This window comes from Staurois parvus, unplaced genomic scaffold (assembly GCF_062004578.1).
Source record: "Staurois parvus isolate SC_StPar_1 unplaced genomic scaffold, SC_StPar_1.0 ptg001188l, whole genome shotgun sequence".
In the NCBI taxonomy this organism is placed as follows: Eukaryota; Metazoa; Chordata; class Amphibia; order Anura; family Ranidae; genus Staurois; species Staurois parvus.
In genome coordinates this window covers 565,251-853,608 of record NW_028318984.1, presented here as the reverse complement: position 1 = coordinate 853,608, position 288,358 = coordinate 565,251, and the positions used below count along the sequence as shown (strand labels likewise).

The 288,358-nt window shown below is 43.6% G+C and overlaps 1 protein-coding gene and 1 pseudogene across 4 annotated transcripts; both read right to left on the bottom strand.

The window, feature by feature from the left end:
* Positions 1-79,503: 79,503 nt before the first annotated feature.
* CCDC9B (coiled-coil domain containing 9B) lies at positions 79,504-203,642 on the bottom strand. Of its 4 annotated transcripts, none has more exons than XM_089659778.1 (12): positions 203,528-203,642; positions 196,062-196,104; positions 187,976-188,086; positions 185,082-185,186; positions 176,137-176,253; positions 175,308-175,451; positions 173,686-173,829; positions 162,919-162,990; positions 155,152-155,276; positions 133,340-133,389; positions 86,925-87,012; positions 79,504-79,697 (listed from the first exon to the last, which is right to left on the bottom strand). In XM_089659778.1, exons 2-12 carry the CDS (start codon positions 196,080-196,082, stop codon positions 79,595-79,597), a joined length of 1,080 nt encoding a protein of 359 aa, XP_089515904.1. In that variant the 5' UTR covers positions 196,083-196,104; positions 203,528-203,642; the 3' UTR covers positions 79,504-79,594. The 4 variants fall into 4 exon arrangements, 3 of the variants coding, with proteins under 3 accessions (XP_089515904.1, XP_089515905.1, XP_089515903.1); XM_089659779.1 differs by lacking the exon at positions 203,528-203,642 and adding an exon at positions 203,257-203,274; XR_016307898.1 differs by lacking the exon at positions 196,062-196,104 and adding an exon at positions 112,353-112,425 and having other exon boundaries at positions 79,668-79,697; positions 203,528-203,614.
* A 70,838-nt stretch (positions 203,643-274,480) lies between these two features.
* On the bottom strand, positions 274,481-275,090 carry LOC149438504 (uncharacterized; annotated as a pseudogene).
* Positions 275,091-288,358: the final 13,268 nt, after the last annotated feature.

The following is a 288,358-nucleotide window of genomic DNA, read 5'->3' as shown; positions in this document are numbered from 1 at the left end:
GCTGGGCCACCACACACACACAGATCTCCATCTGGCAGATGTTACCTTTACAATCTGCATGCAATCTGCCAACACGCAGTGCAATTACATACAGATTGGCAATGAACTTGACCGAGCATATAAAGACACTGCAATATAATACAATACAATCTCTCTGGAGATATGAGCCCGAGCTTAAGTACCCAGAAGTCACTTATTAATTTTAAGATTTAATATCCCGAAAGTGGGCAGTGCATAAAATATGTACAAAGTATAAAAAGTTACAGAAAATACAAAAAATACAAGAAGACACGCAATTGGCTATTGACTATAAAATAAAAGGGAAATAAAAACAGAAATAAAACTTTTACCAAGAGTTATCCTGCGACTGGGGCAAGTAAGAGAAAGTATGCAATCAATCAGTCAACAGAACTGGCTTCGTACGAATCACAACGTCCATATCCCAGGTCCTTAATTTATGGGAATATGGATGTAGGCTGGACATTAGCCCTTGGCCAATCAACCCTGGGGGGGTGTTCCTGTACCAGCCCACAGGACGTTCTGGGTACTGAAATGCCCAAAGTCGATTGGACCAGGATCGGTTTGAATCACCAAGTCGGGGATTGAATTTCCGACACCAGCGCATCAGTCTGATCGCGACAGTACCAATCACTGTTCAGCTGTCGCAATCAGGCGCCATATAACAATTTTCTGCATTTCTTTGGGATCCTACATAGGCTACTAATACAGTTTTACATGCAAGTGTAGCCTACAGTGTGTCCAATCAGAAGGAAGTATTTTCATTTCTCTGCAACTAATATTCTAGCTTTTATGAGAGATGAAATATATTACTTTGATCTGCTGATATACTTCAAAGCTCCCAGACACATCGGAACCAGCTCTGGTCTCCCGCTGTGTCATGAAGCCTAACTGTCTCCATCCTTTTCCTTTCAGATTTCCCAGAAGGTGACAAATCTTTTTGGCATCTAGGTGTCATCTCCTTCCAGAGGATGCTCTGTCCCTTTCAGATGCTAATTGGTGACCATATGTCTCTGCCTTAATTCTGAACACATCTTATATTATTATAACATTAAATAAGCTAAATCTACAATGTCATATTTCTGCAGGTCACATCTCAGGTACTCAAATCTTACATGTATGTTACAGGGGGTGGGAGAAAAAGGGAGGGTGGGGGAGAGAGAGAGGGTGAGAGAGGGAGAGAGAGAGAGGGAGGGAGAGGGGGAGAGAGAGGAGGGGGAGAGATCGGGTGATAGGGCGGGTGAGAGAAAGAGATGGTGAGAGAGAGGGGGGAGACAGAGGGTGAGAGAGGGGGAGAGTGCGGGTGAGAGGGAGAGAGTGGGTGAGAGAGAGAGAGAGATAGAGGGAGTGAGCGAGTGAGAGAGAGAGAGGGGGGAAAGAGGACGAGAGAGAGAGGGAGAGATAGAGGGTTAGGAAGATGGAGAGAGAGAGAGAGCGTGAGGGTGAGGGAGGCACAGAGAAGGGGAGAAAGGGGAGAGAAAGAGAGAGGGTGAGAGAGAGGGAGAGAAACAGGGTGAGAGAGAGAGGGAGAAAGAGAGTGTGTGTGTGAGAGAGAGAGAAGGGGAGAGAGAAGGGTAAGAGAGAGGGGGAGAGAGGTAGAGAGAGGATGAGAGAGAGGGTGAGGAAGATGGAGAGAGAGAGAGCGTGAGGGTGAGAGAGAGGGAGGGAGAGGGAGGGTGAAAGAGGGGGAGAGAGAAAGAGAGAGGGTGCGATGGAGAGGGGGAGGGTGAGAGAGAGGGTGAGAGAGGGAGAGAGAAAGAGAGGGAGTGAGAGAAAGGGAGAGAGAGGGTGAGAGAGGGTGAAAAAGAGAGAAGGTGAGAAAGAGAGAGAGAGGGAGAAAGAGGGGGAGAGGGAGAGAGAAAGGGTGAAAGAGAGGGGGAGAGAGAAAGAAAGAGGGTGAGAGGGAGAGGGGGGTGAGAGAGAGGGAGAGTGGGAGAGCGAGGGGTGGGAGATAGAGAGGGGGAGAGAGAGGAGGGGGAGAGGGGGAGAGAGAGGGGGGGGTAGGGTGGGAGGGAGAAAGAGAGGGTGAGAGAGAGAGAGGGGGCAGAGAGGGAGAGAGAGGGAGGAGGAGAGAAAGCGAGACAGAGAGGGTGAGAGAGAGGATGCGAGAGTGAGAGAGCGAGAGGGTGAGAGAGGGAGTAAGATTGAGAGAGATGGAGAGAGAGGGAGAGAGAGAGGGTGGCAGAGAGGGAGAGGGTGAAAGGGGGAGACAGAGGGAGAGGGAGAGAGAGGGGGGTGAGAGAGTGGGAGAGTGAGAGGGAGAGAGAATGAGCGGGAGAGAGGGTGTGAGAGAGGGCGAGAGGGAGAGATTGGGGGTGAGAGAGAGAGGGGGGCAGAGAGGGTGAGAGGGAGAGAGAGAGGAGGGGACAGAGAGGGAGAAAGGGAGAGGGAAAGAGAAAAAGAGGGAGGGTGAGATGAACGGGAGGGTGAGAGAGAGAGAGGGAGGGAGGGAGAGACGGAGAAAGAGAGAGGGAGGGAGAGAGAAAGAAAGAGAGAGGGTAAAAGAGAGGAGGTGAGAGAGAGGGGGAAGAGGGTGAGAGGGAGAGGGTGAGAGAGGGAGAGAGAGGGGGGAGAGAGAGGGAGAGCCTGCTGCTGTCTCCTCCCTGACTTTCATCACCGTCACTAACAGTCCTGGCTCCTTATCTGCTCCCATCTTGGAATCCCCGATCTGAGCCACATTCCTGTCTAAATAATGTGTCCTGGTTTCAGGCGTACACATTATTCAGACAGACATAAAGATACAGCCATTGAGTGAAATGTGTGGAGCCTTCCATGGGGCCCCTGCTGACCCTGGGCCCTCGTGCAGTGCTCGAGTGCCCAAATGGTCAGTCCGCCTCTGCTGGTGAGGCATTCGACTTTGTGGATCTTCCAACTGTGCAAAAGGCCTCCACAAATGGTTCCTGTCTCATTTTTTTACTAGGGAGTCGAGACCCCGACCTCCACCAACTCAGAAACAGAGAACACCAGGGCTATGGAAGATCCAGTAGCTCCTTCCAGTACAACAGACTATTCTGATGTATCGGGAGACACAGTCTGGGGTCTGGGTGAGGAGAGTATGGAGATCACAAGTGACCCCCTACCACCTGCAGCCCCAGAGTCACAACCAGAAGACTTACCGTGATTGCTGCTACAATCATGGCAGAATCGCATTGAATTTGGTGTGCCGATAAGGGATAATGACACCCACACGTGCATTGCATGTTGTGCAGTGATCGCCAGACGATTTGGGATCTCAGGTAGAATCGCAGCAATGTGAACAGGCCTTACTAATAGTTAAAAAGATTATTTTAGCCTTTTGTTTATACCATTGTAATGTATACCTCGACTTACCTTCTGTATATTCATTTTACCTAAAACAAATCAGCAAATGTCTGTTAAAATGTTCAGTCTACAGATTGTACAGAGAAAGGAAATTTTCTGTATGAGAACACACTGCATTAATTGCCTTCTTTGTGATGTGAAAAGGTTAAATTAGCTGTGAGTGTTGCCTAGAATAACTGTAACCACCTACACACATCATTTACAGAAATATTCTTTTGTACTGGTGGCAACCAAGGAGTTTGATCCCTCTAACTAGTTATTTGGGCTGTGTTCATAACCTGGTTTAAACAATTTCACAGTGGTAACTAACATTTCTAAAGAAGAACGTAGGATTGAAGTGCATCAGAAGCCAGAAAACAATTTGCACACATTTATAAAGCTTCTGGAACAAGTTTTTCTTGTGCTGTTGCCAGCAACAATGGCACAGTATTTCCGGCCACCTTCAGGATGAGTCACCGAGCTCTCAGCTGACTTAACTTATCAAGGGATTCACAGCCCTGTTCCAAACAACAAGGCCACATGTATTTTTCCACAGAAGATTGCATAAGCGCAGCTGGGAACTGCTACCTCAATAACTTTGGTAGTTAAAGACCACAGCAGGATGAGATCTCACTTGGAGTTGTCATGTTTTACATTATGGAGAATGCTGCAAGAGGATAGAAACTTGGTAACTCTTTTACATTTGTTTGCCTATGTGTCACAACAGGGATAGGTAGAGTTAGGAACTCTGGCTGAGAGATCTGACTTTTGGGAGTGAAAGGAATACTGTATGTCAGTGGATGACTGAACTCTCCACCCATAATCAAAGAATAGCAATTTTAAATGGACTTGGCTCGAAAAGTGTAAGTCCAACCAAAACATTCTTTTCAGAGTGAGAAAGGGTGAGAACTGGTGTTGGGTTTTTAAGCTATTTGGGGCTCTGTAGGAGAAATGTAATCCACTTACTGCCATAGTGACTATGGTTTCACCAGGAAGTGAAGTCAAATCAATAAAAAGTTGATTGGTGCTCTAGTTTTCCTCTACTATACTAAAAAAGGCAACTTTTTTTCTGTCTTTATTGCTGTGGGAGGTTTTCCTTTACTTCAATGGTAAATATCTTGTAATAGAGACATTAAGAGAATGTAGCACCCCCTTACACCTGGGTGGTTGAGGGGGACCACCAGGCAGCTTGGTGGGCTAGCATTTTATTATTCAGGGTGGAATCCTTAAATTTTTGTGGAGTAAAAGGGTATTTTTAAAGGGGTTATTTAGCTCTATTAATTCAGAAGAGAAAACGGAAAACAATCCAGACTTCTTTTCTAGTACAATAGGTAGTTTATAGTAGAGCAGGCAAGCAAAACAAAGGCACTATGCAATCAATCACAGGCACTTTAATGGATGAACATTGAGAATGTTTTGCCATGTCCACTAGCAGCAGCTACTATCCAGCTCTCCGGGACACTCTTCAACACAAAAGTCTCCTCCTAAGATGCTCTGTGCAGGTGGTCATCTTCCTTCTCTGTTTCATCTTGATGTACCCTCCAGTAGGACAGTACAAATCCTTTAAGCCCTAAGGCAAGGGCCAAGTTGTGTCTACTTAGGCCAAGGTTAGGTCCTACTTTCAGGCAACAATCTCTCCAGGTAGCAGGCTTGGAAGGCAAATACCTTCTCTCCTGGCCAGAGCCCAGAAAGCAAACAGTGACTGGCCTCCTCTCCAGGCAGCAGATTTAAAGGGAAGACCCTTCCAGAATATCACCTCAAATAGGTATTCCCTTCCCCCGCATACATCACTGGCAATAAACCTAGTGATTGGCCAAAGTAAAAAAATATTCATAACTTATAACATTATTTTCTCATTGTTTCCAATAGGCAAAACTAAACAATATTCTGAACCTAGGGGTACCAAACAAAGAAACAATATCAAGCAGAGATCAGGTAGGCTACAGCCTAAATGCCCACAACATTTACACTAACAAGAGGCTGGTTAGGCTAAGTATATTTCTCTAGCAGGCCCCAGTTATCAGAGGAATCCCAAAAAAAGTCTTGTCATTTCTTGCACACACTTTCATTTGTCCAAGCTGAAGGCCAATGATAGATGTATTATGTTACTTCATGTCAAATATTTAAAACATTAAAGTATCTAAAGCCACATTTTTTGTAGTTTTAGTTAGAGAAGTTTTGTTTTTGTTTTGTTTTTTTTGCTTTATGTGTTTCCAATGGTGCCATTGTCACTGAAACAGAGAAGTCCTGCAATAGGGACATTTGTTGCTGGGACAACTGTGTAACAGAATATTTCCCTCTTATTACTTCATGATGTGCCTATGGGATGGGCAGTTAAGTGACATCCCCCCAATGGGCCACAAACAGTTTGACCATAAATTATGTATTTCACTTAGAAGGCAGGTTTTACACATTTGGAGCAATCATTTTATATAGGGGTGTTCTTTAGACTTCATTCATGGCTGGAGTAAACCCAGACAGGAGATATTTTGAGCCTGTAGCATCACATCACAGCAGTCACAATTCAGCCTTACAAGACAGCTAAAATGTGAAAAATTGTCTCCCTAGATGGGGATCTGCAAGAATGTTTAGCCTAGCAGCCGATCTATCCACTGGAGTGCATCTTTATGCTTCTGTGCGTAATGTAGTACATGGCTGCTTTGTTGATGTTCAGCTGCAGTACAGTGACACAAACTGATAATTGGTTTATTGGTAATGTACCAGTGAACCCAAATATACCTAACCACAGTAATGAAGCCCAAGTACAGTAATAAAGGGCCTGAATTAGTCTTCAAATCTTCTCTTTATAAAATTACTGGAACTCATTGATACTAGACTCTAGGTAAGTGGTCTCCAAACTGTGGACAGTAGGCTGAACACAATCCTTTGCTTGCCTTTATCTGTCCCTTGGGGCACTGTTCCTCCACTGTTCCTCCACTGATACAAGGACTATTCCTTCCACTGACAACATCAGTTGGGCACTATTCAGCCCATGGATAAAAACTATGGGGTATTTTTCCTTTCACTCTCACCAATGATGGGGCACTATTCTTTTCTCTGACACTAAGGTCAGGTTCACACCTGTGTGTTTTTTTATGCATTTTACATTTTGCAGGAACACAGTGCATGCCATTTATCAGGATTTCCTATGGATCACATTCACATTTATGCATTTTTTGCAGGCGGGTTTTTCAGAAAGAGTCAGGGGCTTCTTTTCCCACAGCAGTTTGTGTTTTTGGTCCAATAGATTTCAATGGAACCACATATAAATGCAAGTGATGTGTTTTGCGTGCATTTTTGACATGTTTTTGATGTATTTTGCGTTTTTATACATGCTTCACTAATAACACCTCCCTTTGATAATAGGCTTCAAATGCTGCCCTGCAAACCAGGAAGTCAGATCCAAGACAGAGGTGCTCATATAGCTGGTGAATCCCCAGACTTATCTATAGAGCCCTGCAGACCCAAAACATAAGAACAAAGCAACATCAAGGATGGGTGGAAATTTCAAAAGAAGTCTCTTCTAAATGGGATTCCTTCAGCAAGAAACAGAAAGAAAACAAAAGTGAATATCTGTGTTATCTGAATTCAGCTTTTTAGGTCAGGTATGCTGTACCTTTTTTTTTTAGATTACCAAAAAAAACCCCACACAACTCTAAAATTAAATTTTTTTTTATTATCTTAATTTCTCCCAAAAGAAAAAAATAATATATATATGTATTATTTTTTACCATAATAACCAAGTTTAAAATACATAAACAAAGTTTTGCAAACCTAACAATGCTAATGTTCCACCTTACATAGCAGTATTTTTGTCTTCAGAATTTTTAGTTGACCAAAAAATATTAAATAGCCTCAAGTTGCCATGGCACCTGACCATTTGGAGACATGAAGAATGCATCCCTGATAGTGGTACCGCTCCTGCTGCCCCGAGGTGCTGGTAAATCTGCACTTGTCACGTTATGGGTAATTGTGTCCTCGTACTGCAATCCATCCCGTTCCTGAATAAAATTATGCAGGGCACATGCAACTTTAACAGCTTTTATAGCATGCTGGATGTTTAGGTGGATGAAAGTGTGCAACAAATGCCATTTATTGGCAAGGATGCCAAAAGCACACTCCACAACTCTACGGGCCCTACCACAACTCTACGGGCCCTAGTGAGGCGATAGTTAAACACTTTCCTCTCAACATCCAAAAAAGCGACTGGAAAAGGGCCTTAGCAGATGTTCACTGAGGGAGAACGCCTCATCACCTACAAATACATATGGTAGAGCAGGACCCCTTGTTCTTGGTAGCGTGGAAGGCCCATGTCATTGTTTTGAAGCATCTGCCCAAATGAGGAGTGTGAGCAAATAGTTTAGACAGAATAAAGGAGAATAAAGCACCTGGACTGGATGGCATACACCCTTGGGTCCTTAAGGAATTAAGCTCTGCCATTTCAAAGCCATTGTTTTTAATTTTTAGGGACTCTTTAATGACTGGCATAGTACCACCGGATTGGCTTAAGGCAAATGTGGTGACTATATTTAGAAAGGGGTCAAAATCTATACCAAGTAATTATACACCTGTTAGTTTTACTTCTATAGTTGGGAAGATACTGGAGAGTTTAATAAAGACCACATAGATGAGTTATTGTTGGAAAAAAATATTTTAAGCAACAGACAGCATGGATTCATGAAAGACAGAAGTTGTCAAACAAATTTCTTTGAGGATGAGGAGGTGAGCAATACCTTGGAGAGAGGGGTGGCGGTGGACGTGGTATACTTGGACTTTGCGAAAGCGTTTGACACAGTTCCGCACACACGGCTAATGTGTAAGGTAAAGTCTACATGCTTGGAAAAATCTGCATGTAAATGGATAGAAAAGATCGTATTCAGAGAGTAGTGGTTCATGATACATACTCTGAATGGTCTAAGATTGTCAGTGGTGTACCCCAAGGTTCAGTTTTGGGATCCTTACTTTAATATATTTATAAACAATATAGGGTCTGGGATTAAAAATACCATTTCAGCCTTTGCAGATGACACCAAGCTGTGCAGTGGAATAACGTCCTTACAGGATGTCTCCAATTTACAAGCCGACCTCAATGCACTGTGTAATTGGGCAACTATGTGGCAAATGAGGTTTAATGTTGCTAAATGGAAGATTATGCACTTGGGGGCTAAGAATATACATACATCATACATACTAGGGGGGTACAACTGGGGGAGTCAATGGTGGAGACGGATCTGGGGGTTCTCGTAGATCACAAGCTTAAAAATAGCATGCAATGCCAAGATGCAGTTTCTAAAGCGAGCAAAATCCTCTCTTGTATTAAAAGAGGTATAGACTCCAGGGAAAGAGATATCATTTTGTCCCTGTACAAATCATTAGTAACACCTCATCTGGAATATGCAGTTCAGTTTTGGGCACCAATTCACAAAATGAACATTGAGTAACTGGAGAAAAAGCAGAGAAGGGCAACCAAACTGATAAGAGGCATGGAGGAGCTCAGCTATGAGGAAATATTAGAGGAACTGAATTTATTCTCTATTGAGAAGAGGAGATTAAGGGGGGATATGATCTCCATGTATAATACATAAGGGGGGATATGATCACCATGTATAATACATAAGGGGGATATGATCTCCATGTATAATACATAAGGGGGGATATGATCACCATGTATAATACATAAGGGGGGATATGATCTCCATGTATAATACATAAGGGGGATAAGATCAACATGTATAAATACATCAGTGGTTCATATAGTGAACACAGTGTAGAGTTATTCACTCTGAGGTCATCACAGAGACAATGGGGCACTTCTTACATCTGGAAGAAAAGAGATGTAATCTCCTTGGACAGCACAGTGGCTAAATGGTTAGCACTTCTGCCTGGCAGTACTAGGATCATTGGCTCAAATCCCAACCATGGCACCACCTACCTGGAGTTTACATAGACATGTTGGTAGGTAAATTGGATCCTGTCTAAAATGTCCCTAGTATGTGTATGTATGAATGTGAGTTAGGGACCTTAGATTGTATGCCCCTTGAGGGTTAGGGACTGATGTGAGTGTACAATATATATATTAAGCACTGTGTAAATTGATGGCACTATATATATATATATATATATATATATATATATATATATGTGTGTGTGTATCTTAAATAAAATACAGAAAGGTTTCTTCACAGTAAGAGCTGTGAAAATGTGGAAAAGACTCCCTCAAGAGTTGGTTCTGGACAGCTCAGTGGATTGAATTAAAAAAGGCCTGGATTCTTTCCTAGATAGAATATAACTGGATGCTAACGTTTATAGGTCAAATTGATCCAGGGAACATTTGATTGCCTCTCAGGGATCAGGAAGGATTTTTTTCCCCTGCAGGAGCAAATTGGATCATGCTTAGCTGGGTTTTTTACCTTCCTCTGGATCAACTGTGGGTATAGGATTATAACTTTTTTTTTATGATTGAACTGGATGGATTTTTGTCTTTTTTCAGCTAGATTAACTTTGTGACTATGTGACAGTTTGGGAAATTACCACGCTCTTGGGACACAGCAGCTACAGTGCTCAGCATGAATGAGTACACCCCAACAGATTTGTCAGAAAACCTTTACTTTTGCTTTTAGAATCAATATTTTCTATGGAACACTATACTAGAAATATGGATCTATTAATCCAAAACTACACACTCCTGGTGAAAATCGTGGCATTCTATGGGTTTCTGGCTTTAGATGTAGCTTTGATTTTTCTAGACTTTACTTGATTTTACTACATTTTGCTAGACTAAACTATGGCTCATGGGCTTCCCAGCTCGCTTACCAGCCAGCCTGTAACAAACCCAATTGGCCCTGTCTTAACAGTTCATGTTAAAAACAAGGAGTTTTGTTTGCACACATTTGCAAATATATGCGTAAGCTGCAGAGGCCATGTTATGGCAGCCCAGTGTACAGCAGTCTTAACTCTAATTTTGAGAGTCTCCCAAATGGGAACACATATGTAATTAGTAATGGACAGATTAAGGGCAGGTATGCCTGCAGGGAGCCCATCCCTCCTTAAAGGTACAGAGATGCATTGGACACCCAGCAAGAGCACAATGGCAGCTGAAGGTATCCAGTGCATCCCTGCACCAATTCACCAACTGTACTAACAAATGGCAACCACTCCAACCTATAACTAGCTTTTGGAGCAAAGAGCACATGGAAGGGCAACAGATGTCAAAAAACAAACCAAAATTTCCAGCTCACTTACCAGCCAACCTGCAACAAACTGAATTGGCCCTGTCTAACAGTTGATGTTAATAACAAAGGGTCTATTTTACACACATTTGCAAATAAGGCTTCAGCGGCCATGTCATGACACCCCAGTATTGTGACGTCCTAACTCTATAGTTTTGATAGTCTCCCAAGTTGGAGCACATATGTAGTTAGTAATGGATAGATTAAGGGCAGGTATGCCTGGACCTTCAGGTGTGCCTGGACCTCCTAAAAGGTACAGGGATGCACTGGAACCCCTGCAAGAGCACAATGGCAGCTGAAGGTATCCAGCACATCCCTGCACCAATTCACCAACTGTACATCTGGCCAGCAGCTAGTGTAAATGGTGTAACCTCAATGTAAACAGATGAAAGAATCAATATGGCAACTGTGGGTGGATTGCCAACCAGTTTCTCGTTTTACCACAAAATTTACTAATCTAAGATGTGTTGTGTTCTGCCTCTTCACTCCCTTATGTGGGGATCGTGTCTCCCGGCTCTCCTCCCTCAGGCGAACTCCTCTTCCTTGCTGGCCTGTCTCTTTTTTTTTTTGTCTCTGCTCTTTTCCTTTCTTTTATTTTCCTGTTTTCGCTCTCCTCTTTCGTATGGTTTGTTTATATTAGACAAATTGTCTATCAGTTATTATTGTCATCTTACAGGTGATTCTCAGACAATATTGCCTCATGAGAGTGTGGCTCTCTATGTGTTTTCTTTTTGTTGCCTTCTTGTATGTAGCTTTTATATTTCTGAAAGTGTGGGCCTTGTGGCCCTTTGCCTTCCATAGTGTTATCTGGACCCCAGCGTGGTTCTTGTCTGTGTATCTCCGTGTTTGTTGTGTGATGTTTCCCTTTCCTTTATTGTTTGTTGTCGCTTCGTATCATACGATTTGTTATGGTCTGTATGTTTCTTTTTAACATGCTTAATAAAATATTTGGTAAAAGAAAGGTAATCAATAATCTGTAAAATATACAATATGGCCTCATACTGCGAAGTCTGGAGAACCCTGCTCTGGAATAATACATTCTACTGGCAAGATATGACTAGTGAAAGTTGTTGTATTCATTTGAAATTTGCACTTTTCCTCACTGTGCGTTAAGGTTTGTTCTCTTATAATCCCTGTAGTGTCACACAGTCAGCCTTCATGTTAGTGTTTGATTTTTCTTCACATAATAATAATGTCTGAAGTACTGAGAGTGTTCTAACAACCACCAAAGTTTTTGAAAGAACGGAGATGATCAGCCACTGACAGGGGTGGCACTGATATCTGGTGTGGATGAGGAACTCACAAAGGCCCCTTTAACACAGACATACTTATCGGGTCCACTTGGCCATTTTTCAGGTGGACCCAATTGGACCAGCCATTCTTCTCTATGGAGAAGCGGATTTAAATGGACATGTGTCTGTTTACACCTGCCTGCATCCAATCTGCTAAAACCAGACAGATGGGGAATCCGTTCCTCACCCGTCTAGCTGATTGGATGACAGTCAGATGTAAACGGAGAGGTGGTCTGTTCACATCCGACTGCCGTAGAGGACAGCAGGCTCCATCCATGCTTGCTCTGCATAAGTGCAGTAGACACGGACCTGTCATCTGCCTTGTGACGGAGGGTAAGCGGGACAGAATACACAAGGCAGACAGCAAACACTTAAAGCTTTAATAAAACAGATAATAGTCACTCAATGGGGAGTAGTGCAGGGAGAGAGAGTCCAAAATACTTGTAATCCAGCCCCGGTGGGCAAAGTTAAAGTCTCTTCAGCAATTTGCAATCCAAGAGGCAGTTCATAAGCAGTCAGATAGCACAAGGGAAGCATACACTCACGCAAAGCTGATGTGGTAGCCTCAGGCAAAGCCGGTGTGGTAGCCTGAGGCAAAGCCGGTATGGTAGTCTCAGGCAAAGCTGGTGGCGTTGCAGGCAGGGCTGATGTAGCTTCTGGGGTCCCCCTGCTCCAATGGGGCATAGGCAGAGTCTGGCCACTATCGTCCCGCCTCAGCTGGGATCCCTTAGTGACTGTACGCAGAATGGCACCACAAGAGAGACCAGCATTGGCCTCTTAAACCCCCTGAGTAGGACGAGAGGCGGAGGGGGGTCATTAGCAGGTGAGAATGAAGAGAATGGACAGGAATGGAACTACAGTAATTTAATTTGCAGCTGTAAACAGAAAAGACTGGTTGGACAGGATAATTAGTGGGGGAAAATACATTAATACAAAAGTAAGGCACTAATTAGGGATGTATACACTAATTGAATTTGGGACCTTTTGTGGAGGGGCGAGTTAATTACAGCTAGGGGCCTTTGGCACACAGGAGTGAATACTAATTGGAGGAGGCTCTTCCTATGGCCAGGAGGGATTAATAAAGGAATTAATACCTGGGGATTAGCAGGTCAGTGGACAGATCCCCCGCTGAGCAGAACAGAACCGGATTCCACCTCATGTGAAAGAGGCCTTATTAAACTACAGCATAAAACATTATTTACTATAAGACTCTAGTCTTTTTCATTTTTCATCGGTTGTCATCAAGCCTGCCTTGCCTTTTTTTTTCTGTATTTATTGGTTCAAACCAGGGGCAGACTGACAACTCATGGGGCCCCTGGGCAATAGGGGATCATGGGGCCCCTGTGTCCTTGCCGAAACTCAAAAAAGCCTATGAAAAAGGTACCAGGGGCATCTCATGGGGCCCCCTACTGACCGCGGGCCCTCAAGCAGTGCCCGAGTTTCCAAATGGTCAGTCCGCCCCTGGTTCAAACTATATTATAACCATCTGTATTTCGTTGTCTTTTCTGGTTGTCACTCCTTACAACTTTATTGTATCCCAGATATTACAAATGCTCCGTAATGTGACAACTAAGAACACAGATCAGCCGGAGTTGCAATACTAGTGCAGAACAAAATGTTTCTACTCAGTTTATTTCTGCTTTCTTACATTTTGTGTTTTTTTTGTTTTGTTTTATTAATCCCCAGTTGGTATTTATTAATTCCCTTTTTAACTGTTGGCTTGCCTCCCACAATCAGCTCCTTCTTAACATAAAATATTGTTACAAATGTATTGAAGAACAGTAATGTTACAGCCTTAAGTTCAAAGTTCTTCTAAATAATGTCCTAAAATACCGAAGATTTTACAAATTTCATGTGTGTTTAATTAATGCTCTATGAGAACATTTTGTAATGCCAAAAGGTCTTTACTTCCTTATTTCCTTAGGGCTCTATTCATCCCAGCTTTTATCCAATTAACATATAGTTGTAAACATCTATTTTTTGAAGAACTCAAGTTTTGGCTTGTCTGTCATTACAGAAATATAATATACAGTCCATTATTGTAGCTGTAAATTTGTTAGCTGTAAATAATTTTTAAATGTACTGTATTGTACTGATTTTTCAAATACAGCTTGCTCACATTGGGATTGTGAGCTAAGTGGAGTTTTAGCCCTGGTTCACACTGGTGTGACTTCAGGTGCGATATGCGATTTACAAAGTTGTATTTCTAAGGCACTGTCTTAGTCAGTGCAATTTGAAGTAGCGTGATTTAAAAAATAGTTCCTGCACAACTTTTTTCTGATAAATGAAGTCGCAAGCCGTAGTGAAATTGGAGATACAAATTGCATAGATCTGCGGCTTTGAAATTGCGCTACTTCAAGTAAAGTAGCACGATTTCAAAGTTGCATTCAGTTGGAACCAGGGCTGAAACACAGGAGTTTAAAACAAAACGAGTCTTCAACCTGTTGCTAATACAGTAATCTTCCTGTAAGTCATATGAATATTGTGATCAGGATAATGAGTGCTAGAAAGGTTGAAGATTTTGCTCAGTACAAAGTTTCAAACGTATACAGAAATAGAGCAACATGAATACAGCTGTAGCAGATGTGAGTAGATTGCCCCCCAGAAAGCTCACATTAAATATATGAAGGAGAGAGTTGTAACACTGAGGATACTTAAAGTGGAGCTCCACCCAAAAGGGGAAGTTCCACTTTAATGCTTTTTTCCTCCGCTCCTCATTAAGGATTGGCACATTTGGGGAGCGGGGTACCCACTCCCACTTCCGCTGCGATTGCCTAGGCGATCGGAATCAGAAGTTGTCCTCCCCCCCTCCCTCCCCGTAGTCTTCTGGGACACATGACAAGTCCCAGAAGACTACAGGGCCATTCATAAAGCGCAGCACTACTCGCGCATGCGCAGTGGGCACCCAGCTCTGAAGCCGCAAGCTGTCACAGCCGGGTGCCCACACTAAAGATGCCAGCACCAGGGAGAGAAATTCTCAATGACAAATAAGCAGAGGTGTTGTGCTTTATCACCACACACCTAACCCACTAAATTTACTTTTCTTCAACAGTAAAATAATATTACTCAGTACCAAAAAACAGAAAAACTCCTACAGAGGGAATAGGTTTACCTAACGAAATTGCTTAGATACAACTCAAATATGTAGACTCTAGGGACAATATTTAGTTACCTCTAAATACTCAAAATAAGTCTAGACTCATATAAAGAATTTTGTTTGGGGGGGGGGGGGGGGTACTATACATGGTATTTAGTCCTGTTTATGGTTCAGCAAAGAAAGTCACATGTCTAATTCATACATCAAGACATGTAGTTTTTTTTGTCTTCACTGTTAACACAACGTTGCGCAGAGTTCACTCCAGATGAGGCCATTTTAGACTAAACATATTGCGTTTTGGGCTTTCTTTTATTCTTTCAGGTTTTTTTAGCACTTTTCTCTTATCAGAGAGAATAACGCAGCAATGAGATTGATTAATAAGTAGACAGAAAAGAGTTGATTTACTAAAGGCAAATAGACCGTGCACTTTGGAAAGTGCAGTTTCACTCTGCTAGTGCAATTGCTCCAGAGCTTAGTAAATGAGCAGAAGCTCTGCTGACTTTCATCATTTAATCATGTACAAGCAAAAATGCTTTTTTTCTTACATTTTCCTTGCATGTGATTGGGTATTCTTTGCAAAGTGAAGCTTTGCCTCATTTACTAAGCTCTAAAGCAAATGCACTTTGCATAGTGTAGTAGCTGATACTAAGCAAAATTGGTATAGAGCCAAATTAATAGTGACCAGTAAAGTATTAAAAATTAGCAAGGATGATGACAATGTTATGCAGAGTAAAAAAGAAGGATTTTATTATCCACTTGAAAGGAATTAAAATCATTGTTCATAGTCATATGTCCAATGTAAATGAAGGAAAAGGTGGGTGGTACAGGCCAACTGTGAGAAGGTACCATTCACAGAACAGGATGCTGCCTCAGATGTCCACGGAACTCACGCACTGGAAGTGATGTCGGCTCACGCCGGAAGTGACGTCACAGAAATGCAGAAACCGACAGATGGACACTGATGGTCAGAGAAGCCAGAGTGTCTGGGGCAGACCACAACAAGGCATGGTTGCTATGATGACGCATTTCACACAGATACGTGCTTTGTCAAAGTCATCCAATGAATGACTTTGACAAAGCACGTATCTGTGCGAAACGCTATAGCTACTGTTCTATTCCCATATGTCTCCTTTGGTTTATTGAGCAAATTGAGCAGCTGTGGTTATAGCCTTCACAAGCTACAAGACCTCATTTTTGGTTACCAAGAAGTTTGTCAATTACTTTCCATAGTGTACAGTCTATGTGCTTTTAGTAAATCAACCCCAAACTGCTAGTCTACTCTAGACTTACATAGAGTATTTAGAAGTAAGTATAGTCACTAGAAAAGTCTACATATATGAGTTGTGACTGAGCAATTTAGCCTGGAAAGGAAGACAACTCAGGGTTGATCTACCCTATGTTCCCTCTGTAGGAATTCACATTTTTGCTTCTTGAGTTTTTTTTGTATTGAGTCATATTATTTTAGTGGTAAATAAAAGTGCAAAGGGGCTCTGCCGTGATGATATGAAGGCTGGAGGAGTATTTAAACTAGAATTGAGGGAGAAGGAAGTATTAGAATATAATGGGGCAGATAAGGTTCAGATACAAATGGAGTTTGGAATTGGAGAAAATCCCTTGTTACAAACATTGCCATTTACAGTACTGTTTGTACTACAAAAAAGTTATTGGTAATGCAAGTGGAGAATTCAACAATGAATAAGGTGTTTGTTCACCAATGCCAGGAGTCTGTCATGTAAAACAGAAGATTTGGAAGCTTTGACTTATAAAGAGTGCTGTGATGTCATGGTATTGTTGAATCTGCACTTCATTATTTACATGATTGGTATGTTAGTATTTATGGCTATGCTCTCTTTGAGAAAGATGGGGTAAAACAAAAGTAAAGGTGCCTGTCTATGTAAGAAGTGATATAAAAAGTGATTTTGAAAGGGGACCTTATGCTTTGTGGGTCGATCTACAAATAGGTGTCTTTACTGCAAAGTTAATTATTGGAGTTTGTTACAGGCCCTCCAGTTTTAATGAAGAGACCTAGCTCCTTATATAAATAGGAAGGACTGCCAAAGGCTGAGAGAGTGGTAATAATTACAGATTTTAATTACCTTCAAATTAACTGGTGTAATGGCGTGGAACAGTAAAATTGTGGAAATGTATACACTTCTTACAAGAGAATTATATGGTACAGTTTATGTAGGTCCCAACAAGACCTGCTGGACTTGGTAATCTCAAACCATGCGGAGTTTATTACAAATGTCAATATAAGAAAACATCTTGGAGGCAGTAACCATAACATGATTTTATTTAATTTAATTTACATTTAAAACAACATGCACATACTGGAAAATAAAATACTTATTTTAGGAAGACATGTTTTAAGATACTCTCCGAGACTAAGACTGAGAGAAATATTGAGCTCAAAACAGAAATGGGAATGTTTCAATTTGACTGTATGCAAACGCAAATCACATACCTTCTTCATTACTGACTATATATATAAGAAAACAGTGGAGCACATACCCATAATGAGGATTGTATTGACCTCAAACCACAATGGCTCAAAACTCATATGGTTTGGAAACTAGCCTTTTATTTTTATTCCATTCTTTCTAATTTTTTGAGACTTTTTAGGTACCAATGGATTTGCACAAGGCCAATGAGGTATAGAAAAATGGCTAAAAGACTATATTCAAAGAATAATGATTAATGATTCTTTCTTGCTTACCCTAATGCAGGTGGTCAGGTACCATAGCTGTGTTCTCAGGGGCCCCTGAAGAAGATCACAATGCGGTTTCCATCTTTGTGTCAGAGACCTGAAGACAAGATCAACGGTCATGGGAAGATCCTCCAACCATTGTCCAGTCTGAAATGCAGCTTCTCACATGTAGAAACTGCCATATGGCTCTGGAACTCAGAGCAAGTGTATTTACTCTGCATCTTAGTCCCTAATAATTTTTAATCTGTCATGCAACTGGACCTCCAACCATCATATGTGGCTGTTGGATGCTCAACCTGGCTCTAGCCTATGTTGGTTATTGAGTCCTAGCCTGAAATTAGCTATAGAATCCCAGACCAGAAGGGACAGGGTTTACTAAAATAACAAGAGCAGCATAAAAACTCTACTGCACTAAACAGGTTCACCTACTAATATACTGGAAGGCGACCATTACATACATATAGTAGCACAGACCTAGCTAACTGGCAGTGTGCACATGAGATAAAAACAGCAGGACAGAGATAAGTTCTTCACAAGGATTTAGATACACATTCAAGAAGCTATGGGCAGCTCAGTTAAACTATTACAACATAAGAATATTTCCCTAATTGTCTCTGCATCTGACCTGGGTGAAATACAACAGCGACGGCAGCTTCTCTGTGTGTACGGTCATGGGGTTCAATTCTATGTCTACTTCCTGGAAATTCTTCTTTATATAACATTACAGTTCTCCAATGGGGGTTTCTCACCCAACTAACAGGGACAGGAAGTGCCTGTTTGAAACCATCTAACTCTATGGTAATTACAAGCAAAAGTTATTTACAAACACATATTGCAAACTTTGGTCTGTGTACAAAGGTGTCAGCTCCTATTCAACATAAAGAGGATGAAAACACAATAAAATGTTTTTAACAGGTCTTATATACAATAAAATATATTTGAATAAAATAGGATATACTATCAAATGTGGGCAGCACAGTGGTTAAATGGTTAGCAGGTCTGCCTGGCAGTACTAGGGTCATTGGTTTGAGTCCCAACCACAGCACCACCTTCCTGGAGTTTGCATGTTCTCCCTGTGCCTGCATGGGTTTCCTCTAGGTACTCCAGTCTCCTTCCACACTCCAAAGACATGCTGGTAGGTTAATTGGAGGAGCTCAGTTATGAGGAAAGATTAGAGGAACTGAATTTATTCTCTCTTGAGAAGAGGAGATTAAAGGAGGATATGATCAACATGTATAAATACATCAGTGGTTCATATAGTGAACTCGGTGTAGAGTTATTCACCCTGAGGTCATCACAGAGGACAAGGGGGCACTCTACATCTGGAGGAAAAGAAATGTAATCTCCTCGGACAGCACAGTGGCTAAATGGTTAGCATGTCTGCCTGGCAGTACTAGGGTCATTGGCTCAAATCCCAACCATGGCACCACCTACCTGGAGTTTGCATGTTCTCCATGTGCCTGTGTGGGTTTCCTTCCGGTACTCCAGTTTCTTCCCACACTCCAAAGACATGCTGGTAGGTAATTGAATCCTCTCTAAATTGGCCCTAGTATGTGTATGTATGAATGGGAGTTAGGGACCTTAGATTGTATGCCCCTTGAGGGTTAGGGACTGATGTAAATGTACAATATATTTGTAAAGCACTGCATAAATTGATAGTGCTATATAAGTACCTGAAATAAATAATAAATATAAGGTGGTACACTGTATTGAAAGTCTATAAAACAACATCAAGCTAGTTTTATCAGTTTTAAACATAAGCTGGTATTTTGTAATAAAATGACATTTGTAGATTTACTAATGTAATATGCCATACAGGTCTGGAAGATGGAGCCTTGCTCATGTGAAGTGTTTTAGAGCCAACACAGTCATAAATCAGCCTGTATATATTTTTAATGATTTAATGACACTTTCAGTGTTGTTTTAGCTCAGTTCACTATACAAAATTTGTGGATTTTGTGTTTTCTCCTATATTCAGTACAGGTTTAATACTCAGAAAAGGGTCAGTTTATGATTATAAGGAGTAATAACAAAGGTATAATACTTTTTGTTATTAGCTAGAAGACATCAAAATGACTACCAATTATGCCTAAGGTTTTCATGTTTTATAATAGATTTTATAGTTTTAGTCTTCCCTGAAGATGTATTTCAGATCTAAATAGCCTTTAATTATAGGACATCTGTGCATGAAATGGCTGCATGCTAACCTGTTGCTACCCATGCAACATTTGGGCAGTAGCAAGTAAGTGATCTTTAATGCCCACATACCACACTTATGCATTCACTAAGCACTCCCAGCACAAAGACTGACCTGACAAAGACAGATCTCAGTCCCTACTAACAATCATTAGCCGGAGGAACCAGCCACTCACAGAGTTCATGTGATCAACAATCCTTCCTGCCCCTGCATGTACAGATCTTATTAAAGGGATGCAAGGGCTGGGAAGGAAGAGGCTAAGGGCTTCTTTACACTTCCAGTTAGAGCAGCTAGACAGAGGGGTACACATTCTGCTCCAAATGTTTTCAGTAGGCAGTATCACTGACAAGTACGACTCAGTTAAGTGAATGGGGCTGTGCCACTACTGCTAGGGGTTGCAGTGTGGTGGTGTGGCTTTTGTAGAGTTAAAACTGGTGGTGACAACTAGAGATGAGCGAATTATTCAAAAATTCGATTCGGCTGATTCGCGTAATTAGCGGAATAAATTCGATTCGAGGCGAATATATTCGCTGCGAATTTAACTTATAAAAAGGGTGTTTCTAGGCTTCAGAGAGCCTTTATATTAGTGCAGAACACTGTACCTTTAATTTAAATGCCCTTGGAGTCTGCTGGGGAAGAGATCTAATACTGTCAGTCAGTATGACATGCAGATGAGTGCCGTCGATCTTAGAATCACCGCACACTTCACTCATTTGGGCAGTCACGGGGCCAAAACCAGAGTGTGGAGCCACAGTGTGGCGGTGGAGGCAGCAGCAATGGGAGGCCATACAGCACCCTATGACAAAATGGAACCCACCAGCAGTGTGAGGAGACCTGAAAGTGGCACATGGCAGAGTGTGGCGATGGAGACAGCAGCAATGGGAGGCCGTACAGGGACCCATGACACACTCTGGACCTGGCAGCAGCATGAGGAGGCGGTACAGGGGCCCATGACAGATTACGGGCCTGGCAGCAGCAGTGGGCGGGCGGTGGATGCAGCAGTATTCGGAAGCCAAACACAGGCCTCAGTTAAAAAGCGGAAGCCCTCAGCAGCGTGAGCAGACGACAGAGACACATGGCGCAGGGTGGCGGTGGAGGCAGCAGTATTCGGAAGCCAAACACAGGCCTCAGTTAAAAAGCGGAAGCCGTCAGCAGCGTGAGCAGACGACAGAGGCACATGGCGCAGGGTGGCGGTGGAGGCAGCAGTATTCGGAAGCCATACACAGGCCTAGGTTAAAAAGCGGAAGCCGTCAGCAGCGTGAGCAGACGACAGAGACACATGGCGCAGGGTGGCGGTGGATGCAGCAGTATTCGGAAGCCAAACACAGGCCTCGGTTAAAAAGCGGAAGCCGTCAGCAGCGTGAGCAGACGACAGAGGCACATGGCGCAGGGTGGCGGTGGAGGCAGCAGCAATGGAAGGCCATACAGCACCCTATCACAAAATGGAACCCACCAACAGTGTAAGGAGACCTGAAAGTGGCACATGGCGCAGGGTGGCGGTGGAGGCAGCAGTATTCGGAAGACATACACAGGACTAGTTTAAAAAGCGGAAGCCGTCAGCAGCGTTAGCAGACGACAGAGGCACATGGCGCAGGGTGGCGGTGGAGGCAGCAGTATTCGGAAGCCATACACAGGCCTAGGTTAAAAAGCGGAAGCCGTCAGCAGCGTGAGCAGACGACAGAGACACATGGCGCAGGGTGGCGGTGGAGGCAGCAGTATTCGGAAGCCATACACAGGCCTAGGTTAAAAAGCGGAAGCCGTCAGCAGCGTGAGCAGACGACAGAGACACATGGCGCAGGGTGGCGGTGGATGCAGCAGTATTCGGAAGCCAAACACAGGCCTCGGTTAAAAAACGGAAGCCGTCAGCAGCGTGAGCAGACGACAGAGGCACATGGCGCAGGGTGGCGGTGGAGGCAGCAGCAATGGAAGGCCATACAGCACCCTATCACAAAATGGAACCCACCAACAGTGTAAGGAGACCTGAAAGTGGCACATGGCGCAGGGTGGCGGTGGAGGCAGCAGTATTCGGAAGACATACACAGGCCTAGGTTAAAAAGCGGAAGCCGTCAGCAGCGTGAGCAGACGACAGAGGCACATGGCGCAGGGTGGCGGTGGAGGCAGCAGTATTCGGAAGCCATACACAGGCCTATCACAAAATGGAACCCACCAACAGTGTAAGGAGACCTGAAAGTGGCACATGGCGCAGGGTGGCGGTGGAGGCAGCAGCAATGGAAGGCCATACAGCACCCTATCACAAAATGGAACCCACCAACAGTGTAAGGAGACCTGAAAGTGGCACATGGCGCAGGGTGGCGTGGAGGCAGCAGTATTCGGAAGACATACACAGGACTAGTTTAAAAAGCGGAAGCCGTCAGCAGCGTGAGCAGACGACAGAGGCACATGGCGCAGGGTGGCGGTGGAGGCAGCAGTATTCGGAAGCCATACACAGGCCTAGGTTAAAAAGCGGAAGCCGTCAGCAGCTTGAGCAGACGACAGAGACACATGGCGCATGGTGGCGGTGGAGGCAGCAGTATTCGGAAGCCATACACAGGCCTAGGTTAAAAAGCGGAAGCCGTCAGCAGCGTGAGCAGACGACAGAGACACATGGCGCAGGGTGGCGGTGGAGGCAGCAGTATTCGGAAGCCAAACACAGGCCTCGGTTAAAAAACGGATGCCGTCAGCAGCGTGAGCAGACGACAGAGGCACATGGCGCAGGGTGGCGGTGGAGGCAGCAGCAATGGAAGGCCATACAGCACCCTATCACAAAATGGAACCCACCAACAGTGTAAGGAGACCTGAAAGTGGCACATGGCAGAGTCTGGCGATGAAGTCAGCAGCAATGGGAGGCCGTACAGGGACCCATGACACACTCTGGACCTGGCAGCAGCAAGAGGAGGCGGTACAGGGGCCCATGGCAGAGTGGCGAAGCGTAAGCAGCTTAAATTGAAGGCCATACAGAGGCCTATGTTAAAAATAATAACATGTTTGGGGCATGATTCATGGCGGATTTAGTCAGTTGTGTCAGGAACTGGTGGTTTGAAATCCAGACTAATCCACGCCTGATTCATTTTCACAAACGTGAGTCTCTCCACACTTTGGGTGGACAGTCGTGTCCTCCGCTGAGTTACAATACCTCCTGCCGCACTAAACACACGCTCCGATGCCACGCTACTGGCCGGGCATGACAGCCTTTCAAGGGCAAATTCAGCTAGTTGGGGCCAAAGGTCAAGTTTCGTTGCCCAGTAGTCAAGGGGATTGTCTACCTCGGTTGGCAGGGTGCTGTCCAAGTAGGCCCGAGCCTGTTGTTTGAGGTCCTGCTCCAGGTCCACCTGATGCTGCTGCTGCTGCGGCTGGTTAGTAGTTTCCTCACTGCGCTGGTGAAGAAAGCAGACTGAGGCAGCCGCTACTGGTGGAGCTGCCACTGCTCCTACCACCCCACCCCTCCCCTGCTGCCATGGCAGCGGAACGCGAGCGCACAGGGCCCACAGTGTCTGAGGATGGACGTTGGCGCAGAAAGGCAGAGACCAACTGACTACATAGGTGGTTTTTATAGTACTTTATTTTGGCCTCCCTGTCAGCAGGTGTGAAAAAGGCCACCATTTTTGAACAGTAACGAGGGTCCAACAAGGTGGACAGCCAAAAGTCATCCCTCTGTCTGATGGTTATTATTCGGCTGTCGCTACGCAAGCAACCGAGCATGCTATGGGCCATTTGTGCCAAGGAATGCGAGGGACTCCCTGCCTCCATCTCCACAGCATACTGCCACGGTGCGTCTGGGTCCTCTGTCTCCTCCTCCTCCTCTACCAGATGCTCCTGCTTCTCCACTCCTGTCCGCTGAGTGGAAAAACCACCCATTTCACTCAATAATTCCTGAGCACCAAAGTCCTCCTCTACCTCCTCCTCTTCTTCCTGTCCTGCCCCCACAGGGGTCATGTGGCGTTGAGATCTGTGCGCCACGTCTACCGCACCCTGACCAGCCATTGTTAACAGCATTTGCTCCAGGATGTGCAACAGAGGAATGACGTCTGTTCTGTTAGTCGATCCTGCTCAGATGCTCACACACTGTAGTTAGTAGCAGTCATTTTTATTAGGTGCTCATAGCTGCCATTAAACATGTGTCTGCCTAGAACTACAACCAAAGAGAGGCAATAACACAGTTGTACCAGTATCTAAGTAGTGAGACCCCTAGAGGCCATACACAGCATATAACATATTGCTACAGCCTTTCTCTTTTAAATAAAAGAACAATGAAATATAACAAACACAAATTGGTGAAGTAGAACATAGCTATAAGTTAGATATAATCCTTGAGGTGAGCCGGCTTTCTGATTGTTCTGCCAGCTTGCGTAACATATGAGGTTTCTTCACAGAAATCTTGGTGTTCTTCTGATTCTGGCAGTCTATTTTCTGGGACTGTCTCTCTCTGCCTAGAGACCTCCCTATGCTCCTCAGCAGTCCCTGTTTCTTTGTTGCTGGTATTCATAGTCTCATCGCTTTGAGTGTCCATATACTGTTCCCAGGGCCCTGTATCATCACCTTCTTGTGTTTTTCTCAGATGTCTCCGATTTCTCCTCCATCTTCTTCCTTCCTCTGTTATAATTTCATAGGACCGTGGTCCCAATTTCTGTACAACCTTCGCTTTTTTCCAGTGTTTGTCATATTTGCCTATTGGCTGAATCCGTACATTTTCATTGCTCTGGAGAACAGGTAGATCTTTTGCAGATTTATTATAATAGAAAGCTTGCCTATCTTGATTCTTTGTTAGTTTGGCTTTAACATTGCCCACAAGCTTTGGCTTTAGTAGTTGACCTGCAGTTGGTAGGAGAGTCCTTGTACGTCTACTCATAAGCCGCTGTGCTGGACTGGTGTCTAGGCCTTGTGTGGGTGTGTGTCTGTGGTCCAGTATAGACAGGTATATCTCTGTACCTGCCTGTTTTGCCTTTTGCATGAGTCTTTTGGCTGTTTTTACTGCTGACTCCGCTTTACCATTACTCTGTGGATATCCAGGAGATGATGTCTGGTGCTCAAATTCCCACCTCTCCCTGAATTTTTTGAATTCTTCTGATGTAAATTGAGCAGCGTTGTCAGAGAACACAATATCCGGAATGCCATATCTGGCAAAATGGGCCTTGAGTTTTTTAATTACTGTTTTGGCCCTTGTGTCCTGTAAGTAGTCTATCTCCCAGAAGTTGGAAAAATAGTCCACAGTTACCAGATATTCCTTGTCGTTCCACGTGAACAGATCTGTTCCTACTTTTGACCATGGTCTGTTTGGAATTGGATGTGGTTGCAATGTCTCTTTCGGTTGCTTATCCTTGCACGATGCACATATTTCACACTGTGCTATAAAGTTTTTTATGTGGTCATTCATTCCAGGCCAATAAACATATTCTCGTGCACGACGTAGACATCCTTCTACACCTAAGTGAGTCGAGTGCAATCTTTCTATAATGTCTCTTCTAAGGGATTTTGGTATGACAGCTCTTTCTCCTTTAAAGATGATTCCATGCTGCACAGAGAGTTCATCTCTTATATGAAAAAATGGAGAAACCTCCATTGGAGCATGCTGCTTGTGTTTTGGCCATCCCTTCAAGATGACAGTCTTTAGGATCTGTAGAGTTATATCTTCCGCTGTGCAGGTCTGTATTTGTTTCAGTCTGTCTTTTGAGACAGACAGATATTCACACATATTGATGCTTTCAATGTCTTTTTCTTTTTCATTTGTGATGGGTAAGTAAGCTCTGCTTAGGGCATCTGCAATCAGTAAATCCTTCCCTGGACAGTAACAAATGTTAAAATCATATTTCTGAAGCCTTAACAGCATACGCTGCAGTCTTTTTGGGGCATTCAGTAGTGGCTTCTTTGTAATACTTTCTAAAGGCTTGTGATCTGAATGCACCACCACTTGTCGACCGTAGGTGTACTGGTGAAATTTCTCTAACCCAAATACTACCGCTAGTAGTTCCTTCTCGATTTGAGCATATCCTTGCTCTGTTAGAGTTAACGCTCTGCTTGCATATGTGATTGGCTGTTTATCCTGCATTAGTGTGGCTCCAAGGCCGGTTTCTGAGGTATCACATTGTACTACCACTGCTTGATCTGGATCAAAATATTTTAGCGTTGCTGCGTCTGCAATAGCATTTTTCACTGACTGAAAAGCAGTTTCATGGCTTTCTGTCCATTCCCAGAGTACGTCTTTGTGAGTTAGCTGTCTCAGTGGCTCACACATGTCTGATAAATGCTTGCAAAATTTGGAAAGATAATTCACCATGCCCAGGAATCGTTGTACTCCACGTATATCTGTAGGTGTCGGCATGTCCTGTATTGCCCTCACCTTCTCTGGATCGACTTTAACACCATTTGAGGTAAGAAGATGTCCAATATATGGTACTTCTGTCATTTTTAGTTTGAATTTTTCCAGGTTCAGTTTGATTTTTTTTTTTTCTACATCTGTCTAAGAATTGTATCATCTTTTTATCGTGATCCTTTGTTGCGGATTCTAGATCATCACCTTCCCCAACTATTAGTATATCGTCTGCTATTATTTTTACTCCAGACAGTCCTTCCAAAGCTTGCATCAATTTTTGTTGGAACACTTCTGGAGCCGGGCTTAATCCCATTGGCATTCTCAGCCACTTATAGCGTCCAAATGGGGAAGAAAATGCTGTTAATAAACTTGATTCTTTATCCAGTTCCACGTGCCAGAACCCATTTTTCACATCACATACCGAAAATATTTTAGCCTTTGATAGATCTGGTAGAATATCTTCTATTATTGGCATTGGATAGTGATTTCTTTTCAGGGCCTTGTTCAGTGGCTTAGGATCAATGCATATTCTTAACTTGCCTGATGGTTTTTTTACTACCACCAAACTGCTTATCCAGTCTGTGCTTTCCTGTACTGGTGCTATCATACCTCTGCTGTGCAAATCCTGCAGTTCCTCTTTAAGCGGTTGCATTCAGGCTACAGGTACTCTTCTTGTAGGCAGTCTGGTAGGCTGTATTGTATGATCAATTTCTAGTTTGTATTTACCTTCCAGGCACCCATCACCTTCAAATAAATCAGCATACTCTGTTTTTATGTGGTGAAAATCCAAAATGTATTCTGCCTGTTGTTTAGGATTTTGAGTATTCTCAGAAACTTCCAGAGCCATGATGTTATGGGACTGCACCTTTATTAAGTCCATAGCCTGAACTGCTTTAACTCCCAGCAAAGGAATGTGATCGTCCTCCTGCAACACAGTAAACGCCACTCTGTAGCTCTTTCTGTTACGTGGATTTCTTAAATTTAGCTTGCATGTTCCCATGGGTTTCAGAACACTTTTGTTGTACATGACCAGTACCTTATCAGTGGGCTCAATGGGAACCTGTTTGTTAAGCAGAGTAAATGGAATGACATTGCAGCTTGCTCCACAATCCAGCTGAAATCTTATGGGCTGTTCATTCACCATAAATATGGCAAAGAGCTGCTTTGCATCATTGGCTACTGGCTGTTTGACTACATTGACGTTCTCTGTTGCACACTGCAGCTGCAGCCATGTGATGCCCTCTGTGCTGTCCTCGTCTGTGTCCTGGGTCACTGTGTGGACTTGTCTGTACTGTTTGCTGGTTTTGAATCTGCACACAGCTGAAAAGTGGTTCATCTTGCCACAAGTCCTGCAGGACTCCCCATACGCTGGACATTTCTCTTTGTCTCTTTCATGTCTTTTGCCACAGTATTTACACTGGACTGAGCTCACAGGGAGCCTGGACCTTGCTCTGCCTTTCACAGATACTGCATGTACTGAGGCATCACTGGTGCCCTCCATCATCTTCAGCCTGTCTTTAGTCAGCTCAGCAGCCCTGCAGATTTGTATACATTTCTCCAAAGCCAGCTCTTCCTCCCTCAGTAATCTTTCTCTGAGGTGAGAGTCTCTGATGCCACACACTATCCTGTCTCGGATAAGGGAGTCCCTGATGTCCCCAAATCCACAGGTTGCAGCCAGTCTCCTCAGCTCTGTCACATATCTGTCCACATTGTCCCCAATCTCTTGATTCCTTGAGAAGAACTTGTATCTCTCCACTGTCTTATTCTTTTTGGGGTCACAGTGCTTATCAAATGCTTGCAGTATGTCTGTCAGTGCCATGCTGTCTGTGAGCAGGGTCTCGGCTAGTTCTCTGCCTTTTTCCCCAATCAAGTAATAAAACAGCTTTACTTCCCTCTGCTCATCTCTGGGTGCCACTGTCAGGTCCACATACAGAGTAAACTCTTCCTTCCAGTGTCTCCATGTCTGTGAGAGATTGGAAGAAGTGACATCCAGTCTCTGAGGGGGTTTCAGGCCACTCTCCATAGTGCAGTCTGATAGGGACTCTGTACTTACAGTTGCTGATTCTCTGTACAGTTCTAGTGTCACACAATCTGTATTTGTAGACAGAAGACTTGCTATTCAGAGGTCCAGTGCCCAGCTGCCACCATGTTCTGTTAGTCGATCCTGCTCAGATGCTCACACACTGTAGTTAGTAGCAGTCATTTTTATTAGGTGCTCATAGCTGCCATTAAACATGTGTCTGCCTAGAACTACAACCAAAGAGAGGCAATAACACAGTTGTACCAGTATCTAAGTAGTGAGACCCCTAGAGGCCATACACAGCATATAACATATTGCTACAACGTCGTTCATCCCATAGTCCTGCCGACTCACGAATAGCGTGGCCTCCTCAAAGGGCCTGAGCAAGCGGCAGGTGTCACGCATGAGCTGCCAATGGCTGACATCGAAGTTACACAGGGGAGTACCTTTATCCGCTTGTAACATCAGGAAATCGGTGATGGCCTTTCGCTGTTCGTAAAGGTGGTCTAACATATGTAGGGTTGAATTCCACCTTGTTGCAACGTCGCAGATCAGGCGATGCTGTGGAATTCCGTTCTGCCGCTGCAGCTCAAGGAGGGTGTGCTTTGCGGTGTAGGAATGGCTGAAATGCATGCAAAGTTTACGTGAGATTTTAAGGATGTCTTGCAGTGGGATGGTGGATTTTAGGAACCGCTTGACAACCAGATTGAACACGTGAGCCATGCATGGCGCATGGCACAACCTTCCTTGACGCAGAGCAGACACCATGTTCTTTCCGTTGTCGGTCAACATGGTTCCGATTTTCAGTTTGCGCGGAGACAGCCATCTGTCGATTTCTCTGTTCATTACACTTAGAAGTTCCTCCCCTGTGTGACTACGTTTGCCAAGGCATACCAGGTGCAGCACAGCGTGACACCGTTGCGCCCTGCACATGTGATATGCCGGTCGGGTAATGGGACTTGGCACGGGGGTGGCGGCTGAGGACACGGCGGAAGAAGAGGTGGTAGAGGCGGACATCTTTGCTGGACCAAGGACGTGCAAACGTGGAGGCAAAAGCGGCGTGACCTGTCCAAGTTGCTGGTGCGGCTGTGCCAGCACCACGTTCACCCAGTGGGCCGTAAATGACATGTACTGTCCCTGACCGTAGTTACAGCTCCACACGTCGGCGCTGCCGTGCACTTTGGCAGAGACCGACATGCTCAAAGACTGGCCCACCATCTCTTCTACATGTGAATGCAGGGCTGGCACTGCCTTTTTGGCAAAGAAATGCCGGCTTGGCACTCTCCACCGCGGCGCGGCACAAGCCATCATTTCTCGGAAAGGTGCTGAGTCCACCACTTGGAAAGGGAGGGACTGCAGCACCAGCAACTTGGACAGGAGGACGTTCAGCTTCTGCACCGTCGGGTGCGTGCTCGCAAACTGTTGTCTCTTGGAAACGGATTCCAAGAAAGACTGCTGACGGAATCCGTGAAGAGGAGTAGCAGGAGAAGGAGCATCTGAACGAGCGGAAGATGCCAACGAGCGACAACTCCCCTCAGCAGAGGTGTTGGAGCCTTGACTGGCTGATAGAGGGCGATTGACGTCGGGTGACGGAGCAAGTAACGGAGCGGGTGATGGAGCGGGGGCTGGGGCAGGCAGAACCGCCGTATCTTTATCACGGTTTTCCCAGGCCACCGAATGGCGACGCTGCATATGCTGACGCAACGCTGTAGTCCCAACATGGGCCCCCTGGCCACGCTTGACTTTCTGGTCACATAGTCGACATACGGCTACGTTTACTTCCTCGGGCGGCTTGACGAAAAATTGCCACACCGCCGAGTAGGAAACTTTGCCCCCGCTACTCCTCACTGGCTGACTGCTACTTCCTCTGTGCACACCGGCACCACTACTGGCCGTTGTGGTAGGCTGCAGTGGAGCTGGTGCTCTACTCCGTGGCCGTTTGGCTCCACTGACACTGCTGCGACCCTGCTGCCTCCTGGGTAACCCACCGACTGTTTTGCTCGCTGGCAAGCTGGCACCCTCTTCTCCTGATGATGCGGAAGCAATAGCCTGATGACGACGAGGCTGCCAAGTGCGATCAGCCTCATCATCATCAATTAGGGTCTCCGCGTCACTACTAGCCCCCTCGGCTGCGTGTGGGTCAGGAGACAGACCTGTCTCTAGACCGGCTTCCGAGCCACTCTCCTCGCCAGTACTTCTTCGCCTGGCTGCTGAAGAGGCGGATGTCTCCCCCCGTTCCTGACCGCCCTCTGTTAGCTCTTCCTCACTGTACAGTGGGGCTGAGCCCACAGCATGCGATACTTCGCTTGGTGAGGGAACACCAAAGGACAGGGGCAGGTAGAGGACACGTGATTTCAGTGGGCTTGCTCCCGGGCCATGCCAACTAACGGTTGAGTCTGACGTACCCACCGACCGTTGGCTGTAGGTGTCAGAGGTGACCTGGGAAGAGGAAGACGACCGAGTCAACCAATCGATGACGGCAGGGTTGTCGGTGGAGACACGACCGCTGGATGACACCGGGAGCACTGGCCTCTGGCTGCGACTAGTGCTGCCTCGACCCCTTCCTCTGCTGCCACGTCTGCTTGCTCCTGAAACATTGCCTCCTCTGCCACTCCTCTGCGTGTTGTCTGACATACTCTTTAATTCAATAAGCACCCCAAACATAAAACAGGATTTAACTCTTTGAACGTACAATAGTGGTTGTGAAGCAGAAAGTAACGATTCTGTGTCCCTGAGTAACGATTCTGTGTCCCTGAGTAACAATTCTGTGTCCCTGAGTAACGATTCTGTGTCCCTGAGTAACGATTCTGTGTCCCTGAGTAACAATTCTGTGTCCCTGAGTAACAATTCTGTGTCCCTGAGTAACGATTCTGTGTCCCTGAGTAACGATTCTGTATCCCTGAGTAACAATTCTGTGTCTGTCCCTGAGTAACGATTCTGTGTCCCTGAGTAACAATTCTGTGTCCCTGAGTAACGATTCTGTGTCCCTGAGTAACGATTCTGTGTCCCTGAGTAACGATTCTGTGTCCCTGAGTAACAATTCTGTGTCTGTCCCTGAGTAACGATTCTGTGTCCCTGAGTAACAATTCTGTGTCTGTCCCTGAGTAACGATTCTGTGTCCCTGAGTAACGATTCTGTGTCCCTGAGTAACGATTCTGTGTCCCTCAGTAACGATTCTGTGTCCCTCAGTAACAATTCTGTGTCCCTGAGTAACGATTCTGTGTCCCTGAGTAACAATTCTGTGTCCCTGAGTAACAATTCTGTGTCCCTGAGTAACGATTCTGTGTCCCTGAGTAACAATTCTGTGTCCCTGAGTAACAATTCTGTGTCCCTGAGTAACGATTCTGTGTCCCTCAGTAACAATTCTGTGTCCCTGAGTAACGATTCTGTGTCCCTGAGTAACAATTCTGTGTTCCTGAGTAACAATTCTGTGTCCCTGAGTAACGATTCTGTGTCCCTGAGTAACAATTCTGTGTCCCTGAGTAACAATTCTGTGTCCCTGAGTAACAATTCTGTGTCTGTCCCTGAGTAACAATTCTGTGTCCCTGAGTAACAATTCTGTGTCCCTGAGTAACGATTCTGTGTCCCTGAGTAACGATTCTGTGGCCCTAAAGTCTCTGTGGCCCTAACTCTGTCCCTAATACAGACAGGTCTGTCTCTCTTGAATGACCGGAGGCTAATGGAGAATTCTAAGATGGCCGCGATTTATAGCTCCACCATTACACAGTGCTGGCTGGCTGGCTGCTGATTGGCTAATGCGATCACATGTCATGAATGAATGCATTATGGGTCAGCGCACCTTGTCTGCGCGCCTTCCCAGAGATCCCCGCTCCGTCGCCACACATGTCGCCGCCATTTTTGGGAAAATTCGATTCGTGCATCCGAAGTTTGCTAATTTTCGGATTCGGCGCGAATCGAATTTTTCCTAATCTTCGAAACGAATTCCACTTCGTCATGTTCGATTCGCTCATCTCTAGTGACAACATATTGCCTCCTAACTGCCTGTCACATGCCTCTAAAAAGCAATCACTTTTCAGGGGATGGCAAGCTTACAGCTTGTGTAAACCTAGCCTAAAAGTTGCTCCTGTTATGTAATCCTGTTATTTAATACATAGCGATTCAGAAAAAATGAGGAAGGGTTGTAACAGCGCAAACACTGCAAAGTCCTGGGAAATGGTAGTATGGGTGATGGTGGTATTAGTGGCTACTGTATGAAGAGCGTAGGATTCCGTGTGGCACTGAGGGCAAGGCTTCCAAATAAGCTGTAGCAACTTCTGTAGATGAGAAAAAGGAGAGAAGCGCCTCTAAGTGCAATAAGTCTTTTAATTCAAGTCTAAATGTAGAAACACTCACATGTGTGAAGTAATCATAAGCATAAAAACCGTGGTTAACAATAGTTAGCGGTGGGGTGGTAACCCGGGTGAAGAGCCGTCATCTCTCTGCGATGTGGGGAGGTCAGCTCTCGGCTGGAACAGCGTGGTGGCTGGAGGGGGAACAGTGGTGAGGCCAGCCTTCATGCACGTCCTCCCTCAAAGCCGGATGGAACGCACGCTGGAACGTAGCGGCGGCGTGGCCGTGATGACGTCAGATCCCAGGGTGCACTGCGACGCGTTTCGGAGCATGCACTGGCCGTGGAAGGCGGAAGTGCACTCCTTTTTCAAGCAGCTTGAAAAGGCTGGCCTCACCACTGTTCCCCCTCCAGCCACCACGCTGTTCCAGCCGAGAGCTGACCTCCCCACATCGCAGAGAGATGACGGCTCTTCACCCAGGTTACCACCCCACCGTTAACTATTGTTAACCACGGTTTTTATGCTTATGATTACTTCACACATGTGAGTGTTTCTACATTTAGACTTGAATTAAAAGACTTATTGCACTTAGAGGCGCTTCTCTCCTTTTTCTTTTCCTATTTAATACATAGCAACTGAGCAGTACAGTGGCTAAGTGGTTAGCACTTCAACCTGGCAGTACTAGGGTCGTTGGTTCATATCTCAACCACGGCACCACCTGCCTGGAGTTTGCATGTTCTCCCTGTACTTGTGTGGGTTTCCTCCGGGTACTCTGATTTCCTACAGTCCAAAGATATGTTGTTAGGTTAAGTGGCTCCTTTCTAAATTGTCTCTAGTATGTGTATGTATGAATGTGAGTTAGGGACCTTAGATTGTATGCCCCTTGAGAGTTAGGGACTGATGTGAATGTACAACATATATGAAAAAGCGCTGCGTAAATTGATGGCGCTATATAAGTACCTGAAATAAATAAACTCCTAGTTTTAATTTTAACAGCTGAGAAGCGATGATAATAGAAGTAGGAGGTGTGAAGCAGGGTGTATGAAAATAATCTCAAAATACTACCGAATACCAAAACTAGCCTTTGGTATCCTATGGGGTTCCAGCAGAATAATGCACCATGCCACAAAGCTCAAATCATCTCAAACTGGTTTCTTGAACATGACAATGAATTCACTGTACTCCAATGGCCTCCACAGTCACCAGATCTCAATCCAATAGAGCACCTCTGGGATGTGATGGAACAGGAGATTCACATTATGGATGTGCAGTCGACAAATCTGAAGCAACTGTGTGATGTCAATATGGACCAAAATCTGTGAGGAATGTTTTCAACACCTTACTGACACCTTGCTGAATCTTTACCACAAAGAATTAAGGCAGGTCTGAAGACAAAAGGGGGTCCAACCCCATACCAGTAAGATGTACCTAATAAAGTGGCCTTTGAGTGTATATATATATCTGTATGTGTATATATATATATATATATATATATATATATATATATATATATATATATACAGACATTTAAAGCTGGATAATAAATCCTAATAAATAAGCAACATTTTTCATTGAGATTTATTTTTTAGCCAGTTTGTTTTACTCGTGTTCTGCCTCCAGTGGGGAAATTTGTTATGCCTGTTTTGCCTGAAATATTGAGTTTGGCCACAAGATGAAGCCCAGAATAAATTCACTGTTATCTATTTAATTGATAAAAGCTTCCATCATCCAACAGATGCATCCTGGGAACTCAGACTCCACCTTAAGAACTAAGGGAAAGGAATCAGGCATACTTCTCTGCAGCACATGTCATGGCCTAAATTTACATCACTTACAGGCAACATTGCAGGTGAGCATGGATTTTTTGCCATCTACAGCCTAATCATTTCATTGTGTTTGTATGTTGATTATACATACTTCTTATCTGTTTTTTTCCTAATGGTTTTACCCACACTGTTTTGTTTATAAAGCTTTAAGATTACATTCAGTCTGGCTTATTGTAGAATAGGAGGGTTTAGCTGCATGTTGGGTTACACACAGGGAAACATGTAGTGAGGACAGAACATGTTGGAATGTTAATTTGGAATTTACATTGGTCATAAAGGAGAGTGCTTTGCAAATTAAGCCCTATATGTGAAAAAGAAAGGAATAAAGAAGAACAGATAGGGAAAAAGAAGAGGAAAATCAGTTTAAAATCTCTAAATGTAACCACATATTACAGGCTGTAGTCATTGAATACTTTATGAGTTATTTGTTGGCTCATCAGTTTGTTCCTCAAGAATCCTGACCACTCAGTTAATGGAATCAGAACCCACAAACAATTAGAATCCATGTCATGCCACAAGCCAATGCACTGTGAAAAGAATAACAATCTACACAAAACTGACAGCACAGCACTGTAGGGCCATATACTGCCAAGAATGGGTGTAATTGTGCAGCAAGTAACACAGATGGATGGAAAAAGCCACAACTAGCAAGCAGGTTGTTCACATGTAATTACGCATCTAGCACTTACATTCATTTTGGAACAGATGAGCAGCTCTGGACACAAACAGCCGGCATCCAGGGCCCTTTACCTGTCCCCAACTGCCCTATATGGGTGTGAAAGAGGCCCTAGGAGGAGGATAAAGGATTATGGGGAGAAACAAATAAAAAATGATAGTTTGCATAATTATGAGCTTTGTAAGCCAACTGACTAAAAGCCAGATAAAATTATTAACAAAAAGATTCTGTTGATCTGCAAATTTAGATTAAATCATATAAATGAAAAAATATATATATATATATAAAAAAAGTTAAATTGATCTCCAGGACAACAACAAATACACAGTTGAAAGGGCTTGTAATGATGTCCAGCCAATTTTGTGATTCATATGTCTCATCGATGTAGCACTGCTAGGAGAGCGACACCATTCTCTAGCAGGAACCCTTAGTCCCTGCTGAACTGGCTGAATTTTTATATGTGTGTACCCACCTTACCTGCTTCCTGTCCGCCCATTGCCTAGAGAAGGTGGACGGCAAGCAGCAGCAATGTGGGCTAAAGTACCTCTACTTCAACCCACATCAGAGGCTTCTGCGCGGCTCACAGAGTGAGCAAACGGGAGCCCAGTGATCTGTGTTTCACATTACCACTGTGTCCGGGTGGTCAAATGTGTTCACTCACAGCAATCTCATAGTAAACAATACCAATTAAAGATCAGTTCTCTCTGCTCTCACTCTGAAAGCAGAGAGAAGTGATGCTGCAGCCGGTGTGTACAGCAGGCTGTAGGCTGCAGCCACCCTTAGTGTCCCCGATCACTTCCCAAGTGTAACCATAATAAAAAAAGCAGCCAGCACCTGTCATCTGTCCCAGTGCTCATAAAAACACCACCATATACCATACCAATGTCATGATCAGATCCATTCCAGTGTCCTGGATCAACACCATACTAGCGCCATGATCACCATCATACGCCATACCAGCATCCTGATTACTGCCATACCAGTATCCTGATCAACTCCATACCAGCGCCGTGATCACTGCCATATGCCATATCAGCGCTATGATCACCGTCATACACCATACCAGAATCCTGATCAACGCCATACCAGTGCCGTGATCACTGCCATATGCCATATCAGCGTCATGAACACCATCACACACCATACCAGAATCCTGATCACTGCTATACCCCATAACAGCATCCTGGTCATCACCATACCAGCATCCTGATCACCGCCATACTAGTATCCTGATCAACGACATACCAGCACCGTGATCACTGCCATATGCCATACCAGCGCCATGATCACTGCCATACACCATACCTTGATCACTACTATACCCCAAACCAGCATCCTTATCATCACTATACCCCATACCAGCATCCTGATCACCGCCATAGCCCATACCAGTGTTCTGATCACCCTCATACCCCATACTAATGTTCTGTTCACCCCATATACCATACCAGTGTCCTGATCACTGCCATACCCCATACCAGCATCCTAATCAATGCTATACCCCATATCAGCATTCTGGTACACCCCATATGTAATACCAGTATCCGGATCACCGCCATACCCCATACCAGTATCCTGATCAATGCTATACCCCAAACTAGCATTCTGGTACACCCCATATACCATACCAGTATCCGGATCACCGCCATACCCCATACCAGCGTCCTAATCAATGCTATACCCCAAACTAGCATTCTGGTACACCCCATATACCATACCAGTATCCAGATCATTGCCATACCCCATACCAGTATCCTGATCAATGCTATAAGGAAAGAACCCAGGGCTCAGTATGTTCAAATAATAAATATCCTCTCCCAGCATTACTCAGGGCTGCACTCTCTGCGATTAGCTGGAGTTACATTAATATTCACACTATTTTGCAGGAGTTCCAACTATTCATCCTCCCTGGGTTACTTGGATATAGTAGAAGTCAGGGGCAGAACTAGCAGCACTTGAAAACACTGATCAAGCACTACTAACAATTGCAGCTCTCTGTCAAACAGAAAGCCTAATTAGACTTTCCTAATAGTTCTCCTGTTAAGCAGAGGAACCAACTATAATCTGCTAAAGCCATCAGCATTGTCCCTGTCCTTATATTGTCGACAGAAGAGCAACCCAGAAGAGTAGACTGTAAGAAAAATTTAGCTTTTACTCCTCTGTAATCAGAGGTGTGGAAGATTGATTGATTAGGACTGCTCAGTATTTCACAGGTTGCTGCTCTGTTACTTCCCCCTGACTTTTAGAGGATTCTTAGTGGGAGGAGAGTGGGCAACCTGAATATTCATGGAACTTTAGCCAATCCCTGGGGAGGTGTGCCCAGAAGGTGAAGAGAGAGCCCATAAATAGTCTGGGCCTGCGAAGCATGGTGCAGTGTTCCTGGATCCAGTCCTGCACAAGGAGACCCCTGTATAGGGGCTCTGTCCCTTGGACAGGATAACTAAGATAGCTTTGAGGAAGACTCCAAGGTCCCTGCTAGGCATAGCTGGGGGCCTATTCACAGAACTGTGTCCAGGGTTCAAGTTGGATCAAGAGAAAGCTAACTAAAGGGAGCCAGGAATAAGCTGGTGAGGAAGAGTCCATCTGTCGTATGGTGGTGTGAGTCTGTATCTCTCTCAATGGAAATAGCCTGGTACAAATCGGCAGGAGTCAATTGGTGATCCTGTGGCTGAGGGAGTAGATGAGCCTAAATGGTGAAAGAACGTTACAGTGCATAGCTTTTAACTCCTGAGTGAGTACAAGTCACCAGCAGCATTAGGAATCCTGAGACTTTTACTTTGCTGAAGTGCAGACAGCAGTTTATGAAGTGCTGCCAGAAGTTAGAGTCCCCACATTGTTCAGTTGCAGTTTATTGGGTATTCCATGCTCCCTTCCCCTATTCAAGTTCATTGTTCATTGAAATTTTTCACTGGCTCTCTAAGTGGTACACAACACAAGCAACAATTTCATCCCATATGCCTGGCTCTGGAGGACACAATTCTTTATAGCTGAGATTATCTGCTCCATCTTGTTGTAAAAAAAGACCCAATGAAATCAGATATTTACTACAATAAAACCCCTCTACATTTATGAATTGCACTAACAAATTAAATTGCAAGAATTAAACACTTTATTCACCAAAAAGATGCTAATGTTAATGCTTTCATTGTTTCAATGTCCTCTGAATTTACTCTTTTACTGTTAGCATAGAATACAGCAGCCAGAATGACAACCACCCTACCTTAATGCGCACCCCATGACCAGTTTTTAGCTTACGCCATTTGTTACAGATAGAATAAGGAATTTCAAGCGAAACTGAGCTACAGATCTAAATAATTTATATCTCAACTACTTAAAAAATGCACTGAAACACTGTCATTCCCTCTTACCATTTACTAAAGGCAGCCTCCCACTGTCTGAAACCAACCACCCTGCTCAGATAAGAAGACAACATCTTTGAAACTGCTAAAAACCAGACAAGAAACCCACTTGTTCAATTTCATTTAGAAGGCAAATAAATTCACTGATTCCTCTTTAAAGAACTTTAAGGCCAATGCTGACATTTAACTATCAGTACACAAACAACGCACTTTAGGATTCACAGGAAAAAGCCAAGTTACAGTGTTTGTTGGCATAACCAGCATAAGGTATCCATCTCTAAGGCAATTATATAGCTCTTAATGAGTGAACTTACATGAATATTCTTAGTGAACTCTTCAAAAATAAAGGTAACAGCAACTGATCAACAGTAGTGGTTTTAAGCAACTTTTAGATCATGTATTTGTATGCCAGAGTGCACAGTGCGAAAAAAGCAATTAGTAAACATGTATATACAAAAACTGCAGCGCATAAAGCAAATACAATGAATATGTCACAAGTGTAAATGACAATAAATATATATCAGTGCAAACAATGCAATGTCGCATAGAAAAGTCCTTTCAACGTGTATCGGTGAAAAAGTAATGTGATATTACTAACCACAACAAAGTATCTGGTTCCACCAGCAGCGTGACATCAGAACGTAGGCTCCACCCTACCTGGGATGGAGCCTACGTGCTGACATCATGCTGCCGGTTCCGTGCCTTGGAACGTTGGCCATCTTGCTTTTCCCCTAGGAAGTAAACGACTAGCGGACATTGGAGAATGATTGCCTAGATTCTCTGTTACAATTGCTACCTAACAAGTAGCCTTCTGGTGAGTGCATAGTGATGGTGGATCGCTTTTTGGACCCTGGAGCACTGTGTGGAACCAGACACTTTGTTGTGATTAGTAATATCACATTACTTTTTCACCGATACACATGGGAAGGACTTTTCTATGCGAGATTGCGTTGTTTGCACTGGTATATACAGTATTTATTGTCATTTACACTTCTGACATATTCATCGTATTTGTTTTATACACTACACTTTTTGAATATATTTGTTTATTGAGATTTATTGTCAGTGTCTCAGGTGCTAGCTGCTTTTATTTGTTTAGCGCTCACCATTTTACTATTTTTTGAGAATTAGAAAACATGACATGAGTACAGTTATTTAACATGAAAGAAGGGAGTATGATTAAATCTGTGTGTAAAAGAGAGAGTGACATTGCATTTCAGGTTGTAATTGTTCACTTTAAGAATTAAACACATAATATGTAATCGATTGCAAAGATCCTTTAGAACACAACGCACTAATAAGAAGCTTCTTCTTTATTAATAATAAAAAGCAAACTAATTACAAATAACACAGAGCTGATTGCAGATGTGGATTAAGGGATAAGTTAGGTAACACTGATCACAGCGTAATTACATTTGCCATAAATTATAAGAAAAGGATACATGAGTGTAGGACAAGAACACTACATTTTAAAAGAGACAACTTTAATAGACTGCACTCCATACTACATGACACTAAATGTGATCAAATTCTTGCAACAAAGAACAATAAAGAGAAGTGGGAGTGCTTTAAAGGCACATAAAACAATGGCATTCATCAGTGCATTCCACTGGGAAACAAATATAAAAGAACAAAAGTTAAACCCGGGTGGCTAAACATTAACTTAAAAAATGCATATTAACCTCCCTGGCGGTATGATTATTTCAGATTTTTGGTGCTGAAAGCGGTACCATTTTTTTGCATGGAAATATGTATTTTTTTATTGTAGGCTGTAATTTTTAGGAAAAACTCACTGAAATCTGTCCGAACAAGAGTCTAGTAAACATCCCGGGTATGATAAAATTTGAAACACAAAATCATAAATTATAATTTAATAAATAATCATAAAAATAATATAAAAATAATAAAAAATTTAATTCAATAATATAATCAAACCAAAAACACTGAAATGTGAAATAGAGCGCCAAGTTCGCACATCGCTGAGCTCAGTCGCAAAATCGTTTTCAGTTTCTGATGACGAATTTCCCCCACGAATCATTATCACTCAATTCTGCAAGTGGTTCTGATTTACTATCGCTGTTCTCTAGCTGGTCTAAACCGCTTTTGACCTAAAGGGACACTTTTTGGACGCCATGGACATTTCTCAGTTTCCAGGCAGAAAGAACAGACAAAATGCAGGCAGGGCGCAGGACAAAGCACTAGGGACAATATGTATGTGAAATAGGTTGAAACAGCAATGTTTTACTGTGTAAAATGTAAAAAAAAAAAAAAGACATTTTTTAAAATTTTTAAATTTCCCGCCAGCGGCGGCGCCCGTACGTCCCGACGTCACAGGGACAGGACACAGAAGCCGGATGCCGGCATCGGCCGGAGGAGATGGCCGGGGACGCTGCAGGGGACACATCGTGGGAGCGCAGGGTAAGGTAAGTGAAGAACACTTGCCGGAGCAGTGCCGCAGGGTAAGCCCGAGTGTAGCTCGGGGTTACCGCTTTTGGTACTGAAATGTTACCCCGAGCTACACTCGGGAATACCGTCAGGGAGGTTAATAGGCAAAAATGGTCTTTTAATAAATATAAAGCCGAAGGGTCATCATCAGCATTCCAGAATTACAAAGAGTTCAATAATAAATGCAAGAATGCAATCAGGGCAGCTACCATAGATTGCAAAAGACACATTGCTGAGGAGAGCAAAAAATACCCTATTTTTTCCAAATATAACAATAGTAAAAAGGTGAGGTCAAAACATATTGGCCCCATAAAAGATGATCAGGGGAAGTTGGTCACAAATAACAAGGAAAAGGCAACTGAAAAAAAAGTGTAACTAAACCCAGTGTCAGAGCCTGGGATCGAACCTGGTCCTTCTGCAGTGAGAGGCAATGTCTCTTCTCACTCAGCTATCTGGAATGCTGGACAGCTCCCTTGACAATTCTTGGATAACCCTGCCTTGTGCCTTGATTACTCTTGAACCTTGAACTCCTTGCTCCTCCCATGAACTTCCTTATAAAAGCCATGTCCATGCACTTCCTCCTTGCCAGATTATTGTGCCTTTCCAGCCAATATCCCGCTACTGTTCCTGCTGCTGTCTACACCTCCACTACTGACCTTCGGCTTGTTCCTGACCACGATTTTGTCTCATCCTCAACGTACTACGTCTCAACGTACTACGATTGATCTGCTACCATTTGTGACCGACCCTTGGCTTGTGACTGACTCTGCTTTCGTCTGATCCCTAACCTGTTGAGTTGCTATTGGTTCCCAGTCTGCTCATTCCCTGGTGGGGTGATCCTGAGATCTGCGACCTGGTATTAACACGCAGCCCAATCCATCTCCACCATTAGGAGCTCTGGTGAATACTGGTTAATACTTAGACCCTGCACCTCAGGTGAGCCTGCGTCATTCCCAGGGGGATCCGCTGGTGTACCTATACTGCTGGTTTCAGGTAAGCCTTTTACTGCTATAGCAACTGGTCTCTGAACCTGACCTTATATCGTGACACCCAGGTCCCTGCATTCACTATATCTGGTTTCCCATGCAACAAAGAACAAGGAAATGCAATTATTGTAGTAAATATAAACGGCTAAATACCTTTTCTCATCAGCAGTTAGAGCAGCCTTGTGACTTCTATCAGTATTCGTCCGAGCACTGGTTAAAGCTTGTAGGAGGAGTTTTCATTCTCCTATGACTGTCCTATGAGGCTGCATGACCCCTGACCCTCTGTCTGGACAGTGCTGATTGGCCCAATTTAGATCACATGCATCCTCCTCGCAAAAAAAAACCTCTCTAGCAATACGCACCAAACTGAGCGTGTGCAGAGTGCCTCCTAGGCCACTGTACTATCAGCAGATGGATTGGGGACTGTGGAAGAAGGGGAGGATCAGAGAAGACAGGATCCAACAGCATTTTTCCACAATGTGAAGATTAACCCCTTAGGTCCCACAGTGAGTATAACAAGCATGCTTTACTACATATAGAGACTGATTATACTATTGTGGGTTTAGTAACACTTTACATACTTTCTTCTCCTCAGTTTATGTGAATGAAAATGAGGGGTATAATAAGCAAGACAGTAATGTTAATAAGATCATATTGAATATACCCTTTGCTGATGGAGACCAGTGTTAAAAAAAAAAGATTAGAAAAACAATGTAAATGAATAACCAGAAACAGATTGCTTATGTCTGAGAATTCTCAAAGAACTTAGCCATGTTATAGCCAGACCATTATTTCTAATTTTTAAAGACAGCTTACTGACTGGAATGGTACCAGCTGGTTGGAAAAGCAAATGTGGGACCAATATTCAAAAAAGGCTGTGTCAGGGCAGGGCTGTGGAACGGACAGGTAGGCCTAGTGGCAGGGTAACGCACTGGCTGACGACAACCACCACCAACAGACCGGAGTCCCTCAGGGCGCGGAGTCTAAGTCCCAGGCTGCCCTTCACCAGGGCCCCTGATGGTGGGGATGGACTTGATGCAGCCAGGTACCAGGTCGCGGCCCCCGAGACACCCCGGCTGCGGTAATGGCCGCCGCCAATGGCGTGTAGCGTGTGAGAATGACAATAGCGTAGTCAGGCAAGCTGGGTCGACAACAACGAGACAAAACGGTACAGAACAGTAGACAGAGAATCACAGGTCACGGGCCGGGTTCAGCAACGGAAGGTCAGATCAAAGGAAAACACAGAGAATGGTCTTAATCACAAGCAGAGTGTCAGGAATGGACTCAGCACTGGTGGTGGGACTCGCCTGCCGTGTGGGCTGCAGTACCAGAGCTGACCAGCGGGTGCTCTCAGCACTGGTGGTGGAACTCACCTGCCGTGTGGGCTGCAGTACCAGAGCTGACCAGCGGGTGCTCTTAGCAGCCAGAAGCTCACAATCAGCCAAACCTGGGGCTGATTGTAGAAAGGTGTATATAAGGCATGACCAGGCCTGTGCTCTGGGGCTTGGTGTATGTTTTCCCATGAGCCTCTGTACCTGTATCCTGTGTTCCTGCTTTGTTGCTGACTCGGCTTGATCCTGATCTCTGTTGACCGTCTCCTGTTCTGACTACTGGCTCATCCCTGACTATTCTTCTGCCTACTCCTATGCTGTTTGACCTCCTGTTGCTGTACCTTGGCTTGTGACCCGTTTACTCTTTGCCTGCTGCTCTGTACTGATCTGCCTCCACCGTTACCGACCCGGCTTGTCTGACCACGCTAACTACTCTGCCATCCATCCATCCTGCACGGATCCAGCCGTACCTGCACATACCTCTGGCGGATCCCTCTACCACTAGCAGGTGTACTCAGGGGCCGCGACCTGGTCTCAGTCCTGCGCCAAGTGCATCCCCACCATCAGGGGCTCTGGTGAAAAGACAGACTGGGGCTTAGACTCCGCGCCCTGGGGAATCCTGCCCTGAGGACCGCTAGAGGTACCACCAAACGGTCATTACAGAACCCTACGGCCGGCCTGACCGTTCCACCTCTCCAGCCCTGACTACGCCTGTGTTCCTGCACCTCCTAAAGATTAGTGGAAGGTTGGTTTGTTCACTGTGCGTTTATATATATATATATATATCTGGGTGGCTAATAATAACCTGTATTGTATTGTACCTGAGACCTGCGTTTCCCTGTGTCAGTCCACACCTTTCTGGTCATTCCTAGATTCCTGACATCGAGTCAGAATACCAGAAGAGTCACGAGCGTATACACAGAGCTGTAGGAAGACAGACACAAGACACAAGTGCAAAGAGCATGTGCGGGCCACAGGCTTATATGTCATCAGCCACACCCCTCTGGGGGATGGACCTCAGAGACCTGAAGGCATAAAAGGATTCCCACCATGCACAGCAGAATCCAAGATGGATGCCAGCACATGGAGTAACAAAACCTCAGGGAAAAGGTAGGACCTTGACAGTACCTCCTCCTCAAGGGCCCCTCCCCCTCCGCGGCTCAACAAAAGGTTTCTGAGGAAAGCAGGTATGAAAAGCGCGGAGGAGGGCAGGAGCATGGACATCCGCGGAGGGAACCCAGGAACGCTCCTCGGGACCATAACCGCGCCAATGAACCAGGAACTGTAACCGGCCGCGCACCAATCGAGAGTCCAGGATCCGGCTCACCTCACACTCCTCATGACCGTCAACCCAAATGGGACGGGGCCGAGGCAGAGAGGTAGTGAAGCGATTGCAGATCAGAGGTTTCAACAGTGATACATGAAAGATATTGGAGATCCGCATCCCAGGTGGAAGGGCAAGGGCATAGGCCACCGGATTCACCTTGTGGAGAATGCGAAAAGGACCAACAAAACAAGGAGCTAGTTTGGGTGTGGGTACCCGAAGATTGAGGTTACGAGTAGACAACCACACCCGATCGCCGACCTGGTATGAAGGAGCGGGCAACCGTCTGCGATCAGCCTGGAACTTCTGACGCTGAGCCGAGTCCCTCAAAGCCCTCTGGATCTGCCCCCATGAAGAACGCAGGGCAGCAAGATGGTTCTCCACAGCCGGAATGTCCTGTGGTGAGAACCTCTCAGGTAATACCGCGGGTTGGTACCCATAGTTGGCCATGAAGGGAGACATCCCGGAGGAGGAGTTGACCGCTGAGTTCCTGGCAAACTCTGCCCAAGGCAGGAGATCAGCCCAATCGTCCTGATGGTTCGAGATATAACACCGAAGGAATTGTTCTAAGGCCTGATTGGAACGCTCCGCAGCCCCATTGGACTGCGTGTGGTAGGCTGAAGAAAAGGAGAGACTAATACCCAACTGGGAGCAGAAGGCGCGCCAGAATCTGGACACGAACTGACTCCCGCGGTCCGAGACAATCACCTTGGGCAACCCATGCAGGTGAAAAATCTCCCTGGAAAAGACCGTGGCCAGTTCTTGCGCTGTTGGTAATTTCCTGAGTGGAATACAATGGCACATTTTGGAAAAACGATCGACGACCATGAGGATGACCGTATGACCCCGAGACACAGGGAGGTCTACAATAAAGTCCATGCCTAGGTGTGACCAAGGACGCTCCCCATTGGGAATGGGTTGCAGAAGACCCATTGGAAGATGCCGTGGAGATTTATTCTGGGCACAGATCGAACATGCCGCTACATAAGAGGCGATGTCGGCACGGAGGGTTGGCCACCAGAACAACCGAGAGACGACCCAAGACAACTGGTTCCTCCCCGGATGCCCGGCAGTTTTGGAGTGGAGTTGGACGGGTGCGCAACCCCTCGAGTACAAAACATCTACCCTCCGGTCTCTCGGGAGGAGCGTCAGTTTGAGCCGCCAAAATCTGCTCCCCAAGGGGAGAAGTCAGACTGGTGCGAATGGCAGCCAGGATCTGATCCGGAGGTATGACCGAGGTTGGCTCAGAGTCCTCCCTCGACAACTCAGAGTATTGCCACGATAATGCATCAGCCCTGACATTCTTGGAACCTGGCAAATAGGAAACTACATAGTTGAACCGCGACAAGAACAAGGCCCATCTGGCCTGACGGGGTGTCAATCTTTTGGCCTCCGAAAGATAAGTCAGGTTCTTATGATCGGTAAGAATGAGGACCGGAACCGCGGAGCCCTTGAGCAGGTGCCTCCATTCCTTGAGAGCCAGAATGATTGCCAACAACTCCCTATCTCCAATCTGGTAGTTGCACTCTGCAGAGGAAAGCTTCCTGGAGTAGAACCCAAAGGGAAGTAGGGGTCCATTGGGCGACCGACGTTGAGACAGGAGAGCGCCTACTCCCGTCTCGGATGCATCAACCTCAAGGACGAAGGGCAATCCAGGATTGGGATGAGACAGTATCGGAGCCGAAGCGAAGGCGGATTTCAGAGCCTCGAAAGCTACGATGGCCTCGGATGGCCACTCGTGAGGATTACTGCCCTTTTTGGTTAGGTCTGAGAGAGGCTTTGCCAGCGTGGAGAAGTTCCTGATGAACTTCCGATAGTAGTTGGCAAAACCCAAAAAGCGCTGAATGGGCCGAAGACCATTGGGACGAGGCCACTGCAGAACCGCCGAAACCTTCTGAGGGTCCATGGAGAATCCCTCCGCAGAAATGATGTAGCCTAAAAAGGCAACTTGGGATCGATGGAATTCGCACTTCTCAAGTTTACAAAAAAGTTTGTTCGCACGTAATCGTTGCAGCACCTGCTTGACATCCTGGATATGGGACTCCATGGAGGCAGAGTAAACCAGGATGTCATCCAGATAAACCACAACACACTGCTGCAACAAGTCACGCAGGACATCATTTATGAATTCCTGAAAAACTGCGGGCGCGTTACACAACCCGAAGGGCATCACCAGGTATTCGTAGTGACCGGTTCTGGTGTTAAACGCGGTCTTCCACTCATCCCCCTGTTTGATCCGTACGAGGTTGTACGCCGCCCTAAGGTCAAGTTTGGTAAAGACTGTTGCCCCCTTAAGGCGGTCGAACAACTCAGTAATCAAGGGAATCGGGTAGGCATTCTTAGTGGTGATTCGATTAAGACCCCTATAATCGATGCAAGGCCTCAATTCACCACCCTTCTTCTTAACAAAGAAAAAGCCCGCTCCTGCTGGGGAAGTAGACTTACGAATGTGCCCCCGGGAAAGCGCATCCGCAACGTACTCCTCCATGGCCTTATTCTCCGCAACCGAGAGAGGATACACCCTGCCACGCGGAGGAGTGGCACCGGGTTGCAAGGATATGGCGCAGTAGTAAGGACGATGAGCAGGTAAGGCACCAGCGCGTACCTTATCAAACACGTCCTGGTACTCCCCATAGTCGGTGGGCAACGCAGAGTCTGAGGAGGCACACAACACCTTAACCGGCCCACGGCTGCACCCGGCCCCACACTGTGGAGACCACAAGAGAATCTCGGCTGTTTGCCAATTGAAGGTTGGATTGTGCATCTGGAGCCAGGGATACCCCAAAACCACCAAATAGTGAGGGGAAGAAATCACCTGGAAACAGGCCAACTCCCTGTGAACAGCCCCAATAGCTACTTCAACTGGCATAGTCTCGTGGGTAACCTGCGGTGGTTGCAGGGGCCTGCCATCTATCGCCTCTAGAACCAATGGGGTAACTCGAGCCTGCAGGGGAATGGAGTGCTGGGCAGCAAACGAGCTGTTCATAAACAACCCGCCGGCCCCAGAATCTACCAACGCCTGGGCCGTCACCGAGCCCTCCGCCCAAGAGAGGACAACGGTGATCAGTGGCTTATCTCTGCGGAACGCCGGGGATGAGGAGACTCCACCCAAGATCTGTCCCCGACAGGATCTCAGGTGCGAGCGTTTCCCGGACGGACCGGACAGGACTGCCGAAAGTGCCCACCAAGACCACAGTACAGGCAGCGACCCTCCCGACGCCGAGCGGCCCGCTCTCCCTCGGAAAGGCGAGCAAACCCCAGCTGCATGGGCTCACCACCAGACAATCTATCCCCAGGAGGCGTGGGAGGAGAGGGAGGAACGGGTGGGACAGAAAACGCAGGTGCCAGTCGATTGGAAGGCCTCCGCAAGCGTTCCTTGAGTGAAGGTCTCTCCCTGAGCCTGGTATCAATCAGGATCAGGAAGGAAATTAGTGCCTCCAGCTCCATAGGCAATTCCTTGGCTGCGATCTCATCCTTCAATGCATCAGAAAGACCCTGAGAAAACGCAGCCACCAGAGCCTCATTGTTCCAACCCACCTCTGCTGCCAGGGTACGAAACTCTATGGCGTACTCGGCAACGGTCCGTGAACCCTGATGCATAGACATGAGCGAGCCGGTACGTCGAATACCCTACGGAAGGCATCGACAAAACCGGAAAACTCGTGAATCACCGGGTCATTCCTCTCCCATAAGGGATTCGCCCAGGCCAAGGCCTTGTCTGAGAGTAGCGATATTAGGAAACCCACCTTTGACCTCTCAGTCGGAAAAGCGTGGGGTATTAATTCAAAGTAAATCCCCACCTGGTTGAGGAACCCACGACACTGACTCGGCTCACCCCCAAAGCGCTGTGGAAGAGGGGCTGAACCAGTCATACCACTGGGCGCCACGGGTGCCGCAGCAGCCGCGGCGGTAGGCGCAACCAGCGGAACAGCAGCGGGAGCGACCACCGGAGTGACAACCGGCCTAATAACACCAGGAGTAAGGTGCGCTGTGCGTGCAAGCAGGGTTTGCAACGCCTGAGCAAACTGATCCAAGAGGAGATCCTGTTGATCCAGTCTGGCGACCAACATTGGAAGCGAAGGCGTACCTGCACCGTCAGGATTCATGACACTTGTGTAATGTCAGGGCAGGGCTGTGGAACGGACAGGTAGGCCTAGTGGCAGGGTAACGCACTGGCTGACGACAACCACCACCAACAGACCGGAGTCCCTCAGGGCGTGGAGTCTAAGTCCCAGGCTGCCCTTCACCAGGGCCCCTGATGGTGGGGATGGACTTGACGCAGCCAGGTACCAGGTCGCGGCCCCCGAGACACCCCGGCTGCGGTAATGGCCGCCGCCAATGGCGTGTAGCGTGTGAGAATGACAATAGCATAGTCAGGCAAGCTGGGTCGACAACAACGGGACAAAACGGTACAGAACAGTAGACAGAGAATCACAGGTCACGGGCCGGGTTCAGCAACGGAAGGTCAGATCAAAGGAAAACACAGAGAATGGTCTTAGTCACAAGCCGAGTCAGAATACCAGAAGAGTCACGAGCGTATACACAGAGCTGTAGGAAGACAAAGACACAAGACACAAGTGCAAAGAGCATGTGCGGGCCACAGGCTTATATGTCATCAGCCACACCCCTCTGGGGGATGGACCTCAGAGACCTGAAGGCATAAAAGGATTCCCACCATGCACAGCAGAATCCAAGATGGATGCCAGCACATGGAGTAACAAAACCTCAGGGAAAAGGTAGGACCTTGACAGGCTGAAATATATACAGACCAGTCAGCCTAACATCAATGGTATTTCAACTATTGGAAAGAATGATAAAACAGTTGGGTAGATTTAGTAAAACTGGTGAAGCTGTGCATGGTAGCCAATCAGCTTTTAATGTCAGCTTGTTTAGTTAAGCTTTGGCAATAAAACTTGGAAGCTGATTGGTTTCTATGCATAGGTGCACCAGATTTTGCACTTTTCAGTATTAGTAAATAACCCCCCATATCTAAGAAATTCTATATATGTGAAAAACAGTGCTTTGCCACTATGATAATAAAAAAGCATATATCATACAAAAATGAAAATAAACATGAAAAAAATATCTCTGTGTGTCTTTAATAATCACTCAACTTTTTACTGTGCGTTTAACAGTTTCTTTGCGCATCTTAGATAGTCCACTCCACACTGCAGACAAAAAACACTGTAGGGGTTTAGGTTCCTTTCACTCTCCACCACCATTTGTGCTCACACACCTTCTCTTTGTGACCTATATGTGGCTATGGTTTCCCCTTGTACTATCATGCAGGAAAAAACTGCAGGCAAGAAGATACAAGTGAAGCGTTAAAAAAAAAGTGTTATTACACAGGGAATTCCACATAAAAAAACCCCCATACATGCAATCAATACACCACAAGGATTAAATGGGTTCTTTGTCAGCAGGAGATTATGCTTGGAAGAGATCAATGTGCGATTATGCAGATTTATATGTAACAAACTAATAAATTTACTGTGCGTATTTGATTTGTTTACGTTGGTAATGGAAATTGTTTGCTGAGTGTTGTATTGGGATGGATTAATCTCCTGCCAAGAAATAATTTATGTTAATCTGCATTGCTGAGCAATACAATAGTTCAGGAAACCCTGAAACACACTTGAGTCAGTGAATTCCTGTACTCATCCTTATACAGGCAATAAGCAATATCACATTTGCAGTGTTACCCTCGTGAGGGCTGCTGTGTAATAGGTATCCTTAAGCTTCCCTCCGCACAGCCAGGCAACAGGTTTTTCTCACACAGACTTGCATCCAAAGACAATGATTAGTCCATGGGCTTGGTTTTGTTATTTTATTAGGGGAATTCAACTTGGATAGGGAAATAGGGATTATGGGATGCCCAATTTGATCAATGGAAGGGGACACTTCCTTCCTATGTACAAAGGCAGATCCTGGACTTTTCTTTTCCTGAAAGCTTTCAGTTGGATCAGTAGCAGCTGCCCTTTATCAGCCCCTCAAAAATCAACTTAACTTCTCGTAGCTACATGCAGAGATGTCTTCTCTGTCCCCCTCTAGAGCTGCCCCCAGCTCTACAGCCTGCAAGCACTACCAGCCCTCCTGGCTTCTCAGACGATCTCCCGGGACAAGGAGAAAGGATTGTGTTGTCCTTAGAAAGCTTGCTATGTGTGGCAGTTTTTCCCCTTAGATACCAAAGAATGCTGCTGTACTCACTCTGTCCTCTTTGCTCCCTGCTTCTCCAGGTCTCAATTCCCTTCATTCCTCACTGCTGAATGTATCTTCCTGAGCCAGCCCGAGCCCAGCCTGGAGGCTGTCCCCACCCCCAGACATAGGAGCCCCTCCCAGGTACCGACAGTCTCCTCAGCATTCCATCTTCCACCCAACTACCCTGTCAGCCTGACTTTCCCATACTTATGGGCCAGTCCACCATTCTACCAGGGCCTCCAAGCCTGGAATTGGCCAGACTCCAATGAACATGCAGAGTAGGTCTCCACCCCTTCCTGCTTACCATCTTCTGGAAGGTTCTATGAGTCAGAGTCTGAGTCAGGAGGAGGTGATAGAGCCACAACCTGTTGAGTCATCTAGCTGACCTTCAATAATCCGACCTCAACCACAGACTCACACAACTACCATGTGTCATACACAATGATTTTACCTATGATACGCTACACTACTCTAGTAGCACACTAGAGGACGCTACACATTGAGGTTGGAAATTCCTGATCTGCACACTTGATCAAGCTTAGTGACTCAGAAAATATTGAAGCCAATGGTTCAGCATGGCAGCTGGGTGACTAGCATTTCTTTTTATATAAAAGGGAAGCAATTGCAGTCTAAATTTTGTTCTCAGTACAAATTTTCATTAAGGTAACATAAATACACATATGACAAGTTTGTATTAATATTAAACAAACACAACTGTTTGAATCTTCATGAGGGTCACTGTCCTCAACTCTATGGATGGGCGAGTCTGACCAGCTTTGATTTATGGGGTGGGGGTTCTCCAAATCCCATTTGAAATTTGTGAAATTCCAAGTTAGTATTGAATCTAAGGGGGGCAAATCTTGATACTAATTAGTGCCCAAGGCTAATAAGCAAATTTGTGGGGAAAAAAAGCATATGGGGACCTGGGCACTGCAATGGGGGGCATTTAACAAAGCAAAACTTATTTTAAAAATATTGTACAGCATGTTGAGATTCTCTATTAATGAAACTTTGAGGGCAACAAGAAAAAACACCAATCCTTTAACCAGTTTTCTTTTTTGTTTTTCCCTTACAGCTTTCAGAGTTTGTGCAAAAACCATACATTTTCTAAAAGTAGACCAGTAGAATAAAATAAAGGTGATTCTGATTTTTTTAGGCTTGGTGATATTTGAGCAAATGTTTATCAAAACACTATTTTTGCTTAAAATACTTATTAGAAGTACATAAATGGCAACATTTACTGCTGAATTCCTACTACATATAAAAGTTAAAACTGTATTGAGTTAATAAATAACACATATTTATACATTTTAGATTGTGCCTTTTTGTGAAATGGTGAAAACTGAAGGTGTGTAAAACTGTAAATAAAAACAATTTACTCTAAAAATCTAAGGTTATCGTTTTTCACTTATAGATTTCAGAGTTTGTAAAATATCCTCCAAACCATGTATTTTCTGAAAGCACCATGACCTATAGAATAAAAAACATATGCTACTGATTTTTTAGGCCCCACAATAGTTGTGCAAATGTTCATCAAATTGCTATTTTAACCAGAAATACACTAAAATTATTATTAATGGATGCATACATCACAAAATTCCTACTAAATATGAAAGCTAAAACTGTATTGAGTTAATAAATAACAAATATTTTTAAATTTTAAATTGTGCCTTTTTGGAAAAATGTGAAAACTGAAGGTGCACAAAACTGTACTAAGGCCTCACTCACACGGGGTGCACTAAAGTGTATGCCCCTGCAGGGCCATGTTTACCCACACAGGGATGCATAGGTGTTCTATGCATCCCTGTGCAGGCAGTCATATTTATGTCAATTGGCAATGGCTTCACAGGCACAGCCACTGCTCACAATCTGACATCAGTGTGGGTGCGGGTGTGGGTGCATGACCCCAAACACAGACAGTGTTAACTCAGAGACATTCACCCAGACCCACATGGATGCAAATTGGGAGCAAGTGCTGTGTTCGTGTAGAGCAGTGGTTCTCAACCTTTCTAATGCCGCGACCCCTTAATACAGTTCCTCATGTTGTGGTGACCCCCAACCATAAAATTATTTTCATTGCTACTTCATAACTGTAATTTTGCAGTGGGAGGAGTAGTGCCATGTCATTGGTGTCAGTGGAAGGAGTAGTGCCCCATCACTGATGTCAGTGGGATGAATAGTGCCCCATTGTTGGTATCAGTGGGAGGAATAGTGCCCCATTGTTGGTATCAGTGGGAGGAATAGTGCCCCGTCACTGATGTCAGTGGGATGAATAGTGCCCCATCGTTGGTGTCAGTGGGGGGAGTAGTGCCCCATCGTTGGTGTCAGTGGGATGAATAGTGCCCCATCGTTGGTGTCAGTGGGAGGAGTAGTGCCCCATCGTTGGTGTCAGTGGGAGGAGTAGTGCCCCATCGTTGGTGTCAGTGGGGGGAGTAGTGCCCCATCGTTGGTGTCAGTGGGGGGAGTAGTGCCCCATCGTTGGTGTCAGTGGGGGGAGTAGTGCCCCATCGTTGGTGTCAGTGGGGGGAGTAGTGCCCCATCGTTGGTGTCAGTGGGGGGAGTAGTGCCCCATCGTTGGTGTCAGTGGGGGGAGTAGTGCCCCATCGTTGGTGTCAGTGGGGGGAGTAGTGCCCCATCGTTGGTGTCAGTGGGGGGAGTAGTGCCCCATCGTTGGTGTCAGTGGGGGGAGTAGTGCCCCATCGTTGGTGTCAGTGGGGGGAGTAGTGCCCCATCGTTGGTGTCAGTGGGGGGAGTAGTGCCCCATCGTTGGTGTCAGTGGGGGGAGTAGTGCCCCATCACTGGTGTCAGTGGGGGGAGTAGTGCCCCATCACTGGTGTCAGTGGGGGGAATAGTGCCCCATCACTGGTGTCAGTGGGGGGAGTAGTGCCCCATCACTGGTGTCAGTGGGAGTAGTGCCCCATCACTGGTGTCAGTGGGAGGAATAGTGCCACATCATTGGTGTCAGTGGGAGGAATAGTGCCCCATCATTGGTGTCAGTGGGAGGAATAGTGCCCCATCATTGGTGTCAGTGTGGTGGAGGGGAGAATAGTGCCCCATCGTTGGGGTCAGGGGGGGGGGGGGGAATAGTGTCCCATCGTTGGTGTCAGTGGGGGGAGGAATAGTGCCCCATCATTGGTGTCAGTGGGAGGAATAGTGCCCCATCATTGATGTCAGTGTGGTGGAGGGAGAATAGTGCCCCATCATTGGGGTCAGGGGGGGGGGGAATAGTGCCCCATCGTTGGTGTCAGTGGGGGGAAGAATAGTGCCCCATCGTTGGTGTCAGTGGGGGGAGGAATACTGCCCCATCGTTGGTGTCAGTGGGGGGAGGAATACTGCCCCATCGTTGGTGTCAGTGGGGGGAGGAATACTGCCCCATCGTTGGTGTCAGTGGGGGGAGGAATACTGCCCCATCGTTGGTGTCAGTGGGGGGAGGAATACTGCCCCATCGTTGGTGTCAGTGGGGGGAGGAATACTGCCCCATCGTTGGTGTCAGTGGGGGGAGGAATAGTGCCCCATCGTTGGTGTCAGTGGGGGGAGGAATAGTGCCCCATCGTTGGTGTCAGTGGGGGGAGGAATAGTGCCCCATCGTTGGTGTCAGTGGGGGGAGGAATAGTGCCCCATCGTTGGTGTCAGTGGGGGGGAGGAATAGTGCCACATCGTTGGTGTCAGTGGGGGGAGGAATAGTGCCACATCGTTGGTGTCAGTGGGGGGAGGAATAGTGCCACATCGTTGGTGTCAGTGGGGGGAGGAATAGTGCCCCATCGTTGGTGTCAGTGGGGGGAGGAATAGTGCCCCATCGTTGGTGTCAGTGGGGGGAGGAATAGTGCCCCATCGTTGGTGTCAGTGGGGGGAGGAGTAGTGCCCCATCGTTGGTGTCAGTGGGGGGAGGAATAGTGCCCCATCGTTGGTATTAGTGACACAAATGATGGGGCACTATTCCTCCCACTGACACCAATGATACTTACCTTGCTGACCCCTGCTCCAGCCTGGGCTCGCTCTCTCACTTACCTGTCAGCTGTCTTCCTTCTCTGGCCGCTCTCCTCTTCACTCGCTCCCTCGGTCTTCTTTGATGTCCGCGCGCTGCCGCTTGGCTCCTCCTCTCCAAGCTCCACCTCCTCGCCGGTGATTGGCCGCCTGTGTGCCTCTCCTGAACTACAGTTCCGGTGGCCAATCAGCGGCGAGGAGGCGGAGCTGCTGAGCGATCTTGGAGGTGTGGCCGGGTGACAGCAGCGTATCATCCCGCCCACACATCGCCGGAGACTGCAGCGGTGTCTCGGTTCCTAAGACCATCGGAAATATGTGTTTTCCGATGGTCTTAGGCGACCCCTGGGAAATGGTCGTTCGACCCCCAAAGGGGTCGCGACCCCCAGGTTGAGAACCGCTGGTGTAGAGGAAGGCCTTACTATGTATTTTTTTTTAATTTAATTTTTATTTTTTAATCAGTTTATTTTTACAATTTAATTTTTTTAATATTTTGTGCTTTTTTTTTGCACTTTGGAGGGGGGGGGGTGGGTGGAGGAGATATCGGGGCTCTAAACAACCCCTACTGTCTCTTTTTTGAGACAGAGAAAAGGACTGAAGACAGTCCCTTTCTCAGCAGCCTGAGCTGCACTGTACATGACTGAATAGGAGTCTGTATAGAGACTCTAATTCATTCATAAAACTGTAGTATATTAAACACTGTTCACTATGCTCCAGTGATGAATTGATTAATTGAAACTGATCCAGTACTGCGCCATTGAATGCAGGAAAGGGATAGGCACAAATCAGAGGTGGGGGGGGGGGGGGCGAGAGACTGAAGAGGAGACACAGGGCACAAAGCTGCAGATGCAGCAGTATCGGCAGTATTAGATTAGGGGTGTCACTTTTTATGTGCTTGGCTCTTATTAGCCACTAATCAGAGCTATCTGTTTGATCAGCTTGTTGAACAATTTTGCTATAAGCTCATAGTCATGGTCAACTGACCATGAACTTATAGCGGAAGGAGAAATGTCAGGTCTGTACGGCCATATGAACCTGGCAATGAAAGGGTTAAATGATATGCTTGGAAACAGTGTCAGCAACACCAAATTCATGGTAAAATCATTTTATATGCAGTACAAAAGTTATATCTTTAACCGGTTGCCCTATAGCAGAACTACTGCTGACCAATTCCTGTCTATTATTGACCACAACTTGAGCTTGCTGCCTAGACTGATTTCTTGCCAGTTCATTGATGACATCTTTGGTGGGCAGCCTGAACTACCCTACCTGCAGACACTAGTTTTTGCCACCCTTTGTTTTCTACTGATTGTCCTGTGTGCAAAAAGTACTTTTTTTGTTTGTTCAGCCTCTTGGCAACTTGGCCAGAGTATATAGCATTATGTAATAAGTTCTCTGGCAACGAAATATTGCTAGACCAACCAGCTGCCGTAGGTGCAAAAAATAGCTATATTCTCTGACCCCTTGTATATGAGCGATCATTACATCATCACAGGCCCACACTGCAAGGATTTATCCAAACCATGCACAATTGTTCACTGAGGAGCTTTGCAAGTTTACACGCAAGGTACTTGTATGTAGACTTCAACAGTGGCAATAAATCTGCCCCAGCAGCAGGACTGCTGTTCGAAATCACGGGGCCCTGCACAGCCTACCTGACAGGTTCCCTCCCCGAAAATATTAAATTATATTTTTGCTAAAAATATGTAGGCAAGTTTCCTACAGTGTATTAGTAAGGAAGTTGGCTTGTCCAGGTGAGGGAAGGGGTTAACTGCTAACACCTCAGTTCCCAGGCTTTTTGGGCCCTGCCAGTGATGTATAGTCGGGGAAGGCCTGCTCCTGGAAATGCTGTCCATCATGGAACAATGAAAGAGATTTCTGCACCCAGAAGTCTGTCAGAAGACATTGGAAGACCAGAGAACTGCCAAGCCTTGGAGGATGCCAATAATGGACTATCACCTTGTTGAGGTACGCCTGGGCAACCTAGTTCATTCGGTTAGGGAATGTCGCACTAGAGTGTATTTTGGACTTTACCACAATTGTTCAGTAAAGCTGCATCAGCCATTCATACCTGGTCTGAAGTAATTTAAAGGGTTGCATGATGGTTTCTGGTGTATGAAAAAACAGTTGCAGTAAAACACATTGGGGTATGAAGCAAAGCCACTACTAGAGTTTTACTCAGCAAGACAAGCAGGTGGAGGAATGAAGTTGCTATGGGTAACCAGGAACTAGTTCAGTATACATTGAAGCCAGTCATTAACACCAATCATTGTGATTGGGTGTCATATGACATCCTGTCAAAACAAGACGATCATGTGGCTGCGGGGCAGCCCAGTGACGCAATCTGTCACCGGCTGTGTCCACGGAACACATCCGATGACATATCACTACAGCGGCCCATTGCCAGTGTCATGTGACCGCTGTGATCAATCACAGCAGATCACATGTCAATTGTATACAATGGATGGCTTCCTGTCATGCCATCCATTGTATACAATTATGTTGTTAGCTGTGACTGGTCAAGGCAGTCACATGATACAGACAGGGCCAATCACAGCCCATCTGTATCATGTGATCAGCTTTGCCCAATCACAGCTAATCACAACAAAAGACTGACTGAATCAATTTCATTCAGTAACAATGATTGCAAATATCAATGAAATACATTGGTATTAACAATCATATTGTGTTAAAAAAAAAAAACCTGATCACTTGTCCAGAGTAGTTCAATGTTACTATAGTAACAGTGTATTGCTTTGGTCACAGTGTGCTGAAAAATAAAATTGTAAAAAAAAAGAAAAAATGTAATAAAAAATAAAAAAAACATTTGAAAAAAAAATTCAATTATTATTATTTTCATCAAAGAAATGTAGCAGAATTCCTTTTTGACCTAAATTTATGAAGAAATGTTATTTATTTGCAAAATTTTATAACAGAAATGAAAAAAAGTGCATTTTATTTCAAACGGTTCAGGTGTTTTTTGTTTTATTTAGCAAAAAATAAAAAACTCAGTGGTGATTAAATACCACCAAAAGAAAGCTCTATTTGTGTGAAGAAAATGATAAAAATTTTATATGAGTACAATGTTGCATGACTGCGCAATTGTCATTCCAAAGTGTGACAGCGCTGAAAGCTGAAAATGGGCCTGGGCAGGAAGGGGGTAAAAGTGCCCGGTATTGAAGTGGTTAAGCATGGTACCTGGAATGGCGAGGTTTCCTCCTCTAAAGGTACCTGCTATGTATGATGTAATTTGCCTAGGCATGGAAATCAGGAAGTAACTTAAGAAATGTTAAAAAAAAAATAAGGTTTAAAACAAGTAAATATGATATACTTCTCTATCTCTTTACTAATGCTAGCAGCATAAGGATTAAAAATAGTAATTATTAATTAAGAGTGTGAAGTTCAGCTTTAAGTTGGGGAACCGTGCTAATGTGTGAGTCTCACATCAATACGGTCTCTGCCTGGTCCTGGGCATTGACAAGCAAAAGGTAATCACACATGTAGGGCGAAGTGGCCCCACCCACAAATACACTAAAATAATTATTAGTGGAAACACACACAGCAAGATTCCTGCTAAATCTAAAAGATAAAACTGGACAGAGTTAATAAATAAAGCTGTGTGTGTGAGTGAGGTCTTGCGGCTCATTCACGTGGGTGCTGTGGCCTGCAAATATTTTTTAATGCGGCTGGAGCCACCTGGAGCTGTGTGCAGGCAGCTCATGTTATGGTATAGGGACACAACAGCTGTATGAAAACAGCTGAAGGTCCTAATTTAACAGTGGGTAAAGGTATAACGGCTCCAAAAACAGACACTGGTCAAATTAGAAACTGGCTGTGTTCGTAACAACTGCTGTATTCCCTTTTTTCACATTTTTAATTGCCCTGTTGGGGGCTCTGGTGAAATATCAAGGGTCTAAACCCCTGATTTCTCACATTTGAGACAGAAACAGGGAATGAGGGCATATGTTCATGAGTCCCTTTCTCTGCAGCCTCAGCTGCACAGATGAATGAATGGAAAGTGCTCTGAGGCTTCCTGTTCGTTCCCAAACTGAAGCATAGTAAACACAGTTTATTAGCTTTGGTGATGAATGGACACATGAGTGATCAGTACCAATCGCTCACTGTGTTCATTCAGGAAAGGAAGGACCCAGTAAACATGACATGGCACACATGGGGGCCTGGACAACAGGGAAGTCGGGGTGATCAGAACGGTGAGGGAGCAGATATTAAAACCTATAGGAAAAGTTGGAGGAACTTCAATGCAGCGGGATCAGTATCAGCAATAAACCACTACAGCCAGCCCTCCTGATCAGTGTCCAGACCCCCCCTTCCTTTTGAACTGATGGGACCCAGGCCCAGTACAGGAGTGTGGGTGTGTGCAGTGGCCAGAAAACAAACGGAGTCCAAGTGCAGTAACTGGAGTTTATTAATAAATAAATAATTTGCGCTAGTAAATGTGTATAAAAAAAAAAAAAAAAAAATCATCAAATCATAAGTCCAGAAAAAAATATATATATGCCAATACCACAAAAAAAATAAAAAAAACTTTTAAGTGCAAAAAACTTTTGTGCAAAAAAGTGTCTAAATATGAAAAATTTTTCACCAAAAAACCTTGATAATATAATGGCAGATCATCCATAAATATATCTTCAGAAACGGAAACTCTGCAACACACCGATCCTCATCGATCGAAATAACAGGATGAAAAACTTTGTAGTTAATCGAAAATCCACTTCTCCAATAGATAAAGGACCACCTTCAAACGTATCCATGGGGGGAAATGCCAAGCACTCGAGAGAAACAGAAAGACTTCATGGTGCAATATTATAAAAACCAATTCCTTTATTAGGTACTCATTGCACTTACTCAAGAGGTGTCCCAGCCGACACCAGCATCAACAGCATAACAGCAATCACATAAACGAGCCTGGCTACTCAGCACATGCGCAGTAGCTGGCAGCCAAAAACGTAATGACGTCACATCAATCAAGCTCCGCCCTACGCGTTTCGTCATCGACGTCCTCACGGAGCGGATAGATGTGAGACGTCTCAACCTCCTTAAATATTCACTCACAGGAAACGAACAGCTGACATCAATGGGGAATCAAGCAAAGCAAGCCGCCCCACAGATGACAGGAGTCCACAAAGGATATACAATGTATCCAATATATTTGCCATCACAAGCAAAAAAACTTTAAAACAAGAGAACAAACATAGAATAAAAAGAAATTTGAATAAAACACTAATGATAAATAAATTAAATAAGTAAATACATTAACGGGCCAGCACCCTCTAAGACCGTGTTTCAAAAAGGGAACTTAAAGGGCCAGTAACACTTTCAACACAAATAAAGGGGAACTCTAGTAATAATACAAAAATAATGCAAAAATTGTACAAAAAACATACAATCTCCCATATATCATCTTTAAACAGTTGCCTATATAAAAATATACTTAAAATAACATAAAAATTAAAAATTAAAAATTTGTGAGAAAACAATTCAAATCTATATCGACATTTAACCCAAATGGTTGCAAGGAATTTAGTTCATAAATCCAAAACGTCTCTTTTTTGGAAATCTCATTAACCAAATCCGAGCCCCTCCAATGGGGTTTTACCATCTCGATCCCATAAAAGGTAAGTAAGCTCGGATCACAATTATGTACCAATTTGAAATGTTTGGATACATTATGTTTATCAAATCCTTTTACTATGTTTCTTATATGTTCGCCTATTCTTGTTTTTAAACACCTCCCAGTTCTCCCAATATATCTCAAATGACATGGACATTCTAAAACATAAATCACATGTGTAGAATTGCATGTAATCAGGGATTTAATATCATATTCTTTTTTGGAAAATGAAGAGCAGAATGACTTTCTTTTTTTATTATTACCAACTTTTACAGTCCTACAAACTTTACACTTCCTACAAGGAAAAAAACCATTTAAATTTGGAAACAGATCGAACTTTTTTGGGGGTTCGATGACATTGCGAGCCAGTTTCATCCTAAGAGACTTATTTTTCTTATAAATGAATTTAGGAGTTTTAGATAAGAATTTATTTAGTATATCATCTTTTAACAAAATGGGCCAATATTTTTTAAAAATTTGTTCAATATTTTTGTATTGCATATTATAGTTAGTAATAAAGGGTACATTATTTTCAAATCCCAAATGAGCCTTTCTATTTCCAAGAAACGTCTCCCTATCTTTAATACCAATCGAATTTCTCTCTTTAATCAAAAAGGTCTTATCATACCCTTTCTCTATAAATCTTTCAATTAACACCTCAGATTGGTCGAAAAAATCTTTGTTAGCGCTACAATTTCTTTTTAATCTGGTAAACTGACTTTTTGGAGTGCTATATAACCAATTTGGATGATGTCCACTAGAAATAGGTATATAGCTGTTTTTGTCCACTTCCTTGAAGTAAGTTTTGGTACAAATTTGGCCATTATCTTTGTATAGGACCAGATCCAAAAAATTAATTTGCTCAAAATCACTCATAACAGTGAATCTCAATCCATAGCGGTTCATATTAATGGAATATATTAATATGAACCGCTATGGATTGAGATTCACTGTTATGAGTGATTTTGAGCAAATTAATTTTTTGGATCTGGTCCTATACAAAGATAATGGCCAAATTTGTACCAAAACTTACTTCAAGGAAGTGGACAAAAACAGCTATATACCTATTTCTAGTGGACATCATCCAAATTGGTTATATAGCACTCCAAAAAGTCAGTTTACCAGATTAAAAAGAAATTGTAGCGCTAACAAAGATTTTTTCGACCAATCTGAGGTGTTAATTGAAAGATTTATAGAGAAAGGGTATGATAAGACCTTTTTGATTAAAGAGAGAAATTCGATTGGTATTAAAGATAGGGAGACGTTTCTTGGAAATAGAAAAGCTCATTTGGGATTTGAAAATAATGTACCCTTTATTACTAACTATAATATGCAATACAAAAATATTGAACGAATTTTTAAAAATATTGGCCCATTTTGTTAAAAGATGATATACTAAATAAATTCTTATCTAAAACTCCTAAATTCATTTATAAGAAAAATAAGTCTCTTAGGATGAAACTGGCTCGCAATGTCATCGAACCCCCAAAAAAGTTCGATCTGTTTCCAAATTTAAATGTTTTTTTTCCTTGTAGGAAGTGTAAAGTTTGTAGGACTGTAAAAGTTAGTAATAATAAAAAAAGAAAGTCATTCTGCTCTTCATTTTCCAAAAAAGAATATGATATTAAATCCCTGATTACATGCAATTCTACACATGTGATTTATGTTTTAGAATGTCCATGTCATTTGAGATATATTGGGAGAACTGGGAGGTGTTTAAAAACAAGAATAGGCGAACATATAAGAAACATAGTAAAAGGATTTGATAAACATAGTGTATCCAAACATTTCAAATTGGTACATAATTGTGATCCGAGCTTACTTACCTTTTATGGGATCGAGATGGTAAAACCCCATTGGAGGGGCTCGGATTTGGTTAATGAGATTTCCAAAAAAGAGACGTTTTGGATTTATGAACTAAATTCCTTGCAACCATTTGGGTTAAATGTCGATATAGATTTGAATTGTTTTCTCACAAATTTTTAATTTTTATGTTATTTTAAGTATATTTTTATATAGGCAACTGTTTAAAGATGATATATGGGAGATTGTATGTTTTTTGTACAATTTTTGCATTATTTTTGTATTATTACTAGAGTTCCCCTTTATTTGTGTTGAAAGTGTTACTGGCCCTTTAAGTTCCCATTTTGAAACACGGTCTTAGAGGGTGCTGGCCCGTTAATGTATTTACTTATTTAATTTATTTATCATTAGTGTTTTATTCAAATTTCTTTTTATTCTATTTTTGTTCTCTTGTTTTAAAGTTTTTTTGCTTGTGATGGCAAATATATTGGATACATTGTATATCCTTTGTGGACTCCTGTCATCTGTGGGGCGGCTTGCTTTGCTTGATTCCCCATTGATGTCAGCTGTTCGTTTCCTGTGAGTGAATATTTAAGGAGGTTGAGACGTCTCACATCTATCCGCTCCGTGAGGACGTCGATGACGAAATGCGTAGGGTGGAGCTTGATTGATGTGACGTCATTACGTTTTTGGCTACCAGCTACTGCGCATGTGCTGAGTAGCCAGGCTCGTTTATGTGATTGCTGTTATGCTGTTGATGCTGGTGTCGGCTGGGACACCTCTTGAGTAAGTGCAATGAGTACCTAATAAAGGAATTGGTTTTTATAATATTGCACCATGAAGTCTTTCTGTTTCTCTCGAGTGCTTGGCATTTCCCCCATGGATACGTTTGAAGGTGGTCCTTTATCTATTGGAGAAGTGGATTTTCGATTAACTACAAAGTTTTTCATCCTGTTATTTCGATCGATGAGGATCGGTGTGTTGCAGAGTTTCCGTTTCTGAAGATATATTTATGGATGATCTGCCATTATATTATCAAGGTTTTTTGGTGAAAAATTTTTCATATTTAGACACTTTTTTTGCACAAAAGTTTTTTGCACTTAAAAGTTTTTTTTATTTTTTTTGTGGTATTGGCATATATATATTTTTTTCTGGACTTATGATTTGATGATTTTTTTTTTTTTTTTTTTTATACACATTTACTAGCGCAAATTATTTATTTATTGGTACACTTTATATATGGTGATTTTTTGCAGCTGGTACACTATTAGTAAGTTATATAATTTTGACCATAGGCGCTATTATTAATTTTTCCTAACTGGAGTTTATTACAACAGAAGCCCAGCAATACACAACAGGCCTGGTGGGAGTAGTAGCAGTGGTGCAGCAGTAGATTGAAGACTCGGAAATGCCAACAGTGTCTATCTCAAGGGATGGAAAACAGCTGGCTGGTTCATACCCAGTTGGGGAAGCTTTCAGGCAGATTTGTGTGTCCCTGCACTTTCCTTACTCTTCCAGAACCTTTCCTTGAAGCTAAGCTGTTCCTAACAGATGGATATCCTGTCCATACTCTGCCACTAAAGTCACATGGGGTACTAGCATTCAATTGTAGAGCTGCCTCCTTGTGAAATAAGGAAACCATAGAGGAACTAGGTTCCTCTGACGTTCTCCTCCATCTGAATTGCCGCTGCATACGAGCGCCTCTTGTAGTGGAGAAAATAGACTGCATCTGCCTACAGGAGGGTTGGCTGTACTGACTTATCAGCGGCCCTGCCTGGCAATAATAAGCCCTTTTTACCTGTCCAAATCTCTTTCCAGTCTAGGTTTCATCATCTCTCAGCTTCCTGGACTCTGGTTCCACTGGTGATTTTTGCTGAACTCAATGCTCTCTGACCTTTTGTACATGAGCAAGCATTACATTATCATAAGCCAACACTACATGTTCATTTGATTTTATTGGAGTCTTAATTGGACTACTTTGAGATGGATTATCTCCAACACTTCCATTTGTGTTTTAAAATGCACGGTTGACGGAACTTGCTTACCAGGCTCTTTATCCAGGTGAGCCTTTCCATTAGAGTCTGTCTTCAGTGTTATAATTGCTGCACTTAGAAGTCATTCACCTCCATTTAAACAGCAATATGAAGTTTATTCTAGATCCTTTGGGAAACATTTTTCATTCATCTTCACCATGTGAAAGAAAATTATATACGCCCACTTGCCATAATACACAATACTGTTTTTTCCTGTAAGATCTAAAGTGATTATAAAGGATTTTTTTTAAAATAACAAACATATTACACTTACCTGCTCTATGCAATGGTTTTGGCCCCAATCCTACTCTTATAACACTCCTGGCTCCTTCTGCCTTCTGAGTACACCCCAAGGGGGGGGGTATTCATGTGGGCTCCATCCCAAGCTGCACTGTGTGTGTGTGTCCACTGACATACATAGTGTGGCTTAGTCCCACCCTCCGGCTCCCTTGTCACTGGATTTGATTGACAGCAGCAGGTGGTTTTCCAGTGTTCCCACCCCCTTGTAGGATTGATCTAGTGACTGCTCAGGAGTACTCAATTAATTGATTCCTAGCATTTGATTTGTTGTGTGGACTATAAGCATCTGTTGAGGCACCAGCCATTTTCAGCAGACATCTGATTGTCCCTATGTGCCACAGGTAACCATTTCAGATCAGCTCTGCTCAGCGTCTTCTGCTACTTGGATAGAGAATTTAACATTGTGTAAGTCCGGGAGGCAACCGCTAGGCCTGCTTGCTGAAGAAAACAGGTATTAAATGTGAAACTACACTAGGCAGCTATATTCTCTGACCTCTTGTATAGGAACAAGCACTACAATTGCTATTTGATATATCTTGTGTAGGAGCCGCTAGTGATATGCTGATGATACGCTGGTGATATAGCCAGATTCCTTTTCCCAGTAGATGTCCCACAGCCAGGCACACGTGCACATTTTCTCCTTCATTGCTCAAGAAACAGTCTAGGGATGTTGGTTTTTAATGTTTTTTTTTAACTCCAATAAATTACTATACCGAACTTGAGGACACTAAACTTGCTTCTTGAAACTCTAAACTCCTGTAACTCTGTCCTTGTGTAGCAGAGTGGACTGGTTGTGCAATGCAGTACTGAGCCCCTCTAGGTGATGATATCTCCCTCTAGAACAGTGGTTCTCAACCTTCCTAAGGCCGTGACCCTTTAATACAGTTCCTCATGTTGTGGTGACCCCCAGCCATAAAATTATTTATCCAGTAATTATAATTCATGAGTGTCGTTTTACCTCCAATACTGCTGCTTTCAACACAGTAGCTGCTTTTAACAGAGTAGCTGCTTTCAACACAGCAGCTGCTTTTTACACAGTAGCTGCTTTTTACACATCGGAAATATGTGTTTTCTGATGGTCTTAGGGGACCCCTGTGAAAGGGTCATTCGACCCCCAAAGGGGTCGCGACCCACAGGTTGAGAACCACTGCTCTAGAAAAAGACGAGGCTGCCCTCTTCTCCGAGGTATTTATGCATCCTCTTAGAATCCTCTGAGGGATTGGATGGGGTTACATAAATATTAAGCTGCTCTTTGATATGCTCCTGCCTCTATTACCCAGAGCTCCTCCAGGTAAACAATCATGCAGTCTCTGGGACACAGACCAGACCAAAATAATCAAACCCAGCTCTACTGGTTACAGTGAGCTAAACTAAATTTACCTACAATAACATTTAACTATAAACCCCAAACAGAATTTCAGCCTCACTGGGTACAGTGAGCCAAACTAAATCTACCTAACAGAACAGATTAACCCCATTGACTACAATGGTCCCAAACTAAATTTCCCTATCCTAGCACTTGACTAAGAGGGTGCTACACTTGTATAGGTGCTTTATATCATATTTAAGGAAAATAAATATGGAAAATTACTATAGAGGGAAGTTTCTAATTTATTGCTGAGATTCACCCAAGCACATGTGTGTGAGTTCAGACATCCCAGCATTCCTGAAATTCTTACACTGAGTTGCGCATGATCTTAAAGTACAGGGGCAGACAGGCAGCCAAGTGATTTAATGCAGAAGCGAAATTGCACATCTTTTCTGCATTAAAATTCTGCCTTTTTGCAATTTTTTTTAAAGGTAAAATTCCACTTTAAGGGACGGGTTCAAACTTTCCTTATGCTATGCGTATAATGCACTAGCAGCAAATTGTTGTAATGAGAATGCATAAAAGCAGTCTACCCTCATCCCCCTTAAAGAATATGGTAACCCCAACATTCCATATTCCCAGATATTTGCATGTTGTAGCATGTATTTATGTTCCCTTTGTATTGCTTCCTTCGTGTGAAAAACCTGGCGATCCTGCAGGTTTCCTTGCTTTCCTAACTCAAACAGACCACACTGTGTGGTTATTTTTTTTTACTGTGTTGGGAGCACAGCCTACATGTAGTCCAATGGTCAAACTTACCTGACACCTCCCATCCTGCACAGCCATTCACCTTGGAAGATCAGTGTGCTGCTATATCTCCACCCCCCACTTCTGCAAGCCCCTTATGCTGTTATTTAGATTTTTATATACTGTACATATATTTATATATATATACGTTGTGACAGACCACCTGGCACCGTTTGAGTGCTTCTGTCAGAGAACTGCTTTCTCACCGCTGGGACACAGGACCAAGGTATTACAGCTGGGCATTGCACCCAAGGACTAAATTACATTAGCTTAGGTACAATAGGAACTCTTTATTGAACAGAAATACAGGTTTTCACTTCAGAAATAGTTGCAGTCTCCACATGAGCAATAAAAAACAAACATTACACATTGTGATAAATATCCCCCACTGATTAGGTAATGAGGTCAAGTTGTCACCAGACTAATCTCATCATGTAGGAACCTCCAAGAGGACTAGCCAACAGACAGAAACAATAGGGGACCCAATTAACTCAACAATGGGACAAAGACACAACGGTAAATAAAGCAGATTACAGAAAAATACTTCAGCATCAAGTTGTTTTGAACGAATTATATTAATATCTGCTTAAAGCCTCTGGGGGGGTGAAGAAGTCAATCAATGCTGGTTTGGGCACAGAGACCCTAAATCTGTATCCTGGTCCTCCAGGTCTCAGAGTTTGTGTGTTTTGGGGAGACATGGACTTGAATCTGAAGTAAAACTACTCCAAAAGGTCCTCCAGGCACACACGTCCCAAAGAATAGATCCCCCTCGAACGCCAGGGCCCATAGTCAATAGGCAAGAGGCTAGCCTGCAGTCTTCTCCAAAAGACCCTGTCCCAGTTGGATCTGTCACATACATATACAGTTGCAAGAAAAAGTATGTGAACCCCTTGCGATTACGTGCAGTTTTGCATGAATTGGGCATAAAATGTGCTCTGAACGTCATCTAAGTCACAACAATAGAAGAACACAGTCTGCTGAACATAATACTACATAAACATTAGATGTTGCCATGGTTTAATTGCACATAACATGTTAACATTCACAGTGCAGGGAGGAAAAAGTATGTGAACCTTTGGACTTAATAACTGGTTGACCCTCCTTTGGCAGCAATAACCTCAGCCAAACGTTTCCTGTAGTTGCAGATCAGACCTGCACAACGATCTGGAGTAATTTTGGACCACTCTTCTTCACAAAACTGTTTCAGTGTAGCAATATTCTTGGGATGTTTGGTGTGAATCGCTCTCTTAAGGTCATGCCACAGCATTTCAATCGGGTTGAGGTCAGGACTCTGACTGGGCCACTCCAGAAGGCGTATTCTGTGCTGTTGCAGCCATTGTTTTGTTGAATTACTTGTATGCTTTGGGTCATTGTCCTGTTGCATCACCCATCCTCTGCGGAGCTTCAGTTGGCAGACAGATGGTCGTACGTTTTCCTGCAAAATATCTTGATAAACTCTGGAATTCATTTTCCCATCAATGACAACAATCCGTCCAGGCCCTGAGGCAGCGAAGCAGCCCGAAACCATGATGCTCCCTCCGCCATGTTTTACAGTGAGGATGAGGTTTTGATGTTGGTGTGCTGTGCCTTTTTTTCTCCACACATAGTGTTGTGTGTTCTTCCCAAAGAACTCAATCTTGGTTTCATCTGTCCACAGTATATTTTGCCAGTAGTGCTGTGGAACATCCAGGTGTTCTTTTGCAAACTTCAAACGTGCTGCAATATTCTTTTTGGACAGCAATGGCTTCCTCCGTGGTGTCCTCCCATGTACTCCATTCTTCTTTAATGTTTTCCTTATTGTAGATGTGTCAACAAAAATGTTAGCATGTGCCAGAGATTTCTGTAGGTCTTTAGCTGACACTCTGGGATTCTTCTTTACCTCATGCAGCATTCTGCGCTGTGCTCTTGCAGTCATTTTTACAGGACGACCATGCCTAGGGAGAGTAGCAACAGTGCTAAACTTTCTCCATTTGTAGACAGTCTGTCTTACCGTGGACACATGAACATCAAGGCTTTTGGAGATACTTTTGTAACCCTTTCCAGCTTCATGCAAGTCAACAATTCTTGATCGTAGGTCTTCTGAGAGCTCTTTTCTGCGAGACATGGTTCACATCAGACAGAGCTTCTTGAAACCAGTAAACCCAAAACAGGTGTGTGTTTTTTAAGGGCAGGAGAGCTGTCAGCAACACATCCAATATCATCACACTGATTGGAGTCAAGGTTGGCTCACTCCTGGCTCCAATTAGCTCTGGGAGAAGTCATTAAGCTAGGGGCTCACATACTTTTTCCTCCCTGCACTGTGAATGTTTACATGTTATGTGCAATTAAACCATGGCAACATCTAATGTTTGTGTAGTATTATGTTCAGCAGACTGTGTTCTTCTATTGTGGTGACTTAGATGACGTTCAGAGCACATTTTATGCCCAATTCATGCAAAACTCCACGTAATCCCAAGGGGTTCACATACTTTTTCTTGCAACTGTATACACAAATGTTTCTATTAAACTGAATGGGGTGTTTTACAAAGTAAGGGTTCAGATATACTTTAATGACACTTTAGTCGTAACTAACATACAATATATGACTGGCTCTCAGCTACGGTTCTTTGGAAAGTTACATTAATTATAAACTTTGTTACAAGATATTATGACTATGCATACGGATATTCTAACACAGGATTGTGATAATAAATTATACCTTTTATGAAGAGACTTCACGTGGTGTTTAAAGATCCATTTTATAAGCATTTTAGAGAATAGTTCCTGATATGGTAGGATACTCTTGGGATTATGAAGACATATCTGTTTATTTTAACCACATGTGGTTGGGATTAAACACTTTTATATTTAGCATTTTACAGCCATTAAGTATTAGATATGAACCAACTTTTTCCAAAGTAAATGCACCTCTGTGAGAGCAGGCATACTTTGCTTCTTCTAGGTTTTTATATCTGAGTGTGAATTAAACGTTTAGCCTGTAGCATTAACAACAGAGGATTTGTAATCCAAGACTTGTTCATTTTAATGTAAGTGAGCTGGTCCCCACTGTCAGAGAACAGACAGATTAGCTTCTCCTTTACAAAATCAGACAGAACATTGACTGCAGGGCAAGCACAATGTTCCATCTCATATTTTGCAAGCTTCAGCCAGTGGTGCAGTCTTGACATCCAAAAGGCCAAGGGTTCCTCACTTTTGAGAGTGTCTTCATCAGTCCTTGACCCAGTGTAGTCACGTGAGGGTTGCCTGCAGCAAGGGCTGCCTGCAGTAATTTTAAAAGCTCTGAAAAGTGGTGCTGAGACAGCTGCCACCATTGCTGCTCCACCTCTCAAGGATCAGAGGCATGTTGGTCATCCAGCGGATCCTTCCACCATTGGGAAATGCAGCAAAGAGGTTCCTATGCAGTACTCTCCTCTTAGCACCCTCTGTAATGGTGGCAGTCATCCATTTTACCTTTGTATTGGACATATAATTGGGTGGCCAACCAATAGTAGTGCCTTTCTTTGATGACCCAGATCCTGGAATCCTTGTGCATGCATTCAAGTATAAAAGACCCAGTTCACCATAAATTGCCTGTAGCACAGAATCTAGAGCCCTTACTGTCAATGGGGACAACAATGTCCTCAACAATATTACCTTACCAATGTACAGCTCATTGGGGTTTGGGAGAGACCAAACATCCCCCCTCCTTGTACTTCCCTGAGGCTGTAGGCAATGGAGCCTGCTAGCCTTAAGACAGCAGCAAGTTCTCCAATTCCTCTTGTTGCTGTGTCTCAGTTTCCAGTCTATCAGGCCAGAAAATGTGTGCTCCAGAAAGAACACAAGGATTGTATTATTAATTCCCACCTCACCACAGATCACCATTTTCTTAGCCTTTTCAAAATGTGCTAAAATGCTGCGTGAATCCTGAATGATGTTTACAGGGTGAAAAGAACCCCCATTCCCTATAGCCTGTTCTTGTACCATAATTTTGGAGCCCTTGCAGCATGGTCAATCTTGAGTTCCACCCTGTGGAGATGAGGAAGTTGTTAGGCAACTTATATTGGCACTGCATTTTTGCCAGGTGCACTATGGCAGGATATGACCACCTAATGTGGCCACTAACCCCTTGACAAAGGACCTCTTAGAAGCTAGCATACTTCATGAAGAACTGCTGCCACACCAGGTTTAGGACATATCTCGGCAAAGCATGTGTGAGCTATCTCAGTTGAAGTGCAGACAGCAGGTTTGTGATGTCACATATGAGCTTGCTTGGCTGGAGATGGCATGGAGTCAGTTCACTCTCAGTCTGGGAAAATATCAGCAGATCTGTCTCAGTGTGCCATCTGAACCGCAGTCATACAAGCTGCAACACAACATGCAGCATCTAGCCTTGAATGTTACATATGCTCTGGGCTCTTGAAAGGTGGGGGGGACAGCTGGTTCCAAGAAGTCAGAGGAAGGGGCCAGTGAGGAGAAGGGAATAGGTGACTGTGGTGTCACCATTGTAGAAGATATGTGGGGGTACCAACGGCACCAGCAGTACACCTGTACAACATCTTTCCCAACCACCAGAAGATTGATTCAGTGTCCTCTGAAGGATATATAGCATCCTTGCCCATGCTTACTGAACCATGCGTCTAAGTCTCAGGTCATGTGTACCCTGCTGCTGACAGCGTGGTCCAGCAACACAGACTTTACATTGCACATCCTGGTTTAAAGGCAGGGATAGCCTTTTGTGCAAAATAAAGGTGGCTGTATACTTGCCACTGCACAAGCCATAAACTTACAGAGGGGGCCGATTCCATGAGCTGGAATGGAAACAGCTGCAAAGCCAGCAGTTTTGTCAAGCTGGCTTTAAACTATAACTACAGGCAAAACCTTTATTGTACAGTTTTGGACAGAATGGAGATGGATTAGGTTTTTAGTACTGTCTGTGCCCCCGTTAGGGTGATTAACCCTCTGTATTTACCATTTTCATTGAAAGTGAACGTAAAAGAAAATCCCAAATTTTGGGTGGTCCCCAGAAAAGTAATAGATGGGAAATCTTCCAATAGGGACACTAGTTCTGGTGACCAGGGGGGGGCACACAAAGTTTGTAGGGCTTTAGCTTTTGACTGCAGACAGTTGGCGACTTCTACACACTGTGCGCTTCAGCATGCTTTGACCCCGCTCTGTCATGTTACGTGGCCTATCACTTTGTGGTGGAGTTGTTGTTGTTCCCATTTGCATTTGGAAACATGCAGCTGTGAATGGAGCCTCATTGTTCTTTTGTAAACACACCAATTTCACTTTCAGGCTCCATTCACATCTAGCATAGTGGGATTGCACTTTTTTATGGCTCGTTTTCCCTGCGGCATGTAAGAGGCAGCCCACTGATTTCAATGGCCTGCCCTACATGTGGTAAAGTAGCTCATGGGACATTTTGGCATGTTTCAGTTTGCAGTTTTGTTTACTGATTGTTTGGCTGTGTCTGTCACTCATTTTTTTTCACAAGGCACAAAGTGTGTTTGCTTCTGTGTTTAGGGTGCCATTAACAATTAATGGCACCAAAAGCATGACCAGTTCATTTTAGATGTATAAAGATGGCCAGACACTATACAATCTGATTGTACAATCGCTGTACGAACTCCTTTAGATTTACCAATACCATATAAAAGAAGGACACACCTATCTATCCAATTACTCTGTATCCAATCAGGCAGGCCATTGCAATACATACAGCCATGCTAATTCTGAATGCAACAGTGGGAGTGAGGGAGAGGAAGCCCTGCCCACTGTCATGGATTTGGGGGGGGGAGTGCTGGAGCACATTACGCCCTAAATATGGGTGTAACATGCTCCAAAATATGAAGTTACAGTGGCAAGCAAAAGTATGTTAACCCCTTGAAATTAACTGTTTTACCTTAATTTGTAATAAGTTTGCCATAAAATGCAATCTGATCCTCATCTACAATGAGGAACAGAAGTATTTGAACATCCTGCGATTTTGCAAGTTCTCCCACTTAGAAATCATGGAGGGGTCTGAAATTCACATTGTAGGTGCATTCCCACTCTGAGACAGAATTATCCATGATTTCTATGTTGGAGAACTTGCAAAATCGCAGGGTGTTCAAATACTTGTGTTCCTCAATGTATGTCACAACAATAGACATAACACACAAACAATTCTAATGTCTTGTGCCTTTACTGAACACATCCATTAAAGATTCACAGTAAGTGAACCCTTGGCGTTAATAGCTGGCCGAACCTCCTTTGGCAGCAATCACTACAAGTAAGCACTTTTGGTAGCACTGGATTAGACATGCACAATGTTCAGAGGAATTTTTGACCATTCCTCTTTACAAAACATTTGTAGGATGTCTGGTGTGAACGGCTCTCTTGAGGTCATTCCACAGCATATGTATGAGTTTAAGGTCTGAGCTGAGCCATTCCAAGAGGTGAATTTTCTTTTATAGAAGCCTGTGGTGGATTTACCTTGATACTTAGGGTCATTGTCCTGCTGCAGCACCCAACTTCTACTAAGCTTCAGCTGGTGGACAGCCACCATGACATTATCCTTTAGGATATTATAAATTTGGGAATAAATTTTCCCCTCACTGATGGCAAGTGGTCCAGGCCCTGAGGCAGCAAAGCAAGCCCAAATCATGATGTTCCTTTCACCATAATTCACCGTTAGGATGATGTTTTCATGTTGGCAAGCTGTGCCCTTTTTGCAGCATACATAGTGGTGATTATTCTTCCGGAACAATTCAACGTTTGTTTCATCAGTCCACAAAACATTTTCCCAGTAGCATTGTTATTTTTTTTTGGAGAGCAATGGCTTCCTCCATGGTGTTCTACAATGGGCACCCTGCTTGTTAAAAGACTTGCGTATGGTAGTCATAAACAGGGATGTTTGCCAGTTCCAGTGAAGTCTTTAAGCCTCTCTCTCTTTCTCGTGGGTTGTTCTTTACCTTATTGAGGATTCTGCTCTATGCCTTGAAAGTCATGTTGGTTGGGGAGACACCTCCAGGATGGATGTCTGAACACTTTGAGCTTGCTTTGTATCACTTTCCAGCCTTATGCAGATCAACTACTCTTGATCCTATATCTTAAGAGAGCTCATTTTTGCGAGGCATGTTTCACATCAGCTGATGCTTCTTATAAACAGCAATCTTAAAATGTTTGAGTGTCTTTTACTAATCAAAGTAGCTCTAAACCACACCTTCAAACTCATTTCATTAACTGGACTCCAGGTGTGAAAATTACTCAGATTAGCTTTTGTTTAAGTCAGGGGTGGACAACTGTGGCCCTCCAGCTGCTGGTGAACTACAAGTCCCATCATGCCTCTGCCTTTGGGAGTCATGCTGCCAGTTTTGCAATGCCTCATCGGGCTTGTAGTTCTCCAACAGCTGGAGGGCCACAGTTGCCCACCCCTGGTTTAACCCTTTGAGGACCAAGGGACGTATTTGTCCCATGTTTTTAATTGCCTGTATTATCTGATTTAGAACTTAAAATACTTTTTTTTTTGGTTTGAGTCAAAATATTAGTTCTTATCAACAAATGGATCTAGCTTTTTGCCAATTATTTCATGAAATGGCTTAGTTACAGCAACTGAAGTGTACGAACTTTAAAAACAAAAAATTGATTCTTTTGGCGTTCTGTAATCTTACGGTCCTCAAAGGGTTAAGTAATTTAATCTCTGGGTTTACTCATGTTTTCCTCCAGCACTGTGAATGTTTAATTAATGTGTTCAATAAGGACACGAGAAATTAGAACAGTTTGTGTGTTATACACTTAAGAACATTGTGTTTGTCTATTGTTGTGACTTAGATGAGGATCTGATCACATTTTATGGCAAATTACTGCAGAAAACCGATTCCGAGGGGTGCCATGACCCATTATGGGACCCGCTGTGCTGACACTGTACTTTAAAGCCATCCTTTAGTTTACACTCCAAAATAGAAATTGTGTAAAAGATGAATCACCAGATCTTTGAACTTTTTTTTCTCTTGCTCTGATGTCGATCTCCTTGCACCAGGTCACTGGGTTACTAGGCTTTGAACAAAGGTGGTTTCCAAATTTTATCTAATTGTGGGTTTTGTTGTAACTAGGTCACAGAGGATACTCTATGTCTCACGTTAACATTTAGAAGCTTATTTTTTTGTGTGGAATTTAGCAACTATCTTGTATGTAAAGTAATTTTCTGTTCTTCCAAAGTGTGATTTGGCTTAGACCTCTGTTCCTCTTTGACACAGCAAGTAGATGTTTAACTACATCAGGAGGCCCTGATCCACATCATAAAGTACTCCTCCAAATGAAGAGCTCCATGATTGTCCAACACTAATAACACTATAGGGTACGTACTAAAGTGTTAACTTTTAGCAGAAAGCTACATGGGGCTCTAAGGGCAATCTGCAGCAGTAACATGAACAAGCACAGGCACCTCTATCTTTATGCTATTAACTAGAGATGAGCGAATCGAACCAGGCGAAGTGGAATTCGTTTCGAATTTCAGGAAAAATGCCGAATCCGAATATTAGCCAACTTCGGGTGCGCGAATCGGATTTTTCCCGATCAGCCGGCAAAAAGTGTCCCTGCAGAGAGCTCAGCTATTTCTGACAGTTCTCTGACAGTTCCTTCACATTTACAGCGGTTGAAACATTGTATCTATTTGTTTCCATTTAGGATACAGATGTTTTTATTCGGAAACAGATACAATGTTTCAACCGCTGTAAATGTGAAGGAACTGTCAGAGAACTGTCAGAAATAGCGGAGCTCTCTGCAGATACACTTTTTGCTGTACTGGAATACTTCTTTTCATTCTTCTTCTTTTCATTCTTCTTCTTTTCATTCTTCTTCTCATTCTTCTTCTTTTCATTCTTCTTTTCATTCTTCTTCTTCTTTTCATTCTTCTTCTTCTTTTCATTCTTCTTCTTCTTTTCATTCTTCTTCTTCTGGCAACTCCACCACGCAGCTCATTTTTGTTCCAGTATTACTGTATTTTGCTCCTTCAAAATCCTGAAACTTTCTTTTGGCAGGTGTACAGACTCAGGTACTCAGTGCAGGAATGGTGGGAATCCCTCACAATGGACACAGCAGGTGTACATACAGACCCAGGAATTCAACACAGGGACAGTGGGAACCCCTAATAATGGGTAAAGCAGGTGGGCAGACCCGGAATCTCAGCACATGGATGGTAGGAACCCCTCATAATGGGCACAGCAGGTGTGCATACCCAGAACCTCAGCACAGGGATGGTGGGAACCCCTAGTAATGGGCGCAGCAGGTGTGCAGACCTGGGACCTCAGCACAGGGATGGTAGAAACCCCTCATAATGGGAACAGCAGGTGTACAGACCCAGGAATTTAGCACAGGGATGGTGGGAACTCCTCCTAATGGGCAGAGCAGGTGTACAGACCCAGGAACTCAGCACAGGGATGGTGGGAACTTCTCATAATGGGCGCAGCAGGTGTGCAGACCTGGAACCTCAGCACAGGGATGGTGGGAACCCCTCATAATGGGCACAGCAGGTGTGCATACCCAGAACCTCAGCACAGGGATGGTGGGAACCCCTAGTAATGGGCGCAGCAGGTGTGCAGACCTGGGACCTCAGCACAGGGATGGTAGAAACCCCTCATAATGGGAACAGCAGGTGTACAGACCCAGGAATTTAGCACAGGGATGGTGGGAACTCCTCCTAATGGGCAGAGCAGGTGTACAGACCCAGGAACTCAGCACAGGGATGGTGGGAACTTCTCATAATGGGCGCAGCAGGTGTGCAGACCTGGAACCTCAGCACAGGGATGGTGGGAACCCCTCATAATGGGCACAGCAGGTGTGCATACCCAGAACCTCAGCACAGGGATGGTGGGAACCCCTAGTAATGGGCGCAGCAGGTGTGCAGACCTGGGACCTCAGCACAGGGATGGTAGAAACCCCTCATAATGGGAACAGCAGGTGTACAGACCCAGGAATTTAGCACAGGGATGGTGGGAACTCCTCCTAATGGGCAGAGCAGGTGTACAGACCCAGGAACTCAGCACAGGGATGGTGGGAACTTCTCATAATGGGCGCAGCAGGTGTGCAGACCTGGAACCTCAGCACAGGGATGGTGGGAACCCCTCATAATGGGCACAGCAGGTGTGCATACCCAGAACCTCAGCACAGGGATGGTGGGAACCCCTCATAATGGGCACAGCAGGTGTTAGGGGGTTTAACTCTCCAGCATCCATTAGAGACTGATATAGTAATATAGTTCATTCTTCTTTTCGAATAATTTGCTCATCTCTACTATTAACCACTTGCCTACCGGGCACTTATACCCCCTTATTTACCAGGCCAATTTTCAGCTTTCAGCGCTGCCGCACTTTGATTGACATTTGCGCGGTCATGCAACATTGTACCCATATGAAATTTTGATCATTTTTTTCTCACAAATAGAGCTTTCTTTTGGTGGTATTTAATCGCCACTGGGCGCCTTACTTTTTGCGCTATAAATAAAAAAATTGCAAAAAATTTGAAAAAAAAAAAAAAGTTTCTTTGTTTCTATTATAAAATTTTTCAAACAGGTATTTTTTCTCCTTCACTGATGTGCGTTGATGAGGCAGCACTGATGGGCACTGATAGGCGGCACTGATAGGCAGCACGGATAGGCGGCACTGATAGACAGCACTAATGAGGTGTCACGGATAGGCGGCACTAATATGCAGCACTGATAGGCGGCACTGATGATGGGTACCGATAGACGGCACTGACTGGCATCACTGCTGGGCACTGACTGGCGGCACTGGTGGGTGGGCACAGGTGGGTGGCACTGCTGGGCACAGGTAGGTGGGACTTCTGGGCACAGGTGTGTGACACTACAGAGTGGCACAGGTGGGTGATTTGCTGGGCACAGGTGGGCGGAGCTAGTGGGCACACTGCTGGGCACAGGTGGGCGGAAGTTGTGGGTGGCACTGCTGGGCACCGATCATCAGGGCATTGATCATCAGTGCCCTGATGATCAGTGCCGATCCCCGCTCTGACAACTGCCGGTTCTCGGCAGTACTTTCCTCACGATCTGACAGCGTGAGGAAAGTGCAGCCGAGAACCGGCACTTGCATTTCCCTCTGATCAGCGTGTCATTGGACACCGCTGATCACGTGGTAAAAGGCCGCTGTGATTGGCGTGATCAGCACGTGATCAGCTATGTCCGTAGGACACAGCGATCACGGAGATCGCCGGGTGCGCGCCCCCTGGGGCGCGCAGGAGAGCGCGTTCTGGGAGGACGTCATATGACGTCCACTCAGAACTGGCCGGCCGCAGTGCAGCCGTCATTCGGCTATCTGCGGTCGGCAGGTAGTTAATTATGTAGGTTTATTATAATAAAAATTAATGAAAAAGTGTTTGAAAAAAATAAAACCACTGACCTACCTGCATCAGCCATTGACATTATGAGTTATACTGTAAGTTCTCACTAATAAACAATTCTTAAGAAATGTTAAAGTATTTTAATATGTCCTATGCTGCAGAGTGAAGTCTAATGTTTTGTGCTATCAGATATTTACAAATCAGGATAGGCTATCAGCCCTGTCTTACAGTGGAATTGTGAATACCGATGAAGCCAGCCAGCTTATGCATTGCCAAGTTTCCTTTTAAGCACTCATTTATGCAGTAAAGCATTTATTACCAGTCTTACTTCTTGGATACGATTGCCAAGCTTATTAAAATGCAATAGTTATTTCTTGTCTAGAAAACACCATTTTGTGAGATACAAATATTAGTATTTTTACAGTTAACACAATATACAGGCGCCAAATGATCTGGACTTGAAATCAGGTCACATAAATAGTTTCTATCTTCCTGAATGTCAGTTATGCAAAAGATAACATTGTCATATATGTGGCTGATAACTTAGGGCCGGTTCACTCCATAGAAACGCAGTCCAGATGCGTTTCTGCATGTGTGTTTTTGCCTCATTTCTGGTGCGTTCCACTGTATTTTTAATGCATTCGGTGCATTTTTCCTCTCTCTCGCTTCAATTTAAATAGGGACAGGTGTGTTCCAGTGCTTTTTTGATTCATTTCACCACGTTCCAGTACAGTTCTGTGCATGAAAAAGACAGCCTGTTCTACTTTTTTTTTCTACAACTAGAACACACTGGAACTGCAAGCACTTATGTGAACTATGACATTGACAACCATATAACCTACTTTGTGTGTTTTGAATGCAGAAAAAAAGCACACTGAAATGCACCTAGTGTGAACTGACCCTCGAAGTAAACCTATGACTAATATCTGCAAATCAAACCAAGCATATGATGTATCACATCACACCTTGAGCAGAAACTAAATGTCAAAGCAATCAGTAAATCCAGAGAAGTACTGTACATATCATGAATAAGGCCAGTTTGGGCGAAACACATTGACATTTGTGGCTGTCATCTGTTACTTGCCAATAAACACAAAATTGCAGAGTATACACTAGAGTGCCAGATTTTCTCTGCTTATAGAGATATACTGTATGCAGCTGAAGTTACACACAAATCTCAATTTCCTGTAAAACAATAAGCCTGCCCCACCTACATCGCAAGCCTTCCAAAAGATGATCAGCCAGACTGATCAATACGGGGTAAAATGTGTGACATTTACAGGAGGGATTTGCATAACAATTCAGCTGCCTATACCTCTGGATCTACTGATCTTTTAAATACATGGTCACTTAAAGTAGCAGGCATCTGCATTTTATTATATTCAGAGTTTGAATCACCTGGGTTTGTGTCAAGTTTACTTGTTTTTCCTGGACAAAGTGGTGCTCCAGAATTCATCCTCTACCTTACTTGTGACCAAGTGAGCTCTACTGAAGGAGAGGAATAGGATCACAGAAATGACACAGAAGGGTCCTTAAAGCAGTGTTTTATCCATAAAAGGCATTTATTTCAGCCCTTCTACCACCTATCTATGCATTGCAGCAAAACTGATAGCACAGGAGTATGCACACAAAAAAAAGAGCTTATTGTGAGTACTTTAACACTTGAAAATGATTCTGTTCAAAATAAAGACCACTTCTATAAAAAAAGTTTTGGTTATGACACTTCGAATTGGAAAGAATATTTTATTTTTTGTTAAACATGTCCTATTCAACAGATTTTTTTTTCCTTTTTAACTTGCTGAGGAAGGTCTTAGTTTCTCAGTTCCTAGATGGTTTCTTTAGGTATTTTATGTGATGTTCACCTCTTTTGCCACAGAATCCACTTTCAACTGTGTCGTCATAAACAGGATCATCTTTAAACCTGCAGCATTATAAAGAATAGCAGAGACCATTCACTAAGCACTGGTAAGATTGAAGAAAGTTCTAGAGCACAGATAAGAATCAGTTTAATAGACTTTCTCTTGGATTAAAGTAACATAGAAAGTAACAAGTGTACTGTATAAAAACACACAAAAATGTGTACCTGCAAGTCATTACAAACTAAAGATACAGAGAGCGTTTTGCTAATTGAAATTTCCCATATTGAACATATTCAATAGACAAGCCATAAAACAAAATTAGTGCTTTAAGAACCACTGTGCAAAACCTGTATATGCAAATATAAAAGAATTACTCATAAACACAGAAAGAAAAATTGAGTGTTTTTGTAAGTATTTTTTTTTTTTTATAGTTGCACATGCAGTTGCAAGAAAAAGTATGTGAACCCCTTGGGATTCCATGGAGTTTTGCATGAATTGGGCATAAAATCTGCTCTGAACGTCATCTAAGTCACAACAATAGAAGAACACAGTCTGCTGAACATAATACTACACAAACATTAGATGTTGCCATGGTTTAATTGCACATAACATGTAAACATTCACAGTGCAGGGAGGAAAAAGTATGTGAGGCCCTAGCTTAATGACTTCTCTCAGAGCTAATTGGAGCCAGGAGTGAGCCAACCTTGACTCCAATCAGTGTGATGATATTGGATGTGTTGCTGACAGCTGTCCTGCCCTTAAAAAACACACACCTGTTTTGCGTTTACTGGTTTCAAGAAGCACTGTCCAATGTGAACCATGCCTCGCAGAAAAGAGCTCTCAGAAGATCTATGATCAAGATTATTGACTTGCATGAAGCTGGAAAGGGTTACAAAAGTATCTTCAAAAGCCTTGATGTTCATGTGTCCACGGTAAGACAGACTGTCTACAAATGGAGAAAGTTTAGCACTGTTGCTACTCTCCCTAGGCGTGGTCGACCTGTAAAAGTGACTGCAAGAGCACAGCGCAGAATGCTGCATGAGGTAAAGAAGAATCCCAGAGTGTCAGCTAAAGACCTACAGAAATCTCTGGCACATGCTAACATTTTTGTTGACACATCTACAATAAGGAAAACATTAAAGAAGAATGGAGTACATGGGAGGACACCACGGAGGAAGCCATTGCTGTCCCAAAAGAATATTGCAGCAGGTTTGAAGTTTGCAAAAGAGCACCTGGATGTTCCACAGCACTACTGGCAAAATATACCGTGGACAGATGAAACCAAGATTGAGTTGTTTGGGAAGAACACACAACACTATGTGTGGAGAAAAAAAGGCACAGCACACCAACATCAAAACCTCATCCCCACTGTAAAACATGGCGGAGGGAGCATCATGGTTTGGGGTTGCTTTGCTGCCTCAGGGCCTGGACGGATTGTTGTCATTGATGGGAAAATGAATTCCAGAGTTTATCAAGACATTTTGCAGGAAAACGTACGACCATCTGTCCGCCAACCGAAGCTCCGCAGAGGATGGGTGATGCAACAGGACAATGACCCAAAGCATACAAGTAATTCAACAAAACAATGGCTGCAACAGCACAGAATACGCCTTCTGGAGTGGCCCAGTCAGAGTCCTGACCTCAACCCGATTGAAATGCTGTGGCATGACCTTAAGAGAGCAATTCACACCAGACATCCAAAGAATATTGCTACACTGAAACAGTTTTGTGAAGAGGAGTGGTCCAAAATTACTCCAGATCGTTGTGCAGGTCTGATCTGCAACTACAGGAAACGTTTGGTTGAGGTTATTGCTGCCAAAGGAGGGTCAACCAGTTATTAAGTCCTAAGGTTCACATACTTTTTCCTCCCTTCACTGTGAATGTTTACATGTTATGTGCAATTAAACCATGGCAACATCTAATGTTTGTGTAGTATTATGTTCAGCAGACTGTGTTCTTCTATTGTTGTGATTTAGATGACGTTCAAAGCACATTTTATGCCCAATTCATGCAAAACTCCACGTAATCCCAAGGGGTTCACATACTTTTTCTTGCAACTGTATATATATATTTCCCCTCTACAAGGTCCAAAGTGCAATTTTAGAATCCTCAAATTTCGAATTCATCTGATCCTAAGAAATGGCTCTTGTTATGTTCGGTGCACCTGCACCCTGAGCAATGCACACAAGTCCCTCTGAGACTGGAAGGTGGTATGTTGTTAGCTTGACAACACTGTGAACTGTATTGCTGTGAACAGCGAGAGCTGTGAAAATGTGGAATAGACTCCCTCAAGAGTTGGTTCTGGCCAGCTCAGTGGATTGCTTTAAGAAGGCCTGGATTATTTCCTAGATACACAGAATATAACTGGATACTAACATTTATAGGTAAAGTTGATCCAGGGAATATCCGATTGCCTCTCGGGGGATCAGGAAGGAATTTTTTTCCCTGCAGGAGCAAATTGGATCATGCTATGCTGGGTTTTTTGCCTTCCTCTGGATCAACTGTGGGTGTAGGATTATAACTTTTTTTTTTTCTTTTTAATGGTTGAACTGGATGGACTTTGTCTTTTTTCAGCCAGACTAACTATGTAAAAAACTGCTAATTACTAGTGCAGTAAAAAGGATTTGCCATTGTACACTGAACATGTAATTACATTTTGCCTTGTTACAAAATGTGTGATTGCTTCCAAAAGATGCTTTTTAATCTTGTGTAGGTTGAGATTCTTGATAATGACAAAGCTTTCCCTTATCAAAATGGTTACACAGTAATCAAGCAGTATACCTCCTCACCACCTGTCAAAAGCTGCCTGAAGCACAATATAAATACTGTGTGAACAATTCCTTTTTTTTTTTTTTTTTTTTTAACTGCCCTGCTGGGGAAGGGGGCTTTGGTGAAATATCTGGGGTCTAACCAAACCCTGATTTCTCACTTTTGAGTCTGAGAAAGGGACTGAAGACACAGATTCATCAGTCCCTTTCTCTGCAGTGTCAGCTGCACAGGACAATGAATCAATGGGAAGCACTGGAATCGTCCAGTTCATTCACAAACTGAAGCTTAGTGAACTTGATTTATTCTGCGTCAGTGATGAATGGACACAGGAGCCATCGGTTCTCCATCCTGAAACATCCCCCCTGTGCGCCCACAGCAGCTGCTGGTGGGAGAGGAGGGAGGCCAGCAGCACTGCAGCAGAGGGGGGGCACACAGACAAGAGTTCCTGGATGGGGAAGGGGGTCTGGATGATACTGGAATTGATCCCTCTGCAGTAGCCAAAGAGAGAAAGAGGAAAAGAAGCTGCAGGGAGAGGAACAAGAACATGGATGCCAGTAATATGGCAGTCTAGCTGGCCCTCCTGTTTGGCAGGTGCAAGGGCCCCCCTTTAGAACTGATGAAGCCCAGGCCCAGTACAGGACGGAAAATGTACTGCTTTATTAGCAGTTCTGCATACAGTGTATTAACACTGCGTCACAGGTCACGTAACTTCTTCAAGGTCAAAGAAGTGAAGAAGTCAAGTGACCTGTGACACGTCAGGCGGTGCTTAGTGATGTCACTTCCGGTCATGCTCAAACTGGCACGAGTGATGTGAGGAACCATTTTGATTGATGGCTATGATATGCTTTTGATTCATTACTTTTGTGAGTGCATTTTTTACTTAAAGTGTTCATATTTTATGGGGTTGCACTATGATCTATTGCCTTTATCTTTGATCGTATACACCTTAATTACATTGGATATCCGTGAGCATGTTCCCTTAAAGGGCCAGAACTAATGAAGTAGCTACTAAGGATCGGCAGAATCTGGTTTCATCCCTAAGCATGTATGACCTATCTGTTAGGTCAGGAAAGAATGTGAGTGCATGGTGCACCTACCCGGTGATGGGAAACACCACAATATAGTCGGCACGGTGGAGTAATGCATATTTGTTCACCATAATTTGGAGTCACATATAATTTGTTTAATGTAAGTGGATATTGTACCACGCTTAATTTTTGGTTATATAAAACGGTGTTGCACTATGGTATGTTTTTATTTTATTTTGCACAGATCTAGAGTTTAAAGAAGCATAGGAACACGTCACGGATCAGAAATAAATTTTGGAGACACATTTTCCTTATAGTGTTTTTGGCCTATTATAATCTATAGGTCAGTGGTCAGGGTGAGCAGGGAGTGGGGCCACAAGTCAAGCACGGTGTTGATTATGGCTGGATGCTAATGCAACATATACTGGATTGGACGTTTATTATCTGTTAAACTTTTTTGGACTGTCACTTTATGCATTCAAAGCTTATGCCTCTATTTATGATGAGATAGTGCACCACATTTGTTTCATTTATTTATTTTGCGTGTAAGTACACCAATATCATCTCTGATATTATTACTATAGCTGGAACATAGTAGTGCATACAGTAGCCTTGGGCTAAGCATTGATGAAATCAAGCATTTGCCCATCCACATCCTACCAACTTATGATGGCTGCTAAGGACCTGTCAAACAGCCAGCACAGCTTTCTGTTTTGCTGGCAATAGTACAGGTAGGAGCAGGGAGGAGGAGAGAGCTGGGAGGAGGTGCAGGCTGTGCTCTCTCTTCCTCTCTGTACAGAGGAGTTAACAAAGGACTGCTCACACATCAGAATGTACAGGGTTTGATTACCACCACCTATCTCTAAACCGGTCTATATAAGGTCCCACAGTTAACAGTGCATGTCAGGGCACAAACCAAGCCATGTAGTCCAAGGACTTGTCTGTAGACCTCAGAGACAGGATTGTATCAAGGCAATCTGGGGAAGGGTACAGAAAAATGTCTGCAGCAGTAAAGGTCTCAATGAGCACAGTGGCCTCCATCATTCATAAATGGAAGAAGTTTGGAATTACCAGGAATTTTCCTAGAGTGGGCAATCCAGCCAAAATGAGCGATTGAGGGAGAAGGGCCTTAGCCAAGGAGGAAACCAAGCACCCGATGGTTACTCTGAAAGAGCTCCAGCATTTCTCTGTGGAGAGAGGAGAACCTTCCAGAAGAACAACCATCTCTGCAGCACTCCACCAATCAGGCCTGTATGCTAGAGTTGCCAGATGGAAGCCACTCCTCAGTAAAAGGCAAATGGCAGTCTGCCTGGTGTTTGCCAAAAGGCACTGGAGGGACTCTCAGACCATGAGAAACAAAACTCTTTGGTCTGATGAAACAAAGATTGAACTATTTGATCTGAATGCCAAGCATCATGTCTTGAGGAAACTAGGCACCACTCACCACTTGGCCAATACCATCCCTACAGTAAAGCATGGTGTGGCAGCATCATGCTGTGGGGATGTTTTTCAGCGGTAGGAACTGGGAGACTAGTCAGGATCGAAGGAAAGATGAATGTAGCAATGTACAGACACATCCTTGATGAAAACCTGTTCCAGAGCGCTCTGGACCCTAGACTGGGGAGACAGTTCATCTTTAAACAGGACAACGACCCTAAAAACACAGCCCACATAGCACAGGCTAATGGGCCAACTCTGTGAATCTCTTGGAGTGGCCCAGCCAGGGCCCAGACTTGAACCCAATTAAACATCTCTGGAGAGATCTGAAAATGGCTGTGCACCGACGCTCCCCATCCAACCTGATGGAGCTTGAGAGTTACTGCAAAGAAGAATGGGAGAAATTGCCCAAAAATAGGTGTGCCAAGCTTGTAGCATCATACTCAAAACGACTTGAGGCTGTAATTGGTGCTAAAGGTGCTTCAACAAAGTATTGAGCAAAGGCTGTGAATACTTATGAACATGTGTTTTTTTTTCGTTTTTTATTTTTAATAAATTGCAAAGATTTCAAAACAAACTTCTTTCATGTTGACATTATGGGGTATTGTTTGTAGAATGTTGAGGGAAAAATTTAAATTAATCCATTTTAGAATAAGGCTGTAACATAACACAATGTGGCAAAAGTTAAGTGCTGTGAATACTTTCTGGATGCAATGTAGAAGGGGATTGACTGCCTCAGCTATGCATATTTTCATTTGAGTGGGTGTGTGTCATTTCCCTCCTCTCAGGTTTAAGATTTCACTCAGCTATCTGTTCTATGTGCAGTGTAGTGTGTGGTGTCAGATCCCCAACCCCTGACTGCTGGAAATGGGGAAAAGCTTTTGAGCTTCGTATTTTAAAGGGCTGTAGAGAAGAGAGGGCTGCAGATAAATACAAGTTACGTAGGAGGACTTGTTTTGACTCTGTGTATCACTTCAGGCTTCAGTGGGAATGCCTAAAGGTTTACTACCACTTTAAAAGTGGTTAAACTAGCAAAAAAGTCAATTATACCTCTTAGATTATATTTCTTCTATATTTTTGTCATACTGAAAGTAATATAGCATATTTAATAACAAAAAACATACAGTCAGGTCCATAAATATTGGGACATCGACACGATTCTAACATTTTTGGCTCTATACACCACCGCAATGGATTTGAAATGAAACGAACAAGATGTGCTTTAACTGCAGACTGTCAGCTTTAATTTGAGGGTATTTACATCCAAATCAGGTGAACAGTGTAGGAATTACAACAGTTTGCATATGTGCCTCCCACTTGTTAAGGGACCACAAGTAATGGGGCAATTGGCTTCTCAGCTGTTCCATGGCCAGGTGTGTGTTATTCCCTAATTATCCAAATTACAATGAGCAGATAAAAGGTCCAGAGTTCATTTCAAGTGTGCTTTGGATCTCATCTTGAGAGTTGACAGCAACAGATTCCAAATGCAAATAGCACACTTGAAATGAACTCTGGACCTTTTATCTGCTCATTGTAATTTGGATAATTAGGGAATAACACACACCTGGCCATGGAACAGCTGAGAAGCCAATTGCCCCATTACTTGTGGTCCCTTAACAAGTGGGAGGCACATATGCAAACTGTTGTAATTCCTACACCGTTCACCTGATTTGGATGTAAATACCCTCACATTAAAGCTGACAGTCTGCAGTTAAAGCACATCTTGTTCGTTGCATTTCAAATCCATTGTGGTGGTGTGTAGAGCCAAAAATGTTAGAATTGTGTCAATGTCCCAATATTTATGGACCTGACTGTATATATTTAATTAAAACCATGACAGAATAGATTTTGTAGTAAAACTGCAATAAAAGGAAGTGTAAAGCAGGAGAGAATACCGCTTCAGCTTTTTATAAATGACCCAGAAAGCGATGAGAATTACAAAACATACTACAAGCTAGTAATTTTGAATTCTGACTTGTACGAATAGGCTCTCTTAACTTATTCTTGCATTTTTGTGGAAACAGGACTATAAAAAGGTACGGAACACAAAGTTACCTTTGGGCTCTGCCAGTAAGGCGATCCTTTCCTTTGGCTTGACTACTTTTTGTCTGTATCTTTTCAATATGAACTGGTTTTCCAAACCCTAGGAAATGTGAAAGAAAATTATTTCTGAGACAGGAAAGCCTAGAAGTAGAATAAAGCTAATTTGGAGTTGTACTACTATGGAATGATGCCAAATTTGTCATCAAAACAAACACTAGTCATCAGCCTGCAATGGCCATTACATACACAGCAGCAGCAGATATTGGTTGCTATTTGCATACATTTACTGTGATTGGTTCTGTTTGGGGACGATGGATTCTAGTTTTGGCAGAAGAAGGAAGATAAAGAAAATCAATCAAATGTTGGGTTTATCTAAGAACGTGAATATTCAGTCTTAGGAGTACAGCTATTATAAAAACAACAAAAAAATTTGCTAATTTTTGTAGTTAATATATGTGATGATGGCAGTTTACTAATCATTTTTGTATTTCATATAGTCAATATTGTATCCACAATAGGAGTTTTCAGAAAACTATATTTTTGCAATATTTCTTCTTTAGAGGAAATCTGTAATGGGGCAAGTGATAATTTATGTCCTTGGCTTCAATACTTTCAGACTCACAGATCTGAAACAAGTATTCAGCAAGTTAATTTAGATAATTTCTGAATGGCATACAGTATTCTAATTCACTGACTCATTGTATTAAGGCCAGTGGATCAACAGTCATGCAACTGATAGATATGAGATGGTACACTGCTATTAGCGTAAAGTGCACATTTAGGCTACGTTCACACTAGCCTTGTTTTCAAGCGGCAGAAAGGCGTTTGGGAAGCATTTTTACCGCTTCCCAAACACCTCGGACAATTCTGCCCATTGCAGCACATGGTGCTGTTCTAACAGGAGCGGTAGTGTCGTGGTTCGGCAAAATGGATGCCTCTGGTCGAGTCAGGAGGCATTGAAGCCTCCTGTTCTAGCCTATGGTGCTGCTCCGCAAACGCCCGGCCGACATTTGCGGTGCGGTTGCGGAGCAGTAACCCCATTCAAACTTCATTATAGGCATTTGTGGGGCGTTTTTAACGCTCGGCAAACGCTTCGCAACGGCCGCTGAATCACGCATGCGGCGTTTGCGGAGTGTTAAAAAAAACTCCACAAACGCCAGACCAACACTTGCCAAACGCTATAAGGGCGTTTGGCAAGAGTTGGCAAAACAGTCAAGTGTGAACGAGCCCTTACAGGCGTAATGTCCAGAACACAGGTTATGTGCATTTGGTATATTATGTTTGTGTACATGGACAACACTGTATTGCCAAAAGAATTGGGCCAGCCCTCCAAATCATTGGATTCAGGTGTTCCAATCACCTCCATGGCCACAGGTGTATAAAATCAAGCACCTAGGCATGCAGACCGCTTTTACAAACATTTGCAAAAGAACGGGTCGCTCTCAGGAGCTCAGTGAATTCAAGCGTTGTACCGTGATAGGTTGCCACCTGTGCAACAAGTCCATCTGTGATATTTCCTTGCTACTAAATATTCCACGGTCAACTGTTAGTGGTATTGTAACAAAGTGGAAGCAATTGGGAACAACAGAAACTCAGCCACGAATTGGTAGGCCACACAAAATGACAGAGCATGGTCAGCACATACTGAAGCGCACAGTGCGCATAATTTGCCAACTGTCTGCAGAGTCAATAGCTAAAGACCTCCAAACTTTGTGTGGTCTTCAGATTAGCACAACGGTACATAGAGAGCATCATGGAATGGGTTTCCGAGCAGCCGCATCCAAGCCTTACATCACCAAGTGCAATGCAAAGTGTCGGATGCCGTGGTGTAAAGCACACCGCCACTGGACTCTAGAGCAGTGGAGACGTTTTCTCTGGAATGACGAATCACACTTCCCTGTCTATCAATCGGATGGACGTGTCTGGGTTTGGTGGTTGCCAGGAGAACGGTACTTGCCTAACTGCATTGTGTCAAGTGCAAAGTTTGGTGGAGGGGGGATTAGGGTGTGGGGTTGTTTTTTTTAGGGGTTGGGCTTGGCCCCTTCTTTCCAGTGAAGGGAACCTTTCAGGAATCAGTGTACCAAGACATTTTGGACAATTTCATGCTTTGTGGAAACAGTTTGGGGATGGTCCCTTCTTGTTCCAAAATGACTGCACACTAGTGCACAAAGCAAGGTCCATAAAGACATGGATGAGCGAGTTTCGGTGAGTCCTGACCTCAACCCGACAGAACACCTTTGGAATGAATTACAGCAGAGTCTGCGAGCCAGGCCTTCTCGTCCGACATCAGTGCCTGACCTCACAAATGTGCTTCTGGAAGAATGGTCAAACATTCACATAGACATACTCCTAAATGTTGTGGACAGCCTTCCTAGAAGAGTTGAAGCTGTTATAGCTGCAAAGGGCGGGCCAACTCAATATTGAACCCTATGGGACTAAGAATGGGATGCCATTAAAGTTTGTGTGCATGTAAAGACAGGTGTCCCAATACTTTTGGCAATATAGTGTATATGCTATTAGCAGCATCCCACACAAAAAAAAAAACACAGCGTGTTTATGCTGCACGGGCAAACATGTTGATGTGCATTAAGCCTTAGTTGGGTTGAAAAAAGACAAGCCTATCTAGTCCAACAGAAAAAAAAAAATACAACCCCAGTTCCACAAAATTTGGGACACGGTGTAAAATACACATAAAAACAGAATGCAAAGATTTGCACATCTCATAAACCCATGTTTTATTCACAATAGAAAATATATCAATTGTATAAACTATGAAAATGTAATGAAATTGATGGCAGCAACACATCTCAAGAACTTTGTGACAGGGCTAGGTTTAACATGGTGTAGCATCCCCTCCTCTTTTAACAACACACTGTAAAGGGAACTAGGAACAGAGGCAACCAGTTGCTGGAGTTTTAGGAGAGGAAGGTTGTCCCATTCTAACTGGATTCAACAGTCCTGGGCCTTCCTGGTGATATTTTTAATTTCAAGATGCACCAAATATCTTCAATAGGTGAAAGGTTGTCATAGCTGCAGGATGCGGTTTAGCATTGCCCTGCTGAAGTATGCAAGGCCTTTCCTGAAAATGATGTCATCTGGATGGGAGCATGTGCTACTCTAAAACCTGGATATATCTTTCAGAACTGATGGTACCTTTCCAGATGTGTAAGTGGTCCATTCCATAAGCAGTAATGCACCCCCATAGCATCAGAGATGCAGGGATGGGAACGGAGCGCAGGTACGAAGCCAGAAGATCCCTCTCCTTTTTAGTCCAGAAGACGCAGCGCCCATGAATGCCAAAAAAGAATGTCAAATTTCAATTTGTCTGACCACCAAGAGTTATTGCCAACTTGCTATGCTAATTATCCCCTCACTTCTCAGCTGGAGGCAGGCATCAAGGGTAAGTTAAGTGCATTCTCAACGTTAGTTATTACATAAGATATGGATAGAGATTAAACAGATTATGCATTACTCCGCTTATAACTCACTTACTCCAATTTGGCACAATTGGTTTTTTTTTTACTAAAACTGGAGAGTGCAAAATCAGGCTCACGTCTGCATAGAAACCAATCAGCTTCCAGGTTTTATTAACAAAACTTAATTGAATAAGCTGATGTTAGAAGCGGATTGGTTTCTGTGCAGACGTGAGCCTGATTTTGCACTCTCCAGTTTTAGTAAGTAATCCTCAATGTGTCATTGCACAAACTAGGTAAACTTGAAGGTTTTGATGCCTGGTTTCAACTGGGGCTAAAATCTCTTTCAACAACAGACACACTTAAACTTTTCATACATTACAAATGGAATTTCAAATACCTAGGCAGAAATTCTACTATTACCTTCAATTGTAACATGCCCTGAACATGTATTTTAAAACCAAATCTTTAATGTGGACACACACCACTAATTTATATCACTGCAACATCTACTAACAGGAGAGGAGTTCTTTCTCAAGTGTACTTGCTTTTACAAACTGACAGAACACACTCCTCTACCATGTACAAAGGGGTGGGAGACTGTAGGTAATATCCCAGAGATGTATGCTGCAGGGCTTTGAAATTTATACCTCTGGTGTCATTGTCAGTGGCACAAAGACAGATGTAGTTAATTTACTCTTCATAGGGTTTACCATACCCTGCAAAAAAGGTTCTGCTGACAGCATAGAGAATCACCTAACTACCCAAGGTGTCAATATTCTGCACGGTATGGAGATATCCCAAACTTTTCCACTATTGGAGAATTTTTATAAACAAAACGTATTTAAGTCAGCTTCTGTTAAACTACAGTATCAAAAGAAAAGGGGGGTCCACTAAAGGAGGTGAGATTCCATTCAAAATTGATTCACTGGCTGCGCGATTTAGCATGAGAGCACACGAGAAGTACAACAGATTTTGTATTGACTTTATACGGACACATCTGTTCAATTGTGTGTTTTGGCACAATTGCTGAATTTGCACTAGTACTTTGGTTTTTCACGTATACTATATTGGAGAACTAGAAAAAGGGTTCTTAAAGGGACAGAGCACTGAATTTTACAGTTTAGCACATTGGACTTTTGGAACCGATTGCACTTTTTTGCACATTAACTGTATGTAAAGGTATATGAGAACTTAACGGTGGTTAAATATTTTAGGAGGGCTACACTATTTTTTTTACTTGTGTTTGTGGTGATTTAACAGAAGTGGTTGAACTACACCATATATATATCCAGATTTGTCAGAAAACATTTACTTTCTTTTCAGAATCAACATTTTCTATGGGATACTATACTACAAAATACTCCCACAAATGTGGATCATTGATTGAAAACAAGATTTGTTAATTTGCACACACAAAAAAGTATTTTTCCTAACAAAATCATTCAAGACCATGTTGCAAAAATAAATACACCCTAATGAAAGTCTTATGCAGGCCATAGACTGTTCGTTTATCGGCCGACTTTTCGTCCAAAAAAAGAAACATCGGTCGTTCTGTTGCCACCAATGATTGCGAAAATCATTCGTTTTTCGCAAATTTTCCAGCATGACCGATAAAAGAAATGAGGAGGAACTGCGAAAATCGGCCGATGACATTGCCCCACTAACAGTGCGAAAATCGGCCGATTATTCTTTCAGACGAAAAATTGGCCGATAAACCGTCTACGGCCCTATGACATTAGGAGCAAACGTAAATTTTAGACAACAAAATCTCAATGAACAAGACTTCCACTACAGGTGAGTCTAACTATTCATTAAACAGGTGTCCAGCAGACAGTCGATTATAAAAGTGTGTTACATAACCACTTGCCAACTGGGCACTAATACCCCCTTCATGCCAAGGCCAATTTTCAGTTTTCAGCGCTGTCGCACTTTGAATGACAATTGTGCGGTCATGCAACATTGTACTTACATTTTTTTCACACAAAAAAAGCCAGAAAGCCAAACTGGGGCGATTGTTTCCTGTGACACAATATGGGGTACATTGCAAAGGAATGGCATGCATGGGTGTCATCCACGAAGAAAGCCTCTTCTAAAGTCCATGCAAATAAGAGCCAGCCTAGAATTTGCCAGGACCCATGCTGAAAAAGAAGACTACTGGGACTCTGTACTCTGGAGTGATGAGACCAAGATAAATGTTTTTGGAACTAATGGCTTCAAAACTGTATGGTGTCGCAAAGGTGAGTAGTACAAAGAAAAATGCATGGTGCCTACAGTGAAACATGGTGGTGGTAGTGTCCTTCTGTGGGGCTGCATGAGTAGTGCTGGTGTCGGGGAGCTGCATTTCATTGACTGTATCATGAATTCACAAATGTACTGCTCTATATTGAAAGTGAAGATGCTACCATCACTCCATGCTTATGGTCATCGTGCACTTTTCCAACATGACAATGATCCAAAGCACACATCTACGGCCACTGTTGTATTTCTGAAGAAGAACAGGGTGAAAGTGATTCAGTGGCAACGTTTGTCTCCTGATCTGAACCCAATTGAACACCTATGGGGAATCCTGAAGAGACAAGTTGAGCATCACTCTCCATCATGCATCCACCAGGCTCTAAAAGAGGTCGTTCTTGATGAATGGAAAAAGATTGATGTTTCAATATGCTGTCAACTTGTTCATTCCATGCCTAGAGGACTTGGTGGTGTCCGTACAAATCATGGAGGTCATACAAAATACTAGATGTAGTAGTTTTTGTTGTGGGGTGTATTCATTTTTGCATCGACTAATTTGAGTAAAACTGAAAGTTTTGTAATCCAAGTTATATTAATAACCTAACTTTCAAGTAATGAGCTAAACAAATGTTCTATAAAACTCAGTTGTCAAAACTTTGGAAATTGTTCTTGTATTCACTGAGATATTGATTCAAATTTTACTTTTCAAAAGTGGTCAAAGTTGGGGCCCCGCATGAAAATCTTTCAAAAAAGGTAGGAAAGGACTTCCTTGAATGCAGTCATATTCCCATGCCACCATACCAGGGATAACCTGGTCCTTGGTGTCAGCCAAATTGGCCTGTCCAGAGAGAGGACTGATGTGTCTCATAACAACTGAAAATTGCCTTACTGATGCCTGGAGTGAAATTGGGCAAAAGGAACTACCTCAAAGCAACAGCTCCAAAACTCTCATGCAAATGTGGAGTGTCGGATAGTTTCTGGATTAAGGAGCCTGAACCTGCGAACTGAAGCTTCTCCTTGGGAAGGAACATTCTGGCATGAAATGTGTCCAGGACCAGACCTAGTGAGCTGGTTCTAGCAATGATTTCCTTAACAGGAGGTCTTCTAAGTATCCCTTAATGGTGATGCTAAAACAATGTAACAGAGCCAACACTGAAGCACCCTTGCTAAATATCCAAAGTGCAAACGATAGGCTGAATGGCAGGGCCGTTACCTGGCAGTGCAGGGGCCCTACAACAAACATAAGAAAATGCCGTTGCAATTGCAGGATTAGCATATGCAAGTGCCCATCTTTTATGGCCACTTAAGCCATAAAGTGTATCTTATAAAGGGAGGCAATTACAGATTTGTTTGATTCTATCCATAATTTGAGGATGTGAGTAAAGACATTTAAGGCTTTGAAGTCTAAGAGAGCCCCCTTTGAGTTTTTGGGACAGTGAACAGGTTGGGGTAAAAAACCCCTAGACCCATTCTGCAGCCAGAACCAGAGCTATTAGGGGAAAGTGCCAAAATAGCACTGGTCTCGAAAGATTATCTTATTGGTATTGCTATCTTGTTGCTGTAAATAATCTGGTACATGGGCAGGCATCTTCTTCACCCCAAGGAGTCTCCATGGCTTATAGTGTAAATTAACAAAAATGGAAATTGAAAAACCAATAAATGTCAAGGGAACAATCAAAAAAATATCACACTTGTTTTAGGGGTCCAAAAACATCAGGGCAAGAAAAAAAACAGAAGGACATCTCCATATCAATACAATATCCCATTCTCACGGTCCTCAAAGCCTGACCCTGAAGAGGGGACATTGTATTGACAAAGATGTCCTTATGTTTTTTTCTAGCCCTGATGAAGGCAGGAATTTGAGGACACCAGAAACACATTGAATACTTTTTGGATGTCCCCCCTGACCTTTTTTGGAATAAAATTTTATGTGGACCTTTTAGAAGTGGCGTGGCACTTAAATTTTCATTTTTTTTTTTTTTACATGACCACAGCATTGACACATTGGTCTGAAAGGCCTGAGAGAGTCTAATGGAGACTTGCCAGACTGTGAGGAGACAAAGGAAGTTTGGAAGGGAGAAAGCAAGGAGTGGGCTGGGAACAAAAAATGTTTGTAGCCCTGGGACACAACCTCCAGCACCCAAACATCTAGAATAAAGATGAAGGGGGGCCAGGCCCACAAAGGAAATAGGCCACCTCTCAACCAAATTCGCAACTAACAGATTTGAAGCTAGTAAGCTCTTAGGGGGAGCAAACAACCTATCAGTGAGTGCCCGGTCTTTATATAGAAAATGTTGGAAGAGCTGGTGCAAACGGAAAGTCTTTGCTGATTTAGTGGCCCTATACAACCCATGACTGGAAACGGCACTGGTGGAATCCTTTAGTTTCAGAGTGGTGCACACTGTATATAAAATAGTCTCCCTTAACTTGGGAGAAATAGCAGTGGATTGTGACTCCTTGGGGTAAGCCCATTTGACTTGAGCGACTCAGAATCAGACTAAGGCAAGTATGTAAATTAGACACATCGGAAGCTGCTAAGGATGCAGGTAAATCTGCAGGAGAAGGTATGGAAGTAAGGTTGTGGTCTGTGAAATAAGAGTTGACAAATTACTGGGTAATCTGAGTTGCAAAGGTAGTTAAAGCCTCAGCTGAGAGGGCAGAGGACCCAGCTATAACCGACGGAGCCAAGGAGGAACCCAAACATGGAAAAGCAAAGGATGGCAAGATTCCAGACTACAGTGGCACAATCAGCAGAAAGTGAGTAGGGGGCACCCAGTACAGCAGAACCACCCCCAATGTCTAGAATCAGACATGCTGCGACTACAATGCGTTTAGGCAACATACAGGCCTTGGGAAAGAGGCAAGGCTTTAAGTACTCATAAAATCCATATAGCTGGTAGCAGGTGAGGGCCAATGACTAAAAGTTTGGATGGCTGTAAGGTGACTAGAGATGAGCGAAGAAATGAAAAATTCGATTCGACTGATTCGGCAAATTCGTGGACAATATTCGATTCGAGTCGAATAAATTCGCTGTGAATTTAACTTAAAAAAGGGTGTTTCTAGGCTTCAGAGAGACTTAATATTAGTGCAGAACACTGTACCTTTAATTTAAATGCCCTTGGAGTCTGCTGGGGAAGAGAAATAATACTGTCTGTCAGTATGACATGCAGATGAGTGCCGTCGATCTTAGAATCACTGCACACTTCACTCCTTTGGCCAGTCACGGGGCCAAAACCAGTGTTTGGAGCCACAGTGTGGCGGTGGAGGCAGCAGCAATGGGAGGCCATACAGCAACCTATGACAAAATGGAAACCAGCAGGAGCGTGAGGAGACCTGAAAGTGGCACATGGCAGAGTGGGAGCAATGGGAGGCGGTACAGGGACCCAGGTCACACTGTGGGCCCAGCAGCAGCGTGACCAGGCGGTACGGGGGCCCATGGCCGATATGGGGCTTGGTGGCACCTATGGAAGGCCTGTAATCTGCCAGCAACCTATGACAAAATGGACAACCGCAGGAGTGTGAGGAGATTTCAAAGTGGCACATGGCAGAGTGGAAGCAATGGGAGGCCGTACAGGGACCCAGGTCACACTGTGGGACCAGCATCAGCGTGAACAGGCGGTACGGGGGCCCATGGCCGATTTGACCTCATTCATCCCATAGTCCTGCCGACTCACGAATAGCGTGGCCTCCTCAAAGGGCCTGAGCAAGCGCAGGTGTCACACATGAGCTGACAATGGCTGACATCTAAGTTACACAGGGAGTACCTTTATCCGCTTTTAACATCAGGAAATCTGTGATGGCCTTTAGCTGTTCGTAAAGGCGGTCTAACATATGTAGGGTTGAATTACACCTTGTTGCAACGTCACAGCATGAGGAGTCGGTACGGGGGCCCATGGCAGATTACATGTCTGGCAGCAGCAATGGGAGGCCCGTAATCTGCCAGCACCCTATGTCAAAAAATTTAACACACCAGCAGTGTGAAGAGACCTGAAAGTGGCACATGGCAGCAGAGTGTGGCGATGGAGACAGCAGCAATGGGAGGCCGTACAGGGACCCATGAGAGACTCTGGACTTGGCAGCAGCATGAGGAGGCGGTATATAGGGGCCCATGGCAGATTAGGGGCCTGGCAGCAGCTATGTGAGGCCCGTAATCTGCCTGCACCCTATGTCAAAAAATTAAACACACCAGCAGTGTGAAGAGACCTGAAAGTGGCACATGGCAGAGTGTGGCGATGGAGACAGCAGCAATGGGAGGCCGTACAGGGACCCATGACAGACTCTAGACTTGGCAGCAGCATGAGGAGGCGGTATATAGGGGCCCATGGCAGATTAGGGGCCTGGCAGCAGCTATGTGAGGCCCGTAATCTGCCTGCACCCTATGTCAAAAAATTTAACACACCAGCAGTGTGAAGAGACCTGAGAGTGGCACATGGCAGCAGAGTGTGGCGATGGAGACAGCAGCAATGGGAGGCCGTACAGGGACCCATGAGAGACTCTGGACTTGGCAGCAGCATGAGGAGGCGGTATATAGGGGCCCATGGCAGATTAGGGGCCTGGCAGCAGCTATGTGAGGCCCGTAATCTGCCTGCACCCTATGTCAAAAAATTTAACACACCAGCAGTGTGAAGAGACCTGAAAGTGGCACATGGCAGCAGAGTGTGGCGATGGAGACAGCAGCAATGGGAGGCCGTACAGGGACCCATGAGAGACTCTGGACTTGGCAGCAGCATGAGGAGGCGGTATATAGGGGCCCATGGCAGATTAGGGGCCTGGCAGCAGCTATGTGAGGCCCGTAATCTGCCTGCACCCTATGTCAAAAAATTAAACACACCAGCAGTGTGAAGAGACCTGAAAGTGGCACATGGCAGAGTGTGGCGATGGAGACAGCAGCAATGGGAGGCCGTACAGGGACCCATGACAGACTCTAGACTTGGCAGCAGCATGAGGAGGCGGTATATAGGGGCCCATGGCAGATTAGGGGCCTGGCAGCAGCTATGTGAGGCCCGTAATCTGCCTGCACCCTATGTCAAAAAATTTAACACACCAGCAGTGTGAAGAGACCTGAAAGTGGCACATGGCAGCAGAGTGTGGCGATGGAGACAGCAGCAATGGGAGGCCGTACAGGGACCCATGAGAGACTCTGGACTTGGCAGCAGCATGAGGAGGCGGTATATAGGGGCCCATGGCAGATTAGGGGCCTGGCAGCAGCTATGTGAGGCCCGTAATCTGCCTGCACCCTATGTCAAAAAATTAAACACACCAGCAGTGTGAAGAGACCTGAAAGTGGCACATGGCAGAGTGTGGCGATGGAGACAGCAGCAATGGGAGGCCGTACAGGGACCCATGAGAGACTCTGGACTTGGCAGCAGCATGAGGAGGCGGTATATAGGGGCCCATGGCAGATTAGGGGCCTGGCAGCAGCTATGTGAGGCCCGTAATCTGCCAGCACCCTATGTCAAAAAATTAAACACACCAGCAGTGTGAAGAGACCTGAAAGTGGCACATGGCAGAGTGTGGCGATGGAGACAGCAGCAATGGGAGGCCGTACAGGGACCCATGACAGACTCTAGACTTGGCAGCAGCATGAGGAGGCGGTATATAGGGGCCCATGGCAGATTAGGGGCCTGGCAGCAGCTATGTGAGGCCCGTAATCTGCCTGCACCCTATGTCAAAAAATTAAACACACCAGCAGTGTGAAGAGACCTGAAAGTGGCACATGGCAGAGTGTGGCGATGGAGACAGCAGCAATGGGAGGCCGTACAGGGACCCATGACAGACTCTAGACTTGGCAGCAGCATGAGGAGGCGGTATATAGGGGCCCATGGCAGATTAGGGGCCTGGCAGCAGCTATGTGAGGCCCGTAATCTGCCTGCACCCTATGTCAAAAAATTTAACACACCAGCAGTGTGAAGAGACCTGAAAGTGGCACATGGCAGCAGAGTGTGGCGATGGAGACAGCAGCAATGGGAGGCCGTACAGGGACCCATGAGAGACTCTAGACTTGGCAGCAGCATGAGGAGGCGGTTTATAGGGGCCCATGGCAGATTAGGGGCCTGGCAGCAGCTATGTGAGGCCCGTAATCTGCCTGCACCCTATGTCAAAAAATTTAACACACCAGCAGTGTGAAGAGACCTGAAAGTGGCACATGGCAGCAGAGTGTGGCGATGGAGACAGCAGCAATGGGAGGCCGTACAGGGACCCATGAGAGACTCTGGACTTGGCAGCAGCATGAGGAGGCGGTATATAGGGGCCCATGGCAGATTAGGGGCCTGGCAGCAGCTATGTGAGGCCCGTAATCTGCCTGCACCCTATGTCAAAAAATTAAACACACCAGCAGTGTGAAGAGACCTGAAAGTGGCACATGGCAGAGTGTGGCGATGGAGACAGCAGCAATGGGAGGCCGTACAGGGACCCATGACAGACTCTAGACTTGGCAGCAGCATGAGGAGGCGGTATATAGGGGCCCATGGCAGATTAGGGGCCTGGCAGCAGCTATGTGAGGCCCGTAATCTGCCTGCACCCTATGTCAAAAAATTTAACACACCAGCAGTGTGAAGAGACCTGAAAGTGGCACATGGCAGCAGAGTGTGGCGATGGAGACAGCAGCAATGGGAGGCCGTACAGGGACCCATGAGAGACTCTAGACTTGGCAGCAGCATGAGGAGGCGGTTTATAGGGGCCCATGGCAGATTAGGGGCCTGGCAGCAGCTATGTGAGGCCCGTAATCTGCCTGCACCCTATGTCAAAAAATTTAACACACCAGCAGTGTGAAGAGACCTGAAAGTGGCACATGGCAGCAGAGTGTGGCGATGGAGACAGCAGCAATGGGAGGCCGTACAGGGACCCATGAGAGACTCTGGACTTGGCAGCAGCATGAGGAGGCGGTATATAGGGGCCCATGGCAGATTAGGGGCCTGGCAGCAGCTATGTGAGGCCCGTAATCTGCCTGCACCCTATGTCAAAAAATTAAACACACCAGCAGTGTGAAGAGACCTGAAAGTGGCACATGGCAGAGTGTGGCGATGGAGACAGCAGCAATGGGAGGCCGTACAGGGACCCATGACAGACTCTAGACTTGGCAGCAGCATGAGGAGGCGGTATATAGGGGCCCATGGCAGATTAGGGGCCTGGCAGCAGCTATGTGAGGCCCGTAATCTGCCTGCACCCTATGTCAAAAAATTTAACACACCAGCAGTGTGAAGAGACCTGAAAGTGGCACATGGCAGCAGAGTGTGGCGATGGAGACAGCAGCAATGGGAGGCCGTACAGGGACCCATGAGAGACTCTGGACTTGGCAGCAGCATGAGGAGGCGGTATATAGGGGCCCATGGCAGATTAGGGGCCTGGCAGCAGCTATGTGAGGCCCGTAATCTGCCTGCACCCTATGTCAAAAAATTAAACACACCAGCAGTGTGAAGAGACCTGAAAGTGGCACATGGCAGAGTGTGGCGATGGAGACAGCAGCAATGGGAGGCCGTACAGGGACCCATGACAGACTCTAGACTTGGCAGCAGCATGAGGAGGCGGTATATAGGGGCCCATGGCAGATTAGGGGCCTGGCAGCAGCTATGTGAGGCCCGTAATCTGCCTGCACCCTATGTCAAAAAATTAAACACACCAGCAGTGTGAAGAGACCTGAAAGTGGCACATGGCAGAGTGTGGCGATGGAGACAGCAGCAATGGGAGGCCGTACAGGGACCCATGACAGACTCTAGACTTGGCAGCAGCATGAGGAGGCGGTATATAGGGGCCCATGGCAGATTAGGGGCCTGGCAGCAGCTATGTGAGGCCCGTAATCTGCCTGCACCCTATGTCAAAAAATTTAACACACCAGCAGTGTGAAGAGACCTGAAAGTGGCACATGGCAGCAGAGTGTGGCGATGGAGACAGCAGCAATGGGAGGCCGTACAGGGACCCATGAGAGACTCTAGACTTGGCAGCAGCATGAGGAGGCGGTTTATAGGGGCCCATGGCAGATTAGGGGCCTGGCAGCAGCTATGTGAGGCCCGTAATCTGCCTGCACCCTATGTCAAAAAATTAAACACACCAGCAGTGTGAAGAGACCTGAAAGTGGCACATGGCAGAGTGTGGCGATGGAGACAGCAGCAATGGGAGGCCGTACAGGGACCCATGACAGACTCTGGACCTAGCAGCAGCATGAGGAGGCGGTATATAGGGGCCTATGGCAGATTAGGGGCCTGGCAGCAGCTATAGGAGGCCCGTAATCTGCCAGCACCCTATGTCAAAAAATTAAACACACCAGCAGTGTGAGGAGACCTGAAAGTGGCACATGTTTGAGGCATGATTCATGGCGGATTTAGTCAGTTGTGTCAGGAACTGGTGGTTTGAAATCCAGACTAATCCACGCCTGATTCATTTTCACAAACGTGAGTCTCTCCACACTTTGGGTGGACAGTCGTGTCCTCCGCGGAGTTACAATACCTCCTGCCGCACTAAACACGCGCTCCGATGCCACGCTACTGGCCGGGCATGACAGCCTTTCAAGGGCAAATTCAGCTAGTTGGGGCCAAAGGTCAAGTTTCGTTGCCCAGTAGTCAAGGGGATTGTCTACCTCGGTTGGCAGGGTGCTGTCCAAGTAGGCCCAAGCCTGTTGTTTGAGCTCCTGCTCCAGGTCCACCTGATGCTGCTGCTGCTGCTGCGGCTGGTTAGTAGTTTCCTCACTGCGCTGGTGAAGAAAGCTACTCATCATCGACTGCAGACTGAGGCAGCCACTGCTGGTGGAGCTGCCACTGCTCCTACCACCCCACCCCTCCCCTGCTGCCATGCCAGCGGAACGCGAGCGCACAGGGCCCACAGTGTCTGAGGATGGACGTTGGCGCACAAAGGCAGAGACCAACTGACTACATAGGTGGTTTTTATAGTACGTAATTTTGGCCTCCCTCTCAGCAGGTGTGAAAAAGGCCACCATTTTGGACCGGTAGCGAGGGTCCAACAAGGTGGACAGCCAAAAGTCATCCCTCTGTCTGATGGTTATTATTCGGCTGTCGCTACGCAAGCAACCGAGCATGCTATGGGCCATTTGTGCCAAGGAATGCGAGGGACTCCCTGCCTCCATCTCCACAGCATACTGCCACGGTGCGTCTGGGTCCTCTGTCTCCTCCTCCTCCTCCTCTACCAGATGCTCCTGCTCCTCCACTCCTGTCCGCTGAGTGGAAAAACCACCCATTTCACTCAATAATTCCTGAGCACAAATGTCCTCCTCTACCTCCTCCTCTTCTTCCTGTCCTGCCCCCACAGGGGTCATGTGGCGTTGAGATCTGTGCGCCACGTCTACCGCACCCTGACCAGCCATTGTTAACAGCATTTGTTCCAGGACGTGCAACAGAGGAATGACGTCGTTCATCCCATAGTCCTGCCGACTCACGAATAGCGTGGCCTCCTCAAAGGGCCTGAGCAAGCGGCAGGTGTCACGCATGAGCTGCCAATGGCTGACATCTAAGTTACACAGGGGAGTACCTTTATCCGCTTGTAACATCAGGAAATCGGTGATGGCCTTTCGCTGCTCGTAAAGGCGGTCTAACATGTGTAGGGTTGAATTCCACCTTGTTGCAACGTCGCAGATCAGGCGATGCTGTGGAATTCCGTTCTGCCGCTGCAGCTCAATGAGGGTGTTCTTTGCGGTGTAGGAATGGCTGAAATGCATGCACAGTTTACGTGACATTTTAAGGATGTCTTGCAGTGGGATGGTGGATTTTAGGAACCGCTTGACAACCAGATTGAACACGTGAGCCATGCATGGCGCATGGCACAACCTTCCTTGACGCAGAGCAGACACCATGTTCTTTCCGTTGTCAGTCAACATGGTTCCGATTTTTAGTTTGCGCGGAGACAGCCATCTGTCGATTTCTCTGTTCATTACACTCAGCAGTTCCTCCCCTGTGTGACTACGTTCGCCAAGGCATACCAGGTGCAGCACAGTGTGACACCGTTGCGCCCTGCACATGTGATATGCCGGTCGGGTAATGGGACTTGGCACGGGGGTGGCGGCTGAGGACACGGCGGAAAAAGAGGTGGTAGAGGCGGACATGCTTGCTGGACCAAGGACGTGCAAACGTGGAGGCAAAAGCGTCGTGACCTGTCCAAGTTGCTGGTGCGGCTGTGCCGGCACCACGTTCACCCAGTGGGCCGTAAATGACATGTACTGTCCCTGACCGTAGTTACAGCTCCACACGTCGGCGCTGCCGTGCACTTTGGCAGAGACCGACATGCTCAAAGACTGGCCCACCATCTCTTCTACATGTGAATGCAGGGCTGGCACTGCCTTTTGGGCAAAGAAATGACGGCTTGGCACTCTCCACCGCGGCGCGGCACAAGCCATCATTTCTCGGAAAGGTGCTGAGTCCACCAGTTGGAAAGGGAGGGACTGCAGCACCAGCAACTTGGACAGGAGGACGTTCAGCTTTTGCACCGTCGGGTGCGTGCTCGCAAACTGTTGTCTCTTGGATACGGATTCCAAGAAAGACTGTTGACGGAATCCGAGAAGAGGAGTAGCAGGAGAAGGAGCATCTGAACGAGCGGAAGATGCCAATGAGCGACAACTCCCCTCAGCAGAGGTGTTGGAGCCTTGACTGGCTGATAGAGGGCGATTGACGACGTCGGGTGACGGAGCAAGTAACGGAGCGGGTGATGGAGCGGGGGCTGGGGCAGGCAGAACCGCCGTATGTTTATCACGGTTTTCCCAGGCCACCGAATGGTGACGCTGCATATGCTGACGCAACGCTGTAGTCCCAACATGGGCCCCCTGGCCACGCTTGCATTTCTGGCCACATAGTCGACATACGGCTACGTTTACTTCCTCGGGCGGCTTGAGGAAAAATTGCCACACCACCGAGTAGGAAACTTTGCCCCCGCTACTCTTCACTGGCTGACTGCTACTTCCTCCGTGCGCACCGGCACCACTACTGGCCGTGGTGGTAGGCTGCAGTGGAGCTGGTGCTCTACTCCGTGGACGTTTGGCTCCACTGACACTGATGCGACCCTGCTGCTGTCTCCTGGGCAACCCACCGACTGTTTTGCTCGCTGCCAAGCTGCCACCCTCTTCTCCTGATGATGCGGAAGAAATTGCCTGATGACGACGAGGCTGCCAAGTGCGATCAACCTCCTCATCATCAAGTAGGGTCTCCGCCTCACTACTAGCCCCCTCGGCTGCGTCTGGGTCAGGAGACAGACCTGTCTCTAGACCGGCTACCGAGCCACTCTCCTCGCCAGTACTTGTTCGCTTGGCTGCTGAAAAGGCCGATGTCTCCCCCCGTTCCTGACCGCCCTCTGTTAGCTCTTCCTCACTGTACAGTGGGGCTGAGCCCACAGCATGCGATACTTCGCTTGGTGAGGGAACAGCAAAGGACAGGGGCAGGTAGAGGACACGTGATTTCAGTGGGCTTGGTCCCGGGCCATGCCAACTAACGGTTGTGTCTGACGTACCCACCGACCGTTGGCTGTAGGTGTCAGAGGTGACCTGGGAAGAGGAAGACGACCGAGCCAACCAATCAATGACGGCAGGGTTGTCGGTGGAGACGCGACCGCTGGATGACACCGGGAGCACTGGCCTCTGGCTGCGAATACTGCTGCCTCGACCCCTTCCTCTGCTGCCACGTCTGCTCGCTCCTAAAACATTGCCTCCTCTGCCACTCCTCTGCATGTTGTCTGACATACTATTTAATTCAACGATTAGGTGTCCCTGAGTAACAATTCTCTGGCACTCAGTAACAATTCTGTCTGTCCCTGAGTATGAATTCTGTGGCCCTGAGTAACAATTCTGTGTCTGTGCGAGTAACAATTCTGTGTCTGTGCAAGTAACAATTTTGTGTCTGTGCGAGTAACAATTCTCTGGCACTCAGTAACAATTCTGTCTGTCCCTGAGTAACAATTCTCTGGCACTCAGTAACAATTCTGTCTGTCCCTGAGTATGAATTCTGTGGCCCTGAGTAACAATTCTGTGTCTGTGCGAGTAACAATTCTGTGTCTGTGCAAGTAACAATTTTGTGTCTGTGCGAGTAACAATTCTCTGGCACTCAGTAACAATTCTGTCTGTCCCTGAGTAACAATTCTCTGGCACTCAGTAACAATTCTGTCTGTCCCTGAGTATGAATTCTGTGGCCCTGAGTAACAATTCTGTGTCTGTGCGAGTAACAATTCTGTGTCTGTGCAAGTAACAATTTTGTGTCTGTGCGAGTAACAATTCTCTGGCACTCAGTAACAATTCTGTCTGTCCCTGAGTAACAATTCTCTGGCACTCAGTAACAATTCTGTCTGTCCCTGAGTAACAATTCTCTGGCACTCAGTAACAATTCTGTCTGTCCCTGAGTAACAATTCTCTGGCACTCAGTAACAATTCTGTGTCTGTGCGAGTAACAATTCTGTGTCTGTGCAAGTAACAATTTTGTGTCTGTGCGAGTAACAATTCTCTGGCACTCAGTAACAATTCTGTCTGTCCCTGAGTAACAATTCTCTGGCACTCAGTAACAATTCTGTCTGTCCCTGAGTAACAATTCTCTGGCACTCAGTAACAATTCTGTCTGTCCCTGAGTATGAATTCTGTGGCCCTGAGTAACAATTCTGTGTCTGTGCGAGTAACAATTCTGTGTCTGTGCAAGTAACAATTTTGTGTCTGTGCGAGTAACAATTCTCTGGCACTCAGTAACAATTCTGTCTGTCCCTGAGTAACAATTCTCTGGCACTCAGTAACAATTCTGTCTGTCCCTGAGTAACAATTCTCTGGCACTCAGTAACAATTCTGTCTGTCCCTGAGTATGAATTCTGTGGCCCTGAGTAACAATTCTGTGTCTGTGCGAGTAACAATTCTGTGTCTGTGCAAGTAACAATTTTGTGTCTGTGCGAGTAACAATTCTCTGGCACTCAGTAACAATTCTGTCTGTCCCTGAGTAACAATTCTGTGGCCCTGAGTAACAATTCTGTGTCTGTGCGAGTAACAATTCTGTGTCTGTGCAAGTAACAATTTTGTGTCTGTGCGAGTAACAATTCTCTGGCACTCAGTAACAATTCTGTCTGTCCCTGAGTAACAATTCTCTGGCACTCAGTAACAATTCTGTCTGTCCCTAAGTAACAATTCTCTGGCACTCAGTAACAATTCTGTCTGTCCCTGAGTATGAATTCTGTGGCCCTGAGTAACAATTCTGTGTCTGTGCGAGTAACAATTCTGTGTCTGTGCAAGTAACAATTTTGTGTCTGTGCAAGTAACAATTCTCTGGCACTCAGTAACAATTCTGTCTGTCCCTGAGTAACAATTCTCTGGCACTCAGTAACAATTCTGTCTGTCCCTGAGTAACAATTCTCTGTCACTCAGTAACAATTCTGTCTGTCCCTGAGTATGAATTCTGTGGCCCTGAGTAACAATTCTGTGTCTGTGCGAGTAACAATTCTGTGTCTGTGCAAGTAACAATTTTGTGTCTGTGCGAGTAACAATTCTCTGGCACTCAGTAACAATTCTGTCTGTCCCTGAGTAACAATTCTCTGGCACTCAGTAACAATTCTGTCTGTCCCTGAGTAACAATTCTCTGGCACTCAGTAACAATTCTGTCTGTCCCTGAGTAACAATTCTCTGGCACTCAGTAACAATTCTGTGTCTGTGCGAGTAACAATTCTGTGTCTGTGCAAGTAACAATTTTGTGTCTGTGCGAGTAACAATTCTCTGGCACTCAGTAACAATTCTGTCTGTCCCTGAGTAACAATTCTCTGGCACTCAGTAACAATTCTGTCTGTCCCTGAGTAACAATTCTCTGGCACTCAGTAACAATTCTGTCTGTCCCTGAGTATGAATTCTGTGGCCCTGAGTAACAATTCTGTGTCTGTGCGAGTAACAATTCTGTGTCTGTGCAAGTAACAATTTTGTGTCTGTGCGAGTAACAATTCTCTGGCACTCAGTAACAATTCTGTCTGTCCCTGAGTAACAATTCTCTGGCACTCAGTAACAATTCTGTCTGTCCCTGAGTAACAATTCTCTGGCACTCAGTAACAATTCTGTCTGTCCCTGAGTATGAATTCTGTGGCCCTGAGTAACAATTCTGTGTCTGTGCGAGTAACAATTCTGTGTCTGTGCAAGTAACAATTTTGTGTCTGTGCGAGTAAGAATTCTCTGGCACTCAGTAACAATTCTGTCTGTCCCTGAGTAACAATTCTCTGGCACTCAGTAACAATTCTGTCTGTCCCTGAGTAACAATTCTCTGGCACTCAGTAACAATTCTGTCTGTCCCTGAGTAACAATTCTCTGGCACTCAGTAACAATTCTGTCTGTCCCTGAGTAACAATTCTCTGGCACTCAGTAACAATTCTGTCTGTCCCTGAGTAACAATTCTGTCTGTCCCTGAGAATGAATTCTGTGGCCCTGAGTAAGAATTCTCTGGCACTCAGTAACAATTCTGTCTGTCCCTGAGTAACAATTCTCTGGCACTCAGTAACAATTCTGTCTGTCCCTGAGTAAAAATTCTGTGGCCCTAATAACGTTTCTGTGGCCCTAAGTAACAATTCTCTGGCACTGAGTGAAAATTCTGTCTGTCCCTGAGTATGAATTCTGTGGCCCTAACTAGCGTTTCTTTGTCCCTAAATAACGATTCTGTGGCCCTCATTAACAAGTCTGTGTCCCTGAGTAATGGTTCTCTGTCCCTAAGTAACTTCTCTCTGTCCCCAATTCTCGTTTCTGTGGCCCTAACTCTGTCCCTGTCCCTAGTACAGAGCGGTCTGCCTCTGTTCAATGACTGCAGGCAAATGAAGATTTCCAAAATGGCCGCTATATATACCTCGACCATTACACAGTGCTGGCTGGCTGGCTGCTGATTGGCTGATGCGATCACATGTCGTTGAGGCATGCATTATGGGGCAGCGCGCCTTGTCTGCGCGCCTTCCCCGACATCCCCGCTCCGTCGCCGCACATGTCAGCCGCCATTTTCGGAAAAATTTCGATTCGCGCGTCCGAATTAGGCTGTTTTTCGGATTCGGCACGAATCGAAATTTTTCCGATATTCGACTCGAATTCCACTTCGGATACTTCGATTCGCTCATCTCTAAAGGTGACCAAAGTCACAGTAGGAGGGCAGCAGGAAGAGATCGAAGTTCCACATGGCTCTTTGCAACAGAAGCAGCAAGGAAATGCCTCCTTGACACTAGATGGTGGAAAAGAGTGGAGGCTATCCAGCATCTATCCTATCCAGCATATGCCAGTGCTCTGTTCCACAGTGTTAACCCTTTCCAAGGGAAACAGGACATAATTACATCCACCATTCAATAAAAAATGAGGAAGCTTAGCCTGTCTGGTCTCCTCAAGTGAGTCTTCAGGACAAAAGCAATGCCAATGGCCCTGAACCTAATGTAACCAAAACTAAACCTGGACAGTGACCCATGTGGAACACTGTGCCTGAAGTTAACTTTCAAACTTGTCCTGCAACATCCAGCCCAACGGGGTCCAGATGTAGTATGGGCCAAAATCCATTCTGAAGGAGACTGTGCAATACACATGAAACTAAGCATGTGTAGAGTGACGCCACACAATATGTCTTATCAGGAGATAAGAGGGGGGCACTGGAAGAAGGCGAGGATCAGAGAAGTCAGGATCAAACAGCATTTTTACACAATGCAGAGGATTAACCCCTTTGGTTCCACAGTGAGTATAACAAGCATGATTTACTGCATATACAGTGCCTTGAAAAAGTATTCTTACCCCTTGAAATTTTCCACATTTTGTCATGTTACAACCAAAAACGTAAATGTATTTTGTTGGGATTTTATGTGATAGACCAACACAAAGTGGTACATAATTGTGAAATGGAAGGAAAATGATAGTTTTCAAAATTATTTACAATATCTGAAAAGTGTGGCGTGCATTTGTATTCAGCCCCCTTTACTCTGATACCCCTAACTAAAATCTAGTGGAACCAATTGCCTTCAGAAGTCACCTAATTAGTAAATAGAGTCCACCTGTATGTAATTTAACCTCATATAAATACGGCTGTTCTGTGAAGCCTTCAGATGTTTCTTAGAGAACATTAGTGAACAAACAGCATCATGAAGGCCACGAAACACACCGGACAGGTAGGGGATAAAGTTGTGGAGAAGTTTAAAGCAGGGTTAGGTTATAAAAAATATCCCAAGCTTTGAACACCTCACGGAGCACTGTTCAATCCATCATTTGAAAATGGAAAGAGTATGGCACAACTACAAACCTACCAAGACATGGCCGTCCACCTAAACTGACAGGCTGGGCGAGGAGAGCATTAATCAGTGAAGCAGCCAAAAGGCCCATGGTAACTCTGGAGGAGCTGCAGAGATCCACAGCTCAGGTGGGAGAATCTTTCTACAGGAGAACTATTGTTCGTGGACTCCACAAATCTGGCCTTTATGGAAGAATGGCAAGAAGAAAGCCATTGTTAAAAAAATAAAAAAAATAAAATAAGATCCATTTGCTGTGTCCCTCACATGGCTTCTCACAAACTGCAAACGTGATAGAAGGTGCTCTGGTCAGGTGAGACCAAAATTGAACTTTCTGGCCTAAAAGCAATATGCTATGTGTGACGGAAAACGAACACTGCACATCACCCTGCACACACCATCCCCGTGAAACATGGTGGTGGCAGCATCATGTTGTGGGGATGCTTTCCTTCAGCAGGGACAGGGAAGCTAGTCTGAGTTGATGGGAAGATGGACGGAGCCAAATACAGGGCCATCCTAGACGAAAACCTGTTAAGAGTCTGCAAAAAACTTGACACTGGGGCGGAGATTCACCTTCCAGCAGGACAAAAACCCTAAACATACAGGTAGAGTTACAATGGAATGGTTTAGATCAAAGCATATTCATGTATTAGAATGGCCCAGTCAGAATCCAGACCTAAATCCAATTGAGAATCTGTGGCAAGACTTGAAAATTGAATAAAATTAAAGTGTAGCGCAACAAACTAATCTTTTTTATTGATTTTGATATGAGATCTTAAAGTCCCATGAAAAAGTCTCTTATTAACAGCACTGTGCAATGTGTATATGATAAATGTTCTCTCTTCTTCAGTGCCAACCCTGCCACCACCATTAGATGAAAAACCTGCTCACCTCACTTTATGACCTCATCAATAGGAAATACATATTATATGACAGCATCAGCTGGAGGAGTGTATACTGTGGTGGTGCCAGGAGAGGAGCTGGAGGAGGACCACAGAGGGTGTAAACAAGTCTGTCCATATGTTGAGCGCTTATAATGACCTATTGATGAGGTTATAAAGTGAGGTGAGCAGGTTGGCACTGAAGAAAAGAGATTTATCTTATACACATTGCATAGTGGTGTTATAAGAGACTTTTTTCTGGGACTTTATTGTTTTTTATTGATTTTTTTTATATGAGATATTAGTTTGTTGCGCTGCACTTTGTTATTCATTTTGGTACATGGGTTATGAAGTCACTAACAGTGTTTTAGCAGCAACTATTTAGAGCACTATCATATTATTTCAAGGTGTGTTGTGCTGATTGAAGAGAGGTTAAGACTTGAAAACTGCTGTTCACAGATGCTCTCCATCCAATCTGACAGAGCTTGACCTATTCTGCAAAGAAGAATGGACAAAAATTTCACTCTGAAGATGTGCACAGCTGGTAGAGAATACATGCAGCTGTAATTGCAGCACAATGTTCTACAAAGTAATGACTCAGGGGGCTGAATACAAATGCGCGTTACACTTTTCAGATATTTGTAAAAAAATTTGGAAAACCATTTATAAATTTTCCTTTCACTTTGCAATTCTGTGCCACTTTGTGTTGCTCTAAAACATAAAATCTCAATAAAATACATTTATGTTTTTGGATGTAACATGAGAAAATGTGGAAAATTTCAAGGGGTATGAATACTTTTTCAAGGCACTGCACAGACTGATTTTACTGTTGTGGGTTTAGTAACACTTTAAATCCCTTTTATTGATCCAACTCATCTTGACTCCAGCTAATCAATTATCATTAGTGGTCTTTTTTTCTGAGCTTTTTTTTTATACCCATAGAAGCCAAACCTAACTAGCCATTCTTTTCTAGCAAACCTAATATCCACTTCAGACTTTTATTTTATTTGCGTTCTGTGTTTCTTCTATATTTCTGAGTCCATCTGTTGTTGATGCAACTCACCTGTTGCAACTGCAGCTCAATCTACAGTTTAAACAAAATTATAAAGAAGCAAACAAAAATAGATGGAAGAAAAACAGGGACATGAGAGCATAGGATTATAGTTATAAAAGGTTGCAGACCATAGTTCTAAAATATTTACCTTTTCCTTGGTTCAGGAGCGGACGTCAACATTTCATTCATTTGAAAAAAAAATACTAATTTCTGCACCCGTTCAAAAACTAAAACCTAAACTGACTTCCAAAATAGAGCAATTGTTCTTGCTTACAACATTAATGTGAATTTTAACTTCTATTTAAAAATCTTAAACCACTCCCCATACAGCCAAATAAAATGCTTATTATATTTACTAGTTGTATTTCTCCAAAATGTAGAATTGCTGTTCATTGTACATGTCCAACAAATGTGAATGTGTTGTCTCAAGATCCTTAAAGCCAACCATTGACTTAGAGGTACATACACTGGATTGGAAGATGGTGCAATCTTTACTCCTCTGAGTACAAGATTCTGAAATTCTGCCGTTTGCCAATTAAATTACACACTCTTTGAGGTTGACATTAATATATGAATCCCACATTAGACCACCACTGTACCTCAATTTTCTGTGCAAATTTTTAAAATAAGATTGGATAATTTGGGTGGAAACAGTCCTTTGGTGGTGGTCCCTAGGGTAGAAATAGCACTTTGAATTCTAGCAAGGCTGCCATTAGTTCTAGTGTGTAGATTAATTAATCTGAGAGATGCCAAATAATCGAGGGTAGTAGGGCCATAAATGTACTTGCAACATCACAATTACCACAACGCAGGGGCAGACTGACCATTTGAGAACTCAGGCACTGCCCGAGGGACCGGGGTCAGTAAGGGGCTCCATGAGATTCCCCTGGTACCTTTCATAGGCTTTTTTGGATGAGGTTTGAGTGTGGGCAAGGACACAGGGGCCCCATGATCCCCTATTGCACGGGGGCCCCATGAGTTGTCAGTCCGCCCCTGCCACATCGTTAAATGTGGATCAGTCTGCCATTATGGAATACGTGATATGAGAGGCTCAACATCCCCTGCAAGCAATCTCAATTTTTAATCAAAGTTGGTAAAGATGATCAAAATACTATCTTTTTTTACCAGCTGGACCTGTGGATTATCCTCTTTGAGTATCCCTTTTTAAGCTTCATCAAAATATTTATCCTGCTTAAGTACAAACCTTTAAGCTGGCCACACACAAGCAGGTTTTTGAATAAATGTTCCTCCAAAAATTCTCAACGCATGAATTGACAAATATCGTTTAAAAGTACTTCAAAATTTCATCAGCTTTTAACATTTGATTTTGGAATGAATGTCATTTCCCCAATGAAAACCACAGACTCTGTTAGAAATTTGTCAATGAAGAAAAATTGTCCAGCCTGCTCTTTCAAATCGTTTCATCACTATTTTCAAAAACAAACACATTTTACCCCGCTAACAGTAAGAAAATCAAACGAATATTCTTATAATGAAAAACTGAGAACAAAATTTTACTAGTGTATGACCAGCTTTACAGTGTAGACAGTAGATCAGATCTTAGTTATGACTTGTGTCATTTCAGATTATTTTGCACATGAATGCTCTGATTGTATAGATTGGACTCAGGAATGGTTCTATTGATTCTATGTTTTATAACAAATACATGAATGCTTACCTAGCCAAAAATGGTTAACCATTATTCTTCTTAGTCTGGTAAGATATTCAGCAGGAAAGACAATCAGCAAATTCTGTATTAGGAATAAAAATCTCAGTAAAATAATAATTCTATAAATGCTAACCGACCGAACACCAAGATTGCTCATTTTTAATGCTGCACTGACCTCAAACATTGTTACCAACATTGGATTGACTCCATATATTCCTCATGCCTATCAATTTTTCACTTTCCTGACACAAAACTTACTGACACCAACCCTTGGCACCCTCACCACCAGGCTTGCTGGATGTGCCAGGTTTCATATCGAAGCTCAATGAAGGCCAAAAGGTACATGAGAGGTTGTCTTTTCTACCAGGTACATGGCAATACAGACTTACTAATGTTGGGTGGTTGATATATGGATGTGCTTCTATATATACTGGGTGTATGTGTGTATATATATATATATATATATATATATATATATATATATATATATATATATATATATAGTATGAGCGCTAGTGTGAAAGAACATTTCACAAAGCATTCTAGCTTTCCAATTAAGTGCCTACTATGTCATATCAATAAATGGCCATTCATTTTACATAGCATTATCATTATTGTACAAATAGTTTAATCCTTTACGGTCATAAATGGAATGTGTACCTTATTAGGATAACAACATTTTACAAATGGAGAAATCACATTCAGGTGTTCAAAATCAAAAAGTAGGGTGATCCATTTCAGGTTTAGGTGAGAACTACCATTTTAATTACAACCTCTTCACAACAGAACCATTTAAGTGCAATATAGCCAAATCAAAAATATTTCACACTTGGGCCCATCTCTTCACAGTTTGGCAGATTATCCACAGAATGGCTAGAATCACTTTTTCTTTGCACTTTATATCTTGTCCGTCCAGAATAAGGAAAACATTGCAGTACAGTGGTGCTGATGGATGGGAACCATGAAGGAAACCGCAGTTCTCCACAAAAAAATGCTGCCTTATCAACTTTAATAAATACTACCTGAATGACAATATTAAAACTATACTCTGCAAACTGCTAAGATTAAAGTCAATCTTTTTAATAAATAAACCATGGCTGACTACAGAAAAAAAAAAAAAACATTTCAGGCACAGTAGAGGAAAGGTCAGGAAATTTCCAATAGATTATATGGGAGAGGGTTGCAGAAAAAACAGCTTGGACAGTGGGGCTCAGACCACCGCACTTGTGGGGTGGTTTAAATGTAGCTTCTTTTTGCAACTCTTTTTTTTTTCAAGAAAAACCTGACACCTCTACACGTCTTATATTGAGGCCTATCTAAGTTGCTTATATACCGTCCAAGCACTTACAAAAAATGTGGCTATTGTCTCTCAGACAGTACACCTGTTCTATCTTTTCCTGCTTGCTGCCTATTCAAGTGCTCGCCTACTGTACTGACGCTAGCCAATTAGTACAGAACACATACCTAATGTTTCAATTTGGAAAATCAGCCTTATTTTGAGAATTGGGGATATGGGTGTGGGAGATGGTTTGGGGAATGTAGTGTTGTAGCTTTTGTTTTAAGATAACATGGTACTGTGATAAAAGAAGTTGTGTCACTGGCTGATATCTACAAAGTTGTGGGCTTTATCTCTTCTTTTTAAAGGATAAGTTCACCTTTGGGAACATGTTACATGTGCCAACCATTTTTAGGGCGGAACATTATTATTACTACAGGTACTTATATAGCACCGTCAATTAACGCAGCACTTTACATATATATATATATATATATATATATATGTATATATTTTACATTCACATCAGTCCCTAATCCTCAAGGGGTGTACAATCTAAGGTCCCTAACTTACATTCATACATATACATACTAGGGACAATTTAGACAGGATCCAATTAACCTACCAGCATGTCTTTGGGTTGTAGGAGGAAACCAGAGTACCTGGTACCTGGAGGAAACCCACGCAGGCACATGCAAACTCCAGGAAGGTGGTGCCGTGGTTGGGATTTGAACCAACGACGCTAGTACTGCCAGGTGGAAGTGCTAACCTTTTAGTCACTGTGCTGCCCCAACATGTTCCCACAGCTGCACCTGAGCCCGCCACACCCCTCTCACATGGCCACGTCATTCATTCACAGACTTCCATGAATGAATGAACTGCAAGTCCCAGCAGCCTTAGCGGCTGTGGGCTTGTAGCTTTCAATGAACTACCACGGCGCTGTGGAGTTTCACTGAAGCTTCCTGTCAGAATATCTGCTTGTAATACATCCCTCTATGGCAAGCAGATATTCTGACAGGTCTGCAGGAGACCTGCATGGCATCAGCAATCAACTGATCACTGGTGCAATGCTTCCCAGGCTCCTTTGGACAAAAATAATAAATGCACATTTTTGTACCTGCAAAAAAATGTGCATTTATTATATTTGTCCTAAAGGTGAACTTATTCTTTAAAAGTAAACTTGCTTACAGCTTTTAAGTCTGTTGTATTAGCTACTTCCACTGTTCAATTCAGGCCTACTAACGGTAGATACAAATATAGATGTTGCAGCTAAAACTACCTGAAAAAAATTTTTTTCCAGTTGTAATGAATCAGCTTGGGGTGCTGCTTCTTTGTTTAAGCTGATACAAATGCTTCTGAAGCTTTTATAGAGCAGCTACAAAATACATGTTCAGTTACCAATAAAGAAACTGGGGATATCATACCTCGCAGATGACAATAAGATTTTAAAATTTTCAGCCAGTTCCACATTGTTCTCCACGGTACATGCAGAAATTAACCAGATATGTTCTTGCAATGTGCTTTGCTCTCTTTAACAGAGCTTTCATGCCCTGTAGCTTATATTTATTTTATCATAATCGAGTGTGCTTCCTTGTACTCTAAATGGAAAGTATACACCTCACACTCACAAGTGAACATAGAAACTGGCCAAAAAAGGAAGTACTTCGGTTACATGGGAAAATATTTGGCAAACTGTATTCCGATTTGCGGTCTTTAGCTTTATTAGTATTTGATTACTTGCAAAATCATTTTCAATTTTGTGATCAACACAGTATGAAGCTTATTGGCTAACTTAATGGATGGGCATAAATGTGTACATATTATACATGAACATCCCTGATCTTTTTAGTACTACACTTGCTGTATTGCTATGTATAATAAAAATGTGTTCAGGTTCAACATGAAGATTCCTATTATATATGGTATATTGCTTAAAATTCAGTATGATTACGGTATTCCTAAAACAGTATTAAACCCAAAACAAAAAAAAGTAATATATTGCAGCTTAGCAATCATCAGATGTGGTGGCTGCATTAGTATTTTTTTAGGTTCCCCCCCCCTCGTTTTCCCCTGGCCAGTAACACACCTCCTGTATTACAGTGCCCCCATTCTGGTTGAATGTGCACAGGAGCCATATTTGGACTGCAATATTGTCAGTCTGGGGAGGGGGGGGGGATTTAAATGCACTAACAGGTCAGAAGCAAAACTCCAGTTCACACTTTATAAACAGTTACAGCAAACTGTTTTTTCCTTTTGGAATAAAGGTTTTACATAAATGCGTAAATTGATGGCACTATATAAGTACCTGAAATAAATAAATAAAAGCTGATCATTATACACACGTCAGTTTTAAATGGTTTGTCTCATCCCTGTAACTGCAAAAGAGCATGTTCTTTTTAAAATCATCAGACTTATTAGGCAGACCACCAGATGCGAATAGAAGAATGCCTTAAAGAGAAAACAAATGCAATCAATACATCTAAGAATGGTGCAATATAATAAATGTTTGCTTTTGTGTTTAATACTACTTTAAATTTGGTCAGTGTGCAGCAAAGCAATAGTAATCCTTCATGTTTGTTGAAACAGGGTATACAAAACAGAAGACATTTACTATAGGTAAGGAAAACTGTTTTAGGCCTGGTTCACACTAGTGCAATTTCAGATCATGACAATAGAAATCCCATTATTTTATTGGCGCTTGTGTCACATCAATGCAGTGCGTTTTGGGAAAAGGCACAAGTGCTATTTTGGTGCGGTTGCAGCAACATTTTGACTCCATAGACTTCCATGGAAATGCACAAAATACGCATGTAAAATGCTAGAGGATTTTTGTCAGAGAGTGTTAAAACAAAAAACACACTACAAAAATCACACTGAAAATCATAATACAACATTGGAAGTCACAGCTGCACTAGTGGGAACCCAGCCAAACAAGACCTTTGAGAATTTCCAGCTCATAGAAAATTAGGGTAAGTTTTCATACCGAGAAAAAATTGTAAGATATTGCACATACATTAACACATTTGTTATACAGTTCAGCAAACCATGTTTTATGCTCCATTTATATCTCATGACAGGCAACATTGCCTTTTAATGGGATTATAGAGAAGTAAACGAGCTGGATGTAATATTGGCCCCTCACAATCAGGGATTTAATTTGGACATAAATATAATCAGTTCGAGCTATAACACATTACAAAATGATCACAACAGAATGAAGATCAATATTGCTGTTTGCTGCTTTGATAATAATGTAAAGCTTTTTCCAGCCTATCACAAAGCTCTGCAATTCAATAGATCTGGACCAACCGTCTGTTTTTATAGACAGCCAGTAAAAACCGGGCACTTTTTTCCTGCCCATAAATGCCTGTAACAGGAGAAAAGTGGCAGTGAAAAATGGCTGCGACGGCTCAGTTCCGGAATTCAGAGCTTCCCACGACCACCCGAGTGTTTGGCCGGCGCTGGCAGGGAAGGTGGGTCTGGTGGAGGCTGTGCACGACTAGCGAGGTGAGCATGACGACGTCATGGGCATTTCCCACCACACCACCAGTTGCAATTAAACCCAGGAGCCGGGCGGCAAGAGTGGTGCCGAAGCCTCGTTTGCGAGTGTGAGTGACACTGGCTCTATTTGTTGGACTTAAATTGTTAAATGATGTTTACATAATTAGTTGGGATCAATGCAACACTTTTTGTTTACCCGTTATTGTATACTTTGGTGTGGGAGCACATTTATTGGTGTCCTGCAGCAGATCTTATATATTTGATTATTTGTGTTTGATGATCTTAAGGTATATATTATTCATATTTTTTTTAACTAAGCAGTTAGCACATTTGGTGTGGCAGCTGTCTAAAGTATTTTGTTTATGATGGAAAGGAGTGGTGGAGTGATGGAAGGAGGGAGATGGACAGCGAGATGGGAAGAGTAGGAGTAAGTAAGGGATGCTGGGTTACAGAGAGACAGATAGAAGAAGGGATGGAGCAAGGCATAGAGAGATGGTGAGATGGGCAGAGAAATGGAGTGATGGAACAAAGGATAGAGGGATGTTGTGATGGAGGGATAGAGAAAGGGAATAGAGGGATGGAGTGATTGAGTTATGGAAAGACAGAGGGAGAGACAGAATAATAGATGGATGAAAGTGATGGAGAACAGAAAAGGTGGCGGGATATAGGGCACAGGGATTGTTGGATGGACAGTATGATGGAAGGAAGGAGAAAGGCATAAAGAAATGAAGTGAGGGATGGATGGAGCAAGAGATAGAAGGATGGTGTTATGGAAAGATGAAAGGAGGGATAGAGTAACAGAGGGATGAAAGTGATGAAGGGTGAAGAGGTTGGAGGGACATACTACAGAGGGATGGTTAGATGGACAGTATAATGGAGAGATGGAGGAAAAAAGTAGTGAAGGGATGGGGTGATAAAGAGAGGAGGTGATGGAGGGATGGAGTTTTGGATGGGACGGATGAAGCAATCATCAGAGATAATGATGGAGCAACGAAGGACAGAAGGATGGTTGGGTGGATTGAGACATGGAGAAATAGACCAGGAAAGTGACGGAGGGATGGAGACAGGAGGCGAAGGAGGGATGGAGACAGGAGGCGAAGGAGGGATGGAGTGACGGAAATAGGAGATCTTTAGAATTGGGAGCATAAATGCTGGTGATCCTGGGGACTACCAGGGATTTCTCCTCACTTTCTGTGATGGCTATGAAACAGAAATGAAAGAGAAATGTCTCCAGTTGGACATGAATGACAAAAACTGATGGGTTATAATAACCTGCCCCTACTATATCAAAAGAAATGTTTTTTACCTTAATATTTACCTTAAATGCTAGTTGCATATTGTACTAGTTTGTAGCTTAAATACTGAAATTTGAACGTAATACGTAATTCTGTAACTTTTGAAAAATGCCAGTAAAAACTTGGCTTTGCCAGTAAATTTTGGGTGCTGTGTCAGTGAATTTAAATCTGGTAGGTTGCAACACTGATCTCGACCTTAAACCAGGTTACAAAAAGGAATTTTCACTTATTTGTAAATTCCATATCTTGGAGTACAGTAAAGTACACAGGCAACTTATTCATATGTCATGGGAAATACACTTTTACCTACAAAAAAACGTGCATTTATTATTTCTTTGGAAAAAGGTGAACTAATCCTTTAAACCTACCTCATGAAACCCCAGTTTTGTAGAATACAATGCATAATAACCAGGAGAATTCAGGGAGGGCGGCCTGTGTCCTGTACTGCAAGATATAGAATTTACAGGTAAGTTAAACGCCTCTTATAGTCACCACAAAGGACAGGACACAGGAAGTTTATTCATGAATCATGGGATGTCTCAAAACAATGAGTATAAGGATGGGCGACAACTAAGCAACAGAACTGTACCAAGAGACCCAAAAACAACAGGGGTAAAAAAGCACAAGTTTGAACTGCCACTGCAAGAACGCTGCATCAGCAGATGATTGAACACGCACCTGATAAAATTTTGAAAAAATTTGACCAGGAGAGTGCCTTACAGATTTGGGCAACAGAGGCTTGCTGCCAAAAGGCCCAGGATGCTCTAACAGATCTGGTGTAATTCACGCATAATTGTGCAGAAGGAGGTGATGGTTTTAGTTAATTTAGTTTAATAATTCCTTATCCACCTAGAAAATGGGGGATAGGGTGACTTTTGTGAGGACCTGAGGAATAGACAAACGGGAAGTCTGTTTAATGGAAACAGTAGCTTTTCAGTACACACTAATGGCTCTGACAAGATTCAGAAAACTTCCTTTCAGGATCAGAGCACAAGGACGGCAGAACAATGTCCTCAATTGAGATAGAATGCTGAGGAGCTTCAGAAGAGGGTGGTTTTGTAGCCTCTCTCTGAGGAAGCAAAACGTTTTCACCCGTGACCTCTTTACTGAATTGGTCAAGCACTTTACCAGATAGATGTCTTCCTTGGAAAAGCATGTGTGCTAAATTTATACATTTGTACAGGATTTTCTGGTTAAAAGCTTTAACAGCAGAAGCTGCCTTGTAAAAGGCATTTCATACACATTGCACCAAATGCACGGTGAGTGCCTAATGCGAGATCTAGTTCTTGAACTAACATTACAAGCCATCCCCACTGTGTGAGGTTCAAGTACAGCTCCCAAGGTTTTAGAGGTTGCATCAATCTGGATATACTGCTTTCTCCAGGATTGAAAAGACATTAATGGTTAACTGAAGAATTCTAGGAAAATAATATAAAAATTTAGTGAAACTGGTTTCTCCAGCAAGGAAAAGAGGTCCATCACCTACAGACACTAGGGAAAAAAAATGAGGACTTATGAAATGGGGTAGGTTTATAGGAGAGGCGCCCTAGGGGGGTGTGTATTCTAAAAAGCTTGCCAGTGTCCAATCACCTGAAGGTAAAAACCTATAACCCATGGTATATAAATAAGTTGCCTTTGTCCTGTACTATATGATTAATATTTAGTTAATTCCAAACATGACCAGGTGTAGAAAATAGGACTTTTGACCTACCTATAAAATCCTTTCCTTGGAGTACATTACAGACCACATGGGTTAGGCCATAGGCTATGCAACTTATGTGATTGGGCAGTGGCAAACAAAGCTGTAAAAAACGGCCCTAATATGATCCTTTTGACTCCCAGCAAGCTTTGGTTCTTTGGCAAGCAATAAAGATTGAACTATAAGGAACAGAGGGGAGGGACCGGTGTCCTATAATGTATACCAAGCAAAGGATTTACAGGTAAGTAAAAATTTGTTTTCTTAATCATATATTGCAAGAAACAGGATCAGAGTCTTGGAACATGGGATGTCCCAAAATAGCCCAATGAAAAGCCGGGCAACATAGCAAACAAATACTAACAGGCCCACACAATAACAGTTCTAGAGAGGGCTTATTAACTCAGAGAGCAGGCTGAAGCACCTTATGCCCAAAACTGGCATCAGATAAGGCCTGAACATCCACCTGGTAAAACAGACATGTGACCTGAAGACCATGTGGCAGCTTTGCAAATCTAAGAAACATGTCCCTGATGCTGAAAAACCCATGAAAGACCGAGAGATCAGGTTGAGTGTGCCTTAAAAGAATATTATGGAACTGTGTCCTTCACACTAGAGACTCTAATGACAACTTGTCTAATCCACCTAGCAACACTGGAACAAGTAGTAAAAGATCTCCTATATTGCCCCTCAGTAATGACAAATAGTGAATCTGAGTGTCTAAAAAAACTATAGTGGATAGGTGGATTGCATAGTGCATGTCGCATCTAGATAGTGGAAAGCCATCTCCCTGGAATGTGCTGGAACAGGACACAAGGAGGAAAAGGGACAATGTTCAGGTTAAGGTGGAAGGAAGAAAAAAGGCCTTAGACAACAATATAATGTTTATTCCTGTTTAAAACTATACATAGATTAAAAGATGAAGAATGGAAGGGGTGCATATGTGGGATTCCCCATATCAGATGTGTTCTGGAAACTGGATGACAACTGCCATTAAGGACACTGGGAAATGTAGTTTTGGAGAAAGATTTGTGCTGGGACAGTGGAGAGGCTGCAAACTATAACACCCAAATTCCCTGCAAACAGAAAGGGAGGGAAAGCAGTTTCCCAGGCTTGGAGAGAAGAAAGGTGTCATGTGTGGGGAACTGGAGCAGGACAGACCTCTTGCTGGTACTGAGTCTGTAAGGGCTGGATTGTGAAAACCGAGTTACCGAGAACAGGGTTCCTGAGGAGTGCAAATTGATGAGTCCAGAACAAGGTTTTCTTTGTGCCATGACTGGTGAGCGGATTCAGCTGTGCTTACTTCACTACTGTTAGCAATTAAGTACAATAGGAGACTGCCCTTTCTGCCTAGCAGCCCAAAGCATATCACTGTATGCAGTCTTAAAAAGACAGTAATAGATGCATCACCATACATATTGGGTCCCACCCTCTTAGCTGACTGAAGTGTACAAATCAGGAGCCAGATATTGTATAACTGCGTCCCGGGATACCCCTTTTCTGGAAAATATACACGTACCTATACTAGCTTACATATATACATTGAGTGCACGCTAGGACAGTGTCTGATTATTTGTTGCAGGGAGATACTATGAAACTATTCCTTGATGTTTATGCTTTTCATTTGTTTATACAGGTCACCATTTACACTGCCCTTTACCACTGCTGCTTATATTAGATTTTGCTTAGTACCACTGTGATCTCAATTAACTGTCATTATATAGCCTGTTTATCACTTTCAAGCATTACCATTTTGCATTGCAATTATATATATATATATACTCTAATTACAACCAAGTAGCCTGGTGTCTATTTCTATATGCGAATACAGTGGTTGTACTATACTAATACTTAAGCTCCTACAGGTGTCTGCAGCATTCCGGTCATGGCAGAACAGAAAGCCTGTCATACCAAGTGGCTTCTCCAGAGGTAAGCGCTAACAACACAAAACAGAAGCTGAAAAGCATCCAAACAGCTCTGGCTAGGATTCCAGCCAAGATAGCATCAGCTGCCCCTGCTCTGCCTTACCCTTCCTTTCCTAAAACAGAAACTCCAAAGCTGAATATGACACCTTACTCAAAACTTCCAATTGGTCACTCTAGGGAGACCTCCAATATCAACTCCTGTAGAAAATACATGCTATTCTCCAGAAACTCCCGACAAATTACTGTCTGTCTGAATAGATTTGAGAGACAGGCAAGTACACAACAGACCTCAAAGACAAAATAGAATCTCTTAGCCCTGTTGTAAAGAATCACAAAGCAGAAATTGCAGACCTCCACTGAATAAATTATCGACTTTCCTCTCACCTGGAAAATGAAGAAAATTGCATTTGATGATTCTAGTTACACATCCAAGGCTTATCCGAAAGGGATTCTTGATCTGCAGTCTTCGGTCCTGGCACGGTTTCAAGAACTGGTCCCCTCAATTTCTATTAGGCAGCTGGAAATAAACAGGATCTACAGAGCCCTCACTTGGAAAGCATCTGATGGCCCTCTACAAGACATTATTTTCACTTCTATAGTCCAGAACATAAATTGGATAAGAGACCACATAGAAGAGTTTTTGCTAGAAAACAATATTTTAAGAAATAGACAGCATGGATTCACAAAAAGACAAACGTTGTCAAACAAATCTGCTTTCTTTTTGTGAAGAAGCAAAAACTTAGACAAAGGAGTGGCTAAGTATATAGTATATTTCGACTTTGCAAAAGTGCTTGATCCAGTTCCCCACACATGACTATTGGGTAAATTAATGTCTATAGGCTTAGAAAATGTATTTTGTAAATGATCAGAAAAACAGCATACCAGCAAAACTGTATTCAGAGAATAGTGATTAACAATTCATACTCTGAATGGTCTAAGGTTATTAGTGGTGTACCCCAAGGTTCAGTGTTGGGACCCCTGATTTGTAACCTATTTATAAATGATATAGAGTCTTGGATTAAAAGTACCAATTCTGTGTTTGCAGATGACATCAAGCTATGTAGTAGAATAACGCCCTTACACAATGTCTCCAACTTCAAAGCAGATCTGAATACAATGTTTGATTGGGCAACCATGTGGTGAAGGAGGCTAATGTCAATAAGTGTAAAGTTATGCACTTGGGGGCTAAAACTTGCAAGCATCATACATTCTAGGAAGAGTACAATTAGGTGCGTAAATGATTGAGAATGATCTGGGAACTCCTGAGTTCAGGGACTTAATAATAGCAAGCAGTGGCAGGCTGCCATTTCTAAACCAAGCATTAAATGTGGTATAGAAACCAGTGAGAGAGACATTTTGCCCCTGAACAAAACGTTAACATCTCATTTGGAATATGCGGTTCAGTTTTGGGCACCAGTTCAAAAAAAAGATATTGGGGGAACTAGAGAATGTGCACGGAAGAGCAACCAAACTGATGAGGCAATGGAGGAGCTCAGCTATGAGGAAAGATTATCTGAACTGTACTTATTCTCTCTTTAGCAGAGGAGATTACAGTGGGTATGATCACCATGTGTAAATATATAAGTTGTCCATCAAATGAACTTGGTGTAGAATTATTCACTTTAAGGTAATCAAAAAAGGACAAGGGGCTCTGCACCTGGAGGAAAGGATAAGCATTCATAGCCCTTGTACATATAGTTTTGTTGCTCATATATTACCATTGTACACAACCCCCATGCAGGGCTCACCAGCCACACTCAAAGTCCAGTTTGTAACCAAGATCTCACGGAAAGAGAGAAAAGTGGAATTTAAGCAGTAGACAAACTATTTTACCTGAAAGCACCATCCTATACAATAAAATACTTGGACTTGCAATAGAAGCTTGCATATTGTACAAGTATGGTAACCATGGACTCTACGTTTTCAGGCCTTATAAAAATCTGGAGGTACAGAGTACCAAAAATTATGCATAATTTTTCTCCATCCTTACACTCGGTGTGTTGGTGATATAGAGAAGATTAAGGGACTTTCCTTCATATTGCTCCAGATGATGGGGTTAGACGGATTTGTCAGAAAGGATCCAGGTTCCCGAGCCAGGCAGCTAAAGTCTGGCAGACCAACACAGTCACAACAGTAATTTGCATGACAGGACCATTCAGAGAGAACAGGGTCTCAAAGTGGGCTTCTAACTATTTATGGGTCTTAGAAAAGAGAGACATCCTCAACAGGGACCATTAAGGTTTTGTTAAGGCAGGAAATGGCTGGGTCCAGGACTAGGACTGCCCATTTCTTCAGGAACCCTTTCGCAACAGGATATTGCTTAGCAAACCACTTGGGAAGGATGAAAATTGTTTAGTTTCCAATAGTTTTTATTGAAAAGTGTTTTACAAGAGAAAAATACAAACATCATAAAAGTGATGGTATATCCCCATAAACATCTGAGATCAAAAAACAACATGACATGTGGTATGAAAGATCAAGTTACTAAAAAGACAAGTGCGCTGAGTCTAACCATGCACACAAAGATAGCAAGATCATAGCGCCCAGTTCAATGCAATACTGGTGTTCTCGTGATCAGAAGTCCTGTTCCACCCTTTGTAAATGATTCAGGCACATTGCATCTTGTGCAACAGAATTACAGTAGGAAATAGTTAAACCATACAGGAGATACACAGTGCACTAGCAAAGTGCTTGATTCCCAGCCTCTACTCAACGGATGGTACGACCTCGCCTCTCTGAGCGTGGGCCTCCCATAACTCTGGCATGGGAATGTCACGTTCAGATTTTTAAGAACTGGGGAAAAATAAGGGAAAGAAGATGAAGAAGAAGGTAAAGAAAAAAAAAAAAAAAAAAAAAGGAGGGAGAGATAGATGCCAACTCTCTAGGTCCAGATTTCCATCTAAGCTGAAAGGGTCCGAGTGTCCCCTGACAGGTATTGGATCCAGGGACTCCAGTTGTTTTCAAATATCTTATGTTTGTCATTCAATATAGCAAATACAGTGGATATAAAAAGTCTACACACCCCTGTTTAAATGTCAGGTTTCTGTGATGTAAACAAATGAGACAAAGATAAATCATTTCAGAACTTTTTCCACCTTTAATGTGACCTATAAACTGTACAACTCAGTTGAACAATAAACTAAAATCTTTTTTTTGGAGGGGGGACGTAAACATAAAAAACTAAAATAATGTGGTTGCATAAGTGTGCACACCCTTTTTATAACTGGGGTTGTAGCTGTGTTCAGAATTAAGCAATCACATTCAAAATCATGTTAAATAGGAGTCAGTACATATCTGCCATCTTTTAAAGTGCCTCTGATTAACCCCAAATAAAGTTCAGCTGTTCTAGTAGGTCTTCCCTGACATTTTCTTAGTCGCATCCTACAGCAAAAGCCATGGTCCGCAAAGAGCTTCCAAAGCATCAGAGGGATCTCACTGTTAAAAGGTATCAGTCAGGAGAAGGGTACAAAAGAATTTCCAAGGCATTAAATATACCATGGAACACAGTAAAGACAGTCATCAAGTGGAGAGAATATGGCGCAACAGTGACATTACCAAGTTCTGGATGACCCTCCAAAATTGATGAAAAGACGAGAAGAAAACTGGTCTGGGAGGCTGTCAAGGCCTACAACAATATTAAAGGAGCTGTAGGAATATCTGACAAGTACTGGCTGTGTGGTACATGTGACAACAATCTGCTGTATCTGCTTCTTATGTCTGGGCTATGGGGTAGAGTGGCAAGACGGATCCCTTTTCTTAGGAAGAAAAACATCCAAGCCCGGCTAACTTTTGCAAAAACCCATCTGGCGTCTCCCAAAAGCATGTGGGAAAATGTGTTCTGGTCTGATGAAACCAAGGTTGAACTTTTTGGCCATAATTCCAAAACATATGTTTGGAGCAAAAACAACACTGCACATCACCAAAAGAACACCATACCCACAGTGAAGTCTTGGCTTGGGGCTGTTTTTCTTCAGCTGGAACTGGGGCCTTAGTCAAGGTAGAGGGAATTATAAACAGTTCCAAATACCAGTCAATATTGGCACAAAACGTTAAGGCTTCTGCTAGAAAGCTGAACATGAAGAACTGCATCTTTCAGCATGACAACCCAAAGCATACATTTAAATTCACAAAGCAACAAAGGAATGGCTTCACCAGAAGATTAAAGTTTTGGAATTGCTCAGCCAGAGCAAAGACCTGAATCCAATCAAAAATCTGAAGAGGAAAATGCACAGGAGATGCCCCCGCAATCTGACAGATTTGGAGTGTTTTTGCAAGAAAGAGTGGGCAAATATTGCCAAGTCAAGATGTGCCATGCTGATAGATTCATACCCAAAAGACTGAGTGCTGTAATAAAATCAAAAGGTGCTTCAACAAAGTATTAGTTTAAGGGTGTGCACACTTATGCAACCATATTATTTTAGTTTTTTATTTTTACTTCCCTCCACCTAAAAGATTTCAGTTGTTCAGTTCAACTGAGTTGTACAGTTTATAGGTTCCATTAAAAGGTGGAAAAATGCTGATCTCAACTTACAATGTGAGATGGAACGCAGAACGGCCCTCAGAAACTCTTCCTACCATAAATTTATACTACACTGGTCTCGATGGTTGCAACGCCCCAATTGCTCAGTTACCTGATTACTAATCATAACTCTTATAGGATCCTATATTTGTAGTTCATCGGTGCCCTCCTTTCCCCCTCTCTTTTTCCCCTTTTCCCTCTCTCTATTACTACCTAGTCCCTTAAGTTTCACGGTTTTTCTCTTAGTACGGTTCACAAACCAATGAGCATACCTCTCATGTAAACATGATTACTGAAAATCGGGCTTCCAGCCAGTAGCAGGAGGTCGGTTACATCTTTTTGCATTGCAAATACTCTTAATCTCCTAATGTGAACCTTGTACTCGACTTTTTCTATACAATGTTTTGTTTGTCATGTTATTTGAAAAATTTCAATAAAAATTATTTGAATATAAAAAAAAAAATAAATAAATAAAAAGGTGGAAAAAGTTCTGAAATTATTTATCTGTCTCATGTTTTTACATCACAGAAACCTGACATTTTAATAGGGGTGTGTAGACTTTTTATATACACTATAAGCGCTCAATCATGAGCCAGGTCAGTTTAGTCTTAACCAAGTCTAGAGGTGTCACTGTCGATCTACATAATCTAGCTATTGCAGTTTTTGCAGCCACAATAATAAATTAAATTAGCCTGAGTGAATGTCTCGGGGCGTTCTCCATGGGGCCACACAGTAGTATTTGTGTTGGTGATTGTTTTAGATTAATTTGAGTAAGAGAATCATTAAAATTATAGAGTCTAATGCAGAAACATTTCACTTTAGGGCATTGCCACCAAATGCGATAGGAGGTCCTTTCCTGTCTGCAGCCCCTGAAACAGAGTGGGGAAGCTCCCGGGACATACGAGGCAAGCCTAGTTGGGATCAAATACCATCGTAAAAGGACTTTAAAATTAGCTTCACTTATGTAAGTATTTATGAGGCACTTAGATGCAGAGTGATCCATCTTATACCAATCATCCAAATCCAATATTTCACCTTTTCCCCATTGATGCATATAAAACCATTTCTTATTCACAGAGGTCAGGATAGAATATATTTCAGATATGAAGCCCTTTTAACTTATTATATTTATTACACAGGTATTCCATAGATGTCATAGTCCCAAGATCCAATGTACTCTTTCAAGTATTAAAATAATGAGATATTTGGATACAACGAAAACATTCTGCCTCTGGCATCTGGTACTATTCCTTCAATACTTGCCTTGACAGCAGTCTCCTAGAATCACAAATATCTGCAATATGCATTAATCCTTTATTAGTCCACCATTCAAAGGCTCGGGGGTAAGGCTGGATTCCCCAAAAGGGGTACCAAGGGATTATATGGGGACTTAAAATTGTGTGCACTTGTTAGTCTATCCCACATTCATAGGGAGAATGACAAGGACCGGCATAAGATAGTGGACCTATCTTTAAGCAATAGCCACATCGGGTGAGATATGGGCCTCTCTGGACAGGAACAGGCCTCTGCCTGCATACATAAGGCTTAAGACCGATTATTCTTGAACCTAATCAATTGTGCTATTTGGGCAGCATAAAAATATTTATGCTAGATCCAAAGCCCTCAATCCACTCCTCTTTCTAGGGGTATATAGGGTACGCTTGTTCACCCTAGGCCTTTTGCCCCCCCCCAAATAAAAGGATAACATTTTCTTTTGGAATGTAAATAGATCGCACATGCTAACCACCACAGGAATGATATGGAACAAATATAATAGCCTCAGGAGAATGTTCATCTTCAATGAATATAGTCTGCCAAACCAAGGGCATTATTGTGCCATTTAGTCAGCTCTCCTGAGAGTTTTTTTTTATATAATGTTGGGAAATTCTTCAGGTACAAAGTATGGAAATTTATTTAGGAAGAAGCCAGTCACTGAACAGCATAGGTTCCAGGACTGTGTACAGAAAATGTTTGGTAGGTTGAGGCATTTTTTAAGAAACCTAAGCTGGTGACCCTGAGCTGGGCTAATGCAGGTTGCTTTAAGGCAGTGTTTCTCAACTCCAGTCCTCATGGACCCCCAACAGGTCATGTTTTCAGGATTTCCCTCAGATGAAACAGCTGTGGTAATTACTAAGGCAGTGAAACTGATCAAATCACCTGTGCAAAATAATGGAAATCCTGAAAACATGACCTGTTGGGGGTCCATGAGGACTGGAGTTGAGAAACACTGCTTTAAGGTAAGGGATGTGCATACTGTGTCAAGGAGACTAGAAATGGTATCCTTAAGCTTGGTATATCCACGGATTGGGCCTTCTCCTAAACTGAATCCTCAGAATTGGATGAGATACCATCTTCTACCTCATGAAGCACAAAAGCAGTAAGCGGAAAGTCTGGGATGGACTCAGGAGGAAGGGGGAACCGTTTGTGGCTCATTCATTCAAGTTCTACCCATAAATTCAGATATAGTGACTGAGAACTCCTGTCTGGATCAACTGGAGGACAGCGACCTAAGGAGGAGAGTGACTCAGACTTGGGAGAATGATCAAGACTAACCTGATCAGAACCTTCAGGGGAGCTGCTACACCTGCTTTCTGCATAACCTGTGACCTCACAGATATAGCTGCACTGCTCACAAGTACATGTCTGAACAAGAATCTGTACATCCACTACAGTCAGGTAGTCAACAGCCTTTTCTTTCATAAGATGAAGCCAAGTTGCAAGAGGGAGAGATATCTGCTAGGCCCAAACATACAGTTAAAGTGTTACTAAACCCACAACAGTAAAATCAGTCTGCATCTGCAGTAAAGCATGCTTGTTATACTCACTGTGGAACCTAAGGGGTTAATCCTCTGCATTATGTAAAAAGGAAGTTTGACCTGACTTCTGATACTCCCCTTCTTCCAGTGCCCCCCTTATCGTGTAGAGACGATCTGCATATGCTCAGTTTGGTGTGTATTGCTAGGAAGGTTGTTTTTTTTCATGGGAGTGTGCATGTGATCAGCACAGGGCCAAGCAGCACTGTCCAGACAGAGGTAAGGGGTTCTGCATTATCCTAGAGCAGAAAGAAAACTCCTCCTACAAGCTTTAACTAGTGCTCAGCTGGACACTGATAGAAGTCACAAGACTGCTCTAACTGCTGATGGGAAAAGGTATTTAGCAATTTATATTTACTAAAATAATTGCATTTCCATGTTGTGTGTACTGTGGGAGACCAGATTGAATGAATGTCAGGTCCTGGGTTTAGTAACACTTTAAGCCTTCCTATAAGCTTAAAGAGACTTGGGAAACAGACGAGCAGAAATGTCTGATGGTCTATATGATCTGTAGAATAGGGCTAAGCAATGTTTAACTGCTGCTGATGAAACACGTAATGATGCAAAACAAATATATGAATGCACTCACAGAGCTTAAAAGAACTTATGAAAGATAGAGTTTAAAACACTGAAAAACATAATTTTCCTCTATCAACTATCAATACAAAAGCTTCACTGCCTGTTACAAAGTGGCACTTTGCATTTTTGGGGGGCCAAGTCACTGAAAGATGACAAGATATCAAAATTGCATGAAACTGTTTTGTGATTCTCTCCAAGGTCTTTTAAGACATCTTACAGGTCTAATTAAGGTCTCACTCCCAGTGATCACCACAAATATTCTGCTCTTTGCGATTTTCACTGAGCAGTCAACTTATAATGGCCTGAGCTAAAGCCGAAGCGAACTGCATTGGGGGGGAAGCAGCCATCAAAGCACAAGCTTCGGCGCAGGTGGAAATAGCAGATGCCCAAGCACAAATGCAGGCAGAAGAAACTCAGGTGGACGCAGAGTCAGATGTCCTTCAGAAAGAAAGAAAACAGCAGCCTTAGCCAAGCTCAGAGTTTTGGAACAAGATGCAGAGGAAGTAGTAGTCTTCCATTGCCATCATTTGACAACCTCCAATGACCCTGCAAAACAGACCTTGCAGTTCAGATCAATCAGCATACACGTGCACTGGACACTTTAAACCCAGTACAAAAATCCATAGAACATTGAGCAGCAATCAGCCATACAGGTCACCTTGGCACAACAGATGCTTCTTTACCTCAAGAGTTACTATGATCCTATGCAGCAAATCATGTGCCACTACAGAATATTCTGAATCCAGCTCACCAAATTATCTCAAAGCCACCTGTGACTAGTCATACTGCTTTTAGGGCCCACACCACGAAGCCTCCAAAAGTCAAACCTTCGCCACCACTGAACCCATCTGCTACTCCATTCTCTCCTCCAGTATGTAAACACCAGGTATTGGATACCACCATCTGTAGCAGCAGTAAAGGATCATCTTGCAAGACAATCCTCAAGGAACGGATATGTTGGACAATGCTAAGCACATGACCTGCAGAGAATTAACACAGTCCTTATGAAGTATGGTGATCACCTAGAGCTCTATAGAAGCTGGAGTTCCACCTTTAAGGTAGTAGTCCAGGGACATTACCATTCTGACTATGAAAGAACTTGATTTGTTAATCAGATTGTTGGACTGTCTTAAGAGGCTTAAAAATGGTCATATCCAGGAATCAAAGGCCTTAATCTCACATGGAAAAATTAAAGCAAACTTATGAGAGCACTGAATTTATCGAGCTTGCCTTGTTCAAGAGGCTGCAGGACTTTCCAAAACTATCCAACAAAGAAGCCCTTTAAAGAATGAAAGGAGTTTCTAAGGAACCATGACATTTGCTGATAAAGTTCAGTATCCACAGAAACTGCAAGGATACAGTTAAGCGCTCAGAAAGTGAAAGCAACAGGCATGTATCAGCCCCACACAAGACCCTTTTAACCAGAACTGCACTTCCACCAATGATCTTACACCTGTGGTCTTACATGTCAGATCATGGCAGAGAAAGCAATGAGCAGTCACCACCAACAATCATAGCTAAATAATATGAGCTACGTCACAAAAGACTTGCAGAGAAAACCAGTGCTAATTTTTGTCTGGTGAAAGTGTTTCCTCTGAGACAACCAGATAAATCTATCCATATGTAAGCTGTTTTAGGTGACCAAAGCAGTTGTTTGCCACTTCTTGAGTCCTTTGACATGTTCAAAGTAAGGAGAAGAGTACTGTCCTACACCATGCACACATGTGGTGGCACAGTAGAAACTACAGGAAGAATTAACCCACTAAAGAATTAATTATCTCAAGCATAAAAGGGACTGAAGGAATTCATCTTACTACACTCGAGTGCATCAAATATCTAATGGCAAATAGGAAATCCCTGCCCCGGAAGTCACACATTACATATGACTTTAGGATTTTCAGATAAGTCTACATCCACCATTTGAAGATAATACCAAAATAATGCTTCTGCTAGGAGAAGCATCCCAATAGTCCAGAACGTACAAGAGCAGAGTAATCTTGGTAACGATCCTTATGCCCAAGGGATTGAACTAGGTTGAGGCATTATTGGTGCTCCTTGCTCCAGTACGAAACAGTTCACAGTGTGTGTGCTTGTAAAGCGATTGCTGAGAGAATCCAAGATGTCCTCTTCAGCTCTCAAAACTTGTGCTATGAGAGCTCAGAAAAGACAACCACCCAGCCAACGAGACTTCCTCAGTGATCAAGTCTACATTAGAGAGTTAGTGAAAAGATATCTCATAATACTACTGACAGAAACATGACTGAAACTTCAATGGATGACGAGGAATCTACTAAGATCCAAGCTGACATGGCTGACAGCTCGAGCAGTACACCAGGAATCTTGCTAAGAGCGAGTGGCCTGAAAATTCATCCACATTTTCTATGCCAGTGTTCAAATGGGAGCCTCCTCCATTTCGCAGGTTGAGAGCAGAGCCTCCTGGGGACAGAGTAATACAAAATTCCTTCAGACCAACAAATGAGACTTTTCCACTTCAACCTCACAGTCATTATGCATGTTTTGCCACAGATGAAGAAGTGACTGGATCCCTTCATGGACTGCTGCAGACCTGAAAACAGCAACACGAAGGTCATCCCAGTTTCACCTTATGCTTTTGGGGCTTCAATATAATATACATTTGCATGTTCTCGCTCTTTTTTTTTTTTCTTTTTAAGGGTCAAGTGACAAGTCATCCTTTATGGATTTATTTTGGGTTAATGAAATCTTACGATTTCAGACAGGAAGTGTTCCACCCCTCTATCATGTAATTTATCGGTGTTGTTTTGAACTGCATTTATTTGTTATTTTTCTGTAGTATGCTTACATCTAGTGGAAGTTGTGGACCACTACAACTTGTTTAATAAGAGGGTTTTGGTATCTTCCTCTGTCCTCCTCTTGTCCTGTTTAGTGACAGTTAGTTTAGTTCCAGCTAGACACTCCCCACTTTTTCCAGATTCCACCAGTCAGTTTTAGGTATTCGCAGAGACAGAACTTAGGAAATTCATTGTCTTCTTACACTTCAAAGGACTGGAACAACATCCTCTGTACTGCAACTAGCTGAAGCAAAATTGTATTGGACTCAACCTCTGCCTGATTGAAGAATTAAGCTGCATGTGAATGGTACCAAGTCAGCAGGTGACCATAATGTCCAGACCGGACAGACTAGGTCTAAAGTATGTCAGCATTTAAAACCCAAATAATTATATTGCACTATTCAAAATAAAAGCCACTGGCAGCAAAAAATAAAGACATGGTTGTGACACTTATTTATGAACAATAACTTTATTAATATTTAATATTGACTAGTCTCCATAAATAAAAAAAATGCTCAAAGAGGAAAGTCTTAGTTGCTCAGTTTCTAGATGGTTTCGTTATGTATTTTGTGTGATGCTCACCTCTCTTGCCACAGAATCCACTTGGGACTGTGTCAGAATCATCTTTAAACCTGCATTATTATGGAAGAGAACAGCAAAGACCATGCAATCAGCAATTGTAAAATGTCACAAGATTTTTTTTCTTGTATTCAACAGTGAAATAATTTCCTTGGATAGCTCAATGAAGAAAACAGCAGACATCTGGGGTATAAACAGATAAACACCAAGCAAAACCCAAAAAGGCATCCCCCTTCCATTGCAAGCTCCCTTTGCACAGATGATAGAACTGGCAGTATTAAAAAAAAAGTATCAACCTAGGTATCCCTGTAACCTAGGCTTGAAAAAGCGGTGCACCCAGCAATGCAGAGCCCAGGGAATGATAAGAGCATCAGTGGAAAGATGCCTGGAGTGAGCTATGAACCGGAGATCTTTGAGGGTCTTGCACCTCAATTGAAGTGCACCACTGTTTTCCAATCCAAAAAGAATCTTCCAGATGAACAATCCATTCCCCCAGCTTGCAGAGAAAATCAACCATACTACTTTCCACACCTTGAATATGGACTGCTGACAAATATGAATAGTAAACTGTTAACAGCAAAAGAAGTTGGATATTTCCTCTAACAGCCAAATTTCTGGTGCCTCCTTCCTTGCTCATGTATGTCAGAGCAATGGCATTTTTACACTAAGCTTGTGCTGGAAGGTCAGTTGTGAAGGGAAAACTGGTAGAACAGTTACAGAATAGCCCAGACCTGAACAGAAGGAAGGACAACTCCATTTCCTGACCACGAACCAACAGATTTGGATTGCGCTTAGTAGGGAGATGGATAATATGTCTTATTCGGAGAGAATGGTGTGGTGTGTAAATTGCAACTCTAGGTAAAGGTTGTGGTTTTTTTTTTATTAGACAGGGGAATGGTTACAGCATCTGTCAAGTTTTCACCTTTTCATTTGTACTTGTCACCGTTACAGGGAAAATTAAAACATTTTAGAATAGTCCTTAGAACAAGAGTGAAGTGAAAAACTTTCAATGGGGACACGTGTTTCGGGAACTATGAAATAGGTGAAATCCTCTCACTTTAGGGTAGTGACGTGAATTGAAGTTACAGGAAGTGAAGAAAATTTCTTCAATGGTAAACAGACAACAAAGTAACTTGGCAGAGGACACCATCAGTCCAAGGACTCACATAGAGCGAAAACAGGTGGCGCGCCCACCCCTAGTGCATTATCCAAGGTTTATTGTAGGAGTGAAAGAACAATAAAAACATACTCACAGACGAAGCATGTATCTAAAAAGCATAGAAAAATGACAATGGCCACAACAGCAGGCAAGGTGTTCTCACTGTCAGTGCGGTCAAATGGCTGACGCATTTCGGGGATGAATCCCTTTCCTCAGAGCTGATGACCAACCTCTGATGCTGATGTATGATGAATGGAAAGTAAGAGCCTTGCTGTAGAGGCATCAACAGCAAGGCTCTTACTTTCCATTCATCATACATCAGCATCAGAGGTTGGTTCCTGAAACGCGTCAGTGATTTGACCGCACTGACAGTGAGAACACCTTGCTTGCCGTTGTGGCCATTGTCATTTTTCTATGCTTTTTAGATACATGCTTCGTCTGTTAGTATGCTTTTATTATTCTTTCACTCCTACAATAAACCTTGGATAATGCACTAGGTGTGTGTACCACCTGTTTTCTCTCTATCCAGTGGCTGATTTCCCCGTCTGAGGAGGGCTGCACCCCTGAAGCATTTCCTTTGGTTGTCGCTGTCCTGGTACCCTTGGCTTCCCTTTTGGCTGTGCATATCCTGAGGCGCTGGAGAGTACATACGATATCAAAGACTCACATGCATGCCAAATGGAGAGATGGTAAAAAGTGCAGGAGAGTGTCATCTGCTTAAAAAAAAAAAAAAAAAAAGATGTTATTCTGGCATCTTGAAAAGACCCTGACAACTAAAAGCAGGTAAAAGCACAGGAAAAATCAAGTATTCTAAATGCTTACTTGCAGTGTTTTTTATGGGTAGAGTACAGGACACAGGATCTGAAATCAAAGATCATGTGTTATACCTGTATACTGCTGGCTCGGGTCACTGGACACTGACAAAAGGTTTGTTGGTAACACCTCTTAGTGCACCTCAAATACTCTCACTGTGGGACTCCAATTTTGTAGCAGGCAATAAGGAGAAACAGAAAACAGAAAAGTACTAGTGTTCTGTACTATATTCCAAGGTATGCAATTTAACTATACAGTACAGGAGGCAGGATCTGCAGCCATAAACCATGGGGTATTTCCAAGCAATAAACTGAGGAGTGGACACCAATATAGCAAACTAGGGCAAACAGGTCCACAAGAAAACAAGGGTCAATGTACTCAAAAGACTCAGCTTGAAGCACTTTGCTGCCAAAGCTTGGTAAAACTTCGAGACGGTATAAACAAGACCAAGAGGTGGCTTTCCCAACATGCAAAACCAATGCTTGATGCTGAAAAGCCCAAGAAACACCACAGGTCTGGTTGAGTGGGCCCTGATAAGGTAGGGGGGAACCCTTTCTTATAGGGCATAAATCCTGGAAATGAGCTTCTTGAGCCACCTAGGCATGGTGGAAGAGGAAGTGGCATGGTCTTTGTTGGAACCCTAAGTGTTGATTCACACATGTGCAGTGCAGATTGAAGCTCAGGTTTCAAAGCTAATTGACAGAGTAGCTGTTCACCGTTTCAGGTCAGGATTACATCAGGTTCAGGACAGCATCAACTCAGGATTTTATCCAGTTCACACATCAGGTTTAGAAACGGTTCTCTTAAAAGTCAATAGTATGTATTTCGCACCTGAACTGGACTGCACTGCTCAGAAATTGTACATGACTTTTTTTTAGGCCGCACTGAATCTGCACCAGACATATGTGAACAGGCACCATAGGAAGCAATGTTATTTCACATGTCATGTACATTGGATGCGATTCACACCGCATCCAATTTGCATATATGTGAACAGGCACTCAGGGAGATCAAAAATGGAATCAGTTGCTCCAGAAGGAAGATGTTACAGCTAGGTAAACCCTATCTTTTCTGACCACATCCAAATAAAAAAGTGAAATCACCTTGGTGTGTGTCGGAGACAGATGGATGGATATTATCCTCATCATTAGGAGAGAAACAAAATAAAAGTGAAGTGCTTCTAACAGTATCAAAGTGTAAATAGGAAAATTGAGTCATCATTAAGTGAAAGGAAGAAACAACCTAGGGAAAGACATAAAGAGTGTCTGCGTCTCAAGACCATTTTAGTTGAAAGCACGTTCAGAAAAAGGTACTATAGAAGAAAGAGTTACTAACTCAGCTGTGCCTGAAGAAGGTAATGGTCATCAAAAAAGTTACTTTACTGGTGAGATCCTCAAATGGGATATCACAGATTGGTTCAAAGGGAGATCTTTGAAGAACCAAAAGTACCAGATTTAGATCTCAGGGAAACACAGGAGGTTAGTGGGGGATTAACATGAGCCACATGGAAAAGGACAAAACACACCCGAAACACAACTGCAGCTGTGTTTTTGATGCATTTTAAATTCATTCATTTTGCAGGACTTTGCAAAACGCAATGGACTCCCAGTTGACAATTGTGAAGTGTGCCACAGGATTTAATGGTCATGCATTTTTCTTCTGCTTTTTTTTTATGAAAAAAAAGGAAGAAAAACTGATCAGTGTGAAAGCAGCCTAAAAACTAGATGCTGGTTTAGACCATACTGGAGAAGATCAGGATGCAGGAAATAAAAAAAAAATTGAGTGTTGAAGTGCCTGCTTTTTGCACCAACCAAAACAGACCTTCCAATGCAATAATAGATCTTCCAAGAAGCAGATTCTCTCACTTTGAGCAAGGTGTGAATGCCAGAATCAGTAATACTACTGGGTTACAACAGACCTAATGTTAAAGCAAGCGAGACGCAGGATGAAATTGAGGGCCTTGTGACAGGAGGTCTTGCCTGTTTGGAAAAGGCCAAAGCTTGTCCACCAGGAGTATATGTACCAAATCCTCCTTGGCCAATTTGGGAGATAAGGATCACAAGAATCCATTTCCCTCTATCTTGAAGGGCAATCATGGGGTAGCTTTATTGAAGAGAATGCATACACCAGACTGAACGGGATCCAAGGAATCATAACAGCATTCACAGTGAAGGTCAGTGGATTCCTGGATATAATCACAAACCTATCCAATTTGTAGCTGAATCTAAATGCCATGATGTTCTCATGTTTTATACTTCTAACAGAGCATCAAGCAAATATTGGGGTGAAAAGACCAATCACCTGGGTCTTGATGTTGGCAACTCAAAGTCCACCAGGCTGTTTTCCACTCCAGGTGTGCAGATGGACAAGAGTGTTGGAACATGGCTCTCCAACCAAAAAAGGACCCGACTTGCCTACTTCAGAGCCGCTTGACTTCTGGTTCCACTTTGGTGGTTCATGTAGGCCACAGCATTGTCCAAATGTACCCCTGCTGGGTAACTGTGTAGGAGAGTCAGTTTTATGGTTCACAAAATTGATGACAAGTGCTAACTCCTGTGGGTACCAGATTCCCTGGACAGTTAGGGTATTGTACATCCCACCCCGGTCTGACAGGCTGGTGTCTGTTGTTACCATCTCCCAGGGAGAAGGGAGGAATGATTTCCCAGATTCTAGGTCTGAAAACGATCAACAGAAGAAATCTTTGTCCCAAAAAGGTCTGAAGTAGAAATGAGCAAAGGGGACCATCTCAAAGGAAGCCACCATGAAGCCTAGAACTCTCATGTAAAAGTGAGTTCAGGAATGTCTGGATGGCCTGACACTGCTTCAATCAATGAGCTCTTGGTAGAAAACAAATAGCTGGAAGCCTTAATTTGCATCTCGAAAAATGTTGAAGGTAAAAATTCCTCTGCAAGATCTTCTTCTGCGTCTACCTCATTCTCCTCAATATCTTCCTTGAAGATGTTAGGAGGATTAGGGTTATACTCCTGGGGTGCAGAGGCAGAAGAGTGATTTTGGGTTCTGGAGATGAAAAGCTCTAAAAGGGCAGGGTGTTTCTTATAAAAATCAGACATAGTTTGGTGCACCAAACGCATGATCAAGTGCCTGAAGCAAACCTTACAGGCCGGCCTCACTGATGCGGGGTCTGAGTAAGGTTCCCAAGAAGGCAACTTATCTGAAAACTGTTAGTGAGCCATAAGGTAATAAGCAGTTAAATCTTGATAGAAATGTTATTCAAAGAAGAAGAAAAGTGAAAAGGATTGGTGTAAAAAATTCTATAGAGGGGAAGAGGTCCATGACATAAGAACACTAGCTAAATACTGGAGCCACACAGTATGTGGATTTATGAAGGTGCACTGGGTGTGTGTTCCAACGACAGCCTGTGTCCAAATCACCTGAAGGTAGCAGAAATAACCCATGGCCAATTACATCAGATCCTGTATTGTAAGATGTGATTTTTTTTTAATTAACTTGCAATGTTCCTTTGAACTTGCTAGAAATCTTAAGTTCTCCAGGAAGAGTCAGTTCCCTAACACAATCCCAACCTCCTGACATATCCTAGCCCTTCCCCTTTTTTTGAGCGCCTGATTAAGCTCTAACCTGACCTAGTTTCTTCACCCCTCTCTTCATAAGCTTTTACATAGCTGCAGAGGAACAAATGGAAATCCTATAATGTGTTGAGTAAGAGCTTTGTATCCGCTGGAGTTGCAGACATTGAATCAAAAATTGCAGTGTCCAGCAGCAGTCTCAGGTCTTTTGGATGTCTACACAAGGGAGTCTTTTATAAGTAAATATAATGCATAAAAATATTAATGCACATTTTATGCAGTCTGACAACAGGGTCTCCTTAAATCATCCTTGGGAACTCAAAAGAATTGGCTGTGGTGCAGAGATGATCTGTAGAAGCTCCACAGGATCTACAGGCTGAGTAAAGTCTCCTGATGAGTTGGTTCCATGATGAGCAAATTTTCTATGAACAGAATCAAGAAGATTCTCCTGGGGTAAAAGACCCAGGCACTCAGGGTCTAAAATGTTTTATCTTATAGAACATTAAACCAGCACTGAACATTTCTCTTTCTGTGCAGAGGGGCAAACAAAGGGAAGACCACACCCTTCTGTTTTTTTTTTTTTTTTTTTTTTTTAAGGTTTTAAGGTATAAGACCTGGTAAAGACAGAGCTAATATACCCCAGAGGCCTACTGTATCTCCCAATAAACATTCAGAGAAAGGAACATAACAGACATCAGGACATTAGGTGCATTAGAATCAGAGCTAAACATTCTTCTACAAATTAAAGTAATGCATGCATCAATTAGTTTTACTAATCTAAATTGACTGGGTCCAATATGGAACTTATCTTTGTATACTGCTCCTTGCATTGTTGAATATAGGTTACTGCACATTACAAGCCATTGTTGAACTTTGCACTGCCTTAGCAAAAAAGTCCAAATGTGTATTATATATGTTGACAGAAGCACTGGACCTGTGTACCTAAGAAGTTGGAGTAATCAGGGGCACTTGGACCTCTGCTGTTATCATTCTTTAGTCAAGGCACCCTTTAAAATTATGGACAGTCCCGAGGCACCCTTTAAAATTATGGACAGTCTTAAGGCACCCCATGCTAATTCAGGAAATCACATTGTATGATTTTTAAAGAATTTACTTGTCTTACACTGCTGAACATAAGTATTCGAACACCTGAGAAAATCAGTGTTAATATTTTGCACAGAAGCCTTTGTTTGCAATTACAGAGGTCAAACGTTTCCTGTAGTTCTTGACCAGGTTTGCACACACTGAAACAGGGATTTTGGCCCACTCCTCCACACAGATCTCCTCTAGATCTGTCAGGTTTCGGGGCTGTCGCTGAGCAACACGGAGTTTCAGCTCCCTCCAAAGATGTTCTATTGGATTTAGGTCTGGAGACTGGCTAGGCCACTCCAGAACCTTGATATGCTTCTTACGGAGCCACTCCTTGGATATCCTGGCTGTGTGCTTTGGGTCGTTGTCATGTTGGAAGACCCAGCAATGACCCATCTTCAATGCTCTGATTGAGGGAAGGAGGTTGTTGCTCAAAATCTCACAATAAATGGCCCCATTCATCCTCTCCTTAATACAGTGCAGTCGTCCTGTCCCCTTCGCAGAAAAGCACCCCCCAAAGCATGATGTTACCACCCCCATGCTTCACAGTAGGGATGGTGTTCTTGGGATGCAACTCAGCCTTTTTCCTCCAAACACGAGTGAAGTTTAGACCAAAAAGTTCTACTTTGGTCTCATCTGACCACATGACTTTCTCCCATGCCTCCTCTGGATCATCCAGATGGTCATTGGCAAACTTCAGATGGGCCTGGACATGTGATGACTTGAGCAGGGGAACCTTCCGTGCAATGCATGATTTGAAACCATGACGGCGTAGTGTTCTACTGACAGTGACCTTTGAAACTGTGGTCCCAGCTCTCTTCATGTCATTGACCAGCTCCTCCCTTGTAGTTTTGGGCTGATTCCTCACCTTTCTTATCATCAGTGATACCCCACGAGGTGAGATCTTGCATGGAGCCCCAGTCCGAGGGAGACAGTCAGTCATCTTTAGCCTCTTCCATTTTCTAACAATTGCTCCAACAGTTGATCTATTTTCACCATGCTGCTTGGCAACTGCCCCGTAGCCCTTCCAGCCTTGTGGAGGTCTACAATTTGGTCTCTGGTGTCTTTTGACAGCTCTTTGGTCTTGCCTCTGAGTAGTTGGTGTCTTACTGACTGTGGGGTGGACAGGTGTCTTTAAAGAGCTCAGACAGGTGCAACTAAGTTAGATTAATGAGTGGAGTAGAGGTGGACTTTTTAAAGGCACAGTAACAGGTCTTTGAGAGCCAGAATTCTTGCTGTTTCTTAGGTGTTCAAATACTTCTGTTCAGCAGTGCAAGACAAATAAATTCTTTAAAAATCATACAATGTGATTTCCTGAATTTTTTTTTTAATTCTGCCTCTCAGAGTGGGAATGCACCTACAATGTGAATTTCAGACCCCTCCATGATTTGGGAGAACTTGCAAAATCGCAGGGTGTTCAAATACTTCTGTTCCTCACTGTATATTTAAAAAAAAAAAAAATTCCAGTATATATACCACCATTAGTAGATGCTACAACTTTCACGTAAACCAATTAATTTACATGTAATGGGATTTTTTTTTTAGCAAAGACAGAATACATTTTTGTCTAAACTTTTGTTAATATCACAAAAAATAAAAAAAACGCAGAGGTGACCAAATACCACTGAATGAACGCTCTATTTGTGGGAAAAAAAGGACATAAATTTAATTTATGTACATCGCTGCATGACCCCGCAATTGTCAGTTAAAGTAACGCAGCGCTGTATCACAAAAAATGGCCTGGTCAGGAAGGGGGGTAAAATCCTCTGGAGGGCAAGTGGTTAACAATGGTTGACATATATGTCTCGCTGGGAAATTGAATTTACTCCTATGTTAATGTTTTTTACGTCTTATTATTTATTTGTATCTGCTAGATGGGAATGAATTCATCTATTTTTCATTTTTATAATTTTTTTTTCTTTTATTCATTTTTTATCAAATAATTTTTTATTTTTGTCATTTTTTCTCTGTCTCTGTCAATAGAGGGCGATGGTGTTGCGCTTTGTGCCAGTAAAAGGCAGGTGCTCCTCTTCTTTATTTTAAAGGCAAATTTATCTTTATTAAGTTTTTTACAACCGATTATACAGAAAGAAAAAAAAAAAAAAAAAAAAAAGGACCAGCGATTACATACACATATGGACAATCATCAGGCTCAAACAAGAGATGAGCCAAAGTGATAACTGAAGTCAGCGAATATCACTAGCCAAATTAGGAAAACCTTGATAAATAACATGTATACAACAGAGACATATATCTGAAAGAACTGTCCCATTAAAAGGCATGAAGAGCATCAATATACGTCCGAGTAGAGTTCACCATATAAAACAAAGCAAAGAAAAAATATAAGGGGAGAGAGATAGTAAGAAGTGAGCACAGAAAGAGAGGGAAGATAGAAGAGAGAGTTGGGAGCCGGGACAGACAAGGGGCGGAACCAGAGTGGCCCCACTCCAAAAAGGACCCAGAGTGGGCATCCCAAGCATACAAAAGCAAGTACAATGATGCGATACAGGGAACCATGGGTCCACCTGACCGAATGGACGGAGTCTAAGAAGGCACAGTAGGAGCACACAACTCCCGAATGGTCGAGGAGGAGGAAAAATGGAGCCAGACCAACCATAACAACTTATGTTTTTCATAGGTATCATTGGTAAAAGCCAACATCTCTTCCATTCGCATGATATCATTAATCGCAGAAACTAACAATGGTAGGGGGGGCGTTTTCCAGAAAAGCGGTATCAATTGGTGAGCCGCAGACAGGAAGAAACGTAATAAACATCTCTTCTGTGCCGCCAATGAGCCTGGTAAGATGGAGAGAAGGGCAATCTCCGATGAAGTCAAGGACGCACCATAGATTTTATTATAGACTTCAAAAACTTGGCACCAAAAGGGTCCAATTTTATTGCAATCCCAACAAATATGGAACTGAGTACCCACAGTTGTATTACAACTAGAGATGAGCGAAGTATTCAAAAATTCGATTCGGCTGATTCGGCAAATTCGAGGAATAAATTCGATTCGATGCGAATATATTCGCTGCGAATTTAACTTATAAAAGGGTGTTTCTAGGCTTCAGAGAGCCTTCATATTAGTGCAGAACACTGTACCTTTAATTTAAATGCCCTTGGAGTCTGCTGGGGAAGAGAAATAATACTGTCAGTCAGTATGACATGCAGATGAGTGCCGTCGATCTTAGAATCACCGCACACTTCACTCATTTGGGCAGTCACGGGGCCAAAACCAGAGTGTGGAGCCACAGTGTGGCGGTGGAGGCAGCAGCAATGGGAGGCCATACAGCACCCTATGACAAAAATGGAACCCACCAGCAGTGTGAGGAGACCTGAAAGTGGCACATGGCAGAGTGTGGCGATGGAGACAGCAGCAATGGGAGGCCATACAGGGACCCATGAGAGACTCTGGACCTGGCAGCAGCATGAGGAGGCGGTACGGGGGCCCATGGCAGATTACGGGCCTGGCAGCAGCAATGGGAGGCCCGTAATCTGCCAGCACCCTATGACAAAAAATGGAACACACCAGCAGTGTGAGCAGACCTGAAAGTGGCACATGTTTGGGGCATGATTCATGGCGGATTTAGTTAGTTGTGTCAGGAACTGGTGGTTTGAAATCCAGACTAATCCACGCCTGATTCATTTTCACAAACGTGAGTCTCTCCACACTTTGGGTGGACAGTCGTGTCCTCCGCGGAGTTACAATACCTCCTGCCGCACTAAACACGCGCTCCGATGCCACGCTACTGGCCGGGCATGACAGCCTTTCAAGGGCAAATTCAGCTAGTTGGGGCCAAAGGTCAAGTTTCGTTGCCCAGTACTCAAGGGGATTGTCTACCTCGGTTGGCAGGGTGCTGTCCAAGTAGGCCCAAGCCTGTTGTTTGAGGTCCTGCTCCAGGTCCACCTGATGCTGCTGCTGCTGAGGCTGGTTAGTAGTTTCCTCACTGCGCTGGTGAAGAAAGCTACTCATCATCGACTGCAGACTGAGGCAGCCGCTGCTGGTGGAGCTGCCTCTGCTCCTACCACCCCACCCCTCCCCTGCTGCCATGGCAGCGGAACGCGAGCGCACAGGGCCCACAGTGTCTGAGGATGGACGTTGGCGCAGAAAGGCAGAGACCAACTGACTACATAGGTGGTTTTTATAGTACGTTATTTTGGCCTCCCTCTCAGCAGGTGTGAAAAAGGCCACCATTTTTGAACGGTAGCGAGGGTCCAACAAGGTGGACAGCCAAAAGTCATCCCTCTGTCTGATAGTTATTATTCGGCTGTCGCTACGCAAGCAACCGAGCATGCTATGGGCCATTTGTGCCAAGGAATGCGAGGGACTCCCTGCCTCCATCTCCACAGCATACTGCCACGGTGCGTCTGGGTCCTCTGTCTCCTCCTCCTCCTCTACCAGATGCTCCTGCTCCTCCACTCCTGTCCGCTGAGTGGAAAAACCACCCATTTCACTCAATAATTCCTGAGCACCAATGTCCTCCTCTACCTCCTCCTCTTCTTCCTGTCCTGCCCCCACAGGGGTCATGTGGCGTTGAGATCTGTGCGCCACGTCAACCGCACCCTGACCAGCCATTGTTAACAGCATTTGTTGCAGGACGTGCAACAGAGGAATGACGTCGTTCATCCCATAGTCCTGCCGACTCACGAATAGCGTGGCCTCCTCAAAGGGCCTGAGCAAGCGGCAGGTGTCACGCATGAGCTGCCAATGGCTGACATCTAAGTTACACAGGGGAGTACCTTTATCCGCTTGTAACATCAGGAATCTGTGATGGCCTTTCGCTGTTCGTAAAGGCGGTCTAACATATGTAGGGTTGAATTCCACCTTGTTGCAACGTCACAGCATGAGGAGTCGGTACGGGGGCCCATGGCAGATTACGGGCCTGGCAGCAGCAATGAGAGGCCCGTAATCTGCCAGCACCCTATGACAAAAAATGGAACACACCAGCAGTGTGAGGAGACCTGAAAGTGGCACATGGCAGAGTGTGGCGATGGAGACAGCAGCAATGGGAGGCCATACAGGGACCCATGAGAGACTCTGGACCTGGCAGCAGCATGAAGAGGCGGTAAAGGGGCCCATGGCAGATTATGGGCCTGGCAGCAGCAATGGGAGGCCCGTAATCTGCCAGCACCCTATGACAAAAAATGGAACACACCAGCAGTGTGAGGAGACCAGAAAGTGGCACATGGCAGAGATTGGCGATGGAGACAGCAGCAATGGGAGGCCGTACAAGGACCCATGAGACACTCTGGACCTGGCAGCAGCATAAAGAGGCGGTACAGGGGCCCATGGCAGATTACAGGCCTGGCAGCAGCAATGGGAGGCCCGTAATCTGCCAGCACCCTATGACAAAATGGAACACACCAGCAGTGTGAGGAGACCTGAAAGTGGCACATGGCAGAGTGTGGCGATGGAGACAGCAGCAATGGGAGGCCGTACAGGGACCCATGAGACACTCTGGACCTGGCAGCAGCATGAAGAGGCGGTACAGGGGCCCATGGCAGATTACAGGCCTGGCAGCAGCAATGGGAGGCCCGTAATCTGCCAGCACCCTATGACAAAAAATGGAACACACCAGCAGTGTGAGGAGACCTGAAAGTGGCACATGGCAGAGTGTGGCGATGGAGACAGCAGCAATGGGAGGCCGTACAGGGACCCATGAGAGACTCTGGACCTGGCAGCAGCATGAAGAGGCGGTACAGGGGCCCATGGCAGATTACGGGCCTGGCAGCAGCAATGGGAGGCCCATAATCTGCCAGCACCCTATGACAAAAAATGGAACACACCAGCAGTGTGAGGAGACCTGAAAGTGGCACATGGCAGAGTGTGGCGATGGAGACAGCAGCAATGGGAGGCCGTACAGGGACCCATGAGACACTGTGGACCTGGCAGCAGCATGAGGAGGCGGTACTGGGGCCCATGGCAGATTACGGGCCTGGCAGCAGCAATGGGAAGCCCGTAATCTGCCAGCACCCTATGACAAAAAATGGAACACACCAGCAGTGTGAGGAGACCTGAAAGTGGCACATGGCAGAGTGTGGCGATGGAGACAGCAGCAATGGGAGGCCGTACAGGGACCCATGAGACACTCTGGACCTGGCAGCAGCATGAAGAGGCGGTACAGGGGCCCATGGCAGATTACGGGCCTGGCAGCAGCAATGGGAGGCCCGTAATCTGCCAGCACCCTATGACAAAAAATGGAACACACCAGCAGTGTGAGGAGACCTGAAAGTGGCACATGGCAGAGTGTGGCGATGGAGACAGCAGTAATGGGAGGCCGTACAGGGACCCATGAGAGACTCTGGACCTGGCAGCAGCATGAGTAGGCGGTACTGGGGCCCATGGCAGATTACGGGCCTGGCAGCAGCAGTGGGAGGCCCGTAATCTGCCAGCACCCTATGACAAAAAATGGAACACACCAGCAGTGTGAGGAGACCTGAAAGTGGCACATGGCAGAGTGTGGCGATGGAGACAGCAGCAATGGGAGGCCGTACAGGGACCCATGAGACACTCTGGACCTGGCAGCAGCATGAGGAGGCGGTACAGGGGACCATGGCAGATTACGGGCCTGGCAGCAGCAATGGGAGGCCTGTAATCTGCCAGCACCCTATGACAAAAAATGGAACACACCAGCAGTGTGAGGAGACCTGAAAGTGGCACATGGCAGAGTGTGGCGATGGAGACAGCAGCAATGGGAGGCCGTACAGGGACCCATGAGACACTCTGGACCTGGCAGCAGCATGAGGAGGCGGTACAGGGGCCCATGGCAGATTACGGGCCTGGCAGCAGCAATGGGAGGCCCGTAATCTGCCAGCACCCTATGACAAAAAATGGAACACACCAGCAGTGTGAGGAGACCTGAAAGTGGCACATGTTTGGGGCATGATTCATGGCGGATTTAGTCAGTTGTGTCAGGAACTGGTGGTTTGAAATCCAGACTAATCCACGCCTGATTCATTTTCACAAACGTGAGTCTCTCCACACTTTGGGTGGACAGTCGTGTCCTCCGCGGAGTTACAATACCTCCTGCCGCACTAAACACGCACTCCGATGCCACGCTACTGGCCGGGCATGACAGCCTTTTAAGGGCAAATTCAGCTAGTTGGGGCCAAAGGTCAAGTTTCGTTGCCCAGTAGTCAAGGGGATTGTCTACCTCGGTTGGCAGGGTGCTGTCCAAGTAGGCCCAAGCCTGTTGTTTGAGGTCCTGCTCCAGGTCCACCTGATGCTGCTGCGGCTGGTTAGTAGTTTCCTCACTGCGCTGGTGAAGAAAGCTACTCATCATCGACTGCAGACTGAGGCAGCCGCTGCTGGTGGAGCTGCCACTGCTCCTACCACCCCACCCCTCCCCTGCTGCCATGGCAGCGGAACGCGAGCGCACAGGGCCCACAGTGTCTGAGGATGGACGTTGGCGCAGAAAGGCAGAGACCAACTGACTACATAGGTGGTTTTTATAGTACGTTATTTTGGCCTCCCTCTCAGCAGGTGTGAAAAAGGCCACCATTTTTGAACGGTAGCGAGGGTCCAACAAGGTGGACAGCCAAAAGTCATCCCTCTGTCTGATGGTTATTATTCGACTGTCGCTACGCAAGCAACCGAGCATGCTATGGGCCATTTGTGCCAAGGAATGCGAGGGACTCCCTGCCTCCATCTCCACAGCATACTGCCACGGTGCGTCTGGGTCCTCTGTCTCCTCCTCCTCCTCCTCCTCTACCAGATGCTCCTGCTCCTCCACTCCTGTCCGCTGAGTGGAAAAACCACCCATTTCACTCAATAATTCCTGAGCACAAATGTCCTCCTCTACCTCATCCTCTTCTTCCTGTCCTGCCCCCACAGGGGTCATGTGGCGTTGAGATCTGTGCGCCACGTCTACCGCACCCTGACCAGCCATTGTTAACAGCATTTGTTCCAGGACGTGCAACAGAGGAATGACGTCGTTCATCCCATAGTCCTGCCGACTCACGAATAGCGTGGCCTCTTCAAAGGGCCTGAGCAAGCGGCAGGTGTCACGCATGAGCTGCCAATGGCTGACATCTAAGTTACACAGGGGAGTACCTTTATCCGCTTGTAACATCAGGAAATCGGTGATGGCCTTTCGCTGTTCGTAAAGGCGCTCTAACATGTGTAGGGTTGAATTCCACCTTGTTGCAACGTCGCAGATCAGGCGATGCTGTGGAATTCCGTTCTGCCGCTGCAGCTCAAGGAGGGTGTGCTTTGCGGTGTAGGAATGGCTGAAATGCATGCAAAGTTTACGTGACATTTTAAGGATGTCTTGCAGTGGGATGGTGGATTTTAGGAACCGCTTGACAACCAGATTGAACACGTGAGCCATGCATGGCGCATGGCACAACCTTCCTTGACGCAGAGCAGACACCATGTTCTTTCCGTTGTCGGTCAACATGGTTCCGATTTTCAGTTTGCGCGGAGACAGCCATCTGTCGATTTCTCTGTTCATTACACTCAGAAGTTCCTCCCCTGTGTGACTACGTTCGCCAAGGCATACCAGGTGCAGCACAGCGTGACACCGTTGCGCCCTGCACATGTGATATGCCGGTCGGGTAATGGGACTTGGCACGGGGGTGGCGGCTGAGGACACGGCGGAAGAAGAGGTGGTAGAGGCGGACATCTTTGCTGGACCAAGGACGTGCAAACGTGGAGGCAAAAGCGGCGTGACCTGTCCAAGTTGCTGGTGCGGCTGTGCCGGCACCACGTTCACCCAGTGGGCCGTAAATGACATGTACTGTCCCTGACCGTAGTTACAGCTCCACACGTCGGCGCTGCCGTGCACTTTGGCAGAGACCGACATGCTCAAAGACTGACCCACCATCTCTTCTACATGTGAATGCAGGGCTGGCACTGCCTTTTTGGCGAAGAAATGACGGCTTGGCACTCTCCACCGCGGCGCGGCACAAGCCATCATTTCTCGGAAAGGTGCTGAGTCCACCACTTGGAAAGGGAGGGACTGCAGCACCAGCAACTTGGACAGGAGGACGTTCAGCTTCTGCACCGTCGGGTGCGTGCTCGCAAACTGTTGTCTCTTGGAAACGGATTCCAAGAAAGACTGCTGACGGAATCCGTGAAGAGGAGTAGCAGGAGAAGGAGCATCTGAACGAGCGGAAGATGCCAACGAGCGACAACTCCCCTCAGCAGAGGTGTTGGAGCCTTGACTGGCTGATAGAGGGCGATTGACGTCGGGTGACGGAACAAGTAACGGAGCGGGTGATGGAGCGGGGGCTGGGGCAGGCAGAACCGCCGTATCTTTATCACGGTTTTCCCAGGCCACCAAATGGCGACGCTGCATATGCTGACGCAACGCTGTAGTCCCAACATGGGCCCCCTGGCCATGCTTGACTCTCTGGCCACATAGTCGACATACGGCTACGTTTACTTCCTCGGGCAGCTTGACGAAAAATTGCCACACCGCCGAGTAGGAAACTTTGCCCCCGATACTCCTCACTGGCTGACTGCTACTTCCTCCGTGCACACGGCACCACTACTGGCCGTGGTGGTAGGCTGCAGTGGAGCTGATGCTCTACTCCGTGGCCGTTTGCCTCCACTGACACTGCTGCGACCCTGCTGCCTCCTGGGCAACCCACCGACTGTTTTGCTCGCTGCCAAGCTGCCACCCTCTTCTCCTGATGATGCGGAAGCAATAGCCTGATGACGACGAGGCTGCCAAGTGCGATCAGCCTCATCATCATCAATTAGGGTCTCCGCCTCACTACTAGCCCCCTCGGCTGCGTGTGGGTCAGGAGACAGACCTGTCTCTAGACCGGCTACCGAGCCACTCTCCTCACCACTACTTCTTCGCCTGGCTGCTGAAGAGGCGGATGTCTCCCCCCGTTCCTAACCGCCCTCTGTTAGCTCTTCCTCACTGTACAGTGGGGCTGAGCCCACAGCATGCGATACTTCGCTTGGTGAGGGAACACCAAAGGACAGGGGCAGGTAGAGGACACGTGATTTCAGTGGGCTTGCTCCCGAGCCATGCCAACTAACGGTTGTGTCTGACGTACCCACCGACCGTTGGCTGTAGGTGTCAGAGGTGACCTGGGAAGAGGAAGACGACCGAGCCAACCAATCGATGACGGCAGGGTTGTCGGTGGAGACACGACCGCTGGATGACACCGGGAGCACTGGCCTCTGGCTGCGACTAGTGCTGCCTCGACCCCTTCCTCTGCTGCCACGTCTGCTCGCTCCTAAAACATTGCCTCCTCTGCCACTCCTCTGCATGTTGTCTGACATACTCTTTAATTCAACGATTCTGTGTCCCTGAGTAACAATTCTGTGTCCCTGAGTAACAATTCTGTGTCTGTCCCTCAGTAACAATTCTGTGTCTGTCCCTCAGTAACAATTCTGTGTCTGTCCCTCAGTAACAATTCTGTGTCTGTCCCTCAGTAACAATTCTGTGTCTGTCCCTCAGTAACAATTCTGTGTCTGTCCCTCAGTAACAATTCTGTGTCTGTCCCTCAGTAACAATTCTGTGTCTGTCCCTCAGTAACAATTCTGTGTCTGTCCCTCAGTAACAATTCTGTGTCTGTCCCTCAGTAACAATTCTGTGTCTGTCCCTCAGTAACAATTCTGTGTCTGTCCCTCAGTAACAATTCTGTGTCTGTCCCTCAGTAACAATTCTGTGTCTGTCCCTCAGTAACAATTCTGTGTCTGTCCCTCAGTAACAATTCTGTGTCTGTCCCTCAGTAACAATTCTGTGTCTGTCCCTCAGTAACAATTCTGTGTCTGTCCCTCAGTAACAATTCTGTGTCTGTCCCTCAGTAACAATTCTGTGTCTGTCCCTCAGTAACAATTCTGTGTCTGTCCCTCAGTAACAATTCTGTGTCTGTCCCTCAGTAACAATTCTGTGTCTGTCCCTCAGTAACAATTCTGTGTCTGTCCCTCAGTAACAATTCTGTGTCTGTCCCTCAGTAACAATTCTGTGTCTGTCCCTCAGTAACAATTCTGTGTCTGTCCCTCAGTAACAATTCTGTGTCTGTCCCTCAGTAACAATTCTGTGTCTGTCCCTCAGTAACAATTCTGTGTCTGTCCCTCAGTAACAATTCTGTGTCTGTCCCTCAGTAACAATTCTGTGTCTGTCCCTCAGTAACAATTCTGTGTCTGTCCCTCAGTAACAATTCTGTGTCTGTCCCTCAGTAACAATTCTGTGTCTGTCCCTGAGTAACAATTCTGTGTCTGTCCCTGAGTAACAATTCTGTGTCTGTCCCTGAGTAACAATTCTGTGTCTGTCCCTGAGTAACAATTCTGTGTCTGTCCCTGAGTAACAATTCTGTGTCCCTAAGTAACGTTTCTGTGTCCCTAAGTAACGTTTCTGTGTCCCTAAGTAACGTTTCTGTGTCCCTAAGTAACGGTTCTGTGTCCCTAAGTAACGGTTCTGTGGCCCTAAGTAACGGTTCTGTGGCCCTAAGTAACGGTTCTGTGGCCCTAAGTAACGTTGCTGTGGCCCTAAGTAACGTTGCTGTGGCCCTAAGTAACGTTGCTGTGGCCCTAAGTAACGTTGCTGTGGCCCTAAGTAACGTTGCTGTGGCCCTAAGTAACGTTGCTGTGGCCCTAAGTAACGTTGCTGTGGCCCTAAGTAACGTTGCTGTGGCCCTAAGTAACGTTGCTGTGGCCCTAAGTAACGTTGCTGTGGCCCTAAGTAACGTTGCTGTGGCCCTAAGTAACGTTGCTGTGGCCCTAAGTAACGTTTCTGTGGCCCTAAGTAACGTTTCTGTGGCCCTAAGTAACGATTCTGTGGCCCTAAGTAACGTTTCTGTGGCCCTAAGTAACGTTTCTGTGGCCCTAAGTAACGTTTCTGTGGCCCTAAGTAACGTTTCTGTGGCCCTAAGTAACGTTTCTGTGGCCCTAAGTAACGTTTCTGTGTCCCTAAGTAACGATTCTGTGGCCCTAAGTAACGTTTCTGTGGCCCTAAGTAACGTTTCTGTGGCCCTAAGTAACGTTTCTGTGTCCCTAAGTAACGATTCTGTGGCCCTAAGTAACGTTTCTGTGTCCCTAAGTAACGTTTCTGTGTCCCTAAGTAAAGTTTCTGTGTCCCTAAGTAACGTTTCTGTGTCCCTAAGTAACGATTCTCTGGCCCTAAGTAACGTTTGTGTCCCTAACTCTCTCCCTCAATACAGCCAGGTCTGCCTCTCTTGAATGACTGGAGGCAAATGGAGAATTCTAAAATGGCCGCAATTTATAGCTCGACCATTACACAGTGCTGGCTGGCTGGCTGCTGATTGGCTAATGCGATCACATGTCATGAATGAATGCATTATGGGTCAGCGCGCCTTGTCTGTGCGCCTTCCCAGAGATCCCCGCTCCGTCGCCGCACATGTTGCCGCCATTTTTGGAAAAATTTTGATTCGCGCATCCGAAGTCTGCTAATCTTCGGATTCGTCGCGAATCTAAATTTTCCTAATATTCGAAACTAATTCCACTTCGCCAAGTTCGATTCGCTCATCTCTAATTACAACGCCAACAAAGCTTGGATATGGATGGGAACATCTTGTGAAGGGAAAAAGGATCCCTATACCATCTGGAGAGGAGCATCAAATTATTTTCTTGAGAGTAGCAAGATAGAGGATTTATGAGTGAAGTGAAACGACGTAAACCATTATTCATCCAATATATCTTTGCCAATATCCAGTGACCATGCCACGGTGAAGGGCAGAAGTTCAGTATGGGTTGTGGCATGTAATACCCTATAAAAAGGGAAGCCAAGACAGAGGTTCAGAAAGGGAACATTACTGGTCAAACTCAGTAAGCGGGCAATGAATTTGAGAAGTGGAATGTAAATGTTTACAAAATGAGGATAAATGTAAAGCAGTCAGCCAATCCCTGGGGCCACCCAAGAGGAGTGGGAGACCTGTCTTAGGGTGGATAAAGTCCCGAGCTCCCGGCCAAGAGGTACGGGCAAAGGAACCCAGCACAGAGGGTCCATTGGGGGAAAGAGGTATTATCAAATAGGGAGGATAAAGGGGAATGGTCGGAGGATAGAAGGATAAGGAGACTGCGTTTATACCACAAGCGCAAAGCCGCCACTGTCAAGGGAGACAGGCCAGGTAGACACTGAAGGATACGGCCGAAACCCCATAGGAGAGCCCGTAGGTCAATCTGAGTTAGGTTCTGTTCGATCATACAGAGGGCTTTAAGCACGGGTCTGGGGAACCAGTCAAGTATACGTGCCAACAAGGCAACTCAAAATAGGTTAAACCCACTCCACCCCTAAGCTTTGTATAAGTGAGCAGCTTTTATTTTAATCTCGATAAACCTTGATGCCAGATAAACCTAACTGATAGAAAACGTACAGAGAGAAAGAAATTCTTGGGTACAGAAACCGGGACTGTATGGAAATCGTATAGCAATTTCCGAAGAGTATCAATCTTAAGGGTATTAATGTGTCCAAACCAGGGTAGAAAGGAGGCTCCCCATGATGCCAAGTCTTTGTGGAGATGCGTAAGTAGGGGCAAATGAATAAGCGAGTAAAGTGCAGCAGGATCAGAAGAAATCAGAACCCCGAGATACGAGATAGTCTTTGGACGCTATTGAAAAGAAACGTTGGAGCGAAGGTGTGACAACACGCAAGCAGGTAGAGAAATATTTAATGCCTCCGTTTTCAAGATGTTAAGTTTGAAGTTACAGAACAAACCGAATCTGTGGAACTCACAAAGCAGGCTACGGAGAGAAATGAGTGACTGTTGCATATAAATTGGGAGATTGTCTGCATAAAGATAAAGTTTATGATGTGAGGAGGGGGTATGAATGCCTAGAATAGAATCGTTAGCCTGTATAGCCCACTAATGATGTTCCATGACCAAAACAAAAAGTAGAGGAGACAGAGGGCATCCCTGTCTGGTACCATTCGAGATAGAAAAGGACGAAAAGGCCATACCATTCACATTATGTGGAGCATATGATTCTCTTGTTTTGGGTACTTACCTGCATGCACTGATTCTTTCTGGTGAATTGTATCAAGGAGTCATCTGGAGGAAAGAGTGGCCTTTCAGGAATTCACGTTCCAGGGCAATAGTGGAGATGACCAATGTGGAAACTCTTTCCTTAATGTGGGTTAGACTCTTGAGAGTCAATAATATCTGGTAAGCAAATTTGGTTCTCTTGGTGGTGGTGGATTAAGGTCGGAGGAAGCCTTTCTCTGGAAGTCGATTGGATTCTTTTTCCCCAAAAGACTTTGTACACACTGATTTTGAATAATATTTCACAAGAGACTTTATATATTGATACGATTCACTACATTACTTTACAAGAGACTTTATAATTTGAAATTATTTAGGATATAGAGCTCTATAATATTGGGTTATTGATTATATATATTGTATGCTGTGATAGAAATCTTATAGCACGCCAGCTGCTCTAATCACTTTTTTTTTAGTTTTATATTTGTTTCCCCGAAGCACAGAAATGTTCCTGTTTTTTAAATGGTTTTTATGTTAGCTGTGGAAAAACTAATTCTTGAAGTTAAATAAAAGATGGCTGAGGTCTGTTTGAAATTGTAAGTTGCTATGTGGATATTACCTTTGCACAAAACCCATATATGAGACTTTCTACACTGAAAGAATGCAAAAGCAGAGCTACTGACATCACACTGTATATGCACACGCACATACTCTTCCTGTATACTTGCTATAATTCATTGAAGCACTGACCATGCAAAATGTACACTGACAGCTTGTAGTCTAAGGACAAAAACTATGAGCAAAAAAAAGTTAAGCAACTGTACATAAGTTTTCAAAATTCTTAACCAGTCTAGTGCACTCTTTTTTTATTTTAACTTAAAATGTATTTTTTAACCCAGGTCTATACTTCAACTACAAGCAAGCAGCCTACTCATGAACTATACTGAATTTAGGAAATAAGCTAAAATGTGTTCAATATAGGGGCACTTGCTTCTATGTTTCAATGTGGCAGGAGGGCTGTTTTAGGTGTGTTTGGATGTACAAGACCTTTGCCTTAAACTGAAAAGACTGGGAATCTAGCGCCAATTTCTTTCCTACTATTGTTTCTGACATATCAGCTCACATCTGCACTCAGCAACACAATCAACTTATTCTCTGGTTTTAACCTCCAACCAAAGTGTCCTTACTCTTAGCTGCTCTAAAGATTTAAAAGGACGAACAAAGCCAGTGGCTGTATTAAAACAATAATTCAGTAAAAATATCCTGGCATATGAACATACTGGGGAATGAAAATCTTGTTCTTACATCTCATCTGTCTTTTCCATATCCCAGGGACGGCGCCATTCTCCATTTGAATTCCTATGCCGTGCCACGCGGTCAAGATCAATTTGTTCACGCTCTTTCTTCCATTTCAGGTATTCAAAGTGATCCTGTACAAGTAAAAAAAAAAGGAAAGGGGGAAAGGGCTGCTCATCTGATTTTTCAACTTTGCGAGGCAAAAAAAAAAAAAAAATTATATATATATATATAATATTTATTACAGACACTTACACATTGAAGCAAACTACCCATTCAATAAACACTTTTGGGAAGTATATATTGCTAAGGATCAATTATACAGGTGTGCCACATGGGAATACAGTGGGGGAATTTATTACAATATGGGAAGCCAAAATCTGGAGCAGCTAAAACCAACAATTGATCATCCTCTACATTTCATTTTCAAAGTTTACTAAACAAGCTGAAGACAGAAGGTGATTGGTTGCCATGCACAGCTGCTCCAAGTTCAATCTGTTCGAGTTTTGATAAATCACCCCCCACCCCCCTTTCCAAATAATGCTACACATCACTCTCCCTTTACTGAAACCTATCCTAGCCAAAATGTAAATAAAAAATATTAAACTTTTTCTGACGGGTCGATGTATATATTTTGTACCACACAGGATTCATGCAACCTTAACCCAGGATCCATATATTTACCCAATGGAATCCAATAGGAAAAATGTGACTCTTGGCTGAAAGTGTGTACATTTTTTTTGTGCAAACATTTATAAATAGCCCTCTTAAACTGTATGTCAAGCCAAAATCTAGTACTTGCATACAGGGACATATGCACTGCCCCAAATTCAGGTTCCTGTATACAAGAAAGCAGAGAGACCACTGCAGTTGAAGCCGTACAAGGATTTGGATTCAGATCAGGAGTGCCGAATCAGCTCACAACTGACAAGATGAAAGAGAAATCTGGACAGTTCACATTCTGCAAGTAACCCTCAAACGTGCATATATCTGCATACAGCCGCTGCATATTTCATCGTCAATGATTTTGACAGGCTGTGGCAGTGGGCTGTGCGCAACACCTGTGACTCCAAATGTATGCCCTATAGCTCACTTGCTGATGTGCGCATGAAGTCCAAATAGCTTTTTCTTCCGATAACTTCCTGAAATATTTTTTTCAATGTACAATATGTTAAAGCTTTTGGCTACACAGTACAACCTAGCCTACAGGTCTAGACTGTTGGTGTCAACATCATCTTGACAGCTAATCTGTCTAGAACATTAATTTCTGTTTCAGATACATGGAAAACTCTTCTACCTGTTCATTAAAAATAACCCCAGTGGCCTAAAAACTGCATTAAATGCAGTGCTAAAGTGTAGACATTTTACGATGCTTGTAAGTACCTTCACTAAAGTAATGATTTAATAAAGAAAAAGATTACAAAAAGTAGTTTTAAGCAGGTTTATGCAGATTAGAAGGTCATTTGTAAGTCACATACAGATATATACCGTAAGTGAATTATCTCAAAACACCACAAACTGATCTCAAATACAAGTGGAATGCACCAAAGAGAAAGCTGCAGCTGTCCAACACAGGCCTTAGATAAATTAACTAGTTCGGCATTAGTGCATTTTTTTTTTTTCATACATGGAAAAATCTTTAAAGACAAAAAAAAAAAAACTGGAAATGAAATGTACCCCAGGTAGCACTTCACTTCCTAAAATAGAACTTATCAAACAAATTTATCACCCAGTGATTGAGGTGAATAAACTGTCTACTACTGTGAAACCTCATCACGTGCACTAATGGACCACTCTTCATATGTTCCAATCTTGAGCATCAAATCTACCACTGTGCATGACATGATATCCACTCCCCACAAGACACCACAGTCGCCAATTTGATTTACCTCTCATTTTCAGAGCAGTTTCTCCTTCTGAGCATCACCAACAAACTCCACAATACCTTCCATAAGTATACTTTTGTTGCTGCGCAGAAGTACCTGTTTGTGGCAATATTTCCAGACTGGCGTTTTACACCAAATTTACAGGTGGGTTTGCATAGTGCTGGCCCAGGTGCGTTTAATTGTGGTTTTTACATGGTTTTATTAAAAATAGTACTTTCCTCTTGGTTTCTATAGTGGCATGGTGGAGGGGAGGAGTTGCCATAAGTGACATATCGGCATGGATGTCACTCCACTTCCTCAAACTCAATCTTTCCAAAACTGAGCTCTTAGTATTCCCCCCAGCCCGTTCCCCCTCCCCTGACTTCTCCATCAAGATCAATAACACAACAATCAGTGCCTCCCCTCATGCCAGGATACTAGGTGTCATCCTAGACTCGCATTTGTCCTTTCAGCCCCAAATCCAATCGCTGTCCAAATCTTGTAGACTTCACCTCCGTAACATCTCCAAGATACGCCCGTTCCTAACCTCGGAAACCACTAAGCAAATTATTCACTCCCTTGTTATATCTCGCCTTGACTACTGTAACTCCCTCCTCATTGGCCTACCTCATTGCAGGCTATCCCCTCTTCAGTCTATCATGAATGCTGCTGCCAGAATCATCCACCTTACTAACCGTTCTGTATCTGCCATCCCTCTCTGCCAATCCCTCCACTGGCTTCCCATTGTCCAACGGATAAAATTCAAAACACTAACAATAACATATAAAGCCATTTATAACTCAGCCCCAAATTACATCACTGATCTTGTCTCTAAATATCACCCAAACCGTACTCTCCGCTCCTCGCAAGACCTCCTACTCTCTAGCTCCCTTGTCTCCTCCTCCCATGCTCGTCTCCAGAGCTTCCCCCATCCTCTGGAACTCTCTACCCCAATTTATCAGACTATCGACTAGTCTGCTAACTTTTAGGCGATCTCTGAAAACCTATCTGTTCAGGGAAGCCTATCCTGTCCTCAGCTAATACTGGAATCTTCTACTCTTCCAACCAGACCATCCCCCCCAGTTACTACCTTTTGTACCACTAGCCCCTCCCTCTTAGATTGTAAGCTCCAAGGAGCAGGGCCCTCAAATCCCTCTTGTATTGAACTGTATTGTTTCTGTATTGTCTCCAGTTATATTGTAAAGCGCCGAGCAAACTGTTGGCGCTATATAAATCCTAAATAATAATAATAATAAGGACACAGTCATCTCATCTATCCTTGTCTGGGCTGCTACATTCAAGTGCATATTGACCTCCTTTTGCTTAAGATGTCAATTGGGTCTGCTGAGTGATTCATCCACAAGAGCACACTGGGTGTATGATACTTGTGTTTGGTGAAGGATTACTAATAGAAGAGCACTGGAGATTCATTCACATTGCAACTATTTTGAGTGATTTATGGACACTATGAACTGTTGAAAGAAATGTATGATTCATATGATTCAACTGTATTATGTTATTGTGGTGTGATTTTGCTGTTACGCATATTCACAAGTTTACTAACACTGTTTATTAGGCATTTTAAACCATTGAGCTTCATGCCCCCTTTTTCATTTATTTTTTCCCTCCTATCTGGACCTAGCCTCACATGGATGAAGTAACTGTGTTACACCTCCCAGATGATGTGTTCTACCTGCCTCCTCCACCGAGAACACACGCAAATATCTTTCACACTGCTGCTGCCATGTTCTACAGAGACACAGCGACAGAAACACAGTCAGTGCATGGGTTATAGGGGCACCTTCTCTGGACATGAAAAACCCACATTCCAAATTCCTGACTTTGAGTACTGGGGATCCCCACACTAACAATGGCAGATCACAGATGCAAGGACAAAGGGTTTATTAGCATGCATTTTGCAAATGGCCCATAGGAAACACAGAACATAGCTCAGTGTGTTAGTTGTTTCCTTGTCCTGGAGCAATGTCCTATACTGACATCACTGTCCTCATCTGACTTTTTCCCCCTCTGTCAGGCACGCACCATGCAATCTGTTAGACAAAAAGCAGGTTTCTCTGCCACCATCTCTGAATTCTTTGCTTTCCAGAGGCCATAATCAAAAAATGGAAACTTTTTTTTTTTTATTGAAGACAGTCAAAGACAGGTAAAGAAGACAAATGGCACAACAGTATGTCATGCAAAAAAACAAAAAAAAAGAAAAAAAACCAAAAAAAAAACAGTTGCAGCTGCAGCTCCTAGGTCTCGTCAAAGACAGTAATAATACCAGTAAAAAAGGTGATCGCTCACGGGGCACTAAACAAGGGATTCACTATAGAAAAGTAACCAGTGGTCAAGTATATATCAACCCAAAAGGGCCTCGCAGCAAACATCTGAACTAGCTTAGCGGCCCATGTCCAGGGGTATCCAGCCATGGGGCCCAAAGCTTGTTAAATTTACTCGGGCATCCTTTATTTTGGTAAATTAATTTTTTCAATCTTAAAGTGTCTTCTATGGCCTGTACCCACGCCATTATGGAAGGGGGTGTGGCCAACTTCCAGTGAGTTAGAATAACTTACGAGCCACAAAAAGAGCTCTAGAAATAGCTTCCTGGTTGAAATCACATGAAATAACATCACCCAAAATATTAAGCAAGCAGCATTTGGGATACAAAGGCACAGAAGACTGAAAAACTGATTTAATAGTGCCAGTCATCCCCTTCCAATACAGGTGAAGCTTCGGAAATCTCCAAAGTAAATGGAAATAACTATGATCATGCAGGCATTTAACGCAAGGGTCTGGCTGAATACCCATTTTATACAATCGCTGCGGTGTGCAATGTACCCGATGCAGAATGTATAATTGAGAAAATCTTTGGGCCACACTGAGCGAACAGGTGGTAACTGCTTCAAATGCTTCCTCCCATTGGTCGCCTGAGATCGGACCTAAATCCCTCTCAATGTGACAGGAACCTCATAGGATACTGCCTAAGAAATAGGCATAGATCATAGAGTATCAAATGGAACCAAACTTGCCTGAAGATGTTATGAAAGAAACTATTGAGTACATTGATTCTGTAGAGTGAAGAATTTCCCTCCACTGAAGCTTTTGAGGTACAAACTATGGTTTGAACCGCATCCAATCCGCATGACATGTGAAATAACCTTACTTCCTATGGTGCCTGTTCACATATGTCTGGTGCACTGACTGTGCGGATTCAGTGTGGATTGAACAAAAAAAATGTCTGATTTCTGAGCAGTGCGGTCCGGATCAGGTGTCGACCACAGGCTATTGACTTCTATGGGAACTGTTTCTAAACCACACATCATTAGTTGTAAGCAGGATAAAATCCGCAGAACAACTACTGTATCAATCAGCTGTGAAACCTGAGCTTTATTCCGCATCCCACTTGTGAGTCAGTACTTAGAGATTTCCTTGAGTTTTTCCTATTGTTTTGTGTTGATGCTCTTGAGAATGTCATTCAAAAATTTCTCATCATTGCTCTCATCTCCGTTCACATGCACAGAATGTTGTGTCTAAAAGATTGGTCTGCTGAACATGATGGTAAGAAAGGAATGGTAATCCTAACCCACATGAAAAATATCAAGTCTTCTACGCCTATGAAGTAGAACACCTGGTCTACTAAGTCCACTAAACCCTTCCAAAAGCCTTCCTCACAACATAGGAGTGCCACGACTCCGTGGACGGGGGGGGTTGGTGGGGGCATCTGTTGGCTTGCCCTGGGTCTGAATTCGAGATGCCCTAACCTTTGGGTCCAACCTGTTATTTTAAAGGGGTACAAGACAGAGTTTCCATGTATGCCTTCCTCTCGCTTTTTACCTTACAATCTGCCATCTACAGACCAAAGAAAGGCAGAATTGATAACTGTCTTGCACCAACTTCAGGCACAAGGATTGGCTGCATCAGTTCTTTTTGAAGAGCGGTTTGAAGGTTTCTATTCACATACGTGATTTGTTTTTTTCAGCACTGATCACTGTATTGATGTCACTGGGGATGTCAGTGATACCAAATCAGTTTCCCCCCAGTGTCAGAATGTCTGCCGCAGTCCAGCTATAAGCTGCTGATCACTGCCATTACTTGCAAAAATTTTAAACAATTTCCAATATCTATACCACCATTTGTAAACGCTAAAACGTTCACCTAAACCAATTAGTTTACACGTATTGGGATTTCTTTTAGCAAAGACATGTAGCAGAATACATTTTGGTCTAAATTTATGACAAAATTTTATTTTTTTAATTTTTTTACTGAACATGTGTAATAGCAAAAAGTTAAGATTTGTTTTATAGAAAAAAAAAGTCTGCACTAGTGCAAGTTGCAACTAATAAAAGGAAGCTTGCAATCTAAATCGATGTATGGAAATCCACCAAAGAGCTATAAAGAGAAAATTGCAGCGCCTATTACTAAAATAATCTTACAAATAAAGAACAGCAATCGACAAATTATAATACAAGCCCCATAAATGACACCCCCCCATGGTAATGCCCCGTGGCTCATGTCCTGTTTAGGCAATAATTTGCTTATTAGCCCAAAAAATGTCTAGAATTAAGCATTAGGAATCCCCAGAATTCAATAATACTCACTACAAAATTCAAGTCTGCTAACACCTGGGAAGATTTGTCCATTGCTACAATGTACAAGTGTAACTATTTATATATAAGCATAATAAATATGCATGCGTTTTGTCTGGCGTTGGATGTTAAGGCACGGTTCACACTGCCGCGACTTGGGATTCAACTTGTGAGACCCCAGGTCACATGACATGTGAAATCTCATGTTAGTCAATGAGAGCTGTCTACTGAACCACTACTGAAGCTGCTCGGACTTTAGAAAAAGTTCCCCTACTACTTCAAGGCAACTTCTATCCAACTTGTGCCCATAGACTTTAATGGAAGTTGCCTCCAAGTTGGATCATCTATGTTGATGTGAGGAAGATTACCCAGGTATTCCCTAAAAGTTGCTTCAAAGTAGTACTCAAGTTGCCTTGCAAAGTAGTACTCAAGTTGCCTGGCAAAGTAGTACTCAAATTGCCTGGCAAAGTAGTACTCAAGTTGCCTGGCAAAGTAGTACTCAAGTTGCCTGGCAAAGTAGTACTCAAGTTGCCTGGCAAAGTAGTACTCAAGTTGCCTGGCAAAGTAGTACTCAAGTTGCCTGGCAAAGTTGCACTGTAAGCCGCGCAACTTTCAGGTCACAGAAGTGTGAACCGAGATTTCAGGTTCACACTATCTTATGATATCCAATTCTATGATTTGAAAATTTTACTAAAAGAAAAAGTTTTAGGGCCGATTCACAATGGTTGCGTTAAGCTTTGGAGAATACAGTATGCGTGAGAAAATTATAGCACATCGCAAATTATACTTTTATTTTTTCAACTTTATTGGAATGTTACAATATTACATTCCATTAATAATTATTAATTGCAGCGCATTGCAATGCGGTGTAGTGCACTGAAACATGCTGCAGTGAAAATAAGTACTGCATGTTCTAATTTTTTTTTACTGAATGCCACCACAATGCAGTAGTGTGAAATGAACAAACAGGACATAAGTCAGTTTGCTTTATTAATGGGTTTGGACTGCACTGGGTAAAGTTGACCACCGCAGCCCAAAACACCTAGTGTGAATGGACCCTTAGTAAAAAAAAAAAAATAAGTCCCCATGAAGCTGTAATGCTTTCTATTAAAAAAAAAAAGCTTAAAAGAAAGGATAGGATGGAGGAAGATTTCCACTGAAAGAAGAAGAATCAGCACAAGAGACACATCATACCAACTGTAAGTTATGTCCTTTGTGCTTCAAATTATTTTTAAATGAAGTAATCAGATACATTTGTTTTATCTATCAGCTAAAACATAACAATAAAACCAGCATCATCATTAATCTACATTTGAGCTCACCTTATTGCTTTGTTCTTTCATGTCAATTTTCTCTATTTCTTCATGCTTTTTCCCAGCTTTCTTCTTGGCTTCCTAAAATGGGAAAGAAACACATGACCCATGTCACACTAAATGACTACAATCTGGTCCTGAATTAATTGCTTTCAAATGACACAAATTAAAGGGTGAACCATTATTTTAATAAAATGTACACTGGTGTTGGGTCCCTTATCCTGAGTGGGCTTTGTCTATTTACAAAAGCAGCCTGTGATTAAGCTGCCACTATGTGTTTTGAGAATGATCAGATGTACACAGGGGGTGGACATGACACCTGTGCAGGAATACTGGGAAGGTGAAAGCCACTCATTAGAACACTAAGGAGAATAAAGCAGATGTCTAGATCAAAGGCACTGTATGCAACATCCCCAGAGGAAACTGAGCAGTTGGTGACAGCTCTGGCTAAAGTGGTTCCAGTTGAGGGACAAAGCTGGCCACTTCTCTGACACCAATACTGGGTACTCATTCTAAATGAAAAAAAAAAAAAGAAAAGCAGGATAAGGGCACACTATATGGAAACCAGTGATGCCAGGACACTATGGGGTTGATTTAAATGTAATATATAATAAATATTAATATTATACTAAAGGCAAATACAGTGCCTTGACAAAGTATTCATACCCCTTGAAATTTACCACATTTTATCATGTTACAACCAAAAACGTAAATGTATTTTGTGATTTTTTTGTGATAGATGAACACAAAGTGGCACATAATTGTGAAGTGGAAGGAAAATGATAAATGGTTTTCAAAATTTTTTACAAACAAATATCTGAAAAGTGTGGCATGCATTTATATTCAGCATCCTTTACTCTGATACCTCTAACTAAAATCTAGTGGAACCAATTGCCTTCAGAAGTCACCTAATTAGAAAATAGAGGCCAGCTGTGCGTAATTTATTCACAGTATTACAGCTGTTCTGTGAAGCCCTCAGAGGTTTTTTTTTAGAGAACATTAGTGAACAAACAGCACCAAAGAAGGCCAAGGAACACATCAGACAGGTCAGGGATAAAGTTATGAAGAATTTTAAAGCAGGGTTAGGTCTTTAAAAAAAATATCCCAAGCTTTGAACATCTCACGGAGCACTGTTCAATCCATCTTCTTAAAATGGAAAGTGTATGGCACAACTGCAAGCCTACCAAGACATGGCCGTCCACCTAAACTGACAAGCCGGGCAAGGAGAGCATTAATCAGAGAAGCAGCCAAGAGGCCCATGGTAACTCTGGAGGAGCTGTAGAGATCCACAGCTCAGGTGGGAGAATCTGTCCACAGGATGATTAATCGTCCACTTCACAAATCTGGCCCTTGTGGAAGAGTGGAAAAAAGAAAGCCATTGTTGAAAGAAAGCCATAAGAAGTCCCGTTTGCAATTTGCGAGAAGCCATGTGGAGGACACAGCAAACATGGAAAAAGATGAGACCAAAATTGAACTTTTTGGCCTAAAAGCAAAATGCAATGTATGGCGGAAAACTAACACTGTACATCACCCTGAAACATGGTGGTGGCAGCATCATGTTCTGGGGATGCTTTTCTTCAGCAGGGACAGGGAAGCTGGTCAGAGTTCATGGGAAGATGGACGGAGCCAAATACAGGGCAATCTTAGAAGAAAACCTGTTAGAGTCTGCAAAAGACTGGGGTGGAGGTTCACCTTCTAACAGGACAAAGACCCTAACATACAGCCAGAGCTACAATGGAATGGTTTAGGTCAAAGCATATTCATATGTTAGAATGGCCCAGTCAAAGTCCAGACCTAAATCCAATTGAGAATATGTGTCAAGACTTAAAAATTGCTGTTCACATCCAATCTGAAAGAGCTTGAGCTATTTTCCAAAGAATAATAGGAACAAATGTCACTATCTAGATGTGCAAAGCTGGTAGAGACATCCCCAAAAAGACTTGAAGCTGTAATTGCAGAGAAAGGTGGTTCTACAAAGTACTGACCCAGGGGGGATGAATATAAATGCACGCCAATTTATTTGTAAAAAATTTTGAAAACCATTTATCATTTTCTTTCCAATTCACAATTATGTGCCACTTTGTGTTGGTCTATCACATAAAATCTAAACCCCTATTCAATCAGCGCAACACACCCTAAAATTGTATGATAGTGCTCTAAATAGTTGCTGCTAAAACACTGTTAGTGACTTCACAATGCCTGTAATAAAATGAATAAAGTGTAGCACAACAGACTAATATCTCAAATAAAAATAAATAATAAACCATAATTAAAGTCCCATGAAAAAGTCTCTTAACAGCACTGCGCAATGTGTATAAGATAAATCTTCTCTCTTCTTCATTGCCAACGGTGCCACCACCATTATGTGAAAAACCTGCTCACCTCAATTTATGACCTCATCAATAGGTCATTATGCGCTCAATATGTGGACCCAGATGTTCATCAGTTGGCCTACTGAGCAAGCCCGAATCTGGGGCGTAGCGCATATAGGTGGAAGGAGCTGAGCCTAAGATGTTTTGTACTGATGACCATCTGGGAGAGCGAGGTAGTGGGCCATGTGATGAAAATAAAATTTCAAGGAAGTATGAATACTTTTTCAAGGCACTGTATACGGTGTAATACAAGTGCAGTTGCTCCGGAGCTTAGTAAATAAGGTAAAGATTCAGTTTGCAAAGAACACCCAATCACATGCAAGGAAAATAAAAAAAACAATATTTTGGCATGCACATGAATGGATGATAGAAATTAGCAGAGCATCCCCTCAGATCTAGGGCAACTGCACTTTGAGTGCACAGACTACTTGTCTTTAGTAAATCCCTCCCCACCCCCTGCAATCTGTGAAGTGGAGATGATGTTGTGAAGAAGAGCTTATTGTCAACATGAGTAGTATAAACCTCAGTAAATCTGTGTGCCTTTCAGCAATAGTCATGGGTACATACAACAAAAACACCTTGTCCATATATGTATTACCTTTAGCGGGTATGTGCATATACTAACACATCAAGGACACCATACCAATGCACAGAACCCGTTTGCTTATGGGATACTATGATAAAATGCGCTCTCATTTTGGGGTTCTAGACTGTGGTGTGATTACTAAGAGTAGAGGGTGCTCACTTTGCAAAGTGAATGCTTACCTAGAAAAGTGAATATTGGCGAATACGGTGAAGTTGTATTCATTTTGAATGCCCAAAGGTGTGCATGAAAATTTAAAAAAAACGTTTTTTTCTTCACGCACATGACTGGGTATTTAAAGTGAAACAGCTTATTCACTAACATTTACCCTCCTAAGTGAACAGCCTCTACTCCTGCAGTAAATCAACTGCATTGTGGGTGTTAAAGTTGTTGTAAAGGCTGAAGGTTTTTTTTTCATCTTCATGCCTTCTTTCAGTTCACCATCAGGCTAGGCCTGATATATATTAGTCCCGACTGGGGTGCACACACAAGGGAGGCTCCAAAGCATGTTGCATGTAAATGGAGCCACCCTGGAACAAGAAAATACAGCCAAAATGGCACCAGCTTAAACTGGAACAAAGGCAATGATTAAGTCTTTTGCGGACTCCAACGTAAAAACTATGGCGATGGCAGCGTGCGGGGGTGGGGGGGTGGATAATGATCTTACACACACTCCCAGCAGCTGCAGCCTCCGGGAGCATGTGTATAATGGAAAAGTCAACTGCCGGCTGTCACGTGGAAGCTATCGGACGGCTTTGCAGCCACCTGATCGCTTCCACATCTCCCTAGTGCTCGCACCTGTCATGCTTTCCGACTCCGTGCGCCCATTAGTATGCTTCGGACTGGCATGATGGGAGCAGCTGAGGGAAGGGAGTCGAGTGGACATCCGTCTACTTTCACCTTTCATCCTCCCTTTCTTTTCCCTGACCTTGAAGTGTTGTTTCAAGGTCACTTCTGTCATAAAACCCTGTCAGTCAGCAAGTTTTTAAAAAGTGGGTTTATTAACACTTCAAAGTGGTATTAAACCCAAAACCAAACATATATATTGCAGCTTACCATGCTTTAGGATTTGGTGATTGCGTTATTTTTATAGTCTTTTTCCATCTGTTTTTACCTGGTGATCTGGCCAGTAACACACCTCCTGTATTAGCAAGCCCCCACTCTGGATGAATAAGCACACGAGGAATATTTGGACAGCAGTATATCGATCTGGGAACAGGGCAGTATTAGATAGACTAGCAGATTAAAGACAGCCACAATAGCGCTGGGAGGGTGAGGGAATCGGGCGATTTTTTTATTCCTCCACGCAGGGTGAAAGAAAAGAAAATGTAATCATCTATGGGCTGCTTTGGTTACACTAACAAACCGAAGCCAAAAACTCAAGCTCACACTTTATAAGCAGTTACAGCAAGCATTTGTCTTTGCCTTGGGGTTTAATACAGCTTTAACTGACACCAGAAGTGACAATATGCTTGTCACTTTCAGCTTCAATACTTGCAAAGGAGATTGGGTAAATAAAGTTTTTCAATATCTTGCCTTCACTGTTGGGCCAGTTTACAGAGGTCCAGGGCTCCCCAGAGGAATGCAAGAGCTCAGGAACCAGTGTGAGCGGTGCTAGCTCTCACTATTATAGAAGTGATTTCAAGGCTGCAAAGCCACCTGGATCACATTTGCTAAAAAGTCGATCATCAACTGAAAAAAAAATGATGGCTGCAGTCATAAGCCTTTTTTAAAACAGCCCAGGACATTTTAAAACAGTCTAAGGACAGCAAGTAGTTAAAGCATATGTCAGGGCAAATTTTTTTTTTAGAATGTTCAGTACATCTCTGCAATACATGCACATTTTCCTGTGTTTTATTCCTTTAAAGTGGTAGTAAACAGTGGAAAAAAAAAATCAAAAATGGTCTGCAAAATAACAGCATGCATCTTCAGAAACCTTTTTATTGACCACAAGGTAGTGGAAGTTGGTGTCTGAAGAGTCATATGACTGTGTGGATCAAGATTCCATTTATCACTTGGAACTGCTACTGTTACTCTTTTACTTTGGTACTGTTATTAACTGCACAGAATTTAAGTTACAATTTGAGACTGTTATTGTCATTCTTACACTTTGTGACTGTTATGGTTATTTGTGCACTTTGGGTGTGTCATTCTTGTTTGTACACTTTTTTGGATTCACATATTACGATTTTCATTACTTTGATTGATCATTCAAATTAGCGCCTCACTTTTGAGTTATATTTGTTACACAATCTGTATTAAATGGTGTGCCAGCTGCTTTGAAGGCTCTTTGAACATGATTTTTTACGTTCGATTATAGCTCGTGCTCTTTTGTTGCTGTCTATACCTCACATATGTGGTGCGATCACTGTTTACATATGCATGTAGAACATTTATGTGATTGTGTATGGGGTGGGACGGGGGGCTTATTTATTTTAACTTTTTTTTTTTGTTTAAACACTGTACCATTTTTCTTTTTTTTGGATCAAATTTACTGCTATCAAATAGGATGAACAATCCTTGTGATATCACCCGTGACAGGTTCTCTTTTTGGAGAGTCTATTAGACCCCATCTCTCTCCTCTGGCCTCCAATGCATCTGACCAAACCAAGATCAGTTTGATCAGATACTTGCGCAAGCTGGTAATGGCTTGTAAACAACAACATGAAACCAAAAGTGACAAAATTATATCACAAAAGAGGGTTGGGAACTTCCATTCCCTCCTTTGTTACTAGGAAATACATCCGAAGCGACATTACCAGGCTCCACAATTGGACAGCAGAGCTCGGTAAAGGCAGTGGTGAGAGCCTTCCTCCTGTAGAAATGATGGAGCAGCTTTATAGAGAATAAGCTGCTGAAAATGCTGATACTGGGATGATGTAGCTGCAGCAGCTGCAGGCCCATAGTAAGGCTATGGGGGATGTCACTTCCAGGGTGTTGTCTGTTCTCTCCTACACACAGCATCCGCCGATGGAGACCGGACCAGATTGACTTCAGAAAAGGAATGCATAACTATTTATTTTTACAAGCCTAGATAGATTAGGTTTAGAATGTGGTGGCCAGTAGGAATAGAGTTAGTCAGGATTTGGCTGAACTTCCACTTTAGATCAACTAATTTAATTTGAAATGAGACCTACAATTTGAATGGAATCTCAGACTTCTCAAATAGGCTTCATTAGATGTATGATTTTTCCCAAATACAAACCACATTCACATTTAGAAATTTGCTTGTTTGGGATAAGAAAAAAAATGAATCCCGCTCTTAGAATTTTCTTATCACTACAGCTGAAAACGATTGTTGATTCGACCCATCTAACCAGTAGAAAATTGAATGAACGTCCAGAAAACGGAAGATTCCAAAGGAAATCCTACTGGTGTATGGCCAGCATTAGTCCAACGATCTCGTCACAGGAGTTCACAACACTGTAACTTCCAGCATTCACAGGATAAAGAGGTGTTTATTGAGCTTTAGCACAGGCTGTGCTTAGGATTAGCAGACAAGTCAGCAAGCATTATTTGTGCCAGCTTGCAATTCAGTGTGCTAACTACTGCAAAGCCTCTTGTTCATCGCTATTGTGTGAGACTCTTGCCAACTGACATAGCATTCTTTTTGTCTAATGCTTCTGACCATAAAAGGAGACAGTTCAGCTCTAACTTTTACTCTGTAATTTGACATTCATCATGAGAAAATAGAACAGGCAAAAATAAAGAGAACAGAGAGCACACCACACTTGTGCTTCTTAAATTTCAGTGGCCCATTCAAAATTAGAATGTGTTTTAGGCAGCCTTCTACCTCAGTAGTGAGATATCTATTTTGAATTCCCAGGTCTGCACACCTACCCTAGTAATTATCAGGAATTCCTTCTACATGGAGAATACACCAGGAGTGGGATCACCTATTTAGTTGCAAGTGGTGTAAGACTCCAACGCGTGGATAGGTCACAGAAGGCAGCTGAAGTCTTCAAAAGATGTATAAGGCAAGTCAATTATAGAGCTGCTTGAATAACTGAAATTCACTTTTGGGTGGATTAACCCTTTAAGTGATTCACATGACCACAAAGCAGTGTATAAAATACAACAGCGGTTTCAGCATCTATAAGGATATCCTGCATGAGCAATCTCTGAGGATGAACATCTGTTGCTGTTAGGCCAAGAATGATTGATGCATCAAGTTATACATTTTGAAACTCAAGATTTTTCCTTCTGGCCCAAGGAATCATCTACATATCCATATCCAGCCAAATAGTCTGATAATACAACTCCAAGATTCATCCTTAGTAATTAACATGAACCACCAAAGCCTATCCGTCCCTTTAGGTTTTCTATCATCTTCAAGATGAATGGAAATGTGTTTGCCTAAATATTACTGTAAAGATATTTTTTCTAAGCAATATAATACACCGTAACGCTGACTACATAAAACAGTTTTGATGCCACTCTTAAAAGGACTGGACGCCATTTGCACTTCACATGTGACAGGTTCAATATGACACTGTAAACTGGAATATTACCCTGTGAATAAGTAGAAGATTTTCAATTCGCTAAGCACTGTGTATCAAGCAACTAGCATTGTTTCATAAAATCCTGCTATTATTTTATCATCTGTTAATTTCAGTGCTGCTGCTCTCCACCAGCTTCTTCAGCCACTTCCTGTCTATATACACATCATTGCCTAGGACCAGATTCCTTTTAATGACAATGGTAAGCCATACCTCTACAATGTGCAGTCATTTATGGCTGCTTGTACTCTCCAATGGGATGCATTTTACAGGTTAGAAAAAACCAGTACAATTAAAAGACAGTAGTCGCCCCATAACAGGGGCCTGAACATAGACTTACCTTCATGCGGGATTAAATGTGTTTTTTATGTTTGTTTGTTTTTTTTTTTAATTGAAAGTGGTATAATTGAAAATACATTTTTTTAAATCATATTAACTAAAGCTTATATTAGATTTTAGTGATTGGCTTCTTTAACCATTTCCCCCCGGAAGGTTTTACCCCTTCATGACCAGACAATTTTTTTTGCTATGCGCTACTTTAACTGGCAATTTATTTTGTTGGTATTTGATCAACACTGGGTTTTTTTATATTATAAATGAACTCAGAGAAATTGATTTTACAGTGAGTGACAAAAACACGTTCATTGATGGATACAGCTCTTCTGAATCTTGACCATAGGGATGTTCCAAAGCAGTGCCTCAAGGGGTGGGCAAACCAAAAAAACAACTGGAAAAACCAGGCAAACATGCCAACTGCCCAAACAACCCCTAAAAAGGGGTAGAGACAAGGAGCCATATGCGGCAGGCTGAAAAACCTTACAGACAAGCCAAGTATCCAAAAAGACCAACATTGGAAATGGGTGTAAAAGTGAGCGCAGACCACTAGGTAGAAGTCTCACAAACCAGGTAGCAGTTTCACAAACCTGAGATACAGGTGCCAGATGGCAAAAAAACCAAACACAAAACACAGGAGGCAGGAGCATACTGCAACGGGGAAGGGCGTAGCCCGCCCCTTAACATTTCCCGCCGAAACAGTCATCTGCCAGACCCAACAGGATTTTGTGGGAAAAGAGGCCACCAAGCCTTCTGTTGGGCCATCCGCAAGCATCAAAAGGGAAAGTGACCTCCGGCAGGAGGACACGGTGGATAGGCACACACAAACCACCTGGACCACATCCAAGAAGTGCAATTCAACCCCCTCAGGATGTGATGGCAGTGGACACAAGGAAAGCAGGACAATGCTCTCAGATAGGAAGTCCAACACCACCGTCGGTAGAAAGAAGCACCAATGAAGAACCACCCTATCCATCTGTACAACCAAATAGGGAGGAATTACAAGAGACGAAACCAGCGCAGACATCCACCTCACAAATGAACCAATTTCAAGTCTCATGGTGGTAACATGGAACATACGGGCGGTGCCAGATGGCTAATTCCTTGAAGAAAAGTGTGGAAGTGCGCAGCCAAGGATGCTGAAACAAGACAGCGAGAGCAGAAACCCTGGTTGCATAAAAGGTACTCGAGGCAGAAATTCATTTAGTGCCTCATATTAAAGAAAGGCTGCTACCAAGCAGGGTCATGAAAGGACACCCAGGGCCGTTCACCAGGCAATGTAAGCGCTCTAGGCAAAATGAGGCATCCTTCAAGAGACATACCTGCAAGTCATCAACATTGTGGGGAACAGCCCTGTGGTCCACAAAAACTGACTTGGAAAAGCCATGACCCCAAAGCCAGAGACGGTAATGCAGGAAGGGAAACCGAACCCTGGGACAGGCCACAACAATACCAGTGCATTTGTTGCATCCACCATGGGTTTTGCACATACACCACAATCGTGGCACCTCCCAGGTGAGGAAGAACGCTAGAAGATTCACGTCTGGGGTTCCCAGCAAAAGCGGAGCCAACCTGGTGGATGACATGGGCCACTGCAGCAGCATCATCACATTGAATCCTAACCAGGAGCCCCCGGAGAAGATTTATCCAATGCTCCAGAGAGAACCCAGATGCTCACAGCTCCAGGGCCTTAATCTCAAACTCAGGACTCCTCCCACATGCACACACACACCAAACCAAAAGGGGACGGCCACTGTATCTTGGGCCCCTGAGGTATCCTCCCCTGTTAATGTACCCAGCAATCAATTCAACACCAAGAGAAGCGGGGGTTAATACCCGCTCCACATGGCCCTCACAGCTTTCGGTCCAATAAACAGCCTGGGAAGGGGGGGAAGGTGGTCGCTACATAGCAGTGTCCCAATGCACCCCCTCTGAACTAGTTTGGGGGGCTGCCATCTATCCAGAAAACGGATATGGCTCCCAGACGGGAAGGGGGAGGGGGGGGGTGGCAGGGAAAACAGAACACAGACACACAGATCATCAACCCTCCCCCCTGGACATGGGAGCTTAAAAGACAGGTGTAAGGTAAACAGGGAAAAAACCCACACCAATTCACCCCAGGATGTATAGGGGGAAAGAGGGGAGAAACAGACCCTGGGAGGGGAGAAGGAGAACCCTAAAGGGACCGGCAAATCAGGGGAGTACCCACATCCCATAAGCACCTGGAAAGAGGCATCTACTTACCGATTCACAGAGGTTGCGGGTAACACTCTCAAGACAGATCCACCTCGCCACCAAAGTGGAGGGTTGTTGGCCTATGTAACACTGTCGCATGGACTCTGGCACCCTCCCACTCAAATGTGTCCCCACAAGGTACTTAACTCACTGGCCGTCCCGGTCAAGGATAGGGCATGTCGCGGCAGACTCAGCGTTTAGCTAAAGGTCTGTGTGCGCTTGCTGGTCAGACTGGGGTGACCACTGGATCTATATCATCCAGCCCATCGCCCAGTTCAGCTGTTGATTGATGATCTCCACAGGTAAAAAAAACAGGAAAAAAAGGAGAAAAAAAAAAAAAAGACTATGGAACCAGAGGTACCAGCAGGGAGCTAGGTCACTACTTCTGAACACTAGGCAGAAAAAACTGGATTGCCTATAGCAGAGAGGGGTTTTTATGCCAGCTAAGACTGCCCATAAAAGTGCTGAGTTCTTTCCTGCCTGGTGTCCTACTCCTGTAGGTGGCAATATAACCCTATGGTCAAGATTCAGAACAGCTGTGTCCATCAAAGAACGAAAGAGAAATCAAAATTCTTCATAAATTGAGGCCAAAATGTAAGAAAGGCCAACTGACTGGTTGCAGGGCACAAACTGAAATTCATAACTGGATAAGATCCAAAAACCAATAGTTATTTGCAAAGCATACATTTGTATCCTCTCTGCAGTCATCTTTGCCAGCAAACAGTATATTCGGTAAAAAATATAAAATACCTACCTGTTCCATGGCAATAGCAATCTGCCTACGATGCCCCCTGCCATAAGAAAACAGATGATCCACTTCTTCCATTGTTAACTTAGGCACATTACTGATCCCCAAATAACAGTCTTGGTCATTCTTCTTACTGGCTACTTTCTTGCCCTAGAGAAAAGACATCCATTGAAGTATTCATGTAACTGTGTGAAAAGTTATTGCCCAGATCCAGCCAAAACATTGTTTGGAAAACACTGTTCAATGATAGTTTTGAAAATTGTCATTGAACAGTATTTTTCTGTAAATGAACTACACTCGAAATCAATCTCTCAAGCTGATCACTTTTGGGTTCATCTTTATAATCCTGTTTTGTAAGTAACAGTGGGCCATGTGTACTATAGTGAAATCCTCACTAAAGTGGAGCCAAATTTGAGCTTTCAGAGAACAGGGGTATAAAAACCAACCAAGTGAGAAGCTCTAAATCCATTTTTTTTTCAACTCATGGATTTGTACCATTATTGCGAGCAGACACAGGCCAGTGATGGGCTTATAAGTCATGACACTGATGCCTGTGGGAACTATGTGCTGGCCACAGAGCAGTTGGCAAGGACACTACTAGGGAATCTATAAAGCTAGGCTGTACAGGTTAATATAGCTTTAGATGAAGAGCACCCCCTAAACTCAGTGTTAGGTCTTCATTTTTACAATCTAAGGGAGTGATAGTTTGATTCCTTTTCTCCAAGTCCATGGAGCTTGGTGTTTAAATATTCTTTTGTTGGATAACCACATTAAAAAAAATTAGCAAATCCATCACGTGTTCAGTTTTGACATACTGACAGATCTGTGTAAGGAGGAAAACAAGAGGGCGCCACTAAGTGCAGTATTTAAAACAATTTTAATAAATCATCAGTATTGCATTCACATGGTTCCAAAAGCTAAAACGCTTGTAAGCATAATAAAATTCAGCATTAGGATCAGGACCACTCCCAAGATGGCACATCAGCAGTGGTGTAGAGGGCTGAAACCAGGCAGGACCGGAGGACAAGCTGCACTTCACTAGGAGACACCAATTACCGGGATAGTCATAGGACATGGAGCTGGAAGTAATGTCAGAAAAAACTGTGGACCACTCGACTGGAAGTGGCAACAGAGAAGGGTATTTGACTAAGGAGCCGATTGGTGCTCTGAAACACGTTACCAAGGTTAAGAATCCACCCTCCTCTGACACCAATTCAGGTAATCAGAATCTCCCAGTGAAGTGTGGCTTGTCCACAGGTCCTGCCTGGTTCCAGCCCTCTACACCGCTGCTGATGTGCTATCTTGGAGTGGTCCTGATCCTAATCTAGCAGTTTCCCTATAGTTCTGCTTTACAATACAAGCATTATTAACTCGTAACCAGGCAAAAAACTGCTATGTGTCCTGGTGATAAATGTAAACTGCAAGTTTGTTATTGAAAGGTATTGGTGTATAAATACAGCAACCATAGGTTGCCCAGGCATGGGTCCGGCTCAGTTCTAAAGGCTGTTCAGGACTTCCAAATGTTTTAAGAATACCAAAAATCACTTTTTCTATTTTTTTAAATATTTGACCACAAAAAAAACAAAAAACAAAAAGATGTTTTGTGCACAACCATAAGAAATACATACTTGTTCCATGGCAATTGCAATCTGCATACGACGTCCTCTACCAAAGGTAAATAGATGGTCCACTTCTTCCACAGTCAAATTAGGTGCTTTGTTTGTTACTAGTATACAGTCTTGGTCAATCTTTTTAGTGACTACTTTCTTGCCCTGCAAAAGAGAAAACCATCGCAGATACTAATAGTGTACAAACATCACAGTAGTGCCAAAAACAAGCTATCAATTACTAGGAAGGGGCTTAAGAAGAAAGTAATGGGGACATTAACTTAGTTTAAATCACAAAGACAGACAGAATTTCTGTTAGGTATGTAGAGATCGCATATACTGTACTAAGAAAAGAGAAAAGTTGATTTCCTTTAAATTGTCCACTTCAATATCCAATGTTGTCCTGGCTTGTCACATACACCACCTGGAGCCTACCAATACTGGAATCTGCATTCCACTTCCTTCTCCTGTTCTGCAATGCTGCCAAGTATCACTCCAATCACATACAAGACAACAGGTCAATACACAGTCACATATCAGTTCATTCCAATTAAGGATTCCAAAGAACATCTGTAATTGCTATGCAAAAGTAAACATGTGATGCTATATTATAGTGGCATTAGCAAGGCTAGGACCCAAAAACAACAAAATCCAACCCTGTAGAAAGGGATAACATGTCTAGCTTTTTCTGTTTTCTACCCTGGGCTCTTAGAGGGTTGAAGGAGAAAAACTAAACATGCTTTCAAAAACACAATAGAGGCACAAATAACCTTACCACATCATATATATCATGCAACATTTAGAAAGAAAAGCAATATGCATCTATTAGCAATACAATAAAAAAGCTAACCTCAACGTTACTGTCCACTGTAACGGCAAGCTGCATTTCTTTTCCTACATGCAGAGTTAAGCTTTGCTCATCTTTGCTGTCAGAGATATTCCAGTTCTCACTTACAACTCTTTTGTCCTACAAAAGCAAGAAAACAAAAAAGTTAGGTCAATAAATCTGTCTTCCATTTTGAAAACATGGTAAATATTCATGATGGATCGGAGTGACATGGAGCATTTATTTTTGGTGTGATTTAAGCTAAGAATTAGTGAGGAATCAATACTGCTTAGAAAAATTCCCAATCTAGCTGGTGAACAAAGGCTTTTACTGAATGCACTATTTTCTTGACCACAAGGGTGTTCCCCCTTCTTCTTACTTTGTGATCTCTTGAGATGCCCCCCTTTGAAAGTTTCCACTTGCAACAAATTCTTCACGTTCTCCGCTCTTTACAGAAAACAAGCCCTCACCTCACAGTGTGTTCAATGTTTGAAAACAGATGTTTTTGGGAGACTCAACAGCGGGTTTGCATATCAATGTTGTACAAACTACTCTGGCATCTAAGCTTTCCTATCAAATGACGGAGAATATACAAATCCCAAGCAATACAGAAAGCAGATCATAAAAGATTTTTTCAGCATCAGAACTATTTTGAGAAAGGGGAAAGTACTGGCCGCCTACTGGCAGTCATATCTAGGTCCCAATTAGACCCTATTCAGGGGCAGACTAACCATTTGGAAACTCGGGCACTGCCCGAGGGCCTGGGGTCAGTAGGGGGCCTCATGAAATGCCCCGGTACCTTTTTCATAGGCTTTTTTGAGTTTGGGCAAGGACACAGGGGCCTCATGATCCCCTATTGCCCGGGGGCCCCATGAGTTGTCACTCTGTCCCTGACCCTATGGTCGTTATTTCAGTGGTTAATGCTCAGGAGGAGACCATTACAGATACAGCGGGTATTTGAATTGCTTCAAAGACATTTACTAGGATCTCTAGAATATTAAACTTGAAGCCCATTCTGTGCCAGTGGCTACATGCTTACATGGCCTCTCTATCCCTAAACTGACCGTAGAGGAGAGGCGTAAATTGCCTCTTAGAGGCAAAATTAAAGGTGCCATCCTTTTTGAAGTGAGTTTCATGTATAAATATAACCTCTGCCCCCGAGGATCAATTGGCATCATAGGTAGACCTCAACTATGAGAGACAAAATGAGAAAAAAAAATCCAGACAATCACAATGGCTGATTTGGAAAGAATTTATTTGCAAATTATGGTGGAAAATAAGTATTTGGTCAATATCAAAAGTTCATCTCAATACTTTGTTATATATCCTTTGTTGGCAATGACAGAGGTCAAACGTTTCCTGTAAGTCTTCACAAGGTTGGCACACACTGTTGCTGGTATGTTGGCCCATTCCTCCATGCAGATCTCCTCTAAAGCAGTGATGTTTTGGGGCTGTCGCTGGGCAACACGGACTTTCAACTCCCTCCAATGGTTTTCTATGGGGTTGAGATCTGGAGACTGGCTAGGCCACTCCAGGACCTTGAAATGCTTCTTACGAAGCCACTCCTTCGTTGCTCGGGCGGTATGTTTGGGATCATTTCCATGTTGGAAGACCCAGCCATGTTTCATCTTCAATGCCCTTGCTGATGGAAGGAGGTTTGCACTCAAAATCTCACGATACATGGCCCCATTCATTCTGTCCTGTACATGGATCAGTCGCCCTGGTCCCTTTGCGGAGAAACATCCCCAAAGCATGATGTTGCCATCCCCATGCTTCACAGTAAGTATGGTGTTCTTTGGATGCAACTCAGCATTCTCTCTCCTCCAAACACGACGAGCTGTGTTTCTACCAAACAGTTCTATTTTGGTTTCATCTGACCATATGACATTCTCCCAATCCTCTTCTGGATCATCCAAATGCTCTCTAGCAAACTTCAGACGGGCCCGGACATGTACTGGCTTAAGCAGGGGGACACGTCTGGCACTGCAGGATCTGAGTCCCTGGCGGCGTAGTGTGTTACTGATGGTAGCCTTTGTTACGTTGGTCCCAGCTCTCTGCAGGTCATTCACTAGGTCCCCCCGTGTGGTCCTGGGATTTTTGCTCACCGTTCTTGTGATCATTTTGACCCCACGGGCTGAGATCTTGCGTGGAGCCCCAGATCGAGGGAGATTATCAGTGGTCTTGTATGTCTTCCATTTTCTAATTATTGCTCCCACAGTTGATTTGTTCACACCAAGCTGCTTGCCTATTGCAGATTCAGTCTTCCCAGCCTGGTGCAGGTCTACAATTTTGTTTCTGGTGTCCTTCGACAGCTCTTTGATCTTCACCATAGTGGAGTTTGGAGTGTGACTGTTTGAGGTTGTGGACAGGTGTCTTTTATACTGATAACAAGTTCAAACAGGTGCCATTGATACAGGTAATGAGTTCAGGACAGAGGAGGCTCTTAAAGAAGAAGGTACAGGTCTGTGAGAGCCAGAAATCTTGCTTGTTTGTAGGTGACCAAATACTTATTTTCCACCATAATTTGTAAATAAATTCTTTCCAAATCAGCCAATGTGATTGTCTGGATTTTTTTTCTCATTTTGTCTCTCATAGTTGAGGTCTACCTATGATGCCAATTACAGGCCTCTCTCATCTTTTTAAGTGGGAAACTTGCACAATTGGTGGCTGACTAATTACTTTTTTGCCCCACTGTATGCATGTAATCCACTGTTACTTTTGAACTTATATGCTCCCAACCTTGGTCAACTAGTGAAAAACAAAATTGTAACTAATGCTTTGTCCTGTGCCCTGCCTGCATTTTTACTGTTCTTTCTGCCTGGAAACTGAGAAACGTCCATGGCGTACAAAAAGCGTCCCTTTAGGTCAAAAGCGGTTTTAGACCAGCTAGAGAACAGCGATAGTAAATTAGAACCACTTGCAGAATTGAGTGATGGGAAATTTGTCATCCGACACTGAAAACGATTTTGCGACTTTGCTCAATGATGTGCAAACTTTGCGCTCAATTTTAAATTTCAGTGTTTTTGGTTTGATTATTGAATTAAATGTATTAATATATTATTTTTTATGATTTTTTATTAAATTATAATTTATGATTTCATGTTTCAAATTGTAACATACTGGGGATGTTTACTAGACTCTTGTTTGGACAGATTTCAGTGAGTTATTCCTAAAAATGACAGCCCTACAATAAAAAAAATACATATTTCCATGCAAAAATATGCACCGCTTTGAGCACAGAAATATGGACATAATCAGACCGCTAGGGAGGTTAATTGCAATGCCTTATAGCAAGCTCCTATAGCAAGCTGCAAAGTATAGTATATCAAGGTAACTATAGCAAGGTAAAAAAAACTTCTGCCTTTAGGCTCCATTCACACTTGTGCAACTTCATAATCGTGTGACTTTACAGAGCGAATTGATGCAACTTTAAAGTGACTATGGATGAGTGTGACTTTGAGCAAAGAGAATTGTTTCTGCTGTACAAAGTCGCACACAAGTCGCATGTGCAACATTCATGTGCGACTTTGGAGGGTTTACATTGAAGTCTATGGCCCTCAAGTTGCATGAAATTCAGACCAAAGTAGTGCAGGAACTATTTTGAAGTCGCACAGATATAAATGGTTCCCATTGGGAAACATGGGGAGGGCGAGTTGTCATGCGACTTGGGACCAGAAAATCACATGACAAGTCACATAATGTGAATGGAGTCTTAGAATCACTTAATGCCTTCTGTCAAGAGCTACATGCCCCATGAGGCATTGCTCCTCACACATTCACAGGCACTTACTGACATGTATGAACAGTGTACTGAGCTGTATGTGTGCTGCACTGTTTACTGACATGTATGAACAGTGTACTGAGCTATATGTGTGCTGCACTGTGTATACTGACATTTATGAACAGTGTACTGAGCTGTATGTGTGCTGCACTGTGTATACTGACATTTATGAACAGTGTACTGAGCTGTATGTGTGCTGCACTGTGTATACTGACATTTATGAACAGTGTACTGAGCTGTATGTGTGCTGCACTGTGTATACTGACATTTATGAACAGTGTACTGAGCTGTATGTGTGCTGCACGGTCTATACTGACATGTATGAACAGTGTACTGAGCTGTATGTGTGCTGCACGGTGTATACTTACATGTATGAACAGTGTACTGAGCTGTATGTGTGCTGCACTGTGTATACTGACATTTATGAACAGTGTACTGAGCTGTATGTGTGCTGCACTGTGTATACTGACATTTATGAACGGTGTACTGAGCTGTATGTGTGCTGCGCTGTGTATACTGACATGTATGAACGGTGTACTGAGCTGTATGTGTGCTGCACGGTCTATACTGACATTTATGAACGGTGTACTGAGCTGTATGTGTGCTGCACGGTGTATACTCACATTTATGAACGGTGTACTGAGCTGTATGTGTGCTGCACGGTGTATACTTACATGTATGAACAGTGTACTGAGCTGTATGTGTGCTGCACTGTGTATACTGACATTTATGAACAGTGTACTGAGCTGTATGTGTGCTGCACTGTGTATACTGACATTTATGAACGGTGTACTGAGCTGTATGTGTGCTGCACTGTGTATACTGACATTTATGAACGGTGTACTGAGCTGTATGTGTGCTGCGCTGTGTATACTGACATTTATGAACGGTGTACTGAGCTGTATGTGTGCTGCACGGTGTATACTCACATTTATGAACGGTGTACTGAGCTGTATGTGTGCTGCACTGTGTATACTTACATGTAAGAACAGTGTACTGAGCTGTATGTGTGCTGCACGGTCTATACTGACATGTATGAACAGTGTACTGAGCTGTATGTGTGCTGCACTGTCTATACTGACATGTATGAACAGTGTACTGAGCTGTATGTGTGCTGCACTGTGTATACTGACATGTATGAACAGTGTACTGAGCTGTATGTGTGCTGCACTGTCTATACTGACATGTATGAACAGTGCACTGAGCTGTATGTGTGCTGCACAGTATTTCCTGATATGTAAACAAATGCATTCTGTATGCAGGCCAACTAATCAATTATGCAAATAGTTGACAACTGTTTTCATAATCAATGATGTCGATTAGTTGTTTCAGCTCTACTTACGACCCTCTAGACATTATTGATTATCTACATAGGCTTATCGCGGCTGATCTCCGCTTTCTAGTGGAGATTAGAGTTACATTTATGGTTTAATCCGCTCTGTGACTTACGCTTAGCCCTATGGCTTATGTTTTGGGATCTTATTATACAGTATTTATAAAGCGCCAATAGTTCGCTCAGCGCTGTACATTACAAATCAACATTCTCAGCGATTGCAGTTGCCGTCTGTATCCTACTGTAATGCATGTTCCTATACTATTATGTATCACTTGATTCTCAATGGTAAACCTAATAAAACCGATTGAAACAGAAAAAGTCCCAATCTTCTTGCACTTACTTTGGCCAGCTGTAATACCTGGAAATTGCAAAAAAAACACACCTTCCCATTGAGGGCTGGTTCACACCAATGTGTTTTTTTTAGGGCTTTTTGAAGATACATACAGCAGTCCAATTAACATGGTTTCCTATGGGACACGTTCACATCTATGATTTTTTGAGCTCCTGATTTTTGGAAAGGGTCAGGGACTTAAATGCAAAATGTTGCATTTTTGGTTAATAGACTTCAATGGAAAATGCTGCAGAAACTTCACTTTTATGCGTTTGGCACGTATTTGATCCCTGGTGTGAACCAGGCCTGAGATGCATTGAAAACGCACAAAAACTACACACGTGTTGCGTTTTTGATGCGTTTTTAATCTGCCCAGCAACAAGTTGCCCCCCCAAGAAAAGCAAACGCAAACCGCATAAAAAAATGAGTCCAATACATGCGTGCAAAAATGCTAAACAGTGCGAAAAGCAGTGCAAAAAAATGGACAAAATGCAAACTGCATTGGTGTGAACCAGACCTGATATGCATTGAAAACCCATCAAAAACGCACACATGTTGTGTTTTGATGTGGTTTTTTTTAGTCACATGACCATGAAAATGCACCCTAAACATGGTAAAATCATAGCAAAAACCCAGGTAAAGATCACAGCAAAATTGCAGGTAAAATCACAGCAAAATAGTGGGCAAAATCATGAGTAAAACTGCAGAAAAATCGAGTGTTCTTGTTGGCCATCATTACCATTTTTTCCCTATTGGTAAAATGCCGATAACACTATTTTCAGCCGATACATTTCGGCCGCTGGTATATCGGCGCAAAAAGTACCTGGAGAAACTGCATTATTCACTTCATGGCCTTTGAATTTGTAACATTTTCTACATACAGCCAGGTTATAGGTACACAAGTGGGTTCAGCCCCCAGTAAACGTGCAGGAGCAGGTACGGATATTCAGTGTCACCACTGATCGCCAGAGCTTCCTCAGAGATGCAGATTCTAGGCAGTGTTTGGCCTTCAGCAGAAATGCCTGCCTGAAAAAATACCAGTGAATCTATGATTAAAACAAAATAAAGGGGACAAAGGCCTACTGTCTTGGTTTACTGGATAAATACAAATACAATACAATACTCACAAAAGCCAAGATGTAAAAGCGTTGTGCAAAACCCAGGAGCCAGAAGTGGTAACACTCAGGATTCTCATGGTGACAAACTAATGCCGATGCGTTTCGAGGGACATGCCCCCCTCTTCAGAGCACAGTGCATTTGTATGTATCCAATAAATGAACATGGTACTACACTAGGCCTTTGTGCCCTTTGTTTTGTCTGTGTCTTTCAATATTCCCCCATCTCGTGGCAGCAGTGGCGGAAAGTTCTTGGCCTGATGATATCTTCTCATATTACATATTCAGCTTCTCAAGTACCCCTGAGCGCTACGTATCAAAGTGTGAATTTACTTGTGACTCTGTGGTGTGCCCAAGTCATAGCTCCCAAAGTGTCTCCCACAACAATAATACATACGGATTGGAAAAATGGGAAATATCAAGACAAAATGCAAAAAGGACAGAACAAAAGAATGTGTAATGGTCAGAGTACCTACCTAACAGCAGCACGTTTTTCTAGGGCAGGTTAAGAACATTGGAGACAGAAGACTTTTCTGTAATAACTCTCGGTTCTCTCTCTTTCCTATTTATATAGCTCCCAGACCTAACAATTCATACCAGTCTGCTTCAGTTAAAAGCGCACTGTATTATCCACTATAAACATTATTATGCTCAGACCTCCAAAGACATTCAAAACAACTGTATGAGTGCATACAGTATATTCACCAACGTCTGACATCTTATAGCTTTTATGAGCTCCAGCTCCAAGATCTGATTGCCAGAGTCCCTCTAAAGTAAATATGGAGTCTGACTCCAGAATCTCATTCCTGCTTCAAGGGCTGTAACATAAAACTGAGGAGCATTTATAAGTCATTAGTGGTAAAAAGACTATGGTACAGAGGTCTAATCATGCAGTACTTGAGAGGTATAGTATATGAAGTTGGTGGATATTTCAACAGAAAGACATCTAGCCCAAAATGTAAAGTAACACTTTATTATAAAAGTAACTTTTTTTGAAAACAAAACCATAAAGGGTCCATACGCACAGGGTTTAAAATAAAATGGCAGTTTGTTTGGCAAAAAAAAAGCATAATTGGCAAAAGTGTTTTTGTACAAGCGTTTAGTGATTTGTTTTCTGCCAGAACACTGCTTGCAAAAATGCAAGACAGAAGGGTTTTCTGCTTTCAAACACTGAGCTTAAAGCGGAGTTCCAGTCGTTTTTGTGTTAAATAAAAGTCAGCAGCTACACAAACTGTAGCTGCTGACTTTTAATAAACACACTTACCTGTCCCAGGCTCCAGTGATGTGCTCACCCGCACCGTCCCTTCTCTCCAAGGCATCGGCATCTCAACTGTGGGCACCAGGCTGTGACAGCTTGCAGCTTCAAAGCTGGGTGCCCACTGCGCATGCACGAGTTGTGCTGCGCATCCTGATTGGTCCGGCAGTCTTCTGGGACCTGTGAAAGTTCCCAGGAGACTGTGGGAGGATGGAGGAGGCTGAACTTCCGGCTCACTTCGCTGCGGCTCACTTCGCTAGAAGTGGGAGCAGGTACCTGTCAAAACCAGGTACCCGCTCTCCCCTTCCCCCAAAAAGGTGCCAAATATGGCAGTGGAGGGGGGAGGAGGCAAACAAGCGGAGCTTACACTTTAGTGTAGAACTCTGCTTTAAAGTGATTCTAAAGACTTCTTTTTTTTTTTCTTTAAACAAACATATTTATACTTATCTGCAGTGGTTTTGCACAAAGCAGCCTAGACCCTCCTCTCCTTGGGTCCCCTGCTGGCACTCCTGGCCCCTTCATCCTGTCGGGTGTCCCCACAGCAAATAGATTGCTATGGGGGCACCCGCTGCTCCGTGTGTCCATTCACACATTGAGCTGCAGCTCGGCCCCGCCCCCTCTCTCTTCTCATTGGCTCACTGGCTGCAATTGGAAGCAGTGGAAACCAATGGCTCCTGCTGCTTTCTCAGCCAATGAGGAGAGGGAGTCCCGGGATAGTCGAGACTCCAGTGCACATCACTGGATCAAGAGGGGGCTTAGGTGAGTATTAGGGGGTGCTGTGGGGATGCTGCACAGAGAAGGCTTTTTACCTTCATGCATAGAATGCATGAAGGTAAAAAAACCTTCAGCCTTTAGAACCACTTAAAATATGCCTCTAAACATCCCAATGTGTATGGAGAGATAGGTTAATATTAGATGCTTCTACAGACAGAAAGCCAAACTCCTCCAGAAGCAGCGATATTTTAAGCCAGTGTGCATGGACCCTAAAAATCTGCGGTAAACATATACTGTCTAATATAATACTTTCTTTATTACATTTTTGGAAGATTATGACTTTTAAATTCTATAGAATACAGTCTTTCATTCACTACAATTTGCTGCGTTATACTGCTCTCCAGGTAATCTGATAGCAAGAAGTGAATTAGTCTTACATTAGGTGCCTTTGTGATCGTGATTGTGAGGTTGTCTTGCTTAGCCCGGCGACAAGTAATTGCCTTGCCTTGTTTCTCAGCGTTCCGTTTGTCTTCTTCAATTTCCTGTCAAGAAAATCTTGTTATCTAGACATGCACTATACTACTGGAAAATGCAGTTACACATCATCCAGATGGATGCCAGCAAATACATTTACTCCAAAATCATAAATCAGGTGAATATTCCCTGTTTAGTATTTGTTTTTAAAATAAAAACTAAGAAGCCAAACTGTTGATGTATTATATGTTTCAAAGTGCACATCAAGTCTTTAGCCAGGAGCGCCACGCATGCACACAAGTCCCACACAGTGGATGTGCTGCTCTCATCTATTCTCAAGGCATGCAGGGAGTGTACTGGAGGGAGGAGAGTCAGTAATGTCACGACCCCGCCTCCTGAGCTCTGGCCCTTGGACACGGCCATGGACAGGAGACATTCACAGGGCTGTGACAGGGACGGGGACAAAGTGAGGTACAGATAATGTGATTTTAATTTTTACAAATTTTTTAAAAAAAAGTGCATTTATTTTATTATTAATGAGGATGGGATTTACAACCGCTTTAAAGATGATACAACAGAAGCAAATTTGTTAGCCAACAGAGCAGATAAAACGTCTGACTCCTATATTTATCCCTTACCCACAGTTGGTTAGTGGAACTAGTTAACTCATCTACAAACATGTCAAAATGTTTGGTGGTATAAGTGGGCACTATTGTAAAAATTATGGAGCAGTTATTTGTACACAAAATGCATCTAGTTAACCACTTAAGCTCTGGAAGCTTTTGCTCCCTTTATGAGAAGGCCAATTTTTTTGCTATTGCGCCACTTTAACTGGCAATTGCATGGTTATGCAACGCCGTACCTATATGAAATGTATCTCTTTTTTTTCACACAAATAGAGCTTTCTTTTGGTGGTATTTGATCACCACTGGGTTTTTTATTTTTTATTATATAAACGAAAAAAGACAAAAAAAGTGAAAAATATACATTTTTTTACTTTCTGCTATAAGGCATATCCAACAAAAAAATAAAAATCAAATTTCATCATAAATTCAGGCCAAAATGTATTCTGTTACATGTCTTTGGTTAAAAAACAAAATCCCAGTTTGTACAGTCAGGTCCATAAATATTGGGACATCGACACAATTCTAACATTTTTGGCTCTATACACCACCACAATGGATTTGAAATTAAATGAACAAGATGTGTTTTAACTGCAGACTGTCAGCTTTAATTTGAGGGTATTTACACCCAAATCAGGTGAACGGTGTAGGAATTACAACAGTTTGCATATGTGCCTCCCACTTGTTAAGGGACCAAACGTAATGGGACAATTGGCTTTTCAGCTGTTTCATGGCCAGGTGTGTGTTATTCCCTCATTCCCTCAAATTAAAGCTGACAGTCTGCAGTTAAAGCACATTGTTTGTTTCATTTCAAATCCATTGTGGTGGTGTATAGAGCCAAAAATGTGAGAATTGTGTCCATGTCCCAATATTTATGGACCTGACTGTATATATTGATTGGTTTGTGTGAAAGCTATAGCATTAATTTTTTTTGTATACTAGTAATAGCAGTGATTAGCAACTGTAATGTGTGGCGGGAAATCTCACACTAACCAAACGCTGGGTAGGAACTGACATCTCCAATGACACTAGTACAGTGATCAGTGATAATACTATACACTGTCACTGTACTAATGACACTGGCTGGGAAGAGGCAATCAAAGGGTTAACTGTGTGCCTGACAAAGTGTGATGTGTACTGCTTTTACTAAGTGATGTGCTTGTTTTTCCTCCCTGCTTTGCAGAGCCCTTAAACACAGGCCAACATGTGCTGTAACAGATGACAGCACAGATGGGGTGGCCCCCCTACCAGGAAATGCCGAATCACATACATATACGTGCTCTGGCGCAGAGAGACCGTCTTGTTGCAGTAAATGTGTATGCAGCGGCTGGCAACTGGTTAAAGCTGACTACCATGCAAATCACAAACACCTTTCAGCTTCCCCTTAGCAAAAGATGTCATCGTAGGTCTGAAATCTTTTTCTCCTTTTCGGCAGCCAATAGAGGGAGCATGTCTGGGCATCCTATATGTCTTCCAGAGCATACAGGCAACCAGCCAATTTACAGAATGAGAAAGGACACCTGCTGCAGACTGAAAGGTGAAGCAGAGTTTGGTCAAGATGGTTGGTGCTGTGGATGGAGATAGAGTAAATCAGACAACCACTCACCCTTGGGGCCCACCTCCTACAGTACATGCAGTGCTGACTTGTGAAATTGGTAGTGAGGTGACCAGTCACCCTGCTCCTCAGAAGCAGGCAGTGGCAACTGGTCTTTTTGAAAGTAAGAGTGTCCTTTCTGGCATCAGGGTGACTTAGGATGAAGATTGCACAGCACTGGTACGGAAAAGAACAGCAGCAAGCATGAAATGCTGCAAGGTGTGCACTATTCTGCTTGAGTGTTAGGTTTTCTTTGTGCCTGGAGTTCAGCTTTAAGAAAAACATTTTCTAGAGTCTGATTTTATCAAATAGAATAAGAAATTCTAATGTAGAGTCAGCTGTATCCAGAATAAAAGGCCTGCTTGTCAAATACTGGACACTGGAAGCAACATTCTGATTGCGTCTATTGTAATGGAGTTGGCCTGGCTGGTTGCTTTATAGAGCAAAGCACCACACAGTATTAGGATAACTGCCCACAATTGCTGTAATTATTGTGGCAGCAAGATGCTGTCATTTACCAAATACAGTATGTTGACAGGAAACACATGACATACCTGTTTTTATGCCATATAACTAATGATTATTGGATTCCTAAAAATATAAGACTCCAGAAATACTTTTCACAGATTTGATAACTTACTTCATATCGGCGGACAAGGGCTTCGTTCTTCTTTTTTAAAGCTTTTATCTTTTTATCCAATTCAGCATCCTTCAGCTCTTTTTTTCTGAATTCACCATCTGATACTGCAACCTGATAAAAAAAAAGAAATATGGTAATACATAAACAGCAGCTAAACAGACAAGTACTAAGGCTGGCTTCACACATAAGATCATGGCAAGTCATCAAAACAACTATGTTGGCATAGAAAAGAAAAAATAAGATCCACAGCATGTACTGGTGAGCATGCGACACATCCGTAAGTATGTAGAATCCTGAAGATTATTCTTCAAGAGAACAAAGATCTAAGTCTGAAGGCAGGTGCCAAAATGGTTAACTATATTTTGTTACTACTTCCTTGTGGTGTGCCTCCTCTGGGAGGAGTCACTTCCTGTTTTGAGGGGAGTGATAAATACAGGAGATCCAGCTTTGTGGTCTGGAAGTCGAGTGTGACCATACACCGTGAGATGTGATCTTTTTTAAAAATATATATTTTTTAAATATATTCTTCAGATCTTCTTTAACATATAAAAAAGTATTTAACATATTTTTACATATATTTGTAAATGCATTCCAAAAATCCAAAAATGTAGAATTGTATTTTTAAAAATATTTTTCATATATATTGTAATAAAAACACATTTCAACATGCAGTGTATATATATATATATATATATATATATATATATATATATATATATATATATATATATATATATATATGTTCAATATGGCCAAAATTGTAGCATTTCAAATATATTTTTCTTCCATATGGGAAAGCAGGAAGTAAGACTATATACAGTATGTGATGAGCAAATGTGGACTTCTAACACATATATACAAAATTATAAACTACACATTCAACACACTGACAAAGTTTGTAAAATCTTTTCACAACCTTTCCAAAACCTCAGTGGGCTTGGCCTGGATGTTTACGAGTGACATATAATTCTGACTATACCTTTTACATATGTTAAGCACAGAAGTGTAAAAGAGAAGTCGGGAGCTAAAAAAAGAGGTATGCTGATCTGTATGTGTGCACTGATGTTAGAACTAGCATGAACTAACTTACATGACATAATACCTTAGAAAAAGTATTGTGGCTTTGTTTTCTCTTCTTCATTGCTAGGTGCAGTGTACATGGACATTCACAGTATTCAGTCAAATCGAGCTCTATGCCTAGTACACGCGATGAGAAAATCAGACGAAATATACTGCTTTCGGAGTGATCGTTTGATAATCTGATCGTTATTACACAGCTTTTGAGAGCTGATCATGACAGTTCAATCAAAATTATCAGAAGGAACAAGCACAATTTTTTTGTATGATATCAGAATGACTATTTGTTTAATCAGTACAGTAATCGTTCATAACATTAAAAAAATAAAAATAAAAATTGGGTGAGCAAGACAGTGCATGTGTGCAAACGAAAGAATACATTACAATACAAAACATGGCATCACCTCCAAAGTTGTATTCTGTCTTACAACAATTTTCGCAATACTAGTAACCTATTAATTTTCGATATGAGACTAGCATGCAAAAAAAAAAAAAAAATAATAATGGACGATCATTCATCCGATATTCTCATCATGTGTACGAGGCTTTACACAAATTCCTGGCTCCAAATAAGGCAAAAACTCAAACTACAGCACACTTTGTAAAAATTTTATAAGGAAAGAAAAAACTGATTGCACCGTGTACCATTGCAACAACAGAAACAGTGAAACTGCAAATGTTTAGTCTAATATCTGTCTAAACTTCCCAAAATGTTTTTCATCAGCTGTCTCCAAGATTTAAGATGGTGTGGAAGATGTATCCTAAAAGATTCTGCAGCAGCTATAGTATGTAAAAATGAAAGACTCCAATTGTACTTGTGTTTTCTAAATATTAAAAGGATAAGTTCACCAATTTTTAGGGTGGAACATGTAACATGTTCCCACTCCTGCAGTTGCTTGGAGATCGGCTGCCTCTGTGTGACAGCAGTATGGGGAGAAGCTTCCCGCATCAGCTGTCACTTTTTGAAAAGAGTGTGGCTGTGCGGGCTCCGCCCACACGGCCACATCATTCATTCACAGAATTCAGTGAATGAATGAACTGCAAGTGTTGGCATCCTGCAGCTGGTGGCTTGTAGTTCTCAATGAACTATCATGGCGCTGTTGAGCGCTCTAGTAATTCATTGATACTTCCCGTCAGTGTGAAACTGCCTATCCGTATAGGCGGACAACTTACACTGACAGCTTGCAGGAGGCCTTCATGGCACCAGTGATCAGTAGACCATTGTGCAATGCTTTCCAGGCAAAAAAAAGTAAATGCACCTTTTTTTAATTAAAAGGTGAACTTATCCTTTAACCACTTGCCTACCGAGTACTTTTACCCCCTTCCTGTCCAAGGCAATTTTCAGCTTTCAGTGCTATTGCACTTTGAATGACAGTTGCGCGGTCAAGCAATACTGTACCCAAACAAAATTTTTATCTTTTTTTGAGACATATAGAGCTTTCTTTTGGTGGTATTTAATCACCACTGGGTTTTTTTATTTTGCTAAACAAACTAAAAAAGACTGAAAATTTTGAAAAAAAAAGTTTTAGTTTGTTATAAAATTTTGTAAATAATTAAGTAATTTTTCTCCTTCACTGATGTGCACTAATGAGGCGGCAGTGATGGCCACTGATAGGAAGCATTGATAGGTGGCATTGATGGGCATGGACAGGCATCACTGATCGGCACAGAAAGGCAGCACACATATATGGCACCGATAGGTGGCACTGACTGGCACTAATTGGTGGCACTGACTGGAACCGATAGGTGCTACTGAAAGGCAGCTCTGATATGTGGCATTGATGTGCCCTGGTAGGCACTGATATGTGGCATTGATGTTTACTGATGGGCACTGGTATGTGGCATTCATGGGCACTGACAGGTGACACTGATGAGGCTACACTGATCATCAGGGCACCAATCATCAGTGTAGATGTCTGCTCTGAGTAATGCCGATTACCGGCTCTCCTCACGTGCTGTCAGCGGAAGGAGAGAACTGCCGATAACCGGCATTTCCTATTTACATGTGATCAGCTGTGATTGGACACAGCTGATCATGACAGAGTCAACGTCATCAGCTCTTTGCAGTGATCCGCTGTGTCCCAGGGACTCAGCGGACCGCTGATCACCGCCGAGGGCACGAACGTGCAGTTAGAGTGGGAGGATGTCATATGGCGTCCTCCCAGAACGAGAGAACCGCCGCCCTCCCGTCATTACCTTATATGGCGGGCGGGAGGCGGTTAAAGAGGAGCTAATCTATCAATCTATATGTACCCCAGCAGGGGCCGCTTCATAATGCTTGTCCCCAATGGTTGCCCTGACCTTGCAAGCGTTCTGACACCTCTAGGTTCAGACATATTTCAACAGTTATAAGATAAAGCAAGAGAGACAATTTTTTGGTAACAACTTTATATTACTCTTGTTCAAAAGACTAGACCACAAGATTAATGGGTTTAGGATATACAACCCCAGTTAAAGCATAAAAATAGAACAAGGAATAATCAACTAACAATGTTTAATAAATTACAGTCATGAGTAGTAAGCTTCAACTATTAAACTGTAACACCAGCAGTAAGAGGTAGAAGAAAAGGCTTGTTGACTTATCCAGCTCCTCTTAGATCACTGGCGCAGCAATAGTGGATGCAAAGAATTATGTAAATCTATACTATGGCATAAATAGATACAAGTATCCCAATTTGAATAATAATGGCCTTAGAAGAGAGTAGGTTTCTTTCACTAGAGATTGCAACTTGAGTCCTGTGATGCTTAAAGTTCCTGATATGGTGGTGTCCGTTGACTTCTGCTAGTAATGGTTGGGCCTATAAACAGTAGTGAATACTGGTAATTCAATGAAGTTAAACAGATAGGCTGTGGTACTACTCAAAGCAAAAATCTCCTGGTACTTTAGTGTAAAGGTATCTGCAAGCAGTGTCTCTAGGGTGATGACAGAAAGAGGTTGGGCATCTGCTCGCTCACCAATCCCATGTATAGCAAGGCCTCCTAGGAACAAGAATTCTTGCACAGACTCTTGGTAGTTTGCAGGTATTTGCAGAGTTGCCACCTGACAGCCTGTCAGTGCAGGTAGCAGAGATGTCTGTGTGATGACTTGATAGTGACATTTCCAATACAGAAAAGCTGATGTGATCCTAGTGTGGCAATTGCCATCACTGCTGTGTTGAACTGGTGTCCCACAGCAGTACGCCAACAATTTATCTCTGGAAAAGTCTCGCTGTGTTCAGCTCTGAATCCCCCACCAAAGAGAGCGAACCAGTCCCTTGCTGTAGACTATATCTGCCCTCCAAGTATCCCTCTCGTTTTCAAGCTCTCTGGTAGTTGTAGTTCAATCTGCACTCAGGAATACAGTATTTATTGGCTATAGGACTACAGGTCCCAAGATCCTCTGCTTTCAGAAGAGCTGGATCAGCTCTCCTAACAGGAAGTAATGTAGCAATTCCAGTACTGGGCACTAGGAGCAAAAGGATTAATCAGAGTTTCATCTGTAAGCCCCGGTTCACACTGGATCTGACTTTGAAATCGTACAATTTTACTTGTCTCACGATTTCAAATCGGAAGCCAGTGCGATGTCAGGTGCGACTTGCTAGACATCTGTGTAACTTCATGCACAGATGTCTATGCAATTCACACCCAAAATAGTCACAAGTAGTGGAAGAACTTAAAACGGTTCCATTGCCAATCACTGGAAGCGATTTGTCATGCGATCTGAATGGCCAAATCACATGACAATTCGCATCAGTGTGAACCAGGGATAAATGTCCCTGAAAGGTATAATGATAAAGTTAGCACCTTGCTACATAGACTATGTAAACCCAACATGTCGTGTTCCTGATATGTGCCTGCTGTACCAAGTACTTGTTTGAAAAGGTATCCTGTTCTCTTTGTAGTGCTTCCTTCATGTGAAATCCCTGGTGTTCCGGCCAGTCCCTCTGCTTTCCTATTAAAAACTGACCACACTAAGTGTGAGAATACACCATGGTCAGTTCTCTAGCAGTGCTGGGAACTCCGTGTGCTCTCCTCCAACGATCACACTTGTTCTGACAGGCTCCCCCACACAACCTTTCACTGGTAAGTTTAATATGCTGCTGTTTCTCCTCCCCAGCTCTTATGCAGCTGAGAACAGAGGGAATGTGATCATTTATAAAAAGGCATCTATAATGTTTTGCCTTTCATTTTGGTTTTAAACTGAATAGGTTGTTTTACAAGGTGAAGGTTTACAATCACTTTTTTTCCAAAACAGTTCCATTCAAAGTATGACATGAATTCTGTCACATTTGCTTGTGCTCTCAACCACACTGTCAAGCCACTAAATGACTGATGTCACAACTGATCACATGTGCTGCACCATGGCAAATACAGATCAGAGGTTAAGATGGCAACTTCCTTGGCGGTCAGGGTTAGCAGAGTTTAGTTCCACTTTAAATCAAAAAGGCCTTAATAATTTAGTCAGGCATCTTTCCCAACCCTTACAACCCCTAAGCAGTGGATCAATAGATTTGAAGTTTACCCTAGCCAACCTCCATGCATATTATTGATTAATGGGAATAAAGCAGCTATGAACTATGCTGACTGCAGATTTACTGACCATTAAGTTTCCCTGGGGAGCAGGAGAGACATTATAAATCCAAAAACATCAGCACTTACACTGTGTCCTACTTGTTGATTGGTCAAAAATGGTAACTTGCTAAATAAGAGGGCAGGGACGTAGGGCCAACTAGCAAAACACAGGACTGTGGAAAGGCAAATTACCACTTTAAAGTTCAGGTCCAGAAAAACAAAATTGGCAAGCGGCTCTCAGCTTTTCCATGCACTTGAACTGTCCAGGGCATCCTCCCTCGAGGTCCAATATCAATCAACCAACTTCTTGTGAGCCCAAAGAGTCAAGGACACAACCCCCTAAGGGAGGTCATCAAGCCACTTGGGCTCAATGAAGAATGCTGCAGAGCTCTCTGTAGCAGTGAGCAAAATCCACTGGTAAAGATAGAAAAGGAGGTAGATGCTTTTCCCCTCTCTCAATCCCCCCTCCCCCCTCAATTACTCTGCATCAATAGGGCAGTGTCTTTTTTGTTTTATTATGTACCATTTTTTCTTTACAAAAGCACAGCTCCACCCCTCCATGCACATCATTCACCTAGGAGAAGGATGTGCACAGCACTTTCTGGTCCTCCTGCGATATGCATGTCACATATCCCAGGAGGGCTTTAGTCTTTCATTCAGCAAATAGGAGGGAGCAGGCCTAGAAGTGGGTCAATGCGAGGCCCCCGTCGGCTGAACCCAGAAGTGCCAGCGGGCCTTTCGATGACATCATGAGTAAGATGGCAGTGTGGGACGAAGCAGTGTCTGTTGACAGAAGGATGTCAGTGGGACAATGCTGGATCTGATGGCAGGGTGAGTATCCATACTGTGCCTACACCACCACTAGGTAAAGGGGGTATAGAAAAAGAAAAAAAAAAAAAAAAAAAAAAAGAAGGAGGGGGGTAATCTGAAGGTCCTCTTTAACTTGTATTGATAGAAAAATGAGAACTGTCACTGGTTGCTTGTTTTAAAAGTGCAAATTCCAAGGTTATCATGCTGACCTTGGCTTTTCTACCTAGTGGGTCTCTGACTTGAAACATGCATGCAGCCAGAAAAGGCTGAGTGGTAGAATGACAGTCCCACAAAATTGTTTATAATCAGTGACTTACTAGATAGTAAAGAAAGCATTAGGACAAAAGCCCCGTAACCTACATCTTAAAAACAAAGCCAGTAATGACATTTCCTTGTGATAAAACCCCAATGTGGTGAACAATGGCTGTGTATCTACTATGGATCATCCAATAAAGTAACTCAGAAGAGCACAGGCTGGAGTGTGGTTCTTATCTGCAACAAGAGAGGACAGACTTTTTTTTAACCAGCACCCAGAGTCTGGAGAGCAACAGAACAGCAAGTCTTGGAGGTGCGCTGGGAAAGGGTCTTGCTAACTAAAATAAAATTTCTATAATTTTGTCCTTACAGGTTTCATTTTAAAGAGCAATTAATCCTACTGGCTTGGTGTTACGTTATGCAGCATATTGTGGGAAGGGGGCAGCTATGAAAATAGTGGAACACTAGCATCAATCTATATACCATGCACAACACTATATTTCTCCCTCTCCTAGGATTCTCTGCTTTATACACTGCACATCTTTAGCAGGGGTCTCTAAACTTTCTAAAGAAAGGGTCAGTTTACTGTCCTTCAGACGTTAAGAGGGGGCAGACTGTGCCATTGAGTAAGCAAGGCTCAATTTTTTTTCATTAGGGGAGAAATAGTTGTCAGTGAGAGGAATAGTGCTCCAATTTTGTTGTCAGTGGAAATAATTATTCCTCATCATTGGTGTCAGTGGTAGGAATAGGGCACCAATGTTGGTATCAGTGGAAAGAATTATACCCCATATTTTATGTCAGTGGCAGGAATAATGCCTCAAGGGCCAGATAAAGGCAACCAAAGAGTCACATCCGGCCTCAGGGTTGCATGTTGGAGACCATTGATCTATAGAATAAACATTAAATAACGCCAAATAAAATACACAGAGCTCAAGCAAATATTTATCAATGTAATAATAATAGTAATAATGAAATCCCTATGGTCACATACTGGGATGGTAGAAGGCAGCTCAGTGACTTCCTGAAGACTGTCTACCTGTACTTCATATTCTCAAAGCTAAATGACCCAACATCTTCTAATACCTGCCTTTGCTAGACACGACTACACCCATAATGCCTCAAATTCTTGTATTCAATGGCTAGTTTGGGCTGTGTATTAATATTGGTCTATGAGGATGCCTTGGTATACACTCAGAAAATGGTTATAAGATGAAGTCTCTATGCCTTGACTCTTTGCTGAGGCATTTGGATTAAAACCTGTCTCCCAAACTGCTATAGATTTCTGAGGAATGTGTGCCATTCAGTGTGCTATATTCCCTGCAGCTTCCATATTAAGAGGCAAGAGAAAACCACAAAAGCAAATTTTAACAAAATACTTCAAAACATCACTTACCATCTGCTGTCCATCCTCCATTGAAAAGTTCTCAGATCCAAAACTGCAACAAAAATATTTAAATAACATTTTTCTTATTCCTTAACATTTCTTATTTTTTTTTAAGCAGCTTCTAACTTTACTCAGAAATGTACGCATAGATTACATTCTAACCAGAACTGTGATGGGTCTTATAAATGTCTTACTATACAGCAATCAAGCTGTTTGCACAATATTAAAGTGACACAAATTGATCTGACTTCCTATCAGAGGGTGGCTACATTTGTTCTCCATGGTCCCACTGTACGTAGGAATGTAGTCCTCCTCTCTTGTTCCTTCCCGAAATAGAATATGGACTATGGGATTTTTAGTTTGCACAGAGCAGTGCACGTGACTGCAACTAAGGTTCACTGCTCATTCCAAACAAATGGGCAAAAATATACAGTAAGTAGCAATTTAATGAAAAATAGATTGCAGGGCCATTACGTAGTGTATGTATTGCTTTTGGATATTGTTTAGTGTCAGTTTAATGTGCTGGCTAATAGAAGTCTCTGATTGTTTTATTAAAAAAAAAAAAACCACAAATTCTCTCTCGTCTTTTGGTACAAATATATTTCAACATTTTAGCCAAACTACTGTGAATACACAGTTGACAGCGATATATCTGCACTATTATACTTTCCAAAAAATATGCAATTCAATTTAGCCATTTTCTTGGCTCATATATACATACATAGAATCTATCACATTGCATCATCAGTACAGTAATACCTTTTTGTTTTATTTTTTTTTTTTAATTACCCCTGTGCCTCACTTATTTTCTTCTACCTATAGAAAGACTCACTTTAAAAGTATAACTAAAAGCTCATGTATGTCCAGTTACTATATGAAGCCAAAAAAAAAAAAAAAAAGTAAAATCCTACTTCATTTTTGTCTCATATGCTTCCCTCCCAGACACTGCAGCTCACAGTAGGAGGGCTACAACAAAAGGCAGTGTTGTCAATTCAGAAAGCAAGAGAAGAACAAGAATTGGCCAGGTGCTGACTGCCAAGCTACAAGATCAGAGGCACAGGTACAACATTCAGTCCTGCTGCCTGCGACCTGTCAGTCTATGGCAGACTTTAAATATGCTGCTGGATGGGGTTGAATGCTGTACGGAGTGGTACTCACATTTAGGGCCCCCGATGTGCTCAGAGATGTTGGTATTGTGTGTTCCAGACATTTGTTCTTGAAAGCATAGCGCCCTAAACAGCCAGAGGAGTTTACAAACACCTGCCATTGCTTTCAGTGTCTTCCCTCCACCCAACTAATAGGCCATTCTAACCAAGAAAAGCTAAAAGCTTTAGCACTACCTGGCATTAAAGCGTGCCCACCGCCTCCCACAAATTCCTACTGACCACAATCCAAAGGACCAGATACTACCTGGTATTGGCACACATTTTCTTTTTTGTTAAAGAATTATCACTAAGTGCCCTAAAACACTAGCTGCAAAGCTGGACAAAGGCTGCCCTCAAGTTGATGCACTGCTGCCTGCTACTGGAGCTAGCAAAGCAATGGCTTCTTTGATTGCAAACGTCTGTGTCCAGCTCCCAGCACATGCACAAGTCAAATACCAGCACAAAGAATGCAGAGAGAGGTGAACTGAAAAAAAAATTCTTCTTTAAAGTGGTAATTTCATGGAGAAAAAAAAAAAAAAAAAAATCACATTGATGAGTCCAGTGCTCATCCCTCCTGTAAACAAGTTCACAGTGTTAGAGTGAGAGCAAAGCAATACAGCCAATAATATATTATAGTGTAGCGCTAAACCCCAAAAATTTGTTTAAAGGATAAGTTCCTTTGGGAACATGTTACATGTTCCACCCATTTTTAGGGTGAAATATGTAATGTGTTCCCAATCCTGTAGCCGCCACCCAGAGTTCTGTGAATGAATGGAATACAAGTCACGATAGCCTAACCCCCCGGTCACATCAAGCCAGACTTTGAAATCGTGCGCCTTACAGCGAAGTCCCATAATTTCAAAGTCGGGTGAGATGACAATTTCAGGTGCAATTTGCAAGGCATCTGACACAGTTGTCTATGCAAATCGCACCAAAAGTAGTGCATGTACTACTTTAGAAATCGGTATGGCTCCAACCAAGTCGGAACTGCAGCGGTATGACCGCTCTAATCACGGACAATAGGGTGTGACTTGGCATACAATTTGCAAGTTGCATGGCATGCAAATTGCATGCCAAGTCGCAACCGATGTGACCGGGGTGTTAGAGGCTGTTGGCTTGTAGTTCTCAAACTGCCACGGTGCTGCGAGTGCCGTGGTAGCCCTTCGAGTCTTCCTGTCAGAAGTATCAGCTTGCCCATAAGGGATGTACGAGGAAGCAGATACAATGACAGTCTGCAAGAGACCTGCATGGCATCTGCAATCTCCTGATCGCTGGTGCAATGCTTTACAGGCTCCTACTACAAAAAATAATAAATGCATATTTATTACCTGCTTTTTTTTTGTAGAAAGGTGAAAGATAATTCAATAACAAAATATATATTACATGTGAAAATTAAATCATCTCATTAACCCATAAACTATGTCAAGCAGTGCTGCTACAATATGTGTAATCCCAAAAGACACAGGATTATCAAAGTGAGTCCAATAAAATATAATTCCTCCAAAAGAGGTGCAGTGCTGAAAAAACTTCATAAAATCATCCAGTGTCAGTGAGAAGGTAGAATAGATCAGCAGCTTACCGGATAACAGATCATTACTCTTAGAGCAGACGATCTAACAGCGCTTTTAGGGTATATCCCTCTTTTTCGCTTTGTTTTTGCTCATCTGTAGGACCACTGACTCAAGATTAAAAACGATATAATGGTAGAGCTCCCGCTGAAAACATACTTACTTATTATCGCCCTATGAAAACAGGGAATTTTTCACACTCCTGGTACTGAGGTCACCTGACATTTAATTTGTTCTACTGTGTCCAATATGAAATCCACCAGTAACAATTTCTTAGTGGATGTAACTCCAGTAATTTGCAGTCTGGTTACTATGGGTTTTGGCTGTTAAAAAGTGGAACTTCAGTAAAAAAAATTAAGTCCTGGAAGATCACTTCAGGCTGCCCCCTTTCAGAGGCATAGCAAAGTAAAACATTTAAAATAAATGCCTATAGTGTTTAAAATCTAACAACACACCGTATCAGATTGCTCTGAACATGCTCAGTTGTTCTCAATTCACAACAGTGTGCCTAAAATCAAAGCCACTAGAGGCCAATCAAATGCAAGCTTTAAAATTTACTGTTTCTGAAGGGGAAGAAAGAAACAGAAGTGACAGACTGTGCTCAGGGAACACAGATTAGGGAAGAAAAAAAAAATGCAAAAGAGGTAACAGGACAAACTGTAAAGCTTCTGTCAGCCTTCCTCTCTAGGAAAGCTAATACATACAATCAAGGCTGGAAATGCACAATTTTAATTTTGAGACCAAAGGGAGAGTTTCCAATAAAAAAGGGACTGCATTAAAGTGGCAACCTCAAACAAGAGGAAACAGGAGCAATGCTGGAGACAATTTACAGCACATGCTAACTTTGGTAGCATAATTAATAATGTAAAATAAATGTTCTTTTGTTAAAGATCATTCATTGTTATCAAACTGGTATGAGTATAGTTTCACTTTATGGTGGAACTGTAGTCAGAAAATTAAGTCCTGATAGATCATTTTAGGCTGGCCCCTTCTGCATGTATAGCTATGTAAAACATTACAAATATGTGCCTAGAACGTTTAAAATCCAGTACTGCTTGATCTCACCCTGCTCTGCTCATACTGAACTGCTCTCTATTCTCAGCACTGTGCCTAAAATCAGAGCCATTAGAGTCAGATGAGCTGACAGTTTTAAGATTTACTTTCTTCCCTCTTCAGCAACAGTAAACAGGAATAACTCAGACTGTACTAAAGGAACACAGATTACAGAGGGAGAAAAGAAATACAGTAGAGGTGACAGGACAAACTCTGCTGCTATGGAGACACAAGAGTCAAACTTACAAGGTTAGTGCTTTATCTTATCTCCCTGATCCTCTCTGATCAGCAGCCTGTGAACTTCAGCACTGTAAAGCTTCTGTAACCCTTCCTCTTTAGCTGATCAAAGGCATACAATCAAGGCTGAAAATGTACATATCTTAATTACAGAAAGTGGCATATGAAGTGACTGATCTGGGCCTCAACAAAATGTTGGCAGGAAGAACCAGGAGCAAAGCTTGAGGCAATTTACAGCACACACTAATTTTGGTAGAATAATTATTATTGTGGAATGTATGCTCTTGATAAAGACCATTAATTGTTATCAAACCGTTATGGGTAAAGTTCCGCTTTAATTGCATTGCTCCTTCTGCCACTTCACTAATTTTTTTTCCACTGGATCTGCAATAATCTGCCTTGATGAGATCTTCCTTTTTAAAATACTGAAGGCATTGTTACTAAACTGGCTTCTGCTTGCCAAACAGAAACTAGCAGGGGGCTTCAAACTCCACCTCTATACTTACAGGAACATTTGAAACGACTTACAAAAACACTTACCTAAGTTACCTGTAGAAAATAAAAGCATGAACACTTTTGTAAAATTGTAAAACATGAAAATAGCTTAATGCAGCCACAGGCACCAGATAATTGTAGTCAATGGTGACCAATCGGGATCTTAATATTTATGGGTACCAGGAGACTCTGCTGCACACCTGTGGCTCTCCAGTCTCGGGGGGGAAGTAGCAATCAGCCACTTAGGATATTCTTGGCTAATCAGTATAGTTTTCCCCAGAAGTGAGTTGATGTAGCAGGCTTCTTTCCACACATATTTGCCAATTCATATGTACACATTTTTGTGACATTTTCAGCGGTTGTGCCATTACCTTCAACCACTCTGCACTACCTATAGTACCTCTACACACATTCTCATTACAAGTACCACCAAAAGTGAGGAAATAACACTCCATAATGTGTAAACAAATGTGTCAGGTTCTGTATAAAAAAATAAAATACAACTTTTACCTCCAATACTGCTGCTTTCTACACAGTAGCTGCTTTCTACACAGTAGCTTCTTTCTACACAGTAGCTGCTCATTACACATCGGAAATATGTGTTTTCCCGATGGTCTTAGGCGACCCCTGTGAAAGGGTCATTCGACTCCCAAAGGGGTCGCGACCCACAGGTTGAGAACCACTGCTCTAGAGGATGCAAATGTTAGCATTGCCACCGGAACTAGATTTTTTTTTTTTCATTGATACTACAATAATTGTAAAAGTATTTTCAGTTCAAAAATAGAAGTGAGAGCAAGAGACACAGAGTAAAATGAAAACCAGCAAAGCAGTTGAGTACACTTAGGAGGGGATTTACTAAAACTAGAGCACCTAGACTCTGGTGCAGATGTGCATGGTAGCCAATCAGCTTCTAACTTCAGCTTGTTCACTTAACAGCTTCCCCTCCACCCTATAGCAGAAATACTGCTACAGGGTGGCACGGCTGTGCAAAATCACGTATATATAAACACAATTTGCATTTCTGGGTAGGTGGTGTGCGTGCCATCCCACCCACGCCATCATTGGCGGCTACAGATGTCAATCACCAGGTCCCGGCCGGAGGTTCCCTGCCGACACCCAGCGAGCGATGAGTAACACTGACAGTAAACAACACAGGTCTCTCTTCTGCCAGCAATAACATGCTGCTGTGTATTTCTCTGCACAGAGAAATACACAGCAGTATGTTTCCCTAGTAAAACACACACAGCACATGATGTAAAACAGCACACAGTTAACCCTCTGATCGCCGCACATGTTAACTTCCTGTCCAGCGTTAGTGCTTTTTATTAGCACTGATCACTGTATTAGTGTCATTGGGATGTCAGTGGCAGTTAGCCAGTTCCCTCCCAGTGTCAGAATGCCCGCCGCAGTCCCATTATAGGTCGCTGATCGCCACCATTACTAGTATAAAAAAATAATAAAAAAGTAGCAGTATACATACCGCCACTTAATGAACCAATTAATTTACATGTATTGGGGTATTTTTTTCTAGCAAATACACGTTGAATACATTTTGGCCTAAATTTATGACGGAATTAGATTTTTTTTTTTACTGGATATGTTTTATAGCAAAAAGTAAAAAAATATTGTTTTGGTTCTTTCAAAATTGTCGGTCTTTTTTTTATAGCGCAGAAAATAAAAAACGCACAGGTGATCATATACCACTGAAAGAAAGCTCTGTTTGTGGGGAAAAAAAAATTACATGAATTTCATTTATGTACAGCGTTGCATGACTGCGCAATTGTCAGTTAAAATAACGCAGCGTTGTATCGTAAAAAATGGCCTGGTCAGTTAAATCCTCTGGAGGGCAAAAGGTTAAAGAGGTAGTAAACGCAAACAAAAAAGCAAACATCTTCACCCTGCAAGTTAAGAACACAATGTGCTAGAATGCACGCATACTAGCACATTACAAAAGACTTACCTTAAAAAGAATCCCTCCATGCCGTCACAGGGCTTCCATCACCACCCAGTCTTCTTTCCGGGTTTGTGAGCTTCGGGTGCTTGAGTGGCCGTGCCGCAATGACATCACTCTCGCGCATGCACGTGGGAGTTGCGATTGCGTCACAGCTCTCTCAATGGACGACATGCCGTTCATTGAGAGCACAGTGCGCATATGCCGGTGACATCACCAGCTGCTATACAAGTAAATATCTCCTAAACAGTTCTCATTTAGCAGATTTTTACTGTACCTGCAGGTAATAATTATTCTAGGTTTACCTGTAGGTATAAACAAACAGGGCTTTACATTTTAAGCTTTGACAATAAAAACTTGAAGCTGACTGGTCTCTGTGCAGAGCTGTTTTGCACTCTCCAGCTTTAATAAATAACCCCCCTTGCCTTTTATTACAATCTACATTTTATTTAAATGAATTGTTAAAAAAATAAAAGTGCTAAAAATACAAATCAGGAACCTACAGTGAGCTCCAATTAAAAGATATCCCATTCTCTTTTTCACTTGCTGATAGCTGTCACTGTGCTGCAAAGCTTCCTTCAGGAATAGAAACTCCATACGCAGAACTACACTACATACTTTCTTCGTAAGCAGTTTCAAAGCTTAGATTTTAAAAGGGCAATGGGGGAGGGGTGCAAAACGGTCTTAAGATAAAACAAACTAAAAGGCAGGGCTACAACATAAGCAACGGGTATTGTGCTGTAAAGATTACTTACTACTCCTGGTTTTCTATATTCAACAGCAGCTGCAATACAAGATCTCGACTTAAGCTTTTGGCCGCAATATGGCTTGCGTGACCATTTACTCAAATGACCATTTACACAAAGTGCCCTGGTGATCTGCATTTAGAAAGCTGACTGGGAAACTTCAATATTCAAAATGCAATTATTTTAAAGTCAACATTGAAAACAATTTACACACTTTTTGGTGTAAAAAAAAAAGAAAAAAAAAAAAAGAAATCAGCGTACACAAAGGCAGCACACTTACAGTTTTGTGCATATTGGACATCAACGGCAAAGCTGGGTAGATTCCAAAGCAAAGCTGAGGCAGGAGAGACATCAGACAGTGACTCTGCACTGGTTGCATAGCATACAAGATCATGTTTTGATTACAAAAGCCTTTCCTGGGCTGAAAGCCAAGTGCACAGGCAGCCTCGTATGCCACCCATAGATAGCATACAACAATCCAAATTCTGCCAACAGTTCACGCTTACAGCTGCCATACATATTTGACACCAAAGTTCCTACTCAGGTTATGCACAAAACTAGAAATATGATTTTTAATATTTTACTACTATAATATTCAACCATGAAAAAAACATTTAAAAATATAAATACCTTGATCTCATCAATAATTTTAAAAAGTTTGATATAAAACCCCAAATGTAATATAAATGACTTTTTCCATGTTTACTTTAACTACTTGCCATTCATATACCATTTTAAAATGTCCTGGAGTTTAAGTGGTTAAAGTGGAATAACATTCTTATAAGTGTTCCCTCCCCTCCTACCTACCCTGTGTGTAAAAAAAAAAATCTGTATACTTACATTTTTTAAGTCTGCTGCAGTCCAGTTACATGATCCTGTAGCTCCAGTTGCCATGTCAGTGAGCAGTAGCTGCAGGGGAGGGGGGGGGCACCAACAATGGCTGAGCCATGGGAGCCAATGGGTGACATCACAGAGCGCTTCATTTCACAGGAGAGCTGTAGCTACAGAATCACATGATCGGACCAGACTAAAAAAAAGTTAAGTGACTGTAATCCCTTACATACACCCAGGGAATTGACTAGCCTCAGGTAATACACAAAGATGAAACAAATCATCCTACATATATTGTACCTGTTTATCTGCAGTGTTCTCTCCTCTACATCCACTCAAAGTGCAGAATTTTAAAGCTTGTCAGAGTTCAGAAAAAATGGGGAGGAGAGGTGACGTTACACACTGCTGAGCTCAGTGAGGAGAGCTCTGAGAGCTGACTGGTGGGAAGAGAGACCACCTCCCTCCACACAGCAACCCAGGAATACAGCTGAGGCTGTCAATCTGCTGGAGGTCCCTCCGCATCACCATTTTTCTCTTGGTGTCAGGAAAACTTGTCAGAAATTACTCATGCTGATAGCAAAGGAACAGAGCAGCAGACAGAAATGACACTAAGTGCTCTGGATTGAGACAAGTACACACTATAGAGGGATATGTTCCGTTCATATTTCATGTCTGAGGTTTACAACCTCAGAGTATTCATCTTTTTCACACAGTCTAGGCAGGATAGGTAGGAGAAGGGACCATCTGTATGTGTTAAGCCTTGAATTCCACTTGGTATAATTTTTTTCAGCTGCAGTGGAGGAATAGAAATTGGGGGTTTAAAAGACCCCTGATGTCTCCATAAAGAGAACCTGTCACCTGCCCAAGCTATCACATAGGAGGCTTGTTTGCCCCCTTGTGATAGCAATAGTTAAATGAAAAAAGACAAACTAAAAATAAGAGTAAACAAAATTAAAATTGTAATAACAAATGTAAAAAAAAAAAAAGAAAAGAAATAAAAAAAAAAAAATGTAAAAGCCCCCGCTCCCTGACTAAGGCATTTTTCAACTCCTACTGGCCACAGTCCAGCCCCAAACAGGCCTGTCAGACCAGAATTGGCTCTTTGCCTAAAATTGTTTGGGAACCCCAGTAACAGGGTGAAGATTTGTTCACTTCAATCATATGCAAGGCAAACGCCTACAAAGGAACCTGTTTCTCACACTTTTGGAGCGCGTTTTCAAATTGCAGGCAGAATCGCAGTAAATGAGCCCGTGATTTGAAAAAAAACCTGACGATGGCCGCGCTCCTCCTTCCGGTTTTGCATCTGACGTCACCACCTGACGCGTTTCGTCACTTCCGACTTTTTCTCAAGGGATCCCTTGAGAAAAAGTCGGAAGTGACGAAACGCGTCAGAGTCGTGACGTCAGACGCAAAACCGGAAGGAGGAGCGCGGCCATCTTTGAGGCTGGTTTGATGACTGTGCTGGAACAGAATGGTCTTTCGTTTCTCTTATGTAAGCAGTAATAACATTTCTTTGTATTACTTATACATCCCGCTGAATCTTACTCTTTCTTGCCCTGTGAGGATCGGGGAACAATGCTCTGAGTGATTTGGAAGGAGAAAGCTGCTGGAGTATTTAAATGCTCATAAGAGATGAAAGAGGGTAATAGTTTTTAATCCTACCAGAGTGGTGGCACTTATTTTGGATTGCGGATTATATATACTCACAAGTTTAGCACTTGCTGTATATTTTATTGAAGTGTTGGCACTTTTTTACACAAGTTTGGTTATTGTGTAGTGGATACAACTCACGAGTGGGTTGTGTAGGTGTATTCACCCTAATTTTATTTTTATTTTTATTTTATTTATAGAACACATGAGATGCACTAAAAATAGTAATTTAAAATAACCTTTTTTTTTTTCTTTCACGACTAATTTTTGCATGGTATCACAGATCACAGTATTTGATTGCTGATAAAGTTAATGCACTATATTTAGTTTATTTTTTTGAGGCTTCCTGGATTTGAAGTGAGGAATGGGATAATTCTTAACGCCTGAAGATTTTATATAAGTGTGGACTCGTGGTGGACTTTTGTTATTTGCATCGTGGACTTTGCATTGTGGATATTTTGAATATACTGGGGAATTGTGGGGTAGAATTTGAGGATTGTAGAAAAGGTTTATGTTATGTTAAGTCTCCAGTTGGCTGTTGCTGCAGCACCCACTATCTCTAGGTTTTCTCTTTTCACTTTTAGACCTCATGCACAGACAGGGAGAGGCTGGAAATATACCCAGCTAAAAATGACAGCCATTTTCCCACACCTGGGGAGCTGCAGGTGCCTCTTACAACTTGTAAAGTGATAGGGAGAGCCAGCAAGTCCAAAATCCATATGAAGACTTTATTCGTTACATAGGAGTGACATAAAAGGCAAGCTGATGCATTTCGGCAAGTAGCCTTGTTCACAGCTGTGCAAAGCACAGCATGCATGAGTGCCCCCATAGCAAGTGCCTTGCTAAGGGGGCACTTAGTTGGGCGGGAGGGCAGGCGTTAGAACTGGCGCGGGACCCCAGAGGAGCAGGGCTGCTCTGTGCAAAACCATTTTATGGAGCTTGTAAGTAGAACATATTTATTATTTGAATAAAAAAAAAGCTTTATAATCACTTTAATTCATGAAGGCAAATCAATTTAAGAAACCAACATTACAAATTCTTTCACCTTTGATATACCTATTTTTCAACTGTTCATTAGCTACAAATTGACAAATGATCCATCTGAGCAATTTAACATATCTTGTGTACCAGAATGGTTGCCTTTATATAGAAACAAAAACTACAGCCAGACATTTTCCCTGGTCACTACACCCTCCCAGAGGACAAAAGCTGCAATAACAGCCATCATCTCAAGATAACAAAAAAAAATAAAAAATCTGCTAATTCTTTTCCAAGAATCATGTAGGAGAGCCACAAACATCCCAATCCACAGACCTAGACCTGAGGATGCTGGCCTGGGCTCTAAGGCAACTGAAGACATCTAACTAATAGCATTTAGGATTATTGAACTGGTAAAGTCAAAATGGTTGAAAATCAAGCACCCTTAAGCTAACCAAAGCCGGGCATACATGAATCAATATTCATCTGGTTCAGTGTTGTTTGACCAGTATCCCAAAATAACTATATATATATATATATATATATATATAATTTTTTTTTTTTTTTAAACAGCACAATTAAAATACAGTTCTAACTACAGTACAGTGCAGGAATCATGTTCTTCGCTCTCCTCAATTTACAAAATGCCATGTATTTTCACAAAACCTAAGACATTCTGTACATGGACAAGGAGAGAGGGAGTGGGTACACATTTTAAAATTTTTTCACATGTGGAAAAAAACACAAGGCTTTTTTGTGAACAACCATGCAATGCGATTGAGGTGCGGCTTAAAAAAAAAAAAAAAAAAAAAAAAAAAAAGGTGCCTGCACTTCTTTGGTGTGATGCATGGGTTCAAATCGCACCACACAGAGTCGCATGGGAATTGCACAGGAATGCAGTGCGGTTTCTGTGCAATTCACATACAAGCTGCAGTATGAACTCAGGCTTGCAAGTGATTACAATTATGCTATTAAATGTCTTTCATATGCTAGAGAACGGTCACCTTTTTGTTGTCTGCCTGGTCTTTCCTGACCCCTAGTCAATTGTTCCTGGCTCTGGTCTGTCTCCTCCCTCTCGCGCCTGTTTCTAGACAGCTCCTGACAAAACCAGTGCTTGTAATCACAGTGGAAGAATAGCTTTACTTCTAGTCTATTCACATTGTTTTCAAACCCTGATGATGAGCTGTCTTTGCTCCCACAAAATGTGTTGGCTACTTTTTGGATTATCCCCCGACTAATTGGGAACAAATTGTATCTGTCAAAACCAATATCTCTGTATAACCCCAAAGAAAAGTAAACCTTTCAGTACAAGTGTCAAACCTTTTCTACAATCCTTCCCCAAATCTAAAATTCTTTTTTTACTGCAGATTCCCCAAATAAAGTTCAAAGTTTGGGATATACTATATCTATTTCATTTATATATATATTTATATTTTAATTTTTTTTTTTTTTTTGGCTTTTTTTGTCACGAGTGTTTGCATGACATCACAGAGTATTGTACTATTTGAAAGATAATGCACTATATTCAGTTTATATTTTTTTGAGGTATCTTGGATTTGAAGTGACGAATTGGATATTTATCACGTTTGGAAGATTGAATAGTGTGGACATTTTGTGGACCTTTTGAACTTTATTTGGGGAATCTGCAGTAAAAGAAGAATTTTAGATTTGGGGAAAAATTGTATCTGGACCTCTTAAGCACTGATATAGCGCTTCAATTTCCATTTCTGTTGCTTTTGATAGCAATTAGGGAGCCTGATTTGTGAGTGCTGAATCGGTCTTGCAATGTCTAGGAGAACTCTATAGAGATGCTCCTTCTAGGCAGCCATCCTACTCCCCAGCTGCCTCTGAATAACACCTTTCAGTAGGATCCTTGGGCCACCAGCTCATGCCTCAGGCAAAGTCCAAGTATAGAGACACTCTAAGCACAAATCCTCTGCAGGCAAAAGTCCAGGACGTACAGAAAACTGAAAAGGTTCCCCAAACATGTTTTATCTTCTCAAGCAGTACTCTGGGATTGGTTGCGCAACTAAATATTCACAACAGCGTGTGATCCAAAAAGCAGCATGTAATGCAATTCCAATAGAAGGCAGCCTTTTCTCAGCCCAGGCACTTCCTCACCCCGATGGTCTCTTGCCAGGAATCAGAAGGGCTGCTGTGGACTACATGGAAATTGCCAGGGCAAAACCAGGGCCCGGTATGTCATGAGGACATCAAAGAAGGTATCATGAAGTCCTGACAATTGACCTATATCTCACATTTACATCAGTCCCTGCCATCAAGATGCTTAGAGCCCAAGGTTCCTTCTAGGAGCAATTTAGACAGGAGTGTGGGAGGAAACCCAAGCAAGCACAGGGAGAACATGCAAACGCCATGCTGGAGGTGCCATGCTTGGGATTTGAACCCATGGGCGGCACAGTGGCTTAGTGGCTAGCACTTCTGCCTTGCAGTAATTGTGTCATGGGTTCAAATCCCAACCATGGCATCTTCTGCATGAAGTTTGCACGTTCTCCCTGTGCTTGTTTGGGTTTCCTCCGGGTACTCCGGTTTCCTCTCACACTCCAAACACATGCTGGTAGGTTAATTGTCTCCTGTCTAAATTGCTCCTAAAAGGAACATTAGGCTCTAAGCATCTTGAGGGCAGGGACTGCTGTAAATGTGAAATATGGGTCAATTGCCAGGACTTAATGATAACTAAGCAGTACAACCAGGGGCGGACTGACTATTTGGAAACTCGGGCACTGCCCGAGGGCCCGGGGTCAGTAGGGGGCCCCATGAGATGCCCCTGGTACCTTCTTCATAGGCTTTTTTGACTTTGGGCAAGGACACAGGGGCCCTATGATCACCTATTGCCTGGGGGGCCCATGAGTTGTCAGTCCGCCCAAGTACAACTGTAAGTGTAAACATTCATCAAAGAAGGTATGGCAACATGTTCCGGGGGAATTCCTGTCCCTTTCTCAAGGAGCAGGAATGCTCCAAAACATATTGACAGTTTCTGACAGTTTTGTGGAGCTCCGGAATGATAGCTCTCTCTATAGGTTGGGAGATCTGACCTTCTGGTCTCAGATTCTTCAGTTGCAGTCACATGCAGCTGCTTTGCCCGCCCCTCCCCCGTGCTGTCCATTCACAAAAGCCCTTGTACTGTGTGAACCCATTCACAGAATACAAAGGATTCTGTGAAGAGACAGCAGAGGAGAGGAGTGGGCAGAGAAGCTGTGTGGGAGAAGACAGTTTTTCCTCTCAGAACGCTGGATTGTATTGTAGTGACTGCAGTCCCTTGGGAGCTCCATAAAACTGTTAAACGTAAATTACAGAGATATGTACATGGGTGGCATGCACCTCACTGAACTTGACTCATAGTATGCCTGAACGTTTTACAAAATGACTGACTTCCTGGAGTTACGCTATAAAGTAGACTCTTTGCCTGGCACGGTCACAAGAAAAATTTTCTTTAAAGTGTTACTAAACCCACAACACTAAAATCAGCCTGTATATGCTGTAAAGCATGCTTGTCATACTCACTGTGGAACCTAAGGGGATAATCCTCTGCATTGTGTAAATAGGCTGTTTGGTCCTGTTTTCTTTGCCCCTCCTCTTGTTCAAATGTCCACCTGATAAGACAAACTGAACCCATAGTCACATGCACATGCTCAGTTTAGTGTGTATTGCTAGAGAGGTTTTTTCTTTTTTTGGGAGAGTGCATGTGATCAGCACAGGGCCAATCAGCACTGTCCAGACAGAGGGTCAGGGGTTTTGCATCCCCATAGAGCAGAAAGAAAACTCCTCCTACAAGCTTTAACCAGTACTTAGCTAAAGTCACACGATTGCTATATACTACTGATGAGAAAAGGTATTTAGCAGTTTATATTTACTAAAACAATTGCATTTCCATGTTGTGTGTACTGTGGGAGACCAGATATAGTGAATGCAGGGTCCTGGGTTTAGTAACACTTCAAGTTTACAACATTTACATACATTCCGTAACGTGATTCCATAAAGTGACACTATAACTCGCACATTTTATAAAATAAAGATAATGAAATGTTTAAATATAAGTAGAATGCACCCTTTATCTATTCTTCCTTTGTTTCATCCCTCCCATGCAAGTTTTCTGCTATTCTCAGACTTCCTGTTCTAGCATGGTTATCTTTGTTCTCCATGTCCCCCTTGTGTAACCTAGGCACCATCTCCTGCTTGCTCTGCGATGGTCTACACATCTACCTGCAGACATATTCAGCTCTATGGGAATTGCAGTGTGCATAGACCGGAGTGTGTGAACAGAAATAACAGCACTGCTTGCTCTATATTAGCAGCATCAGTGGAGGATAGGGAGTGTACACAGGACAGAAAAGAGGCCTGAAAACAATGGTAAGAGTATTTTCAAACAAACAATTAAGTTGAGTGTTACTTTAAAGCCAAAATCAAAGTAGTCTTTCAATAGTGTTTTTGAAAAGGACTACAGATTCTTGCTGTACATCTTTCTGAATTACATCTCTCCATGAGTAGTTTCCTGCAGGGTATAGCTGGAGTATGATGTAAGCATGAATCCTTTCATTCTGAATGATTGCATATACATAGTTAGACCGCAGGGCGACTGACGGACAGATTTGGTAATGCTTGGCCTGTGGAGGATTATCTGTGTTCTACAAACCTTATTGGTCTCAGGAATTCAATCGATGTCAGTATGAAAAACAAAAGCCCTGGATAAGTGTTCCCTGTACCCCAAAGCTAAAATTTCCAAGCAACTGTATCCCTTACCGATATTTCCTTGTTGCCATTCTCAATTGCAGCTTTGTAATCAACAACCTAGAATTAAATACAACATAAATCAGGACTAGTTAGTTAGACTCAAACAAGAATTTAAAAATTGTTAGCTTTTAGATTACAACACACACACACACCTATATATATATATTTAGCTATGACAACCACCAGTACATAAACTATTTTAAAAGATTTGGCAGGACTTCAGAATACAGTAATTCAGTATTTAAGTGAAAACTTAGATATTCTTTAAAACAAGGGGCCTTTACTGTCATAAGTGTTCACTCACACCACAGTGTAGATGTTAGTGCATACTCAACGCACATGAAGTGGCATGCAATTTCACAATGCGTCAAGCTACAATATGTTTTTAAAATGTGTTATATATATATATATATATATATATATATATATATATATATATATACACACACACACATACATACATACACACACACTCCTCCCATGCCGGCCTCCAGGACTTCTTCAGGGTGTCACCCATCCTCTGGAACTCCCTGCCCCAACCCATCAGATTATCACCTACTCTCCTCTCCTTTTAGGCGCACCCTGAAAACCCATCTCTTCAGGGAAGCCTACCCCACCCCCTGCTAACTTGCCAACCTCCTCCACTCTTCCTACCACCCCATCCCCCACAGCTATCTCCTCCTGTGCCACTATCCCCTCCCTCCTAGATTGTAAGCTCGAAAGAGCAGGGCCCTCAATCCCCTCATGTTTTGCATTGTATTGTTATTGTTCTGTCACATGTTCTGTCCCCCTTTGTAATGTACAGCGCTGAGTGAACTATTAGCGCTTTATAAATACTGTATAATAAAAAAAAATATATATGTACGTTTTGTTTTTTTTATTTTTATTCAATCCCTGCAATTGTTGCTCTGCAATAAAGCAGAAACTGTAGTCTTTTATTCAGCACACATCAAAGTATAAACTTGCAAAATAGCATATTAAAACCATAGCATTTTACCTCATCTTGCATAGTGACTGTTGAGCAACAGTGTGAATGAGCCCTTAATTAATTGCTACCTTCACGTCAATCACACAGAGAAACAGATGCCGCTCAAACCAGCACAGTGACCCCTGGTTCACATATAGGGGGCCATGCGGGCCGAGTTTTGTGCAGGCATGGGAGCCCATTCATTTGAATGGACTCCCGTGCCCAGTGACACACATTGAAGAAGTCCCTGCACTTCTTCTGAACACGCAGCCCGCACAGGAACCTCGGTTCCCAGTACAGTTGCGTTTTCCAGTGTGGGAGGCGTGCCATTACAACTAATGGCACCCACCCGCGGGTCCGCATTTCTCTGTGCGGCTGGTGTGGCTGCACAGATTTTCGTGCGGATCCGCAGCGGCACCACCCACACAGATGTGAACCGGGGGTAAAGTGCAATCATCATGATCTAATCTCTGCACCACATAAAAAGTCAGAAAGTGCTCTAATAATCAGAATGATCCAGATCACACTTTTATTTTTCTGTTTGGACACATTAACTCCACTTACCTTCTGGCCAGACACGTTATTGACAGAACAGACAACCCAGATGATGGCGTTTAAAAGCAGCACTGTAAAAGAAATATAAATCCTTCACAAAAGTCATTTTGTGATCATTAGTTAAAACATTATGTCTAAAGGAAATGTTTCTCAAACACAAAATACTGGTCTTTGATTATGTGTACAGACAGCTGCTAAGTACACTAACTACTACCAACCAAATTTTAGAGATTGCCGATGAGAAGTGAACCTTTATTACACAGCACACCATGAGAAGTGAACCTTTATTACACAGCACACCATGAGAAGTGAACCTTTATCACACAGCACACCATGAGAATTGAACCTTTATCACACAGCACACCATGAGAAGTGAACCTTTATCACACAGCACACCATGAGAAGTGAACCTTTATCACACAGCACACCATGAGAAGTGAACCTTTATCACACAGCACACCATGAGAAGTGAACCTTTATTACACAGCACACCATGAGAAGTGAACCTTTATTACACAGCACACCATGAGAAGTGAACCTTTATCACACAGCACACCATGAGAATTGAACCTTTATCACACAGCACACCATGAGAAGTGAACCTTTATCACACAGCACACCATGAGAAGTGAACCTTTATCACACAGCACACCATGAGAAGTGAACCTTTATCACACCATGAGAAGTGAACCTTTATCACACAGCACACCATGAGAAGTGAACCTTTATCACACAGCACACCATGAGAAGTGAACCTTTATCACACAGCACATCATGAGAAGTGAACCTTTATCACACAGCACACCATGAGAAGTGAGCCTTTATCACACAGCACACCATGAGAAGTGAACCTTTATCACACAGCACACGATGAGAAGTGAACCTTTATCACACAGCACACGATGAGAAGTGAACCTTTATCACACAGCACACGATGAGAAGTGAACCTTTATTACACAGCACACCATGAGAAGTGAACCTTTATCACACAGCACACATGAGAAGTGAACCTTTATCACACAGCACACGATGAGAAGTGAACCTTTATCACACAGCACACGATGAGAAGTGAACCTTTATCACACAGCACACGATGAGAAGTGAACCTTTATCACACAGCACACCATGAGAAGTGAACCTTTATCACACAGCACACCATGAGAAGTGAACCTTTATCACATAGCACACAATGAGAAGTGAACCTTTATCACACAGCACACCATGAGAAGTGAACCTTTATCACATAGCACACAATGAGAAGTGAACCTTTATCACACAGCACACCATGAGAAGTGAACCTTTATCACATAGCACACAATGAGAAGTGAACCTTTATCACACAGCACACGATGAGAAGTGAACCTTTATCACACAGCACACCATGAGTCAGTTTCACTATTCATACAATTATTGAGGTTTTTGGAAGCGCCCCATTTTTTACTTAATAAATGCATGCACATGTTTTTGCAGCAAAAAAAATGAGACGTGTAACTCATTCTCAGATAGATGTGGAGGCCTCACATATCCACAGCAATTAAAAAAGTGACAGATGCTGTGAGGGAGGACGCATTGTCATGGGGGGGGGGGGGCATGCTTAGTAATATGCTACAAAGTTGGAGTTAGCCTTCAAAGGAGGGGAAGAGATTATGCAAAGTACATGAACAGGATGAAGGCATGCTTTAAAGTGGTATAAAACCCAAAAGCAAACATTACATTGCAGCTTCCCAATTCTTAAATAAAGGATGCATTAGTTTTCTTTTTTAGGCTCTTTATTTTCTCCTGGTGATCTGGCCAGTAAATCTTCTGTTTTTCAAAAGAACAAGCTCTCTTGCAGATGTATCAGTTATAGGGATGAGACAAACCATTTACGGACAGGGATGCTTACAATGATCAGTTTTATTTATGTAAAACCTTTATCGTAATAGGAAAAAATCTGCTTGCTGTAACTGATTTTAAAGTATTAGCTAAATTTAGCTTCAATTTGTTATTGTATTTAAATCTTCTAGTACATTAACGCGTCCCTCTCCTCATACTAACAATGCAGATGCCAAAGGTGACTCTGTTGCCCCTTCCAGGATGGTGGCACTCTAAAAAAAAAAAAAAGGAGGTGTGTTATTGGCCAGATCACCAGGTGAAATGCCTTAAAAAAGAAAACTAATGCAGCCACCACATCTAATCATTGGTAAGCTGAAATATAATACATATTTGGTTTTGGGTTTAATACCACTTTAAGATGACCATACAGTTTAAAGAATTAAAAGAGGAAACTCTGCTTGTCTGCCCCCCCCCTCCCCCTCATTACACTGCAACATTTGGCAGCTTTTGGGGGAGGGGGAGCAGGTAACTGATTTTGACAGAACTCAGAACTGCTGACTTTGAAACTTGTGTGGAACTCCTCTTTAACCGGTTCCCCGATGCCCTATAGCAGAACTACTGTTACAGGGCGGCAGGGCTGCGCAAAATCATGCTATTAGCGATTACAGCTGTCGATCACTGGGTCCCAGCCAGAGATTCCCCACCAGCACCCGGCGATCGGTGAGGAACAGTGAAAGGGGAGAGGTCTGTGTGTAAACATCACAGATCTCTCCCCTGTCTGCACTGGAATTCTGCTTTGCATTGCTCTGTATAGCAGAGCAATACAAAGCAGCATGTTTCCCTAGTAAAACACACACAGCACAGTTAGGAAAACAGCACACAGTTAACCCTTTAATCACCCCTCATGTTAACCCCTTCCTGCCCAGTGGCATTAGTACAGTGTCAGTGCTTTTTATTAGCATATTAGTGTCACTGGGGATGTCAGTGGCCATTAGTCAGTTCCCCTCCAGTGTCAGAATGCCCGCCGAAGTCCGGCTATAAGTCGCTGATTGCCGCCGTTACTAGTATAAAAAAAAAAACGTTTAAAGTTCCAGTATATATACCGCCATTTGTAAACACTATAACTTTCACATAAACCAATTAATTTACAGGTATTGGGATATTTTTTTTTTTTAGCAAAGACATGTAGCAGAATATATTTTGGCCTAAATTTATGACGAAACTAGATTTTTAAATTTTTTTTACTGAATATGGTTTATAGCAAAAAGTAAAAAATATTGTTTGTTTGTTTTTTTAATTTTTCGTCTTTTTTGTTTATGGTGCAAAAAAAAAACCCAAAAAAACAAAAACAGAGAAGATCAAATGCCACCGAAAGAAAGCTCTATTTTTTTGGGGGAAAAAAAAGGACTACAAATTTAATTTGGGCATGACCGCGCAATTGTCAGTTAAGATAATGCAGAGCCTTGTCAGGAAGGGGGGTTAAATCCTGTGGAGGGCAAGTGGTTAAAGGCAAAATGCACAAACTCTTTTAGGGCCCATTCACACCAGATGCAGTGAGATTTTTTGCAATTTAAATGCTTCTAAATTTTTTTTTTTTACTTCAAAATAATGGTTTTGCACAGAGCAGCCCCGATCTAACTCTTCTCAGGTTCCCCACTGTGGCCCCTTGCAGTGTGCCCCCAGCACAAGCTGCCTGCGCTGGGGGCACTCATGTGTGCTCACTCCCGAGCCAGCTGTGTGTGTCTATGGGACAAACAAAGCATGGCTCAGTCGCGACCCCCGGCTCCCTCCTCACTGGCTGTGACTTAGCAGTTGGAGCCAAAGGCCATTGAGGAGAGTTAGAGACCCAGAGGAGACGCTGCTCTTGTGCACATCGCTGGATCTCAATCAGACTCAGATAAGTATTGGGTGGGGGGGCTAAGGAAGGATCTAAACACTGAAGATTTTTTACCTTTATGCATAGAATACATGAAGATAAAAACCTTCACTCTTTACAATCGCTTTAATGTTAGCTAACAAGTTTAGTTCAAACCATTCTATTGTGTTGCAGTGAAAACAAATACAGCAAGCTGCAATTAGGAACAATAAAGAACAAAAAAAAGTCTGGCTGCTTGAAGAACTGTCCTTCCCCATGCCAAAAAAAGCAACATAATTGCTTGAAAATGCATGTAAAGGCAAATGTAGAAGCGTATGAAATATGCGTAGTTTCTAGTGTGAATGGGCCCATAGATGCCCCAACCATACTGTGCAAGGCCTTTGTTAGGAAAACTTTTTATACACACACCCGCGCCTCTTGATCTACCCAGCTGCTGCACCCAACACTTCTTTGTATTTGAGAATTGCTTGTAACCAGGGTGGATAAAAATCGATTAAAAAAAAAAAAAAAAAAAAAAAAAAAAATCGGATTTTTTTATTTAAATCGGATTTTTTTAAATAAAATGCTTTTTGAGGAAAATATATTACCATCCAAAGGTTATTCCATCATGAAATAAAGATTCGTTTTTTAATTATGTAGAATAAGGCTGTATATGTTTAATTTTTTTGGTAAATAAATTCCATTAATCCATCCACAATGTCATGCTCTTCCAGAGGTTTTTGTAAGATTGGGCAGTTTCTCTGCCTACAAGATATTATCACAGATGCTTGGTTTACTTTTGCAGTTCTCAAAACTGAATTTGACTCAGCGGAGATCACATGCCTCTTCTTCACAGCAAAAATGTTATAACATGAAGAGAGTTAAGAAAAAGACCTTCATCCTAACTTCTACAAACCTATGAATACAGAATCAACCCCTTCAGTGCCAAGTTTCAAGAAGTTCAGTGAATAGAATAGAAACAATATTTTTCTGATTGTTTGGAGTGGAATAGATCTGCACAAGAAGAAAGGGAAACTAAGTGTGAGGAGGAAGGGGCTGACAGTCTATGTTTTTTAAAATATATATATTTTGTTTAGCCAAATTAGTTAACAAACATGGATGTTTGTTTAATCAAATACCATATGCTGGAATGTTATTGTTTCAGTTGAATAAATCTATTTAAATTGTTATTTTTAAGGTAATGATTATTTTTCTCCTTCCTAAGTACAACAGAAAAGTTGTCCAAATATGAATGATTAACCTATTAAACTGGGGGTAAAAAAACTAATATGAAAAGTTGTTATTCTAAAAATCTTCATCTACTTGCATATTAAAGTTATACCAGCAAGAATTAGTCTTTATGTAGAAAACTAGGATTTAAATCAAGCCTTACTGACTAGTGATTTAAATTGTGATTTAAATCAGGTTTGATTTAAATCAAATCCACCCTGCTTGTAACCTTTATATCACAAATTCATACTTCGTAGTACAACTCTGCATAAATGCTTAAAACCTCAAACCAATCTCAAAGGGTGTAAGAAACAATGTCTAGACATCCAACAACAATCTAAAGTGCTTAGTGCTATAAAAGTGCATAATAAATCATCTAAAAATCAAAGTGTTCAGTGTCCTTTTCTTGAAAGCCATTAAAGTGTCCACTTGTGAAAAAAAGTTCTCTGTGCCTTTAAATAAAGCATTTTCCTTCAAACGTCCCCAAAGTTCACTTATTTTCCTTTCCTTTAAAAACAATGTGCTCTGTGCCTTTAAATCAGCCGTTTTCCTCCTGGTGTCCCCACAGCACAAATTCTGTTCCTTGTGCCCCCTTTGTTAGACCTCATTCACAACGCGTTCCGCCCCTCCTCCAGGGCGTTTTCACATGTCTGTGAAAACGCCCTGGAGGAGGGGCGGAATGCGTTGACGTATTTCCGGCTTCGCCGTCTAATGTACCACCTCACTTCTGGTGAGTGGAACGCACGCAGCATTCCCGGGGGCCATCTTGCTTGTGGGTGATTGTGCTGTCATCTGTTGCTGATCCGTGAGATCTCAGAAATACCCTGGCGATGTGGCGTTTTTGGCTCCATTTGAAATACAATGAATGCGGATTATACTTTTTAAGAATGTGAGCGGTTTGGTACTTGGAAATTGATTCTGCCTGAGTATTGCAGTATTACACTATATACTGTATTTGTTTTTTTCCCTGCATTATTCAAAACTTTTTCTTGGAGAGTGGTGTCTGGTGATCCTAGAGGTTGGAGGCTGGCTATATTCCTGTCTGGAGTAGGGGAGGTCCAAAAATATCTGCTGACTGGAAGGTCATTGACTGGGTCTAGGATCCCAAAAAAACCCTATAAAGGTGTTTTTTTCACCAATATCTGGTGAGTGCGGTGTGGAATTTCAGCACTATTTCGGTGGAAACACAGGTCAAAAGACTTTAATGAATATATTAAATTTTTATTTAAATTTTTCACTTTGATTTGAAGTGGGACTTATTAAAATTTTCATTTTCATTTTTTATTCATTATTTATTTCATTTTTCACTGCATTGTATATTTATTAATTTTTATTATATATTTGCACGGTTTTGAGGTTTTATATATTTTTGGGGTTTACACTGAGCAGCAGCATTTATTTATCATATAATTTCACAGTTTTGGCGCTAGTGATTTTTGTATAAATAACCAATTTGACAACTGTCCAGGTCCCCGGACACATGGGGGAGATTTACTAATGGCAAATTGACGCTTCTCCTCCGTGAGATCACAGAGCAGCCAAAGCTTTTCACCGCTATGCTAGGGGCAGTGTGATACACAATTCATCACATTACATTGCTCCCCTTTTTTTCTTTTGTTTTGCACTAGCTATATTTGAAGTGTAAAAAATGTAAACTTCATTCCTTGCAATGTCGGGCGGCACGATGTGCTGCACTGAATGACAGTGCGATTGAACTGGTGCACTGCGATAAAATGCAGCATGTCTTTACAATGCAGTAAAACGTCTGTCACCACAGATGGTGTGAATTGGCCCTAAAACTGTATTACACAAAATCTGATGCAGCTGTGCATAGTGACCAACCAGATTTCAGCTTTTATTGTCAAAGCTTAAAGTAGAACGATAGGCAAAACATTTTTTTTCCATTTTTGATAGAGTAAGGGAGGGTTATAACCGGTCAGATTTTTATTCGCTCTCTGTGTCCCATTGCAGAATTTCCCTTCACTTCCTGTCCCATAGCCAAAACAGGAAGTGAGAGGAAATCCTTGCAAATTAACCACTTGCCCTCCAGAGGATTTGCCCCCCTTCCTGACAGACCATTTGTTGCGTTACGGCGCTGCGTTACTTTTACTGACAATTGCGCGGTCTTGCAACGCCACACCCAGATGAAATTTACATCCTTTTTTCCCCACGAATTGAGATTTCTTTTGGTTATATTTGATCACCTGTGCGGTTTTTATTTTTTGCGCTATAAGCAAGAAAACCCAACAATTTTGAGAAAAAAAAAACAATATTTTGGACTTTTTGCTATTAAACATGTCCAGTAAAAAAATGTAAAAATAAAAAAATTTAATTTTGTCATAAATTTAGGCCAAAATGTATCCTGCTACATCTTTGCTAAAAAAAAATCCCAATACGTGTAAATTAATTGGTTTACATGAGTTATAGCGTTTATAAATAGCGGTATAGATACTTGGATTTTTTTTTTTCTACAAGTAATGGTGGCGATCAGCGACTGTGGCGAGCATTGACACTGGGGGAGAACTAACTTGGTGTCATCCCCAGTGACACCAATACAGTGGTCAGTGCTAAAAAAAAAAAAAAAAAAAAAAAAAGAGAGAACGGACACTGGGCAGGAAGGGGTTAATTTGAGCAGCGATCAAAGGGTTAACTGTGTGTAGGGAGTGTTTTACTAGGGGGGGTGCTTCACTGTGCACAGCCTTCCCGAGCAGTGTGCCCGAGCTGACATCAAGGAAGACTGTTTGTAAACAAAACAGTCTTCCCCCCGTCGGTGATTGTCGGTAATCACCAGGTGCCAGCAGGTAATTACCGGCTGGGACTCGGTGACTGACATCCTTGGCCGCAAATGGTGGCGCAGGTAGGGCGTGCCTCCTACCCGAAAATGCAAAATTATGTATATATACGTGATTTTGTGCACCTGTGTCGTCATGTAGCAGTATATCTGCTATACAGCGGCAAGTAAGCAGTTAAGGGAATCCCTTGGGGCCCCCCAGGTCACCATAACTAGTGTCCCCATTGGAAGATTTTGCCCTCTATTACTTTTCTGGGGACAACTGAAAATTTGGGATTTTCTTTTACTTTCATTTTTGATGATAACAGTAAACAGGACAAAGAGAAGGTGAATCTTTTTAACAGGGGACACAGACAGCAATAAAAACTGGCAGGGGTTCTAATCCCTCTCCACTCTATCCAAAGCTAAAAATAAAAGGTTTGTCTTTAGTTATACTTTAAAGCAGAACTCCAGGTAGAATTTTTTTTTCATCTACCATGTAGTGGGACTGAGTCCATATTGCATGGATCGGCTGCTCGTTTCTTCTAGGGGTGAAGACTAAGCTCACCTGAAACTCCAATCCTACAGAAAACCGTGCTCCCCCATGGTCCACGGCCTGTTCCTGCCTGTGGAGTGTGCACTGAGCGTGCGGACGTCAGTAACTGTCCATTTAGAAGACCGCTAGATTGAGGGGGGGGGGGTATGGGCAGGAGCCAAAATGACCGGTCCTGTGCGTATATCTTCGGTGTCCTCTCCCCTAGAAAAACGAGCATTTGACCCGTGCCAGCACAGCCCAAAAACATTTTCCTGGATTTCTGCTTTAAATGAACAAGCTGAAGTTAGAAGCTGATTGGCGACAGGTTCTGTGTGCGCCAGGTTTAGCCCTGGATCACACCAGTGTGGGTTTGAAGTCGCACTACTTCAGCATGATTTAAAATTCGCAGATAAGATCAATGTCATTGCCACTGCATTTAACAGTAGTCAATGCAAGTTGCAATGAAATCCCAGAAAAGCAGTGCAGGAACCTTTTTCAAAGTCACTGTGACTTGAGTCGCAGCAATCTGAACGGATCCATTGCCGGAAATGGGGTGCGACTTGTCATGCGATTTTTGAACTGTCAAATCACATTGGGGTGAACCATGGTTCAGTAAATCTCCCCCTATATTGCCTGTGTTCGGGGACCGGCAGCTGCTGCATCCCAATAGAACAGAATAGGACTGCCTGCATGTGGATAGATGGCACCTCTGTGGGATAGGCAAGGCTGTGTGAATGAGGCCTAACAGGCTGGTTCAGGTAGGCCTGCACACTATATGCTGGCAGCAAATGTAGAGCACATGACACAATCACACTGGTAAGTGAGGAGCCATTTCCAGGCTCTTTGGGCTCCTTTCACGCTGCTCAGTTACAAAACACACGTGCGTTTTCTGCAGCATTTTTGACCTGGGAAAAACTGACTCACGACTCAAAAAAATGCACCAAAAACACAGCCATAGGTGCATTTTGGATGCATTTTCCATTCATTTCAATGGAAAGGTGTGTTTTTAGTGCAGCTTTTTACTACATCATAAATGCGGCAAGCGGGACTTGGAAAAACGCAGCACACCTGGAAGGGACCAGCGGGAAGAGCGCCATAGGATTTAATCAGTAACGCCATCCACAATGCTGAATCCTCAGCCCCAGACCTGATAGAAATCCCTATGCTGAGTGTCTGACAATGGGGAATTGGCTCTGCATTGAAGTCGCTGTATGGCAGGCCATTCATCTGCACTGCAGTCCCTATACGGCAGGCCCATTCATCCGCACTGCAGTCGCTATACGGCAGGCCCATTCATCCGCACTGCAGTCGCTATACTGCAGGCCCATTCATCCGCACTGCAGTCGCTATACTGCAGGCCCATTCATCCGCACTGCAGTCGCTATACTGCAGGCCCATTCATCCGCACTGCAGTCGCTATACGGCAGGCCCATTCATCCGCACTGCAGTCGCTATACGGCAGGCCCATTCATCCGCACTGCAGTCGCTATACGGCAGGCCCATTCATCCGCACTGCAGTCGCTATACTGCAGGCCCATTCATCCGCACTGCAGTCCCTATACGGCAGGCCCATTCATCCGCACTGCAGTCCCTATACGGCAGGCCCATTCATCCGCACTGCAGTCCCTATACTGCAGGCCCATTCATCCGCACTGCAGTCCCTATACTGCAGGCCCATTCATCCGCACTGCAGTCCCTATACGGCAGGCCCATTCATCCGCACTGCACTCCCTATACTGCAGGCCCATTCATCCGCACTGCACTCCCTATACGGCAGGCCCATTCATCCGCACTGCACACCCTATACGGCAGGCCCATTCATCCGCACTGCAGTCCCTATACGGCAGGCCCATTCATCCGCACTGCAGTCCCTATACGGCAGGCCCATTCATCCGCACTGCATTCCCTATACGGCAGGCCCATTCATCCGCACTGCAGTCCCTATACGGCAGGCCCATTCATCCGCACTGCAGTCCCTATACGGCAGGCCCATTCATCCGCACTGCAGTCCCTATACGGCAGGCCCATTCATCCGCACTGCAGTCCCTATATTGCAGGCCCATTCATCCGCACTGCAGTCCCTATACGGCAGGCCCATTCATCTGAATTGCAGTCACTATACGGCAGGCCCATTCATCCGCACTGCAGTCCCTATATGGAAGGCCCATTCATCTGCACTACAGTCCCTATATGACAGGCCCATTCATCTGCATTGCCTCCCCCAGGGGCCCAGCTGACTATACAATGAATAGCAGACAACATGGCTTCCTTGTCACTAACACTTACTGCTTCCAGCACCTGTGTGCACACAACAGGGACAGCTACACACAGCTGAATGTTCAGCACACACACCCCTCCTCCCTGCTCACCTGCCTCCCTCCAGGACTACCATAGACACCTTGAAAAAAATGTCTTCTTCATATGAAGTCCGTGGTACAGCGCCATCTGCTGGCTGGAGGTACACAATGCACGCATCTTACATCTGTATAGCCCACAGTGGATCTTCACCCTCCCCATCTCTACCCATCTCATCCACAGCCCTCTACTCTCTCAAAACAGCAAAGTGCTTTTTGCATTATTCTTTTCAGGAATGCTCCCCACCCAGGAGGGAATGACATGTCATTTGCCCCCAGCCTCCTGGGATGCCCACATCACCCAACCTAGGGGGCTGGTTGTCTCTTTCTGGCACATTCCTCATGGAAGAAAAATATATTTTAAATATATTTTAAGAATAGTCTTCCCATATTTATTTACATATATTTGAAATGCTACAATTTTGGCCATATTCAATACATTTCAAAATATATTTATATATATATATATATATAAAAAATGTAGATTTGTATTTTTAACTACCTCCTGCCCACCATATAGTAATATGACTGGCGCAAGGTGGTTCTGTCGTTCTGAGAGGACATCATATGACGTCCTCCCATTCTCACCGCGCATGCGCGGCTCAGGGAGCGCGCAGTGCGGCGATCTGCGGTCCGCTGTGTCCGATCACCGATCACGGAAAGAACCGAAGATGTCGGCTCGGTCATGTGATCAGCTGTGTCCAAAAATGTTGAAAAACGCATTTCAAAAACGCGTTGAAAAAACGCATTTCAACATGCAGTGTATATATATATATATATATATATATATATATATACATATATCAGTGGCGGACTGACAACTCATGGGGCCCCCGGGCAACAGGGGATCATGGGGCCCCTGTGCCCTTGCCCACACTCAAAAAAAGCCTATAAAAGGTTCCAGGGGCATTTCACAGGGCCCCCTACTGACCCCGGGCCCTCGGGCAGTTCCCGAGTGCTCGAATGGTCAGTCTGCCCCTGATATATATATATATATATATATATATGTATATATTGTATGTTGAAATGCATTTTTATTACAAAATATATGAGAAATATTTTTAAAAATACATTTCAAATATACTGTATGTCTTTAAAAATACAAATCTACATTTTTGGAATGCATTTACAAATATATGTAAAAATATATATTAAAATTACTTTTTTATATGTTAAATAAAATCTGAAGAATATATTTAAAAAAAATCTATTATTAAAAATATATTTTAAAAAATATATTCTTCAGATATTTATTGAAATATATTTTGAAATATATTGAATATGGCCAAAACTGTAGCATTTCAAATATATGTCAATATATTTGGGAAGAATATTCTTAAAATATATTTCAAATATATTTTTCTTACATATGGGATGACCTCCTGATGACGCATTGTGGCGAACAGAAATGTGCGTTTTATTTCATTACGATTCGTTTTTCAGCCGAAGATTGCTATATGTTTGATATACTATCAAATCAGACAGATTAGAACTGGAAAGTTTCGATATTTTCGGACACTAGTCTAACCCTCGAAGAGAAATGGTAGGGGCTGATTGGACAATGTCAACTGGTGTCATGTGTATTCAAATTAATGAATAGAACAAAAATGCGGATCCATTCATTATCCAAATCTGAATTATCAAACAAATTTAAAAAATTGAGTTAATTTCCCCATGGGCCTCGAACTGCAATCGCATAATATGGCGTCTTCCGAATTAAAAGAATTAATTTTTTCATTTCAATATAGCGTTTTTTTTGGATTCGTTGACATTCATTACTATGTCCATTTGAGCATTCGTATACATCCAAATCTCCGAATGGACATAGTAACAAATGGATTGGAAAAAAACAAACTTAACCGCTTCCCGACCGTCTTATAGAAGAACTACTGCTACAGGGTGGCAGGGCTGCGCAAAATCACACACACAAATATATATATATATATATACAGTATGTATATGTATACATGATATAGGTTTCAAGATGGCGGCGGGAGCAGACACGCTTTAGGAGCTCCTGCGCTCCTAGCCCCAATCCGCTGCCATCCGGGCCGCAGCGGAACCCAGCGGGGCCCCTAAGACACTCCCGGCCCAGCCTGACCACCAGGGACCACTTCTGGACCTTTTCCCGGAGCCCCGGAAATCGCGGCCTACCCGCGCACCCGAAGCCGCGGCCTCGATTTTGGCCGCGGCCGAGCCGCGATCGGACCGGATCGCCGGACATCTACCCGGACCGTCACCGCTCTGCCCACCGGGTCCCGCCGACCTGCCTGCCTGCCCAGGGCCCTCCCCATCAGCCCTGGGTCCTTGCTGATCACCCTGGACCACCAGGAACCGGCACGGCCTCACGGTCTCCCTGGAGCCCTCCCTAGCTCTGGGACCACCCCAGACCACCTGGCACCCAGCCGCCACCTCGGGGCACCCAGCTGCTCGCACCCGGCGACCCTGCATGGGAACTGCTTCAGGCCTCCCAGCACCCTGCGGGCCACCCTGCACCAGCCAGCCCCAGACCAGGAACCTTTCCAGGACAACGCCGCACCTCCGCTACCTGCATCGAGGGGATTCCGAAAAACCATGGGTCTTTAATGCCGTTCCAGATATTGCAATGCATTGTTGATGAGGATTCTCCCGTCCTTCCCATCTCTTGGCCTTTGCTTGGCAACTCGAAGTCTAAGCTCCCAGCTAACACCCCTGGACACCCAGCACCCAGCTACCGGGTACCCAGCTACCACCCCTGGACACCCAGCACCCAGCTACCGGGCACCCAGCTACCACCTCTGGTCACCCAACACCCGGACCACCCAGCGAATCGAGACGTCGCCCAGCGAATCGAGACGTCGCCCAGCGAATCGAGACGTCGCCCAGCGAATCTCCCGGACCCGGACCACCCAGCGAATCTCCAGTCACCGAGCCGCCAGCATCACCAGACGCCTTGCCTGCCAACGCCCCCCAACATCGCACCCTACGTCCCCTCCACTCGCCGATCCACCAGACCCACTGATGCCCCCTCGGACGCCAGCATACTGCACCCACAGATTGCAGCCAGCCAGCTGCTGGACTCTACTCCCACTCTCCCCCTACAGAAGGACTCTAGTGGACTCCTCCACGGTGATATAGACTCTCCACATCACCTCGCCCTGACCCGTATCCCTTCACCTCCCCTGACCCGAACAGCACTGCACTCACCCCAGCATGCCACCTGCACTTCTCCTCCTCGTTTTCCTCTCCTCCATCCCAAAAATCGCCTCCCTCTACCCGCCCACCCCCCCAAAACGGCTCTACATTGCCCCTTCACTTCTGCCCTCTCCCCACTACGGCACTCACCACCTCCTCCTGGTACTCCACTCCTCGGTCGACCCACGTGCCACCACTACCAGACCCACACGCTCCTACACCTCCCATTCCCATGCCACCCTCCTCACCCTTCTCCTTCTCCTATCCGCTGGGGACATCTCCCCGAACCCTGGCCCCTCACCACCTCTCCCCCCCTCCAGGGACCCCCCTGCTCCCGCCAGCCGCCGCAACCCCCTCAACCTCATACCTGTGCACCTCCTCCCCACATCCATCCCCCCTCTCTCGGTTGCACTTCTGAACGCCCGCTCGGTTTGCAACAAACTAACTGCCATCCATGACCTCTTCATCTCCCGCTCCCTCAACCTCCTAGCCATCACCGAAACCTGGGTACAGGCCACCGACTCTACCTCCCCTGCGGCACTCTCTCATGGAGGTCTCATCTGGTCCCATTCACCAAGACTGAGCGGTCACAAAGGTGGTGGTGTTGGCCTGCTCCTATCACCGCTGAGCACCTTCCAGGTCCTCCCTAACCCCCCCTCCCTAACCTTCTCCTCCTTCGAGGCTCACTGCATCCGGCTCTTCTCACCCACCCCCTTAAGGATCGCAGTGATCTACAGGCCCCCCGGATCCATAGCCCGCTTCCTGGATGACTTCGCCGCCTGGCTTCCCTTCTTCCTCTCCTCTGAGCTACCGACCATCATCCTCGGGGACTTCAACATCCCCATCAACGACAACACCCCAGCTACCTCTCGACTCCTCCACTTAACCACCTCCTTCGCGCTCACACAACACACTCAATCCTCCACCCACATCAATGGGAACACCCTGGACCTCGTCTTCTCCCACCTCTGTACCCTTAACCACTTCACTAACACCCCCTTCCCTCTCTCCGACCACCACCTCCTCACGTTCTCCATCTCCCCTTCCCCTAACTCCCCCCCCCCAGTGCGCCAAACCATCACCAGCCGCAACCTCCGCAACCTGCACCCGGCCCCCCTCCACTCGGCTGCCGACCGCTTGCACGACAGCATCCTTCCACTGTCATGTCCTGACCTAGCCACCACCGCGTACAACGAGTCACTATCAGCCACCCTAGACTCTCTGGCACCCCTAACCACACGCAACATCAAACCCAGACCGCTCCAACCATGGCAGAACGACCACACTAAATGCCTCAAACGTCGCAGTCGTGCGCTGGAGAGACTATGGCGCAAAACCAGGTCCCCTCATGCATTCTCCCTCTACAAATCTGCCTTCCTCACCTACACCTCCTCCCTCCACGCCGCCAAGCAGGCCTACTTCGTTGACCTGATCAACACCCTCTCTAACTGCCCTCGCCGACTCTTCTCCACCTTCAACTCCCTGCTCTCTCCCCCCCCTCCTCCACTCAGTACCTCACTTACCGCCCACGAGATTGCCACTCATCTCCATAGCAAGATTGACGCAATCCGCAAGGACATAGTCAACTTGCAGTCTACCTCCCCATCTAGCCTCTCCCCTTCCATCACCCTCTCATCTCTCCCCTCCTCTGACCTTGCCACGGCACTGCCCCCCACCACACCCAAGGCCCTGCCTACCGTAACCCCCCCATCACTGCACTCCTTCAGCCCTACTACCACTGAGGAAGTCACCAGAGTCTTCTCAGAAGCCCGCCTCACTACCTGCCCCCTGGACCCTATCCCCTCTCAACTCCTCCGGTCACCCCCCTCTTCCCTCATCCGCTCCCTTACCCACATCTTCAATCTCTCCCTCGCTACTGGCGTCTTCCCCTCCCCCCTAAAACATGCGCACATCACCCCCATACTCAAAAAGCCCTCCCTGGACTCCACTGACCTCAACAACCTCAGACCAATTTCCCTACTGCCACTCACGTCCAAGCTCCTTGAGCGCTTGGTCTACGATCGCCTAAGCGCCCACCTAACTGACAACAACCTCCTTGACCCACTACAGTCCGGCTTCCGTCCCCTACACTCCACCGAAACTGCCCTCCTCAAAATCACCAACGATCTACTAACCGCCAAAGCCAAAGGCGACTACTCTGTCCTCCTTCTCCTAGACCTCTCTGCGGCCTTTGACACAGTCGACCACCCCCTCCTCCTTAATAAACTACTCTCCCTTGGCATCAGAGACACCGCTCTCTCCTGGTTCTCCTCCTACCTATCCCAACGCTCCTTCAGCGTTTGCTACAACGGCGCCACCTCCTCTTCCCTCCCCCTCTCTGTTGGGGTCCCCCAGGGCTCTGTCCTTGGACCCCTTCTCTTCTCCATCTACACCTCCTCCCTTGGCAAACTCATACACTCCCACGGCTTCAACTACCACCTCTATGCTGATGATACTCAAATCTACCTATCCACCCCTCACCTCACCCCCACATTCTCCGCCCGCATCACTCACCTCCTAAACGACATCTCTGACTGGATGTCGCTCCATTTCCTCAAACTCAACCTCTCCAAAACCGAGCTTCTCGTCTTTCCCCCTTCCCGTGCCCCCCCCCCCATCCTTTCCATCACTACCAACAACACCACCATCAATCCCGCCCCGCAAGCCAAGGTCCTTGGCGTCATTCTGGACTCAAACCTTTCCTTTCAACCTCATATCAAATCTCTCACAAACTCATGCAGGCTCCACCTCCGGAACATCTCCAAGATACGCTCCTTCCTTACCCCAGACACCACTAAACTACTCGTTCACTCCCTGATTATCTCACGCCTTGACTACTGCAACTCCCTCCTCACCGGCCTACCCCAGTGCAAACTCACCCCGCTTCAGACCATCCTGAACTCAGCTGCCAGACTCATCCACCTCACCACCCGCTCCACCTCTGCCACCCCCCTCTGCCTCTCCCTCCACTGGCTCCCCATTGCCCAACGCATTAAATTCAAACTGCTCACTCTGACCTATAAAGCCATTCACAACACTGCCCCTAACTACCTCACCGACCTGATTCCCAGATACCACCCTACCCGTACCCTTCGCTCTTCACAGGACCTCCTTCTATCTTGCTCCCTGGTCTCCTCCTCCCACGCACGACTGCAAGACTTCTCCAGGTCCTCCCCCATCCTCTGGAACTCACTACCCCAACCCATCAGACTGTCACCTTCCCTCCTCACCTTCAGGCGCTCCCTGAAAACCCACCTCTTCAGGGAAGCCTACCCCACCCTCACCTAACAGCCGCTGCCCTTCCCTCCTCCTTCCACTCCATCCCCCACAGCCATTTCCTCCTGTACCTCTACCCCCTCCCTCCTAGATTGTAAGCTCGAAAGAGTAGGGCCCTCTTACCCCTTGTGTGCTGTTTGATGTTACTGTACTGTTTCATGTATTGTCCCCCCTCTATTGTACAGCGCTGAGCAAACCCTTTGGCGCTATATAAACTCGATAAATAAATAAATAAATAAATATATATATATATATATATGTGTGTTCTTTTGTATTTCCGGGTAGGGGGCGCACCTGCGGCTATTGGCGGCTACAGCTGTCGTTCACCGGGTCCCGGGACATTCGGCGATCCCCAAGTATCACTGACGGGGGAGAGATCTGTATGTAAACAATACAGATCTCTCCCCTGTCAACTCCAGAGCAATACAAAACAGCATGCCTCCCTAGTAAAACACAGTGCACAGTGAAACACATACAGCACACAGTAAACCCTTTGATCACACCAGATGTTAACCCCTTCCTGCCCAGTGCCATTAGTACAGTGTCAGCACTTTGTTTCTAGCGCTGATCACTGTATTAGTGTTACTGGGAATGTCAGTGACAGTTAGTCAGTTCCCACTCAGTGTCAGAATGCCCGCAGCAGTCCCGCAGTCCTGCTATAAGTCACTGATCGCCGCCATTACTAGTATAAAAAAAAATCCAAATACCGCCATTGGTAGATACTATAACTTTCACATAAACCAGTTAATTTACACGTATTGGGATTTGATTTTTTTTCCCCCAACTGTCCCCCCCCCTCACACTCTCTCCCTGCCTCTCTCCACCTCTCTCTCTCACTTTTCTCAACCCCCACTCTCACCCCCCCTCCATTTCTCTCACTCTCTCCACCCTCTCTTTCTCCCCCTTCTCTCCCCCCTTCATTCTCTCTCACCTTTCTAGAAATAAAAAAAAAAGAATACATTTTGGCCTAAATTCATGACGAAATTTGATTGTTTTAATTTTTTTCCTGGACATGTTTTATTGCAAAACGTCAAAAATATTGGGGTTTTTTTCTAAATAGTTGATCTTCCTCTGTTTATAGCGCAAAAAATAAAAACAGCAGAAGCAATCAAATACCACAGAAGGAAAGCTCTATTTGTGGGGGGGGAAAGGACATACATTTCATTTGGGTGCAGTGTTGTATGACCGCGCAATTGTCATTTAAAGTAACGCAGCACCGTATCGCAAAAATTGATCTGGTCAGGAAGGGGATGAAATCCTCTGGAAGACAAGTGGTTAATGTACACATTCCTTTCATTCGTTTCATGACATCACATGATGCAATAGTAGTTCAAGCCTATGGTGAAATGAATTCAACTTTCAGATTCATTCAATAATTCAGATTCGGATAACAAATGGATCTGATTTTCATTCCATTTGTTAATTTGGATGCACATGATGCCAGTCGATACTGCCCAATCAGCTCATGCCATTTCTCTTGGTGGGTTGGACTAGTGTCCGAAAATATCACATCCTTACGATTCAAAATGTCCTATTCGATAATATAGCAAATATGTGGCAATCATCCGGAAAAAAAATGCAACATTTTTCAAATCCACCCAGATCAACGAATATACAATATGAATGACCAAGGCACAAAATGAATTCCAAAAACGAATAGTGTGAACATAACGACTGTGACGAAACAAAATTCTTCAATGAACGAATACATCCGAAACTAAACAAAAATTTCAGGCGTGCACATGTCTAGAGCTGAATATGCACCATCAAGGGTCAGCTGCAAGAACCTGGAGGAGCCGATCGACCTTCTGATGTTGTCACAGAAGAAGATGGAGGCTCGGGATCCAGTGTGCAGCAACACTGTGGAGGATCCATACAGAACACCACTGGATCACTGGGTGTGTGAGTATGCTTTTTTTTTTGTGGATTGCCCAGCGAAGATGGTCATACACAGAACTATTTCATATTTGATCAAATTGTCAATCGGTTTATTGTCCTTGAGAAAAATATAAGGTTCAAAAAGATTGTTTGATGCGCCATACACTTAATGATCATATTGATCTATTTACTTTCCTATGACTGTATTTTCCATCCAGACCACTCAGAATAAAATTGGTGGGTTTTGCTTACACCCCATTGATGATACAGTACGTGTATTTTCGATAATTCATAGATCTGATCTTATTGTCTGATTCTGTCAAGGATTGTTCTCCTTTGACCTGTTGATGAGTACGTATATATGCGGTCCTGTTAAAACTACTTACCGTGCTGAGAGCCCGCTCCCTGCATGCCCCCAGCACGACAGCTGGTGGTAATCGGTAAGCCTCTGATACATACTTGCAATCGGGAGCTTTCCAATCATGTAACTGCTGTGACAGCCAATCAGAGCAGTCACGACCCGAAGGGCCCCCCCCCCTCCACTCCCTGCTTTTAGAACCATTAAAGAGACAGAAGGCAACTGACGCCAAGGGGTTAAACTGACTCTCTGGATACTATGATTTACAAAAGCAATAGAAGCCATTCCATTTGCAAAGTAATGATAGCAGACCTGTAAAGTCACCTACAAAAATCAGGAGTCAAACTTTTTTTCCTAATTTACATAAAGTGGTGAGGAATTAGAACCCCTTTCAGGTTTTTATTACTGTCTCTAGTAGGGAGATTTACTCACTCTAATTGTCATGATCACCGATGTCACCAGAAACATAGGAAATGAGGGGTACGCTGATATTATAAGTTGTCACCAGAACAGGAATAGAGGAAAAATCTTCCAATGGGGACACTTGTTCACTTGATAGAGCCATAGAACAGATATCCCTTACACTGGAAAGGTAGCTTCTGATTTCTAACTGAGACTACAGGACAAGAAGAAATGGAAATCTCTTTAATAAGACACTAATTGCATTTCTCTCCCCACGAGCTGTCACGCTGACAGCTCGAGAGGAGAGGCGGTAATCGGCTTTCTGCGGAGGGGACATGTACACTGATCATCAGGGCACTGATGATCAGTGTGCCCTGATGATCAGTGTAGCCTCAGCAGTGCCACCTGTCAGTGTCCATCAGTGCTTTGTGTCAGTGCTCACCAGTGCCTGGTGCCAGTGCCTATCAGTGCTACATCAGTGCCACATATCAGTACCTACCAGTGCACATCAATGCCACATATCAGTGCCCATCTGAGCTGCCTTTCTGCCTTTCAGTGTCACCCATCAGTGCCAGTCAGTGCCACCTATCAATGCCAATCAGTGCCACCTATCAGTGCTGCCAATCAGTGCCACCTATCAGTGCCTGTCAGTGCTGCCTATCAGTGCCGCCTATCAGTGCCTTTCAGTGACGCCTAACAGTGCCAGTCAGTGCCGCCTATCAGTGCCAGTCACTTCCGCCTATTAATGCCAGTCAGTGCCGCCTATCAGTGCTGCCTATCAGTGCCATGTATCAGTGCTGCCTTTCAGCGCCCATCAGTGATGCCTGTCAATGCCCATCAGTGCCACCTACCAGTGCCTCCTCATCAGTGCCCATCAGTGCCACCTATCAGTGTCCATCAGTGCAGCCTATCAGTGCCCATCAGTGCAGCCTCATTAGCGCACATCAGTGAAGGAGAAAAATCACTTATTTACAAAATTTTATAACAAAAACTAAGAAAAAACATTTTTTTTTTCAAAATTGTCTGTTGTTTTTGGTTTGTTTAAGAAAAAATAAAAAACCCAGAGGTGATTAAATACCACCAAAATAAAGCTCTATCTTTCACAAAAAAATGATAAAAATTTCATATGGATACAGTGTTGCATGACCGCGCAATTGTCATTCAAAGTGCAACAATGCTGAAAGCTGGAAATTGGCCTGGGCAGGAAGGGGGGAATTAGTGCCCTATAGGCTAGCGGTTAATGAATATTTAGTTGTATAAGCACTGTTTCTGAGAACTGCTGTACATCTGTGTTGCATGGAGTCAACCAACTTCTGGCACCTGTGAACAGGTATTCCAGCCCAGGATGATTGGACTACATTCCACAGTTCTTCTCTATTTCTTGGTTTTGCCTCAGAAATTGCATTTTTGATGTCACCCCACAAGTTTTCTATTGGAATAAGATCCGGGGATTGGGCTGGCCACTCCATAACGTCAATCTTGTTGGTCTGGAACCAAGATGTTGCACGTTTACTGGTGTGTTTGGGGTCGTTGTCTTGTTGGAACATCCATTTCAAGGGCATTTCCTCTTCAGCATAAGGCAGCATGACCTGTTCAAGTATTCTGATGTATTCAAACTGATCCATGATCCCTGGTATGCGATAAATAGGCCCAACACCGTATTATGAGAAACATCCCCATATCATGATGCTTGCACCACCATGCTTCACTGTCTTCACAGTGTACTGTGGCTTGAATTCAGTGTTTGGGGGTCGTCTGACAAACTGTCTCCGGCCACTAGACCCAAAAAGAACAATCTTACTTTCATCAGTCCACAAAATGTTGCGCCATTTCTCTTTAGGCCAGTCAATGTGCTCTTTGGCAAATTGGAACCTCTTCACCACGTCTTTTTTTCAACAGAGGGACTTTGCGGGGGCTTCTTGCAGATAGCTTGGCTTCACATAGGCGTCTCCTAATTGTAACAGTACTCACAGGTAACTTTAGACCTTCTTTGATCTTCCTGGAGCTGATTGTTGGCTGAGTCCTTGCCATTTTGGCTATTCTTCTATCCATTCCAATGGTAGTTTTTAGCTTTCTTCCACGTCTTTCAGGTTTTGGTTGCCATTTTAAAGCATTTGCGATCATTTTAGCTGAGCAGCCTACCATTTTCTGCACTTCTTTATATGTTTTCCCCTCTCCAATCAACTTTTTAATCAAGGCACGCTGTTCTTCTGAACAATGTGTGGAACGACCCATTTTCCTCAGAATTTCAGAGAGAAATGCACTGTAACCAGCATGTACAACATTTGCTGCCTTCCTTCCTTAAATAAGGGCAATAATTGCCACCTGTTTTTCAAAGAATGAATGACCTCACTAATAGAACTCCACACTGCTATTATTTTGAACGTGCCCCTTTCAATGAGTGATTCAATTACACAGAATCAGCAGCATGCATGTCATGACTGTTGGGTCTGTTGGATTTCTATTACTCTACTACACCTGCTAGTAAATTATTTGCCATGTAGAAATATCATTTCTACCAAAAACAGTGATTGATCAGGTTAGTGATGTCTGACTGCTATTATTTTGAACACAACTGTATGTAGCTCACTGAAGCCCAGATCCTTGTTCAGCATTATAACATTGAGACTGATAATCCTATTCATCACTAGAGGGCACTAGATAACTGCAAATGTACACTGACACATGATTGATAGAAACAGGATACAATTTATCTATAGAGCTTTTAGGTGCAACATCTGTACATAATATATAATCAAATTTCTACTGATCAAGCAAGATAGATAGATAGATAGATAGATAGATAGATAGATAGATAGATAGATAGATAGATAGATAGATAGATTGATTTTTTTTATGCCTTTTCCCCTTCTGAGTTTTTATCATTAATGATTGTATTGGCGTGCAGAGGTTTGATGATTGTATTGGCGTGCAGAGGTTTGATGATTGTATTGGCGTGCAGAGGGTTGGTGACTATTTTGGCGTGCAGAGGGTTGGTGATTGTATTGGCGTGCAGAGGTTTGATGATTGTATTGGCGTGCAGAGGTTTGATGATTGTATTGGCGTGCAGAGGGTTGGTGATAATATTGGCGTGCAGAGGGTTGGTGATTATATTGGCGTGCAGAGGTTTGGTGATTATATTGGCGTGCAGAGGTTTGGTGATTGTATTGGCGTGCAGAGGTTTGGTGATTGTATTGGCGTGCAGAGGTTTGATGATTGTATTGGCGTGCAGAGGTTTGATGATTGTGTTGGCGTGCAGAGGGTTGGTGATTGTGTTGGAGTGCAGAGGGTTGGTGATTATATTGGCGTGCCAAGGTTTGGTGATTATATTGGCGTGCAGAGGGTTGGTGATTATATTGGAGTGCAGAGGGTTGGTGATTATATTGGCGTGCAGAGGTTTGATGATTGTATTGGCGTGCAGAGGTCTGATGATGTGTTGGCGTGCAGAGGGTTGGTGATTGTGTTGGAGTGCAGAGGGTTGGTGATTATATTGGCGTGCAGAGGGTTGGTGATTGTATTGGCGTGCAGAGGGTTGGTGATTATATTGGCGTGCAGAGGGTTGGTGATTATATTGGCGTGCAGAGGTTTGATGATTGTGTTGGCGTGCAGAGGGTTTATTTACTAAAGCTGGAGAGTCCAAAATCAGACTCCCTTCTCCATAGAAACCAATCAGCTTCTAACCTCAGCTTGTTCAATGAAGCTTTGGCAATGAAACCTGGAAGCTGATTGGTTTCTATGCAGAAGGGAGTCTGATTTTGGACTCTCCAGCTTTAGTAAATAAACCCCAAAGGGTCTGGTATGGATTGGGGGGACCCCACACTGTTTTTTTTTTTTTTTTTTTAATATCACTTTTTTTTAAAATGTCAGTCCTGCTGCAGCAGGTTCTATACATTGTACAAATGTACAACTTTGCAGGTACTGTAGGGAGACCCCCCTCAGGCATGATATTTAAATGATTTGTTTTTCAACTTTAAGCAATGAAAAATGACTGCCCCTTTAAAACCAGTACTTTTGAAATAATGTTTTTCACTGATTCATGTTCCTCAGGGCAGTACCTGAGTCTCCATACCCCTTTTATGGCCAATAACTTGCATATAAACCTTCGAAATGGGCACTTTTGAATTTACAAGTCTTATAAACTTTCATTGTGTTTGAATTTTGCAGTTGAACATTCATTAGGTTCAACCGCGAACCAAACATAAGGGTATTCGGACCATCACTAAATTCTGGAGACTTTGCCAGGTTCATAAGTCTTGCCTTTACTCACTGTGGAAATGCAAGTCCTGTTCTGTTCAGATTCTTTATACGTTGATGTCAGTGTGTCAGACAGCAAATCTCTAGCAAGCTGCTGGGGCAGAATGGCTAACAGGCTGCATGGCGGAATCCCTCCCATATGGAAGAAAAATATATTTGAAATACTACAATTTTGGCCATATTCATATATATATATATATATATATATATATATATACACTGTATGCTGAAATGCATTTTTATTACAAAATACAGTTGCAAGAAAAAGTATGTGAACCCCTTGGGATTACGTGGAGTTTTGCATGAATTGGGCATAAAATGTGCTCTGAACGTCCTCTAAGTCACAAAAATAGAAGAACACAGTCTGCTGAACATAATACTACACAAACATTAGATGTTGCCATGGTTTAATTGCACATAACATGTAAACATTCACAGTGCAGGGAGGAAAAAGTATGTGAGGCCCTAGCTTAATGACTTCTCCCAGAGCTAATTGGAGCCAGGAGTGAGCCAACCTTGACTCCAATCAGTGTGATGATATTGGATGTGTTGCTGCCAGCTGTCCTGCCCTTAAAAAACACACACCTGTTTTGGGTTTACTGGTTTCAAGAAGCACTGTCTGATGTGAACCATGCCTCGCAGAAAAGAGCTCTCAGAAGACCTACGATCAAGAATTGTTGACTTGCATGAAGCTGGAAAGGGTTACAAAAGTATCTCCAAAAGCGATGATGTTCATGTGTCCATGGTAAGACAGACTGTCTACAAATGGAGAAAGTTTAGCACTGTTGCTACTCTCCCTAGGCGTTGTCGTCCTGTAAAAATGACTGCAAGAGCACAGCGCAGAATGCTGCATGAGGTAAAGAAGAATCCCAGAGTGTCAGCTAAAGACCTACAGAAATCTCTGGCACATGCTAACATTTTTGTTGACACATCTACAATAAGGAAAACATTAAACAAGAATGGAGTACATGGGAGGACACCACGGAGGAAGCCATTGCTGTCCAAAAAGAATATTGCAGCACGTTTGAAGTTTGCAAAAGAGCACCTGGATGTTCCACAGCACTACTGGCAAAATATACTGTGGACAGATGAAACCAAGATTGAGTTGTTTGGGAAGAACACACAACACTATGTGTGGAGAAAAAAAGGCACAGCACACCAACATCAAAACCTCATCCCCACTGTGAAACATGGCGGAGGGAGCATCATGGTTTGGGGCTGCTTTGCTGCCTTAGGGCCTGGACGGATTGTTGTCATTGATGGGAAAATGAATTCCAGAGTTTATCAAGACATTTTGCAGGAAAACGTACGACCATCTGTCCGCCAACTGAAGCTCCGCAGAGGATGGGTGATGCAACAGGACAATGACCCAAAGCATACAAGTAATTCAACAAAACAATGGCTGCAACAGCACAGAATACGCCTTCTGGAGTGTCCCAGTCAGAGTCCTGACCTCAACGCGATTGAAATGCTGTGGCATGACCTTAAGAGAGCGATTCACACCAGACATCCCCAAGAATATTGCTACACTGAAACAGTTTTGTGAAGAGGAGTGGTCCAAAATGACTCCAGATCGTTGTGCAGGTCTGATCTGCAACTACTGGAAACGTTTGGTTGAGGTTATTGCTGCCAAAGGAGGGTCAACCAGTTATTAAGTCCAAAGGTTCACATACTTTTTCCTCCCTGCACTGTGAATGTTTACATGTTATGTACAATTAAACCATGGCAACATCTAATGTTTGTGTAGTATTATGTTCAGCAGACTGTGTTCTTCTATTGTTGTGACTTAGATGACGTTCAGAGCACATTTTATGCCCAATTCATGCAAAACTCCACGTAATCCCAAGGGGTTCACATACTTTTTCTTGCAACTGTATATGAAAAATATTTTTAAAAATACATTTCAAATATACTGTATGTCTTTAAAAATACAAATCTACATTTGGAATGCATTTACAAATATATGTAAGAATATATGTTAAAATGACTTTTTTACATGTTAAAGAAAACTGAAGAATATATTTAAAAAAAATATATTTTAAAAATATTTTTCATATATTTTGTATTATATATAAAATGCATTTCAACATGCAGTATATATATATATATATATATATATATATATATATATATTGAATATGGCTAAAATTTTAGTATTTCAAATAGTATTTCAAATATATGTCAATATAATTGGGAAGAATATTTTTAAAATATATTTCAAATATATTTTTCTTCCATGTGGGCTGGATCCCTGTCAGGGCAGGAGCTGAGGAACGGACAGGCAGGCCTAACAATGTAACGCACTGGCTGACGACAACCACCACCCACAGACTGAAGTCCCTCAGGGCGCGAAGTCTAAGTCCCAGGCTGCCCTTCACCAAGGCCCCTGATGGTGGGGATGGACTTGACGCAGCCAGGAACCAGGTCGCGGCCCCCGAGACACCTCAGCTGCGGTAATGGCCGCCGCCAATGGCGTGTAGCTGGTGGAAGAGACAAAAGAGTAGTCAGACAAGCCGGGGTCAACAACAACAGGACAAAACAGTACAGGACAGCAGACAAGAATCACAGGTCACGAGCCGGGTTCAGCAACAGAGGGTCAGATCAAAGGAGAATACAAAGAATAGTCAAGTCACAAGCCGAATCAGATACCAGGAGAGTCACGAGAGTCAGAACAGAGTAATAGCAACACAAAGACACAAGACACAAGTGCAAAGAGCATGTGCGGGCCACAGGCTTATATGCCATCAGCCACACCCCTCTGGGGGATGGACCACAGAAACCTGAAGGCATAAAAGGATTCCCATCATGCACAGCAGAATCCAAGATGGACGCCAGCACATGGAGTAACATAACCGCAGGGAAAAGGTAGGACCTTGACAGTACCTCCTCCTCAAGGGCCCCTCCCCCTCCGCGGCTCAACAAAAGGTTTCTGAGGAAAGCGGGTATGAAAAGCGCGGAGGAGGGCAGGAGCATGGACATCCGCGGAAGGAACCCAGGAACGCTCCTCGGGACCATAACCGCGCCAATGAACCAGGAACTGTAATCGACCACGCACCAATCGAGAGTCCAGGATCCGGCTCACCTCATACTCCTCATGACCGTCAACCCGGACAGGACGGGGCCGAGGAAGAGAGGTAGTGAAGCGATTGCAGATCAGAGGTTTCAACAGGGAAACATGAAAGATATTGGAGATCCGCATCCCAGACGGAAGGGCAAGGGCATAGGCCACCGGATTCACTTTGCGGAGAATGCGGAAAGGACCGACAAAACGGGGAGCTAGTTTGGGTGTGGGCACCCGAAGATTGAGGTTGCGAGTAGACAACCACACCCGATCGCCGACCTGGTATGAAGGAGCGGGCAACCGTCTGCGATCAGCCTGGAACTTCTGGCGCTGTGCTGAGTCCCTCAAGGCCCTCTGGATCTGCCTCCATGAAGAACGCAGGGCAGCAAGATGGTTCTCCACAGCCGGAATGTCCTGTGGTGAGAACCTCTCAGGTAATACCGCGGGTTGGAACCCATAGTTGGCCATGAAAGGAGACATCCCGGAGGAGGAGTTGACCGCCGAGTTCCTGGCAAACTCTGCCCACGGCAGGAGATCGGCCCAATCGTCCTGATGGTCTGAAATATAACACCGAAGGAATTGTTCTAAGGCCTGATTGGAACGCTCCGCAGCCCCATTGGACTGCGGGTGGTAGGCTGAAGAAAAGGAGAGACTAATACCCAACTGGGAGCAGAAGGCGCGCCAGAATCTGGACACGAACTGACTCCCGCGGTCTGAGACAATCACCTTAGGTAACCCATGCAGGCGAAAAATCTCCCTGGAAAAGACCGTGGCCAGTTCTTGCGCTGTGGGTAATTTCCTGAGTGGAATGCAATGGCACATCTTGGAAAACCGATCGACGAACTGAGGATGAGGATGACCGTATGACCCCGAGACACCGGGAGGTCTACAATAAAGTCCATCCCTAGATGTGACCAAGGACGCTCCCCATTGGGAATGGGTTGCAGAAGACCCAAAGGGAGATGCCGTGGAGACTTATTCTGGGCACAGATCGAACATGCCGCTACATAAGAGGCAATGTCGGCATGGAGGGTTGGCCACCAAAATAAGCGAGAGACAACCCAACACAGCTGGTTCTTCCCCGGATGCCCGGCAGTTTTGGCGTTATGGTAGGTACGCAGCAGGCGGGAGCGCAATCCCTCGGGTACGAAACATCTACCCTCCGGCTTCCCGGGAGGAGCATCAGTTTGAGCCGCCAAAATCTGCTCCCCAAGGGGAGAGGTCAGACTGGTGCGAATGGCAGCCAGGATCTGATCTGGAGGTATAAGTGAGATTGGCTCAGAGTCCTCCATGGACAACTCAGAGTATTGCCGTGACAACGCATCAGCCCTGACATTCTTGGAACCAGGCAAATATGAAACCACATAGTTGAAGCGAGACAAGAACAGAGCCCATCTGGCCTGGCGAGGTGTCAATCTCTTGGCCTCCGAAAGATAAGTCAGGTTCTTGTGATCGGTAAGAATGAGGACAGGAACCGCGGAACCCTCGAGCAGGTGCCTCCATTCCTTGAGAGCCAGAATGATGACCAACAACTCCCGATCTCCAATCTGGTAGTTGCACTCAGCCGAGGAAAGCTTCCTGGAGTAGAACCCGCAGGGAAGTAGGGGTCCATCGGGCGACCGACGCTGAGACAGGAGAGCCCCTACTCCCATCTCGGAAGCATCAACTTCGAGGACGAAGGGCAACCCAGGATTGGGATGCGAAAGAATCGGAGCCGAAGCAAAGGCAGCTTTCAGAGCCTCGAAAGCTATGATGGCCTCGGATGGCCACTCGTGAGGGTTACTCCCCTTCTTGGTTAGGTCAGAGAGAAGCTTTGCCAATGTGGAGAAGTTCCTGATGAACTTCCGATAGTAGTTGGCAAAACCCAGAAAGCGCTGAATGGGCCGAAGACCATTGGGACGAGGCCACTGCAGAACCGCCGCAACCTTCTGAGGGTCCATGGAAAATCCCTCCGCGGAAATTATGTAGCCCAAAAAGGCAACCTGGGATCGATGGAACTCGCACTTCTCAAGTTTACAAAAGAGTCCGCTCTCACGCAATCATTGCAGCACCTGCTTGACATCCTGGACATGGGACTCCATGGAGGTAGAGTAAACCAAGATGTCATCCAGGTAAACCACTACGCACTGCTGCAACAAATCACGAAGGACGTCGTTTATGAATTCCTGAAAAACCGCGGGCGCGTTACACAATCCGAAGGGCATCACCAGGTATTCATAGTGCCCAGTTCTGGTGTTAAACACGGTCTTCCACTCATCCCCCTGTCTGATCCATACGAGGTTGTACGCCGCCCTAAGGTCGAGTTTGGTAAAGACTGTTGCTCCCTTAAGGCGGTCGAACAACTCAGAAATCAAAGGAATTGGATATGCATTTTTAATGGTAATCCGATTGAGACCCCTATAATCGATGCAGGGCCTCAATTCCCCACCTTTCTTCTTTACAAAAAAAAACCCCGCTCCTGCTGGGGAAATAGACTTACGAATGTGCCCCCGGGAAAGCGCATCCACAACGTACTCCTCCATGGCCTTATTCTCCGCAGCCGAGAGAGGGTACACCCTGCCACGTGGAGGAGTGGCCCCGGGTTGCAAGGATATGGCGCAGTCGTAAGGACGATGCGGTGGTAAGGTACCAGCGCGTACCTTATCAAACACGTCCTGGTACTCCCCATAGTCGGTGGGCAACGCAGAGTCCGAGGAGGCACACAATACCTTAACCGGCCCCCGGATGCACCCGGCCCCACACTGTGGAGACCACGAGAGAATCTCGGCTGTTTGCCAATTGAAGGTTGGATTGTGCCTCTGGAGCCAGGGATACCCCAAAACCACCGAATAGTGAGGGGAATAAATCACCTGAAAACAGGCCAACTCCCTGTGAACAGCCCCAATGGCTACCTCTATTGGCAGAGTCTCGTGAGTAACCTGCGGCGGTTGCAGGGGCCTGCCATCTATTGCTTCGAGAACCAATGGGGCAGCACGAGCCTGCAGGGGAATGGAGTGCTGTGCAGCAAACGAGCTGTCCAAGAACAACCCACTGGCCCCAGAGTCTACCAACGCCTGGGCCGTCACCGAGCCCCCCGTCCAAGAAAGGACCACGGTGATCAGTGGCTTATCCTTGCGGAACGCCAGGGACGAGGAAACTCCACCCAAGATCTGTCCCCGACATGATCTCAGGTGCGAGCGTTTCCCGGACGGACCGGACAAGACTGCCGAAAGTGCCCACCGTGGCCACAGTACAGGCAGCGACCCTCCCGACGCCAAGCGGCCCGCTACCCCTCGGAAAGGCGAGCAACCCCCAGCTGCATGGGTACCCCACCAGACAAGCTATCCCCACGAGGCGTGGGAGGAGAGGGAGGAACGGGTGGGACAGAAAACGCAGGTGCCAGTCGATTGGAAGGCCTCCGCAGGCGTTCCTTGAGTAAAGGCCTCTCCCTGAGCCTGGTGTCAATCAGGATCAGGAAAGAGATGAGCTCCTCCAACACCACAGGCAGTTCCTTAGCTGCAATCTCGTCCTTCAATGTGTTAGAAAGACCATGGGAAAACGCAGCCACCAGAGCCTCATTGTTCCAACCGACCTCTGCCGCCAGGGTACGAAACTCTATAGCGTACTTGGCCACGGTCCGTGAACCCTGATGCATGGTCATGAGCAGCTTGGCCGCCGAGCCGGAACGAGCCGGTACGTCGAATACCCTACGGAAGGCATCGACAAAACCGGAAAAATCTTGAATCACTGGGTCGTTCCTCTCCCATAAGGGATTTGCCCAGGCCAAGGCCTTGTCTGAGAGTAGTGAAATTAGGAACCCCACCTTTGACCTCTCAGACGGAAAGGCGTGGGGTATTAATTCAAAATAAATACCCACCTGGTTGAGGAACCCACGACACTGACTCGGCTCACCCCCAAAGCGCTGTGGAAGAGGGGCAGAACCAGTCATACCTCTGGGCGCTGCTGATGCAGCCGTCGAGGTGGTGGACGCAATAGGCGGAGAAGCAGCGGGAGAGACCACCGGAGCGACTACCGGCCTAATAGCACCAGGAGCAAGGTGTGCAGTGCGTGCAAGCAGAGTTTGCAACGCCTGAGCGAACTGATCCAACAGGTGATCCTGTTGATCGAGTCTGGCGACTAGCATTGGGAGCGAAGGCGTGCCTGCACCGTCAGGGTTCATGGCACTTGTGTAATGTCAGGGCAGGAGCTGAGGAACGGACAGGCAGGCCTAACAATGTAACGCACTGGCTGACGACAACCACCACCCACAGACCAAAGTCCCTCAGGGCGCGGAGTCTAAGTCCCAGGCTGCCCTTCACCAGCGCCCCTGATGGTGGGGATGGACTTGACGCAGCCAGGAACCAGGTCGCGGCCCCCGAGACACCTCAGCTGCGGTAATGGCCGCCGCCAATGGCGTGTAGCTGGTGGAAGAGACAAAAGAGTAGTCAGACAAGCCGGGGTCAACAACAACAGGACAAAACAGTACAGGACAGCAGACAAGAATCACAGGTCACGAGCCGGGTTCAGCAACAGAGGGTCAGATCAAAGGAGAATACAAAGAATAGTCAAGTCACAAGCCGAATCAGATACCAGGAGAGTCAGAACAGAGTAATAGCAACACAAAGACACAAGACACAAGTGCAAAGAGCATGTGCGGGCCACAGGCTTATATGTCATCAGCCACACCCCTCTAGGGGATGGACCACAGAAACCTGAAGGCATAAAAGGATTCCCATCATGCACAGCAGAATCCAAGATGGACGCCAGCACATGGAGTAACATAACCTCAGGGAAAAGGTAGGACCTTGACAATCCCATCCCCCAGATGGATGACTGGGGCCATTAAACCCTTAGCCCCACCCTCTGCACACCACTGAATTCATTTTTGTTTTAGCACATCACTTGTTGTTTAAGTATCATGTTATGTTACTAATTATGGGTGGTCCATTCCTGCCTGGTGTTTACCATGTGCAATGGCAGCCATCCTGTGAGTGCTCCTAACATGCTTTGTTGTTTCCACTTCTTCCATATTGCCCGGAGGAACCATTTCTGGATAGCTTTATTTAAAGGATTCACTTTTCTGAACATGTTACATGTAACACCTCAATTTAGGTAATGTTTAGCATCCACCCTGATCCCCCCCTGCCCCATGATAGCGGGTGAGGGATATTCTCCCTGCACCCACTGTCAGAATTTTAAAACAGTGTGGCCATGCGGGGCTCCGCCTACTCTGCCACCTCATTCATTCACAATTTCCTATGAATGAATAGATTTCAAGTACTGTCTGCCAATGCGCCAGACAGCTTATAATTCTAAATGAACTACGAGGGTATGTGTAAACGCTCTTGTAGTTCATTGATCTTCCTGCTGGCATTTACTGTAACTTCCTGCCTCTACAGCTTAAGGCTCCAAGAACACTAGCATTTTTTAAACTCCTAGAAGCTGTTATTAGCATTTTTCTGTTCCTAGAAGCTAAATAGTGTGCTATATGTCCATGCGCACTACTTTAGGCTATTAGTGTTTTTTGAGCTTCAGCGTCTAGGAGCAAAAAAAATTAAAAAATGTTGTAGAGTTTTTTGGAGCATTTTTCCAGCAGAAAAAAACACTTAACTCTCCTAAATGCTACTGAAATGCTCCTAACAGCTTTTTTCTAGCTTTTTTCTACATGTACTATAGAAACACTAATAAAACACAAAGACTCCTAAATGCTCCTAAACACTTCTAAATGCTACTAAAACATATGTGTGATTAGTTTTTTTACGAATCAAAATTCAGACAAAATTTTCGTTATTCGGACTTTCGAATGTATATGAATTTCCAAGTACCAATAGTAACAAATTTCAAGGAATCCAAAATAAACTATAACGAAACAACGAAATTAATTTGTATTAATTAATTTCATTCAGATGACATGATGACAATAGTTTGGGCCTTTTGTTAATGTTTGAAGCAACCAAAATAACATAATGAATGCATCCGAAATTAATTTTGTGCCATTCGTTCTTTTGGATCCATTTAGTTTTTATTTTGCATTAACATTTTTTATTATTATAAAAAATGCACTACATATGAAATAAAAACATAATGCAATAAATATAGTAAGGTACAAAAGTGAAATAAGATGATTTATCGTGTTTGGGTTGGATGGCGGTGGATCCATCAAAATATCCAAATCACAACCTAACAAATGAATACGAAATTAATTTTGTTCTATTTGTTCTTTTTGATATCATCCAATCAGCACATTCCATTTCTCTTTGTGGGTTGGACTAGCCCAATTCAAATATACTAAACTACTCTAAATATACCAAACTAATTTCTGAAAACAAATCATTCTAACATAACAAATATGACAAAACAAACTTATTAATATAATGAATGAATCCGAAACTAAACTAAACAAATTTTTTTCTTGTGGACACTTTACTAATCATCCCCATGCCCAGTATCTCAATGCCAGCTTGGCAAAACTACTGGCTCTTCAGATGCTCCCATCTCAGCTGGTGGAGTAGGCCCAATTCTGCAAGTTTATGGCCTGTGCTACACCACAGTAGCAGGTATCAACTGCTATTTTTTTGTCCAGAAGATCATCTCTGCTTTACACCAGCATGTGAACTCGACCACACTGTCAGTGGCAGGGTCCACTTGATCAAGCAAGCATGCGCAGGGACATTACATATCCTTCACAGCACACTGGGTAAATTTTCTGGTGGCTGGAAAGGATGCTGATTAATAACACCACTGGGTCTGATGGTGCTGCCCTGTGTCTTGCACATTGGTGTAAGTGATAACACAGCCATGTCTACCACATCTCCTCTATGGCCTACTCCTCTAATTCCTTAGATGCACCAATTCCCCCCCAAGTGCCCTAAAGCTTATTCAATGGCCCAGGCATAATGCTTCTATGCTGTTTTGCAGCTGGTATGTCTGAGGACAGAAGCCACACTGGGCCAAGGATTCAGGCAGTTCTTCAGGGGAACACTAGTAGGTGGCTGACCCCGCATCAACTTATGCTAGGCAAAGTCCTGTGTGACAATGGTGCCAGTCTTCTGTCTCATGTTCTATGGGATAAGTGTACACATGCACTGGTTAGATACCCTGGCTTCCACAATGTCCTTCTGCAGGCCAGGAGTGTGTCTGTTCACTTAGGAGAACATACCCTATTCATATGGTTAAAATGCAGCAGCAACACCAGCTTGCCACCATTACCAGCTACTGCTACCTCTCCTGGCCCGCTGTTACCACCATTACCAGCTCCTGTCATCTCTGCTGGCTTGCAGTAGGTACCAGATCCTGCCACCTCTCCTGGCCTTCCAACAGTACCAGATCCTGCTAGCTCTCTTGGCCTGCAGTTACCAGAATTATCAGCTCTTGCCACCCCCACTGGCCTGCCATTATTACCAGCTCCTGCCACCTAGTCTGCCACTAAAACCACTTCTTCCGGCCTGCCGCTGCCACCATTACCAGCTTAAGCCGCTTCTCCTGGTCTGTTCTTGTACTTCAGCACTGTAAAGGTTCCGCAAATAATGTGTTTACAGTTTCATCCCGGCTGCAAAATGTATAATGTTTGCTGCAAAGTAAATTCTACATTGCACCTTAAAGTTTGAAGCCTTCTCTGGTGCTCAGACACTACTCAGGTACAACACATGATGTTTACACATCTGTACCTCAGCTGAAAAATCTTCAATCCTTGCTGCAGGGTAAATCATCCTCTTTGTCTCTAGGTTTCCAACCTATTCCAGTGCTCTGACACTCAGAAATATTTTTGCTTATTGTTTCTCTTAAATAATACACTGTAATGTTTATTTCAAGATAAACGTGCTTCCTCTCTCCTTCTTATATTCTGGTATAATCAAGCTGTTTACATACTGTTCAATGACTGAACAATATTTGAGACTAATGCCTCACAAACCATACACTCTAGTTTTATTTCTGGATAAAAACTGCCTTGTCTCTCGCTGTGGCCTAATTAGGCCACTTACATACTGTCCAGTGACTGTACTGTATTTGTGATTATTGCCTCTAGAACAGCACAATCTAATGTTAATGCAAGGTAAAATCTGCCTCAATTCTCCCTCTTGCTTTTGTGGCCCAATCAAGCTGCTTACATATTGTCCAGGCATTGCACAATATGTCACTATTTTCTCTGAAATAATACAGTCCAATTTTTTTATTAACCACTTTAATGCAGGGTACTTTCACCCCCTTCCCGTCAAAGCCAATTTTCAGCTTTCAGCACTGTCACACTTTGAATAACCATTGCACGGTCATGCAACACGGTCATGAAACCTCGCCATTCCAGGTGTTATGCTTAACCACTTCAATACCGGGCACTTTTACCCCCTTCCTGCCCAGGCCAATTTTCAGCTTTCAGCGCTGTCACACTTTGAATGACAATTGCGCAATCATGCAACATTGTACACATATGAATTTTTTTATTATTTTTTTCACAGAAATAGAGATTTCTTTTGGTGGCATTTAATCACCACTGGGTTTCTTATGTTTTGTGCTATAAATGAAAAAAGACTGAAATTTTTTTTGGGAAAAATTCGTTTTTCTTCATTTCTGTTATAACATTTTGCAAATAAATAATCTTTGTTCAAAAATATAGGACAAAATGTATTCTGCTACATTTCTTTGGTGAAAATAACCCAAATCAGTGTTTATTATTTAGCTGGGTGGAAATGTATAGAGTCCACAAACTATGGTATGTACTGTGTCTGAAAATCAATCAATCCTGATGTAGTGACGGCCTAGCTCATTTCTTGAGGCCCAAAAAATGCCAGGACAGTACAAATACCCCCCAAATGACTGCTTTTCGGAAAGTTGAAAGTATTTAGTAAGAGGCATGGCAAGTTTTTTTAAGTTGTCATTTTTTGTCATAATTTTGTGGAAAATTAAGAAATTACATATTTGTTTTTTGCATACTGCCACCAATGTAGTACAGTGTCATCATATAACTGGTGATGATCAGGGACACTGGCTGGTGACAGTATGTAAAAATGTTTTTTTTTTTTTTTTATTACAATTTTTTTTTACTTCTGTGACCAGAGCAATATAATGTTAGCATAGTAACATTGTACTACTCTTGGGAAGTGATCAGAATTTTTATTTACCCATTATGATTGCTCATACCAGTGAATATCACTGGTATAAACAACTATTTTTACTGAATGAAACTGATTAATTCAGTAGTTATTATTGTGATTGGCCACAGCTGATAATATGGTACAGATGGGCTGTGATTGGCTCTGTCTCTACCATGTGATCACTGTGACCAATCACAGCTAGAAAAACAATTGTAAGCAATGAATGGTATGAAAAGAAGCCAATCCTTGGTTACAACTGTCATGTGATCAGCTGTGATTGGTCACAGCGATCACATAGTACAGGCAGCAGGCTGGTGGACACAGACAATGATAGGGGGCACATGCGAGGCACAATCCTGGGAGGATGATTCCCATTCATTCACAAACTGAAACATAGTGAACACAGTTTACTACACTTCAGTTATGAGTGTACAGAGTCAGTGATTGTTACCGATCACTGCCTCTGCTATTTCAGACAAGAAAGGGGATGGTAAATAACATATTTACTGGCCCCTTTCACGCTCTCCATCCTGACATCCCCCACAGTAGTTGGCAACACTGCGGGGGGAGCAGGAGACAGCACAGGGAGGACAGGAGAAGAGCACTAGGGACTAGAATAGATTACAGGGGGCTCAGAGAAGAGCATGGGGACCTGAAATGAGTGGGGGAGGGGCACAGAAGAGAGCACAGAAGTTGCCAAGGAAGAGCACAGGGGGCCAGGAGAGAGCAGAGAGGCCCCAGGGTAGTAGAAGGAAGCTGGACGGGGGGGTGACATATAGAGGAACTGATGCCCTCCATGTTCCTCTTGCAGTCAAAAGCCTATGGGAAGGAGAAGAGAAGAGGCTGGCATTCAGTGGCTGCAGGAGGAACATACAAGGCACTGGTTCTTCTGTATGCCGCCACTCCTGTCCTGGTGTAGAGGGGAGCCACTCAGGCCCCTTGGAGCATGGAGCTGGGTCACAATGGTGGCCCTGCGACCCCTGTATTTACACCTCTGTCTAGAGGGATGTTGTCTCCCTGTTCTGTATTAAAGAAAGACAGTAAAAGTGAGAGGAGACTTAGCCTGTTCAGTCGTTAATGTAAGAACCTTATAGCACAGTCCAGACTTCTGAGAAAGTAAGAGAGTTAATGCTAAATTCCAGGCAGGGATAGAAGACACAAATTAGTGCAGCTCTGCATTGATCAATACAGCCCTTTTAAAATGCATGCTTTGTAAGTATCTGCATTTGACATGGTAACAACTTCTAACAGTATACAGAGATAAAGTAGCAGCACAAGGAGCAAGTTAGTTGTGCTGTAAAACAATAAGAATGCTGATAGGAGGAGAGATCACAGTGACAGAGAAATTAGTTCATCATTCTACTGCTTTTACATTGGTGTACTGCTTCTTCCTTCACTATTAAGTTCCAGGCTGGGTGGGGGGGGTGCAGGATGAAACCTGTAAGTGTCACTTAATGCCAGCAGAGAAAAATCAGGTCTTCTGTCCTGCAAAGACAGGGCTGTGATGTGTAGCAGAGCTGTGTAAATTGCCTGACTAGATAAACGAAATACACATTTCGGCAGGCAAAATAGCCCTAACATACATCCTATATATTAAGCTGTTTGCCCTGACTTCAGCTTTAAGTGGCAGAGGCAGGGCACACTCTGAAAAACATACAGTGACAGATTACAATATAGAGGTTTATGTCGGCTCACATGGGACCTGTGGGCACTTTAGGCCCAATGCAGTTCTCAGTAGACGTACAATTTGGTTCCTTTTTTTCCGAATGAAAATGTCATGAGATTTGGATATATCTGAATTCCCGAATGGACATAGTAACATATGAATCCAAAAAGGTTTTTACGAAATGTTCTGATTCTTTCAGATCATTCGAATTAATTGAGAAGACACGGTTGTTAAGGTGCGGGTACAACCATGATCAATGGGATTCCCTGCTGTTAGCAGAATGTAAAGTGCCATTTAAAAACATTTTTTAAAAACAGCATGGGGGTGCCCCCCCACAATCCTTACCAGGCCTTTCGTGTCTGGTATGCATTTTGAGGAGAACATATGTTTTGGCTTGGTGTCCTCCCAAAAATCCATGCCAGTTCCATAGGTCTAGTATGGATTTTAGGGGAATCCCACACCTAAAAAAAAATGGCCAACTCACACAGAAAAAAGAAATGCCACCAACCAAGCACATCGTGTCCCACCCAGGAACACACGCCGCATCACAAGTAAACATAGTAGCGGGTCACCCAGTGACGTCACCGGATGACCCTGCTCCCATGTCTACCTGTCATTGGGTGAGTGTCTCTCCACCTCACTTGCCAATTGACAGGTATACAGTACATGAGGTGGGGGTCATCCAGTGATATCATCGGGTGACCCCCACCCCATGTCTACCTGCCAATCTGACAGCAGATGAGTCATGGTAGTGGGTGCCCACTCCTTAACAACCACTGCTATTCCGAATGAAATGAGACAAATTCTGAAGATAAGAAACAAATTCCAAAAATAAATAGGTCCATTAATGAATGTATAAAACAATATAAACAGCGCAAATCCAGACCCTAAATAAAACAAAAAAAAATATTATGTATATATCATAATCCCATTCAGATAATATATAAACTATAAAAAAGTGTCCAAAAAAACATAAAGTCCTTATTCCCAAAAAAATTTATAAGTGTTTCAACCAAAAAAATATATATAAGTTCTCCTGTAAATAATGTGCTTCCACCATCCACCAGTGCTGTAACCAACATAAACCGCACTCACCAGATACTGGTGAATTGCACGCCTTTTAGGACTTTTAGGGATCCTATACCCTCTATACAGCCTCTAGGACTCCACTCCATTAACCATTAACGGATCTGAAAACAAAACAATATTTTCTAGCATGCACATGGCTAGTTCTCATCTTCAGATTTGTTTTATTAACATATGCTAGCAGCTTCAGCTGCACATAGTTTCCATAACCTCTTAGACACATGGGACTCCTGAATCAGTTATGACATGTTAATGGGCCATGTCAGAATTTCATGCATGTCATGGTGTGCACTGCTAAAACTGATTTCTTCTTTACTAAATGCATCCTTTTGTCTCTTCTCTCAGTGTCTCACCTTCATTAAAGGGATTGCGCTGGCAGAGTGGTGTGACAACAGGTTCATACATTTCTGGCAGATCATTGAATTATATAAAGCTGGCCACGTTTTCTATATAAAAATTATGTTTTATAAAATTTGCAGAATACACGTGGAAGGCTTATTCTATATATAATATGTAGGTTAAACACTCATATTTCTGAAGAATGATATGTTATACATTACAAACTTCTGTCTGGTATATCATTATATTTTGGATGATTATACTCTATATATTTGAAGTTAACATTAGGCTACAGAAATAACTGCCAAACTAGAGAATGAATTGCTGGAGCTCATTTTGAATGGACTTACACCATTCATTTCTGAATGCCATTCATCAATTTGACTTGTTGATTTGTTTGATATTTGTACATATAAACGTAATTTTTTTTTTCCATTTAAAATTTGTATATTACTCAATCTGGTAGTGGGCCATTTTATGCTTACGAACTTTAAGTTAGGTCAGATATCTACTATATACAGAACGCTTCCCTCACTGATTCGAATGCCAAACTCCTATGTATGGTTCTCTGAGAACAAGACATAAATATTTCTATTGAATTGACCAAATGGCAGGACACTGCCTATGCTCTGTCTAAAATAACTGTCAGCACAATATTAATAATATCCAAATACAAAACACTCTTAAGATGGTACCTGGTTCCCAAACGGATTACGAAAATGCATCCTTCCACTTCACCAACCTGTTTCTGGCGTTGTGGCCAACTGGAAACCATATACCATATGTGGTGGCAGTGCCCTATAATATCCAGATTTTGTATTAGGATGTTTTATTTCATTCATTCAGTGATGGGAGTGAATATCTGTAGATCCCCCAAGATAGCTCTATTCCAGAAATTTCCCACTGTGGTCTCGACAAAATCTACAAAACTGATCCTTTACATGATTTTGGCAGCTAGGATCACCATCTCAAAATATTGGAAGTGGCCTGTGGTGCCACTTAAAAGTGACCTGAATTGGATCATGGTTAATGGCAAGCTCACTTGTATCCTCCAAAATAATACCGCAAACTTTGATAGGAGGTATGACCGATATATCCAGTACTTGTCCATAGACTAGCGAGTTCTTGGATGACCCTCTTTTATTTTATTTTATTTTTTTCTATTCTTACTCTTTACTTTTTTTCTCCTATGCCTTTCCATTGGTTAAGAGTTGAACTTGTCTTTACCTCTTTGGCCATTGACATGGTCATACTCTCAGGTAACTTTTATAAGCCTTTTTTGGCTTCCCTTCCCATGTCCTTCTACCTATCAGATAACGCTCTCATTGGGCTCATATGCACGGATGTTATGGCACCCTTCGACTTTATATTGGCTCATTATCATCTTGTTCCTTATTTGCAAGTTCTGAGGTGACTGTTGCCAATATTGTCTCCACTCTACAAATCCTGCTAGTGGGACTCATGTTTGTTAGGTTATTTCATTATGTTGGATATTTGGTCATCCTCCCATGCTATGCAAAATTATTCTGAGCTTTACTTGTTTGAAAACCTGAGAAGCACTTGTAATCTTTCTATACTGTTTCCTTATTGTGCAAGATCTCCCCCACCAGCTCCAAGCCCGAGCCCGAACTGAGTTATCTCATGACTACCGATTGCTCAGTTCTCGGGTCCGCCCTGTGCAGAGAGTGGAGACTTTCAATCACTGGTTCCCTGCTCTGCCCCTCCAGTTCTCACTGGATCACCAGACGGCGAAGAAGGTGGGAGCAACTGGCTCAGGCTCTCAGCAGTGCGCTGAGAGCCTGAACCAGCTGCTGGTCAAGAATCTGGGTGGATCCCAACTTTATTATCATCCTCTCAGAGACTTGAGCGGGTCTGTGACGTCAGCTGACAGCAGATTTTAGCCCACTGTTGGCTGACTCTGGATCACAGGAGTGCAAAAGTAAATGCAATACTGTGACCCATGAGACATATGACCAAACAAACTTTGGTTACACTTCTAATCCACTTAAGGATCAGACTTTTTCTGGCACTCTTTGTTTACATGTAACTAATAGGTTTTTTTTTGCTAGAAAATTACTTAGAACCCCAAAACTTTATATATGTTTTAAAGCAGAGGCTCAAGAGAATAAGTTGGTGGGTTTTACAATTTTTTTTTACCTCACACGGTATTTGCATAGCAGTTTTTCAAACACAATTTTTTGGGAAAAATACCCAATTGAACCTATTTTATTTAATATAAAAGATGATGTTACACTGAGTAAATAGATTCCAAATATGTAGGTCATGTTTTAAAATTGCTCACGCCCATGCAACAGCAAAAAAAAGTGAAGTAAATTTTGCTATTCATAGCCAACGTTTTAAAAGCCTTTACAGGTTACCATTTTAGATTTATAGAGGAGGCCTGGTACTAGCATTACTGCCCATGATCTGACTTTCTCGGTGATACCTCACATGTGTGGGACAATTTCTGTTTGCTTGCATGCAGGACCAATGCATGCCTTTGCCCTTGTGCACAATCACGGGGGAAAGGGAGCACTTTATTTATTATTATTATTATTTATTTAATTATTTATTTTTATACCATCACTGTAAGCAAAAAAAAATGTTTGATCACTTTTATTGCTGTCACAAAGAATATAAACATCCCTTGCGACAGCAATAGGCCTGTGAAAGGTACTCTTTATGGAGGGATCTGGGGTCAGTAATACCCCAAATCCCTCCTCTGCACTTAAATGCATCTGATCACACCAAGATTGGTGTGATTGAGTGCTTTTATTTTGTAAACATGGCGTTGTGTATTTCTGAGTACACCAGAAGTGATGTCAGGTCATTGCTTCTGGTTTACTATTTAACAGAGCCAATACGATCTGTACTCTGCTCTGTGAACAACCGTCATTAGCATCGCCTAGTCGATCAGGACTCCTGGTGGATCGGGAGATCCTATTAAAATGGGCGGAAGGAAGCGGAATGGGGGGACATTCCCTCTTGCTGCTTGCAATAACAAACTAGCAGCTAGTTAGCCGCTGTGATTGCTATTACAAGAAAGACAATGGTTGGCACTGAATAATGGTACTGTGATGATGCCTGCAGTCGGTACAACCACTTGAAGACCGTGACGTACCAGGTACGTAATTTCATTTGTTGCTTTTATTACTTTTAAATTATTACATTTTATTGAAATAACACCCGGTAATTCTGTCATGAAGGTCCTTTTTCAGTGGTATGTCCTTGTCTCCTATTTGTGTGCCTTTGTTACTGCAGGAGGTCATTTTTCAGGATCAAGGCTGGCAAGATATTTTTGTGAAGCCAACTGCTGTTGGTAAGCAGAAGATTTGGTAATCCCAAGGTATGGAGCAGAGCTGGATTAACGTAGGGGCTATTGGAGCTGAAGCTCCAGGCCCCACCTTAATATAGGCCCAGCTGGCTAAAAAGAACAGACCGCTCACAGACAGCAATTGGTCGATGGGGTGAGATCTCCCCTGACTGGCCCTGCATTCCACATGTACCGCCTGGACTGGGTGGTAGTATTAATGATGGGCCCAGGTCGGGCAGTCCTAACGAAAGCCTGGTATTTGGCTTCCATAGTGTTGTGTTAGGACTGTAAGGCTGCACCCTTCCACCTCACCTCAGGGGGTGCCGTGCGTGCTGCTGAGAATAATTGGATTCTTCATCTTCAGGGTTGTCATGATTTGGGAATCATCAGACAAAATGCTCAGGTCAGAATTCGAGTTTGGAGAAGCAGCAGCTGGAGGTTGTCACAAATGATGTAAGTACTGTCTACATGTGATTGTTAAGACACATAGACATGATGTGGATATCCCAATGTGGATATATCGGGCTGTGGAAGCAGGATCACAAGTCTCGCCATGCCAATTTGATTAGATTATCTGCATTGACAGATTCATAGTTTAAATTTGTTGAGTAAATTGTTGAATCAGCCATTGTTATCTGTGGAATCTAAAACTTGGCATGGATGGATCCACCTAGGGCCATTCCAGTTCAAGAGTTGTTGACCTAATGATCGGCTTCCCTTGAACTGAAATATTGCAAAAATTTTCCTTCAATCAATGCTGCAGCCAGTGCTGATCAGCGTGTTCTGACAGCAGAGGAGTCGCCGATGTCATAATACAATGACACAGCAGGGAGGATTCCACCATCCACCTTGACTAAGTGGATGGGCTAATCCATTCTTTTTTTTTATTAATTATCCACTGGCTGATCAAAAAAAAAAAAAGATCCATCTATGGCCAGCTTGAGGAGTATATTGAAGAGGATAGAACAGGACGCATGGGTTAGGAACGGGCGTTCCTTTATTCATTTTGGTATATTCAGTATGCATAAAGTCTTCTGACAAAATACAAATGTTTCTGGTATGATAATATTATATCATTGTCTCCTCACCATGTTGTAAAATATATACTACATATCCTTGCATTTCTTCCACCTAATTCCCAGCTTTCCTTTAACTCTCTCATAAAATGCGTTGTCTTATATTTTGACATTCCTCTATAGAAAACTCGAGAGACAATTTTGACCACATGATTTATTGGGTGTCATTTACCAACTAAATTTATGATAACCACAGCCGCTGGTTTCCCTATTCTCCACCATGGCCAGATCTAGCAGAGGTGCTGGAGTGGGTAGGAGGGATTTGGGGTAATTTGTCCTAGGTGGAGGTGGGGGGGTTGAAGGAAGAGCATTGGTGCTGGGAGGGGGATGGGGGGAATTTGTGCTAGGAGGGAGGTTTAGGGGGGTTGTGCTAGGAGGGGGGATTTGGGGTAATTTGTGTTTGGAGAGGTGATTGGGGGGCAAATTTGTGTTAAGAGGAGGGATTTGGGGGAATTTGAAATTTGTACTAGGAGTGGCTATGGGGGGATGGGGGGAGGGAATTTGTGCTAGGAGAGAGGAGCGGGGGGCATGTGCTAGGTGGGAGGATTGGGGCAGAATATGTGCTGGGAGAGGGTATGGGGGGAGGGGGGAATTTGTGCTAGTAGGGGAGTTGGGAGGGATTTGTGTTAGGAAGGGAGATGGGGGGGAGGGGAATTGTGCTAGGAACGGGGATTGGAAGGGGTTGGGCTAGGAGGAGGGATTTGGGTGGGGAGGAAGGATTTGCGCTGGGAAGGGTAATTTGGAGAGGGTGTTGCTAGGAGGGGGGATTTAGGGTGATTTGTGCTAGGAGGCAGGATTGGGGGGATTTATGTTAGGAGGGGGGATTTGGGGTAGAGGATTTGTGCTAGGTTGGAAAATTTGAGAAGAAAGAGGATGTGTGCTAGGATGGGTGAAGTATAACTACAAGTGAAGTTTTATTTTATGGGGGAGGGGGGAGTGGGTGCAAGTAGCTGGTCTTGCCTATGGCAAAAAATTGTCTAGCACTGGCCCTGTGGATAGCAATGATGTGTTAAAGCACATAAAACATTCTTAAGGCATAGTGACAATAATGGCTTTACCGTGAAGGGTGTAGGTAGGCTAGAAACTTCTGTTGGAATTTGCTCCAAGAATACTACAATAATGTAGGCAGATGGCATGTATTTTAATGCCAACTGGATAAAACCAACAGTAAAGTTTTCTTTTACAAAAAAGGTTTATTTGTCGGCATTATATACTGTAAATGCCAGTAATAATGATGTATATGGTAAAGCCAGTGGCAGTTGATATGGGTGTTTGTGGTGAGGTGGAACATAGGATCACTTAAGGATATGTAACACCCTGCTATTATTTAGACCGCAGAATGTTAAAAGAGACACAAGGTGGCAGTGTCGTGCAACTCAGTGGCACACACTTTTGGGTGAAAAGCTTCTTGGATTTTGTAGGCTGAACCTCAAGACTTTGCTGTGAGACAGGGAATTAAAAGACTACATTTCCCAGAGGAGCTGGTGCGTGGGCGGTGGCATATATATGCAGAAGCTCGGGAACCCAGGAAAGCATGTGAGTTGGGAGAGTTGGAAGGCAGGTGTGAGAAGAAGGTTGTACGGAATGCTGGAGGAAAGAACCAGGCCGCAGAGTGAAAGAGGAAAGGGGAGGAATTGCTGACCACTGACCGCTGATGAGTCTGGAGGACCATCCTGTTGGTCGGCGATCCAGGAAAGGAGGAACCGCAGGACCACTGTGCCCCCCCCCCCCCATCTACAGGGAGACCACCTGTTACCTGAATGATGCCACAGATTGGGTGAGAGAGTCCCATTCTCGAGCTATTTAAAGCAGAGTTGCAGTTGCACTGTAAAAAAATTAAAGTCAGCACAAAAACTGTAGCTGCTGAATTTTTAATATACAGCCACTCACCTCCCATGGTCACGTGGTGTCCTCTCTGCAGCCAGTTTCACCAGCCGTCTGGTGTTCCAGGAGCCGGCATCTTCAGTGTGGGCACCCGGCTGTGACAGCTTGCGGCTTCACAGCCGGATGCCCACTGCACATGCGTGAGTAGCGCTGCGCTTCCTGAATGGCTCTGTAGTCACATGACACATGTCCCAGAAGACTACAGGAAGGGAGTATAGGAGGACAACTAGTGCTTCTGATTGCCTAGGCAATTGCAGCGGAAGTTGGAGCAGGTACTTGTCAGTTTCGGGTACCCACTCCCCAAAGGTGCCAATCCTTAATGGGGAGCAGGGGAGCAGTCTTTAAAGCGGAACTTCCCCTTTTGGGTGGAGCTCTGCTTTAAGTTGTCACTGATATTGATCATGTTGGCCACTCTCTACCTAGTTATTGACATTGTTCACATGTTGCACATGTTGAAGCCTAGTTCACCTAGCCTATTAGCAAATACAACTACAGCATAATCCAGTCACAAGAGGGTTCACCCTCTGCAGGCCAAGCCATATCACTGCTTCTTCTGCAATTAGCCTAGATCCATCAAGGGACATCTTTCATTGTTGCCATTTGCTATTGTGACCTAAAGAGGAATTACCACCATGTGCTTCTGCTCACCCCTTAAACCCCCTCTCCAGTTTAAAATCTGCATCTCATCTTATGTGTTAAAGAAGTAGTGAATGCATCAATCCTTCAAGGGACTTCCATCTTTTACACCCAAGATCTAGATTCTTGTAGTGCACCAACTTGGGCCCCACCGAGCATGCAGAAGATCTTTCACTGCAGTCAAAGGGAAATGAACCTTTCTAATTCTAGGGCTTTTTCTTTGCCTCATAATTGAATCCTGTCATCAGCCTGTGAGAGCCCAAAGTGAGCTAGCCTTACTTTTTGGTATTCCCTCTGCTCACTGGGGAAAGAAACATCTCAGGGCTGAGGCTCTTGGTTAAATTCTGAATTGCAGGACATCAAGAACTGATTAAGATTTTTTGCTGTGTGTCTTGACCTTTGCTTAAAGTTGCAAGAGTGATAACTGTTATTATTCACACACCTATTACTTTTTCTTGCTTTAGCTGATCACGTGATGTGCTAAAAGGCCAATCACAGTGACCTTTTACCCCATGATCAGCTGTGTCCAATGACACAGCAGATCACCGGTAAATGCAGTTGCCGGTTATTGGCTGCACTTTCCTCAAGCTGTCACAGCATGAAGAAAGTATTGCCAATAACCGGCAATTGTCAGAGGAAGGATTATTACTACTAACCTTGAGATCAATTGTGAGCAAAAGTTTAATCCACCTGAATAAAGTTATTAGCTAGCTGATTGTCTCAGCTCCTGAACAGGAAGATTCTAAAGGCTGAACGTTTTGTACCTTTATGCATTTTATGCATGAAGGTAAAAAAAACCTCCAGGGTGCAGTCCCCTAATATTTTCCTGAGCCCTATCTTGATCCAGCGATGTGCACGAGAGCCTTGGTTCTCCCGGGTCTCCCTCCTTTTTGGTTCCTGCTGCTGTCAATAACAGCTAGTGAGGGGGGGCAAGCCGTACTCTGTGTCTTATGAACATACAGCATCGGCTCAGGAGCGAACACGCATGAGTGCCCCCAGAGCAAGAGGCTTGCTCTTTGGGAACTTGGCAGGGGGGAGGGGACAGGAGCTCCTCCAAAGAAGAGGAGGATTGGAGCTTCTCTGTGCAAAACCATTACACAAAGCAGAGAAAAAAATGTTTGTTATTTTAAAAAAAAAATGTTTGCACCTATACAATTACTTTAAATACTGTTAATTTGCTAAATTTGTTATACCATTTCTATAAAGGCTGGCCATGGTTTACTAAGGCATCTAGTTCATATGGATACAGTATGTTAAATGTGATCTTTTGGATAACAGAGAGAAAGAAGACAAGATGATTGAACTCTACTAGACATTTACATATTACAACTGTCTTGGAAATTCGCTTTAACGAATTTCTCCTTACCGTGAGTACTCGCAGTTGGATGCGCAGAAATCCCCCATAAAGCTGTGCGAATCTCTCTTACCACGACTGCAGCTAAACTACACGATTCCTACCCCTCCAACTACTTTTAGCTTCTGTTGAGATGTGGGGGGTGGAGCTCCCTATACCTGGAAATGATCACACGACACTTTCAGGTTGCTGTTGGAATTCACATAGAGCCTGGCTTCAGACTCAGCCCCCGGTTTTATTACAAACACACACGCCCCCCCACATGAATAAGGTCAATTCCCTCCCACAGAACAATGCAATGGGGAGTGCCTATACACAGGATGTACATTCCGATTGCAGCATAGCCTTTCCTATTATCTATCACTGGTCCTCCCCCATGAGCCCTCTGAGGTCAGCAGACTTCCTCCCCTTCCACCCATGAGCCCTCTATGGAGAGCATATCTCCTCCCCTTCCCCCCATGAGCCCTCTGAGGTCAGTAGGGGTCACATATACACACAGAACCCCCCTTTGGCGGCTAAAAGATAATCAAGGGCCATCTTCTCCTGAAGTACTAAAATTCCCATCTGCCGTTGTTCTTGGGCAATTTCTCTGACAGCCTCTACGGTCTCGTTAAACATACTATCCACGATGACAGAAAAATTGTTCAGGCGCTTCATAAGTTCTATTCCCCATCCTGTCCATGAGGGGAACCAAGCCCATACCTGGTCGCCCTCAGAGAACAGCTCCCTGCGAACTCTCCCTGCCATCCTTACCTTCTTGTGGACCATCAACTCTTCATGATCCATCACTACATAGGATGTAGTGGGACTAGCTTTATGAGGGCACACGAACCTTTCGCGTTCTGGGGAAATGTTCTATAGGCTGCCGAACCACACAGAAAATAGTATGGACCTATCAGAGCAGAGCAGGAGGAGTTCCTCGTTCGGCCTCTGGCACTGAGCAACAGTTGCACAGACTGGGGGATTGCTCCCTCAGTCTGCACATCACATCCATCCTTCCAACACACGTGGTCTGGTCGGTCAGTGTGGTTACTCAGAAGGGAAGTCTGGTTAGTCAGATTGACAGTGATACCTCCCTCACAGGTGGTAGTCCCAACAAACTTGTTACCTGTGCCAAAGCTGATGTTAAAGCACACCTGAGGGTTGCCTAGCTGTCCAGTTACCCATAATGGACTGGTGAGGGCCCTACAGGAGCTAGAGCTAATATTGGTGCTAAAACTGATGTTACCTGCTAAAAATGTGTCATTAAGTTCTACCGACAAATGTCTACATGGGGGCTGACCAGGGGTCCCTTGCTTTTTCATGCCGACGCGGATGTCATATAGGGCATGAACAGCGGCCATTGCGGACATGTGATGACTGGGTGGGGGCTTAGAGCATACCCAACAGTTGGTTTTGTTGGTGGTTCTGGCTAAACGCAGATGCATTTTAAATAAAAGGTTGGGGTATCTGCCGTCTTTTCCTCCGTTCACACACATGTAAGACACACAAACAAAAAGAAAAAGGAAAATGACACCCCTCATTCTCTGGTGTAGCTGAAAAGCTTCTTGCAGTGGCTTGCGTGCACCCAGTTGTCTCGTCCCTCGAGCTTGAGTGAGGTAGGTGTCGTCAGCTGGACTTGGTATGGTCCGGTGAACCGTGGCTCGAGTCCGGTTCTTTGATGTTTCTTTAGGACGACCCAATCACCTGGCTCAATAGAAAGAACACCTGTTATTGCATTTGGATCGGGGAGCGATTCGCGAACCCGATGGTGTATCTTCTGCAGCTCCCGTTGCAGAGATTGCACATAACCTGTAAGCTGTGAATGCAAAGACGACAACTGTTGAGGAAAGTACAGCCCTGTTTTTGGGAGGTCCCCCAAACAACACCTCGTAGGGTGACAGCCCATGTGGTTGCCAAGGGGCATTCCAGATGGAATAGGGGGCAATGGGGGGACACTCAGGCCAAGGTTTTTGGATATCGGCCATGATGTTGGAGATCCTGTTTTTAAGGATTCCGTTAAGACGTTCAACCTTACCGCTACTCTCGGGGTGATATGGGGTGTGTCGTCGCTGACTCCAGTTCCACCAAAGAAATGCAGTCGTGTCCTTTGGAAGAGAGGTTAGTAGTGGACAAAGAAGACATGTTAGCAGAAGAGGTGTTAGTATTGTTAGTCGGGTTGCAAAATTCAGCACTGTCGTTGCTGTCCCCCCCCTTCTCATCTTCCGACACAGGAAAAAGAGAAGCTGGGTTAAGAATAGTGCATCGTTTGATAGTGAGGTTAGTAGGGGTTAGGAGGGCTTTCCCCTGAGAGGGGTACCTTGCCTTGGATGTCCTGTTTTCGCAAGACCATTCTTGCTGCACTGGTGTTGGTGAGGCAAGGGAGGGGATATTTTAATTCCTCTAGAAAAAGATGGATCTGTGCCGACACCGATTTGTCAACTTCCTATGAGAATTCATAGGAGTTACTTACCATGGTGGTCACAGGGGCGGAGGACTCATCAGGAATGAACTGCCACCGACCTTTATGTAATTGGGGACAGCTCCTCCTCATGTGCCCCGTTTGGTGGCACTGGAAGCACCTGGGTGGGGGCCTATCCTTCCTGTGACCCAGATCCCTTGGTTTTTCGTGTGGGGTCTGGGACATAAGAACTTTGGCCTTGTCCTGTTTTCTTCTATCCATTTCCCTCTCTATTGCCGCAATAGTGGAAAGGATAGCAGGGATAGACATCTCATTATATTCGGGTCGGGCCAGAACCAGCCTTTCCCGAATGTTAGTATCGATGCCTTCCAAAAATTTGGCCCGCAACAGAATGTGCGTCACGGTCACCTTTACCCCTTCAGTTGGAGCATCAGGTCCAACTTCCAGATCCGCATCCAGTGCCGTCTGTTTGAGACGGCGCCAGAAGCAGGCGCTTTCCTCATTAGGACCCTGGGTGAGCTTCATCATGTCCGTAGCAGAGGTAGCACCATACATTTCTGGAAGCTTTGCCTTTAGCTGTGTACAGAACTCTTTGCCCCCTGAAGTCATCTCCTCATGAGTGGTTATAGAGCACCCTGCAATCACTGCACTGGCCACTTCCATGCCCATCTTCGCCCGCAGGATCTGTGCACAATCTGACCCACTCATACCATAGCTGAACTGGTTTTGTCCAAACATTCGAGCAAATCCTCTCGGATTGACTCGATAGTCCGGGAGCTCAGCCAGAATAGTGCGGATCTCTGCCGGGGTGAAGGGGATAGGCCTTGGTCCGGGAAGAGTGCAAGGGCTGGCCCAGCTTCATCGGTGGGCTTAGATTAACCACCTCGCTTACTGCACCTTCAGGTTTGAGGTCCCTCAGATCAGGGTATAGCTGGGGGGCAGGGGTCTGATCAGTGGTTCGTAGTGCTTTGATGCAATCCGCCCTGTTTCTTATCCGGGTGTCTATTCCCCTTGATTCACAGATAGTCTGCAAATCGGTTGTTGAGAAGGCTTCATAGTTGGAAACAGAAGGAGCTGGGGTGAAGCAGGGAGAAGGGAGAGGTAGAGGCTGAGGCATAGATACAGAAGACACGGAATGTACGTCAAGAGTGACGTCACTAACAGAAGAGACAGGTGCACTTATACTTATCTCAGCCACTGTTGGTTGTTCGGGAACCCCAGCAGACCCTGATCCTGCCTGCCTTAGCAGAGTCAGCCCTGAAAGAGCTTCCTCCACCTCTGACACTGGATCCTCCTGTTTTATTCCCTCTGGAGGCCAGGTATACATCACATGGTTCTTCCGGACAGACACCAGTTTATGTATGCCCTGCTTCCCTAATCGGATTGACCTGTGAAGCCATAGCTGTGCGATCTCTAGTTCTGACGCCTGCATCCGTGGTTCAAATTCAGAGATGAATTTTTCCCACCTCCATGCGTCAAATGTACCTTCCCGGGGAATTTCCCATCTGGTACCCTTCGACCATTTATTCCACCTTTTGAGGGGTTCTGTAGACTTCCCCCCCAAACTCACCTTCATCAGTTGTGCAGCTGTCCTTACCCTGAAGAGGGCTGGTTCCCCCTCTCTCTTCATGGACTGACTACTGTCCATCGTGACTAGTCACTGGTATATATCCCGCGTCCGGGTACCTGTTTACCCCCTGGAGCACTTGGTGGGATCCTACCGAGAGGCCTGATTCCACCACTTTCCCAGCACAGCGTAATTTATGTGATTCTTATCGATCACCCGAAGCGCATCAAGTGGCGGTCAGACTGAGAGCACAGCTCCCACTCCCACAGCGCAATTTATGTGATCCTGACCACTCAAAGTGTTTGTGGTAACCAGGCTAAGCGTTACACTTCCCTGGACCGCCCACTCGCACAGCGTAATTTATGTGGTTCTCATCACCCACTGTGTTTGGCAGGCCACACCGCACAATGATGAAAGTGGCTTTTCTCTCCCTGCACACAGTAGCTAACACAAGTCAAAACAAAAAGAGGGGTTCTTGGATGTTACTTAGGGGTCACTGGTTGGCCGGAAACCTGCTAACTGACCTTTAGGAAATTTGTGTAAAGAAAAAACTTTCCTAATACACACAGAAAAACCCCTTTTCAACCTGAAAAACCGTTAAAAAAAAGGACAAAGTGGATCCTTATGAAAAACACGGGACATTTCGCAGTAAAACAATTACACGGAGGTAAACCGAAAAACTGCGCCAAAAGTAACCTTGTTGCTGACGCAAAAATCACTCATACCAGCGCCGCTAAACGATCCACGTTACACACGCAATCTTCGCTGCAACCACCTAAAACCGTTTACACAAAAAGTCTGCTGGACGTGAAACACGTGACGCAGCAGCTTAAAACAAACCCGCTTTACAATAAGGAACTACTTTTAACAGGAAAAACACAAGAAAAACATAATCACTATACAAGAAATCTATGTGCAAAAACCCAGACTTCACCGCGCTCACTAAATGTGGAACACGTGAGGGGAAAACTCGCTTAACACACTTTAAATTGGCTGGCAATACGCAAATTTAAAGCTAAAAGCAGACAACTTAAACTGTAAAAATTTGGATTAAAAACACAAAATGGGTCAAATGCATATAGGAAACTTCATGCACATTGCATAGAGATTACTGCACATGTGGTAGTCAACAAAATGGCCACCAACAGGGAACACATGGCAGTCAACAAAATGGCCACCAACAGGGAAAGCACATGGGAACACTAGCCTCATAAATTGCCTCTAACCTCTTACATAAAACAGACTTTTGGACAGAACATACACTGGACAATTACACAGCAATATACAGCACACATACAACACAATTTGGCACAATCACAGAACAGACATAAAACACCAACATATCACACTAACATGCACATGTAACAGAAAGGACCCCCTGCTGCATGCTTGCTGGGAGCAGTAGTACCGACAAAACACTGCACAGACTACATACACACAAAGATCTTACAACAGTTAACAATTAACCTAAACCTTTCAGCACTGTAATAATTACCTCACGTGGAGGGGGGTAAAGCAATTACCACAGTACCTACAACCCGCAAATACTTACCTAACACTATGCAACAACTTTTACCCGCTAAAACATATACCCGTTTAATTTTTGGTTGGAAGATTTTTAAACTTGACCAAATCCAGCCAACCAAACCCACCCCTCTGCTGCTCTCAGCAGAGAAAAAAAAACCCTCGTCTTTCACCCACAAATCAAGATTTTAGGATAAAGGTCCTTGCTAAGCGGAAATTCACGTTAGCTAACAGAGAGCGAAATCAGCCACACGAACGCGCAAAAAGCGATCCTCTTAATGGCAGAGAGACCTGAAATGTGCCATCATACTTTTTGCTAGTTCATGATGGCTCATTCCCCCCTCGAACTTGGTTAGCTATCGCAGATTTCACGTTAGTATCCACTGGCTCGCCAAACTGTCTTGGAAATTCGCTTTAACGAATTTCTCCTTACCGTGAGTACTCGCAGTTGGGTGCGCAGAAATCCCCCATAAAGCTGTGCGAATCTCGCTTACCATGACTGCAGCTAAACTACACGATTCCTGCCCCTTCAACTACTTTTAGCTTCTGTTGAGATGTGGGGGGTGGAGCTCCCTATACCTGGAAATGATCACACGACACTTTCAGGTTGCTGTTGGAATTCACATAGAGGAAGTTTTCATTCTCCCCTTTGGTTTTATTACAAATACACACACACCCCCCCATATGAATAAGGTCAAACCCCTCCCACAGAACAATGCAATGGGGAGTGCCTATACACAGGATGTACATTCCGATTGGAGCATAGCCTTTCCTGTTATCACTGGTCCTCCCCCATGAGCCTTCTGAGGTCAGCAGACTTCCTCCCCTTCCCCCCATGAGCCCTCTATGGAGAGCATATTTCCCAGCTCCTAGCAGTATGTTCATTCTCTGTACAAGCATCCCCTAGGAACATCAGTCTGTACCTGGATGGGCCCGATACGATCTTTATTAAAACACATCCATCCGGATACAGTTCAGGTCGGTAATGGGTTGTAAGATATGCATAAGCCTACACACGGAGTTCGCACTGCTTGGCGCCTTGCGTTATGAAGTCCATGTGGTACTATGCTGCTGATATGTGGATACAGGCCCGCGGTCTACTGCCAGCGGCATTCGCATCGAATGCCGTGGTGGTATACATGCCGGTCTATAAGCGCAGATCTGCCATCTCATCCATTACCGAGCTGAGTACTGTAATACATACATTGTACATGCGCATGGCCCAATTGCAGCCTTCAGAGCTTTAATTAAGCCACACGAGAGACATATGAATAACACTCATATATGACACATTTAAAGTTCAACCAACAATACAAAATTTCCATGACACAACATACTCTTCTCTTCTAAGACAACATTTTGTTAGGATTATTGGATCTCATAAATAAACGTCCTCCATTTTAATGCGCCCTTAAAGTGGTTGTAAAGCCTTACATATACCCAGTGATAGCCTCAGGTGATACACAGAGATTAAATAAATCCCCATACACAAATTGTAACTGTTTATCTGCAGCCATGTCTCCTCTACAACCTTCTAAAACACACAGATCAAAGGCTTCTTCTCAGCTCCAGCAGGCAGGGGGTAGAAAATCTGATGTCACACACTGCGCAGCATAGTGATGAGAGCTTAGTGTAACCTGAGACCTGAGTGGAAGGAACTGAAACACCTCCCTCTACAGTCTCAAATTTTGTGGTGTCAGCATGGCCTGTCAGAAATGAGTCATGCAGATAGCACAGGAATGACAGAGGAAACAGAAATCGCACTAACTGCTTTCGATTGAGGCAAGTACCCACTATAGAGGGATATGCTCGGTTCATTTTTTAATTTCGGAAGTTTAAAACCACTTTATACAAGGGGTCACATACTTTTGGAATAAGAAGAGATATAAAAAGTATGAAGACCAAATGTCTTGGACACCATGAGCAGAGTAATGATGCAACAAATGATGGCTGTAACCAAAGTGCAGAAGCAGTGAGAAGGTTATGGCTGAACAAAACCTGAGCATACTCTGCTCTGGGTCAAGAGTGTGAAATGCAGAGGTGAGAAGTAACACACACAGTGCAAGGGTCAGCAGTAACATACAGAAGAATGCAGGGGTCATGAGTAAGGAATGCACACAGTGGAGAGGTCAAGATCAGATTATGCATAAGGTGTAGAGCTCCAGAGAGCATAATGCAGAGAATGAAGAGATCAAGAGCAAGTAACACAAGAATGCAGGAGTCAGACGTAAGTAACACAACTGATCCAGGAATCAGGAGTAATTAATGCACATAGTGAAGGGGTCAGAAATAAGTAATGCACAGAGTGCAAAAGTCAGTACTAAGTAATGCACAGAGTGCAGGGGTCATGACTAAGTAATGCACAGAGTGCAGGGGTCAGAACTAAGTAATGCACAGAGTGAAGGGGTCAGGACTAAGTAATGCACAGAGTGAAGGGGTCAGGACTAAGTAATGCACAGAGTGCAGGGGTCATGACTAAGTAATGCACAGAGTGCAGGGGTCAGAACTAAGTAATGCACAGAGTGCAGGGGTCAGAACTAAGTAATGCACAGAGTGCAGGGGTCATGACTAAGTAATGCACAGAGTGCAGGGGTCAGAACTAAGTAATGCACAGAGTGAAGGGGTCAGGACTAAGTAATGCACAGAGTGCAGGGGTCAGAACTAAGTAATGCACAGAGTGCAGGGGTCAGAACTAAGTAATGCACAGAGTGTAGGGGTCATGACTAAGTAATGCACAGAGTGCAGGGGTCATGACTAAGTAATGCACAGAGTGCAGGGGTCAGAACTAAGTAATGCACAGAGTGCAGGGGTCAGAACTAAGTAATGCACAGAGTGCAGGGGTCAGAACTAAGTAATGCACAGAGTGAAGGGGTCAGAACTAAGTAATGCACAGAGTGAAGGGGTCAGGACTAAGTAATGCACAGAGTGCAGGGGTCAGAACTAAGTAATGCACAGAGTGCAGGGGTCAGAACTAAGTAATGCACAGAGTGTAGGGGTCATGACTAAGTAATGCACAGAGTGCAGGGGTCATGACTAAGTAATGCACAGAGTGCAGGGGTCAGAACTAAGTAATGCACAGAGTGCAGGGGTCAGAACTAAGTAATGCACAGAGTGCAGGGGTCATGACTAAGTAATGCACAGAGTGCAGGGGTCAGAACTAAGTAATGCACAGAGTGAAGGGGTCAGGACTAAGTAATGCACAGAGTGCAGGGGTCAGAACTAAGTAATGCACAGAGCGCAAAAGTCAGTACTAAGTAATGCACAGAGTGTAGGGGTCAGAACTAAGTAATGCACAGAGTGCAAGAGTCAGGACTAAGTAATGCACAAAGTGAAGAGGTCAGAACTAAGTAATGCACAGAGTGCAAGAGTCAGGACTAAGTAATGCACAGAGCGCAAAAGTCAGTACTAAGTAATGCACAGAGTGCAGGGGTCAGGACTAAGTAATGCACAGAGTGCAGGGGTCAGAACTAAGTAATGCACAGAGTGCAGGGGTCAGGACTAAGTAATGCACAGAGTGCAGGGGTCAGGACTAAGTAATGCACAGAGTGCAGGGGTCAGGACTAAGTCATGCACAGAGTGCAAGAGTCAGGACTAAGTAATGCACAGAGTGCAAAGGTCAGGACTAAGTAATGCACAGAGTGCAGGGGTCAGGACTAAGTAATGCACAGAGTGCAGGGGTCAGGACTCAGTAATGCACAGAGTGCAGGGGTCAGGACTCAGTAATGCACAGAGTGCAGGGGTTAAGACTAAGTAATACACGGAGTGCAGGAATCAAGACTAAGTAAGGCGCAGAGTGTAGGGGTCACATATCATGCATAGTCATGCACAGAGTGCAAGAGTCAGGACTAAGTAATGCAACGTGTAGGGGTCAGAACTAAGTAATGCACAGAGTGCAAAGGTCAGGACTAAGTAATGCACAGAGTGCAGGGGTCAGAACTAAGTAATGCACAGAGTGCAGGGGTTAAGACTAAGTAATACACGGAGTGCAGGAATCAAGACTAAGTAGTGTAGGAGTCACATATAAGTAACACTGGAGAGTAGTATATTTGGTATTTATATGTTTGTACATAGTGTGCACTTGCAGCTTGCCTCCCATGGAATACATACTGGTGCAAATATATACATACATACATACACACTCATATACATACATATGTACATATATACATACACTCACATACATACAGTATATGCTCTTCAATAACATGCATTCCCAATACCTGGCTAACCCAACCATCTTGGCTGACCTACATTCTTAGGAAAACACTGCTGGTTGGAAGGCAGGCTTCGCCTGGTAGCAGTTGGGAGGCAAGCAGTCAGGACTTGTATTTTATGAATGACATCTTTACTTTGAAGCTATAACTCCTTCTTGTCCCTACAGGTGCCAATCTTGAATGCCCATTTGTCAGCATAAAAATATATGAGCTTACAGTCAGGACTTGCTTTGAGCTTTCAGGGTCGGGGGTTGTCATACTGGTCCTGCCTGCACTATGCTTCAGTTTGTGATTAAATGGGAAGCTCTGTACAGAGCTATTCCTGTCCATTCATTCTGTGCTGCTGAGGCTGCAGATATGGATATCTCCTTTCTCTGTCTCAAAGGTGAAACATCAGATGTCTGTATCTCAGCATCTCACCAAAGCCCCCCAATGGGGCTCCTAGAAAACATTTAAAAAAACTAAAAAATAATATTATTGTAAAAAAAATAAATAAATAAAATAAAGTAATAAAAAATAAAACTACAAAAATAAAAAACTACTGACACTAAAATGGCGGAACTACCAGGGTTGCAGAGGTCGCACTTGCAAAAGGTCCCTGGCATTCTGCCACTGGAGGAAACGGCCCCGGCCAGGGGTTAAGGGGGTCCTTCATGCGTTCTTGCACCGGGGCCCCGAAGGTTCTAGTTACGCCTCTGGTGGAAAGCACTTGTCATGTTTCTGGACATTTTAGTGGTGAGTAAATATACAAAATATTTAACAAGCATCTGTATAATAGCACAATAAATTAAAAAATATTTTTAACACATTCCCATTCACTCCCAGCAGCCTTTTAACTGGGCTGTAATGGTCGGGGTGAGAAAGACTTCCCAAACATGTGATGAGTGTGATTGGTTGTTACAGTGGTCACATGGACAGGAACCTGTCCTGCTGGCTCCCAATCAAACAGAAACTCGGAGCTGCCTGTGACAGCTCAGTCACTGAGTTGGAAGAACGCTGTGACAACGCTCTCCACACAGGAACTTCAGCTGCCATGGATGCCTATGTGCAGTGTGTGAGCCCACCTTCCCTGCTGCCAAACATATGTGTTATGTGATTGGAAAGAGGTTCAGCTTAAAATAATAATACAATCAATAATTAATAGTATAATCATGAAAACAATAAATTCTTTATAACTGTTTGCTAACATTGTGCTTGTTGGCCTTTGCCTTTTTGTATAAACCTTCATCACTCATTCTGTAGAGTCCCAAACAAGTGTTTTCCTTACAGTATTTTCATAGGGTTTAATTTAGCACTATTGTATGTACAGAAAATATGTGCAGCTATCACTAACAACCAATCAAAGGTAAGCATTCCTCAGTTTACTGTGATAAAGTGAATAAAGTTCTACTTTTTGATTGGTTGCTGTAAAACTATTCACTGCACATTGCTCTGCATACTGCTGAATGAAGGCGTGCAGCACTGATTCGGTGCAATTATCACTGTGAGGCCTCATGCACACTGTGGGGTTGATTTACTAATGACAAAAATACTGTGCACTTTGCAAAGTTCAGTTGCACTCTGCAAGTGCAGTTGCTCCAGAGCTTAGTAAATGAGGTACAGCTTCACTTTGCAAAGAATACCCAATCACGTTCAGGGAAAATAAAAAAAACAGCATTTTTGCTTGCATGTGATTGATGTGTGGAAATCAGCAGAGCTTCTTATTTACTAAGCTCTGGAGCCACTGTGCACTTTGTAAAGTACAGTTGCACTCGCCAAGAGCAGTCTATTTGCCTTTAGTAAATCAATCCCTATGTGTTTAGCCCTGGTGCAATAGGCTCCTGTGTTTTTCTGCAGAATGATGGCACAGGCACACTGTCCAGCCCCATTGCCGGCAACCTGTCAAACTCTCTGAGAGTCTGACAGCTGCTGCAGCGGGATGGGCCTGGGCTGGGTGGTGCATTCAGTGGCACTTCTCTCTAGGGTAGTATGCACCCAAGTACAAATGTCAAGAACATAGACTGGTTGTGTTCTGGGCATTCCTCCCTGGGTGCATATTGCCCCATATGTACATACTACTAGGTGCACCATCCTGCCCCATTCACCTCATACTCTCATACAGTATTACAGGATGCTGGCAGCAAGCCTGGACAGTGTACCTGTGTCCCAGAGCAGTAACTAAATGCCAGAGCCTCATGCACTGGGGCTTAGATAAGGGGGGGGCAGGGGGGTCTGAACCCCCCAGAGGAGAGTTGCCAACCATCCCTGCAGCCTTCGAAATGTCCACTCGCCCGCAAGTGGAAATAAGGTGGGGGCGGCAAGCAGTGCTGGGACAAGGGGTGTGTGGGAGGAGTGGCAGTGGGGGCAGTGACGAGCAGCGAGCTCCTGTATGGCTTTCAATAAAGCAGCTGGAAGTCGCGGGAGGAAGGGGAGGAGAAGCGGCTTTCAACTGCTTTATTGAAAGCCATACAGGAGATCGCTGCTCGTCCACACCCCCACCACTGCACAGAACATACCTGATGGTGCAGTTTTCTTTCTGCCACCCCCCCCCCTTCCTCTCTCTGCCGTTGTTTACTTCTCACTGCCCAGCCCCTCCCTTCATACTCTGCACCAATAGGAGAAGAGGGGAGAGAGGCTGGATCTGCTCTACCTCCCCCTGTTCCTCCTCTGAAGCTGCACGAACTGAAGTGTGGGTGGGAAACTGAACACAGCAGCCGACAGCCTGATGCATCTGAAGGAGTCATGGTGAGCCCAATTCCGTTCCTTCCTTCCACCCACCCCTCCCTTCCATCCTTCCACCCAACCCTTCCTTCTTTCCTTCCACCTCTCGCTTCCTTCCTTCCTTCCTTCCATCTACCCCTCCCTCCCTCTCTTCCTTCCACCCTCCCCTCCCTCCCTTCCTTCCTTCCACCCCTCCCTTCCTTCCTTCCTTCCTTCCTTCCACCCCTCCCTCCCTTCCTTCCACCCACGCCGTCCTTCCACCCATCCCTCCCTTCCTTCCTTCCACCCACCCCTTCCTTCCTTCCACCCACCCCTTCCTTCCATCCCTCCCTCCCTTCCTTCCACCAACCCCTCCCTTCATTCCTTCCATCCATCCACCCCTTCATTCCTTCCATCCATCCACCCCTTCCTTCCACCTACCCTTCTTTCCTTCCTTCCACTCTGTCCTTCCACCCATTCCTCCCTTTCTTCCTTCCTGCCTCCCACCCCTCCTTCCTTCCACCCACCCCTTCTTTAATTTGTTCCTTCTATCCACCCCTTCCTTCCTTCCACCCACCACTCCCTCCCTCCCTTCCTTCATTCCTTCCACCCACCCCTCCCTTCCTTCCACCCACCCCTCCCTTCCTTCCACCCACTCCTCCCTTCTTTCCTTCCACCCTTCCATCCATCCTCCCTTTCACCTACCCCTCCCTCCCTTCCTTTCACCCAACCCTCCATTCCTCTCTTCCACCCATTCCTCCCTTCCACCCCTTCCTTCCACCCACCCTTTCATTCCTCCCTTCCACCCACCCACCCCTCCCTTCCTTCCACTCACCCTCCCTTCCTTCCATCCACCCCTTCCTTCCACCCACCTCTTCCTTCCTTCCTTCCATCCACCCCTTCCTTCTTCCATCCACCCCTTCCTTCCACCCACCTACCCCTTCCTTCCTTCCTTCCATCCACCCCTTCCTTCCACCCACCCCTCCCTTCCTTACTTCCACCCACCCCTTTCTCCCTTCCTTCCACCCACCCCTCCCTTCCTTCCATCCACCCCTTCCTTCCACCCCCCCTCTCTTTCTTCCTTCCATCCATCCCTTCCTTTCTTCCTTCCTTCCACCCACCTTTCCTTCAACCTACTCCTCCCTTCCTTCCATCCACCCCTTCCTTCCTTCCACCCACCCCTTCCTTCCTTCCATCCACCTTTCCCTTCCTTCCTTCCTTCCTTCCTTCCTTCCTTCCTTCCTTCTTTCCTTCCTTCCACCCACCCCTTCCTTCTTTTCTTCTACCCCTCCCTTCCTTCCATCCACCCCTTCCTTCCTTCCACCCACCCCTTCCTTCCTTCCATCCATCCATCTCTCCCTTCCTTCCACCCACCCCTTCCTTCTTTTCTTCTACCCCTCGCTTCCTTCCTTCAAGTGGGAGAAGTTGGGGGAAAGTAAAAATTCAGCTCAGCTCTGAGCTGAACCACTCCTGCCCCAAGATAAAACAATATCTACAGCCCTGGCTTAATGTACAGTGTGCATAGGGTCTAAGACTTGATAAACACTGCCATCTACTGGTAGAAGAATATATCTCTATACTGATGAATACTGATGTAGTTGTCACACAAAGTATATGAACAGTGTATTCCAACACCCCCACTCAACAGCTACTCCTTATATTAGTCCCATTTCAGACCTCAATTCTACTGTATAAATCTTTTTTTTGTAAGTGGTTTTGTCAAATCATCTGCAATCATGTTAATACTTTTATAATACGTAAGCACAAATGCATTTTGTTCAACAAGATCATGACTGTAACATCTGACATCAATATACTTTGTTGTTGCATTGATCTTCTCATTGGTGGCAAGTTTAATACATCCTTTGTTGTCCTTATATAATATTGTAGGCTAGTACATTGGCTCTCCAAGATTTTCAAGCAATTGACATAACCATACAGCTTCTTGACTGGCATAGGCTGCAGCAATGTATTCTGCCTCCTAATTTGAACAAGTAACCATTCCTGGATTTGCGAGTGCTTAGGTCACCTGCACAATCAGAGTCCATATATCCTGCGAGGTTCAAATCACCAACTGCAGACAGCTTCATACTTCAGTCCTTCATTTGTTTGAGACATCTCATGACTCTCTTGATTGATGTCCAGTCTCTTTGAAGTGATTAATTCATGCGTCTACATAGAAGCGATGTGGCAGCTGTGATGTCTGGATGTGTACTGGTTGCAGTATATATCAATGTCCCATTGCTTGTCTGTACTGATCATTAGTTGGAAGAAGATCCTCATCCCCTTCCATTTTCAGATATGCTGTGTTCACGGGAGTACTTGCTTCTTTGGCTTCAGTCATGACAAACTGCTGAATCATTGCCTCAATTTTAGATATCTGATTTAACAGAAAGATCTTCTTTACGCTGTACATTGATTCCTAGGTAATATGTCACATTCCCAAGATCTTTAGTCTCAAAATGCTGGTTAAGCACTGCAGTCAACTTTGCAACTTCCTCATCCTTTTTGTGAGCAACAATCAGATGATCCGCATAGAGTAAAATATACATATATTCAGAATCTACACATTTTGAGTACAGACGTTGGTCAGCTTTGCTTTATATGAATCCTTCATCAAGCTAGTTTTTGTTTATTTTTAAATTCCATGCTCGAGCTGATTGCTTAAGTCCATAAAGAGATTTCTGCAACTTGCACATAAGATGCTCTTCTCCATTTTTCATGTATCCTTTTGGCTGCGTACTATATAATTCCTCTTCGATATCACCATTAAGAAAGGCTGTTGTGATATTGTGATGCTTCACAACTATTTTCCAAGAAGCCACCACTGTCAATAGTGTTCTGAAAGTACTTTGTTTTGCAACTGGAGCAAAAGTAGCACTGTAATCCTCACCAAACTTTTGTGAGTTCCCTTTTTCCCCTAACCGTGCTTTGTACCTATAGAGTCGCCTTCAGAGTCGCATTTGGTTTTAAAACCCCAGTTGCAGCTGATTGCACTCTTACCGTGAAAGTGTCCATGTCTGCAGTTCACTAAGATGTCATCTCTTCATCAGCAGCTTTGATCCACTTTTGTTTCTCATGGGCTGGAAATCTTTTCATCTCATTCCATGAATCTGGCTTTGGTTTTATTGCTACACAAGCAACATAGGACAGACCTTTAGCTGGAAAGCCTTTATTGTTTCTGGTGGATTTTCTGATTGAAGCATCTTGTGCACTGGTTTCTGCTTTTACAATATTTGGATTGTCTGCATCAATTTCAATATCACTTTGTTTCTTATCTTCACGTGACACTGATGTGGAATGTCCCTCAGTTTGAAGCATTTGTGTAAGTTCATGAAATTGTGAACACACTGAGGTTTCGTCATTACATTTCTACTGATGGTTACCTTGTTTGTGTCTTGGAGTAGAATTCTGTATCCTTTTGAGATTCACTGTACCCCACAATTACACTTGCACACCTTCCTGCATCCCATTTTGTACATTTTTCTTTTGGGATGTGCACATAGGTTTTGCTTCCAAAATGTTTTACATGGTTCGAATTCGAGGCTTTTCCATTCTACAATTCATATGGAGTTTTCTCAGTTGATTTTCCTGGTAGTCGATTTTGGGGATAGCATGCGGTCTTAATTGCCTCCCCCCAGTATATGGTTGGCATATCTGCTTTAAACAGAATGGTTCTTCCACTCTCTCACAGAATATGGTTCATACTATACCATCTTTTCTGAGAATCACCTGTCTGTTATCACCTGTATATTCAGTTCCATTGTCTGTGCCCAATACACTTGACATTTTTCGAATTTGTTGCTTAATTGAGCCAAATCCTGTTAAAGTTTCTCTGGTACTTCACTTTTGTTGTGTAACAGATATAGTGTACTATACCTGAAGTAATCATCTCTAAAACTGAAAAAATGCCTCTTCTTTCCTGGAGTCAATTTTTCCATTGGACCGCAAAGATCTGAATTTATTAAGTCCAGATGTTTATTTAATTCTGCTGTTACTCTGCTTTTGAAAAGCTTTTCTTGTAATTTTTCCTTTTATTTATTTATTTATTTATTTTTTAACTTTTTATTTCATACTTATACAAACAACAATAAGACATTCCATCTTCCAAAATATACTTTTTTCTTTTCTCCCCTAAATGAATAAATACATTTTATAACCCCTCCATCTCCCACCCCCCACCCAATAATTTTTCCTTTTATACAGCAGGTACATTTCATTGTTTGATCACATGGACTAATTCTTATTCCACTTGCATAGTCATTCTTAGTTAATTTCTTTATTTTTTCAGGACTTCTGTGCCGACCTCCTCTGTGCCATGTGTGAATGCAGTTTGAATGTTTTTCCTCCTTGGTAGTATTTCCACCCCATTGCAGTTCAGCTGATACAATTCATCTGTAATTTTAGCCTTTGCAAGTAAGATATCCCCTTTTGTGATGGCACAACTGTCACCTTGAAAAGTCACATTGCATTGTTTTGTGGATTTCTTCACTGACAAAAGAGTAGTTTCAAGAGCAGGGACATATAGGACATTTTTCATAGGTATCTTCCTGGGGACACTCTGGGAAATAGGGCAGCAAAGAAAAACATCTCCTATTCCTTCTGATTCCATTATTTGCCCATTAGCTGTGGTGATTTTTAATGTTTTACTCTGGTCAAGGTGAATAAAAAATGTATGTCATTTGTCATTTTTGACTCGAAGCTCTGAATCAACACACCATGCATACAAAGATGAGGAGCAACGTTGGATTGAAAAACATATTCATTATCTAAAGAAAAATCAGTTTCTTCCTTCACACGTTTGGTTTTTTTGTAGTTTACTTTATTTTGCATTCTAGCTTTACAGATTCTGCAATCTGCTTTTAAATTACCTTGTTTCTTGCACACAAAGCATTCATGTGTTTCTTGTTGCATTTTATGTTATTTTATTCCTAATTTTTGTCTTTAAAGCAGACTCTGCAACAGAAGCACCATCACTAATAATGCTTTCTGTTTTTTTGCATATATTCATCCATATGCTTGCCAGTAACATATTCCAATGTTAATCCAGTTCATCATCTTGATGTGCAGGAAGTGCTGTGACAAGCGTTTCATGATTTTCAGGTAAGCCTATAAGTAATAGCGCTGCAACGTGAAAAGATTTTATTTCTCCTCTATACCTCTCAGGCGTTCAGCCATTTACAGTTATGTAATCCTACATATCCTGGCCTTTTATCAGCTTGGTTTAGTATAGCTTTCTAGTCAGTTTATTCTTGAGATTAGCTCCTTCCTTTGTGCACCTTTTGTAATCTTTCCCACATTTCTTTAGCAGTTTCACACTTACATTCTTCTATGCTAAGAGAAGGGTGTTCTGGCCTGACTTAATTTATACACTTCCACATACCTTCCCTTATTAGCAGCATTTTCATCTTAAACTAGACTGGTAGTTCTGGTTTGTTAGGTTTGCAGATGAAAGCTTGGTTGAAGCTGTGGTACTGGCCATTTTCTTTTATTCCATTGCAGTCTTCTTTCTGTTGCTGTATCTTGCACTTATTTTCTGTAGCAGGCTATAACTGGGTCCACAACAAGTTAGAAATTCTGTATATAGCCCTACCGAACAGACAGTGCACAGTCCACATGTGCTTTTCTGCTTCACTGAAACAAGGAAACAGGAAAATGTATTTAAAGAAAAGACAGAGTTTACCATAGATGCAGCTCCAAATGTATAAACACTGCCATCTACTGGTTGAAGAATATATCTCTACTAAATACTGATGTAGTTGTTGCACAAAATACAACAACACTGTATTCCAACAACTTTAGTTCCACTGTGTTACCAAGGATAACCTATTTTTCAATGTGTTTAAATCTGTAGGGACTTAATTTCTCTGCACTTTCTGTTGTAGGGTGACAACATTGTTCCTATCTCTCAGTTGTGTTGCTGCATTGTCACCCTGCCATAGGCTTTTGATGTGTCTATTATAACATGCAGGGTGCAGTGTGTAATGTGATGCATGGTGTATATTGGAGTGCACGGTCCTGTATGTATTAGGGTCCATGGTTCTGTGTGCATTGGAGAGCTTAAGTGCACACTACAGTTTAACATTTGAAGTTTAAAGTGGTTTTAAACCCTTACATATACCCAGTGAAGAGGGTAAACAAATCCTCCTATATATGTTGTACTTGTATATCTGTATTTTATGGTAATTAGTTCAAATTCCAGAATTTACACAGTTTGCCTATGCTTCGGAAAGCAGGGAGTGGGAATCTGATGTCAGACACTGTACAGCTTTGAGAGGAGAGCTGAGTGTAATCTGAGAACTAAGTGGAGGGGATGGACACACCTCCCTGTACACATAACACTGGGAAACATGCAGAGCTGGGGCTGTTAGTCGCAGGCTGTGTGCTGGAGGCCCCCCATTCCCCTCCATTTCTTGGAGTCAGGAAACACATGCAGCAGTGAGTCATGCAGATAGCAGATGAACAGGCAGCAGACAGAAATCTCACTCAGTATTTTAGATAGAGGCAATTACACCGTATAGAATGATATGCTTTGTTCATTTTTCATGTCAGCGGTTTACAACAACTTTAACTGTAAAGACCCATTTATATTTGTGGCCATGGGGTGGTAAAACACATGGTTGAGACACATTTTTATTGCCCCCCTTAAACTGCAAAGGCAGGGGTATAAACTTGTTGTGGCCATGAAAAAAGTATCCCTATTTCACATTTGACAGGCGGTATTGTGAACCCAAACCCATTCAATCAAATGGGGCAAAGCCACACTGCCTGCAATTGCATGCTATGCACATGGTTACAGTGCAGTGGTGTGGCATTTACAGGAGTTAGAACAGGCAGTGAGGAAGCTACATATTGCCTCAATGCCACCTATTGAACACTTATGAAAATGATTCAACTGTAGGTAGCTTTGCAGAGGCAGGGCAGTGACAGCCACATGTGTAAACCCAGCCCAAGCCATAGTTTACATCGAAACTCTCCAATCTTTTATAGCCAATGAAGGTGCCATCTTAACCTCTGTTGAACATATGAACAGCTATGACAGTAGCCGTTTGATTGCTTGACAGTTCAGTTGAGATCACAAGCAACTGTGGCAGTTATCATTCATGACATGCCTTGAATGTAATTATTTCAGGAAACCATTAAATTGATGTATTTAGTTCCACTTTATAGGGATGGTAAAACAGAAGCCATTTTTTTTCACTTCAGCTCCCTCCACCAAAGAATTCTCCACACCTGTCTGATTATTGTTACAGGCCTATGTTGATGGAGTTTTGCTTGCATTAGACAGGTGTTGCATTCGCTCACAGTTATATGGGAATGCAAAATTCACTGTGATTGGCTGTCAATTATATGATTGCTGTGATAGCCTGTGATTGGTTGTTGCAGTGATTGCTCAATAAAACCCACCCTTGTACTGTTTTTCTCCTCTGAATGGAGAAAAAGATACATTGTATCTTTTTCTCTAAGTTAGAGGAGGAGAGTGTTAACAAGGAAAGAGCACATGTAAAAAGAATAATATTAATAAAAAAAACTAAGATAAAATAGCTAGATGAAGGCTTGATCCAGGTCAGTGTAAGGATCAAGGCCAGAGGTCATGGACAGCGTCAAACATGACAATCAGTGTGCATTAAAATATTTTTTTTTAATTTAGTGTCAGTATGGATTGAAAAAAAAAAAAGCAAAATGCTCACTATTGTTTCTTGACCCTGCAATGGTGGTATGACCGCAAACGGGATTCCGGAGTAAGAGAATTTATTTCAGAGTATTTTTTGGAGGTAAGTCATGGTAATGGCGATACTTTTTTTTGTGTACTATTTTCGATTTTATAACTCAGAAGATATCCTTTACCAGGGGCAGACTGACAACTCATGGGGCCCCCGGGCAATAGGGGATCATGGGGCCCCGTGTCCTTGCCCAAACTCAAAAAAGCCTGTGAAAAAGGTACCAGGGGCATCTCATAGGGCCCCCTACTGACCCTGGGCCCTCGGGCAGTGCCCGATTTTCCAGATGGTCAGTCGACCCCTGTCCTTTACTATTTATCACCAGAGGAAGGCCCATTTCCGTCTGAAAAACAAACAAGGTACATTTCATCTGGATACACTTAACATGGCCATAGATGGATTGAAATTCGTCCGGTCCTGCAGGAAGCAGACAAAATTCAATCCATCTATGGGCAGGCTGGGTGTACTGAAGTCGTTCTGTTAACAGGTACAATCAGCCTAGTTTTTTCTTTCGACTATTGTATTCTGAGATTGGGGGAACCTTCCGCTGTCAGAATGGAATAGTGCATTCTGAGTGTGTTGATGGGGAACCAAGCGATTTTTCTTTCCTTTTACCTGTGATTGAAGGAAAGAAATTTGCATATGTACAGTTTTACTAACACATGTCAAAGTTGCAAAACTGTGTTCAGGCATTAGGATTTGTTTTACCTGCAGGCATGAAGGGGTTAAGACACTACATTGTAATTAGTTATCAGATTCTGGTTGGTTATCTAATGAAGTCACCTTTATATACTTATACACCCAATGATGATTTGTCACCCTATACTTTTAAACAAGTTCTTACTGGCCTGTTCTATTGGGCATTCAGCAAACCATAGAAACAGATATTTCATGTTAGAATTCACCTTCACCCCAAAATGGAGGTTTTGGAGGATCAATCATTTATTGCTAATTAAGTATTGCAACCTAATACCTCTTTGTTTATGTGTTATAATAAGTGTTTAAATATGTGTATGTCCATATTACTGGATACAGCATGTGAGCGTTAAAGTGGTTGTAAACCTCTGTTATATAATATGAACAAAGCAGATCCCTCTATGGTTTGTACTTGTCTCAATTAAGAGCACTTAGTGTCATTTCTGTCTGATGCTTCCTTCCTCTGCTGTCAGCATTAATCACTTCTGACAAGTTTTCCTGACACTAAGAAAAAAATGGTGACAAGGGAGGGACCCCCAGCTGATTGACAGCCTCAGCACTGTTCCTGTGTGCTGTGTGAAGTGGGGTGTATCCCTTCCATCCAATGAGCTCCCAAAGCTCTCCTTACTGAGCACTGCAAACTGCAACTTCAGCTCTTCACCCCCTTTGTCTGGCAGCTCAGGCAAGTTGTATAAACTCTGGACTTTGAACTAAAGAGAAGACTGTAGATAAACAGGTGCAGCTTATGTAGGAGGATTTGTTTCATCTCTGTGTATCACCTGAGGACAGTCTCTTCACTGGGTATATGTGAGGGTTTACAACCACTTTAAGCCCTGGTTCACACTGATGCGGTGTGGAATTTGCAGCATTTTATTTGTGAATTCCGCACCGCATCAGAATCGCACCCTGTTCATGCAAATCGCTGTGGGTGTGCATGTTAAGTTAACAACACCCCGAAAGCGGTCCGCAAAAAGCGGTGCGAGGTGCAGAATTGGATCGCATAGGTGGGAATACCCATGCAATCTGAAAAAAAGGGTCCTGCACGTTTTTGGTGCGGGTGTGGTGCGATTAGAGCCATAGAAAATGTATGGCTCCAATCACTCCGCACACAGATCGCATGTGATTTACACAGGAATGCGGTGCAGTTGCTGTGCGAATCACATGCGATATACCTCACCGCATACATGTGAATCCAGGCTAAAAGTGTGTGCTGCTTTCTACATCCCTGTTGGGGAGAATTCCCTTCACTTGCTGTCCTTGTGATACCATGACAAAAAATGAGAGCTATACATGTCACAAGGTACAAGGACTCACCAACAGCAATAAAAACCTGAGATAGGTTCCAAACCTTCCTTCCAATGTCTAAAGGAAAAGTTTTGACTGAGTTGAGTTTCAACACTAAATAGGATATATAGATAGACAGTGTTGAGCCAAGTCAGAACTACTGTAAAACATTTAGCACTTTTTAAATCTAGGCATTAATTTAGGATAATGCACCATTTCAGAACACACATACAGTTTACAGCAGCCTTTTTCAACCAGGGTGCCCAGGTGCCTGGAGGTTTCTGCAGGGGTGCCTTGGCAAAATGTCTAAAAATCGCCCAAAATATATAATAATAATAATAATTGTATATACAGTTGTGCTCAAAACTTTGCATACCCTTTCGATCGGGACCTTTCCCAATCATGTGACTGCAGTGACGACGCATCACATGATCCGTAAACCCCGCCTCCTGGCTTCTGGAACTCTTAAAGGGCCGGGAGGCGCCGGCGGAAAGGGGTTTAACTAAAGGCTGAGTTAGCGTCAGTCCCAAACCACTGAACTGTGCTGTGCTGTCTGTACTAATATTCTGAATCTGATTTCGCCACATTCTACCTTCTGATTCTGCCAGGATTCCACCCTCTGCTGACTTTTAGTTGCCATGTATGGCGTGACATTTTTGGAGGAAATATTTTCACCAGGGGTGCACTCTGGATGTATATACTGAGATAAAGGGGGTTACTAAAATATTTGAATTTTACCTTTCCAAAAGATAACTAATGGATAGTTCATGTTATGACAGGTTTGCTTTTCCTATATAATGTTTATAGATGATATACACTCATATTACGTACTCTCCTCTCCTTTAGGGGCACCCTGAAAACCCACCTCCTTCAGGGAAGCCTACCCCGCCCCCTGCTAATTGCCAATCTCCTCCACTCTTCCTACCACTCCATCCCCCACAGCTTTTCCTCCTGTACCACTATCCCCCCCTCCCCGATTGTAAGCTCCAAGGAGCAGGGCCCTCGAACCCCTCGTGTATCGCATTGTATTGTTACTGTACTGTCTCATGTATTGTCTCCCATTGTAATGTACAGCGCTGAGCGAACTATTGCCGTTTTATAAATACTGTATAATAATAATAAAAATAATAATAATACCCTGGCAAAAATTTTGAAATTTTTGCATTTGACTGATCATGCCAAAAAATGCCCTTTTATTGAAGGATGATGGTCATATGAAGCCATTTATTATCAAATAGTTGTTTGGCTCCTTGTTAAATCATAATGATAACAGAAATCACCCAAATGGCCCGGATCAAAAGTTTACATACCCTGGAATGTTTGGCCTTGGTACAGACACATAAGGTGACACACACGGATTAAAATGCCAATTAGAGGTTAATGTCCCACATCTGTGGCTTTTTAAATTGCAATTAGTGTCAGTGTATAAATAGTCAATGAGTTTGTTAGCTTTTACGTGCAAGCACTGACTAGGCTAGATACTGAGCCATGGGGATCAAAAAAAACTGTCAAAAGTCCTATGTAAAAAAGGTAATAGAACTTTATAAAGATGGAAAAGGACATAAAAAGATGTCCAAAGCCTTCAATATGCCAATCAGTACTGTTAAATCCCCTATTAACCACTTCCTGTCCGGACACTTTCACCCCCTTCCTGTGCAGGCCAATTTTCAGCTTTCAGCATTATCACACTTTGAATGACAATTGCGCAGTCATGCAACACTGTACCTATATGAATTTTTTAGCATTTTGAGACAGATAAAGCTTTATTTTAGTGGTATTTTTTCACCCCTGGGATTTTTATTTTTTTTCGCTATTTAAATTAAAAAGTCCAAAAATTTCGAAAATAAATAATATTTCATCATACATCTTGGCCAAAATTTATTCCGTTATCTTTTTCGTAAAAAAAAATAACACAAATTAGTTTATAACCAAAAATTATAATTTAAAAAAAAAAATTTACTTTTTTTTAAATTTTTTTATATTATTATTTATGGGTTTTTTTTTTTACATACTGTCACCCTAGCAGTACAGTGTCACCATGGTGACACTGTACTACTTGTGGGGGGGTGATGAAGATTTTTTTTTTTTTACACTGATTGCTTTTACACCCATAAATGCTGTAAAAGCAATCATTTCTCCTTCTCTCTGGCTGCATTCTTACAGCCATTGAGAACTATTGAGTGAGCTGTGATTGGTCACAGCTTGTCACATGGTACAAGGCTGTTGTGAATAGCCTTGTACCATGTGACCTCTGTTATCATTCACAGATTTCACACGTAGTAAGCAATGATGTCACAAGTGACATCTTGCTTACTACTCTGCATATGATCGGGACCTCACACAGAGGTCCTGTCCGACGCTTGGTGTTCCACTGTGTCCGGAGGACACAGCGGGCACCGGATCGCGGTGCTGCACGCTCCGAGGGAGCGCGCACAACTAGAAAATGCAGGTGCCGTTTATGAACGGCAACCCACCCCTAGAGTGACACCGTCCTGCCGATTAAAAACAGAAGGCGGACAGCAAGTGGTTAAGAAGTGGAAAGTTCGGGGATCTCTTGCTACCAAGCCAAGGTCAGGTAGACCTAGAAAGATTGCAGCCACAACTGACAGAAGAATTGTCCGGGATTCAAAGAAAAACCCACAGGCAACCTCAAAAGAAATATAGGCTGCTGTGGAAAAAGATGGTGTGGTTGTTTTTAAGGAGTACAATACGGTGATACTTGAACAAAAATGAACTGTTTGGTTGAGGTACCAAAAAGATTTACTGCACCAACGCCACAAAAAAGCCCAGTTACAATATGCCTGACAACACCTTGACATGCCTAACTGGGCCTTTTTGTGTCATTGATGCAGTAAAGGCTTCTTTCTGGCACCTCCACCATGCAACTCATTTTTGTTCAAGTGTCATCATATTGTGCTCCTTTAAAACAAACACACTGCCTTTTTCCAGAGCAGCCTGTATTTTTCTTGTGGTTACCTATGGGTTTCCCTTTGTATCCCGAACAATTCTTCTGGCAGTTGTGGCTGCAATCTTTCTTGGTTTACCTGCACATGGCTTGGTATCAAAGGTCCCTGAATTTTCTACTTCTTAGTGGATGTGATGACTGGCATATTCAAGACTTTGGACATATTTTTACGTCCTTTTCTATCTTTATAAAGTTCCATTACCTTGTTACGCAGGACTTTTGACAGTTCTTTTCTGATTTCCATGGCTCAGTATCTAGCCTAGTCAGTGCTTGCACGTAAAAGCTAACAAACTCATTGACTATTTATACACTGACACTAATTGCAATTTAAAAAGCCACAGATGTGGGACATTAACCTCTAATTGGCATTGTAACCCGTGTGTGTCACCTTGTGTCTGTACCAAGGCCAAACATTCCAGGGTATGTAAACTTTTGATCTGGGCCATTTGGGTGATTTCTGCTAACATTACGATTTAAAAAAGGAGCCAAACAACTATTTGATAATAAATGGCTTCATATGATCATCATCCTTCAATAAAAGAGCATTTTTTGGCATGATCAGTCATATTTTCAATATCAATGCCAAAATTTCACAATTTCTGCCAGGGTATGTAAACTTTTGAGCACAACTGTAAGCTAGCGGGTGGAACATGCCTGGCTTTTAGTTACACAAAGCCACGTGTTTTCATTGTGAACCATTATGACCTTCTAGCCACCAGCATCCTGACAACCAATGACATCATCAATTGATAAATAAGATGTCAGCAGCCTGGACAGCATCCTAGATTGACCCTCCTCTGCCCCTCTCCATCAGTGCTGGGGTCATATTAACTCCATTAAGTGATGGAGAAAAACACTGAGGGAGAAGAGAAACACTGGAATACTACTCAATACCAGTGTGCAAATGTGTATTTGCTTTGAAAGAGCCTCTAATGTTGGGTGTCCTACATGGGTGAATGTTGCTGCATTTTTATAAAACTATTAGAATAGTTTTTCAGAATGGGGTGCCTCAAGACTGTCCATAATTTTAAAGCTTGCCTCAGGACTGTCCATAGTTTTAAAGGGTGCCTTGATTGAAAAAAGGTTGAGAAACACTGGTCTACGAGATAGGCCTGGGGATCTGATGTTTTCTTATCATTCTATGAAAATTTTAAGGAAGATGACTCCGGATCTGTATTAATATTCATAGAGATACAAGGAAATGTAGTTTACCTAGAAGTTATTATTTTTACTATTTGCATCATCTGAAGTTCATACATTGGGCAAAAGGCAAGATCTGTGCTATTAACCTACTTTGTTATCTTAAAGATAAGAGAAAAAAGTCTTAACTATCATAAAACACCTTAGAGCAGATCTCCAGTTAAAAAAAATGTGTTCTCCTCAAATTATTCTCTATATTCACCTCCCAAACATTTTTCAAAAATAACTCTTAAACATACCTTAAAGTGGAACTTGAGGCCAGAAGTAAAGATGGGCAAACAGGCAGGAATTGTAATTCAGAAGAGACATACTTTTTCTCTTCTGCAATAAAATTACTTATCTGCCTATCCGCCCTTGTACAGAGAGCAGCACACATGCACGTGTAGCTGACTGTGCCAATTCAGCAATGCTGAAACTGATGCCATCCCCATCCAGCCAATGAAAGCGGCCGGAAATCGAAATCCAGAAGCCAGCTGTCCAAAGATGTCAGAGGCCAGGCAGGGGGCGCAGGGACACCTCATTGTTGGAGCCGAGGTGAGTGTAGTTCCGCTTTAAATTGAACAGTTATCTGGCTGGTCACACAATGCCCCAGGGTTCTCCACCTTAATACTGCAGTATATTATTGTGAGCCCAGGCAAACATGGTGACGCATCCCTGGAGGGTGTGTCCTTGAGACCTGGGCACACAGGAAGTGGGTTTGAAAGAAGTTGGCCTAGTTGGATCAGAAGAGGAATGGTACTAGACCTCAGATTGTTGGGGACAGTGCTAGAGAAGGAGTCTGTATTGCAGCGAGAGTTCCTTTTTTTTAAGTAAATGGAAAGACAAGATACAAAACACACTTCCAGAGCATGGAATAGTACATAGGCACAATTTTCAGTCATTCTTTAAAAATTGCTCCCTAAATACAATTTTTTCCAGCTTTAGCTGAAGTCACATGACCACAACTCCTCCTGGACTGTCCCTTCCTCTGCTGGAGGTGGGCAGAGACTTTCAAAGGCAGGAAGGAACAAGAGTTGTGTCCGGAACAGTATATGAGCCATCAGAGAGCTTGTGCCAGGTAAAAGGCCAGCTCTAAGGCATGGGAGCCTAACTAAGCATGCAGTGGTGCGCACGTGCATAAGAACACATGCGCAATGGCGTGTACAAGGATGCATGGGCTCATGCATCAGAGATATTGGGGTCTAGCGGAGTATTCAAACTTGGGCTCTGAATATGACCATTGTTGGATGGTCCTTCGACTTGTATCTCTGTTATCTTTGACTTTGAATCCTGTTGGACTCTGTTATTGAGCCAGATTTCATCTGACCTTCCTGTGGATTACCCCTGCCTGTTTGTGCCTGCTGCCTACCTGTGTTCCAGACCTCGGCCTTGACTCTTGTGCAAGACTTTGCACATTGACTCTGTACCTCATTGCCTGCACGATGTCAACTTCTGCTCACCTCTGACCTTGACCCTTCTTGTGATGTAGTGCCTTCCTGCTCAACTGTGACCGAACTCAGTTTGTGACCCAGTTCTGCTCTCTACTGGTCTGGGTGAGGTCTGGGTACCCCCATTGCTGCTCTTCTGCTTACCTGACACCAGACCTTCTAAGTTCAAGTCCACAGTTTCAGCTTCCTGACATCTGTGCCCTATCATTGCCCCAGCAGCCTAGCAGTTCCTGTCTCAACTTCCAGGGGTGCTTGGATGATAATTGTGCAAAAGGCCACCCCCATTATCTTGAGCTCCTCATACAGGTACGTGATAAGC

Coding starts and splice junctions, on each gene's coding strand:
- CCDC9B (XM_089659777.1), bottom strand. CDS start 203,599: ATGTCTCTCCTGCCTCAGCTTTGCTTTGGAATCTACCCAGCTTTGCCG. Junction 185,187..187,975: donor CCCTTGTCCGCCGATATGAA/GTAAGTTATCAA, acceptor TTTTCTTGACAG/GAAATTGAAGAAGACAAACG. Junction 175,452..176,136: donor CAGTGGACAGTAACGTTGAG/GTTAGCTTTTTT, acceptor TCTCTTTTGCAG/GGCAAGAAAGTAGTCACTAA.